This window comes from Sus scrofa, chromosome 16, assembly GCF_000003025.6.
Source record: "Sus scrofa isolate TJ Tabasco breed Duroc chromosome 16, Sscrofa11.1, whole genome shotgun sequence".
NCBI classification, from domain to species: Eukaryota; Metazoa; Chordata; class Mammalia; order Artiodactyla; family Suidae; genus Sus; species Sus scrofa.
In genome coordinates, this window is record NC_010458.4 from 26,134,477 (window position 1) to 26,422,834 (window position 288,358).

At 38.6% G+C, this 288,358-nt stretch overlaps 1 protein-coding gene across 3 annotated transcripts; it reads right to left on the minus strand.

The window, feature by feature from the left end:
* Positions 10,322-214,102, minus strand: PLCXD3 (phosphatidylinositol specific phospholipase C X domain containing 3). 3 transcript variants are annotated; one of them, XM_021077041.1, is made up of 4 exons: positions 212,316-214,100; positions 103,269-103,977; positions 34,604-34,671; positions 10,322-11,281 (listed from the first exon to the last, which is right to left on the minus strand). In XM_021077041.1, exons 1-3 carry the CDS (start codon positions 212,416-212,418, stop codon positions 34,605-34,607), a joined length of 879 nt encoding a protein of 292 aa, XP_020932700.1. In that variant the 5' UTR covers positions 212,419-214,100; the 3' UTR covers positions 10,322-11,281; position 34,604. The 3 variants fall into 3 exon arrangements, with proteins under 3 accessions (XP_020932700.1, XP_020932701.1, XP_003133962.2); XM_021077042.1 differs by lacking the exon at positions 10,322-11,281 and having other exon boundaries at positions 26,301-34,671; positions 212,316-214,102; XM_003133914.5 differs by lacking the exons at positions 10,322-11,281; positions 34,604-34,671 and adding an exon at positions 41,341-47,657 and having other exon boundaries at positions 212,316-212,659.

The following is a 288,358-nucleotide window of genomic DNA, read 5'->3' on the forward strand; positions in this document are numbered from 1 at the left end:
GTGGCGCAGTGGTTAACGAATCCGACTAGGAACCATGAGGTTGCGGGTTCGGTCCCTACCCTTGCTCAGTGGGTTAACGATCCGGCGTTGCTGCGAGCTGTGGTGTAGGTTGCAGACGCGGCTCGGATCCCACGTTGCTGTGGCTCTGGCGTAGGCCGGTGGCTACAGCTCCGATTCGACCCCTAGCCTGGGAACCTCCATATGCCGCAGGAGCGGCCCAAGAAATAGCAAAAAGACCAAAAAAAAAAAAAAAAAAAAAAAAAGGTAAAGACAGACTTGCAGTCCCAGTTCTTAATTCCCAGAGGAGAGAATATAAGTAAATCAGCTTGGTTAGGGGTTCACTTATGGTCCAGTGGTGGGACTGCATTGCTATCCTTATAGATTGGTATCTACGAGGGACAGTTCCCAGAGAAGGAAATCATTGTCACAGAAAAGTCTAAGCATTTATTTATTTGTTTTTTTGACCTAATATGTTCTATTTTTTTATGTTTTTAAAAGCATTTATGAATTGAGATGTGTTGATGGAAAGGGAGGAGGAGGGATTATATTATCAATTTGAAAAGTTATTGTCATGAGGATGCTGTGCAGTAAAAATAAACAACCTGTTGAATGTGATTTAGAGCTAAGAATCTTGGATTTCTTTAGGCTTCAGACTGGACTGTGTTATCCAGACTTCTAAGCTCCTCTCCACATTCACTCCTCCAGTGATTAAAATCAGAGGGCCTCACTACTAATGAAATTTTGTTGTTTGGTAGAAGATAATCTGTATGTTATATTCTGGAGGTTTTCAGTCTTGGATTTAAATTGTCTGGCATTAAGCTTGTCTGGTTTTATGCTAAGATATCATGCCTCTAATGACACTGGTAATCTCAAAAACTGTAGCATACTCCATTCCAATCTTCTCTGTTCTTGAACTTCTGCACCTATGAGCTGTTGCAGAGCAACTGAAGACTAACCAATTCCTTGATAAAATGGAACAAGTTTGAGGAGTTCCCATTGTGGCTCAGTGGTTAACAAACCTGACTAGTATCCATGAGGACATGGGTTCAATCCCTGGCCTTGCTCAATGGGTTAAGTGTCCAACGTTGCCATGAGCTGTGGTGTAGGTTGCAGGTGCAGCTCAGATCCTGTATTGCTGTGTCTGTGGCTGTGGCTGTGGCTGTGGCCAGCAGCTATGGCTCTGATTTGACCCTTAGCCTGGAAAGTTCCATATGCTGCGGGTGTGGCCTTAAAAAGAAAAAAAAAAAAAAAAGAACGCTGAGGAATCTTCTAACGCAAAACTAAAGAATATTTCAACCAACTGTAAAGTAATAGTTACAGTTCATTCAAAGCTGAAACTCAGTTCAAAGCCAAATAATTTTTTTATCTGTTTTACTTTCCAGCAATAACTCAAAAAATTGAGAACAAAGAAATACACAACTAAACCAAACCTCATCATGAAGGATTTACAAAATATTTTTGAAAGCTCACAGGGATCTATTTATATTAAACAGTTTTAAAGCTAGAGCCTTGGATAGAAGTAACAACATCTAAACATAAAAAATTACATTAACCAGAGTTCTTGTTGTGGCACAGAGGAAACAAATCTGACTAGTATCAACGAAGCTGCGGGTTCCATCCCTGCCTCGCTCAGTGGGTCAGGGATCTGGTGCTGCCAAGAGCTGTGGTATAGGTCGCAGACTTGGCTCAGATCCTGAGTTGCTGTGGCTCTGGCATAGGCTGGCAGCTGTAGCTCCAATTTGACCCTTAGCCTGGGAACTTCCATATGCCATGGGTGTGGCCCTAAAAAGCAAAAACAAAACAAAAACAAAACAAGAACGACAACAAAAAAAATGAGATTAACCAAGATGTCCATGAGTTTTAGCTCAATAATGAAGAACTGGATGCTGGGTCACTATCTCAGATGAGAAATTACATTTTAAAAGCTTAAAAAAAGAAAGTCATAAATTCATGTTGCCTTTAAGGGATACTGCTCCAACAGACTTGAAGAGGTTAGTTACTTAATTTGAAAAATCATTAACTCTAGCTTTTGATGAAATTTAAACAATTATAAATCCCACTGTAGTACTTCTTAATGGATGAAACAAACAAAAATATTTAATTGGCCAAGAGTAAACTAAATACATGGCTCATTTTACCCTCTGTTCCTTGGTATACGTACGGATTTCTAGTCTCACGTTTATCCCCATCATCAATGTAAACAATGATGTCTGGGCTCTTAACAGGGATAATTTTAATTTTAAAATTTATTTTTCAGGTTCAATACTATTAAAGTGCCACGGTTGTCCCCATTTTGAGCATTTGCAATCACAGAAAGTCTTTTGTTTTCTGAGATAATAGCACTATTTTCCTGTAATAAGATTAGCAGTTTCCAGCATATTACTGCCTTACATAAAACCAGCAAACCCACTGGCACTACCCTTTGAGAATTTAAATTACCAACTACTTACCGTGGGTGTGAACTGTAATTTTAGGAAGGGGAAGTTTCTGAAGTTTCTGTTTCCTAATTAGTTCATTTGATTGGCCTCAGGCTGCAAATGAAAAAAGTTACCCATTCTAATTTCCTAATATCTCCCATATGTCATACCTATAAAGAATAGGAACACCATTGGTTCTTAAGAGAGGTGCTGTTGGCATTGTGATGTGACAGTTCTTCATTAAGTCAGAATGTCTTGTATGCACTGAAGGTTATTTGGCACCTCTAGCCTGTACTCACTAAATGCCTGGGGCTGTCCCCAGTCATCATGACAATCGAAAACCTCCCCCACACATTTCCAAGGGTTCTCAAGGGAGCAAACCATCCCCCAGCTGGAAATCTAAACCTCAGAGGAGAAAAAACTAATATTTTTTCATGTATCTGTTTATTATCCATGTATGAGTAATAATTTCTGTTATTAACAAGTTACAGTCAAAGTTTCCTATAGTTTAATTTTTTTGAAAGTAATTCAGCCTAACTTTTTGTTTTTATTCTACTCTGAGCTGAATATCGACTCTAAACTCAAATTGAGTATCTTTTAAATTCTGGGCAAATGAAGTGAGTACCAAATGGTAGGCTGACCTGACACTCATGAAAAACCCAGCTTTGTGACTCAGTTACATAATACTTTTCAAATTCTATGTTTCTGACAGGCTTTTGGAATATATAAAAATTGAATTAAAAAATCCCATTGAATGAAATATGCTAAATGCTGTAAGAAGCAAGACATATTTTTGGGGGTGAGAAAAACTGCAACCAAAAAAAAAAAAAAAAAAGTTCTGTCTGTATATGATAAGGGAGCAAGGAAATTTTTTTTCTTCTTTTCTTCTCTCTCTTTCCCTCCCTCCCTTCCTCTCTTCCTTCCTTCCCTCTCTTCCTCCCTTCTTTATTCTTTTGTCCTTCCTTCCTTTCAAAACTCCACTTTTCCTAAGTATGGTTCACGAAACTGGAATGGAAGTAACTGAGGTAGGCAGGGATGAGGGGGAAAGCACAATCAGAAAATAAAGTCTCAACAAGGACCAAATAATTTGGAACACCTTCATTTTCTGAGGTACAGTTGTGAATTGATGGGGAGGGGCTCAGAAAATGCATTCATACCAAAAAAAGGCAGACCATTCATTTTCCTTTCATGACACGAACAAGAATCAAGTCTTTGCAAGTCAATTTTTGAATTTGAGGCAGATAATGTTCCCTGTATATATTTTTCTCCCCAGCATGTGCTCAATGAAGATAAGTCCTGTGAATAATTATCTGACTGCATAAAACTATTAGGCCAGGTTCCAATGAGGTACCACAGCTGTGCTAGGGACTGGATAATAGAGAAAAAAACCCAGCACTCAGAGTTTTTCACATCATCTGTCTCCATCATGAGTTGTGTAGTGGAGAGAAGATAAGACCCAAAGCGGAGTCTTGCCAACTTCCCAGGGTAGGCTATGGACACCAGGGTGATGGGAGCCAGCAAGTGAAAGAGAGCCAATGAACTATTCTAGGCTATGTGTCTCCTAAAACCTGGAGCCTCAGATAGTTCTGTCTTTCGGTCTCTCCTCACACAGAAGGGATGCAACCAAGACATTACAGTGAACTTTAGCCTCTACGGTAAATCCAAATGCAGGATGTGCTCAATGGTTCAGAAGCATATTCTCGGAAGTTCTTTCTCTGGAAAGGACTATGATGGGTGAAACCATATCCGGGCCTTGGAACACGTGTAATTCCTTCCTAGAAAAAGCTAGTAGTTGGCTGATGTGATGCTGCCTGTATTGCCTCCTCTGAACAATCTGTGATGCTTTGTTTATTCAATTAATGGCTTCCTTTTTCATTCGGTTTGCTGCCACAACCAAATGGACATTTCTCAGCCTGCCAGAAAGAGGAGTCTGGCCCCTATTTGCCTAGGTCCTTGAGGCTAGATTTTTGCTCTCTATGTCTAATGTTTAAAAAGCTGTCTTAAAGACATGACTCCAGGCTACGCTAGAACTAGAGGAAAATATCAGCAAATTTCATTGAGAAGAGTAAGTGAATAGACTCAAGAGTTTGTACCCCAAAGGTCAGGTTTAATTCAATAACATTTCTGTCTAGGAGTCAGAATCAGGATATTTTTGAAAGGTCTAGGTGTTTTCTTCATAATTAGGTCAAAAGAGATGAACCTACTCACTGGAAGCCTGGTCTTAAAATAAACCAAATGCTTTCTATCCAAGTCAAAATACAGGTAGAATCAGGCGAGGTCTACATAACATCCATACATAGAGAATAAAAGTGAAACACTTAGGAAGTTCCCGTTGTGGCTCAACAGTAATGAAACTGACTAGTATCCATGAGGATGGGGGTTCAATCCCTGGCCTCGCTCAGTGGGTTAAGGATCCAGCATTGCCGTGAGCTGTAGTGTAGGTCACAGACGAGGGTTGGATCCCACGCTGCTGTGGCTGTGGCCAGGAGCTGTGGCTCTGTTTCAACTCCTAGCCAAGGAATTTCTATGTACTAGAGGTGCGGCCCTAAAAAAGCCAAAAAAAAAAAAAGAGAAACTATTTATTTTTTCTTTCAGATAATTGATGTGAAATAAACACTTGTGGTTCCTGAACATTATCCTGTCTTAGATTTATGCTGCTACCTGCAAAAAGGAAAACACATAAAAGAAAGATCGCAATAAGATAAAGAGTCTAGGTTTAGAGGGAAGAGTAAGGAGAGTTAAAGAAGATTTACACAGGCGGATTTGGTGGTCTTTGGGGGCTCACTGAAGAGAAATAGCAAAGAGACCAATATGCAATCACCAAGCCCATATGTGCTCCCCACTGAGGTGAGGACTGCCTGTCTCCCCACTTTCTGCTCTGGCTCATGGTGTGTCTACACTACGATGCATCTTGGATGAAGTTAAAGGAAGACTTTATTTTCATAAATATTTATCTATAAAATGTAATGTCAACAATTTCTTTTTTTTTTTTTTTTTTTTTTGTCTTTTGTTGTTGTTGTTGTTGCTATTTCTTGCGCTGCTCCCGCGGCATATGGAGGTTCCCAGGCTAGGGGTTGAATCGGAGCTGTAGCCACCGGCCTACGCCAGAGCCACAGCAACGCAGGATCCGAGCCATCTCTGCGACCTACACCACAGCTCACGGCAACGCCGGATCGTTAACCCACTGAGCAAGGGCAGGGACCGAACCCGCAACCTCATGGTTCCTAGTCGGATTCGTTAACCACTGCGCCACCACGGGAACTCCTCAACAATTTCTTAATTTGGAAAAATATGGGGAAACCATCTGTCGGCAGAAAGCAATGGCTCAAGGAATTTCCTCGACGAACCATTTTGATATCAACAAAATATTACTGAGGCAAATATGAAAGTCTCACACCTTCTATCTTACTTTCATAAAACAAGTTGATGTTTACCTATCATTCAGGTCTATCTAGATAGACCCATTGAACCACTTGAGAAGAAAAATGTCTTTGTGAATTAGAGAGCAGGAGAGATTTCAAAAGCTTTTCTCTGATGTATAGCAAATACTGGCATTTCTTTTGGGAGGAGAATAGCTTTACTTGCATTTTTGCATTCATCCAAAATTAGTATATAATTTTCTGAGGATGCTCCAGCAAAGCTCTTCATTTAGATGTGGGCACTGCCTGGGAATCAGAAAGCTGGACTCTAAGCTCTGATGACTGTCTATGTGACTATAGATAAGGCTGCTAAGCCCCAGTCTCAGCTTTCACATCTGGAAGATTTGGAGATTGACTTAGATGTATTCTAAAATGGATTCAAGTATCAATAGTCTGGAAATCTATGCTTCTCTCTGACAGCTCAGAGAAAGAAAAGAGGCTCAAAAAAGCAGTGTCTCTAGTATGAATCTTGTTGATGGTGAGTAATAAAAAAGGATAATACTATAGTTTGAGTAATGAAGAAATTTTTACATTTGTGAACAGCTATATTTTCTAATTTCATTCCAGCTAGGAATTACAAGCAAGTGAAAGTCGATTTTGTAATCAGATGTCTTTTTTTTGGCTGTACCCATGGTGTGTGGAAGTTCCTCGGGAAGGGATCAAACCCATGCCACAGCATTGACCAGAGCCACAGTGGTGACAATGCTGGATCCTTAACCTGCTGAGTCACCAGGGAACATTTGTTTCAGGATGTTTGAGTGTGTACATAGTTAGGGACCTTCCTCCATGGCCAAAGAAGTGTCAACATTTCACTATATGGATTCTAAAAATTGTGAGTTGTAAAGTTCTCTTCATCAAAACAGTATGGGAATTCTGGAGAAGGTAAACAAATTGCAATAAAACTGACAGAACTCTAGAATTTGGCATCTCTGTGGGCACAGCGATAATGGACTTAAATGTCTTTAAAGGCAAGCAGGTCTGTGAAGTGCAGAATATTTTGGCCTAGCTTCCTTTGCTGGTAAAAATGTGTGATATAAGGAAAGTCCCTTAACTTCTCTGTGTCTCAGTTTCTTGGTCTATAGAAAAAGGGATTAGGAGTTCCAGCTGTGGCACAATGGGGTAAGCAGCACCTCTGAAGCACCAGGATGCAGGTTTGATCCCCTGCCCAGCCCAGTGGGTTAAGGATCTGGCTTTGCCGCTACTGTGGCATAGATTGCAACTGCAGCTCAGATGTGATCCTCTGGCCCAGGAGCTCCATAAACCTCAGGGCAGCCAAAAAAGGAAAAAAAAAAATAGAAGAAGGTATTGGAGTGAATGAATTCTTAACCAGTTTCAGTTCTATAGTCATATGACTGCAAGAAGAGATTAAAATGCAATCAATTACAAATTAATAATGTAAACAAATTGAACAGATGCATATTTTAAATCCTAAAGAGACTAATTTCTTCAATGACTCTCATTTACATATGAATTATTTATAAGTTAATTAAAACTCATAGAGTCACACAACTTTAGACATGAAAGAGACCTTAGCAATCAGTACTGTCATAAAACTCTGCATTATAATTACACAGGAATGTGCCCCTTGCCTAGTGCGTTCTTCGAGGCATAAATAGTCCTGTGTTTCCTTGAATAATTAGTACTTAGACCAGTACAGACATCAAGTAGACACTAAGATTAGTTCAATACATTTTGCAGATAAAGAAACAGATACTCTGAAAAGGCCTGCTAAGTTGTCCAAAATCACACAGGGAGCTGGAACAGAGCCTTTGCCTCTTCTGAGTCCCAACCCAGGGAGGGCTGTTTTTGTTTGTTTGTTTTTTAAGGATAAGTGGAGATGCTTTTTCCAAAAAGCATCATCAGCAATAATATCTACTTCATGGAGACCGGCCTTCTGAGGACTTTAAGGCAGCCCAAAGAAAACTGAGCAGAGGATAAGGCACACAATAAATATTCAGTAATTATTATTGACTGATTTAAACTTGAATTAAGTTAATGTCTCTATTTATTTATTTATTTATTTATTTATTTATTTATTTATTTGTCTTTTGAGGGCCACTCCCACAGCATATGGAGGTTCCCAGGCTAGGGGTCTAATTGGAGCTGTAGCCACTGGCCTACGCCAGAGCCACAGCAACGTGGGATCCAAGCCGCCTCTGTGACCTACACCACATCTCACGGCAACCTTGAACCTTAACCCACTGAGCAAGGCCAGGGATGAACCCACAATCTCATGGTTCCTAGTCAGATTCCTTAACCACTGAGCCACGACGGGAACTCCTACTGTCTCTTTTTAAAAGAAATTCAGTTTTATTTCTGTGGTAGCTGTCTCCAGGATGCCCACCTTTATTTCCTCTCTGCCTGTATCAGTATCATAAGCCACTCCCCCATCAAGTCTATTCCTCCACACCCTTAAATCTAGCCCAGCCTGTCACTGCTTTGATCTTTAGGAGGATGGCAGCTTTTACCTTAGTCTCTTGGAGGCTGGAGCTGTCGTATATAAAGTTCGGCTTCCCTGCTGAAGAGGTCCTAAGACTCCATGGACTGAGCCTAATCTCCCAGCCATCCTCAGGCAGGCACCAGGAATGTGAGAAAGCCATCTTGAACTTTTCACCACAGCTCAGCTTCTAGCTAAATATCACTAATTGACCACACTCAATGACATGTGAAGAAGAGGACACAGCTGAATCCTAATTGAATTCATGGAACATAAAATCTTAAAATAAAAGATTGTTGTTTTAGGCCCCTTAGTTTTGGGGTAGTTTATTCGCAATTGCAAATAATTGATAGAATTCATTGTTTTAAAAGTACATGATTCTTAAATTTTCCATAAACAAAAACTCTTTTCTTATCTCCTATTTTTATCCCAGATTAACACAAGTTAGAAAGATTTAATAGTGCTGACCAGTTTCAAATTTTACTATGTTAAGAATTTGCCCAGGATGTCAACATTAAGAAAAGCTACTATTTATTTTATAGAAAGGAGGTTTATTTTAATGGTATTCAGGGTATATAAGCTATAATACCAATTTCTTTCACCATAAATGTAGCCTTACTGGATTCAGGAGTCAACTGATGCAGTAAAAATTTGCCTAGCACAGGTGTATATTTGTTTGGCAAAAAGCACTTTGAGAGAACAACTGTCATTTATAGACTGAGTACCATCATTTTTTTCTTCCTCTTTTACTAATCTCTGATTCACTATTTCTGTTTTCACTCCAAATACCTTATTCCCTTATATATGGATGCTTTCAGAAAATCTTTTTTGCATCTCTATGGCATTCCTGACACAGTCCCAAGCACTGATGATGAAGCTATGATGACTTAAGAGATAGACATGTATCTGCTGAGGTTCACATGCTATTAGGGAAGACAAGTTAGTGAACAGGACCCATAGGGTATGGTAACTACTAAGATGTACTGAAATGGAACAAATACAAAGGAGAATGGGAATTTAGAGATGACAGCAGTGCCTACAAGGCTAAGGAAATTATTCCAGAGAAGATGAGCTTAGATCTTAAAAAAAAACTTTTCAGACAAAGAAAGGGTAGAGGACATTTTAGACGGAGAGAATGATACTTCCCTAACTATGAAAAAAAAAGGCAAAAATGGCAAAACTTCCATTGTGGAGGTAGCCAAGGATTGATGGGGGGGGACAGGGACCTAGTAAGAAATAATGGATTAGGGTAGAGATGGGTTGGGGCCACAGAGTGAAGAACTCTTATACCATAAACTTATAGTTAGTTGGCTTTTGCCCAGTGCTCTCTGTGGGGCTTAATGCATGGATAGCATGCTTATCACCACCCATAGCTGATTAGACCAGAGTGTATACCTGGCTATACAGTATTATATACTGTATTATATACTGTACTGTATTATATACTGTAGATATGGGTTCAGTTTTGACCTCCTGGCAAGCCAAAGCTGCAAGCAGGTTAATGCTACAGGGTATCAGAAATACTACAGACCCGGCAAAGTCTGCGGATAAGAAAATGGATAATATATGAAAGGAAATGTATATCTATATCTATATTTGTGTCCCTTTGCTGTACAGCAGAAATTGGCACAATATTGTAAATCAACTATAATAAAAAATGAAAAATTTTAAAAAAAGAAAATGAAGCTAAGATGCTGAGAGAGGTAGAAATGAAGGAGCAAGCCATCAGAGTGAAAGTGATATTGAGAGGGGCATTGATGGAAACTCATAAAAAGAACCATCAGAAGAAGATCATTTCTGAGAGGAGGGTATGGGATTGGACAATTAGGCCAAACATGATACCAGCATCATGGAGTTCCCATCATGGTTCAGCAGTTAACGAACCCAACTAGCATCCACGTGGACTCGGGTTCCATCCCCGGCCTCGCCCAGTGAGTTAAGGTTAAGCTCGTTAACCTGTGGTGTAGGTTGCAGACGCCCTCAGATCTGACATTGCTGTGGCTGTGGTGTAGACCAGTGGTTACAGCTCTGATTCTACCCCTAGCTTGGGAACCTCCATATGCCTTGGGTGCAGCTCTAAAAAGACCAAAAAAAAAAAGGTATCGACATTAGCCAAAGAAGGACTTCTTTTTATCCATTGGATTTGACAATTATACAGAAAAAATACAGTCTCAGGGACGTGTGGCCAGAACTATTAGGGGTTCCGAGTCTACGTGGAGGGTCTGTGAAATATGGCAGATGCAGTATGATGGACGCCACGGGAAATGGCTGCAAGGATGAGGGGATCCAAAACATGTTTACAAAGGCCACCCCTCTCTAAGTATATTACCATAAGATGATCTTACCTTTCCTCACTCAGCCTCTCCAATTTGAGGAGGAGTGGAGTTTTGCATTCTTCTGAGATCTGCTGGCTTTTCTTTTATTGATAATCACAACTAATGTGGGGAAGGTTCCATCAACTTCATCTATGTAAAACTCAGCAGGTGCCCGCTTTAGCACGACTACTGTTCATACATTGACACATTAAAGGCAAGACCTCAGAACACTTTACCTGTCAAAGAAATTTGTGCAGCCTGGAGCTGTAGAGAGATGGAGTGATGTGAGCTGGGTTCTGCATTATGCTTTTTCTACCACTGGGATCCTTAGAGTGTGGCTATATTCCATGTAGGCTGTAGCCATGTATCTAGTAGAAAAATGCTGAAAACATTGTGAGACTTATTTTTTTGCTGCTGGTGCTGGAGTTGATGCCTTATCCATAGCAGTTCTTAGTTCCTCTTTCATCTGGTGATACTGTTTCCCAATAAGAGCAGGAAGAATGTGTATGAATAGTAGTCCATGGGAGCATCAGTTGTCTTGATGAGGGTCCACAAACCATTTGAGAACTGCTGTTTGTTGTCATATCACATTCCCATTAATTCCCTTAAAGGATCTAGGAGTTAAAATCTTTCAGGAACACAGCTCTTGTTTTTAAAATAGCAGGAGAAATTCACTCATTTTCCACCTCAGTTCTGAAGGAGAAATGAGAAAAGAAAAAAGAAAAAAAAAGGCAAGAAGTGATGATCAAAGGGAGGAAAACAAAATAACAACAAAAGAATATCCTTTGAGAAAGCTCAGAGTTGTTTTATTTGTTTGTTTATTACTGACTGAGATATAAAGGAAGTTAAAAGAATAGAGGTGCTTTCTTTGGTTAGTGTATTAGCCAAATATATCAAGTCTGACCATCCTTTGCTAACCACCAGGGTGCACCAGTGCACACACTATTCCAAATTTCTACAGCCTTTTGAGTCCTTCAATAATTGGGCTCAAATTACATCTGGAAAGAATATGGAGGAGTTGGACCTCTGAGGCACTCTTTATCATAGCACAATTCTCAACTCTGGATTTTTAAAAATTGCATCTACAGTCTGTTCTGCTACAGCACATATTTTTAAATGCAAATCAACTCATATTCAATTGGTAATTAGGGGAATGATGTCAGCATAACACAAAAACCAAATTGGACCAAACATCATTTTTCCTAGTGGGTTCGTTATTGGAAGTGATCAAGGTTCAGCTTTTTTACGGTTAAATAAAGTACAAACTTCAATGATATTTGAAGAGATTAGAAAAAAGGGAAGGCTGACAAGTCTCCAAATGTTTTCCTTTCATGCAAGCAGTGGCTGGTTCAATGGTGTGAAGACTTGCTCTACTGTCTGTTATGCTAACTACCTGAGAAAAGCATAAATGCAGATTGAAAAGGTGGGCAATTTTGTGCATTAAAACCAGAAAATAGGAGTTCCCGTCGTGGCGCAGTGGTTAACGAATCCGACTAGGAACCATGAGGTTGCAGGTTCGGTCCCTGCCCTTGCTCAGTGGGTTAACGATCCGGCGTTGCCGCGAGCTGTGGTGTAGGTTGCAGACGCGGCTCGGATCCCGCGTTGCTGTGGCTCTGGCGTAGGCCGGTGGCTGCAGCTCCAATTCAACCCCTAGCCTGGGAACCTCCATATGCCGCGGGAGCGGCCCAAAGAAATAGCAAAAAGAAAAAAAAAAAAAAAAAAAAAAAAAAAACCCAGAAAATAACGACAAAAAAAGAACAAACTTCTGAATCACATTTTTATTTTGGACTTAACTGTTCTTTTTTAAAGAGTTTTTTTTTTTTTTTTTTAAATACCTTTATTTCCAAGGGGGAAGTTTGAGTTCCAGGGGTTGAGACATCAAAAGGTAGACTAACTCAGATTTGGGGGCCAAGGCTATTGGATTTTTAATTCTGCTATTATCTTTAGGAATCTTACTGTTTTTGTTAGTCTCCTGCTTAAAATGTGCCCTAAATTTTGCATTATCTGCTCCTAACCCTCTTTTTCTCATGGGTACTATTGCATTGTGTGATTTTTGGGAAAAGCAAAGAATGTATACATATGGGGGGAATGGCAGAAACACCTGTGCCTAGTATTTTTCTTCAACAACATTTGTGTAAGACTTACAAAATACCAGACATTTTCCTAAACATTTTACCTACATTATCTAATTTAATTCTCACAACTTAATAAAGTTAGTTGTATTACTTCCCCATCTTTACAAATGAGGAAACTGAGATCTAGAGAGAATAAATGGAAAACAGAAGAATGAGTGTTTTAAATGGAAATGCATCCTGATAGGACAGGAGTGGGAGGCTCTCTTCTTTGTTATAAAGGATAGGAGTGAGAGGGCTCTCTTAAATGGGGAGTTTGCTGAGAAATAAGATTCTGTTAGAACGAGGCTATTGTGTAAAATGTGGTACTTTACTTGATGAAAACTGGCTTTCAAATTTTGGTCTATGTTTATATGTATAACCGATTATCCTTTTAACTTCGCTTTTCAAGAGTAGATATTCCCTATGAAGCTATGCTATGCTATAGTCATGGACGATAGCTGCTGCACAGGTTCATATCGTTAAAACTGGTTATTCTGGTCACTTGGAGTTGGCTAACTGCAACCTCTCCTTTCTCCGTCTCTCCCTTCCTTCCATTTTCCCAAATTGATTGGATTAGCTCAGGCCAGGCATTGAATATGGAGTCCCTGTAGAACTCTCATATACAAGCTTCTAAAAGTCTCAGTTGCTCACTTTTCCACATGTGAAATTGCTACCAATAGAAAAATTCTTTCAGAAATTTATTTAATGGGAGTAAATGAAATTTTAATGGCAAATAAGCATTGTGCGAGCAGCCGAAGGCACCGGCCTCAGGTACTAGCAGAATGTAGTAGGTCATATTATCTTTAGCTGACTTTCTGTGCATCTGAAGATTGGTAAAAGCCATTCTTGTTTTCATAATGAGTTCATAATGCAACAAAGTACTGTAGGAGCTTGCTGTATTACCTGCTAATTGTATTCTGGAGCTCTGAAAGGAGAAAATTTCCTTATCGAATTAATATTGTATTTGAAATTTCACAATGAGGAAAAATATATAATAATGGAGTAAATAACGCCTGTAAATGTATAAGGAAAGAAAAATGTGACATTGCCTTTTATAATTAATTCTCCCTTCCACTGCTTTATGAAAAAAGCTATCCTAATTTTTTTCAAATTTTCTTCTGATGCCAATTACCTAAGGTTTAGTTGCCGTTCCTCTTTTGAGGACAAATTTGTGTTTTACAGCATTCCAGTAGATGCAGATAAGTGTTTAGCAAAGAATGGGCTAAGGACCATGCCTATCAGAGTCATCAGAAATGCTTGTTAAAAAAAAACGTGAATTCTTAGACCCAGACCTATTTGAGTTAGACTATTTGGACTTGGAGTTCTGGACCTCTATGCTTTTAACTAGGATTTTACGGCTTTTATACATACACTAAGGTTTTAGCGTGTGTAGAATTTAGGTTTGAATCACTGATTTAGAAAAGCCAAACAATTCACAGCAGGTATAATTGTTTCAGCCAGGCAAAACAGCTGTTGATTGATTGATTACTATAAATTCCAATTTTTTTCTCTGACACTTTGAACAGCCTTTGTTTTTTCATCCAATTTGGGGCAGAGATTTAAATCATCTACTTGGTCAGTCAAAAACTGAGGACCAAGTCAATAAATCAAAATCCAATCGTGTAACCAATCTCAGAAGTCTTATTTGACTGAAAAATGACATCGAAAATACCCCTACACAAAGTTTGTCAAGAGAGTCAAATTGATTTATAAGAGCAGAAACAGCCTTAAAACAAGATCCTAGATATGTTTAGGTTTATTCTAAAATCTTCAGTTGTAAATCTTGATACATGCAGGTCACTCAGGACCTATTTGCTGCAAATCTTTCCCTTATGTAACTTGCTTGACTCCTCAGCCGGGCGTCATTTGACTTTGTTGAATGCTCCCTGCTTTTTGAAACAGCTTCTTCCCTTGGCTTCTGTGATTCTACACTGTAGAAGTAAAGGCAATGCTCCTGCTGCAGTAGATGCATCCCTAAATCTTGGTGACTTAACACAAAAGAAGTTTACTTCTCCAAGTCCAGTAGTGTTTTTCCTCAAGGGATAAGGAAGGTTTCTGGCTTCCTCTGGGTATTGACATTGAGCCACTAGATAAAGAAGAGAAAGATCATTATGGGAGATTTTTATACATTGGCTTTGAAATTGGCCTTCAACACTTTGGCTCCCATTCCATTATTCCATTAATTAGAGCTTAATCATACGGCAAGACCGAAATTCCTGGACGCTGGGAAAAATAGTCTAGAAAGAAGAGGAAGCACATTGGTGCTCAAATAAAAGTCTCTGCCAAACTCTTCTTTGTTTTCTTCCTAAGACTTAGCATGCTGTTTTTGCAGATGCATTTGTGACTGTTCTCTGCTCAGTCCTCGAACATTGATTTTCCTCATGGCTCTAATTTTGCTACTCTTTTTGTTCCTCTAAACTCTCCCTGGTCAATATCCTCCTTTCTCATGGCTTTTAATGGACATATTCAGCCAAGGGAGTCCCCAAGGCAAAGTCAAATTGCTACTGAAACTTACCCCTCAAGATCTCAAAGGAACCGCAAATCTCAGAGGTGCAAAAGTGAATTTGCCAGCTCCATCCTGATCTTCTCTCCTCTAGCTTTCCCTGACACAGTCAAGGGCACTATCCTCCAGAAAATTGCCCAAATTAGAGACTTGGCAGTGTTCCTTGGCTCCTCAACTCTTCCCCTCATCACCTAGTCAATCATTAAGTACTCATGATTGGAGTTGTCAAGTAACGCTTGAATTGAATCATGTTTGTCTGTCTCCAGAACCCATATCTGAGTAAAGTCCATCATCATGTTTTTCCTCCTTCCTGGTTTCTGCTTCCAGTCTTGCTCTCCCCACTGCCACCAAAGCCATTTCTTTTATGAAATGGCATCTTGTTTATATCTTTTCTCTGCTTTAAATCTTTCAATGGCTTCACTATGTCATCACAATAAAGTCTGAGCCCTTCAACACGGTTTACAGCGTCCTTCATGGTATATAGTCCTTTGCTCCCTCTTGACTTCTAACTCTGCTTCTCTCACCATTTCCTTTGAATAGATACTACTCCTTGGGTTATTTTCTAAAGCGTACCACCCTCTCTTTTTCCTCCGAACCTTTACATACAATGTTCCCTTTACTTGGAACACTTTCCCTGACCTCTTTGAGAATCTAAATCCAGCCCATTTTTCAGGTCTCAGATTAAATGTTCCTTCTTTTTGGAGAACTCAGAGAATTTCTTAGTTTAGCTTAGCACCCTGCTTGTGCTCCTGCTAATACCTTGGACTATATTACACTTTCTTCATTAAAATACTTACCCCGCTATTCTGCATTCTCCATGAAAAAGTAGCTGTATCTGTTTACTTAGTACCAGATATTCAAGGTTCTTAGTGAGACCACAGAGATTTGTTGGTGAATGAGTGAAGCCATTAAGTAAGGGACTCAACAGCTACTATCACATTTCTGCATATTCTAGGATACAAATTTTTGCTTATGCATCATAATTAAATCCTTTGTGAAACAATCTTCCAAAAGTCTGACTTCTGATGGTATGTTGACACATTACCTTCAATCACTTTCTCTGATGGGAAGAACAGAGCTGCTCTTTGTTCTCATGCTCTTTTTCCATTATGATCAACTTCCTCAAGGAACCCTGGCAAAGCCAAGGGTTGATTTCCATAACACCTCCCAGAGGAGGAATACAATAAAGGAAATCAGAAAGGCATCTGTGCATTGTTTATACCTCCATTAGCCTTTCTTGAGCTGTAAATTACTTAGCAACATCTGGGCAAGAGAGATGGGAAAGATACTCTATTTGCAAAAGGAGGTATGAACATAACAACCCATTTGGTGCTTTCAAATTTTACCATCCACAAAGTTATAATATTTTTATTACTTAGAAGTGGTAGTTATAATACCAATCAGGAGACATCAATATATTGTGCACATGCATAAACCAAGGAGAGATGATTCTAAAAATACCAATCAACTTTGGAAAACTTAAATGAAGAAGATGTATACACTGTGTGGAGGCTGGTCTGTGCCACTTTGATCTCCCTTCAGGATAGAAGATTTATTCCCTTTTTCAGGATGTCTTTGGCTATTCTGGGTCTTTTGTACTTCCATACAAACTTTAAAATATTTTGTTCAAGTTCTGTGAAACATGTCCTTGGTAATTCGATAGGGATTGCATTGAATCTGTAGATTGCCTTGGGTAGTATAGTCATTTTGATAATATTAACTCTTCCAATCCATGAGCATGGTATATCTTTCCATCTCTTTGTGTCATCTTTGATTTCTTTCATCAGTGGCCTGTAGTTTTCAGAGTACAGGTCTTTTGTTTCTTTAGGCAAGTTTATTCCTAGGTATTTTATTCTTTTGGATGCGATGGTAAATGGGATTGCTTCCCTAATTTCCTTTTCTGCTTTTTCATTGTTAGTATATAGAAATGCTATCGATTTCTGTGTATTGGTTTTGTATCCTGCAACGTTGCCAAATTCGTGGATAAGCTCTAACAGTTTTCTGGTAGAGTCTTTAGGATTCTCTATGTATAGCATCATGTCATCTGCAAATAGCGATAGTTTTACTTCTTCCTTTCCAATTTGGATTCCTTTTATTTCTTTTACTTCTCTGATTGCTGTGGCTAGGACTCCCAGAACTATGTTGAAGAGTAGTGGTGAGAGCAGACATCCTTGTCTTGTTCCTGATCTCAGTGGGAATTCTTTCAGCTTTTCACCATTGAGAATTATGTTCGCTGTGGGTTTGTCGTTTATGGCCTTTATCATGTTGAGGTAGGTTCCGGTTATGCCCACTTTCTGAAGGGTTTTTATCAGAAATGGGTGTTGGATTTTGTCAAAGGCTTTTTCCACGTCTATTGAGAGGATCGAAAAATGGAGCTGGAGGAATCAGTCTCCCGGACTTCAGACTATACTACAAAGCAACAGTCGTCAAAACTGCATGGTACTGGCACAAAGACAGACATATAGATCAGCGGAACAGGATAGAAAGCCCAGAATTAAACCCATGCACTTACAGCCAACTAATCTATGACAAAGGAGGCAAGAATATACAATGGAGAAAGGACAGCTTGTTCAATAAGCAGTGCTGGGAAAACTGGACAGCCACATGGAAAAGAAGGAAATTAAAACACTCCCTAACACCATACACAAAAATAAACTCCAAATGGATTAAAGACCTAGATATAAGACCAGATACTATAAAACTCCTAGAGGAAAACATAGGCCAAACACTCTCTGACATAAACGACAGCAACATCTTCTCAGACCCACCTATCAGAGTATTGACAATAAAAAGAAAAATAAACAAATGGGACCTAATTAAACTTAAAAAGTTTCTGCACAGCAAAGGAAACCCTAAACAACACGAAAAGACAACCCACAGAATGGGAGAAGATCTTTGCAAATGAATTGACTGACAAGGGATTCATCTCCAAAATTTATAAACACCTTCTGCATCTCCATACCAAAAAAACAAACAAGCCCATCCAAAAATGGGCAGAAGATCTAAACAGACAGTTCTCCAAAGAAGACATACAGATGGCCGAGAAACACATGAAAAGATGTTCAACATCACTCATGATTAGAGAAATGCAAATCAAAACCACCATGAGGTACCACCTTACACCAGCCAGAAGGGCCATTATCCAAAAGTCTACAAACAAGAAGTGCTGGAGAGGGTGTGGAGAAAAAGGAACCCTAGTACACTGTTGGTGGGATTGTCAATTGGTGCAACCACTGTGGAAAGCAGTATGGAGATTCTTCAGAAAACTAAAAATAGAACTCCCATTTGACCCAGCAATCCCACTCCTGGGCATCTATCCAGAGAAAACCATGACTCACGAAGACACATGTACTTCAATGTTCATTGCAGCACTATTTACAATAGCCAAGACATGGAAACAACCTAAATGTCCATCGACAGAGGAGTGGATCCAGAAGAGGTGGTACATATACACAATGGAATATTACTCAGCCATCAAAAAGAATGAAATACCAGCATTTTTAGCAACATGGATGGACCTAGAAACTATCATGTTAAGTGAAGTCAGCTGTACAAAGAGACACCAACATCAAATGCTTTTACTGACATGTGGAATCTGAAAAAAGGACAGACTGAACTTCTTTGTAGAACAGATGCTGACTCACATACATTGAAAAACTTATGGTCTCCGGAGGAGACAGTTTGGGGGGTGGGGAGATGTGCTTGGGCTGTGGGATGGAAATCCTGTGAAATCAGATTGTTATGATCATTATACAACTACAGATGTGATACATTCATTTGAGTAATAAAAAAATGAAAAAATTAAAAATTAAAAACATACACACACACATACACACACAGAAAAAAGAAGATTTATTTCCAATCTGCTAAGAGCTCTCTGCTTCTTTGAGGATTGTCTCGACTGCAGAGAACCAATCTCATTTAACTCCACAACCCTTTCCCAGGGCAGCTTACTCAGTTGACCAATTGACTTGGGAAAGCAATGTGCGGACCTGTTGACCCAACTTGAAACAACTCTTAGAGACTCCCAGCTAAATTTGTATCTTCCAATGGGATTGGCTGAGGGCTTGATTTGAATGCATCATAACCCCAATTCTCCCTCTTTCCAATACTGATTCCTTTTCTCTCCCCACTGTTGATCCCAGGAACACTCCCTAATAAACTTCCTACCTGTTAATATTCATCTCAGATTCTGCAATGCACACTTTCTATACTAGGCTGTAAGTTTAGTTTCAGATATGAATTTACCTATTTTATTATCCACTGAATTCTGGAAGGCATACTTAGGAGATTAAAGACTATTTGTTTAATAAGACTGGCAAGGGAGTAAGATTGTGTTTGGGAATGGAGGTGGGAATTGGAACATGAGGTAGAGGACAGACTGATTCCTAGGAGCTTTAGCTTCTGTGAGTTTTGCTATTAGAAGAAATCCTCTCCTGCCTCTGACCTATAAGGAGCTTTGCTTTTATGTTTTATTTATCCTTTGTTATTGGCATGTCTAAACATAACAATCCCCTTTAATATAAAACTGATTCCATTTTTGAGAAGTTATTATATTCCAGGAACTGGGCAAAATGCTTTATGTGAGATCTTGAAATACTTTCTAGATTTTGAAAAAAAAAAAATTGCACCATGATTTTTTCTATTATGTTTAGTGGTATTTAAATTCTTTGGAAATTGGCAATCCACTTAAGGACTAATTATACTAATCTTTCTTAATTAGAATAATTGATTAATAACAAAATCTCATGCCTTACACTTGCCATGTAAGAGGATGTCAAGTGTATCATGGAGTCCAGGGCTCAGCAATGACACTGGGTCTCCCGGGGGAGAGCCATCTATGCCAGTCTGCCGAATCTTCTGTGACATTCTAATTAGCATGCCCTAGTGTCATTGCTGGTAGAATTACTCTTGGTTAATCAATGTCATTGCTGTTGGAACTGCTCTTGATTTATCAATGAAGAGTTAGTTCCCCACTCATAAAGGGAAGGGAGCAGTCAAAAGACCAAGAACCACATCAAACTAGAAAAGAATAACATAATAAAACAAACACGAATGGCTGGGAGAGAAGAGTGCAGAGAGGACTGCAAATCTTCAAATAAAAGAATAGCTTACCTGTGGGCATGAACAGATCTCTCTGTGAAGAACAGGAAATTGGCAAGAGGGACTTAAATTAGCAACTCATTTTATTTTTGTATTTGTTGAATCACCTCTCTATGGCTTCCTGACACCCTGCTGTAGTCCATGCCCTAGAAGAGTCAATAGTGGGGACCAGTGGATGCAAACATGGTCACTATTCTAAGGCAAGTACTGACTGGGGAGTGAAGAGAGGGGACCAGTACACTTCTGGAAACTAGAACATTTGTCCAGGAGAGGTTAAGGCAATTCTCTCTCTGGGATTTTAAAAGGTTCTTTCAGGACATTTCTTAGCAAAAAAACATACTCTATTGAGTTATATTTTCCAAATAATCCGCTTGAGGAAATCTTTGTATTTAAATAGGAGATTGTTGGGAGGAAATAGGGCTTTCTTCTATTGATAGCAAGTTTACCAAAATCGTCGACTGTGAGCACAGCTTTATCCACTCACAAGAGACACTGCAGTCAGAACTATGTTCCAATAAAAATAAGACTTCTATTTTCTGCATTTATTTATATAATGTGGTGAAAATCACCCCATACTTCTCTCCAATGTGTTTATACCTATGGCAAATCCCTGAAGATCTGAGAAATTTCCACCACATCTTGGAGGAAGCGGAAGAACAGGTAGAAGAGGGACAGGAGGTGTGTCGATGTAAAGTCAAGACACTCACGCATCAGATTAGAGACAAATGTGCAACTGTGGGATTTGTGTAGCTTTATTTTCTATTTCTTCTAACTAAAAAAAAAAATCTCGTGAGAGCTCCTGCTGTGACACAGTAGGTTTAGAACCAGACTGCAGCAGCTCTGGTCACTGAGGAGGCTCAGGTTTGATCCTCCACCTGGTGATGTGGGTTAAAGGTTCTGGTGTTGCCTCAGCTGTGGCTTGGATTCAGTCCCTGGCCTGGGAACTTCATATGCTGTGGGTGCAGCCATAAAATTTTAAAAAAGAAAAACTTTCAAGAGGAAAGGGACTGATGGCTCTTAGCAGATTAGCTTTTTCTGGAGACTGTGCCTTAGAAATAATAATTTTCCACACATAGGAAGTAGTATGAACAGAGAACAGAGGCTTTGGATGCAGAAAGTCTTGGATTTAGATCCTGGATATGCCCCTCATTAACTGTTATCATAGAAGTTCACATCCAACACGGATTAATTTCATACCTGTAAGTCGCCTGTGTTGGAATACCAAGTTCCATGTATACAAAGGAAGCAACAGCATAAGAACTATATTTATTTATAATATGAATTGTGTATACATACATAGATATAGATATAGATCGATGTAGTCTTTGGCTTTGATTTTTTTCAACTGAGAAAGACTAACTAGGAGTCCCTATTGTGGTGCAGTGGGTTAAGGAACCCATGTTTTCTCTGAGGTGGTATGTGTTCAATCCCTGGCCTAGCGCAGTGGGTTAAGGGTCTGGCATTGTTGCCATTGCTGTGGTGTAGGTCAAAGCTGTGGCTCGGATTTGATCTGGGCCTGGGGAACTTCCATATGCTGTGAGTTTAGCTAAACCCCTCCCCCCCAAAAAAAAACCCAAGTAGTTTTAGGATTTAAATATCAATGATTTAAGTCACAGTTGTCCTTTCCTATACTATTGCCTTTCCCGTATTATTCCTTTTTAAAAGGCATTTTCACCTAGTCAGCAGATTATACTAAATCCTATGATTATGTTTTTTAAAAAACATTTTTCAGGAAGTTTATAAAAATATTCAAGTGAACTATTCAAATGGAGGTAAACTGCTAGGGGATGTGGGAATTGGTTAGGCTGAGGGTGGAGAAAAGGGATGGAAATCATTATACCAACACCCTGGGGCAAGAGACATTACTGCAAACAGCCACGAAATCCAACTCTGCTCTTCATGGTAGACTGGGCCAAAAGAAAGCAAAGACAATGAGATATGAAGTAAACCCATCAGTCTTTCCTGGCAATAACTCTACAAGAAACTGATAATACATATCCTTATATAAGAGACAGAGAGTTAGAATTGCTGTGTAAAATTGAGAGACCCAAATAAAAATAGTTTAAACAATTAGCAGCTATTTCTCTTTTATGTAAAGGAAGGTCAGATGTAATGAATCCCAAGCTTGTTTGATAACTCCTCATACTGCCACCAAGGACCCAAGCTCCTATTTTCTAATCCATCATTCTCCAGGTTCCCATCTTTTGGTCTAAGATGGCTGCTGGAGCACTCACCGCCACATCTGAGTTTCAGGCTGTCAGCAAGAAGTAAGCCCCCCAAATTATTTTTCCCTTTCCATTTATGAAAACTTTCCAGATGTCTCACAGAACACTTCCTCATTTATTTTGTTGGCTAGAATCTAGTCACATGTCACATCATGTAAGAAGATAGGGTTGGCTGGGAAATGTAGTCTTTTTCTGGGTAGTAGAGTACCGCTAAAAGTCTGATGAGCAAATGTCATCTCTGCCATGGACAGGGAAAAACAAAATGCGCAAAGTCTTCAATGACCATTTTATAGAAAATTCAAATGAGGTCTTTATAGAAATGTTTTATCAGAGATAATCAAACAAGTCCTTTGACCACCAAATATTTGTGCCTTTGCACTACCTTAGCCCAGGTCTCTGGGAGTTTAAGAGAAATAAACGCTGAAGCTGCAGAGAAACAATTACATATTTAACATGTTGCCTTAGTTCTCTAGGGACAACCTAATTTAAAAACAAAGTTCTTACAGGAAAGCAGAAATCTTGCTTTTATTCAGGAGATTTAATCAACACGAAGACCTTTAGCCTTCTAACAGGCAACAGATGAACAAAACTTTTGCCTGTGGTTACTGTAATAACTTAGTTGTAGGGAAAGTACTTTGTTTAAAGCAAATATTTATGTACTGTGTATCTGGAGTTCTCCCCATCCCTTCAGCTCTAAAGGGGATTGATTTGCGCCCCAAACCCTGGACTGTGGATGACCAGAGCCCTTTCCAAGATGGCCAGAGGGCCTTGATCTCACGGTCACCTCTGACTTTGGACACCTGCTTCCACCAGGTGGCTCTGATTTTGTGAACTGAATTGCTGTCTTGAATTTTGTTGCTCTCCAATACTCTAAGATAAGACATAGATATTTTCCATACACACACACACACACACACACACACACACAAACGCAGCCCCCTTCACAAAATGAATCAACAAAGAATAAGCTCCCATACAAGGTAATTTTGTGTGAAAAGAAGACTTTCCTGAAGTATATCAGAGTATGTATCACATACACATGAACAAATTCAAATTAACCTGTAGACATCTTTGGGAAAACAGTCCTCTAGCTGTCACATCACTAGGGATGTTTTTTTGGCAGCCTCATTCTCTTTTCTACTTCATCCAATCCCTTCTCAGTTCCATACAATTTTACTGGCTTCTCAGCTCTCAAATACAGAGAGACAAACCTCTCTTTATCCCTTATTCCCAAGATGAACTTTTCAAGTTCAAATTCCACTAAACAGCATAACTGGACAGCAGTTGTGGTTGCATGTAGCAGGTTTTGTAGGCACCATACCTGCACAGGGCTGCCTTTGGCCCATGGCCTGTTTTCAGTGAAAGTGATGATGAATGTAAAAGGTGAATCCCGGCATCTATGAGTGAGTACATGGCAGTTATCTAAGGAGTGCTAGGTATTATTGCTATTAGGGTAACACCCTTCAATTGATACTCCCTTTCTTATTGAGAAAAATGTTGAGGCTGTCTATTCTTCTGGGGCAGAATCCAGACAGGGATCATGGCCAGCTAGTTTTCAGGATAGGCCAATTCTCAGGGCGATTTCATAGGAACACCAGGCTATGTTTCTCAGTTACTGTATTTCAGTGGCAAACTGCAGAGCAAACCATTCAATGATCAAGCACATGAACACTGAACAGCAGTCAATTGATTCATTCATCACTAAAGAAAGGTAATAACTATCATATAAAGTATCAAATTGCTGACTAAGCTGATTAAGAATAATTTACTCTGGGTTTCATAAGGCAAATAAGTAAAATGAACAACCAGCCAACATCTTGGAAACATCCACCCCTTTGTATCCTCACTTCTGTCCTGCACAGTCTTGCCTCTTAGTCCCTTCATTAATTTTCTCCCTTAACCTACCCTGCTTTTCCCCCCTCTTATCTTCCCTTTTTCATTCTTTTTCCTCCTTAGAGCCCTTGCTTTGATTGATTATAATTTGAGAACTACATAAGTTTACTTTTCCTTTGAATTCATTACACGTATTTTATAAATAATCATTTTCAATTTTCAAAGCAGATGGACCATTTTCCTCCACAAGTAAAGCAAAATATCTTGTTTATTTATTTATTTACAGTCAATTGATTTTCCTTTTGAAGATACTAATCCTTGAGGAAATGGTTTATTCACACTAGCCCAAATGTTTCTTCTCCAGGCTGCGTCTTGCTCTCTCCCTGTGGTTTCTCAACTCTAGTCTCTCAAGTTATTATTCAACCATTTCTTGAAGGCTTATTATTTGTCAGACACTGAGCCAGATACTGTGGATTAAATAAGATTTGGCTCTCTTTCTCAAGGATCATGTAGCATATTTGGAGAAACAAGATATAAAAATACGCACCTATTTTAAGCGAGTGATCAAGACTTTTTTTTTTTTTTTTTTTTTTTTTTTGCTTTTTAGGGCAGCTCCTGTGGCATATGGAGGTTCGCGGCTAGGGTTCAAATCGGAGCTACAGCTGCTGGCCTACGTCACAGCCACAGCAATGCAGGATCTGAGCCGCGCCTGCGACCTACACCACAGCTCATGGCAACACCAGATCCTTAACCCACTGAGTGAGGCCAGGGATTGAACCCGCAACCTCACGGTTCCTAGTCAGATTTGTTTCCACTGCGCTACAGTGGGAACTCCAAGACATTCTTTTTTATTTTTATTTTTTTGCTTTTTAGGGCCATACCCACGGCATATGGAAGTTCCTATGCTAGGGGTCGAATCGGAGCTACAGCTGCCGGCCTACACCACAGCCACAGCAACGTGGGATCAGAATCACATCTGTGACCCACACCACAACTCATAGCAATGCCGGATCCTCATGTATGCCAGTCAGATTTATTTCTGCTGTGCCACAACAGAAGCTCCCTCAAGACATTCTACATAAACGCCTTACTGTATGTCCTGTTAAGAGGTTTAACAGTTAAATACACCAAACCCAGTTTAGGATAAAATTATATTGTCCTTAATTTCCTAGGAGCAGACTAAATTCTAAGAAAAGACACCTCTTCATACCCTTAGAAAAGAGAACAATGAGTATGCTTGTTTTCTTTTAGAATGGGATTTGAAAAGGTAGCATAGTCATGAATCCTATCAACGGCAATATTTTCTTTTTTTTTGAGGATTATTGTAACAGATTTACTCCATATTCTAGATCTGCTATCTACGGCATTCACTCAAAATAGAATATCACTTAAAAGAAAGGCACTTCTTTCTTGAAATATATGACTCATATTTCATTTAAAATGTCATTTTAGATATTATAGTTAAGTACCTGGATTCATTCAGGCAAAGATAGCAGTATATCCTCTATAAAAGGAACTTTAGGGAGAAAAAAGTAGGTCTTTTTTTTTTTTTTTCCATTGAAGGAAGGAAGAAAATACTTCCTTAGGTTACTCACTGGTTGCCAGAGATGAGGAATAAGTTATGTGACTTCAAGAAGTCCTTAACCAGCAGGAAGAGCGCATCCTTCCCTTTTGACATCTTGGGGACAGCTGAATGAGGCTGACCATTTTCACTTTCAAGGCAACACGGGTTTTTTTTTTTTTTTTTTTTTTTTTTTTTTTTTTTTGCAGCTACACCTGTGACATATGGAAGTTCCCAGGCCAGGGTTTGAAAGGAAACTGCAGCTGCTGGCCTATACCACAGCCACAGCAAAAAGGGATCCAAGCCACGTCAGTGGCCAACGAAGCTTGCAGCAACACTGGATTCTTAGCCCACTGAGTGAGACCAGGGATGGAACACATATCCTCCCAGAGACAAGGTTGGGTCCTTAACCTGCTAAGCCACAACAGAAACTCCAACAATGAATGCTTTTATGTCACCTTTGCATCTGGGAGGCTCACAGATCTGTGGCCTCATCTGAGATCACAGGTCATCATAGAGAGAGGTAGATGAGAATTCACAAAGTTTCCTATATTTTTAATACATTCACTTGGTTTTATTTTATAAGGAATAAAATTTCTACATGGAGCACAGGGGCAGAAGCACAGAGAGGGGAAAATGTGTTCATATGTCACCAGCAGATTCTACACAATATTGTTCCCCTGACTTAATTCACAAAGGCAGCTTCCCAGAGACTTTGAACTACCTTGGGCATGAGGCGGGAGCAGGTGCGGGTGGGGGCAAATATAAAGCTGGCAATTGTAGGCATTTAGGATGCTAAAAAAGATAGCGCAGGAAAGGAAAATAGAATGAGGAAAAGAATGCTGGCTTGATCAGGGAGAGAAAATCACAGAGCATTTTGGGACCTCTGGTTTAGAGGAGAGTGAGATCAATGAAAGGTCTTGAAACTATGTGTGAATATTCTGTTTAGTGGGCCTGAGAATGTTCTATTCTCGACCAAACCCACTAGCGTGTGTGTGTGTGTGTGTGTGTGTGTGTGTGTGTGTTTAAATAGGAAATGGATGCACATTTCGCATGTCTAAAAGGCTTACAAAGGCATTCAGTGAGAATGTTCTTACAATCACCGCCTCTAAGCCATTCAAGTCCCAATCCTGGAGGCAGCCGATGTTACCATCTTCTTGTGTATTTTTCCAGAGCTATTTGATGCATATATAATATGACTATATTTATTCTCTCCTGTTGCCAGTATGGAGGAAGGGTTTTTGAGGCTTCTGTGTTGACATTTTTTTCTTGTTAGTCAAGCCATCTGAGAGTTAGATGGTCCCTCCACAAAAAAAGACAAGCTTGGGACCATTAGCACTGACTGGAAGGCCAACTTGTTTTCCTGAGATAAAATAGAAAATGGAGAAGTAATTTGCTGAAAATGGAGCAATACATGCAATTATTTTCATGTTAGGAAACCTGCGTTTGTGTGTGTTTTGGAACATATAAGGGCATGGTGCCCTGATTTAGGTTATAGGGGAGGCATTGCTGAGCACAACAGTAAAGAGGACTGGGAATGTGACCTCAGCAAGGAAAGGATGTCCTTCAGAGCTATGTTAGATTACAGTTTAGGTAAATTTTTCAAGAATTGTTGCATAATATTCATTTTTAGAAGTTTAGGAACTTAATTTCAAAGTCATGTCCAGAAGGAAGGCATGAATAGCCTTGGACCTATGAGCTCCTACTGTCCATGGCTATGGTACAGCCTGTTCCCACCTTAAATTCCAACTCCTCCAAGCCAGAAATTTATTTATCCTTGCATTTCTTACCTAGCCTAATGCATGGAACCTGGTAGCTATTCTATGAATAAATACGTACTGAATGAATGAGTGTGTGAGTTAATTTCTGTATTTTTTGATAATGAGGGTTTCATTTGAGCTTTGATGAACATAAAAAGGCATAATAGTCCAGTTTTCAGTATTTCTTCGTAACAACATTCCATGAAATACAAGGTGCAATTCTTATGTCAGTTTTGCTAGATTAAGATGTTAGTGAAGAAAAATTCATGAGCCTTGAAATTCTTTTTTTAGCTGTGCTACCTCCACTTTCCAAAAGGGCAAATGAACATCTGTGTGTCTGGAACAAATGACAAATTAAAAATAAGAGATTAATTAAGCATTGGATGAACAGTTTTAACACAAATTTTAGTACAATAGAAGTAGGAGAAATCAATCATTTCAAGTTTACTATATTGGGGGTTGGATTTTATTGATTAACTTACTTAAAAAGTGACTCCGTCTGAACAATTAGAATATCAGGCAAAGAACATAGGCTTTTACATATAAAACAAGCTTTGGAAGGATTGTCCATTAAACATTATGATTGCTGCAAAAAAAAAATAATAACATGCCTTGCACAGCTTTGTTATCAGGAAACTTTACATTTGACATTTTGGAGGCAAAGAAAGCGAATGGCTTGAAAAGTTGAAAAGCCAATTCATCATGATGCCTGACATTTGGGAGCTGATATTATCATATGCAATTTAAAATTCAGAATTTATAAAGTGCCATCATATAATACAGACCAGCAAATAAAGGGTCTTGCTGAAATGTCTGTATTTATCTAGGAAAGCAAGGTCGTCACAAAAAGTTGATGATTTTGAGTTTGATATTTATGGGTTTGAACTTGAATATTTATTTCTCCCCTCCTCACCCTCATATTTTTGAAAATAATGAGTTCATACCTTCTGAAACCAACAAAATTCTATATACAAGAAACTGATTTTATATAGGGAGATTTAAACATCTGCTACATGACCTCTGTTATTGTGGTCAAGGGACATTTATTGAACACGTTTCATGTGATGTTTGTTGATCACTGTTTGCTTTATTTCTACTCAAAATATGAAAGCCCATGAAAATATGTTCAAAGCTACTCTGAGGATTCTGCTGAGAAACAATGGTCGTCCTGCTGCTGCTGTGTGCTTATATGTAATGTTTTGTACTCCAGAGATTACTGTCTGGTAATATCAGGAGATATTTTTCAGTAACATCTGCATAAGAATACATCCAATTGGTTATATTCAGATTAATTTCGGGAATCACAGTCTCAAAGTCACGGAAAGTGCCCCTCAGAGTCCTGGGACCCAGAAAAACTTCTTGGCCCTGAACCTGATCATCCACTTTCTTTTTCATCAAGGGAATCAACATTAAGATGGAGAAAAGGACATGAACCATTTTACACTTGCTCGCTTCCTTGCCCTGCATTGATAATCTTGCTGTTTTCCTGAAGACTGTGTACTATGCTTGGCTTTCTTGTGGTTACTCTCAGATCAGCAGAATGAAATATTCCCTTTCTTCTTTCCTTGCAAATACATTAAGAAAAAGCAGCCAGTGATTTGTACAATTGACAACTGCAACCATTGCTCCAGGGCAGCTTGAGAAAAACTCATATTCTCTCTAACATAACCCAGAAGTGCCTGTTCATCTACCTTATGACAGTGGCATGCATTTCATTGTTGCTCCGTGATCAAATTCAGAAGAGAGATAGCTGCTGTATTTTCAATTGATACGAAAATAGCTGGTTGTACTAGACACCATCTGACGTCAATGGAATCATTAAAAAGCAGTGACCAGTCTGCAGAACCTCTTTGCGGAAGCGATTGCAGCTCGAAGTGCAGATACTTAAGCCATATAATTTTTTTTCCTTTGGACAGACATCTTCTGTCACAAGGTAATTTCATCAATCATTTTAAAAACATGTGGTCAGAGCTCAAGTTCTTTCTGCTACACTGTGGTGCATAATCCTGTATAAAAAGTCAGGATTCGTGGCGTATGGAAATAATGGAAATGGAGAGTTGAGAACTTCAGGAAATTTCATAGTAGACTCCTAAATAGACTTGAGCCTACAACTTAGCTCCTTCTGTATTGATTTCCAGACACAGGCTTTTGGGCTAAAACTTAAAGGTGACTAAGGCAGGATGCCCTGGACAACAACCAACATGGTGCTGAGGCCCACTTACAAATTCTTTCTAAGAGACAGAACTTTCACTTTGACAAAAGAACAAAGAACACTCTCATGATCTCTTTTTACTTTATCTCTCCTCCATCTTTCATCATACCCCAGTGCAATTCTTCTAAAATATCTTCTGATTATGCCAGCCTCTTCTTCAACAACCATACATGCCTCCTGATGTCTATATTCTTTTTAATCAGGCCAACTCATACATGTCCTAGCCAGAGGCCAATTAAACAAATCTTTGGTTTCCCCAGGCCTTTGGACCCTAAATTTTACACTACTCCTGCTTTTTGTTATGCACCCATTCCTGAAACCCACTTGCCTAGTGATACTCTTGTCATCACACAGAGTACTTACGGTTCACACTTGATAGATTTAGCTTTACTAATGTCGAGCAGTTGTGTTCTCTTTTGAACACAATTTGTCATAGTCTTGCAATGACTTAGGTAACATTCTGTTCAACTAATATCCAGATCTAGGTCTCATGCCAGAATATGACTCACCTCCATCTTGGGAATGGGTCATGTCCTCCCTCATTACCTATAGGATAACACCCATAGCGCTAAACTCCAATCCATCATTCCAGAATCTTCTATCAATTCCCTCCATACGCCTATATATCAGTCTCTGAGCCCACCACAATCTTTCATTCTTCCATTCTTTTGTCATGCTGCCTTACACTTGTAAAATCCTTCCGGTATTTCCCATTTAGCGCATGCACGTTTTAACATCAACCTCAACCAATGTCCCATTCCCCCACCAACTTCATTGATCTAATTTACATGTTCCCATGGAAATGCATATTGATTACACTTGTAATTGCTTGATGTTCCTCTGTTTTCCCCTCAAAATTAACTTTCCATAATGAAACTAATATTTTATTCATTTCTGTATCCTCAGATGTAGATACAACATAGTCTATCAAATGATTTTTCAAATGTTTGAGCATATGTTGGTTTTGAAATTTGTGCCACTTAATACTTAAATATATTTCATCTATGCATCATTACCCTTGATTAATCATAAACCTGATGTATAGCAAGCATTTTTAAAATACTTTATATACTGCTAGGTCAGTGTTGAGAATTTATACTCAATGAACTCTGTTTTCTTGATATTCGCCTCTGGTTTCTGTTTATAATGTGAAATTTTCATCTAATATATATTCTTTTATACTTAAAATTTTAGCCTTTACTGTTTCTTAGGGAGATAAATTTCTTAGCAATATTGCTTCACTTCTTCATTCCCACTAACAAGATGGCTCAAATCTTATCTGAGTAGGACTAAAACACAAGGAAGCTACTTACCTATAGGTGGAAAAGATTGGTAAGGAAAGTTAAAGTTAACTTGAGGGCCCACATCACAAAGGATATCTATTAATGATATATCCTTTGGTTATGTCTGTGTCCTGTTGTCATCATTCAATAATTGAGAGGGGGCTTTGTTTCCATCTAAGTTCTCTTCCTAAGCACATCTGGAGATGCTCACCTTGTCCTACGATTAATATCTTCAGCCAGTTCACCCATCTGCCTTCTCAAGAGCTACCCACACCATCACACAGTATCTAAAATTCATTATTCCCAAGGTTTGAACCAATGATACATCATTCCAAATGTGTGCATCTTGGAATCTCTTCCATTTTCATAATTAGCACAATTTCTTAATTTTTCTCAAGTTAGAATCATGGGAATAATCTTAGACCCATTTCTTCCTGACCGTCATATTGAGTCAAAGACTAAATCCTGTTTATAAACCCACCAGGAGTTCTCATTGTGGCTCAGTGGGAATCTGACTAGTATCCATGAGGACACAGGTTCAATCCCTGGCCTCACTCAGTGGGTTAAGGATCCGACTTTGCCATGAGCTATGTTGTAGGTCGCAGACGTGGTTCAGATCCCACATTGCTGTGGCTGTGGTGTGGGCTGACAGCTACAGCTCCAATTCGACCCCTACCCTGGGAACCTCCATATGCCATGGGCATGGCCATAAAAAAAAAAAAGACACACACACACATAAAATAATAAACCCACCTACATTTTTTCACTTCAACTGCCCTTGCTATAGTCCAAACCATCATCATCTCTTTTCTAAATTCTTACAAAATATTTTTTTTGGTTCTTCTACTTTATACTCCATATAGCATCCAGAGTAATCTTTTAACAAACAAATATGATTACTTGCCTCGCATCTTTAATGGCATGAGACTGCCTTTAAAATAGTTTGGAATGCTTCTCACAATCCACAAGATCTTCCATAACCTCTGTCTCAAGCCCATTCCCTCTCAACCTTCATGAGCCTCACTGGAATTCTTTCTAATTCCTGAGCATTCCATGCTTCCACTTAGTACTTCTCCCCAAGCTCTGCTTGAACTTTCCTTCCTCTTTATTTACCTGGCACCCACTTGTCCTTTAGAACTCAATTAAAGCATCACTTCTTCTAGGAGCCTGCTATGATACTTAGATTAAGTCAGGTAATGCTTTTGTATGTACACTCACTTATACTCATTAAATTCACTTCATACATCACATTTGTGATTATGTAACTATTTGCATAATCATTAGTTTCAGTTTTCCTTGCTATAATGTAAATCTTTTTCCAGGAGGACAAGTAGGTTTATATTCCATTCACTTCTGCATCTGCAGCATATAGTAGATTACCTGGGAAAAAAGGGGCATTCAATGAAAAGACTAATTCAATGAATGAAAGACTGTCTCTTCTCTTTGAGAGGTCAGCTATTTGTTGAGATTATGGATATTTAATTTAGGCTTGGGTGTATGACTGACATCTTTGTGGCTAAACTGATGAAAACACGTGAAACACTGGATTACACATTATTCTTTGCACCAAAATTGCTTTCCTTTTAACTGCCTTGGTAGGAAGGTCTTCACTCGAAAACAACAGGTACAGGAAGACAGCGGGATCTATTGGAAATTTCTCAAGTCAAGAAGAGGTTTTGTGATTCCGAACTTATATTAGTGAATTGCTTAGGTTGGCATGCCATTGGCAAATCAGAGCTTGTCCTTTTGTTTGAGTGCGTCGATAAATATGTGTTTATAACTTGTTGGGCAGATATATATATATAACATTCTAGTCAAAGCATAGGCAATGTGTTTATTTTGTCAAATAATCAAATATTTTAGGCACTGAAAAATAGGATGGAGTATTTCCTAGGTAGGTCCTAAAGCAAATTACTGAATGAGAAGACTCTTTAATGTTCACTGATCAACAGGATGTTTATTTGCCTCTTTATTCTCCCAAGTTGCCTTTTAATAACTTTCTCTATTGATCTGTACCATTAAATTTCTATGGAAATAATTTAAAGGATTAGCAACAAGCTCATTCATTGTCGTGACCTCTGCCAGGTGTTGAATGGTAACAAAAGATCTGCCAGCAGATCCCTGGTGTTGAATGGTAACAAAAGAAGGCTTGTGAAGGCCAAGTTCTAAACAAAATGGAGTGTGGACACAAGAACTTGTGGAAAAAATGATTTGCGTTCATCCCCATAAGCACATATGATAAGTTATGATCTATGTTATTAAAAATAATCATTATTGTTAAGATATAGAAATAGTTACACTTATTTCCTTGGTAATCTCTTTAAGTCTCATGGATTTAAATCCTAACAACACTTGAATGATTACATCTTGGAACTTCCCCTTGAAATCCAAACACACATATGCAACTGTTTCCGTGGCATCTTCACTTGGAGTTTATGGGTTTATGGAACAAGTGTGTCCAAAACCGAATCCTTACCTACCCAAGTTTTCCCCTTTAGTTACTCTTTCATTGTTTGCCTCCTTTCAGCTCATATCAAATCAAATTTTCTTTGGAGTCAACCTTATGTTTTCTTTCCTTCTCACTCCATAACGTCCTGATCTATATATTGTCAAAATTCAGTCAGAATCCCTCGCATCTCTTTCATCTCTGCTGCTACTGGCTCATAACACCGTCATCTACAGTGACGTGTAATGGGGGAGTTCTAAGAAAATGACACACTGGTTGATCAGAACATTTTTATAGTTACATAGCAATGTAACATGATCCTATTTGGTGTCCAGGACTTGTATTTCTTTGTTGTATTGTCAGTATATAAGAAAATATATGTTCCAAATAGGTTTTTACACACTAATAATTCAAATTTTATTTTTCAGTATTTTTTTTGGGGGGGTGGCCTGAGGCATATGGAAGTTCCTGGGCCAGAGATCAAACCCTGCACCACAGCAGTGACCACAGTTATCTCTGTGTCCTCTCCTTTTCTTATAAGGGCACCATGACTGGATTAAGGTGGGCCCTATCTCCAGTTATGGTGTCCGTATAAGAGGAGAGGAGGGAGTTCCCGTCGTGGCTCAGTGGTTAACGAATCTGACTAGGAACCATGAAGTTGCTGGTTCGATCCCTGGCCTTGCTCAGTGGGTTAAGGATCTGTCGTTGCTGTGGCTGTGGTGTAGGCTGGCGGCTACAGCTCCGATTAGACCCCTAGCCTGGGAACCTCCATATGCCGTGGGTGCAGCCCTAGAAAAGGCAAAAAAGACAAAAAAAAAAGAATAAGAAGAAGAAGAGAAGAGGACACAGAGATAAATATAGAGAAGGCATTGTGGACTAGGAACCAGAGACAGGAATGATTCACCCATTAATCAAGGACTTCTGAGAATTTCCTACAACTACCAGGATCTAGGAAAGAAGCATGGAAGTTTTTACCTCAGAGCCTCTGTGAATTAACCAGCCTTGCTGATACCTTCAGTTCAGATTTCCAACCTCCAGATGAACTGTGAAAAAATAAACTTCTGGTTAAAAAAATAAATAAATAAATAAACTTCTGGTTTATTAAGCCATCCTGTTAGTAAAGGAAGGTGTTGGTAATTACTGGTAAATAAGACAAAAAAATCACTTTTGCCTCGTGAGCTGCTAGTACTTTTTTTGATTTTTCAGTGTTAGCTTAAAAACTTATTTTTACATGGTAATAGCCACTTGGAAGGGTCTTTCCTTCTTGAAACATCATAAGAAATTATGCCTGCTGAAATGGCAGCTAAAATTTGGAAATATAGCCTTGTGGAGGATCTAATTACATGCGAGCATCTAAGTTTTCAATTATTAATAAAAACTTTCAAGATGAGAAGTAAGCTACAGAAAATCCCATAGTGCTCCTAAATATTCACACACACACACCACTTTACTTTATCCACTGTCTTTTTTTTTTTTTTTTTTTGCTTTTTTTAGGGCAGCACCTGAAGCATGTGGAAGTTCCCAGGCTATGGGTCCAATGGGAGCTACAGCTGCCAGCCCATGCCACAGCCACAGCAATGCCAGATCAGAACCACATCTGTGACCTACAACACAGCTCACGGCAACACCGGATCCTTAACCCATTGAGTGAGGCCAGGGATTGAACCTGCATCCTCATGGATTCTAGTTGGTTTCACCAACCACTGGGCCATGAAGGAAACTCCCTATCCACTGCCTTAATTCAAAAAATCTTTGTCTTAGGAATAAGGTCAATTTAATTTGGCCAGTGGTTTCAACTGTGGCCCCAAGGACTGAGCTAATGCCTTCTGGATCTCTCGTGATTAGCAGTGATTAGGAAGAAATGATTTGACATTACCGAGACTATAATTTTCTCCCAGTATAGAATTTATTTGACTATATTGCCATCATCTTCTGGAAATGGTCTCTTTCAGAATTGCCTGTCACTTCCCCCACAGTAAGAATTCAACATCTTATCCAGACTAAAGAGCACACCTACACCCCCCATATATCATACATCTTGAGATGTACAGTTTATACACTTTTACATTTTCCTTTTTCCTCTTCTTATATGAGTCATTGGCTTTATTTTTATATTCTCTGTGGTGCTTAAGCATATATGCCTTTTGAATGAAAATCTATTTTATGAATGTCTTAAAAAATACAGATTCTTAAAGTTTTCAGTTATGACATCTTAATTGCTTCTTGAATGGGAATAATACTTTACAACACACTATGTTATAGATAAGAGCCTGATATTTAAAAAGTATTAATTAACAGATGACTCCAAGGAAAGCATATGTGAAAATTTTCTCTAATATTTTTGCAACTTTTCTGTAAGTTTGTAATTATTTACAATAAGTTTTCTTTAAAAGACTCCAAAACAGGAGTTCCCATGGTGGCTCAGCGGGTTATGAACCTAGTATTCATGAGGATGTGAGTTTGATTCCCTACCTTGTTCGGTGGGTTAAGGATCTGGCACTGCCATGAGTGTGGTATAGGTCACAAGTGTGGCTTGAATCCTGAGTTGCTATGGCTGTGGTGCAGGCTGGCAGCTGCAGCTTTGATTTGACCCCTAGCCATGGAACTTCTGTATGCCTCAGGTGTGGCCCTAAAAAGAAAAAAGAAGACCCCAAAACATAAAAGCTGAAAATCTTCTTAACTTAGTTTTTACTTTCTCATCTTTGGAACTCAGAACTGAAGTCAAAGTGATCAAGGCTGATCTGATGAGTAGAGGAAGGCAGTGCCTCCTACAGGACATGATTTCAGGGTGGTGGAAAGGCGGTAAAGGACATCTGATTTGCACTTGAATAGAGCAACTTCTCCCATCTTCTAATTCAGAGCTTCAGCTTTCCCTGTAAATCATCATTTCCCCATTCTCTGTCCATCCTCATGTGTGTAGCACTTGACTGGGAGATTGACCTCAAGCCTATCTGAAACCAATGTGACTCTTTCCTTTTTTTTTTTTTTTCAGTTGAAAATTACTGGGGACAAGAAATACTTTTTCATCATCTTGACTCTGTGAAAAAGCCTTACTTAAATATAGTCAATGAAGAGGCAAGTAAAACTGAGAAATGGAGAAAATTTAAGCCTTAATGATAGTGTGTGAGGGCAGCAGACCCAGTTATTCCCGAAGATACTTTTTATTATTATTATTAAAGTATAGTTGATTTACAATGATTCATCAAGTTCTGTTTTACAACAAAGCAACCCAATCACATACATCCCCCTGTGCTGTACAGTAGGATCCCGTTGCCCATCCATTCCAGATGTAATAGTTATATCCAAAGCTACTTCTTTCTCAGTTTCGATTAGCCAGAAAAGTACCCTCCTCTCCTTTTTGGCTTAAATTTAGTTGGATTTCTATCACTTACAAACTGAGAAAGTGAAAAATAGTTTGGACTGGGAAAGTAAAATCTGCCTGGCCATTCATCAGGCTGGAATAACATGCATAGATAAAGCCAGGTCTGCAGAACTAACCCAAGAATACGCTGGAGTTTTAAAGTGTCACACTAACCCCCTTCTTGAGTGAGTATGGCTATTTGAAATTCTGTCAGTAAGAATGGGGAGTTCCTGTTGTGGCACAGTGGAAAAAAACCCAACTAGCATACATACGGATGAAGGTTCGACCCATGGCCTTGCTAAATGAGTTGTGTGGGGATCCGGCCTTGATGCGGTTGTGGCATAGGCTGGCAGCTGTAACTCTGATTTGACCCCTAGCCTGGGAACTTCCATATGCTGAGTGCACAGCCCTAAAAAGAAAAAAAAAAGATTTCTGTCAGTAAAAATGAAATGTCCCACTCTTGCATGCAGGATCGAAGTCGCTTTAACAAAAGAAAGCAGCCTCAAACCACAACCTTCTGCAGCTGTCTTCACTCTGTAGGGCCAAAGGAAGCAGGACCAGGGGTCCGTTTGGCAGTCTAGACCTTTTATACAATCTTACTTTGCTATGAGTCTATCAAAAATAGGCCTAAATTTGTGTTTAAATTTCACCTACACTCCACCCCTGCACAGAACTCGGTGATAGCTCTCTGTTTTCCTTAGTTTGGTGAAACAATCCATGTCTAATCTTCTGTGTGGCCTCTCTCATTGCAGCTCTGTATAAACCTGAGTTCATGAGACCAGTAGCTTTAGGTGGACTAGGCTTGATTTTCTTCTTTCCTATAATAATTTCTTCACTCAAATTGTCTGTTTTATAACCAAAGATGTGGTCATTAACTCTTCTCCCAAAGTAAATCTCTTAGAGAAGAGTCAAGACTTAGCAACTGTTCTAAAGCTGGACTCCAGAGCCTGGCTACTCAGAGGAGGTTGTCTATTTTAGCATCATTTGGGAGCTTGTTTGAAAGGCAGAAGCTAGGGCCCCCATCCCTTTTTCTTGAATCAGAATCTGTATTTTATTAAGATTCTGGTCATTGTTTGCACAGTAAATCTTGCGAAATGCAGCTCGAGGGAGTCCTAGGAATTTCCACAGGATTCCCCAGGAAAACTGGTAGAAGGGAGCACAGGGCCATTGGCCTTTTCCTTATAAAAATCATCTGTCATATACCATTTTGTGAGTTTCACTTTTCTGTAAATGCTTCTTTAAGGTAAAAACAAAAAATCAAAACCCACTATTTTGAGTTCTATTAATACTTCACTTTGCATAATGTCATCAGAATTGTTTGTGAGGGAGTACATTTTTTTCTGGGATAGATAGGGGAAGGAAGAATCCCAGTAATGAGGAGCTGGGAAGCTATACACAAAGTACCCTAACCCAGGTTTTCATTTGTAGATCTTATGGAGATGACGCTGGTCCCTTGAGGCCACTTGCATCTGGGGTCCTAGAATGAGTCTAAATAACAGAATTGGGAGGGTAGGTCTATCAGAGGCCAATTTGTATAAGAACTAAGGAAACCTCTAGGATAATTTCCTGAGAGATGGAGAACACAGGAAGATAAATGTGACAAAGAAAAAAGCCTTGGTCCTCAGCAGGGAAGTAGTTATTTTGAGAATAGCATGGTGATTGTCACTAAAATTAATTTCTGTCCCAATCCCATGGTTGGAGGAGATATAGAGATAGAGATAGATAGATAGATAGATAGAGAGAGAGAGAGAGAGAGAGAGAGAGAAAGTAGAGTTGAATGAGTTTTTCGCCACTGATCTTTGGTAATCATCAGGACAAGAGAGCCCCTCTAGTAGAGCGTAGCATAAAGACAAAAACATTTCCTCAGCCATCTTCACTTGGCCATAGACCACTCACCCTTTGGCACATGGGGACTTTACCTCTGTAGTGATACTCCGCTGGGGGTAAGCAGTGTCAACTGGGTATACTGCTGGCTCTGGTGGAGAATGAGCAATGACTAGCAGGTGGGGATTTAAGATGAGATAGCAGCAGCAGCCAGTAGCCAGAAACCATGGAGTTTTACTCAACGCACAGAAAACATTTGAGTGAACCTATCTACAGAACAGAAATAGACTCATAGACATGGAGAACAGACTTGTGGTTGCCAAGGGGGAGGGAGAGGGCATGGGGTAGACTGGGAGTTTGGGGTTAGTAGGTGCAAACGATTACATTTAGAATGGATAAGCAATGAAGTCCTGCTGTACAGCACAGGGAACTCTATCCAATCACTTGCGATAGACCACGATGGAAGATAATATGAGGAAAAGAATATCTATATCTATATCTATCTAACTATATGTGTATGACTGGGTCAATTTGCTGTACAGCAGAAATTGACAGAAGCTTGTAAATCAACTATAAGAAAATTTAAAAATAAATAAATAAAAAAAAGAAAACATCTGGGGATTCAGAAAAGTGTGGGGAAGGGGACAATCTCCCAAAGGGTGTGAGCAGAGCCCTTGTGTGGGAATGGGAGCCTGTGGAATTTCAGTTAATGTATTCATGCAACCCCTCTTGTATCTATAAGCAGCTGAGGAATGGGAAAAATTAACAAGAGAGTTGTTGAAGCTCAAAATATAATCCCCTTCTGTACCCTTTCTCAGCTCCTTTTAAATAGATGCATCATAACACAAGTTCCCCTGGGTGAATATTCTTCACAAAGATTTAGAGTTGACTTTACAGCTCAGAGAAAAGATCTGAGTGTTTGAAGAGAAACTACCATGCAGTGCAGTTTCCTCTCAAGTCTTCCAAAATTGTCAGTTTTTCTCCAAGGAATACAAGACGTGAAGGATACTGCCTGGTGATTTTTGAACCCTCATCACCATCCAGCAGTGCTCCAAATGTGCACAGCCCTATTGAGCACTTGTCTGCCATTGGATTGGGTCATAACAAGTCATGATTTCATTTCATTGTTTCCAAACATGTTTTAATAACTACTATGCCCTGGGAATACAAAAATAGCAAAGATGTGCCTCTTACCTTCAAAGCTTAAATCAAAGATTCATAACCTTTTAGTCCAATGGGAAAAGATTTATTGGTTCTAAATGAGGATTTTCTGCCTTTTCTCTATGAAATAGAAACCAGTCTACAGGCATTTTTTTCTCCCTGCATAATGAAAGAGTGAAATTTAATGGTAGCTGAGCAGTTGTGTTGAGGCAAAAGATTTTTTCTTCATTATTTCTCAGGTCAAGGAGACCCTAGGAGGTCAAGCTTACATGTTCCTCTGAGGGTCAAAGTGTAAGTGGAGGATAAACATTCTGCCAAGGAAAGCTTGGAGCTGCCAGCACTGGAATTCTCTACTGCCCCCCTCTACTCCTCACTCAGGGTGCAAAGTCCCACTTTATACAGTTTAACGTGGTTTTAATGTTGTTCACCTTTGCCTAAAGCTCCATATGATTCCAGGAATATTTCTATCCACAGGACCAAAAGATGAGTATGGTAGAAGATGACTAGTTACATTTAGGTTCACGTTTTGCCACTTAATTCCAGCGCAGCTATTGTTACAGCTTATTACAACAAGTTTATACTGAACCATGTGTTGAATGCCCATGCTGAAATTGGCCATCAAGCCACAGTATTACTTTCCACTAAGAAAGCACTATTTCCTCTAATTCCAGATGATATTTGTACTCCTTTGACCTGGGAAGGATCATCTTTACCCTGTGCACAGGAGATACTTCTTTATTTTATGGGGTCTGCTTTCCTTTATGAAGTCAGCCTCTCCTACCAAGAAAGAGCAGTTTCATCTGAAGTTCTGGAGATGAATTTGCCAGTGTACATAACAAGCAGAGACTTTGGGGGGATCTATATTCAAGTTCAACCTCAAAAACAATCTTGGATCACATTTTTTGGCTGGGTTTTTATAATACTATTACCATGCTTAAATTTTGTTTTAAGACCAATTTGAACCCAACATGAAGAGTTTATTTGGTGAAATACATTTTCACTTCTAAAATGATATTTCACGCATCAGACATAGCGGAGGTTCAGCAAAAGTATATTTCACCTTAAGCTTTTAAGATGGTGTTTTATAATATTACTGTATTAACATAGCTATATTGATACTGTCCTTTCTTGTGGCAACATTAGAAGCTAAAAGCGCCAAACTTCAGAGATATCTAACTTTGATGTAATGGAAGCACTCATGGCTTTGCCTTTATCAGTGGAGTATATATTCTTTCACAAAGGAAATCCTAATATTGTGATTCACATTTTTAAAAAGAACAATATTTTCTGTTGCTCTGAGTCATGTCTTGTTTGAGAGATCCACTTTGAGGCTATAATGCAGCATTGATAAATATGAAACAAAAAATTAAGATAACTGATATCAGGACTTTATTAGGCTTTTCACTGGATACAAAGAAACAGAAACTTTTTTTTACATTAAGAACACAACCTTATCAAAAAAATTCACATTTGCTAAACAGAACTGTAGGCATGTTTTTTTTGTTTGTTTGTTTGTTTGTTTTAACGCCACGTTTATTAAAGTATCAATGACCAGATCCTAAAAAGAGAAGGCACAGATCTGTCTCCTTCTGGTGAATTTCTGGTGTCTCATGGAGGAAATGTCACCAGCTAGGCAAATTCCCATCCTTTAGACATGAAGCGAATCAACACAGGGGCCATGAGATGGAAATGATAACGTTAAGGGATTTGGGTCTTCTTATCACTTACACAAATTTCAAGAGAGGATGTAGCTACCAACATGTTTTGAAAGTCCATCCACATTCAGACTCTGCCAGGGGTTCACTGTTGGATACAACAGTATTTGAAAACTCTGTTTTAGGAATTTTGACATGGTTCTATTCTTTGCAGATTCTTCTGGAAACTGGACTTTGATCTCACTGTTCTTACTCTGGGACGTCTTGGATTTCCAACTTGGCAAAAAAAGTGCTGGTTGTTTTCATCTGTTTTGGTGAGTCTGTTTCTGTCAGGTGCTAGCTTAATTGGGAGGAACTACATCCTATCTCCCACCTGCTGCCCAGCCTCCACTCAGTCTCCTGAGTAAGTACAACTGAGCTGTATTTATATCTCAAACTCTTCTCTCTTCCTCCAGCAGGCAGTCAAGAGAGTCCCTTTTTATGTCAAATTTTCTACAATTCCAGAGATGACTGGTTCTAATCTGATAAAACTAATTTGTGGGGAGGTGTTGATGAGAAGAGTAATGGATTAGTTACCTCTCTGGGAGAAAAAGATAATATATTTTTAAGGAGGTCCTGGTGTGAGTTAAAACATGGGACTACTTACCAGGACCTTTTATAATGTGTGGGTGTGTTTCTGGTTTTCCCAACTATTTTGAAATGTTACCTAAGGGATTTATGGCGGGGAGAAAGACTCTAGACCTTACAATAGGCCAGTGAATGTGGCATTAATCTTATACAGTTTCTTGCCTGATTATCTGGGCTATGTTTGACTTGGCCTTCATAATGCATTTGTGGGAGTTGACATGAATCCTCCTGCAGATCCTTAAATCAGTGATTCATTTTCTATTACTAAACTACACGTAGGCAGAGAGCAAAACTTTAAGAGCGTTGTATCCTGCTTTATGCTAAGGGAACCATATTGGTGCCACCTAATGTTGATGGGTCTTGAGTGACTCTCACAGAGCCAAGACAGTTCATCGTACTTGAGAAGATCCAGTTTTTTAGCAGTAATGGTTTGGAGAAACAATTTTGTATGGAAAACTTTTCCTTACAAGCAAAATGGGTTCCATGTTCAGAAGAACAACTTTAGAAGTGCACTGGTTCTCTTGTTGATGAAAATCAATCTGAATTTAATTTCTTTGCATGTTGATGACGTTAATAAAGTTAATTGATGTTTGGAACTTAAAGAGCAGTAGATGTTCCACACACTGGACTATTTCCTTGTGGGAACTCAAAGAAAGATGAAAGCAAGCACATTCTTCATGTGATTTTTTTAAAAGGCCATTTTAAACAAAAACATAATTTCTTTTTAAATTTAAATCTCTAATTGCAACAATAACAAAAATGCCAATGAATTAAGGCTGGTCATAATGTGCCCTTTTTCTTTAGGATGTTTGATTTTGTATAATATACAGTATACTCACACACACATACCACATACAAGCACGTACTTCTGAATCATACAAGTGCACATTTAGAACTAATACCTACAAAAAAAGTGTCACAAATGAAATACAAATTGCACAATTTTCAACAGACTCAATCAACATGTTTTACAAAGTCTGCAGAACATTTTATCGTCATTAGGAAAAGAAACAATTTAGAGCATTATTTAAAAATGTATGTAACACAGGAGCCACCAGTAAGTTATGGCAAGTACAGCATTTACACCATTGTGTCACTGAAATCTAGCTGAAAAGACTAAAGTGCTGTAAAACAAATTACTTTTAAAAACCTTGTGTAGCATATCCTGAGGGATACTAGCATTATTTTCTATTAGCAATTCAAAACACGAACACTCTACCTATGGAGCTTTCATTTAGATGAGCAACCAAAGGTTAGAAATTGTGTCATTGGATCATTAAAATAGTAGAACTGAAAAACTCACAAAAACAGACATTTCCTGAGACTTCCAACTTTCCAGTCTGGAATCTGAACAGGGGAGATCCTGAATGGGTAACCTTGGCTAAGACATGTCAGAACCTCAAAGAACTTAATGTTAAGCCAAGCTATGGTGTTTGATTGTTTGTGATTTCTATTTAAGTCTGTCTTTGATTCTCCAGCTTGAAGTATAATCGACAACGCAGACTATTACTGCCAGGCATTTCTTATTCATGACAGTCTCATTTTTTCATTGGTTTTCTACTGGTTTTTCGCATCTTAAATATTTAAATATTTGAATTATATCTGTGCCTACTTACATAGGAGATATTGATGTTAAGAGTTAAAATGGCAATAGAATAAGGTCGAGTAATTTGAGTGGAGTTTCAGCTTGAATAATGTGTGAGTGAGATGTGCATGTCATGTGTGTGTGTTTACATGTGTGTACACACTCAGGTGTGTGTGTACATACCAAACCCTTTATGCCTAATACATTCACTATTAGATGGCGCTCCATGAAAACTGAGTTTTCCCAGTATGGCTGAAAGTGAATATTGAGGTCATCATATAAAATATCCTAAGGCTTCTAAAATATGCCTCCTCATTCTCTGCATTCAAATGATTGTGTAGTAATAAGGGAGACATACAGGATAACGGCAGGAGTATTCACCATATTGGTCCTTCAAAATTACAGACAGGAAAGCAAAGACAGATGATACTCTTGGCATATTTTCCCTCATCTCATCCACCCACTCCTTTGATTTCCTGCTGTAGATTGGGTAAAGGTTGGATTGCGTTTCTGTTTTTTTGCCTTACAGGACTTGTGATGGAAAAGTCTGAAGAAATAAGTAAAACAAAAGTGCACCAACATGTATCTCCTACCACTGGGCCGGGCAAGGGGCGGGAGCGATCTATTTGTAGCCCTTGTGCTCTAACTCTCTGGAAATACAATGCCCAGCTAAGACAGAGAAGCTTAGGCTGAGGGTAAGCTCTGATTGCATACCACTTGTCCTCACCCTCATCTCTCTATTTAAGACCCACAGCCTGCTCCCTAAGAGTGTTACAGGGCAGAGCCAATGGACAGAGACAGCCATAGGCATCTTCTTTACATTTCCCTTTCAAAGGAATCTCTCTTAGTGAACTCTTCCTCTAGCTGGAGGACCCATGGTTTATGTGGCCATCCCTCCTTTAGAAATTAAGGCAAGTCCATTTATTTCCAGTGCCTGCTACATAGGTACTGCATATCCACATGGAAACCAAACATTGGCTTGGAAGTATCTTTTGTCAAACAAGGTCTCTATGTGTATATCATTAATAGCAATTAAAAGCTTTCTCCAATTGAGAAACTGCACAGTTAGGCTAAATGCTTCAGCATGTTTGTTTTTTCCAGCACCCAAATGACAAATATGATGAAGCTAATTCTAAGCAAACATTATAAGAAAGCATCTAAGTTCAAGAAAATACAACATAGTTACCTCTGTATTTTATTCATTTTTCATCAATATGTTGAAAGATTTGTTTACTCATGTATTTATAAGTTAAATCCTGTGTCATTGCAAGTGTGCTTGGCTAAAATCCTCCTGAGGGATGAATAATGAATAGTCAGGAAAAAACTTGCCCAAGAAAGTAACTTTACAGGACATACATTTAATAATCTATATAGTTCTTTAAAAAGGATTCATATTCAATTGCACATAAAGAGCAGGTGAAAGAGAACGGTGACAAAACTGCAAGGGGAGGGAAAGCAGAAAGAAAACCATATCTGTATGTAATTAAGTCTTGATAGCATATTTTTACAAAAATATTTAAATATGATCAGCTACTCTACTTTCAAAGATCTCATCAACTCTTTTTCATACATTGTGAAGTATTTTGGTCTTCAGTTATTTAGTACTATCAACATTTTCATTTGAAAAGAAGACTTGTCACTGTGTCTGTCCCTGACTATGGACATTTGTGTGTATTTGTGTATCTGCCTGAACAGGAGCAGGTGTATATTGGTATAATGTGTCTGAAGAGACAGATACACACAATTGGAATGTAGAACATATCTGCATGCTACTGGATCACCACACATACCTACAGCCTTTTCATAAACGTTCTCTTTAGTGTAAATAATTTCTCTTCCTTCCCCAGAGTTGCTAATAAATACTATATTCTGATAATGAGTATTTATAATCTTGTAATCAACTCTTGATTATTTACAATTTGGACATATATAACCATAGAATCACATCCTTCACCTAGGACTAAGAGAATAAATCGTATGTGGTATATTTAAATTAATTAAAAGCTGAAAGCATGCTTTTGTTTTTCTATGGCCCCACTTTACATGGATTGTGTTTTCTCAGGAAACTACTGAGATGTGATTATTTTAAACTTGAAATGGGGAGTTCCTGCTGTGGCACAGTGGGTTAAAGGATCTGGCATTGCTACAGTTGTGGTTTAGCTTGCAGCTATGGCTCAGATTCAATCTCTGGCCGGGAACTTCCATATTCCATGGATGTGGCCATAAAAAAATTAAAAATACCCATGAAGATAAAATAATACATAATTGTAAGAATATCAGCAACAATAGATTTTTATAAATGACACACGGTATTCCTGTGAGGCATATAGGTAAGAGTAATCATGCTCTTTTAAGATTTTTTAAAAATGTGAAACAGAACAAAGACACCAAGGGGGAAGCAATGCCCAAAATTGCTTTACCATTTTTCTTCCTCATACATCTGAATTATCAATGGTGGATGGCAGACACCTTTTCCGTGAAACTTTGACCTCTGCCTCAAACTTGACCCCGGAGTAGGAAGGAACCAAAAGTTTGGTCAGTGCCAATTTTTAATAGGTCTGCCCAGATCACATGTATTTAAGATTCTCCTAAGGATGTTTCATGCATCCTTGAGAATTCATGGACATGACTTCAAAAACATTACCCTAATTCCTTCTGCCACCCTTCCTTTTTCTTCAGCATCAAGTAAATCAAGTCAAAGTTTCTCAAAATACGTTCCTAAAAATCTGTGATTTAGAATCACGTATTTGCAAATCTCAATTTGGTAGGAAAGTTTGTGCAAACTTTCACTTTATCCCCTTCTTCCTTGTTTTCCAGTCAAGAAAATTGTTAGAAGAACTTTTGTAAGAGTTCAGAGTTTTCTGATTTTTAACACTCTTGCCATAATTTGTCATTTACTGGGCATTTGTGGGACAATGTATTTAAGAGATTTCTAAATTAAAATGACATCCATCTCCTTCCCTATCCCCATTTTTCACTATGGAGTTGGCACTAATAGTTCTTCCACAAAAGTTTTTACTCTATATTTATAGCTGCCTTAAGTAGAAATACTGTGAAACACTATTGTTTTCTATATATAACACAAAATTATGGATTATGGCCTCCACTATTACTGATGCAGAGAAGCTGATTTAATGCATGTTGTCCATGTCCAAAGGTAGCAAGATTGCAGACTACAGAATATTTTACCTAGTCCCACAAAACAAGTAAATTTCAGTACAACAATGTAATATACGTTATGTTGGGCATTCAATTATTTTAAGTCCCACAATAGCATCTGATTCAAAAGAGCGAGCAAGAGAGGGAGCAGAAAGTTTCATTTAGAGGATACAGTGTAGGAGCGCTAGGTTGAAATCAGAAACACAAGGAGGTAAACACTCATAAGTTACAAAGACTAATTCTGTAAAACAAAATTGGCTAGTCTTTCTTTTAAATCCCTAACACTAGAAGTAGGTTTTGCTCATCAAATGGGAAATGAAATATTTATAGTAAGGAAGAATATGATAATAATCACTGAAGAAATGTTTTCTCCCCTTTCCCACCCACTTTCAGCCCTTATTCCCTCAGAGACTCAGTGGAATAGGAAAATCAGTGTTTATAGATAATATGCCTAATACAGTGAGTCTTCTCTATCTTATTCAAGGACACTCCAAATGGTACTATCAAGTGTTGGCTTCCCCTTCATCAAATTCATAGTTGAGCTTTATGACAGTGCTGATGAAATCACCAAGTTCTACAAAATCGGCAGTGACAATATTGATGCCACTTTCTCCTGGCTTCTGCGTGCGGACCCACTGCATCATGGCAGGAAGAGCCCTGAAAAGGGAAAGAAAAAGGAGAAGTCACAGAAGGAAAGATTATTGTTCAAGCTCACAATTCCTAGAATTCCCTTTAGTTTTCTAACTTATTAACATAAATTCCCCAATTACAGATACAGAATGGAGATAAAGGCAGAATAGTAAATTCTTAATATCTGAAGAAACTCTGCAGGAGAAATACAGCTGTCTCTCAAATTCACAAGGGATTGGTTCCGGGAATCCCCACAGATACCAAAATCCCTGGATTGCTCAAGGCTCTTATACAAAATGGAGTAGTAACATCAGCCCTTCTCATCCTCACTTTCCACATCTGTGATTTCAACCAACTCAGGATCAATGTGCAGTATGGAACATGAGGATATGGAGCTATGACTACCATCACTATACTGGTCCATATAGGACTCCATCTTGGGGATCTCAGGTATGAGAATTTATAGTGAAACTTCTCCACTAAGAAAACTCCTGCCATGGCCCTAAAGGGGCAGCATGCCTAAATTTGGTAAAAGAAAGAGAAGAGTAATAAAAGATAAAGTTAGACCCACAGACTTTGAAAAATTTATGGTTACCAAAGGGGACAGGTGGCGAGGGGTGGGGTGAGAGGTGGACTGGGGGTTTGGGATGGAAATGTTCTAAAATTAGGTTGTGATGATGTTGTACAACTGTAAGTATAATTTTAAAAACTGAATAAAATAAAAGAAGGAGAAAGATAAAGTTAGGGGAAGAATGAAGAGAAGAGGGTAGCTCCTATAGGGCACTGTAGGCTATTATGGGGTTCTGAGGTTTGCTCTGAGTGAAATAGGGAATCTTTGGAAGACCTTCAGCAGAAGAGTGTTGTGATCTGGCTTAATTATAAACAATGATTCATTACCATGAGAGCATAGTGGAGAGTCTCCTAGCCTAGTCTACAAAGTCAGGGAAAACTTTTCAGAAAAGCACTCTCTAAATGTTGAGGGATTAAGATTTAGCTGGGTAAAGGTGGGATTTGGGGTGGAGGATGATGCAGTGCATTTTCAGACAGAGTAAACAGCATTTCCTCATTCACTGACAGAAGTACAGCATGTGCTTAGGAACAGGGCATGTAGACAGATCCAGGAGATGTTGGTAAAGATGCAATATCCTACAACAGCACATTGGAGAGAAACCGCTAAGACTTCAGGGTGCAGGGAGGGAGGCTGTCATGAGAAAGGGATACCTGAACTGCCGTCTGAGCGATGATAGTGCAATAACAAAGAAAAACGAGGAAGTACATGTGGACACTAAATTCCTGGATGAGATGGAGAGGAGGGGGAGAGGAGGAAGAGAGAACGATGAAATTAAGAATCTCAAAGAAGGAAGTCTTAAAAACGTTGGAGAAATAAGGAGTTCTTGTTGTGGCTCACTGCTTAGTGAACCTGACTGGCATCCATGGGGATGAGGGTTCGATCCCTGGCCTTGCTCAGTGGGTTGAGGATCCAGCATTGCTGTGAGCTGTTGTGTAGGTCGCAGACGTGGCTTGGATCACGTGTTGCTACGGCTATGGTGTAGGCTGGCAGCTGCAGCTCCGATTTGATCCCTAGCCTGGGAATTTCCATATGCTGCAGGTGCAGCGCTGAAAAGACAAAGACCAAAAAAAAAAAAAATGTTGGAGAAATAAGAAAGAACCAGATAACAGAGGGCTTTCAGAAATGTAGACCGATTGAAAGCTGTTAACCAGGAAAAGAATATGCTTAGATTTGTGATTCAGAGAGAATGGTTTGCCTTCAGTGTGAAGGCAATGAATGAATGAATGAATGGGAGCATCAGCTCTGACAATTAGAGAGCTGGGGAAGGAATCTAGAGCAGAGAGAGTGATAGCCTGCATTGCAGTGTAACTATTACATAGCAGCAATTGTTATATTTGAAAAGAATGAGGACACAGAACTACAGCATTGGATTGGTGTGGGATTGGATGTAAATGAAGAGAGAGAAAGAGGCCATGAATGATGTCTAGATTTCTGCTAGTATTCTGGCAGGTGAGTATCATCCAGTAATCCTGGAAAGATGGGACTGAAGGCTTTCTAGTGGATGTGCTAAGTTTAGTATGAGACATGCTGATTTTGAGGTGACTTTGGAACACATGAGCTGAGATCTCAATTGGTACTTAAGTACAGCTCTGGTATTTGGGACATAGAGCTGGTCAAGTGCCATCATATAGAAAGAATAATTAAAGCTATGAAAGTGGATAACATTACCTGGGAAGACTGTATAGAGAGGGGTGAGAAGAGAAAATTTGAATATCAGAAACATTAAAAGAATGGGTACAAATGTTGATTCAATCAAGTAGGATGAAAATCAGGAGCATTATAGTGTCATGAAAAAGAAGATGAAAGAAAACCAGGCTCCTTTGGCTTGTGAGGCTGAAGCATGGAATGTAATATATTCCCCTTTTCCACATCTCAGAAAGCATATATAGATGGGACTGGTTTGATCCATCCGGGCAAAACTGAATCAACTGTCTTGGACCACATTAATCCATGGGTAGTACCTTAAAAATTCTCATCCATATTTTTTAGCAAATATATTTGTTTGTTAGTATATATAGAGAGAGGAGAACCCAAGCACTTTTACAATAGCATAACATGGCTCGAAAAGGCCCAAGGCCAGAGAATAGACTGGAGAAAATTTGTTCTTCACAGCAACAGTTTCAGAAGAGAATTTTATCTTGAAAATCTGGGTCTCTAGAGCACAGACTCAGGTGTATTCAGTTCATTAGAAAGACAGATGCTGTGGCAATGTGTGTGCAGCCACGCAGGTTTGAATTCCACTTTCTCCTCTAGACCTGCTGGAGCAGATGATGTATCTCTGTTGTGAATGCAGTAGCACCTTGGCATTTTAGAAAAGGCAGATACTCTTTGGAAAAAGTATCAGAACTGGTGCACTTCCTGGGAAAAATGGTTGTTTGGCAGACATACTCATCTTTAGAGGTGGAGAAGAGTGATGCTGAGGCCAGGGCTGATTCTGTATTAACTTTACTACGTAGCTGGTTTACCAGATCCCTAGGGTACATGATTATGGGAGGTTCCTGAGTAACCAAGTTCCCATCTTAGAATCATGATCATCACAGAAACAGCAACTCAGATGCTCTTTACTACTCTAAGATTGAAATTCCTGAGGCTGAATTTAGAATAGCTAATTCTTATCCTCTTAGAGAGATGCTAGAATATGAGTGCTCTTCTTTGTTTCTTTATAAACTAGATTGCTTTGAGGATTGATGAAATCTCGTTATAGAATAGCTTGTAGTCCTCAGGTGAAATATGAGTTTTACATTTAAAATGTCATTTCCCTGAGTCACGGCAATATTTCTATTTTTCTGTTCAGATACACTTTTCTAAAGTCTATATGACACCAAAGACAAAACACGCGATAATGCCAAGTTGAATCTCAAATACTCAGACAGACTTAAGTAGAATTATGTCAAACAAAAAGATTCAGGATACTGGATTAAAACTAGCAAATGCCACTGAAGCTACAGTAATTATTTAGAGTGGCCTTTTTAAAACTTTTTTCATTATTTCCCCCATATGGAGCCTCTTAAAATATTTTTCCTAGTCACTCTCCTCCTGCATAAAAAGTTAATACTACAGACAGAGTGTGTATCTATTTATATACTATTTGTATATACCTGTGCTTTTTATGTCAAAAGAGTAAATTTTTTATTTGCTCTCCCAGGAATCAATTTCTGTATTTGTAATTAGAGTAAATTGAAAAGTCTATTCTGATGGTAATAAAATATTGTTTCCATGTAACAAATTATATAAGATAAACTGGTTAATCTTTAATTTTTAAAAATCACACATTCATTCATTAAACAAAGATATCTTGCACCATGTAGAAGACAGCATTCTAGATGAAGCTCTCTAGAACCATTTTGGGGTTCAGACCTTCCTTAACTCTCTCAGAGAAATGTTGCTACAGCCTTGCCCCTGACTCTCTTTTGGTGCCTTTTCTACACTATAGTCACAACAATCTTTCTCTCAGCTAAGTTCATCCTTCTCCATGAACAACCATAAAGTCCTTTCTCACCTACAAGATACACCTAGTTCTTGAGTCCTTCTAGACCTCTCTCTACCATCCACCACACCCACCTCTCTTCAGCCTCATCTGTTGCCACTTCCTACATCATTCTCTGATAATACTGAAATGCTTGTGTTTCCTCCCAAACACACCTGTAGTTTCATGGCTCAGACTGGCGTTTTTGTTTTTGTTTTGTTTCTTCTTTTTAGGGCTGCAAGTGTGGCACATGGGAGTTCCCAGGCTGGGGGCAGCTGCCGGTCTATGCCACTGTCATAGCAATGTGGGATTAGAACCATGCCTGCGACCTACCTATACCATGGCTCATGGCAACGCCAGACCCTTAACCCAATGAACAAGGCCAGGGATCAAACCTGCATCCTCATGGATGCTAGCTGGGTTCATAACCCACTGAGCCACAATGGGAATCCCAGTTTTGTTTATTTTTTATAGGATGTCTCTCTCTATGAAATACCCTTCCTTCTTCTAGTACCCTTCTTAGTCTAATTTCTGCTTGCCCTTCAAGACTGGGCCCAGGCATTGTCTCAGTCCCTCCTGTCCAAATCTGAGGCAAGAGCTCTTTTCTTGATGCTTTACACTCCTTCAGCACAGTTCTATCACTGTACGTTGCACATGGCATTCAGGTTATACATTTCCATGCCTAGTTCTATCAGTACCTGTGCACTTCTCAAAAAACAAAAATTATATCATAGTTTTCAATAGATCCTCTGTACCTGCCACAATATCTAGAACCCCAAAGGAAAACAGCACATCTATTTAACTCAAATGTTGAACTATAAATCCTGGTTGCAGCTGTCCCAAAGCTCAACAAGCAAAATGAGTATGAACCAATCATGACAATACAATATGGCATAACAGGCATGAGCATAGGATCCTGGGGGAGCATGTAGGTAAACTCATTTATTTCCTTGGCAGAAATTCTGAGGAAATTTAAGGAACACATCCCAAAACAGGTGACATTTGTGCTTGACCATTACTCTTTAGATAAAGAAGGAAGGCATTTCAAGAGAAGTTAACAGCACATCCAATAGAATTTGCACTGTATAATAGATCTCCAGAACTTACTTATCTTGTATAACAGTTAATCGTCACCTTCCCATTTATCCCTTTCCCCAGACCCTGATAAACATCATTCTATTCTCTCTTTCTGTGAATTTGAATATTTTCAATTCCGCATGTAAGTGAGATCACGTATTTATTTTTCTCTGTGTCTGGCTTATTTCACTTAACATAATGTCCTCCTAACAAAATGTATTGTATACCGAGATGCACTAAGAGGGTAGATCCTATGTTAAATGCTCTTACCACACACACATAAAAATAATGAAACTGATAACAGGGCAGGAGGAAAATTTCGGAGGTGATGGCTAGGTTTATATCCTTGAGAATGATGGTTTCATGTGTATATATTTACCTCCAAACTCACTGGGTTGTATATATTAAACATGTATACTTTAAATGTCAATCAGACCTCAATAAAGTTTTTTTTAAGCATATGTGCTTGAAAGAGATATTTTGATTAGGAAAGAGAAGGTGACCAGAGAGTGGCTGCCATGGAGGTGTGGGGACACTCAGGGGACTGACTGGAATAAAGGAGGAACAGGAAAGTGCTTGGCTGGATTGTTAAGGAACTCCTTTGACAACTGTGAAGGCTGAGCTTCCCTTTATATGTACTTAAAGGTTTGCCCTTGATTTTGTTCAAATAGGAGTTCATTGATTTTACCATACAAAGAAGAATCTAATATTAATTCCATACAAAGTCTACCATCTAATGACACTGAAACTTGTATTCTTTTTACATATAAGTAAAGAGTTTAAGAAGTACCCTTTGAAGTTCCCGTTGTGGCTCAGTGGTAACGAACTCAACTAGTATCCATGAGGATGCAGGTTTGATCCCTGGCCTCACTCAGTGGGTTAAGTATCCAGGATTGCTGTGAGCTATGGTATAGGTTGCAGACATATGTGGCTTGGATCCCGTGTTGCTGTGGCTGTGGCATAGGCTGGCAGCTGCAGCTCTGATTCAACCCTTAGCCTGGGAACTTCCATATGCCATGGGTGTGTCCCTAAAAAGCAAAAACAAACAAAAAAAAGAAGTTCCATTTGAAGTTCTCAGATTGCTGCTAGATTCTAAGAAACCCTCTTGTTCATCCATTCATTGATTTATTCATATCAGCTCCACCTTTATAAGCAAAAAGTTACTAGCAGAAATTTGATAACTTTCACTAATGTTATGAAGGAAAATATTTCTTGGTGAAGTTATGTAATCTGAAGAGATGACTAAATTCTCTTTGAATTTGTATGTTAATACTTTAGTATCTATTTATGGAATGGTCTTCTTTGTTCTCCTACAGACACAGACTTTGAACAAGTTATGGTTACCAAAAGGGACAGGTGGGGGAGAGATGGACTGGGGGTTTGGGATTGGCACATGCACGCTGAGCTTTATGGAATGATTGGTCAATGGAGACCTGCTGTAGAGTAGACAACTCTACTCAGTATTCTGTGATAACCTATGTGGGAAAAGAATCTGAAAGAAAATGGATGTGTGTACATGTATAACTGAGTCACTTCATTGTGTAGCAGAAATCATCACATCGTAAATCAACTACACTTCAATACAACTTTAAAGAGTGAAAAAAAATGTATATGAACAGTCTTCAGAGTTTTGTGCAGGACTCTCTCCCAGGTTTTAATCTTCAGGTTGGGGTGGATAAAATTCTCCATTTCTTCTTCAAGAAAAAATGAAAAAAAAAGAGAAAGATATGACTGTACAGATACTGCAATGCTGTCTTATAAATGCCCCTCTTTTTCTTAATTCTTCATTTTCATTAGATGCTGCATTTATAGTGTGGATTTAGACTGTTTATTCACAAAATCTCACTGATTACCAGGAGAATCATTTCAAGATAAATAAAAAGTTAAATAAAATCATAGGACTAGCGTCAAGTCTGGAGCCAGACTTTCTGCTAAACTCTCAGCATTGGCATTTATTATGAACAAGTTATTTAACATTCTAAGCCTCAGTTTCACGATTTATTAAATGGGCATAAGGAGTTCCCGTCGTGGCTCAGTGGTTAACGAATCCGACTAGGAACCATGAGGTTGCAGGTTGCATCCCTGGCCTTGCTCAGTGGGTTAAGGATCTGGCCTTGCCATGGGCTGTGGTGTAGGTCGCAGACGCAGCTCGGATCCCGCATTGCTGTGGCTCTGGCGTAGGCCAGCGGCTACAGCTACAATTAGAGCCCTAGCCTGGAACCTCCATATGCTGCAGGAGCAGACCTAGAAAAGGCAAAAAGACCCCCCCCAAAAAAAATTAAATTAAATGGGCATAATAATGAGGATAAAAGTAGTTAGTGCATGTTAAGTGCTTAGATGAATGCCTAGCTCTGTGTAAATGGTGATATACCAATTTTCACTGAGGAACAGCCCATGCAAAGCCCTGCTCCAAAGTCTCAAAGAAAGAAGGAAGCAGGGAATTCTGAGAACATCACCCAGCTATGGTGTAAAAATAAGCCTGTGGGATTTCTTTCCAAATTTCACAAATTCCAAGCAATGGCAGAAAGCAGATGGGGGAAATGTTCTGGTGTATAACGGCAAAACTGGCGACGAGGCTTGAGGGAAGCATCCTTGGAAGGGCTTTCTTTTGGGGAACATGGTTGTGGGAAACATCCAAGTATGCTTTTCCCATAAGATTCTAACTTGTTAGCAAAAGTGCAGGTCCAGAACCAAAATTTGGTACATGAACCCTCAAAGCCCTTCCTCTTGAATATGCAGCTCTCCTGAAGAAAAGCATCTTCAAATAGATTGCAGGCTTCTTAGAAGAAAAACAGGCAAGTCCACATGAATCAGAAAACCTTCCTCTACGGAAGCAATGGGAGGGGAGTGATATGGGATGCTTAGGTCTTCTGATGCACTGGCTTGAAAACTGATTTTGCAAAGATTTAAAGGAAAAGGTTTAGGAATTGGAAGTATTGAATTCAGTAACCTTCAGTGTGCTGACCTTGACTTATAATTCATGTCAATATCCTATTCAGAATGTTTAAATCACATCTCACCACTTTTAATGCAAAGATAAAAGTTCTTAGCAACCCTGAACAATGGTCACCAACTGTTCCTCTAGTTCCATTTCTGGTCAGTCTCCCCATCATGGAATTCTGGCCACATTCTCAGTATTGCTCACCTTGACCAGCCTAATTTTCCTCAGGGAACTTTATAAATGCTGTTTGGCTGTTGTTTGTTTGCTTTTTTGCCTTTTTTTTTTTTTTTTTTTAAGCCAAGAATACCTTAACTTCCTTGACCTTTCATTTGACCAACTCACTCACTTCTCTTTCAGGTGACAGTTTAAGTGTCACTTCTTCAAAACATTAGTCAGAATTGTAATTATATTTATGTGTTTGATCAATACCTGTTTCCCCAACTAGACAGCAATTGCTTGAGGACAAAGACTCTCTGTTTTCTCACTGTTGTAGCCTCAGTGCTCAGCATAGCACCTGGCATAGAGTAAGTACTCAATAAATATGTATTGAGGGAGTTTCTGCTGTGGCTCAGCAGTAATGAATCCAGCTAGTATCCATGAGGATGTGGCCTTGCTCAGTAGGTTAACTATCCAGCGTTGCTGTGAGCTATGGTATAGGCTGTGTTGCTGTGGCCGTGGCTGTGGCAGCTGCAGCTCTGATTTGACCCCTTGCCTGGGATCTTCCATGTGCCCACATGTGACCCTAATAAGCAAAAAAAAAAAAAAAAAAAAAGTATTGTATAGACAGGATTTATTTTTAGAAAAATGTTTGATTTTTTAGAATAAATGTATGCAGTATCATAATTCATGAAAATATTGTTCTGTTTTCCTTGACATGGCTATTGGCACAGATTTAGAATTGATTGCAATTTTGCTGAACAAAAGTATCTTTAAAATTATTTTGAAGGATTTTAACTTTTCTGTATTTGGCAGGTATTACTTGTAAATTTCTGGTCAATTTACAAAGCAACTTTTCTCTGTGATCTGTGTTAATAATAATGTCGGTAGTAATCATCATCTTTCTGAGAGTAAAGTTTATTAGAATTACCCTTAGTCAGATTTCTTTATTTACTAGCAATTTATTATTAAATTATCAATTATAATTATTTAATTAGATTCAATTTATTAGGAATCTGTGTCAAATTTATATGCGTATGTGCATGTGTATACATAATACTTATAGAACAAATGCATTTTATATATTCTACTTCTCTAAATTCACTAAATTCACTATTTTGCAGTCATGAATGAATGCTTGTGGATAATAAAACACTTGCATCTTCCAGTGAATTTTATTTGAATGTATTTAATTTTATAATGAATGTTTCCTTTGTTGAATGAAACGGAATCTCTAAATTCAATTCATTAATTTCTCCAGAACTCTCTGATACCCTTGAGAATAAAGATTACAATGAAAATGTCAGAGCTCTGTTACTGCCTGTCCCAAACCCAGCATCTCCTGAGAAATGGAGGCTTTGCTGATCTACAAAATTTAAAATAATGATCACAGGTCTTTCTTCCTCTGGGCAACCAAGTCACCCAGGACCAACTTATTAAGTCTGACATATTTTAAAATATGATTTCCTGTCAATCTGGCCATTTCTGAAAGCTTAAAAATTTCACTTGAAAATTTAAGGACAACAAAGATGAAACAAAAAGAAACTCTTGCCCCAAAGGTTGACATTTTGCACACTGAACCATACAGTGAGAAAAGGCAGGGCCTTTGCATGTGTAGGTTTCTATCCCAGAATGGGCTTCAAAATAACCTCAAGTAGACAAATGGGTGTATCTCAGAGATTGAAACTTGCATAAAGACAAGTCTTATCATTTTTTGCTAAACCTGTTTCTGTTTAGGAAGGAGCATATCTGACTTATGCATGATGAAAATAGCTTATTTGTGGGAAAAAAAAAAAAAACATTTCTTCCCTAAAATTGCACTCAGAGAGAGAATGAAGTCGTATGAATTATCTGCAAAAAAATAACCTAAAAGCAACTCTAGAGATTTTAGAGGATAATATGGGCTTTTCTGAATAAGAGACTAAAGTCCTCTTAAGTCTTCCTATGACCAGCACTATGTACTTTTAGAACTAAATTACTGCAACGATTTAGATGTAAAAGACAAAGTAATGAGAGTTACAACTGAACATATAGTTGATCTGAATTTTTCCCTCCATGACTGTGAGAGGAAGAAATGTCTCACTCCTTGCCTTCCCCAGGTTCTCTGCTCAAAACAAGTTCAAACTCCATTTATGGTTTGGTAAAGACATCTGTTCAACACATATTTATAAAGCGCCTCCTGTGATCTACATATTATTCTTTGTGCAAGGGACATGATGGTGCTCAGAAACAGACCTGCCCCTTGCTCTCCTGATACATACCCTGTAGTAGGGGAGAGAGAGATTAAAAACAAACAACGATCCTGTCCCCCAGAAAAACTATCACCTCAACTGGATTGGTGTTAAGAGAGAAATTTCAGTTCTGGTCCTGACTATAGTAATGTCTTTTATTGTATTTTATAATCTTGCATAAATTATGCTAACTCAGCGAGCCCCAACTTTTCCTAATTGGAAAATTAGGTATGAAAACACTGGGGGTAGACACCCCCACACAAAGTGATGCTATCTATGGAGGACAATTCAAATGTTAGGTCAGGGTTGTTCATAACAACTTGGCCACAGCAATGGGTACTGGCTTGCCCTGGGGGCTGCAGGATAAGGGCACAAGAACTGCTGTCGCACTAGAAATATTGGGGCCCAGGGACTGACCAACCACCACATTCACCCTAACTATCCTAAGTGCTTTCAGTTTTTTTTTTCTTTTTATGGCTGCACCATGGCATATGGAAGTTTCCAGAGCAGGGGTCAAATCGGAGCTGCAGCTGACGTCTTACACCACAGCCACAGCAACGCCAGATCCAAGCTGCATCTGCAAGCTATGCTGCAGATCATGGCAATGCTGGATCCTTAACCCACTGAACAAGGACAGGGATGGAACCTGCATCTTCACAGACGCTATGTTGGGTTCTTAACCTGCTGAGCCACAACAGGAACTCAGTGCTTTCGGTTTTCAAAGGGACAGATTCCAAGTCCTCAGGAAGACATGGGAATCATCTCACCTCCTTCTGCTGCCTGGAAAGTTCTTAGTTTATTTAGTTTTGTGTTTGTTTAACACAAAGTAATGCAGTCAAATCAAAGCAAAATACTCCATCCGTTTCCTTTGGTGATGGCAACAGTAGCCCTTTGTATTGTGGCATGGAAGAAAACCGTTAAAAATCCATTTTCAGTTAAAATAAGATCATATGAACTGCAAGAAGAATGGTGTTTATAGTTCATAAAATGCGCTGTGTCCTCAGGCACATCATTTGCTGCAGCCCCTGTTTCAGAATAAGCCATAAACCCTGCCAGGAGAATGAACATGAGCACAGTCAGCCCTCGATGGGGGCTTCCTGCTGCCTAGGGACTCTTCTGTCTGCTGATTTTCTAAGGGAGTGAAGAAAGAAAGAAAGCTTCTTAAATTCTAATCAGAGACCCTTCAGCATATTAATAAGATTTAGATTGCTAGGAAGCAGACAAAGGGTTTTCTTTCAGGGTAGAATCTCATATAGGAATACTTCTGTGTGGGATCAAGTGTTCTCACCCCAGTCTTCCTCTGTACAAATAGCCCCTCACTCAGCACAAATGCTCGGGACTTTGGGGACGCAAAGCTCAGAAGCAATTTACTTTCCTCAAAGCGTTCAGTTTCTATCTCCTGGCACCTGCCCATCCTTTCTCCTCTTTGGAAAGCTTTCCATTTGCATATAGCTGCAGCAGAACCTGTGCTGAAAGAATTTTTAACATTTCTGGTTTTGCCTGGAACAAACATGTCAAGGACTATTTAGATTTATCCCTTAAGTCTCAATGGTTCCTTATTTGGGCATCTGGACCTTGGGATAGCAGAGGTAGTAACATCCAAAGCCATGATAGAAATGTCACCTATGAACTGTGGTCAGAAAGGTAACTAAAATGCTGCTCATCTTACCATTGGCAGAATCATTTTATCCCTTCAGATTTCACATTGACTACCTATTGCTTATTGGAAGTGCTAACGGAATTCTGTAGGCCTTTAATTTTAGCACATAGAGATAAGTTATTCCTTACAAAATATACATTTATTAAGAGAAGATGGTCTCTTTGAGGGGATATGGTTATGAGATTCTTTTTTAATGAAAATATAGTTGATGTACAGTATTATATAAGTTACAGGTATAGGTGTACTTTACAGTGATTCCTTATTTTAAAGGTTATGCTCCATTCATAGTTATTATAAAATATTTCTACATTTTCTGTGTTGTACAGTATATCCTTATAGCTTATCTTATATATGTAATTTGTAACTTTTAATCCCTTACCCTATATTTTCCCTCTCCCCACTGTAACCTCTAGTTTGTGCTCTGTACCTGTGAGTCTGCTTCTTTTTTGTTATAGTCACTATTTTGTTGTATTTTTTTAGATACCACATATATGTGAAATTATACAGTATTTGTCTTTCTCTGACTTATTTCACTTAGTATAATACCCTCCAAATCCAACCATGCTGCTGCAAATGGCAAAATTTGTTTTTTTTATGACTGAGTAGTATTCCACTGTATGTATACGTGTGTGTGTGTACATGTAATATATATACCACATACATATTACATTATATATATATTATATATTATCACATATACATTACATATATACCGCATATGTGTATAACACACACACACACATATATATATAATCTTTTTTTTTTTTTTTGTCTTTTTGCTATTTCTTGGGCCGCTCCCGTGGCATATGGAGGTTCCCAGGCTAGGGGTCGAATCGGAGCTGTAGCCACTGGCCTATGCCAGAGCCATAGCAACGTGGGATCTGAGCCGCATCTGCAACCTACACCACAGCTCACGGCAACGCTGGATGGTTAACCCACTGAGCAAGGGCAAGGACCGAACCCGCAACCTCATGGTTCCTAGTCGGATTCGTTAACCACTGCGCCAATGGGAACTCCTATATAATCTTCTTTATCCATTCCTCTGTAGAGATTCTTGATGGTAAAATCCTGGGAACTATTGGTCCCCATAGTGTTCAAATATCCCCTCTTACTTTCAACAAATTTTATTGAGTACCCATCACATAGCAATTGTTGGGATGAATCAGGCATGGTCCTTGACTTAATTATGGGACTAATTCTGAAATTACTTGAACTGCTACAAATAGAAATTGCTTAATTTCTCTGAATAGACTTACATGAAAACATTGAACAGTGATGTCCATGAAGCCTCTGTTGGCCTTTTTCTTGGCACACAATCCAATTCTGAATGGAAATATTCCATGGACTCATAAATTCGTGAGGCTAAATAAAGACTAATCTCTAGGGACTTATAAATTAAGTAAGTATTTATCGAGTTTTAATGGACTGCCTATGATCGATATGGGGCAGTAGAAAGGGCACAGGCTTTAACATGAGACAGTTACTAATTTTAGCTACTAAAAATGTGTGACCTTGCAGAATGTTGCATAACCTCCCTGATATTCATTTTCTTCTTTGTAAAACAGGGGTAATATGGTACATAACTTCCAGGGTTTTTGCAAGAATAAAACAAAACAATACAAGATGGGTAAGTGGTATAACAAAGAGGTTAACAGAGAGCACTTTGAAGCAGACTGAATTCAAATCCTGGCACTTTCATTTATACATATGTAACTTCAGGCAGGTCACCTAAACTTTCTAGCGTCAGTTTTCTCACTGATGAAAATAATAAAAATAAAAATAGCAAATTAATATGGAGATAAAATGGAATAACATGCATAAAAATTTAACATAACACTTAAGAGATTAGAACTCAATAAATGACAGCTCCCACTCCACTCTTAGTGTTAATGCTTAGAGTGCTTAGTACATAGTAGACAGTAAATAAATGTTAGCTACCTTCATTTTTCCCAGTTAGGTCACTTGAAAGCAAGTGATTAAAAAAGTTACCCTATGTATAGATATGTAGTAACTGCTGCAAAGAGATGCCCAGAACCCCTTTCCAGATCCAAGACACTCATCTCAACAAGTTCTAGGAGTATTGCTGGCTGCCAGCTCTCAGCTGAGTTTCTGAGACGTTCCCTCAGCTAAAGAGTTAGTCATACAATTCAAGGTCACATACCCTCTCTGGAGACAAGCTGCGTCCAATGACTGATCTTTGGGAGGGAGTGTATAAAGTCATTTGCCTAAAGGTGGGACAACCTAGAAGGCTCATCCCAGGTCCCGAGATTCTGTAGGAATGGCTAAAACCTTTACTGTGACTGCATCACAGCCTGACTCCTCCCTCCTACTCAATCCTGTTTCCCTTCACTTGCCCATAGGCATGGATCCAAGGGAGATCTGGAATAAAACTGCACATAAATCTCAGAGTCTTCCAGTTTATTTCTTAGGAAACCTAACCTACAAGTCTCCAATTTAGATGGCAAGGAATTCTGTGACTTTCACCTATGTAGGAATCAGGGGTCACCTTTGATAACTCAGGGTAGGTCTAAGGCTGTAGTGTGAGAGTGTTTTTGGAGGAGGGTGGGAAAGGACCGACTGAGGAAAAACTTCCTTTATGCTCAGTGCCCTGCACTTAATAGAGTCGTGTGGGTACCTCTACTTCCTTTGGTAAAGCAGAAAGGTCACCAAGTCTAAACCACTTAGAAAGAGTGGCCACATAGTCTTACATCAGTCCTCTGTTAGGGTTTCCCTCTGGATACCATTATATTATGAATAATGTTATCAGAAACTCAGAGAATCTAAACCTACTTCTAAGGTAAACAGTTCTCACAGTCACTCTAATGGGAGACCTTCCAGTCCAAATTGCCCAGGAGAAGATGGGGAGGCATGGTATTTATTATACCATCACAGTACTTATGCCTTTTGTGCACAGTACTTTGTGCAACCCCATGTCCCTGACATGTTCTTTCAAAAATAAATGTGGTTATAGGATCTGAATCAGATGTTAATTTTTCTTTAAAAAAAGGTCAAATTCAGAGATTTCCCATTCCTTAGAGAAAATGCTAACAGGCAGAATGAACACAAACAGAATTTAATTTGATCATAATATCCCAGGTGCTAATGCGTCTGTGTGCCTATGGGCCCATGTAATCATGCATAATTATCAGGGGGTGATTTCTTTGGCCTTTTCCCCTTTAATCAGTGACAACAGCAGGTGTGAAGGGTAGAGGAATATGTCATTTGTTCTGCTAGAGAAGAAGATTCATTATGCTGTTAATTCTATAATTTTTTCTCCTGACAGCAGTCTTATAAAGTTAGAATCTTTCAATAGTACCAAAAGAGTGCAAAATTTTAAGTAAATTAGTCTGAGAGGAGTGTTTTCCATCATGTTAACTGCTGGTTATATTTTTAAGAAATTGTGTTACCTGACACTTTTAAATATCCCAGATTAGCATCCTTTGACAATGTGGAAAATTCCTAGGAACTTAAAAACATAAAGTGAACATTGCCAAACAATACAGGTGCCATATATATGTCTTATTTGGTAATGCATCCTCCCTCTTCCTTGTGTATTTCCTTCTTCCCACTTTTAGAAAAGCACCAGAGGAAATCAGGTTTGAAAATTTCCTTAAGATGTTTATAATCAGTGACCGCATTATAAAAATGTTACCTAAACAGAGTTCCATGGGACAATGCTTCATGAGATATTGAAAGATATTCTTAAAACAAATAAATACTCCTCTCTTTGAATAAATCTGGGTGATATTGAAGCCTCTTTTATGTTTGCAATACACATAACAGCCTATTACATGTATTGTCATATTAAAGACATTGAGATATTTTTGAAATAAGAATTTACTCCTCTCTTCTCTAACTGGTGTTTTCCAAACTTATTTGACCCAAGAATGGTCTCAAAACTACTAACATGCAGGAATGACACAAATACAACTTTTTAATTTCTTCTTATAAGCCACCCTCAGATATCTAATGGATCTAATGATCTAAAAAACCACTGTTCTGGAATTATTGTAGGAAAGCATCCTTTTCAAAGACTCGACTCTGCCACATGTTTCAGGGACTTGAAATTCTCACAGCCTCCTGAGCCAGACCCTCCCATCTTTAGATTGTTCCCACTAATAGCAGGTTCTTAAGTTCACCCAGAACAAGTTTATTTCTCTTCAACAGGATATTCCTCTAAATATTTGAAAATAACTGGGATTCTTCTACCCAACCATCTGTATCTGCCCTTCTCCATCTCAAACATCCAATTTTTCTTTCCTTAGATGACTCTGTTTGAAATATTCTTATTGTTCTTGACACTCCCTTATGAACACCCACTTTATCTATACTCCCTCCAAGAGAGGTATCTTTGGAAAACCATACAATTTCTAACTTGGTTATAAAGAATACCAGAGTATCTCCACCCTCCTTCTGAGTGCTATTGTTGTCTTATTATGGCCAGAGATTATTTTGACTACTTCTGTATTAATGTTTCCCAGTCATTCCCTCATCATTTTTTTCCTAGAATAATTTTTTTTTCTTTGGGACCATCCCTTTGGCATGTGGAAGTTCCCAGGCTAGGGGTCAAATTGGAATAACAGTCACCAGCCTACACCACAGCCATAGCAATGTGGGATCCCAGCTGCATCTGCGACCTACACCATAGCTCACGGCAATGCTGGATCCTTAACCCACTGAGCAAGGCCAGTGATGGAACCCACATCCTCATGGATACTAGTTGGATTTGTTTCCACTGTGCCACAATAGCAGTTCCCCTGGAATTCTTTAACAGCATCTTCTGAAGGAAGTAGAAAAACATTACATTGTGCTAGCAGAGGAGAAGCAGCTCTACTTCTAGAAGAGTCAACACTAGCTGGTTACCTTTTACATTCTTCCTCCTCTTGAGTTCAGGGACTCTCCTCTCTGCCACCAAAAAGATATCAAACATGCAGGAGGTGAGGTCCTACCAGAAATCTAAGAAAAGCCTTCAAGAGTGGTCTGAAACTGGATAGTTGCTGGAGACTAAGGAATGGCAGCAGATGAGAAATATGGACGTTTGGATCCTCTAGGAAATAGCCCCAGCTGACAGTGGCAATGGTGTTGTCAAGGGATGTTAGACATCCAGGTCCATCTCCTCTGGTTTGCTTTAGAATAAAGATGTCAACAAATATAGAGAAAAATTATAAGTAAATGTTTTTTAAAAATTGGAATCATATATACATGTGAATAGTTGGCATGAAAATTATCTGCCAACCTGATTGAGTCTGCACTTAGTGCATATAGAAGCAGCGTTTGGCAAAGTGACACGATGACAATAATGCTGCCCTTCCTCAGGGCTGGTGCTCACTGTAGTTTGAATCAAGTCATTAATTAACTAACTTGATTCTAAGAGTCATAAAGTATAGAATGTGCTATATGAAGGAGGAACGTTATTAGCAACTGTGTCTGGTTATGTTTTAGGGCAGCATTTGAAAACGTGGTCCTAAAAAAACACAATTGCTATCTTTTTTCTTAATTAAACTCTTCCTGGAGTTCCCGTCGTGGCGCAGTGGTTAACGAATCCGACTAGGAACCATGAGGTTGCGGGTTCGATCCCTGCCCTTGCTCAGTGGGTCAATGTTCCGGCGTTGCCGTGAGCTGTGGTGTAGGTCGCAGACGCGGCTCGGATCCTGCGTTGCTGTGGCTCTGGTGTAGGCTGGCAGCTACAGCTCCGATTCGACCCCTAGCCCGGGAACCTCTATATGCTGCAGGAGCGGCCCAAGAAATGGCAAAAAGACAAAAAAAAAAAAAAAAGAAAGAAAGAAAGAAAGAAATGTGTTGTTTAATTCCCAAATATTTGAGATTTCCTCAAAAAAAAAAAAAAAAACTCTTCCTCACTTTCATCTAGAGTACAATAAAAAATGACCCCCAAAAAGGTGAGTAAAATGCTCCCTCGTGGCAGGCCATATCCAGTCCTGGATTATCTCAGGGGAGGTTTGCAGAGATGGGTCTTTCAAAGTTGTTACAGGACTGGATTCTGACTGCAATAGAAGGAAAATCACTGACCATAAAGAAGGCCAGAGAAGACTTCAGGTGGGCACATGAAAAACTGGTGAAAATTCAGAAAAATGGCCATGGGTGTGCGTGTGTGTGTGTGTTTTCCAGAATCTCAATTAACTTCCAAAATTCTATTTAGAGAGTCACACCTACAATTACATTAACTGCCTGTTTTTACATAGAGGCTGAGTCCTTCCAGCTCCTGATTCCTTCCATCAGTAGTATCTCTGTGAGACAATAAGAAGCACTTCCATTCAGGGAACCTGATGGCCAGCATGCACCACAGTCAGCCTTAAGTCAGGGAATTTGCCTACAACTGAATTCTGAAATTGCACGCAGTGTCCCTGAAAACAGATAACATAATCCTACAAAACAACTTAATTAAATAACTAATATACTGAGATATCAAAATGACCCTAGAGGCAACAAAACATATATATATATAACAAATATTACCTTCAATTACCTGAAAGTTGTAAAATAACATGAATGTCAAGTGTTCTCGTTTTCTCTGCTCTAGTATAGAGGTATAATGATTAAAAAAAAAAAAAAAAAACATGTATTTTTTTACCACTCTAGACTGGAAGTTTTTCTTTCAAACAACTCAGGTTCAAATTTGAAAAGGAACCCGCAAAGGGAAGTCAGTGTTGAACCAGATGGCAGCACCAGGGATGTGCACTGTTTCTGATGGCTGTGGGCTCCAGCTTCTCGCCAGCTTTATGAGCCCTGCCCCTGGGGAGAGGCAAGGACTGAGTACCATCTTCTCCCAAGAGGGGACTGTTCTGGAGGGATAGTGCTATTTTCAAGTAAAGAATTAATAAATACTTTTCAACTGAAAGTTGAAATCAGCAGGAAAGAGCCTAAAGAATGTTGCTTCGTTTTATTAGGAACTCATGTCCCCCCTGGGAAAAAAAGTAGGAATCAGTTAAAAATATCTTCAAATGTAAGGCTTTCTCGGCTACTAATAATAGAATATAATTTATAATAGATTTTTAAAAATTAAAGTATAGTTGATTTACATTGTTGTGCCAATTTCTGTTGTACGGCAAAGTGACACAGTCATACATATATACACATTCGTTTTCTCATATTATTTTCCATCATGTTCTATCCCAAGAGATTGGCTATAACTCCATAACTCCCTGTTCTATAGAGTAGGACTTCATTGCTTATCCATTCTTTTTTTTTTTTTTTTTTTTTTCTGCTTTTTAGGCCTGCACCCATGGTATATGGAAGTTCCCAGGCTAGGAGTCAAACCGGAGCTGTAGCCACCAGCCTACACCACAGCCACAGCCCCACAGGATCCGCGCCGTGTCTGCAATCTACACCATAGCTCATGGCAATGCAGGATCCTTAACCCGCTGAACAAGGCCAGGGATGGAACCTGCAACCTCATGGTTACCAGTTGGATTCATTTCCACTTCACCACAATAGGAACTCCTGCTTATCCATTCTAAATGTAATCGTTTGCATCTACTAACCCCAAACTCCCAGTTCATCCCACTCCCTGCCCCTTGCCTTTGGCAGCCAAAGTCTGTTCTCTATGTCTGAGTCTGTTTCTGTTTTGGTTCATTTTTTGCCATATTTCAGATTCCACATATGGAATGATACCATATGGCATTTGTCTTCCTCTTTCTGACTTACAACACTTAGTATGAGAATCTCTCCTAGCATCCATGTCGATGCAATGGCATTATTTCATTCTTTTTATGGCTGAATGGTATTCCATTGTATATATATCAGATTTTATTCATGGTATTTAGTTCCATTTTAGATGAAAGGGTTTGATATTTAAAAAACAAACAGAAACTTTTGATAATATCCTACCAAGGTAAGGCATTTCATCTAAATATAAAAAATGCTGCTGCTAAAGTACTTGCCACTTTCAAAGGACACTCATTACTATTTCCATAATGATTTACTTTTCCCAGCTACACTACACTATTATAGATAGCAGAATTGGGTGGAACACAAAATCAGTAAGATTGACTTGAGAATTGTGAATCTTTGACTCTACACCTGGCTCTACTACTAAAGGCTCCCCATAGAAGATAGTAGCACCCATATTTCATCTTTGCAGTGTTACATCAATGTCCAGATGGATAGCAGTCTTCTTGACTATGAAAAAGTCATTCTTGAAACAAAAACCTTGATCCTACTTAAATTAAATCTGTAAGTCACTGACCCTCTCTGTGCAAATGTGCAGAATGGACACACATCACTTCACCTCAGGATTATGGGGAAGCTGAGGTACAATCATGACAGCAAACATTCTTGAAAATTGCAAAGTGCCCTACAAATTTAAGTTGTTCCAACTAAGTGAATTAGTTGGAATTATGCAAACTGGAAATTCTCTTGCCCTTAGCTGAATTTTTCACTTGGAAGTGGGTTTAATTGCCCTTGAGTTTTCTATGTTTATTCACCCAAACTGCCTTTGCTATGCATCATTCCTCTTAGTTTATTAAAGCCCATAAAAAATGATAGAAAATAGTCAAAGTCATGGTAGAAAAGAGTTTCTAGGAGTTCCTGTTGTGCAGCAGAAACAAATCTAATTAGTATCCATGAGGATATGGGTTCAATCCCTGACCTTACTCAGTGGGTTAAGGATCTGGCATTGCTGTGAGCTGTGGAGTAGATCACAGACATGGTCAGATTCCACATTGCTGTGGCTGTGGGATAGGCTGGCAGCTACAGCTCTGATTCAACCACTAGCCTGGGAATTTCCATGTGCCACAGGTGCAGCCCTAAAAAGGAAAATAAATAAATAAATAAAGTTTCTATCACTCTGTATTTTTACATTTCTTAGAATCTTCTCATGTTGCTAATCTCAAATGACTTGAACCTAAAATGAAGTTGGGGAGTTCCCGTCATGGCGCAGTGGTTAACGAATCCAACTAGGAACCATGAAGTTGCGGGTTCGGTCCCTGCCCTTGCTCAGTGGGGTAAGGATCTGGCGTTGCCGTGATCTGTGGTGTGGGTCGCAGACGCGGCTCGGATCCGCGTTGCTGTGGCTGTGGTGTAGGCTGGCGGCTACAGCTCCAATTCGACCCCTAGCCTGGGAACCTCCATGTGCCGTGGGAGCAACCCTAGAAAAGGCAAAAAGACAAAAAAAATAAAAATAAAAATAAAAATAAACAAATAAACAAATAAATAAAATGAAGTTGGAGTCATCTAGTTGCTATGTACCTACAGATTATAAACTGAAATTCCAGCTTTCTGGTTTGGGACCAAACAACTCAACTAGGTTGCCAAGGAGCCCATTCTTAGCTATGTTTTCCTGAACAAGATACGAGTCCCCTCCCAGTTGAAGTTTCTACCCTGCACATGAAGACTTTCTTCCAATTGTAATAAGTGAGACCTGATTTGGGGTTTGAGGTCTGGCCAGTTCCTGTCTTCTCATCTATCTACTCAAGAATAAATCTGGGTATCCAGGAAGGAATCTATTTTGGAAATGAACACAGCAGCAAGCAGATGTGATTTTAAGGGCCCTGTCCCTCACAAGGTAAATCCATATATCCTCCAATTTATCAAGTGATGGTAATGTCAGCTCAAGCAGAGTACCTCACTTTGGGATCATTCTGGCTACTGATGCCATAATTTTCATTTGCTTCCGTTAAACCAATACTACTACATTTCAGGCACTGGGCTACGCGATGGAGGCACTGTCCTAGGTGTTAAAGAGTTAATTCAGAGGAGCGTATGAAGATGAGACCTTAAAGTTTTTAGTTAAAGCAAACATTGGAACTTAAATCCAGGGAATGACCCTAGTTTCACCATTTGTGCAGTAGTTAGATGTTATTACCTCTGTCCAGCAACCTCCTTAACAAGGGTACAAAAAGTTTAGTACCGAAGAGCGTGAGCCAAGAGGCAGCTTGATGATTTAAGGTGAAGGTTCATAAATTATGGGTTTTTTTTTTTTTAGGCCAAGCCCTTGACATATGAAAGTTCCCAGGCTAGGGGTTGAATCTAAGCTGCAGCTGCTGGCCTATATCACAGTCACAGTAAAACAGGATCTGAGCTGCATCTGTGACCTATACCACAGCTCACAGCAATGCCAGATCCTTAACCCACTAAGAAAGATCAGATATCAAACCCACATCCTCATGGATACTAGTCAGGTTTGTTACTGCTGAGCCACAACAGGAACTCCCATAAACTATGTTTTACTGAACATATAAAGTAAGATGTCTAGAATGGTTTGTAAATTTAATATCAATATTCTATTATCAACTTCAGCATCTCATTCTTTTATCTCTGTTTAACATATCAATAGTCACCAGCAACTATTATAGATAAAATTTCAAAATGGAAGCAAAACACCCTAGTGTAGCATAAAGTTAGTATAAATTGATAGGAAAGAAGGAGCTGATTCATTCCAAAATTCAAACACATAAGATCCTGTAATGTACTTAGTTATTTCAATAAGCTGATATCCTTTCCTCACATATAGAAAAACACGAGTGATGGTGCCCCATCCTTTTTTTGCATTTTATCTAAGAAGGATAACATCTGGACAAAATAAAGAATAGTGGTGGATGGCTGGGTGGGTCCTAGATGTCTTCATGTTCTTAGAACTGGAAATTTGGCAGCTTTAAAGATCTATAGTTACTGAATGTGAGTATAGGGTGAAAATGGATTTTTTTTTTAATCAGAAGTATTAAAAGTTTTATGATAATTAACTCATTATCAACACACCTGTGCTGTCGATGGTGCTTGAACTTGACAGAAGCTGTAGTATCCTTAGTTAAACTCAGGTAGCTCTATCTTTTTCTACCCTGGGTTCCTGGGCTCCTACCCATTTACCAGGCTTCTTGAGGTATGAGTATGTGGAGACTACCTAATACACCACAATTACACAAGGCAATTGGGCTAAAGATACTAAAAGCTTGTTCTTTTCTTTACACAGAGGGACTATCCTTTTTCAGGAGGTAGGGGAATTGCTGTACCCGTGGCACATGGAAATTCCCAGGCTATGGGTCAAACCAGAGCTGTAGCTGGCAGCTGACACCACAGCCACAGCAATGCCAGATCAAGCCTCGTGAGCAGCCTACACTGCAGCTCACAGCAATGCTGGATCCTTAACCCACTGAGCCGGCCAGGGATTGAACCCGAATCTTCATGGATTCCAGCTGGGTTCATTAACGCTGAGCCACAATGGGAACTCTGCAGAGGGACTATCCTTTATTATGTAAGATTTTGTTTACTTGAAATCTATTGTTTTGCTTCAAAAATATTTTGTATAAACTGAAAAAAGTCCAGCCAAAATAAAATATCCCCAAGTATCCAATCAATATTTTGAAAATGAATTACTGTTAGGTAAAGGAAAATGAACTTCGCTTATGTACAAAGTGCCTTCTTTTCAGCTAAAATAAATGATCAATTCAGTTCCAAAGTCAAAATTTCTAACCTCAGTAGGTGGTTATATGTTGGACTGCCACAAAAATCACCAAACTCAGTGTGTATCTAGAGCCTGAGCTATGGATTGAAATAATTTAAAACCATAACAATGTCTAGATCAAGAATATTTTTAGTCACAGTGAAAATCCAGCATGCTTAAACCTTGGGAAATAAAGAATGACATTAGCTAATAGTTTATTCTGACATTTTTCTGATCTTTGTGAAAATGTTTTTCCATGTCAAGTCACAGTTATATTAAAATATTTCCCCTAAAACCCAAGCATATATTTGCTATACACAAAGCAAACGTTTTCATGAATTGTGTTATTTACTTGCTTAAGCTGAATTGGATGATTTGTTTGTTTGAAAAATTCTTCTTTACACCTCAGGTGTAAACTATTTCAATTTCAAGTTAGTAACAAACAAATGTATTTTTTTTTTTTTAACAATCCTGTTTTTGTTCTAAGGTTTAAATGGCATCTATGGTTCTCCATTTGCCATAGACTATTATCTTGGACTGAAGAAATAATCTTTCTAAATTGATGTTTTGAATTAATGGGCATGTTGAAAAGGAATGATTTTATTTTTTATGATTTTTAAAAAATTTTTTCCCACTGTACAGCATGGTGATCAAGTTATTCTTACATGTATACGTTTTTTCCCCCACCCTTTGTTCTGTTGCAATATGAGTATCTAGACAAAGTTCTCAATGCTACTCAGCAGGATCTCCTTGTAAATCTATTCTAAGTTGTATCTGATAACCCCAAGCTCGTGATCCCTCCCACTCCCTCTCTCTCCCATCAGGCAGCACAAGTTTATTCTCCAAGTCCATGATTTTCTGTGGAGATGTTCATTTGTGCTGGATATTAGATTCCAGTTATAAGTGATATCATATGGTATTTGTCTTTGTCTTTCTGACTCATTTCACTTAGTATGAGAGTCTCTAGTTCCATCCATGTTGCTGCAAATGGCATTATGTCATTCTTTTTTATGGCTGAGTAGTATTCCATTGTGTATATATACCACATCTTCCGAATCCAGTCATCTGTTGATGGACATTTTGGGTTGTTTCCATGTCCTGGCTATTGTGAATAGTGCTGCAATGAACATGCGGGTGCATGTGTCTCTTTTAAGTAGAGTTTTGTCCAGATATATGCCCAAGAGTGGGATTGTGGGGTCATATGGAAGTTCTATGTATAGATTTCTAAGGTATCTCCAAACTGTTGTCCATAGTGGTTGTACCAGTTTACGTTCGAAAAGGAATGATTTTAGATAGACTTCTAAAACATGAGTAATACATTGGTTATAAAGGGCAGGCATTAAGCTGGCATTAGAATCATCTCCATGAACACAGAGTAGAATAAGGCAAAAGGTAGTCTGTCTAGTAACTTTGTGACATATTTAAACAAAATAATAAGGGCCAAGTCAATATAACTTATTTTTAGAAAGGGTAGACTAAGTAATTTAGGTTTAATATTTCTTCAGCTCATCCACAAATAAAAGTAGGACTATTTATATTTTTCAGTTTCTTTTTCCACAAAAATGAAAACATAGACTCCAAATGATGAAATCAACAATAGAGAAAATATGTAAATCTAAAATGAAAACTATTTCCATTTTGTTATTTTTATACTCAGCATACCTCTCACTAATTTTTTCTTGTGACTTAATTTTAATTCATCAGTTTGCCCAGAAATTATTTTAGATAAAAAATATATAAAGGTAACTAATGGCTATGATTCACATCAATTAATATCAGATCATTACTGTAATAGAAATTACTATTGACTCCTAAAAATTAAAATTCCTGAGTTCTTATTGGAAAATTTTCAACTTAAGCTTGCAACCCGTTAGATATCATTTAGGAAGAGCTTCCTAATTCATGAGGAGTAAGGCATGTCTTAAAAAAAATCATAATTTTATTTTTCTTCACATAATTGAAAATTATATTTGTGTTGCATTAAACTAATATATTCTTTCATTCATTCATTTATTTACATATGTATTGTCGACCTACTCTGGGCTTCAGGGACTGGGGAATTAATGATAAATAAAATGAATTCATTCCCTACTCTCACATAGCTCACAGTTTAGTGGTGTGTGTGTGTGTGTGTGTGTGTGTGTGTGTGTGTGCAGGCATTAACAAAGTAATCATAAAAATAAGGGTGTAATTACAGACGAAGGTAAGAGATATGTAAGGAAGTAAATGGTTCTACAGGAGCATATAACAGAGTGACTTTGACCCAGTTAAGGGTAGTCAGGATGTAACTGAGTGGGACCCTATGGGACCTTCCTGGGGCAGGTCCTTCCCCCATATCCTCTGCTTTAGCTCCTCTCTGAAGTATAACATGTATCTTGTTGGAGGTTTACAGGAACATGACCTCTGTGGACAGCTATAAGAACAAAAGATTTCTATACCAAGCAGTTTGCAGCAACCAACCATGCCCCTCCCTCACCTTGTCTTAAAAATGCTTTGCAATTTTGGTTTGGGAGTTTAGGATGTTTTGGAGGCATAAGCCACCCGCTCCTTGCATGGCCCTGCAATAAACTTTCTCTGCTCCAAACTCCAATGTTTTGGTTTGTTTGGCCTCACTGTGCTTTGTTCACACAGACTTGTGCCAACAAGGATGCTGACTTGGGTTTTTTCTTTTTCTAAGTCCAAATGGTAACTGATGAAGTGAGTCAACATTTGATTTGTCTCAAAATGAAATTATCTTTGCAGACCTGGATTTTGTTTGAGATTCTCCAAATTATGTCTTGGCTAAATTTAACCAGACAAGACAAAAGAACTTGAGAGCAAAAATGGAGTTCAGAGATCATGTGGTCCAACCCTTTTATTGGATAGATATGGAAACTATGCATGAGGAATGGTGAGTAGCCTGCCTTGCATTGTTTTCACTCAGTGAGATGGAATTAGACCTCCATTATGTTAAAATCCTGTCCAGAGTGCATCCTTCTCATCCATACCACTCTGAGTCTGGTTTATCTAATGTTACCTAATGTGCTAAGCAATAACTGGAATAGAAATGAGGTAAGAGAGCCTAGAGAATGAGAATATTCATGAAATGACAACTTGTCACTCAGCTCAAGCCACTGTTGAAAGAAAAACAGAGTTATGCATACAACCAAATATCTTATAAGTTTCCAATTACCTATCATGTTTTCCCCTTTTCCCTAAATTGTGTGTGTGTGTATGTATATTTTCAGGTTTAAAGCCACTAACTTTGATAAATGTTTACTCTTTTGCTCAAATCAAAACTGACATTAACTCATAGCCAATCCTATATTTCATTTTTGCTATCTACTTATTTGATTTTATCCAAATGGATATTTTAATAGACTATTTTTAGAGAATTTATAAATTTACATAAAAATTACACAGAAAGTATGGAGAGTTTATATCTATATCCTTTCTCTTACCTCCCCACGTACATGGTTTCTCCTGTTATTAACACTTTGCATGAGTATGGTACATTTGCTACAATCGAGCCAATATTGATACAATATTATTAACTAAAGTCTATAGTTTACTTTAGAATTCATTCTTTGTGCTGTCAGGTCCATAGGTTTTGACAAATGAAGAATGTCATGAATCTACCATTACAGTGCCATACAGAATAGTTTCACTGCCTTCAAAATCCTCTGTGCTCTACCTGTTCAACTTATCCTCCCTTCTCCTAATCCCTTGGCAAATACTGATCTTTTACATCCCATACAGTTTGCGTTTGTCTGTAGTAAAATATGCATAACATAACATTTACAAATTTAACTATTTTTAAGTGTACAGCTCAATGGGCATAAAGTACACTCACATTGTTGGTTCAACTATCACCACTATCCAACTGTCTCTGTAGTTTTTCTTTTCCCAAAATGTTGTTGGAATTATACAATATGAACCCTTTAAGATTGGCTTCTTCACTTATCAATATGCACTTAAGTCTGCTCCATGTCTTTTGGGGCTCTTTTCTTCTTATATTGGAGATTATTCTCTTGTGTAGATATATCACAATTTGTTTATCCATTCACCTATTGTAGGACATCTTGGTTGCTGCTAAGTTTTGGCAATTATGAATAAAGCTTCTATAAATATCCATGTGCAGATTTTGTGTAGACATATTTTCAATTCATTTTGATAAATTCCTAGAAATGAGATTGCTGGATCATCTGGGAAGACAAAGTTTAGCTTTGTAAGAAATTGCCAAACTGTCTCCCAAAGTAGCTGTTGCACTTTATATTCTCACCTGGAAAGAATGAGAGTTCCTGTTGTTCCACATTTGGTGAAACATTTGGTGTTGTCATTGTTTGGGATCATAGCCATTCTAATGGATGTTTGGTGGTATCTCATTGTTTTAATAAATGGTTATTTTAGAACTTTCCAAATTAAAATGTTGTAGAGAGTCCTCAGCACAGTAGAAGAAAATGCCTCACCTATTTAAACTATCTCTGATCCATTATTGGCAAAGCTTGCCCCTCTGTAGAGTTGGTTTGCTCTAGAAATTTATTAGATAAGTTTTTAGATCTTCAGCATCCTTTTACTCCAAGACAAAACAATCAATCTCTTTTTTAAGCTCTTTATAGCTCATTATTCATACTTACATTACTTGCTTCTCACACTGCACTGTAACAATCTATTGCTGTGCCGGACTCTCTCACTGGACTTTTAAGTTCTGAAAACAGGAAGCTTGATATCTGTGAGTCTGCAGTCCTGTGCTGAGCACAAAATCTATATGTGGTGGACATCAGCTTAGAGTTGTTCCTGATTATGACAGGTATTAGTAGAGGACATGTTAGACCAACTCAAATTCATCCTGGCCTCAGCCTCACTATCTTTCTAATAATTTTGCTTGGAGCTGCAATTGTCGCTTTTCCCTGTTCTAAAACTAGACCAAGCAGAGGCACTGTTACTCAAAAAAACAAACAAACAAACAAAAAACAAGTAGGGTCAAGAAAGAAAAGGCTGAGAAAGCAAAAACAAAATAGTCTCCAAAGGGGTCACTAGTCCATTAAAAAATGAAAGTTGCTGGCTTTAATCACTCTCTCCCTTTGTTTCCCCACCTCTGTCTTCCCCAGGTACAATGTCAAAATCTATTACTCTATCTTAACTAAAAATTACCAAGACAAATGACTTTTGCAAATATAATGACAAAAGGTTTTTCAACTTTGAAATAGATTTTTTTTCCAGAAATATCATAATCATCACATAAAATGATGACTTGCAAATGGAACCAATTATTGGGGGTTTTGGTGTGGTTTGGTTTTAGATCCCAAGGGCATTGAGCCAGAGGTGATGTTGAATACATTAGATGCTTGGCAGTCTCTACAATGCAGGCTCACTAAGTAAGAAAGGCATCTTGGTCATGACCTGCAATTGATCCATAAGTACTTGGTAAGGAAGAAGAGAGACATTAAACTGCCTGAGAATGAGAATAAGCCTCCACTTTTAGATAAAGTGTAGAAACACTGAGCTCTGAAAAGTCTGCCAAGGGTAGTGAAAAGTGGTAGCATTTAACAAGGTCAAATAGTAATCAACATTTAAGTGCTTGCTCCAATTATCTAGTGACTGGATCTAAAACATGTAATTCAAAAATCCCTAGATGATTATAAAGTGATTTGCTAATCTTTCCTATGATTTATTGACAATATCCACCCAAGTATAATGACTGTTGCTGTAAAAATATTAGACAGAATCCAGATACTTATATGTTACCAGTTCTGCATCTATAAGAAGACTCCTAATTCTTTCCAGCGGTTGTTTAAGTGGCCAGTGTTTCCAAAGCAAGCTTTCTTTTTTTAAAAGAATAGCTGGGCTCATTAGAGGCTGTTAGAACTCTAAACATGACTTGAGGAACAGAGGAGCAATCAGAAGTTCAAAATGTTATGTCTGCATGAAAAAATGTCATTTCGAGAATCAAACAGCTCCTAAGGAGGGCTGTCATTCTCAGGGAAATAATGCTCCCAAATTCAGAGATGTCAAGTCCTCTTATTAGGAAAAGTGTATGGAGTTCATTAAGTTTTCATTGTACTACATCCTGCCACATGGTGTGATAAAAGGACATCATCCTGGAGAAATCAATACTACTTTAGGCAGCAGCAACCAGGGCATATCTCACTTCATGGGGACTGTGGAGTTTGAGGTGAGGGAGTGTCAAAAGCATCCACACCTTTCCCCACATGAAAGGGTCCAAAGGCTTTAAAAAGAGTTCTTGTACTTCGGAGATTTAAATGACACTTTAAAATGCCATAATTTTTTGCTGTACACTGGAAGAGATTAAAAGTCTCAAAAAAAAAAAAGCACTAAGGAGGTGAGTGATTTTTTTTTCTTTTTTGTCTTATTAGGGCCGTACACACAGCATATGGAGGTTCCCAAGCTAGGGGTCCAATCGGAGCTATAGCTGCCGGCCTACACCACAGCCGTAGCAACGAAGGATCCAAGCCATGTCTGCGACCTACACCACAGCTCACAGCAATGAGCTTAACCTTAACCCACTGAGCGAGGCCAGGGATCAAACCTGCATCCTCATGGGTACTAGTTGGGTTCGTTAGCCCCTGAGCCACGACAGAAACTCCGAGGTGAGTGATTACTAAAACACAATTGCATGTGTCAAAGTGCATATAAATCACGTAGGGTTACAGAGCACTAGTCTTTGGTTGTCCTTTAGTACTGCTCATGTTCTCTTTACTGCCCTGACTCCACCTGTGAACTCCTAAAACACAGTTGGAGTGTCTCATCGAACATGTAGGCTAATTTTCTTTTACCATCTTGTTGCAGAGACCTGTTATAGAGATTTCAGATTGTGCAGCTGAGCTAATATCTGTCTGCAGATGATCCCCCGATGGTTGATAAAGACCACACTTACTTCCCATGCCAGAAGTTTCCACTGCCCCCCTGTGTCACAAGATACCACAATTCTCACACATTTCCCACTTACTCAAGTTTTACAGAACATGTTTAACTTCAAGGTACCAAGGAGCTTGGAAAGCCATATCTTCTTCCTCTGGGCTGAGTATTTGCTAAGTCTTTCTTCCTCATATGCTAAACATCAGGGGCAGTCTGCGGTCTGCTTTCTTCATCTTCACAACAAAGCCTAAATAAATTCTACACATTGATCAAAATGTGACAGTTCAGCATGCAGTTTTGCAGCATGCTGCTTGATTGCCCTTGCTTTGAAATACTCAAGGTGATTTCCACAGTGAGAACCTTAGAAATGACTGAGCTTGAAACACTACAGGCCTGGCTTTGCCTCTCCTCCACTCCCCTCTTTTTTAAGAGCCCAATTCTCTCATTCTTTTAGTTTTCCCTATGTACCCACTGAAAATAAATGAGGTGTGTTTGATTTCAGGTAATTCTACAGCAGACCCCACAAAGGAGGTGTGGGGAGAGTTCTGTTTTCTATAGTTCTCGCCACCTGACCCCATGTCTACTGCACACCTCAGCTCTTTTTCAGACTCTCCTCACTTGCTCCTTTCCTCCATTTTTTCATTTATCTCCACCTGATGCTTAAATAGGGAAATTAACCTTAGGATATATTAGGTCCCATCTCCATTAGGCAGAGGATACTATGAATTTTCATGGGATACTATCTTTCTTCCTAGCGGTTAGATACATTCTGTCAGTAAGACTGCTGAGGCAGTGGGGAACTAAACACAAATTTCAACTTTCTTGAATCATGCTTGAAGGAATACAATAAGAGTGATATGAGCATATAACATCGTATCAGAAAAATACAGGAGTTCCCGTCGTAGCTCAGTGGTTAATGAATCCGACTAGGAACCATGAGGTTGCAGGTTTGATCCCTGGCTTTACTCAGTAGGTTAAAGATCTGGTGTTGCTGTGAGCTGTGGTGTAGGTTGCAGACCTGGCTCGGATCCCGCGTTGCTGTGGCTCTGGCATAGGCCAGCAGCTACAGCTCTGATTAGAACCCTAGCCTGGGAACTTCCATATGCCGCGGGAACAGCCCTAGAAAAGGCAAAAAGACAAAAAAAAAAAAAAAAAAAAAAAAAGAAAAAAATCAGGTACAATCTTGTCCGAAGAAAAGGTCAATAAAATTTTTCTGGGTAGCCATTCTAGAAAATTCAGTATGGAAAAGTCCCATAGAGATCTATGAAGTAAAGCAATTATAGACAATATTACTTCTCCCAGAAAATGGCCTTGTAAAGTCTGATAAAAATATTGCACAAACAAAAATCTTTTTATATGAATTTCTTTTAGATCTTATTTTTTCTTTACTTTTGGAATTTGGGACTGGTATCTAATTTGGGAACTTTATTTATACCTCTTCTACCACCTTGAATGAAAGGCTCTGCAAAGAACTGATTGCTGCTCTTACAGCAAGAGCATACTTGCTCTTGCAAGTATGCATACTTTATTATTGTTTGTGGCAAGGACTAGAAAAACTTTAGGTTAGGTGACCATCCATAAACTACCAAAGAAATCCCAAGAAATCAGATCAGATGCTTTTTCCTTTTCTTTCTTCCTTCCTCCCTCCCTCCTTTCTTTTCTTTTCTTCTTTCTTTCCTTCTTTCTTTCTTTCCTTCTTTCTTTCTTTCCTTCCTTCTTTCCTTCCTTCTTTCCTTCCTTCCTTCCTTCTTCCTTTCTTTCTTTCTTTCTTTCTTTCTTTCTTTCTTTCTTTCTTTCTTTCTTTCTTTCTTTTTCTCTCTTTCTCTCTCTCTTTCTTTCTTTGGTACACTTGTTCTCACCTTTGAATTTCTTGAATTCCCAAGAAAACAACAACCATAACAAAATCAAGGGAGATAACCTGACCCACCAAGTCCCTCTGACATGTGCTTTCATTGGACCACACACCTATCCACTTAGCATCCCTTGCAGTTTGCCATTTCACATCAATGTGACAGCATTGGTACCACACTAATGTCTCTTCCCATAGAAGTATGAGTTATAGGCTAGTAGAGACCCTTCCTTTCTCCATCATTGTATCCCCAGAACCTGGCGAGGTCTGAGTGCATAGTAGGCATCAATTAAACAAAGGAAGTAAGGATCTCCCCCACTTCCTTTTTGGGTTTCTTGTAAAACAGAAGCAGTTCAAACTTTATCTCAGTAATGAGAGGAGACAAAGTGTGGAAAGAAACCACTGGACCAGGAGCCCAAAGGCCTGAATCTTAGGATCAACTCTGCTAGACTTCTTTTTAACTAGCAGTCCTCAATTTTCATATATTTAAAATAAAGTTGCCCTAATAAGAGTGGTTAAGGTGGCTTCCAGTTTTCAAGTTCCAGTGTTTTTCTGTTGCCAGCATAGTAAATTGTTTCTTCATTCATTCAATGAATAAGTAATGTTAATTATATTACTACTGCCCATTACATGTTAAGGATCAAATATATCTTGGTCTCAAGATGTTGAGTCTATACTATTTTTCAATTAAATCATATCACTCAACTTCCCTGCCTCACTTTCCTGCTGCAAAACATGTGAGAAATGTGCCATTTTTTGAAGTAATACTTGAAAAAAAGAAGCAAGATAATTGCAATATTCTGGCATGGTGAATATTAAATTTCATGGTGACTATTAGATTTCCTAACTAGGCCATTTTTACCTAATTTATCTACTGCAACATTAAGTTATGTGGGTTTAATGAGGCCAGAAATACCCTATTTCCCAAAATGGCCAGATCCTGAGAATTTTGATCAATGGACTTGACTGATGGTAAAACTGGTCACAATATGAACTGTAGCCACAGATATACTCTTCCTATGTGTATAGGTATTAAAAATTATAAAATACAAGAACAATATCAGTTAAAAGGCTCACCACTGAAGGGAACCACCCCATTGTCTAACCTCTTTTAAACTTTAGTTACTTCATCTGGCCCCCTCCCACATAAACTTAGTTGACCCAATAAACACCTCTGTATCTTGAAGGGGAACATTCTTCTCTATTTTACACCTCTTACAATTTGTATACAGTAGTTCTTCTGCCTCACAAGTTCTTTTTCCTCAGATTCATCTGGCAAAGTCTTACTTATTATAATTCTCAGATCAGAAATCACTTTCTCTGTGAAGTTTTCCTGAAAACCCCTGGGTTCATGAAGGCAGAGACAGTGTCTCATTTAACTTTCAAAGGTCAACATGGAGTAAATCCTGGAAAAGCAGGCGCTTAAGATATAAATGAGTGATTATTAGCCCAATATTAAATCTTTACCTATTTTTCTTAATTTTCTTAATGTAATTGATTGGAATAAAGGTAGTTATCCATTATACAAGGCATCTTTTTTTCCAATTCAGAAATCTGTACTAGTAATTCTGAAAATTTCAAGGCCCAGCTGTCTTTGAGGTATTCAAGCAAGTAACAAACATACATCTGAACAATTCTTGACAGTTGAAAAATGCTTTGTTTAAAGAGCTTAAAATGAGACAAATGTTTTTGTTTTTTCTTAAAAACAAGTATTTTTTTTTTTGGGAGCTGTGGAATCTTTAAAGTTTCAGGTAATTTTCTAGAGCGTTCTACATAAGTGGAATTAATTTGGAAAAAAAAAAAAAGACCTTTAGTGTCATCACTGGATATGGAATACTTCCCAGAGTTGGATCTATCTGAAGGAGAATTCTCTTAGTGAACATTTTAAAGAGCAAGATAATATGAAGATTTTCTCATATGATTTAAAGACAGTACACATCATGCTAAAAAGTATTACTAGAGTCGCTGAAAAATCTTCATGACACAGTGAACTCTTGGTTAACTAAAGCACAGCATACCAGAAACTTCGGTCAAAACCAATGTTTTGAGCATCCAGTTTTCGAGAGAAGAAGCCAAACACAAGAAAATGAACTCATATTAAGAGTTTTATATAAGCAGGCTTTCCTAGACATGTTTGGAGGTCAGCACACAACTGGTTGAGATGTATGATTAATTTTTCACTCATTCAACAAATATTTTTGGAGCATTTGCTGTACACCAGGTACCATGCTAAGCACTGGGGACACAAATGTGATCAAAAGAGACAAAAATCCATGCCTTTGTGGAGTCTCCATTTTATTAAGGGGAGACATAATAAACAAACTATCAGGTGAAATATGGAGTTATTCTGTGCTATGAAACCACTCCTTAAGTAAGTAATTGTTCAGCATTCTTCTACTTCTGAGTGTGTTTTAGTTGAAAACCTGGAGTAGAGGGACTGGTAGAGGCACTTTCCCTTTGGGCTCCAGCAATACTTTATTTCTCTACTGTGACTGTTGGTGGCTCAGTATTATCCACTTGTCTCCCGTCCCATCAGAATTTGAATTTCTCCATGGATGGATGATGTTTCTTTTATCTTTACATCTTCCATGTCTAAAACATGTACCCTTTCTTCTTGAAATTGCCTTCTTTGGCTTCTAGGAAGCCATACCCCTTGAAATACTTTCTTCCAACTTTTGGCCCCTTCTCAGTTTTTCTATAGCCACTTTTCTTTTGTCCCAAACTAAAATGTTGGTGATTGTCAGAGTTCCTTTTTTTTATATGATTTTTATTTTTTCTATTATATTTGGTTTACAGTGTTCTGTCAATTGCTACTGCACAGCCAAGTGACCCAGTCATACATATATACATGTTCTTTTCCTCACATTATCCTCCATCATGTTCCATCACAAGTGACTAGATATGATTCCCTGTGCTATACAGTAGGATCTCATTGCTTATCCACTCCAAATGCAATAATTTGCATCTATTAACCCCAAACACCCAGTCCATCCCACTCCCTCCCCCTCCCCCAGGCAACGACAAGTCTGTTCTCCAAATACATGTGTTTCTTTTCCGTGGAAAGGTTCATTTGTGCCATATATTAGATTCCAGATATAAGTCATATCATATGGTATTTGTCTTTCTCTTTCTGACTTAACTGGTGATTGTCAGAGTTCTGCCTACCCTTACCAAAACCTCCTGAGGAGACACATCTCCTGGAGGGACACACCTCCAGTGGTGGAAGGAATCTTTCTCCCTTCCCATCTTTCTGCTGATGGGGCCAAAATGGGAAAGGCTGAGTAGGTCATGCCATCTGGAGGGTCACACGGTGTTACCACAAGCTACATGGCAAACAGTGAGGGCTGCATGGGAGTATGGAAAATTCATACATCCCAGGGGTCCACATTAGCTCCCAGAATTAGCTGCACAATTACCCCAATAACACCACGTTCTCAGATCCTAGCATCAACTTAATGAACCATTTTCGGGTTTACTCTAACAACCCTGTGTGTGCAGACATGCTTGACCTCACTCTGAGATGAGCATATGCTTACTTGCAACAGAATCTGCTGAACTAGTGTATGTATTTAGTAATGGAAGTGAGATTAATGACAAAAACATGTCCTTCCCAGAGCAGCGCTTTGTCAACATTATCCAGCCAGCCCAACCTGTCAATAGATCCCTAAAGAACAGGTATTTATACTATTTATTCATTGTGGCTTGAACATCTCTAGACTGTAAAGTCCCACTGGTAATTCTGATGCACAAAAATCATTGTTATAGATTTAAGCTTAGTTCTCAAAGTGATTATAGCAAAATAAAAATAATGATAAATATAGTAGAAATCTATAACATTAGTGTTAGAAACAAACCCCAAGATATCTGTTGCAAAATAGTCACAAAACATCTGATAATTAATGTATGGAATTGTTATGTGTACTCACATCTATTGAAATACCCCTATCATAATAATAAACTCTACCACAATAGAATTCTATTTAAAGTAAACTTAGTCTCAATAATGAAATCTCTTCCTAGGAAATTAGGTTGTCAAGATTGTTTTCTCTTTTAATTTAGCAGAGTATCATTGAGTGTCCTTACAAAACTGTTAGTGTTAATAATAACAATGGAAGTCAGCATTTATTGATCACTCACTGTGTGCCAGGCACTGGGGTAAACACCTGGTACACTTCGAAACAGCCCTAAGAGATGGGCTATTTCCCCCTTCCCCATTTTATGGAGAAGAAACTGAGGCTCAGAGAGTCTAAGGAATTTGCTGAAAATCACCTAAGGGCCAAGTGGCAGAGTCAAGACAAGCCCAGCACTGTGTCCAGAGTGAATGCTCTCAGCTACTCAATCTCTACTGGAAATATGAACAAAATGCCTAAAAGAATGTACTAGAGACTGCCTCACTCACTCCCAGGAGGGACAATAAATGAAGGAATGAAGAAATGAATGGACAGACTGCTTTGTCCTCTGCTGGAAGCCACATCTCAGGGCTGTCTGCTAATTTCTAACTCTACAATTCACTACAATTAAAAAAAAAAAAATCTACATGACTCAAAGGTAATATAGTTGCAATGGCTATTTCACCTAATTGACTTTTAATCTTGAACTAATGATCACAAGTATAATATTTACAAGTCTCTCATAGATGAAAAGTTAAAGGCTAGAGATAGAGGGAGTTCCTGCTGTGGCTCAGCAGAAAAGAACCCATCTAGTATCCATAAGGAAGCGGGTTCCATCCCTGGTCCCGCTCAGTGGGTTAAAGGGTCCTGTGTTGCTGTGAGCTGTGGTGTAGGTTGCAGACATGGCTTGGATCTGGCAAGTGCTGTGGCTGTGGCATAGGCCTGTAGCTGTAGCTCTGATTCAACCCCTAGCCTAGGAACTTCCATATGCCAGGAGCTCATCCCTACAAAAGCCAAAAAAAAAAAAAAAAAGCTAGAGATAAGAGGTGGCTTTTCTTTGGGTAAGAACAGCACACTTATTTTAATGTTAGCATGTCTGGTAGTACACTGAGCAAAGGTATAACCTGAAGATTGGATTGCTTTTTTTTTTTTTATCAGATATAGTAGATTTATAGTGTTGTGTCAATTTCTGCTATATAGCATAGTGACCCAGTCATTCATATATATAAATATATACATATTCTTTTTCTCATACTATCTTCCATGACGTTCTACCCTAAGAGATTGAACATAGTTCCCTGTGCTGTACACTAGCACCCCATTAGGGTTGGTAGATGTAAACTATTACATTTAGAATGGATAAGGAATGGGTTGCTTTTTCTTCTCTTCCTGAATCATGAGGATTTAAAATATTCTGGGGAGTTCCTGTTATGGCTCAATGGTTAGCAAATCCAACTAGGAAGCATGAGGTTGCGGGTTTGATTCCTGGCCTCACTCAGTGGGTTCAGGATCCCGTGTTGCTGTTGCTGTGGCTGTGGTGTAGGCCGGAGGCGACAACTCCGATTAGACCCCTAGCCTGGGAACCTCCATATGCTGCAGGTGTGGCCCTAAAAAGACAAAAAAAAAAAAAAAAAAAAAAATTCTGGATAAGAATTAATGACACTCTTTGGAAGCCATTTTTACATGTTGGGGAAAGCTACTCTCCTGACAGGAATTTTAAGTTGTTGGTCATTTAAAATCCCTGAATTTGGGAGTAGATATGAACATTTTCTTCTCTTTCATTTTGTAGTTGTTAGTAAATACGTGATAATTTCATTTTATTGCTTTGGGTTACTTGAGAAAATAATTATATAATTTCAGAACTTAATTTCAGGCAACTCCAAAAGTAGAGGGATGTATAGGGGATAAAAACAGAAACACAGACCCTGAAATCAGACATAGGTTTGATACCCAGCTCCGCCACAGATGCTGTATGAGGCTAGGTGAGTTGGTTTACTTCGCTGAGCCTCATTTTGTCCACGTACAAAATATAAGTGAAAATATCTGCATCATTCAATTGTTAGATCTAAAATGAGAGCAAATGTTATCTATCGTGGTCACTCAGAGTATATGATTTCTCATTCCAATGAATCCCTTCATCTTAGAGTTGAGAATGGAAGATTCTGTTGAGGTCAGAGACTGATGTCCCAAAAGGCATACAAAGTTAAACCTAGGTGGATGGGTGCAACTTTTTTTTTTCTGATAATACATTAATTTAACAAAGAATTTGTGAATTGCTTTAAATTTTACTTCCCATCTCACTACTTGCCATTTTCAGAGGATACAGCAACTTCCTTTTTTTTTTTTTTTTTTTTGTCTTTTGTCCTTTTAGGGCCACACCCACAGCACATGGATGGAGGTTCCCAGGCTAGGGGTCTAGTTGGAGCTACAGCTGCTGGCCTACACCACAGCCACAGCAATGCCAGATCAGTGCCACGTCTATGACCTACACCAGAGCTCACAGCAACCCTGGTTCCTTAACCCACTGAGTTAGGCCAGGGATCAAAACTGAGTCCTAGAGTTCCTGCCATTGTGCAGTGGCTATCGTTAGGAACCATGAGGTTGTGGGTTTGATCCCTGGCCTTGCTCAGTGGGTTAAGAATCTAGCGCTGCCGTGAGCTATGGTGTAGGTCGCAGACATGGCTCAGATCCCATGTTGCTGTGGCTGTGGCCCACGTTGCTGTGGCTGTGGCGTGGGCCTGCGACTATGGCTCGATTAGACCCCTAGCCTGGGAACCTCCATATGCCGCAGGAAGCGGCCCTAGAAAAGGAGAAAAAAACAACAACTGAGTCCTCATGGATACCAGTCGGGTTTGTTAACCATTGAGCCACAGTGGAAATTCCCCTAGAATATACCATCTTCTGATCCACCAAGGCTACATACAATTCATTATAACCCTACCTAGTCCAAGAAGAGGAAAGTCAGGATGATTCTTTTGGTTCATGATCATTCTTAATAATGAACTATTGGTAACTGGTCATGTTTTTCAACAGGTCATATTGATGTTCATGAATATATAATGCGGCATTTCTTCCTGTTTTGGTAATGACTCAAATGAAATTAATGGTTAATATTTAGATACCATATGATTAGATTTCCATATTGCAAATATATGCACTTAGAAATTGTCACTGTTTTCATAGGATCAGAATATTGATGCCAGAAGAAGGGACAAAGGCTGGCAATGCCTTCTCTTTACAAGATCAGGAAACTGAAGGCAGGTAAAATTGACTTCCTCCAGTTTATCAGTGAATGAGTGGCAGTGTTGGGTTGAAAATCAGGTAAATTAGCTGATAAATCGGCTTCTGATTTATCTTAGCACTTACTACACTCCATTGAAATAAACTGTTCACGAATACATCTCCTTACTAGAAAGTGACCACCTTAAGAACCAGAGTCTGTGTCATAGTTAATCTGAAGTGCATGCACTTAGCACAGACTCGTAAAAGTTTTGTAAACATCTATTATTTGATCTAAGTAATACAAATAATAATAAACATATTTAAGAAAAATCTTTTTTTCCTTCAAAAATTAAAAAAACACTTTCTCTTATTCCACCAAGTATGATTCTAAAGTACTGGGCTTATCTTTTTATAGCAAACACCCCCAAACTTAGAAGGAGAAAGTGAGCTATTATTCAGAATTGTTACCTGCGGAGATGACTGTTCACTGAGCCCAGCAATGGTAGGATGACTCAAATTTTTTTATGACTCGTCTACTGAAATTGCCTTGTTCACGAGGCGCATAAGAAAAATCAATCTCATTATGGTTCCACTTGGATTTTGACTCCTAACAGTATTCATCAGCTTTGTTCACCACCTTATTTACTTGGCTCTGAATGAGTTTAGGCTGTTTCAAAAACCAATTCACCTTCAAAGGATCAAGATCTACTCCTGGCTAAAACTATTCTTAAAATTGCTTCAGTATCACTTGGATGGATGAATAAATCCCCAAGGTGACTAATCTGAAGACAGCAGACACTAAAAATAGATACATTTTGGAATATTCATTTACACAAAGAAATAAGCCACATAACTAAATATTTTATGTTTCCTCAATCCCTGGGTAGTTAGTATCATCTGTTTAACAAGTAAAGAAATTGAGCTAGAGGAAAATTGATTATCACCAGAATTTTGTGTGTGGCCGCCCTAGGCCAGTGGTTTTCAACCAGCAGGAAGTTTTCTTTCACACACACCCCAGAGGGTGACTATTTGGCAAAGTCTTGAGACATTTCTGACTGTCATAATTGGGAGGGTGGGGGGTGGATGTGCTACTGGCATTGAGCAGGTGAGGCCAGGGACACTGCTGAACATCCTACAGTGCACAGGACAGTCCCCCACAATTAAGAATTACCCTGTCCAACTTGTCAGTTATGCTGAAGCTGAGAAACTCTGTTCTAAGCTGAGAATTCTGAATCCCATGCTCTCTTTGTAGCCTTCACTAGTATGAGTGTTAACATCCCCATGTCCTCATGTTTCCATAAGCAAAAGTATAAACATGTATTTTTCTTTGGTGCTCAGAGTAAAATTTTTTGCCATGTTATTTTGCCACTTGAAAATTTCCCTCTGTGTTAGGCTCCTTTACTAAAGAGTGCTAAATTGTCACAGAGGTTGCCTGGAGATGCATTTGGCATCTTAAAAGTCTAATTGGCAGGAAAATTAAAGCAACTTAAAATGTGTGTGCTCTTTAGAGAGATGTGCTATTCCCACCCTGTATTATTAGATCTCAGAGACAGCTGGGGCAAGAACAGCTGGGACTTCCTGCTCTGCCGTTTTGTCAAGTTGCTCTAAAATTGTCCCCTCTCATTGCAAAACTGAGAAGGAAGAAAGGAAAAACCAGGGCAAAGGCCAACCACACTTGTCAGAAGGTTGCTTCTCAGCTATCTTTCAGAAGTCCCAAAGGTGACTCCTTTGTTGTCAGGTTAATTCAATAAGTGAAGGAACGTTCTTTGTTTGATATGTACTTTGGATAGTAAAGACATCTATCTTGGTGTATACATTGTGCCAGACAGAATGCTAAGCCTAAAGGCATTTTTCTCCACCCCAGATTTTTAAATTAAAACATGTAACATGTAGTAATCAAATTTTCTCAGAGAACATGCCAAATTTTGTGATCGAAAGAGAACACTTTCACCTAATGGTTTTGCTCCCATCCCCACCCCCCATAAGCAATTGGCACCAACACCAATAAGGACACAAAGTGTTGAATGTCTGTGCTTGGTTGTTTCAAACCTCCATGAAATCCCCACTCATCGGCCTAATCTGAACCTTATTGTCTGGAAATAGTGCCCAAAACAAGCATAATTTTCTTCTTTAGAAAAGGGGCCTTTTACAAAAGTAGATCATGTTTGTGTAGAGAAAACAGACATGCTCCTGATATTTGAGCAAAGCATTACAAATGTTTTGAGGAAAGGTGAAGGGCAGGAAAGGTCAGGGTGTTATTGTCCAGAGAAATTAGAGAAGCCACTTTGGTTTTCTTTCCTTTCTTTCAGCCCCTATGACATATGAAATCTACAGGTCAAAATGTTAGTACTCAGCTGCAGTCTCTGCCTTATACCATATTCTGTAATCGTGTCTCATATAAATTCACAATCCAGGGAGATGGCCCTGCAAACCAAGAACAAGAATCACGAGGCAAAATTTTATATGACTCTACACCATGCCTCCTCCGTCCTCACTCAAGCCCACAGCACAGCCTTATTACGTTCTCGTAGAGGGACTAGTTGACTCAATAAGTGGATGGATTCTTAGGCTGGGGACTCTGGGAAAAAATACTTTTGTTCATTTTGAAAAAGAGAATTAAAATTCTTTACAATCATAGCATTAACAACATGCTAGTTACCAAGTGGGTTATATTACTTTCTTTGCCTCTCCACTTTACTGTATGAATTTTTAGCAAGGGTCATAGAAGTAAAAGTCCCCAGATATCACAGAGATAAGTCAAAATAAGTTATGCACTGTTGGGAAAGAGAAAAAAACAAAAACAAAAACAAAAACTTTCTCAAGTACAACCACCAAAGAAATCACTCAAGAAAAACACTAAAGAAAATATGAGGTCTAGAGCAAGCTAAAAGAATGTAAACGCACAGATGAGGGTAATCTTGAAATTAAGTGAGAAAGTTTCACACTGGGTATTTGAGCATTTTTTTCTCTACCCTTAATTGAAGATAAAGATACATTGGATATAAAACTCTTCCTTCCTGCACAAACAGGAATAAGGCAACATAATTTTACAGGTGCCACAAGAGACTAGATTTTTGCTTCTTACTGTTTTCAACATACACACGTACACACATGTATTTTAAGTTTAAAGCTGCCTACCTCATGCTAGTTGGAGCAGAAAATGATGGCTCATTGAAACAGCCTTTATAAGCACAGCCCAGTTCATGCAAGTGTGAAAATGTCCCAGCTCATGGATCATGGCTTCAAGGAGCCTCTCAGTCTTTATCAGATTCAAGAGTCCTTGTGATAGGGATGCAGTAGGCACAAGTAGTAGAAGTCCTGAAACCAGACGTAGCCCTGTGGGGCTCCTGGGCACAAGAGCTTTTCTGTGTCCCCCATTTCTTGTTCTTAGGAAATGCATCCCCTCATTCAGCCACCATGATCTTCCCTGAGTTCCTGGAGACAGGTTCAGACAGTTGCTGGCCAGGGAGGGGAGGGGATGCAAAGACAAGGGAGGAACAGTCAAGCAACAAGCGTACAGCCTTAGGGCAGGATCTGGTTGCCTCTTAAGGAATACACATAATAATATAGGCATCTTATACACCTAAGAGAAAAATTATATTCCTATGCTTCTTTTAGAAGTGAATACTTTAAAATTGAACAATTTAGAGTCCTTTCTTGTCCTTTTCCCTGACTTAATTGCACCCTAAACACAATCACCCAAAGCTAAAGATTAAGCACCCTGAGCATAATGGCCTGTGGGTGAAAGATTATTAGCATGTGATGTTTTTCAAGAACTTTCCTAGTTTGTTCTAATCTCTGATCAATATGCCCTTTTCGCAAGTACTGTTATTCTAGGCAATAACCCAGAAGACCAGCATCGTGAACAATTCCTGACTCCGGCTTTGATGACTTTGATTCCCCCAAAGAAAGAAGAATGTATGTTTGTCCCAATCCTGATTCCTATCTGAAAACCTGTTTTTCTCCTTTTTAATATAAAATTCCTTGCAATTCTTTCTAAGGGGCGGGGGCGGGGCACAGTCTTTAAGGCATCAGCCTGCTGTGACCCTCCTTTGTCCAGTAAAGTAATAAAGCTAATTTTTTTCTCCTTTACCCAAAACTCTGTCTCTGCCTTTCAATTTGGCACTGGCAGACAGAGGCCAAATTCCAGCAACAGTCCCAACAAGGGACCATAGTTAGTGAAACCTAGGGGACTTTGGGAGATCACTGTAAGTTAATAACTGTTCAAGAGGGCCATCAGAACAAGGCAGGCCAGCTTGACTAGAGGAAGCATGAGATACGCCTCTGGTCATTGGGTGGCATATGGGGTGAGGCCTGCATTCAAATTCAGACCTAGAGCAGGAGTTTGAGGACCACCCTTCTGCTGATTTGAATACACACCTTACCGGATACCAAGGAGAAGCTGCTACTCCCAGAAAGGAAGAGGCGGGCTTTTCCAACCCCATTCCCCTTGGAGGATAAAACTATAGCCCACTGGAGCCTCAGGGCAGATCCTCTTGCCTGCCTGCTTGCAGCTCTCACAAATGTCCTATCCCAATAAATCTATTTCTCGCCTATCCCTTTGTCTTTCGCTGAATTCCTTCTGCGCGAGACATGAAGAACCTGAACCTCGGTGAGTCCAGACACAGGGTGAATAACTCTAATTTAAAACCTTGGGCCTTGGGTTCAAGTCCCAATATAGTTTTAGGCTGGGTTCAAGTCCTAGTCTGTGTTCTGCCTAGGTTCAGGCTGTTAATATTGTCAGTTTCACTTAGACACACCGGTGAAATGTAAACACACAGTGGCAATGAGTTTGTGTGCCTGAAAGGTGTGAAATTCTCCTATGTCAGGTAGCAAAGTGTAGAAATGCACTTGGCTGCCTGCTCTGCTTGTGAAAGGCAGTGAGAGTCAAGTTCACTAAATAACCCCCTTAACCAATACATTTAAAACATGAGTGGGAATAAAACTAAGTTTCCCAGATGTTTTCTAGCTACAGAGCCATCATTTCTGCCCTAAATCCACATACAGTCTTTGTTAACAGATCCAGCTTAGACGGAACCACGCACTCAGCTAAGTTTCCCTATAATCTATTCAAAACTAGCTACTTACTATAAGTATTTTATTTGGAGAAACAGGCAATATACATCAAACCCTTCAAAAATGAACCAAAAAAATCTGAAAGATGTATTGTCATGAATCACTTGTTATAGCATTTTTATGTTATTAATTCTCATGACTGGTTCATTTTTGATCCTGAGCTAAATCCTATGGGCAACAGCTTTTCTGTGTAGTATTCTAGATAAGCAGCAGCTACACGGTGAACTTGCTCAGTTTTACATTGGCCAAATCTCATATACTTTTCCAAAGGGCAGCCTGTGCTTTTAGCATTTGTTAATGAAATCACACATTACGATCTCACCACCGCATACCACTCCTTCAAAATAGGATGTCACAGTTCCAGAAACAACTTGTAAGCTTTTTTTTTTTAACAGCCACGGCCACAGGGAAATAAGTGATGAGGGGGTGGGAGGAAGGAATGTTTTAAAGCAAAACCTCAAGCTATACTTGTGATTTCTGGGAAAAAAAAAAAAAAAAAGTCAATTATGACAAGCAGTCTCTAGCTATTCTTGTCTAATTATTTTTAGTACTTTAAAATAAGTTAATTAGCAATCGGCTATGATCCCAGACACACAGAGCAAGAGCCAGAAGCTGTGTGCTTCATATAATAAAATATTAGTGTCTGCAGTTGATACATGGAGTGCTTTCTTCGAAGTCCTCCAAGGCCAGATATTCTGAGAAAATTTCATATATCCAGCATTTTCATTGTTATTATTATAGTAAAAATATTATGGAAAAAACATCACTGAATGTGATAACTTAAAGGCGGAAATGTCATTGCCCAGAGTGGTGTTAGTAAGTGACCAGAGATTTGTGTAATAATTTTGTTAGGCGGGGCACACTTTTGACAGAGAGGACCCACCTCCTATTACGGAGGCAAAATATTAACTCGGGTAGTCAGTGTAGGAACACGGGCTCTGACACATTCTTTGATATGGCTATTGATTAACATTTGTGGCTTAAGGCTCCTTGTTGTATCATTGGAAATGTGCATTCCCACAGGCTTTGTTTACTATAGGAAATGAGAATCTCTAGCCCACTCCTCAACTGATAGAAAAGGAATGAGAGGACAGACTGAACCTCTTTGCAGAACAGATGCTGACTCACAGACATTGGAAAACTTATGGTCTCTGAAGGAGATAGTTTGGGGGGTGGGGGGATGTGCTTGGGCTGTGGGATGGAAATCCTGTGAAATCAGATTGTTATGATCATTATACAACTACAGATGTGATACATTCATTTGAGTAATAAAAAAATAAAATAAAGAAAGAGAAAAGAAAAGAAAAGGAATGAGAGGAATGGTGGCTTAGTCTAAGGGAAGAGAAGGACAAAGAAGTCATCAAACTTATGGGGACAGTTCTGCTCCTAAAGCCCCTATTGGACAAGGACTGATAGAGGTAACTGAGCAAGGCCAATGGGAGAAAAACCACATCTTTCTGGACCTCACGTTGGTAACTGCTCACACACATACACACACACACACCTTTAACAGATAAAAGTCCCTATAGGACAATAGAGAAGGGGGCTCAGCAGCCCTGGGAGCTCTTTGCTTTCCTTTAATAAAGACTTCGCTTGCTTGCTGCCGTGTGTTCGTGGAGTTCATTCTTTGACTGCCGTTAACAAGAACCCAGATTCCGGTGTCATTACCTCACTCAAATAAGCACTTATACTTATCAGTATCACCCTTGGTAATTAGCAGATCAGTCGCCCATAGTTGTGTCTTCCTAGTACACTCCACACAAATAAGCCTTCAGAGATACTCATTCAAATAAGGTCAAGAAAAATAGATCTCCCCCTGCCAAAAGGGCAAGAAAAAAATTCAATTGAAAACATGACAGTTGACTATCTCACATTTTGCTACTTTTGCCCTGAACCTTGGGAAAGAAGTTGGAATGGTCACCAATATTGACCATTTGCAATTCCCTTTACAAAATGCTGTGTTTTCACATTTCTTTCCCAGTCTCAACCCCTTCAGTTTCCACCACCTGAGATTCCTCATATATGTCAATCAATTCCAACCCTTTCCCAAGAGACAGGCAGAAACTTAGGACCACAGGGAAAGCTGATTGTCAATATGACTCAGTTTGAAGAGTTTGCATTTTAAACAGACAAGCTCTGGGCTAGGTTTTCACCAACTCTTTGATTTGCCTCATTTTCAAAATGGTCTTGGCTTCTGTTTATCTATAGCCTCCAATTATTTTAATAAGAAAAAGAACAACAAAGCAAAACCAAGCAGAAAGCCTAATTCACATCAATGGGATTTTGATGTGAATTGATTTTGAACCAATTGGAAATAAGTGATAGTCCTTCCTTCACAGGACACTGAAAGGGGAAAAAAGAAAAGAAAGAAATTTAAAAGTCCTGCCATCTGAGAGCCGGCCTGACACTTAGAACTTGTAACATGTTCTTTTCCTGTTGGACATATCTCCCAGACAACCAACCTCAGACAAGACTATTCCAGATCATGAGAAAGTGAGATCAAAGAGGATGTTTATAATTTTGTCTGAGCACAGAAATTAGATCACCCACAAAATATGAAACATTCATCTCTCTAGACTAAAATGAAGAACTGTGACTTCTTTATCAATTATAGTTCATCCTTGCTCAAGCCCTATGGATAAGACTTTGTCAGATGCCTAGTTCTGGACTTGCCCGGACAGCATCCAATCTACAGAGGACCCCCTGCCTCCTTAGACCTTCCCTAAGTCACCCAACCTAAACCCTGATCCAATTAGAAGACTTTTCTACTGTTCTCTCACTGCATGTCTCAGAGTTCCCATGATGAGTGTCTTCCTGAAGACCTCCTCCTCACAGCCTCAGAATAAGGTCCGAGCTGCCCAGATCTGGTCCATTTCACTTCTCCAATCAGAAAACTCTGACTTGCTCATCCAGTTTGTGGATGACAGTTTGTGTCACAGTCTTCTTTTCAAATCCCAAATAAGCCTCCCATCCTCTTAGTCACTGGACTGAAGTCCCCACACTGTTGTGCCATGACCTGGTTGACTAAATATCTCTGCTGCTTGGACACTCCATCTTCATTCCCTTGGATGCCACCAACCCACCTGCTCTCAGCTTTTTGTGAGTACCAGCTGCATACTAGGTTAGCTCCTCTTCAGACACTGAACTCCAGTGGGCCCACATAAGAAAACTGAGATCCAGAGAGATTCACTAAAGTGGGTAAACCCCTAATCTAAGCCGTGCTTTTTAGAAAAGTATAGGTACTCTCTCTCTCTCACACGCACACACGAACCTGGCACTGAATAGGTATCTGATTGATCAATAGCTGGCAAGTCTCTCCTATCTTTTACTCTCCTGCTACAGAAAGTGACTGTCTATATTTGTGTGTACTTAAATCTTACATCAGCAGAATGAAGGAAAGCAAGAGCTTTCACATGTACTTCTGCTTAAAAAACTCTTGGGTCAAAAGTTGTTAAAACAGAGTTATAGATAGCCCTTCCTCCTGCCACGTCCCAGCATGACCCAGGTTAAAATCACTCTTCTATCACATAGCCTCGTGGTTGGAAGTCGTTACAGAATCTTCTTCGTCACTGTTTGCAATCATGGCTGGGAAGCCATTGGGTTTGAAGGAGCTGTAATGTTAATAAGTGCTGATGTGTTAATTGGTTTTAGTGGAAGTCACTGAATCTGGAAGTTACTAAGGCTTCGTCCATGGGATGTGCTTCATATAGCCCAGGGGAACCAAAATCCCTCCCAGGAGCCTTTGCCTGGCTTCTGAAGCCCAGCAATCCTAGGATTGAGATATGTGACAGGGGAGAGAACAGAAGGGACCATTTTCTGGATATTGATGATGGGCAGCTCCACCTTAGTGATAGGACAAGCAAATGCGAACTTAAACCTGGCAGGGCCCTAGAGTAGAGGAGTCAGAGCTTAGATATAAAGAAGAACTACTTGAACCTGGGGTGGTGAGGGGAATGATAAATCTTGGGGTTGACTCTTTTTGCAGATTTCTTAAAACCAAGTTTATCTGTTGGTGGGGGTAGTTGTGGTGCAGCTTGTCTAAAGATAAGAGCAGTGCCACTCAAAGTGAGGCTCACCTGGGCTTTATTAGAAATGAAACTCTCTGAGCATCAGACTAATGAATCATAACCTCTGAGGGCGGCATAAGCACAGTCCAGTTTGCCAAACCCTGGGCTAGAATAAACATTGCTTTCTAGAGCTTCCATCTGATTTATAAGCCAGACTCCTTGTTCTAGTGGTTCAAAAGATCTAGATTCTTTTTTTTTTTTTTTTGGCCCCACCCATGGCATGTGGAAGTTCCCAGGCCAGGGATCAAACTCATGCCACAGCAGTGACAACGTCAGATCCTTAATCCACTGAGGTAGCAGGAAACTCCCTAGATTCTTTTTTTTAATTGAAGAATTAAAGTTGATTTATAATATTGTGTTAGCTTCAGATGCACAGCAAAGGGATTCAGAAATATATAAATATATATACACATATATTTCAGATTTTTTCCATTAGGGTTATTATAAGACATGGAATATAGTTCCCTGTACTATACAGTAAATACTTGTTGCTTATCTGTTAATCTCATATTCCTAATTTATCTCTCCCTCCCTTTCTTTTCTCTTTGGTAATTATAACTTTGTTTTCTATGTCTTCAAATCTGTTTCTGTTTTGTATAGACCCATTTGCATTATTTTAGATTCCACATATAAGTAATATCATAATATTTGTCTTTCTCAGAGTTTCTTCACTTAGTATGATAATATCTAGATCCATCTATGTTACTGCAAATGACAATATTTCACTCTTTTTTAAAGTTAACATTCCATTCTATGTGTGTGTATGTGTGTGTGTGTATCACATCTTCTTAAACCAATCATCTGTTGATGGACATTTGGGTTATTTCCATGTCTTGGCTATTGTAAATAGCACTGAACACTGAACATTTGGGTGTATGTATCTTTTCAAATTAGAGTTTTCACAAAAGAAAATTTAGATTCTGAATTGATCCCAGCACTGGCTTACACAACCACAAAAACAAAATTTGTTTTTGGCCTTCAGTTTCCTAATGTGCAAACTGGAAAAACATCTTTTAAACAAATGAAGCTTCCAATAAATATATGTTGAAAAAATAAATTTTATGATGAAAGCATCTTATAAATAACGATTAATCTATTGGTGGTTTTCCATAATGTCCTTTCTCTTTAGGCACATGTAGCCCTAGGAGGTAGCTTTCACCTTTACTGATTAGACTGACAGTAGACAAGCTCTACAAGTGTAAGGACCTCTTTGGGGGTGTGGCCTAGGGGTGGAGCCAGAAGCTGTCCTTCTTAAAGACTGATGTAATGTAGCTGCCGTTGAACCATTCTGAGTCCCCATCCCTCGGTGAGGTGTTTCTTGGCTCCCCAAAGCTTCTAGGATGACTTGTGCTACAGGGGAACAACTTCCCAGAGACCAGCCCTGCACCTGTTGGGTCCAGGCACTGACAAGGTAAATCAAACAGCAAAAGGGTTATGTGGGAAATTGTTGTGAGCTAGGATGTATCCCCACTGAATGAAAAAAAAAAAAAAAAAAAAGCATCTATTGTGTTTGTGAAGCAGAAAGAAAGAGGGCCCAGGACAGATATTCCCTGAACAAACCCCATGGCACATCTCTAGCCCAATCTCTGACCCCTCTGGTCAAGGTTCCAGGGAAGCATGTTATGTTGTACATGGTGAAGACTGAGCTGGTTCACCCTTCTGTGTTATTCCTTGCAGTCTGATGTTCTCTGGCCTCTGGTCTTCCTGTCCCTTTTCTGTCCTCATTCCTCCCTAAACTGTGGAGGGGAGAATTTTGCTTGCAGGCCGGGAGACTTGAATTATGATTCCATCTTTGCTGTCAGTTAGCTCTGTGTGACCTTGGGCAATTGTTTAGCATTCTTCTGGCCTCAATTTCCTTACTAAATGGAAAACAGTTAAATGGGCAAAAGGCACAAGGCAAGGATGACTGAGCCAAATCACCTCTAAGTCCTCTTTCTTTCTATTATTCAACAGCAGTGCTTCCTTGGGGGACCCCTGCCAGCTTGCTATCTGGATTTGCTTTCTTGAGGCAAAGCCGCATACTTAGGATCTGCACTTGCCCACCTCACCTCTAGTATATTTTATCTTCCCACCCCCAGACCTGACTCTCCTCTCCAAGACAACAAATAATGTATTACATGCACCCACTACTAAGAAATTGATTTTCACCTAAATTGTACAAGTAAACATGGGACTTGGACTCAAATAATAATCCTGGCTTTGCTAAACTAATATGGGATTTTTGAGCAAGTTCTACACATTTCTCAGGCTCGGTTTTCCAACTCTAATGAATGTAATGCCTACCTTGCAAGGCAACAGGGAGGATTAAATGGATGTAATTCACGTAAAGAACCCAGCATGGTGCCTGGCACAAAAAGTGGGCTTAATATGGTTGCCTTCCTTTCCCCAGATGGATAAAATTGGTGCTTATTAAAAAACCAACCACATTCTGAAAATCCTGCCTTACCTTCAAGGCAATGACTGTGATCATTAAGAATAAATGGGCAGGGCAATTAGCATAGTATTAACCAGACAGAGAGCACTTAATAGGTCAGTGTCATTACTACTGTTATCATCACCATCACAATCTAAATTGTTGACCTGTATAAATAGTGTCTAAATTAATTCAGCATCAATTTACTTACAAAGATGCACTGCTCCTCAATATTCTGACAGGTGGTCTAACTAAATTTTTTTAACTTAAAAAAATCTATAATTTAATAAACTTCCACAAATTAAGGAAGGACTTGACTCAAGTTGCACACCTTCTTTTTAAGAATGTGTGAATTCCGTGGGGGTGAGGTGCAAAAGCTGGTGTTTGAAAAATAAATTAAAAATAAATCTTTAAGAAATAAAATCTGTGTCTTTTGGCATTGCTAAAATGTAGAAAATGCATCTGCAGTATTTGGAACCGGTGACCAGATTGAAAGTTACGGTACCTAAATCCAGGCTGGATTTAGTTTCCCTGAAAGCCACCCACATCTTCAAACACTGTTTTCTAAATTCATGTGCTCAGAGTTTTGTTAACCCAAATATTAGACACAATAAAAAATGATACAGAAACTAGTCAAATGCAGGATCTTAGAAGTGCAGAATTTTAGAACTAGAAAGGATCTTGGAGGTAACTGAACACAAACATTTTGCAGGTGAAAATAACTAAAGGTCACAGAGAGGTCTTAACATTGCCTAGTGGCTTCTCCTTTGGTAGCAAAGGACTTTCTGAATGAGGAGCAGCTTTAGCATAAGAGCAAAAAAACGTGGCAGAAAAAGTCTTTTTTGTGGGTGTTACCACTTGGTGAGAAGAGAGACAAATATGTTGGGGGTCAAGGGTTCTTTCACAGAATATGTCAGGACTAAGTAAATTACCTATGCAAGGCATTATCCAAGGACTGACAATGACCTTTCCCTAGAGACCTCACCTGGAAAACTGAACATGTCCAAAGCAAACAAACCAAACCAAACCACATACACATAGAGAGAGAACAGGCTTTGCACTGGGTTTAAAAGGAGGTCTTCTAGTACTGAGACAAACTCCATTGAGAATACTTATAGCCCAAGTAGCTGGCCAGGGTCAGATACATTTGCAAATCATTTGCAAGTAATTTGCATAATCCTGGAGTGAAAAGGTTGGTTCTACCTAGAGGGTCTTCATTTACACTTTTAAAATACTTTTCCCATTCTCTCTCCTCACTAATACAGCTCTTACCATTCCAGATATATAAGCCAGAGGCAAGTGAGAAGTACTGAATTACAGCAGATGGCTGAGGATGTTTTGCCAAAATTAATTCCATGGGCTGTTAGGAAGTATTATCTGAAAAGAATTAAATGCTTGGAAAACACTGTATTAGTTAAATTTACATAGGATTCTTTACTAAAATACTTTTTAGTGCCCTTTAGATGCTAGTGTGCATTGTGACTCTTTGGGGGAGAGTTGTGTAGATATATATCATCATTTTCAACAAAATCCCATAATTTATCTGATCTTAATTCTATAAATCTACTTTAATAATGCTGTACTAAGCATAAATAACAAAAAGCAGGTCAGTTTAATAACTTGCAAAGTCATATACTGCGTGAAGCTCCATAAGAGAGAAAAATGAAAGTCATTTATTCCTTGAGCAGATTTTTCTTCTTGACTTCCCAAAAGTTCTTCCCTACACAGGTGTGAAATCAGGATATGGTTCTTAGCCAAACCTAAAATAGGCAGGTTTTATGGAAAAGTGTTTTCCTAAGCATAGAAGGTAAAGCTGAAAGGGAAGACTCCTTTCATGTTCAATATGTAAATGTTAGAAGTAAAGTTTTTTTCATTAAAAGTGCAGCAAGAATGAAGAGAATTAGAGCCAGATTATACCCAAACCCCTCCTGCCTCTTCCCCAACTCTAGGGGGATTCCTCAAAATACGGGGGCTCTCTGGGGTAAGCTTGAAAACAACATATATATATTGTTTATAATATATAAATATTATAATATATAAAATATATATTACTCCCTCATATTAAGCATGTAAGATAAGTGATAAGTTGTTATTTACCAGAACAATTCATTTTTATAGAAGATGGTGTTATTAAATAAAAAGTCTTCCTGTTCTGATGAATACATTGATGGAACTAACTGAATGTAGGCCAGGGTCAGAGAGAGAGATGAATAGTTTGGTATAATAATCTACCGAAGAGTGTAGCATCTCCATTGCAATATGGGGGTTGGGGAAGAAAACAGATGAGAAAAGAACTGGGAGAGCAGGTGGAGGGGACGATTTGGTCAATGGACTTGAGTCTACGGTGAAAAGTGGTACAGATGTCATCAGGAGAAGACGTTCCAGGCCAGATTTGTAATTCCAGATAAGTCTAAAATCAACTTTAAGTCATCTGCATTATTAAAAGTATAAAACCTCCCTTATTTCCTTAGTAAAGTCTAAATAAACCATTATAGAAAGTGAGCAAGAAGCAAGTGTTATGCCTCAGGTTATATATGGTGGGACATGGACAGGCCAGGTGGGAAGATCAATCCATAAGGTAATATAATCCAGAAGCAGCAAGGGCTTATTCCATAAGAATGTGGAAATCTAGACCTCAGCATAAGTCTTAGGGAAGGCTTTATGCTCGCATAGGGTGTAGAGTCCAGGGTTGGGGATCTTATCTGAATGGAAGAAACAGGCAGATTCCCACTATTATCTGAAAAACAGAAGGAAATTATAATTTTGTATGGAAGAACCCTTCCTTTCTAATGACTTTTGCTTTCACTGCCAAGAAATACAATATGCCCTGAATGAGTTAGCCTATATTCCTATTGATCAACTGGCCATATTTACCTAGATGCCTTACTAGTACTTTAAACTTAGCGTGACCCTGATTGTATCTTCCCTGCCTGCTCCCCAAGTCCTTATATCTGTTTCTTGCCTCTATAAATGCCTCCATCATTAATTCTGCTTCCCATTCCTTTCATTCACACCACATGTCTAAGTAGTCACCAACTCATCCTAACTTTCACTGTGGCATGCTGTCTCCTTTTATCACTTCCTCAGTTAGCTTGCATTTCCTTGCCAAAACAGTCCCAAGCACTTCTTAACTACTTACTCTCTCCACTTCATCTACCCTCCAATTATCTACTCAAAATGCAGACCTGGTCAAGTTACTCCACCTCTAAATGTTATTTTTTAGCTTCCCATCATTCATAGGGTTATGTCCTCTGTTGCCTGACTAAAAGCCTTCTTGCAAATGTGTTCCTGCCATGATACAAGTTTCACCTGCAATTCTTCACCCTATGTGCTATGCTGTAAAGCCACGCATAGCATTTTTGCCTCCGGATCTTTCCTCCTCATCTTCTTGTCTTTCCCTACAAGGACCTTGTGCAAAACATTCATGTTCTATCTCCTTACCATAATTCACATTATCAATTAAAGATAAAAGGTATAACAGGAGTTATGTTTGCCCTTCAGACTATGTTTGCCTTGTTTAATATTTTAACTGAAAAAAATAAATAATGTGTGCAATGCTACCTGTTGCATCAGAGGAATATTTTACAGAGATCTTTGGTAATTGCTCATTATACTTTGTAGTTAACCACTACCCTACATATATGGCTGGACTTGATGAATGGAATGCTTCTTCTTTACAGGCTGACTTATATTATAATGTAAAGACACAGAATACAACTTGAGAAGAATGGGGTTTGAGTCTTTGTTTCATCCTTCATTGCCCAAGTTGGTTTAGGCAAAATATTTCAGGTCTCTGAAACTTAATTTTATCTGTAAGTTAATGTCTACTTCCCAGGATTGTGACGCAGATCAGATGGAATTAGGTAGGTGAATATACTCTGAAAACAGTAGAGAAAGGGCTTTGTAATCTACAAAGTGCTCTGCAACTGTGAAAAGGAGTTTTATGAAAAGATAACCAGATATGGAGCCAAAATACATGGTGCTATGGGTTGATCTGTGTTCTACAAAATGACATTATTGGAGTCTTCATCCCTAGTATCTGCAAGTGTGACCTTATTTGGAAATAGGATGTTTGCAGATGTAATTTTCCAGTAAGACTAGTGTCTTTTTAAGAAGAGGAGACAGAGAAACATGGGGAGAATGACAGGTAAAGATGGAGGCAGAGACTGGAGTGATGAAGCTAAGGAGCACCATGGACTCCAACTATCATCCTGAATTAGGGGAGAGGCATGGAAAACATTCCCACTCAGAGCTCTCAGAGGAAGTCAACCTGCTGATACCTTGATTTCAGACTTCTAGCCTCTGAAACTGAGGGACCGTACATTTCTTTTGTTTTAAGCCACCCATTTTTTGTGGTACATTGTTGTGGGAGCCCTGGGACACTAACACACATGTGTATGAATTAGCTCCAGCCTTTATTAGCTCTTTGAATTTGGGTGAAATGACATTAAAAATTCCCAATAACTGGAGTTCCCATCATGTCTCAGTGGTTAACAAATCCGACTAGGAAGTACGAGGTTGAGGGTTTGATCCCTGGCCTTGCTCAGTGGGTTAAGGATCCGGCGTTGCCGGTGTTGCCGTGAGCTGTGGTGTAGGTCACAGACGCGGCTCTGATCTGTCGTTGCTCTGGCTCTGGCGTAGGCTGGTGGCTATAGCTCTGATTAGATCCTGGCCTGGGAACCTCCACATGCTGTTGATGTGGCCCTAGAAAAGACAGAAAACAAAAAAAAAAAAAAAAAAATTCCCGATAGCTGAAGGACACTCACCTTTCTGTGATCGTTTCTCTGAGACCACTGGCCACCCCTTTGACCACGGTGCTAGCTTTGGGGGTCAGCACCACCTGAGATATGAAAAACGAGCCTTTCTTCCTTCTCTCAGTGATGGATGCCTGAAGAAACTGGATCAGTTTTTCTGGGTCTGTGGTGTTGGCCCAGGGTGCTGGCATCATCTGCCCAGGCCAGAGAAAGGGTACTTCCAGGGCCACTGGACTGTGGTAGAAGACTAGAACTTGATAGTCCTTCTCCCACAGGTACTTCAGACTCACTTCCTGGGCAAAAATTGCTGGGCACATTTTATTTCCATAGATGTCTTTCAGCATTTGGACCAGTTTTTCATGGTGGTATTTCTGCATCCCATAAAAGTGGTTGAAGTCCAAAAAAACTACCTCCTTATGGTGATCTGTGAGGAATGCGTTGATCTCCTCAAGGCCTTCATTGACTTTGGCACTGAACAACCCGTGAGCAAAGTAGAGTTCATTGTCGGGGTCTCTGGGCTTGGTGGAGATGCGAAGATCAAAGTAACGGATCCCGGCTCCTAGCTGACCAGTAAAGTTCATTGTTTGAGTGGCTAGCCATTTCCGCATCAGCTTTTTGGCCACAGTTCCAAACACTGAGACAAAATTCTGGACAGTTTCTGGCTGTTCAGGCCCCACTGGAGAGGCTTCATCAATGTAGAAGCTGAAGGAGTCATGAGATCCTAGAATAAAAAGGGACAAGGTGGTCACGTTTGAGTCCTTTGTCCATCCCAACTTCTTTCCCTCTTGCCATGTCTACATCTGTCCCTCAGATGAGCCAAAGGAATATTTATCTAGTGGTCTCTAATGTCTTAGAAGGGTCTTTTTTGATAAGCTAGGATAGTGCATAGGGAACTTCAAGAGACCAAGTGGTTTGTAAAATGATAAGAAAAAATCCCATCTAATTAATTTTTTAAAATTCAAAAGATCACCTTCTACTTCGTAGACCAAGAATTTAATGTAGTCATTAGGATTGAGTTCCCATGTAGGTGGCCTAAGTGACCATGCATAAATTAGAATTTGGAATTCCCTAGTGGTGCAGTGGTTAAAGATCTGGCATTGTCACTGCTGTGGCGCGGGTTCAAGCCCTGGCCTGGGAACTTCCACATGCCTTGAGCACGACCAAAAAAGAAAAACAACAATAACAACAAAACATATAGTAGAACTTATAGGGACTCACCAGTTCCAAATCTTTGTCTACAGTCCTGCCCATTCCCTCTATTTTGTTGATTTTAAAAGAAGGACCTCTTTCAATGAAAAAAGAAGCCCTTTTCACAAGTAGACAACCAGTGTTACCTCCTACACTTTGGAAAGCACAAGAGGTCATAGGAACAGAGGAAGGGAGAAATAAGACGAGAGGACAGTGCAGTGCTAATAAATTTAACACCATTCCTGACCCTGCATTTGGGCAACCAAGAACTTAGATGAAGTCAGGTGCTTTTTACGTTTAAATAAACAATTACTTTTTCTTACAAGCTAACACAACTGACAGTATTTAAAAATTAACTAATAGGAGTTCCCATCATGGCACAGTGAAAACGAATCTGACTAGGAACCATGAGATTGCAGGTTTGATCCCTGGCCTCACTCAGTGGGTTAAGGATCTGATTGCTGTGAGCTGTGGTGTAGGTTGCAGCCATGGCTCGGATCCTGTGTTGCTCTGGTTCTGGTGTAGGTGGGAGGCTACAGCTCCAATTTGACCCCTGGCCTAGGGACCTCCATATGCTGTGGGTGCAGCCCTAAAAATAAATAAACAAAAATTAACTAATAGACTATTTTCTTTACAGATATTTCCTCTCAACAGTGAAAGCTTTCCTTGGAATTGCTTCCAAATTTAGAAGAATTTCTTCCCAGCAAGAATCTATTTAATTATTTATTTTTGCCAGTTGCAAATACCAAACTTTCAGAGATATAGCAATGAATGTGTGTATGATTTGTCTGCAAGTACAGAGTGCCATTTAAAATATTATTGGACTCAAGAAAGAAAAATTATTTCAAGTTTTCATTTCATTTTAAAGCCTCCTTTAATTCTTGGGCATGACTTATTAATAGGTAAAATTAAATTAATGTATTCTGGATTTTTCACACATTAGAAAAGGCATATGTCATTATTCCCCATGTGCTACTCAGGCTTCCTCACACCTTGTTGCTCTATTCCTGATCCACATCTTTGAGGCACAGATTTTTCTAGATTTTTCACTCTTCCAACCAAATACATGCACATACACACACCTCTATGTTTATTATCAATACTTCAAAGCATTTGGCTGATAAGCCATTTGAAGCAAATGTTTTCGGTGATGCAATATTGTCTTTGTCTATATTTTATGTATGTATGTATATATGTATGTATGTTCTCTATGTATATCTATGGATCTATTTCTAGCATTGGACAGCCCATAGGAATCACAAGAGTATGGATTTCAGATACCATGATGGGTTGTTAGAGCAAATATTTTGAAAAATACTTTGATACCTTGAAAAATCATAGGCTTTAAGATTTGGAGTAGGTAACTTCGCAGAATTATTGGAATTTTTCAAACAGTGAAAGGTAACCCAAAGATATAGGTATGCCACATTTCATTTCATCCGGAGATATCTATTTATCTTTAGTAGATGGTATAGAAAGAAACTGTCAGCACTTTATGAATAGACAAAACTGTCAGTTTGGATCTGGCATTGGCAAATTTTAATAGGGATTTAAATTGCTGCATGTTGATTTATTAGTTGCTGTTCAGTCAATTGCTAATGTAAATGAAGAAACTAAGCTATACTATGGTTAATACATAGCAAAAATATGTTTAAAGAAATAAATTAAAAAGTGAGCTTAACAGTTGAAATGATCTAGGATTAAAATAGGTAGGAATATATAAATAAATCCTTAAAGTAAGGGTTAATTTATAAAATTTTTAAAAATTTAAACTTAATTTACAGGCATGTGGATAAAAGTGGTTACTTATTCTTTTTTTTTTTTTTTTTTTCAAGTGCTGCACTTGCAGCATATGGAGGTTCCCAGGCTACGGGTCAAATTGGAGCTGTAGCTGCTGGCCTACACCACAACCATAGCAATGCCAGATCTGAGCTGCATCTGTGACCTACACCACAGCTCATGGCAATGCCAGATCCTTAACCCACTGAATGAGGCCAGGGATCGAACCCTTATGGTTACTAGTCAGATTTGTTTTTGCTGTGACACAGCAGGAACTCCAGTGGTTACTTCTATAATCGAGTAGAAGACATAATTGGAAGCAAGTAGAAAGGGAATTAGATATGACTATATTTCTGCTTTCAGAAATGAGTTATTCTTTGCTCTCAACATGTTAATAACAATGTTAATTTTTTATTAAGGTCGAAATAAAGTGATGTTAAAAATAAAAGTTAAAAACAGCTAATAGGCAGAAGGTACCCCAACCAATATTTTTTCTAAGCTAGACAACTCTGATGTGCAGAATAATTTGCCAAATGCAAATATTATTTGGAGAGAAGAATTAAATTATCCAATCAATACAAAACACTATCTATGCACTTTGGGAGAAAATACACAATCTAATGTTGGCCAAAAAAGAATATTTTCAGGACTGTTAATTTCATTTGAAATAGTACTTCCTCTCTGATTTCAACATTTCCTCTAAACCATTGAGATTTCTATTTGTTTGAATTTAAAACAAAAATACAATAATACTAATTTATGACTTTAAATTAGAGAAAAACTCTGGCCCAGTCTTATGTCTTTAAAACCAGGGAGGCTGCCACTGAGCAAAACAGTGCTAAGCATTATTTATTTATTTATTTTTTCATGGCTACATCACAACCTGTCTGCCTTATCTGGTCTAATATTTTGCTTCTACACTGGCTCTGTACTCCTGTCCTCTTGTACTCTTATCTTTTTCTTATCTACAGCCCCAAACACATACCTTGGACCTGGTACTTAATATTGCTCCTCTGATTCTAAGCTTAGCCTCTCAAGTTTGAGTTTGATTTGTCCTCTCTATTCGGACAAGAACTGGCCACTCCCTTTATGAACTCTGCAGAGTCAAGTTCCTTGGCTTTGGCTCTGAATAAGTGAGTGGAGTGGAAGAGGTTTTATTTTTGTTTCTTGGAAATAGCCAGTTTTATTAGTTTCTTCTCAGTCTGCTACATCGGTCCCTCATTCAGGCTGTAGGCGAACTTCTAAGACAGACACCAATATTCCCTGCCCTCTTAACATTCACATTTCTCACCTGAGTGTGGGTCCAACCTAGGCTCTTGTTTCTAATAAATTAAATAACACAAATGTGATGGGATACCCCTTGTAAGAATATGTCACAAAAGACTGTGACTTCCATCATGCCACACTCTCTCTTGCTGGCTTCGATGAAGTAAACTGCCACATTGGAGAGACGCGTGATGAAGAACCGGCAATAGCCTCCAGCCAATGGCAAGTTAGGACAGAGCCCTTCAGTCCAATAGCGCTCAAGAATCCGAATCCTGTGAATAGCCATCGAGTAAGCTTGGAGGTACATCCTGCCTCAGCAAGATCTTAACCTTAGCCTTGTGAGAGACCGTGAAGCAAATGATCTGGTTAAGACTTGCCTAGATTCCTGACCTACAGAAATTGTGTGTTGTTTAAGTGACTAGTTTTGGGATAATTTGTAACATAGCAATAGTTAACTAATGCAGGCTATAACAACTATGGGGTTAAAAGGGGACCTGAGATTTACAGACCTAATTGCCTAATGTAATAACTTGGAATTTTAATGAAGAGAAATTTAATTCTATTTAAAATGTCCATGTGCTTCTCTCTATGCTTGAAAACTATGTATCAGCTAAGAAAAAGAGTGAAAGTTGGTTTAAAAAGTCTTCTTGGGAGTTCCCATCGTGGTGTAGTGGAAACGAATCCAACTAGGAGCCATAAGGTTGCAGGTGTGATCCCTGGCCTCGCTCAGTGGGTTAAGGATCTGGCCTTGCCATGAGCTGTGCTGTGGGTCACAGACGTGGCTTGGATCCCGCATTGCTGTGGCTGTGGCATAGGCCGGCAGCTATAGCTTCAATTAGACCCCTAGCCTGGGAACCTCCATATGCTGCAAGGGCAGCCCTAAAAAGACAAAAAAAAAAAAAAAAAGTTTTCTTGAATATACAAATGGACTTACCCATTCTTCATACTGTTATGGATGATCTTAGATGTTATCTAGTCTAATCAGCTTGCATGCAGCATCCATCTTATTAACTCAACAGTGTAAAGAATCTGTGTGACCATCTTATTTTTATAGTTTCTTGTAGTACTGGACTTGGCTTCTCATCCTATCATTTGGTACCATAGGAAGAATTCTAGGATGGGCCCCCAAACTCCCCCCTCCCTTGTATTGATGCCTTGTATAATCTCCTCTCCTTGAATGTGGTAAATATGATGGGATATCATTCTCATGATTATGTTCCAGTATATGGAAAAGAGACTTTTTTTCAGATGTAATTAAGGTCCTTAATCAAATGGCTTTGAGTTAACCAAAGAGAAATTATCCTGGGTGGACCTAACCTAAGTTGGTAAGCCCATCAAATAGAGACAAAAAAAGCAGCATCAGACGTTCTCCTGTTGGCCTTAGGAAGCAAAATTCAGAGTTCCTATCGTGGCTCTGTGGTAATGAACCTGACTAGCATCCAAGAGGATTTGGGTTCAATCCCTGGCTCCACTCAACTGTGTTAAGGATCCAGCATTGCTGTGAGCTGTGGTGTAGGCAGGCAGCTGCAGCTCTGATGCAACCCCTGGCCTGGGAACTTCTATATGCTACGGGTGCAGCCCTAAAAGAAATAAAACAAAATTAATCCCTTCAATAGCCCACCAAAGTGGTGTGAAAATTACTTTGAACTGAATATATCTGAACAATCAGCAGCCGCAGAAAGAAACATTAAATTCAAACAGCCTCTGAAAATATAGTTACCATTGACTTTTTTTCCAGGGAGTTTCTTGATTGGGGGGAAAAAAAAAAAACCAGCAACAACAACAACAAATCTGACCCTCAGCACCAGAAGTGTGAATTCAGCTGCTCATTAGAATTAAAAGACAAAACAAAACAAAACCTTCCATACTCTCCCATTGAAGTCTATATACCCTCTTTGGTTAGGTTTAATATATAAGCCTTTTCTTTCTGGTTGTTTAATAAGTTACTCAATTCTGAGTGCTTCTGTACATATACTGTGCATGCATAAATAAACCTTGTCTTTTCTCCTGGTAATCTATCTATTGTTAGTTAATTTGCAGACACCAATCACTGGACCCAAGTTGGAAGAGGAAAACTTTTCTTTCTTACAGTGAAGTGAGAGCCGCTTCTAGGAGCTGAGCGCCACAGTCCTAAAACTCAAGGAACTGATTCTTCCAAAGATCAGCAAGCTTGCAAGGGGTCATCCACCTCAAATGAGATGATAGCCTTGGCCAATATTTTGTCTTCAGTCTGGTGTACTCTGGCCTTCATGTTAATTAGGTAATGCAGTGCATTGAAAGGAGCATTGAAGATGGTGTTAGGAGACTAGGCTTGAATTCAAGCACAATCACTAACTCACAGTTTAACATTGGAGTGTCAGATAGTTAACTCATCTGGGTTTGGATTTTCCAATTTGTTCAAGATATTCTTCACATCTACTTCATAGGTTCTTACAAGGAAGAAATGAAACTATGTTCATGAAGATTCCATAAAAGAATTACAAAACTTAAATTACTATTACTTTCTCACTATATTTTTTTAATATACCTAGTCACAAAACATCTATTCACTTATGGCTAAGAAAACATTACCTAGACAAATACATTGGGATAGATATGCCTGCTCATATGGAGGTACAGCAGGAAGGGAAATTATTTAAGTTGTAGGATTTAGATTTGTAAATATTTTTTGAAAAAAAGATTCTTATTCATCACTTGTCTAAAACTTAGCAAATGTAGGTCAAAATTATCCCATTTCTTATTGCTTTGAACATCAACTAATATTTACATTCTACCATGTGAAGAAAATGGATCTGTTATGTATATTAGGTACTACCTCTTTTCCATTCAACACTGTCCCAGTATTGTCTATAAAAGCTCTTTGAGAGGAACTTCTGGTTGGTTTCTCAGTTTGGCCATAGTTCCATTTCAAATTCTGCAAAATTATTGGTTTCATAACATAAAAGAAAATGTATCAAGTCAATTTCATCTGTGAATCTTCAGAACAAAAAGGCCCAATGAGCTAAGGTTTGATGTGCCCATGAGCATGCAATTCCAATATCTATATCCTGATGTCAGAAGTTAGGCTCTGACCCCATCAATATAAGAACCTCTCTCCTCCTGTCCTCTGCAGGGGACTGAGGTGGCTTGCAAAAGCTCGTGCATGGCACTCTGTATTTTCCTTTCCTTGCCTGATCTATTCCTGTTTTATTTACAACAGTGCTGAGGTTTTTAAGATTCCTGCTTTCTGGGAACAGGTTTCCTATATATTTGATATCTTGGTACCTTTTGTGATTATAAGGCCAACATCACAGTAGGAGGGGAGCATATGTACCTACAATCTACGGACCAAAAGAAGAATGCCGGGTGAGGAACTAAACGAGTAAATTTGGTTTTCGAGGCCCTTTTCTAGGATAGGAGAGAAGCAGGTGGCAGTATCTCCACTTTCCATGGAAGAGACAGAGTTCTGGAGTGAAGTTTATTCTCTTTTTTATTTTGCTTTTTAGGGCCATGCCTGTGGCATATGGAAGTTCCCAGGCTAAGGGTGAAATCAGAGCTGCAGATGCATTTAATCTTAAGAAAAAAGATATGTAACATGGCAGCCACAGCTGTGCCACATTCACACCGAGCCTGTGACCTACGCCATAGCACGGCAACACCAAATCCTTAACCCACTGAGCAAGGCCAGGGATCAAATCCACATCGTCCTGGATACTAGTCAGGTTCATTACCACTGAGCCACAATGGGAACTCCCTGAATCTACCCTCTTGTCTTCCCTTTATGGAAGTCCTACTCCTAGTCATCTTTTGTGACTCACATACATTCCCTTCTCTGTAGCAAAGCCTTTGTTCACTCCTGATGGTCTTCTCTTCCATGAATTCACAGTTCCTCTAGTCTGCTGCTCCCTCTATTAACTAGTAATTGTTATCAGATGCTGTTACTAACACTTGTTATGCTCATTGCATTTTATTCAATCTTTACATCTTGCTCTTCACCTGCAACCCCCCAACATACATATTGATTCTAATCTAGATTGTAAGTTTCCTAAAAAGCAAAACAATCTCCCTTATAATGTCAGTGCCCACTGCTATATCCAGCTTTCTTAATATAGAAAACATTTGAGGGGAGTTCCCGTTGTGGCGCAGTGGTTAACGAATCCAACTAGGAACCATGAGGTTGCGGGTTCGGTCCCTGCCCTTGCTCAGTGGGTTAAGGATCCGGCGTTGCTGTGAGCTGTGGTGTAGGTTGCAGACACGGCTCGGATCCCGCGTTGCTGTGGCTCTGGCGTAGGCTGGTGGCTACAGCTCCGATTCGACCCCTAGCCTGGGAACCTTCATATGCCACGGGAGCGGCCCAAGAAATAGCAACAACAACAACAAAATAAATTAAAAAAAAAAAAGAAAACATTTGATTCAAATCAATGAGTCAAAATTTTTCACATGGGATAAGCTATAAAAGTAAAACCACTATTTCTACTAAGCATCATTTTTAACAGATTAGGCCATTATTGACCCTCTTTTTCTTTACCATTTTCTTTTAGATTTCTCAGAAAATTAGTCTACACAGTCTGGCTTTCTCTCCCTAAGTTTGGTTCCATCTTTAACTACTATAATCAGACTATCATGATTGTAACCCAAATAAAACCCCTGTGAAATATCCTCAACGACTACTAAAGAAACTCACCAGGCTTCTGTGACCTCAATCCAAAACCTACCACAGAACATGGCAGGCATTTAGTTAACATTGTTTAATAAACAAATGAGTGAATCCTGCTCAGTCTTTCTGGAACATTTGATACTGCTATACTTCTTGAAATCTTTTCCTCCTTTGGCTTGTTGGACATGACTCTTTCCTAGTTTTTCTTCTTTCTCTGTAGTTGTCCCTTTTTAGCTTCCTTTGCTGCCTCTTATTGCTCTTCCAACTCCTAAATGAAAGTGTATTCAAAGTTCTAGTCAAGATTTCAACTTGCTCCATGAGTCTTCCTTGGGTGATCTCATCCATTTCTTCAGCCTTGTGCCTTATAATAGATGCATAATAAATTGATACCATCTAATCTGACTTGCGTTACAGATTCTCTGTTTGCCTACCTACTTCACTGCTCCATGGGAACCTTAAATTTAAAATATTTTAAGTGGGAATCTGGGGTTAATAAATGCAAACTATTGCATTTGGAGTGGATAAGCAATGAGATCCTGCTGTATAGCACAGGGAACTATACCTAGTCACTTGCGATGGAACATGATTGAGGGTAATGTGAGAAAAAGAATATATATGGGTCAATTCACTGTACAGTAGAAAATTGACAGAACGCTGTAAACCAACTATAATGGAAAAAGTAAAAATTAAAAACATAAAATGTTTTAGATGAACCATAGTGTCCTCCCCTTCAAATCTGCTCCTTCCTATGTATCCCTGTCAAACTTAATTACCTCATATTCCATTCATCTCATCCTTGGATTCACCTGAATTCTTACCTGTCCCCTCAAACCTCCCATTCAATCAATCTAAAAGTCCCATTGAACAGGCTTCCAAATCACCTCTCAGATATGGCCTCTTCTTTTCTATTCCATTGTCAGTGACCTTTCTTCCAGTTGGGCCCACTGACAGAGCTCTCAGGTAATATTTCTTTTACCCTAGCTATTGCCATTCAACCTCTTCTGCAGGCATTACCCTGCCTCAGCCTCTAGAATAGATTTAATCTTAAGAAAAAAAGATATAGAATTGATTCCAGCCAATAGAGTGGCATGCATCAACAAATTCCTCTTGCTTTCTGCCTTATTTTCATGAACAGGAATTTTGTCTTAGTAATATATCCAGTATTCAAGTCTTATAAGGGAATTATTTGCTCTTCTGACCCCCTCCCCTTAAGATACTGGAATTAGAACATGGTTACCTGCTAAGTCTGTCTGCCTGCTGGTATTCATTCCTTCAATACCATTGACTCCAGAGTACTAACTAGACAGCTCCATTCCCTGTTACGTTGTACTAAACCCCTAAACACAGTCCTTTGTGTAGACCCTGACCTCAAGAGGGTACAAATCTGACTGATCACATAGAGGACTCTGACCTTAGCACATGACAACCTCTGCAGGTAGACTGGTATAGCCCCATTCCTGGTAGTATTTAAAATAAATAAGACCTACTTTTGGTTTCTGACTATAACGGTGGAGGGAAAATACACAGATTATGAGCACAAATTAATTCTCAAATCACTTTCACTTGGTTTGGAATTCAATCAATTCTCTCCAGTTGTAACTACACAATACTCCAATCTAATGGGGAAAAAAAGTCAAAATTAATTACTTGGTTCTTATTTGACAACCTACAATGAATCTCATTAATTTTTATTTACCCTATTGACTGAAGTGATCAGTTATTTGGATTTTTCAGAGACAAAGACAAAATCTTGAAGAATAAGGATCACTCCTTATTCCTGGCATGTAATCTCACCTCAGTCATCCTTCATGTGATCAGGGCTTTGTGGCTAATACAAGAGATTTTGTGTCACCAGAGATAATGCACAATATGTATCACAAGCCAAAACACTTCTAAAATTTAACAGATAATTAAAAACCACACACTTGTAATTTAATATGTGTACTTCGCTTGATATAAATGTATTGGAAATACAATTTTTAATACTAAATTAGACCTGACATATCTTGCAGAATGCTGAGATTAATCCTTTTATAGAGGAAAAATCAAAACGATTCTGCTGTGACTTCTCCTTCTGGTAAATCTGTTCTTGTCACGTTGTGTAAAACTTTCTCCCTTCGCATATCTCAGAACAGTAAGCCAAAGTAAAGGGGGTTAGTTTCCTTACTTAAGTCTTTTGATCCAGGATCCCAGATGCTAAATTTGAGAAGCCCTATTACATTAATATCTCCCAGTAGAGAAGGTCAATATTCATCACAATTTTTTTAAAGATTGCTGGGTTGTTTCTTTAAACCAATAGATGAGCTGACAGTGAATGGTTTAAAGCATTAGCACTCCAACCAGGGGCAGAAAAGAGAGCCTGCTCCAATTGCTACCCTTGGTGAAGCTATTGAGCTCTTTTTCATAAAGATTTTCTTTTAAGGACTAGCAATAGGCCTTCTGAAAAAATAACTAAAAGAGACCCCAAGAAATAGAAAAGTTTTAAATTATTCTCTAACTTCCCATAAACAAGATCAGCTATGCATTCTTCTCTCCACTGCAGCATCTGTCTGGACCTTTCATAGCATAGTCAAATGGAATCATTCTCTGAGGTTGTGCTGTGTACACAGATCTGCTAAGGCAAGGATAACAGTATCCAAAAATATCTAAATCTGCCATCACAGCATTGGTGAGAGCAGCTTCTTAAAAGGAAAGGTCCTGGGACCAGGAAGAATCTATATCCAAAATATAAAGGTTTAAGAGGAAAATCAATAGAGTAGAAGTATTTGTTAGGTAATCAGAAAGATCAATAACCTCATCTGTTTCCCTAGAGAAGTGGTACTCAACCAGGGATGCCTTTGATCTAGGAGATATTTGACAACACATGGAGATGTTTTGCATTGTTACAATGGGGGGGAGGGCAATGCTACCGACATCTAGTGGGTAGAAGGCCAGGGATGCAGCTGAACATCCTATCCTACCATGCACTGGAGAGCTCTCACAACAAAGAATCAACCAGCCCAAAATGTCAGTACGGTAGCCTCCTTTATCTGCAGTGGATACATTCCAAGACAACCAGTGAATGCCTGAAACCATGAATAGTACCAAATCCTATACATACTACGTTTTTCCTATAAGTACTTACCTATGATAAAATTTAACCTATAAATTAGACACAGTAAGAGAACATCTAAGTTGCCAGCATCACTACTCTTGAACTTTGGGGTTATTATTATTGTTTGTCTTTTTAGGGCCACACCCATGGCATATGGAAGTTCCCAGGCTAGGGGTCCAATCGGAGCTGTAGCCACCAGCCTATGCCACAGCCACAGCAACACAGGATCTGAGCTGCATCTTTGACCTACACCACAGCTCATGGCAATGCCAGATCCTTAACCCACTGAGTGAGGCCAGGGGTTGAACCCGAATCCTCATGGATAATAGTAGAGTTTGTTACTGCTGAGCCACGATGGAACTCCCTGGGGTTATTATTAATTATAAATAAGGGTTTCAAAGCACTGCAATACCTTGACAGTCTATCTGACAACCAAGATGGCTAAGTGACCAATGGGCAGGATAACCATGACCATGCATAAGATTTCATCACACTGCTCAGAACAGTGAGAAATTTAAAACTTGTGAATTGTTTATTTCTAGAATTTTCCATTTCATATTTTTGGACCAGAGCTGACTGCAGATAAATGAAACCAAGAAAAGCAAAACCTCAGATAAGGGGGCACTATTGTAGCAACAAGATTGAGAAAGCCTTCTCTAGTGGAAACTGTACAGGTAGATAAAGTAATTTCTAGAAGTAGAAACCCAACACTGAATTTCCTCCATCCACCCATACACACATTTTCTCATAACAAGATTCATTTCTCATGTGTTTTTCATTGTGCCATGCTAATTTGTTGCTCTGAATACTTATAAAAACTGAAAACTATCCTACATGAAGCATTGCTTTTGCGTTTGTTTGACACCCAACAGAAGATGTGGCTTAGGCAATTAATTCTACCAGTCTCTTGAGTTTTACTTCAAAATCTCTTTCTGTTATTCTTATATTTCTCAAGATACCCAGTACATCTTTCAGGCTAAAATTAGCCATGCAGATAACTACTTTTTATTCATTGATCTCCATCTCCATGCCAGAAATTTCTATGTGGGCATGAGTTTGATAGGGACTCAATTAGTCTAGTTCTTAATTAACTTGTTTAAAAAAATCAAGTGCCTACTGTGATAGGAGTTCTGTATGTGGCTGAGAAGAGGTAGGATATTTGGAGATTAAAATAACAACACTTAAGTAAGGGAAGGGAATGTGGGTTCTTTCTATTAATTATTTCTTATGCCTCATGTCCTGCTCTGTAGGACTGAGCAATTGGTGGGAATTTATTGAGTATCTATTGCATGCCATGAAAATAAAACAGTATGTAGTTGTTCCCTGAAAAACTCAAGGGTTAGGGGCACCAACCCTCTGTGCAATTGAAAATCCACCTATAATTAATAGTTGGCTTTCTGTATACTTGGCTGCTCTGTAGTCTCGGTTCTGCATCTTCCAATTCAAATACCATGAATCAGAGTTCCCGTCATGGCTCAGTGGTAACAAACCCAACTAGTGTCCATGAGGATGCCAGTTTGATCCTTGGCCTTGCTCAGTAGGTTAAATGATCCCACGTTGCCGTGAGCTGTTGGCAGACATGGCTCGGATCTGGCGTTGCTGTGGCTGTGATGTAGGCAGATGGCTACAGCTCTGATTCAACCCCCAGCCTGGGAAGATCCATATGCTGCCAGTGTGGCCCTGAAAAGACAAAACAAACAAACAAACAAAAGTCCCCCATGAATGATGTTATGCTGCTGTAGTATCTACTATTGAAAAAAATCCATGTATAAGTGGACCCAAATCATTCAAACCTACATTATTCATTCTTGTGGAATTCACGTCATAGTGGGGTGAATTAGGCAAGAAAAATCACAATTAAAGTTTGATAACTGCCATGATAAACCATATGTGAGACATTTTGTTAAAATAGTAGTTCAGTCTTGAGCTTGACATGATCTTCTAGAGATAACTAATAACCAAAGATAAATGGTAAGAATAATCCTGTAAACATATGCAATCATTAAGCCTATACTTTTTCAACATTAATGTGCATATGGATCACTTGAAAATCTTGTTAAAATCTGGAGTGGGGCATGAGATTGTGCATTTCCAATAAGCTCCCAGGTATTACCAATGCTGTTGTTTTAAGGACCACACTTTAAATAGCGAGGAATTAATATTGGCATCTCTTGCTCATCGGCTACATAGTCATTACACTGCTTTTTCTCGTTAGTTTCCTATGTGTCCCCACTCCCAGTTCCCATGTCTTCATACACACACACACACACACACACACACACACACACACACCACTGATCCATACACTTCTGATTGCATGATATCCAAGTTTGGGGAGATGTCACGCCCCATGTTGTAGATTATTGGTTGAATACTTGCTGTGTCACTAAGAAGAAAGTCTGAACTGACCTTTCTTTTACTCACTAATAATCTTTATAATAAAATGTTTATTTTCATAAATTTTCTGAGGTCACTTACATATGAACTCTGGAAGTCAATCTGCTCATCTTAACTAATAAGCCAAATACAACTCCCTGGCAATGCAGTAGCAGACTTGAACACACTTCCTTTATCCTTGAAGCCACCAAGCTGCTCACCTTCAAATACCTGTATTTCCAGATTCTGAATGACCACTCTACCAGATGCGATGAGTCAGGGAGGATGAATCAAGGATGACTAAATAAGAAAGACAGGAGGTGGTGTTCATGAAAGAAATACGGGAAAGATTAGTAAGAAAAAAGAGCATATTTTGTTGACAATGTTGGCCTTGGCTATTTTAGCAGAGCCTAGAGAAGAACTCCAAAGAATCTCTGTCTGCTAGGCAATGATGTGGGAGAGAACCAGAAGAAAATCCCACTTTTCCTAGTGTACTGTTCTGTTTCAACTCCCAAAGGGCCTGGACAGCCCAAGAAGGACAAGACAATCAGTACCTGAGAGAGAGAGAGAGAGAGAGCAAGAGATGCTTTACCTAAGAGGAAACATAAGAAAATCTGTTTTGCACAGCAGACTGGTTCTTCCTCCATTCACTCCTCCTAAAGATGCTCCATGAAGTTGAAAGTAATTGGACTCCCAGGAGCCTTTAATAACATGTAGCTCAGGGTCCTAAGTCTACTCAAGATAGGATTCCCTTCCTTATTGCACTCCAGCTACACCAGGAGTATAATCAGTCTTTCTGTGAATCAAATATACCATGCTCATTCCAATTTAGCCCTTTTGTGCACTATTCCCTCTGCTCTGCCCCTAGTTGTTTGTGTGGCTGGCACCTTTTCACTGAAGTCTCAGCTTAAATGTCATCTTCTTAAGTAAACCTTCCTGAATCTAAACTATCTAATTCAACCCACCCCCACCCTCCATTGCTGCCTGTCAGTCTCTATCAAAAAATTTTATTTTTTTCATAGTATTTATCACTAGCTTCAAGTGTCATTTTATTCAACTGTTTATTTGCTTACTATCTAACCCCCACACTAGAATTTAAATTCTGTGAGAATAAGAACCTAATCTGTCTTGTTCACTATTGTATCTCCAGCAAAAGGCACATAAAAGATACTCAAATATTTGTTGTATGAAATATCTTTCCATCTCTGTAACCTCAATCTCCCAATCTGTAAATGGACTAATGATACCATCTACATATAAAAATATAAAATAAAATAAATATAAACACGAGACATGGATTGCAGAAAATACTTCACAAGTATTACCTTTTATTATCACTACGAATTATTATTTCTGCATTATTAATTCTGAGTATTAAATGCTTGGCACATAGTAGCTTCTCACCAAATATAGGCTGAATAAATGAATGAATGAGAATTGTACCAAAAAGTTATAAACACTATGGCTGCCATAAATACTTAGAACTACTCACAATGGAAATACTGTAATAGCACTCAGGAGTGCATTAGGTAGATCAATGTGTTTTAAAGTTCGTTCTCTTATTGATTCCATGGATCATGATTTCACTTTTCTGTATCAGATGCAGCAATGCTAGGATCCACCATCTCGGGAAGCCTCTGCACCCTACACAGATGCTGTTCCAGATTCGTACAAGTATAGGTTCTCCTCTTGATATCTAGAGGCAGAACCCACAGCTCTCCCTCAACCCAGACCAAATGGAGGGGGGACAAGTGTAAGGTAGCTTACTCCATGACCATCTCTTCCCGTAGCAGTTTTTTATCCTTGGGACAGGAACCTAAATCTAAGCATGCACAGCATCCACTGAAAGAGACACTGAAGAGATTCAGTTATATTCAGGTCATATGTATAATAAGGGAATAGAAAAAAAACATAGGGATGGAGATGTGATTGCCACATAGTCAGCCTTGTCATCTCCACTCCTCTTTAGGAGCTGACTGCTTAAGATGCTGATGTCATTTTAATGTCACTTCCTTCCTTGGTTTCTCCACTAAAACCTTCTGTAGTGGTGGACTCTAGAACTTGGGGCAGCTTTAAATATCTGTAAGCAATCTCACACCATTCAGAATGGCCATCATCAATGAGTCAACAAATAACAAATGCTGGAGAGGGTGTGGAGAAAAGGAAACCATTCTAAACTGTTGGCGGGAATGTAAATTGGTACAACCACTGTGGAAAACAGTATGGAAGTACCTCAGAAAACTAAATACAGAACTACCACATACATAGCAATCCCATTCTTGGGCATATATCTGGACAAAACTTTCCTTGAAAAAGACACATGTGCATTGCAGCACTATCCACAATAGCCAAGACATGGAAGCACCCTAAATGTCCATTGATGGATGAATGGATTAAGAAGATGTGGTATATATACACAATGGAATACTACTCAGTCATAAAAAGAACAAAATAATGCCATTTGCAGCAACATGATGGAACTAGAGACTCTCATACTAAGTCAAGTAAGTCAGAAAGAGAAAGACAAATACCATATGATATCACTTACATCTGGAATCTAATATATGACACAAATGAACCTTTCCACAGAGAAGAAACTCATGAACTTGGAGAACAGACTTACAGTTGCCAAGGGGGATGGGGAGGGAGTGGGATGGACTGGGAGTTTGGGGTTAATAGATGCAAACTATTGCATTTGGAGTAGCTAAGCAATGAGATACTTTTGTATAGCACAGGGAACTATATCTAGTCACTTGTGATGGAACATGATGGAGGATAATGTGAGAAAAATAATATATATAAATGTATGACTGGGTCACTTTGCTATACAATATAAATTGACAAAACACTGTAAATCAACTATAATGGAAAAATAAATATCATATAAAAATAAATAATTAAATAAATATCTGTAAGCACAGGAGCAGCTCTGTTCACCTAGACAGAAAGAAGGAATGACCTGGGAAAGGGGAGGGGGCGGAACAGATAAAACTCAATCCCTATCACTAAAATCAGCTCTTCTCAATGAAAAATCTTCAGTGCATTTTCCCTCAAAGAAGAAAACAAATATGAAACATGGAAAATAAACAGTCCAATTATTACATACTCTTAGATTTGAGAGCCAGAAGGCCCTGAAGCCTATTTAGCTTTGTTCTTGCTTGTCTGGCACTATTGGTTTTCCTTTTATGAATAATGAAAATCTGAAATAAGACAACATTACCCTTAATCATGTTTGTGCTACAGAAAGTACATTTCCTTGAAATATAAGACTTTGATTCTGTGATGCCCTCACAAAACACCACTTGTCAACAGCTGGATCTTTTTTTTTAAATCAAAGAATAGTTTGAGGCCTGGGGATTATTTATTCCTCTGGTCTTCCTTCCAATCTCCCTTTCTGTTCCTCTTGCCTTGAGATTTGAGATCTGGATATGTGGAGAACAGCCTACCTCCTCTTATTTCGCAAACTCTTTTTTTTTTTTTTTCTTTTTTTTTTCTTTTCCCACTGTACAGCAAGGGGGTCAGGTTATCCTTACATGTATACATTGCAATTACAGTTTTTCCTCCACTCTTTCTTCTGTTGCAACATGATCAAACTCTTGACAAAGCTAAAATAAAAAGCAATGTCTGTAGATCCAGTGCACACATACACACAGTGGTTTACAAAACTAGAAAATAGGTACCACTATTGGACCTAAGAATATTCTGAATAGCAGCACCTTAATGCTACATGATATTTTGTTCCATCAATACAAGGACACGCATCCATAATACATGCTATACAAACATTCCCAAAACTCACCCCAAAGTACATATTTGTTACAGAGCATGTTTCTTGCTTTAGTGTTGGCTAATATAGTATTGTCTTACTTTTAAATGAAAAACCCATGACTCTACATTATATCTAAAATGGGTAACGGATGTTGCAATTTGTGAAATGAAAAAATTATGCAATGATACTCAAAATGTTTTAACTGAAAATTACTTTATAAGTACTTTATAGTACTTTATAAGTACCGAGTATGGGTCCTGTGCCAGGTTATTTGTAGATAAAAAAAGTGGACAGCCTTTCTCTGCCATTCAAGAACTTTCTTAGTCTCGCATAGTAGAAAGATGACAACTAAGGATACTTGGGAACAATGACACCAACAGTCTCATCCAGGGGCTGGTGGTCCCACTCTCCACCAGTTTCACCCCACTCCCTCTTCCATATCCTAGCAGACGTATGTCGATTTTGTTGGCTGCAAAGCAAACGTAGCAACATCAAGAGATAGATTGGAAAATAAAGAAGATGTGCAATTTTCCTACCCTAAGAGAGCTACTCTAGAAAAAACTATTCATTTACCCATAGACACATTCATATTTTACATAGCCTGGTATGCACAATGAACTATATCATCAGTATTTTTCCATGGTATTACATAGGCTTCAAACATTGTTTAAATAACTGCATCATACTGCACATGCTAATATATACTTCAACAATTCCTACATTAGCATGCATTTCTGTTTCTTTTCATATAAATTATATGAAGGAAAGTTCTATTTTTTTTTTTTACAATAAATATTCAGAGACTCAGTAGTCCCATTTGGGGTGTAATTTAACAGTCTTTCCCCTTCTCTATTTTACCAAGTCTTCCTGCATCCTCCCAGAGTTGTGTAGCTACCTTAAGAGAAGTAAAGGACATTAAGAGCTGGCTGTGGAAGTCATGTGAGTTAGAAGTAGAAAAAATTACACTAGCAATGAGCTCCTTTGCTCCTGATAGTGACCCTGTTCCAATCCTACACCTTTCTTGGTCAGCTCAGCCCTGGGACATGGGCATTTCTTGTTTCAGTTTTGATGCTTCACATCTCTGTTTCCTTGTGTATCTTTTTTTTTTCTTTTTTTTTTTTTTTTTGCCAGTCATTACTTAAAATGTCTAGTCACTCAAGGCCTTACCTCAAAGATCCCCTCATGCTGAAAAGCCTTGATATCATCTGGACTTAGAGGTACACTATTTAGAGCACAACAGAAACAAAAACACCCCCAACAGTTGCTTTACGTCTTAAGGAAATGCTTTTATTTGAAAAGCCCTTTTTATTATACCAGACTCTGTGTATCATCTTCTGGTAGGAACTGTTCAGACTGGATTTAAATTGTGGTCAAATAGGTACTCCATGTTCTTTCTCAATTTTGATCTCTTCAGGAAAAAAAAAAAATTAATGAGAGTTGGAATGCTCTCCTATGACAACCAGTCATTTTCTGGTTTTCCCAGGTTGATATAAAAGCCAAACAAAACTGAACAAAAAGTAACCATAATAAACCCTGTCATTTACTGTATTCCACTTGTTAGAGCTTAAGTTTACTTAGGGAGTTAACACTCAATTACACAAGATTGCAAAGAATTAAAAAACAACTCCCTAGTTAGAAGTTACTTATTTTAGGCCAGCCAAGCAAATACTTTGCAAGCGAATAAGCCCAAGATTATATCATGAAAGTCACAAATTCTGTGCAACATAAGGAAGGGATTGCTGTGAGCTGGCTCAATTTCAGTGTCAGAACAGGTGGAACAAGAGGACATATTAGGGCCATTTTGTTTTTGCATTGGACTTGGAAGAGTCAATTCAAATCAAATCAGCAAATACAGTTTGAACACCTGCAATGTGAACGAGACATGCTAAATACCATGAGAGATATAAAAATAAATAAGACAAGTTCTGGCTCCAATAAACTCAAATGAATGTTTTTTAAAATAATGATCCTTACCTTCAAGGAATTCTAAATGAAAAATTCTAGAGAATACTACTGAGGAGGCTATTATTTTACTTTCCATTATTTATTTCTCATTGTCAATGTTCTTAAATTGCAGCAGATTTGAATTAGCTGAATTAGCTTCTTAGCTATAAAAGTTTATTTTTATAATTAGTTTAGGCAATAGTCATCTTGCCTATGAGATGGGGAAAGAGTTCTCAAACTGCCACTATGAATAGTCTTTGTATCCAAGCAGAGTGCCTAATTTCTGCATTTTAAAATATGGCAAACTAGATTTTTTTTTTTAGGCCCACACACACATATGGAGGTTCCCAGGCTAGGGGTTAAATAGGAGCTACAGCTGCTGGCCTACACCACAGCCACAGCAACGTGGGATCTGAGCCATGTCTGCGACCTACATCACAGCTCAGGGCAATGCTAGATCCATAATCCACTGATCAAGGCCAGGAATCAAACCCACATCCTCTTGGATACTAGTCAGGTTCATTAAATGCTGAGTCACAGTGGGAACTCCTGATTTTTTGTAATGTCTCCTACTATAAAGAAATATGTGAAAAGATATTTTTAAAAGATACACACGTGAGCTAAAAGGAAAATAAGGAATATCTTCAATGGTTAAAACCAAACCAAAAAGTAGATAGAATCCAGTAGGTTAAGCCAACCCCGAAGTCTTAGATGTAATGAGGACATTTATTGATACAAAAACCTGGGGCTTTGGCTTTTACAGACATGGAGGAAGAAGACCTGGGCCTGAGCAAGTAATATTCACATAAAGCTAAAATACTCTGATGCTATAATATAACCCTATATTCTCAATGAAAGTGAAGTTTCCCACACAAAAGGAACTGGCCAGTTTGTCTCTTCACCTTGTCTCTAGATTTGAGTGGGTGTGGGAAGACAAGAAGTAGATGTTATCTTTGGTTGGAAAAAGGTAGTATCCAAATGGGAAAAAATATGCTATGGACTGCAGCTGTATGGGCAATATTTTATTTCTTAACTTGTACAGTGGATATGAAGGTGATTATTATTATTCTTATATCAGTGTGTACATCTTTAAAAAATCTCTGAATCAAAGCAAAGGAGCCTATAACACATTACAAATAGCATTGTTTTCAGATTTAAAACATTTGAAGTACAGCTAGCTAATGACAATTAAAATTGAACCCACAGGAATTCCCATTGTGGCTCAGTGGAAACGAATCTGACTTACTATCATGAGGACACAGATTCAATCCCTGGCCTCGCTCACTGGGTTAAGGATCCAGCATTGCCATTAGCCATGGTGTAGGTCGAAGATGAGGCTCAGATCCTAAGTTGCTATGGCTGCGGCATAAGCCTGAAACTGTAGCTCTGATTCCATCCCTAGCCTGGGAACTTCCATATACTGCAGGTACAGACCTAAAAAGAAAAAAATAAACCTATAGTCTCTTCAAATCCTAACCCCCGATTTTTCTACACTTTTATTTTTAAAAAGAATGTTTCAATTCAAGAAATTCTAGAAGTTTCATATTTTATTGTGGGAGGTGGCTGAGTCCAGACTTACCTGTGGTTGACTGAATCCATTGACCGAAACCTGCTGATACCGAGGACAGGAAGACCTGCTGCACTATGGCATTCCATTGTATGGAAGAGATTTGAACAACCAAGGATTCTGATGGGGGAGGGGGTCCTGGGATCAATCCCCCATGGATACCAACAGCGCAATGTACTGGGTAGGCTCTTTGGGATAGTTCCATAACAGCTTTTCTGTCTGGTATGGCCTTGAATAAACACCCATTATAGATTTAGGTTAGAAAATCCACCAACAATGGGAATGTAAGTTGGCATAATCACTATAGAAAACAGTATGGCGGTTCACTTAAAAAACTAAAAATATACTACCAATAGATCTAGCAATCCCAGCCCTGGGCAGCTGTCTGGAGAAAAACATAATTGAAAAAGATACATGCACCCCAATGTTCATTGCAACACAATTTATAGTAGCTAAAACATGGAAGCAACCTAAATGTCTGTCTACAGGTGAATGAATAAAGATGTGACACATACATATAATGGAATGTTACTCAGCCATAAAAAAGAATGAAATAATGCCATTGGCAGCAATGTGGATGGAATTAGAGATTATCGTACTAAGTGAAGTAAGGCAAGAGTGACAGACAAACATCATATGATATCAGTTATATGTAGAATCTAAAAAAAGAATACAAACTAACTTATCTGCAGAACAGAAACAGACTCAGAGAGTTTGAAAAACTTATGGTTACCAAAGGGATCAGGTGGGGGGTGGGAGGGATGGACTGGGGATTTGAGACTGGCATACGTACAATGAGGTATATAGAATTATTAACCAGTAGGGACCTGCTGTATTGCACAGGGAACTCTACACAATATTCTGCAATAATCTATGTGGGAAAAGAATCTGAAAGAGAATGGATGTCTATACTTGTTTAACTGAATCACTGTGTTGTACAGCAGAAATTATCACAACACTGTAAATCACTGTAAAACACCGTAATCACTTCAATAAAACTTTTTTAAACAGAAAAAAAAAAAAAAAAGACCATCACCAATAAGAGATTCTTTGTTGGGACAGACTTTGTTAGCAAATCCATGTGCTTCCTTTGATGACTCAGTTTACAATGACCATGCCCGTTTCTGAGTTCTTAGTGCACTTATTATGCATCCTTATCACCTGGATACCTAGTTCTATTCTGCATTTCATAGGTATACAGATTACCTCTTCAGTGAGACCTGGCGCTCCCAACGAAGAGATTTATTTTGCAGTCCCTATATTGCAGGCAGATTTAAAGCTGGAGGGGATGTTATCTGCTTGAAGCTTCTCATATAAGATTTGAGGTGAATTAGTCCTATGTAGTCACTTGCCCAAAATCACACAGTGCATCTGTTAGAGTATCAACAGAAAACAGATGGCAAAATCCAATTAGAATAATTCAAGAAGAGTTTATTTATAAAGGGACCATGCGGACAAGGTGTAGCAAAACCACAGATTGTAAAGTAATGTCTAAAGGCTAGGAATAGCTGAAGAACTGTTACACTCCTCGGCAGCAAAAGATAAGGATAAAAAGAGTTAGCTGAAACTGGCAGAAGAGAGCTGTAATGAAAACTGCCTTGAGAAAAACAAGACACTTCAGTAAAGGTGCTCACACATCCCAAAACAAGCTCAGAAAGGGATGTAGAGCAATAAATACCCAAACATCACTTTCCTATATCTACTTGAGGTACTTTCACTGGTCAAAATCAATTTTAAGCTAGAGAACAGAGAAACACATTAATGAATTCCATAATAACCATTCTTTCTCGAGCCAAAGGCAAGGTGAAGGATGGTGGGGAGATCTGGAGAGAAAAAAGAAACACTATCTGGGACACAGCTTTGGTTGTAATAGAATTCTCCACTATCACCTAGAATAAGATTCTTCTCGTATTTCTCAAAATGCTTAATGAATTAGTTGAGTTACTGAACTGAATGAAAACTTCCCAACAAGAAGAAAGTGCTGGGCATGTAATGTTGAGTCAAGGTCCATTGAGGGTGGGTCTCAGGCCATCTCCTACTTTCAGATCCAAGAGCTGTACTCAGAAACAGATGGGAAGCCAGCATAGCGCCCAGGGCCAAGTGACCTAGAATGTTCCAAACAACCAGATCCATTCAGCATCTTCTTTTTCTAAACAGTGACACAACCCAGCATATGGCAGGCTGGACACTGTGTGAAGTGTGGGACCATAGCCAATGACAGATCTTGTTTGGCTTAAAAAAAAAAACATGCTAGTTTTCAGAATTTGAGAGTTAACTCTGTTAAGTGCCTTCCATGTGAGAAGAGATCTGGCAGAGTGAAAAAGTTTAAGAACCACTGGTCTTCTGCCCACATCTAAGACTACAGCTCCTGCCAAAGGTGGAACTAAACTCCAGAAGACAGAAGTGGATACACATCTCTTTGTGGGTTTAAATGCAGCTCTCCTAAACCTCACTACAGCAGAGACCCAGAGATAATAATTAATCTTACATGAACAAAAGACACTTGCCAAGACCAAGCATGAAACTGAGAACATCGGCATGCCTGGGAATGACAAGAACCAAGGTGAGGCCATTCCAGGATGACATGTTAGACATCAACTAGACCTTTTTTTTTTTTTTTTTGTCATTTCTTGGGCCGCTCCTGCAGCATATGGCGGTTCCCAGGCTAGAGGTCTAATCAGAGCTGTAGCTGCCAGCCTATGCCAGAGCAACAGCAACATGGGATCCAAGCCGCGTGTGACCTACACCACAGCTCACGGCAACGCCGGATCCTTAACCCACTGAACAAGGGCAGGGATCGAACCCGCAACCTCATGGTTTCTAGTCGGATTTGTTAACCACTGCGCCACGACAGGAACTCCATCAACTAGACCTTTATCACTCCTTCTCAAAGCTGTATTTAACTTTAGTGGTGCCCAATATTCCTTTGTACACATATCTCACTGGGCTTTTGTGATGATCAAGTGAAAGAGCGATATAGTATTTTGTAAATTTTACGGTTTCTACTTAAGACAATTATTACTACCCATTGTGGGCTGCCTAAGGGTCCCAGGAAGGAACACTCATTTCTACCCTTTAGGATAGCCATTATCCTGAAAGACGATTCCCTGGCTGATACCTGCATCACAAAGAGAGTTTCTCCATTGCAGTTGGGTATATTAGGCAATGGAGCAAGCCTTCTCAGGGGTGCCAGCTGAACTCCTGGGTCAGCTTTCTCTTTCCTACTCCAGGAACTAATAGCTAGAAGCAGATGACAATACTTAGCTCAATACCAAGAGAGGGGCTCAGGGTACTATTTGAACGGACCATAAAAAAGTAATCCCTTGCCTCTTGTTCTGGTTAGCAAGGCAAAAAGATAGCTGGTGACAGAAGAATCAACAGGAGAGGGTAATTAGGCCTCTGAGAAATCCCTGGAGAAATCCCAAAGGAAGGAAAAAAAATCCTGGAACAGAATAACATGTTAATATTAACTACTCTCTGATTAGCAGTTAATTGTTGCAAATGAGTTTACCAACCTTTTCCCTGACAATTAGGAGAGTGCTGCTATTACAAAGCTGTCAAGCTATGGCCCAGATCTGTACTGTACAAACCTATGATGATGGACTTCTGTGAGGAAGTCATGGATACTCAGACAAAGCAATTCTGGGTACTGGGGGGAGAGGAGGCTGGGGTGGGGGGGTGGGGGCATGGGGGAGGATTGCCAGGAAACTTGCCTATAGCAGAGCCCGATCTGGTGCACATCAGACTGGCTGAACAGACTGAGCTGGTTTTTGGACATTAGGATATAAGGGATAGAGAAAAGAGAACAGCTTCATGTGTCGTTTCCTCTCACGACTTACAGTTTGGAATCGTCTATGCATCGGTTTTCAGAATTCAAATGGCACACTAAGATATCCAAACTTGGAGTTCCTGTAGTGGCTCAGCAGGTTAAGAACCTGACTAATATCTGAGGATATGGGTTTGATCCCTGGCTCGCTCAGTGGGTTAAGGATCTGGCATTGCTACAAGCTGTGGAGTAGATTGCAGATGCAGCTTGGATCTGGTGTTGCTGTGGTGTGGTGTAGACCAGCAGCTGCAGCTCTGATTCGACCCCTATCCTCAGAACTTCCATATGCTACAGGTGTGGCCCTAAAAAAGAAAAAAAAAAAAGGAAAAAAAAGATACCCAAACTTAAGCCCTATCAAACAATTAGACAACAAATGTAATTGTATCTTAATAGGGGGAAAATTTTGTCCAGGATGGCTTGGGATAGTCCTTTCAAAGTGAAATATAGGTAAATGGCAGTGTAGTGTTCTGGAAGCCAATGAATAAACAATGACATATGTTTCTAAATAATCACTTTTACCTGAAATTTGGAAAAATAAGATTATTTTCATCAAACACACACACAGACACACACATGCACACATGATGGAGAAGAGGACACGGTTTGCTTTTATTTTTAAGATAAAGCATGAGGCTTCAAAGACTTCCTTCTTTGTGGCAAGCTACTTTGAACAATACACAGACCCACACACCCCCTGTTCGGGGGCTGCTGTTCATACACAGCCATTAGAAGTATTTGGATAGAAAATTCCAAGGAATTCTACTGATATACAGCCCTATGTGGAAGCAAAGGGACAAGCAGTAGAAAGAGCCTTTAAAGTGTTTCATAACACTGGAAGTTGAAGACAAAAATATATGAGTTATATTCTTTTTTTTTTTTTTTGGTAAATAATATTAACCATGTGACTGGTAATATCCTAGGCAATATTTTAAAGTCCTCCAGTTTATGAGTTAAACTAGATCAAGAGTCCCTAAAGTGGTACAGCAGAATTTGACAGAATATTGTAAATCAACTATAATTTAAAAAAAAGTCATTAAAGTGGACATCATATCTTCTGATTCCTTCTCCTCTTCCTGCCACACCCCCTCCCCGCATCTTCCACCCCAGCTGAAAACACGTTGTCATAAACTTTCTGAACAACTTGTTTTTCCAACAATAAGTGAATCATCCATCATCGTTTGAAAGAATATGACCCCCAAATATTTTGTCATTTCCTATGATTCACAATGAAATGATGAGCCATTACACCCCAAAAGGTTACATGTACCTAATCGTCACTTGGTGCATGGACAGCAGTGTTCAGAGAGGCCAAGGCTGAGCCATAGATGACAGAGAATTCTGGGTTCTGCCATTTTGGAGGAGTGACTGAGGCCACAGCCCTCAATTGATGGACATTAATTGGTCTTACTCTATGTCATTATTAGTTCCCTCCTCTCCCTCTATGTAAATAAGAAACATGAAAGTTTGGCAGGAGAGGAGTTGGAGAGCAAGCATTTTGAAAGCAAATGCCCTCTGATGGGGTTTCCGGTGAGAAGAAAACAGGAAAATGAAGCCGGGAGAAAGTCCTTTCCTTCCCACTTTTGCTCAAGGTTTTAATCTCTCCCAAATCACGTAAAATGCCCTACCCTCTGGGTTCATGATAACAAACAAACAAACAAACAAAAAAAACTCAAAAAAATAAGGGTTTATGTCCTATACAATGCATTCATTATTTAGAATAACTTCACAGAATATTAGATGCAAAGATCTAGGGGAAGACTTCAGAGGTTTCCTGGGATATCATATTTTCTTTCCAACAGACAACAATATATATGGCAAGTCAGGCAAATCTCCATGGTGCCAAGACATAATCAGAGTTTGGGGAAGACAATAGACAGCATTTTGCTCTGTGTTCATCATGAAGAAATTTAAAAACATCAAACTAATCGCCCAAAGATCCAGGGCAAAAACTTATTATTTCTCTCAATCACGTAATCTTTGTGTCCACTGAATCATTCTACCTCAGTGGGTATACTGAAGAGAACAGCATGGATTCTATAACTAGGTTGCCCAGTTCCCCTGCTTAACTACATGACAACAGGTTAGATGACATAATCTCATTTCACCTCAGTTTCATTAGCTGTGAAATGTGGAAATTGCCATAGACCAACCTCACTCAATGGACTCTTATGAGAATTAAATGAAGTAATGCACGTAAAACACTTAGCACAGTGCTTAAATGGCAAAGAACTGATGGTTATGATTATGCTACGGTCAGAAAATTATTTCTCTGAGCTTCTTTAGCAAGCTCCTTATAGTAGCTAAATAATTCCATGTTGGAGGTACATGGTACTGCCTTTTTTCGCTTCCTCTTAATCACTGACTCTCTTTATTTTTAATTTTTTTATTTTTATGGCTGCACCTGTGGCGTGTGGAAATTGATGGGTCAGGGGTTGAATCAGAGTTGTAGCTGCTGCATATGCCACAGTCATGGCAACACCAGGTCCAAGCTGCATCTGTGACCTATGCTGCAGCTTTGGCAATGCTGGATCCTTAACCCACTGAAAGAGGCCACAGCCTCACAGAGAAAACATCAGGTCCTCCCTGAGCCACAACGGGAACCCCTCTTTATTTTTCTTTTAATTATTCTGTCTCAAAGTGTTATTGCTATAGTATGATCAAATCTTTTCAAAAAGTATGTAGGATATAAATTATAAATAAAAAAGAAGACCATGATTGTACCTATATCAAGTATTCATCTATAAGTTTTTAAATGGACTTCTTTTTATATCTAATTCCTATCCACAGAACAAGAAGGAACTTCTGGGTGTATATTAATTAGAGGACATAACAAAAGGGAATAGACAAAGAACACATGTGTCACTAAGTGTGACATTTTCGAAAATGAATCTATTATGTCTGTTTGACTCTTCCTCAGACCAGAAGTACATTTCTTTTGGGTAATAGTAGGGCTTTTATGGAAATCCTAGCCCAGGCTCTAACAATCCAAAGATCTATTGGCATTAAATTCAATGTTCCTCATCCTCTGAAATATCCAACTTCAGGTGGCACATGAAACAAGATTATCATAATTACACTTTCTTTTCGAAATTTAAAGTGTAACAAGAAAATATGCAAAGGAATTAAACTGTCTGTGCCTCCCTACCAAACTCTCCTGCTAGTCTAAGCTCTCAGGCTTGGTTTCTGCCAAAACTGCCAGGTTTAGTTTAGCAATCCATTCCTCCTCCTCTTCTGTGGCAAGAGGCTCAGAATCACCTCCAATGCTCAGGAAAGCATATCTTTGCACAGCAGGATAGTTATAGACAATAGGCAGGACATGGAATACAGATACAAAATGACATTATTTCTGCCTTTTTAGTCTCTCCCCCACCCCCTAAGTTTGTCATACTACCTCTGCATTGTTTGCATGTTATTGACTGTTTTCACCATACTAACTCTTTCAGGTAGCTTCTGCATCAGGTGCCCAGTTAACTCCATTATAAATTTACAGGTAAACAAATCCTAGTATCCATTAAGCTCATAGATTGGGACACTTCCCAATGCATTCTTGTGTTCTTTTGGTTGAATCCTACCCACAAGTAGAAACCAGATCCCTTCTGCTCTCCAGAGGTGAACAAAAGGCCTTCTAGTAACAATATCTCTGAAGTCCTAAGGAAATATTTTCAGGTAACATAAAAATGGAAAAAAAATATTCTTAATATCATCCCAAGCCCTAAAACAGAAGGTATTAAATTTTCCCCTGCTTCTATTTCTATTGCATATCTCTTTCATAAAATTTCAGATTCACATTTCTCAGCCCTTAATTCCTTTTTATTTGGGTTCCGGACCATATCTCCCTAATTAAAGCATAAAGAATTTGGTCCATGAGTTATACTTCTTTTAATAGTCTACAGAGTGGTATAGTATTGGATATTTAGTAGATCTTTAAAAATAAAAAAAAAAAACTAGTTGGCAGAAACAAAATGAATGCAAAGTTTAATATATGCACATTCTGATTTTAACAAAAATTCAGATTCGAGTCCTGAGCAGTGAGCTCTCATGTCCTAGCTACCCATTAATAAAACAAGTTTCTTGTGATTGACATGCTTATCTTCACATATTTACTAAAATTCTCAGTTCACTCATGAAAGGATAAACAATCTAGGTTCCTCCAAATATTATATTTTTTTCTAATACATATCAAATGCTATCAACATTTCTTTAAGCATTACATATTTTCTTTACAACAGACAACAATATATATGGCAAGTTAGGCAAATCTCCATGGTGCCAAGACATAATCAGAGTTTGGGGAAGACAGTAGACAGCATTTTGCTCTGTGTTCATCATGAAGAAATTTAAAAACATCAAACTAATCGCCCAAAGAGCGATTTCCTTTTGACATGCTTATTTTTAATCCTTACTCTGTATCTTTATAGATAATAGAATATATGAATTACTGTTTAAAGGATTTTAGAATTCTACACTTGATATTAATATTGATATTCATAATGTAGAATCGATGTGGTCCAGAGTCAAATTAATCGGCATGGTCTTTCTAATAAATAATTTCCTTATTCCTGATTATTTTTACATGTACACTTCCATTTTACCAATTTCAGAAGTGGCTTTACATTATGATTTAAAAGTCCTGGAGGAGCATCCTGGGGAAGAGTGTGGACTTGGCAGCAATATGAACCATGGTTTAAACCTTGTCCTGCCTTTTCCTAAACTCTACAGTCCTGGAGATGGATCAACCACCATCTTTGAGTATCTGGGGAGGATGAGTCTCACCTTTGCTCTTCCCTTTCTTGGTCAAAATTGCCTTTTTTGTCAAGAGTTTCAGTCTACATGTGAATTTTAGAATATATTACTTGGATCCATTGAAAAAAAACTTATTGAGGTTTTTTTGCTTGGGATTCAATTAGTTTATCTGATAATCCTGGGAGAATTATCATCTTTATTATATTTTTTTCCAATTTTTTTTTTTTTTTTTTTTTTTTTTTTTTTTTTTTTTTTTTTTTTTTATTATATTGAGCTCTTCCCACCTTCCAATGTTATTCTTCTCTTCATTTCCTCAGGTCTGCTTTCACGTCCATTGGCAAGGCTTTAGCATTTGTTCATGAAGTTTTTATGCCCCTTTTATGAGACTTGTTCTCAGGCATTTCATAGTTTGGTTTGCTACAAGGAGCAGTTTTATTTCTTTCTTTCCAACATGTGTGTTTTTATTTATTTTTCTTAGTATATTAGCTGGGCCTCCAACACAGTGCTGAATAACAGTAGTGACAGTGTACATCTTTGCCTTGTTTCTAAAATGTAAAGAGAAAGAGTCAATTTCATTGTTCAACAGGAGGTTAAATTTAGATATTTGGTAGAGACAGATCAAGATCAAGTAATCTCTTTTCTATTTTTTTTTATCAGCTCAAGTAATTTTTTTTCTATTTTTAATTTTCTAAAAAGTGTGTTTTTTAAAAAAATTATGAATTAGTGTTGAAATTTACCAAATAGCTTCTCTGCATTTGTGAGGTGATCAAAACGTTTTTTTCCTTTTTTAACCTGTTAATGAGGAAAATAACATTTACAGATTTTTTTTCTTCTCTCTTTTTTTTTTTTTTTTTTTGGCATATGGAGGTACCCAGGCCAAGGATTAAATCCAAGCCACAGCTGTGACTTTTGCCACAGTTGCAACAATGCTGGATCCTTGAAGCCACTGCACTGAGCCAGGGATAGAACCCACACTTCTGTAGAGAGCCAATCCACTGCAGTCAGATTCTTAACCCACTGCACCACAGTGGGAACTCCCAGATTTTCAATTTTAAAGTATCCTTGCATTCTTGGCATATGTCTACATGACTTTGATTTATTATTTAACTGTTTTTCTCTTCTGCAGAACAGTTTATATGAAATAGGATTTGCATGTTCTTTCATGGTTTGGAAGATTATGCTTGGAACCTATTCTGGAACTTTTTAATGGGAGATCATTTTAGCAAGTATTGTTTTTCCTAAAGGATTATTGACTTCCTTTTCTCAGGAGTCTGGCTTGTTGAAATGTGAACAGCACAGTTTGGCCTTTTCTTCTTGCATTCACCCCACAAGTATAATTCACTTGGAACAACTTTTATGCTAACCTCCTCAGCCTAGGATTTGAAGTAACACTTAGATAGGATAAATGTGGGCTCAAATCCCATTAAAAGCACATAGGAGGGGAATTCCCGTCATGGCACAGTGGTTAACGAATCCGACTAGGAACCATGCAGTTGCGGGTTCAATCCCTGGCCTTGCTCAGTGGGTCAAGGATCCGGCGTTGCCGGTGTTGCCGTGAGCTGTGGTGTAGGTCGCAGACTCGGCCAGATCCGCCTTGCTGTGGCTCTAGCGTAGGCCGGCGGGCGGCTACAGCTGCAATTTGACCCCTCACCGCTCCTGCGGCATATGGGAAGCTCCATAAGCCGCGGGAGCGGCCTTAGAAAAGGCAAAAAGACACACACACACACACACACACACACTTAGTCCCCTTCTCTTGGGGGAGGAATCCTTCAAAGTTCTCATATTTCACAGAAGTCTCAGTATCTAATTCCACTTTCTATGGGATCTCTTTGGGTCAGATCGCTTGTTTTCTGTCTTTGGGAAGATGTTTAAACCTAAACTTTATCCCTCCCCTCATACCTTATACCCCAGATTGTCATGGCTTAAATGGAAAATAGTTCCTCTAGCCTTTAGCTCCCTCTCCATCTCACAGGAATTTCTAGATCTTTCTTCTAAGCTTGGACATATATTTTAAATAGTATATTTCCACCAGCATTTCTAGATGTTTGTTATGGACTTCATTGTGTCCCCCAAAATACACATGTTGAAACTCTAACCTCAGAATGTGAGTACTCAGAGACAGAGCCTTTAAAGAGGTAATTAAGTTAAAATGAGGCCATTAAGATGGGCCCTAATCAATCTGACTGGCACTCTTATAAGAAGAGGAAGTTTGGACATATAAAAGAAGAAACCCTGGATATGAACACACAGAGAAAAGATCATGTGAGGACACAGCAAGAAGGTGTCTTTCTGCAAGCCAAGGAGAGAAGCCTCAGAAGAAACCAAATCTGATGACACCTTGATCGTGTACTTCCAGGCTTCAGAACTATGAGAAAATAAATTTCTGGTTTTTAAGCCACTCTGTGGTATTTGCTGTGACAGCCAACAAACTAATGTAGTGTTTTAGTACAAGAGTCTTCATCCTAGTCTACTCTGATTTTTTTTCAGAAAGTGTTAAATTTTTAAAACCAATACCATCATCTTCCCTACTTCTATCCCATAACAGTACATTTTTTCTATATCAAGAAAATGCTTTAGAGAAGCTTCATATGTTATTTAAAAACAACAGCTGATGAAGAAAGGTAGTTTTTAAAAATGGTATTATAGTAAGATGAACGGGATGGAGTAAAACAAATGCTAGTTTTATTCACACAACATTTCCAAAGACTCCCAGAGTTTAGGCTATTTCCAGAAACTGGAATAGGCAGACTGTGGTCAGACTTTCTTCCTGGAGATGTACAGAATTACTCCAGCTTCCTAGAAAGTCTCTCTGTATCGACATTACTCAGGCTACCCAAGCAGCCCAAACTATGCGATTTCACTCAAAAGGGAAATGACTCATTCTATCTATAACACTAAGCATACTGTCAATTTGTCAAGAACAAATATGCAATATTATCTGATGAAAATTTTCACCACTCATAAACTTGTAATCTGTTTTCTACTATGGCTTGCTTAGGAAAGACCAAGTGATCCTCTGATGAAGTTAGGAATGGATGAAACTAAAAACTAAATGGAGTAGGACAAAGAAGACACCACTACTGGGGGTGAGAGGATAGACACATTTCATATCCAGAGATAATCTGATGTGGGGGCCTGCAGGGGAGCATGGAAGGATTGAGGGAGGAAGGGAGAAAGATAACACTAATGATGTTATCTCTTGTTACCTTAGCAACTACACAGTCAAACTGAATTGCAAAGATTGATGAAACAGGAGTACATACCAAATGATTTAAGGAAAATTTTGTGGATTTGTGTCTTATAGGACCAGGACTTCTACGTTGCTGAATTTGGGCTCCCAACCATCTTGAACATGAATGTGTTAATATGATTTCAAATAATAATAAAATGGCCCAGTCAAGTTTATTGGGAATGGGTGCTGTGAATATGTGAGTACTCTGGGAAATAAATGCTCATGAAAAAGAGAAACAAGGAAATATGATAAGGAAGGAAGACAGGAAAAAAAGACAAAAAGGAATGAGAAAGAAGCTCAGATCTGAGATGTTTTTGTAACAGTTAATATCTATTCCTATCCACATTGATCCAAAAGTCATTTGAGGAGACAGATAAAGTTTTAACTTATGTTTAATGTTCTTATTTAATACCAATTAATTACTAGTATCATAATATTAGAAAAATATTTAGTTTCTCATCTACCTTGGTGCTTACATGAGAGGAAAGCAAATGTCAAAGATGGGGTAGGGCATCTCCCAGTGATCTAAATCAAGAGAGAGGACTCTAGAGTGTGAATTGTAGTTTGCCACTGTGCAACCTTGAGCAAGTTACTTAACCTCTCTGTGCCTTAGTTACTTCACTTATGAGAATAATAATAGTATTTACCTCATAAGGTTTCTAGGAATTAAATGAGTTAATCTTTGTAAAGCTCCTTCACAGTTCCTAGAATATAGGAAATGCTATAGAAATGTTTTTAGTAAAGTAATGATATATATTTAATTAATCTGCTTTCCATGAGAAAGCAATGAACCCAAAAAAGTTTTGCTGAATTGAAGTGAATCAAACAGTTGCTTTGAACTCTGATAGTATTAGATGACAGAACCAAAATAGTGAACTCATAAAGAATTGGCCTGTCTGTCATTTTCCAAGGTTAAGTACGGAAACAGCACAAATTCAATTTGTTGAAAAGGCTGTCACTAGAGGCAGCAAAATTTTCTACATTTTCCTTCAGTGATGGGGTTTCATGAGGCAGGAATATATAGGAAAGACACAAAATGCTTCACTAGCATGGCTGGGTTTTCACTTGCCTCCAAAGTTAACTTGGCCTGCCTGTAGGAGGATTCTCTGACCTGGTCAGTATGTACCGTGTGCCGAGGGAAAGTACTCACTTATTTGTTCGGTGACCTACCCTCGTTTCGGTCCAGGACACTGTCAAGGGGGCCAGAGCAGTCCTTGAAACTCAAATAATTTGAGGATAAAAATTGCTCAAAATCTTCAGGAGGGGGAATGAAATATTTAAATTAGGAAGTCATCCTTAAAAGATATTGTCAAGTATAAAGAAAACAGAAATGTTACTATGAAAGACAGAGGACGAATCTGGCACATCAGAGCTCCCCAACCTCCCCACCCCCAGCCCATCACAACATTCCCATCTGCTGCTTATCCAGCTGGCTCCAGGAACAATGATTTTTCCCTCAGCTTTGGCTGACTATTGGTTGTACTCTAAGGGATATTTGACCAAATTGTCTTCACTTGGAAATATGCGGGAGAGGAATTCTCTACTGAGGAGTTCATGATACACGGGCAAGAGTCACTGAGCAGATGCACAAAACATCAGAATTAGAGAAGATCCATGCCAGTTCCCTGCACTGGAAATCATCAATCTATTTCCACCAGAGGGATTTAATCTCTCACTGATGATCCTAAACTCCAACCACTAGATTTAGGATTATTACTCAAAATTTTATTTAATTAAAAATGGGTCATAGATAGAATTGTTGGCCTATTTTCTGGTTTGAATAGGAATGAGAAAAGTTGTTATTTAAGCATATACTTCTCAGTATATGAGAGGCTGTGCTGAGTCTGTAAAGGTAAAAAGCACACTGAGTATATAAAATTCTTTCTTTTTTTGTTTCTTTTTAGGGCCATGCCACGGTTTATGGAAGTTCCCAGGCAAGGGGTTGAATTGGAGCTGTAGCTGCTGGCCTACACCACAGCCACAGCAATGCCAGATCCAAGCCACATCTGTGACCTCCATCACAGCTCATGGCAATGCCAGATCCTTAAGCCACTAATCGAGGCCAGGGATCGAACCCGTGTCCTCATGTATACAAGTCAGGTTCATTACCCACTGAGCCAAAGGGTAACTCCAGTTCCTAATTTTTATTTTTTATTTAATTAATTTATTTATTTATTTGTCTTTTTTTGCTATTTCTTTGGGCCGCTCCCGCGGCATATGGAGGTTCCCAGGCAGGGGTCGAATCGGAGCTGTGGCCACCGGCCTACGCCAGAGCCACAGCAACGTGGGATCCGAGCCGCGTCTGCCACCTACACCACAGCTCACGGCAACGCCGGATCGTTAACCCACTGAGCAAGGGCAGGGATCGAACCCTCAACCTCATGGTTCCTAGTCGGATTCGTTAACCACTGCGCCACGACGGGAACTCCCTAATTTTTAGACATATAAATTTTTACACATTACTTGGTGGTGACTTTTGTATAGGTTATAGATTTATTCATGTAACACCATCACTTTTGTAATAAATTTATCCTAAATTTTCTTGTCAAGGTAAATAATCGTATAGGGAGGCTCTAGAAATTACACAGCATGAATTGAAAGGGAAATATTTGCTCACTAAATTTTACATTAAAGGGCTGGGCCAGCTGCCTGTGTATTTCACTTTTCTGTAATTCACCTAAAAAGAAAAGTAGCAGAACAAAACCCAATCATCCTTTTTGTTTGATTGTTTTCAGACTAAATGGGAGTATTTTACATTAGAAACCATAGAGGGAGGTCTCATTGACCTGGCTGTCTTTCTGAGCCATTATTCACAGATCTCTAATAGAAACAAGGTTTTGAAGGTAAGAAGTAGATAATTTCAGATTTCAGATGACATTTTGTTTTTAAAAAATTAGGAGGGGAATAATAATGTGATTACTTCTAATTTTAAGTCATTCTCTTACAAATGGTCTGTGATGGGTGCCAGGCCCATGAGGACTGCTATATGCCAAGAGCCCAGGATGGCCACATGGAACCTTAAGTGAGATGAGCAAGAGAGAAAAGCCAGTCAGGGGTGAGAAGAGAGTGGAGGAGACAGAAAAATGAAGCAGAGGTGACAGATCCCTCTGTCCAGAACATAAGAGGGACTTCTTCCAACTACCCAATGTCCACCCACAAAAGACCCAGCTTTTCCTCGTTTCCTGCCCTCAGATGCCCAAACTATTTAAACTGACTTCATAATCCAGAGCAGATATGAATACCTGCTGATTATAATCCAGAATGAATATTACAGGGCCCCCTCCCTTTACTATGTAATTTAAAATGAAAACAACTCCAGTGCATAAAGTGCAATGCTCATACTGGTGCTAAAGGTAGAGGAGTTTCTTTCTAAATGTTCCAGTTGTGAAATTCGGTTACATTCTCAAAGCTGAAAAACTCATTTCCTTGGCTATTACTGCTTTTATAGTGGCCAGCGTGAGTTTATTCAAAAGATAAAGGAAAGTGAGACCAAAAAAAAAAAAAAAAGAGACAAATACAATATAAAGGAAAGGGAAGAGAAAGGGAGGGAAGGGAACAAAGGGAAGAGGAGAGAGAAGAAGTTATGAATTGAAGTTGTTAATTCCTTATTTATATAATAAGGCCATAAAATTTTCAAGGGTAAACTGCATGCCACTTTTCAATGTCTACTCCTCCATTAATTACTTTAAAACTGTCCTTTCGGAAACACAACTTGCCAGAGAAAAGCAATCGAGACTCTCACACTAAGCAAAGTAAGTCAGAAAGAGAATAACAAATACCATATGTTATCACTTATATCTGGAATCTAATATATGGCACAAATGAACCTTTCCACAGAAAAGAAACTCACAAACTTGGAGAACAGACCTGTGGTTGCCAAGGGGTGGAGGAGGGAGTGGGATGGGCTGGAGTTTGGGGTTTATAGATGCAAACTATTGCCCTTGGGATGGATAAGCAATGAGATCCTGCTGTGTAGCACAGGGAACTATATCCAGTCACTTTTGATGGAACATGATGAAGGATAATGTGAGAAAAAGAATGTGTATATATATGTATGTATATTAATGACTGGGTCACTTTGCTGTACAGTAGAAGTTGACAGAACACTATAAATCAATTATAATGGAAAAATAAAAATCATATAAACTTAAAGAAAAAGAAAAGCAATTGAGAGAACCAAGTTCCAAGAAGAAAGAGATGCTACCTGTGGAGCCTGAACACCCAGCACAATCTGCCACAGTCAGTGCATGAAAGGTATTTGTTGAGCAAATAAATGGGAGCAAAAAGATGGTGCTTATTTTAATGTAGTAGCACAACTCACAGATGGAAGGAAAAAAAAAAAACAATCAACCAGTTATTATATCTCAAATAAGTAGGCGTACTCCAGTGGCTCTCTTGACATTTTGGTTGAAGTGATCTGCTTACAGGTTGAATTGACTGCTACACCTTTACTTTCCCCATGAAAGGACAAAAAGGGCTGCCTACTCTGTCCATATCTCACTCTGCAGTTTTCGTTTGGTCCAGAACCATTTTCTTCCAGCATAAGAACTTGACCTTATTTTCAAGGTCCTGGAGCAGCAAGCTGGTGCTGATGGTGAGGTCAGAATATTGCACTCCTGAAGCTCTGTGCAATCAGCCTTGCAGAGTGCAGCCTGCCCAGTTCAATCAGCCTGAGAGCAGTGCTCTCACCACTGCATGAGAGAGGAACTCAGAGGTAACCTGCACAGCACAAGCCTGCTCTTTGCCTTTGTGATCGTTCCTTTGCTGGAGTCAGACCAGGATGAGAATTTGGACTCTTGCTACTTACTGATCAGGTAAACTTGGGCAAATCTTTGCTTCTCTGAGCCTCAGAATCCACACCCTAAATGAAAATAATCAAACCAATCTCATTGCCCTGTTTGATTATTATATGACAGTAAATCCCTAATGCTCATAACTTGGAATATGCCCAGTGTTAAGTGATACTTATCTCTTTTTTTGCCTCCTTTCCTACCTATGACGTTCCTAAGCAATGCTAAAGAGAAAGCCAGAAAAATGGACTGAGGTTGGCTCCCCCAAACCTCCCTGTTATAAAAAAAAAAATCACACTCAATCATTGCCAAAATACCACTTTCCTCAGTCTCAAGATGGAGGCAGCTAGATTCATTTCTCAGCAACCTCTGAGAGCAGTTTTATAGATTTTTCCATGTTTGTTCAGGCACAGGAGAAACGAGACCTGAGCTCTTTGGTGCCAAAGTGTTTCTTCTATTACTGATTCAAAAAGATGACCGTAAAAATCAGCAAATAAAATGCTCATCCTAAGAATGATTAAAGTGGTGTGAACCCAGTCTTGTTCAGCTCAGTTGATCTAATCAGCACCCTCACAGTGGGGAGAGAAAATTGCTGCAATATCAAGTAAAACATTAAAACCTTGTGAATCAATTCTTTCTTAATGCAGAGAAACAAAAACATAAAATGACTCCTCTCCCTTGAGATGAAAGGATTTTTTCCCTCTCCTCTAATCTCCTTCTATCAAAAGCCTGGAGGTGGGAAGGGAAAATGAATGGGTCACTTGAGTAAGGGCGATGTGATATGATCTGACTGGAGCCAATGGGATGGAGTGTTTCAGCCGGGTGATGCACGCACACAGCACACAAACACTCACGGCAAACACGTTCAGCAGCAGTGCCAGAGCAATTCACTCTTCTCCCTCTGCACAGGGGAACAGCAGGAGAGGCTCTCACAGCTGCTGCAGAAAGATCCTGGGGCTGCTTGCCCAAAGCTGTGAACCCTATGGTTCTTCTAAATATCTTTGCTTACCTCCATTTGCCCACATTGCTGCAGTATAGAGCACCCTGGGTTTGATTTCTGTGTGTGATTTTGGCCAAGTCATTTGATGTTTCACTCCTTTATTAATGAAAATTAAGAATATTTATTGAGTAACTTTTGTGTGCCAGACATTGTAGAGGGGCTTGGGGTACAATGGTAAGCAAAAGCAGACCCAGACCCTCTCCTCTTTGGGTAATGAAGAAATGGATGTGGATAATGCATGATTGCAATTGGAAAAATGGCTAATAACAGCAGGACCTGACCTGGTTAAGGATGTCAGAGAACCTAGCTTGGTGACAGATTGCAGCCTGGATTTTACTCTCCTTTCAGTCTCTCAGTCACATGCCTTTGTGCAGGATACAATGAGCACAGAGGCCCTGTATCCAGTCCTGTGATAGGAAATCTTGTTAAAGAATAAGAACACAACCGATAGGATGATTTCAAAGGCATCACGGGTCTGGGTTATCCAAGGTGAACCTTGGAATGGTCTTGAATGATGGATAGAATTTTGGTGGGAAGGAGATAATATGGTCAAAGGGGAAGAGGTAGGCATTGTGTTGAAAAGTAGGAAAGTGATTATCAAAGACCTGGGGTGAAAATGAGCCTGGTGAGAGTCAGGGTGGGACGACCTGTCCCTAGAGACCCCTGGGGTTGTGCCTGTAGCTGGTATCACAGGTATTTTGGAGGACTAAGAGAAATTAGGTAGGATTAGAATTGGGGTAAATGGGAGTGGGAGGAGGGGGGTCTAATGTTTTGCCTTTCTAAATAAAAACAGCTTCATACTTTTTCCTCTTTAATGGTAGTACACACCCCTTATAAAACATTTCCAGGAGTTCCCGTTGTGGCTCAGTGAATCCGACTAGGAACCATGAGGTTGCAGGTTCCATCCCTGGCCTTGCTCAGTGGGTTAAAGATCCGGCGTTGCCATGAGCTGTGGTGTAGGTTGCAGATGTAGCTCGGATCCTGCGTTGCTGTGGCTCTGGCATAGGCCGTTGGCTGCAGCTCCAATTAGACCCCTAGCCTGGGAACCTCCATGTGCCGTGGGAATGGCCCAAGAAATGGCAAAAAGACAACAAAAAAAAAAAAAAAAAAAAAAAAATTTCCAGCAGTATAGAAAGTATTTGAAGAAAACACAAATTACATATAATGTCACTATTCAAAGAATTGTCTATTAGTATTTCGGTGTATAGGATTTTAGATATTTTTCTTCACACATACATGCATCCACATGCACAAAGGCACATGTGGTTTTAAATGGTATCATATTGAGAATACTACCTTGTAAGTCGTACTTAAAAGTACTAAGTAGTACTTTATTACTTTTTGACATGCCCTGGGCATTTCTCTAATTCAACAAATGTATAACTTTGTCATTGTTTTTATGAAGGAGTTGGATGCCACTATATGGTTGAACCACAACTTATATAACTAGTCCCATGTTGAGGGATATTATTTTCTAAGTTTGGACTATTGTTAAGTTGAATTCTGATAAACATTGTCTGAGAAGTCAGAGTGTCAATCTGCCTTTGAAACCCAAGAGCAGTGTCTGGTAGTTGAGGTTCATTGCGTGCCATTCACTTGGACACTGGTCAGCTGTGGTGTTCAAGAGGAAGAATGTAATGGAAAGTGCACTGGCCTAGATGGTAAAGATTTTTGAAGACTTAAAATCTCAGTTCTTGCCTAAGAAATCTTAGAAAAGTCATCCAGCCTCTCTGAATCTGAATTTCCTCATATGTAAATGAGGCAGGGGGTAGTTGAAGTGGGGGCAAGGGTTTGGGTGTTTACTGGAGGGGAGGACAATTTATATTACATTGTATTTCCCAGAACATTAACTCTGTGCAAAGATAATGGGTGTTCTTTGGTAAACCTAATAATTCTACAGCAAAATAAGTTTCAAAACACAGGGTAAAGTTTGGAAAATAAGATTTATGGAGACTAGTGAAAGGAGCAGAGTTTGTTTTAGAATTTGGCAGAGAAAGGAGACTCTCTTTCTTCTAGAAGAAACAGGAACTGTCATTCAGCATCACACTACAAAGAATCCTTGGTGGTCTCATGGTCTTTGAAGTCATTCTGTGTTACCTATTGGGTGGGCCTCTGCCCCTGACAGCTTGGCCAGCCTTGGGGATGTCACTCAATCCTAACACACTGGTTGAAGATTCATATAAGTGAGAGGTTCTTGGTGTATCCCCTGAGAAGGTGCAAATACTGAAAGAGAAGTAGAAATAGAAATGACATTGGAAAGAATGCATCATGCAAAATGTGATGGCATCCTTTCAGATTAGTTCAGAATCCATTCTGACTAGTTGCCTGATACATATTTTTAATATTAGACCTGGTTAGACTCATAAATTTCAACCCTGACAGCTACCTTGGCAATGATCTAGAATAGCATTTCCTAAAATGTATATCATTGAATAATATCCCTGTAAATGCCCACTAATACAAGTAGTTCAGTCTTGTTTAAGAGAATAGAATCTGTTATAGGACTAAGTTGGGTTCAAATCCTGGCTTTGTCTATTATCCACTGTATACCACTGGTAAGTTACTTAATGTCTCTAAGCTTTGGTCAACGCAGCTTAAACCAGAGACTTGGTTAAATAGTAAATTACACACCAAAGTACAGAGTTTTCTACTTAGTATGTTCAATAAATGTTAGGTATTACTATTCCTGAATTATTTGAAAAGTTATTAAGCATCTCCTTGTCATGTGTTCTACTAAGAAATCCTAAAAGTAGAAGGTTGTGACCCTTCTATACTACCTAGCATTACAAGCAGCCATGAAATCTTTCAATTCCATCCCACTCCCACTTATAAGCACTTAGCAGGTATATAGTAAGAGGGTACAGAGGGCCGAATCAGTACTTGCAGAAAGCAGAAGCTACTTCACATTTCTGTGGGCTATACTAGACAAAAGATAAAAGCCTATCTCAGAATAGACTTTTCAAAACCAAGTTTAATGTATTAAAAACAACAACAAAAAATAAAAGAGTTCAGCTATAGAATTCAATAAATTTCTATTATTTCGTGGATTCTGTACTTCAGTATAGTCAAGGAAAAAGTATGAACATAAAGTATCACCAGATTCTTTCTGAAAGCTCTTTTATTTAGGCAGCATGTGGACCATCTTGTCAGAGAATCTTATAGGTTAGAAAGGGGATGGTATAAAATCTGACCTTCTGATTGAAATGTTAGCCCTATATCTCATTTTCTCCTTAAAAACCTTCTGCATTTTTCTCTTTCATCTTTCATTTAATAGATTCACAGTAGGAATGTAAAGATACAATTAGAAGATGTCATCCCTGTCTTGTGGAGCTTATAATCTAAATATGGTGACAAGACAACATACATAAAATTAGTGTAAATATGAAATACTGAGATGTTGGGTCCACTAGAAAGTATCATGAGCCAGTCTGATGGAGGCTCTGGCCACAGTAAATCTTCATTCTATTAAGTGGTGGTAAATACTTAGCAAATAAACACTATACCTAAGTAAATGCATAAAAGGATATTCCAGGAGTTCCCTTGTAGTGCAACAGGTTAAGGACCTGGCATTATCACCACAGCAGCTTGGGTTGCTTCTGTGGTGTTGGTTCGATCCCTAGCCCAGGAATGTCCACATGCCATGGGGACTACCACAAAATTTAAAAATAAATAAGGAGTTCCTCCTGTGGCTTAGCAGTAAGGAACATGACTAGTATCCATGAGGATGCAGGTTCCCTGGCCTTGCTCAGTGGGTTAAGGATCTGGCATTGCTGTGAGCTGTGGTGTAGGTCTCAGATGCAGCTTGGATCTGGCATTGCTGTGGCTGTGGTGCAGGCTGGCAGCTGCAGCTCCAATTCAACCCTTAGCCTGGGAACTTTTATATGCACCAGGTGCAGCCCTAAAAAGACAAAAACAAATAAATAAATAAATAAGAATATTCCAGAAACTATTTATTAAAGGATACCATAATGACAATCTTGCGATAGTAACTGGTGACAATGGGAAGTGGTTGGGGAGGTGCTTGCAGAGGTGACATTTGAGGAGAAAGTGGCTGATGAAAAGGAAGCAGCAGTGTGAGCATTGCAGACCCATGACACAGCACATTCACATGCTTGCAAGTAGAAAAGAGCATGGTAAGATAAAAAATTAGAGAGAAGCTACTGTGACTAAATCCAGCTGATGCAAGAATGTAGTAGGGTGTGTCAGTAAGAGTCATTGGCCAGATAATATCATGTCTGGTAGGGGCTGGCAAAACCCTTTGGACTTTATTCAAGTGTTAGGGGCAGCCATTAGAGAGACTGGATCAAAACCACAGCATGATACAATTGACTTTTTAAAAAGACTTCTTTGGTATTGGTGGAGACTAGATTATGAGGTACAGAGAGTGAAAGAAGGGAGACTAGCTGTCGCCCATCAATGTGTGATAAATGCTACTAGCTGGTCACTCAAATGCAATTTCTCTTCTTCTTGGACACAAGGCTATAGCACATTCCCCAGTTTATCTTGTAGCTGTGAGTAATGCTTCTTACTGCAATGTGAGGAAAGTAACATGTGCAAATTTGTTCGCTATTTGTCTGGGAAGAAACCCCTAGTCCTGAGCCTTATTTCAGCAACTTAATTACTTTACCTTAATTAATGCACAAGGCAGTAAGAGCAGCATGCTAATACGAGTGGAAGTCTCTCCATTAGAAACATTGTTAATCTGGCCCAAGGTTGTTAATATGGGCAATGTCCTTTGAATTTTATTTAGTATTAAGACTATAATTAGAAAAGCAACTTTATAAACTATTTATATCTGCTAAAATCAGAGCCTAAAGAAATCTACTAATTCAGCCAAACATTTTTTCCCTTGGAAAAGACCCAAAAAAAGCAAAGCTTTCACATGTGTTTATTTCTGTAACTATACAAGTACATTTATCAAGGTAAATTTCAAGGCTTTTTATTTGTTTTAATGCAGGAGTGCCCCCCTTTTTAATAATCTAAGCAAAGGAAGACAGCATCATTGGTGACTTACAGTGGTGCTCAGGGATATTTCCTGATAACATAGAAGGGAGACCAGGCTGCTCTCTGGGGGTCTTAACACCTCCCAGGAGCCACACAGAGCACATTTTAATTTCTTGCATTTTAATTTCTTTTTATTTGTTCATAAAAAAATAAAACGTAGCTGAGAAGAAACTGATGGAAGATTATTTTCATTCTTCTTGTGGCAAAACTTACTAGTTGCATATCTAACATGTTATCTCTCTTCCAAATTATTACTAGAGCCTTGATTTTTAGGTGGGCACATCAAAAGGCTAAATAAAAACACTACATTTCCCAGCCACCATTGCAAATAGGAGTAGCCATATGAAAAGTTCCATTCAATGAAATGTAGGCTAGAATATTATTTGAGAACCCCAGGAAGTCTCCCTAAAAGTTTTCCCACTGAGGTGTGCACTTCCTCTTCTCTGCTGTCTGTAATACAGATGTAATATCTAACCAAGAGGTGACCTTTGGGATGGATGCTTAGAATTAAGGATGATGGAACACAAAGATAGGAGCTTTCATCTTTATAATGAAGATATCATAAAACTACCATTTCAGCCCTGAACTAAATTATTCTAAACTTCCTTCAGGTGAGAGGAAAAGAAAAATCATCTTGTTGAAGTTACTATTATTTGGATTTTTTCAATTATATTCAATGAAATTCACTTCTAAATTGACAGCCTCTCATATATTTAAACCTAATTTCTAAAACCTTTAATATCTAAAGTTTCCATTGAATTGTATATCTGTCCTTTATCAAGTACTAGATTATTCAGAGACACAAAATAACCATATAACATTGTCTCTCTTTACACATTTGCACAGATATTCCAAAGAATATCTCACCCACCACAGGCTTGTTGGGCAGGAATAATTTAGAGAATAAAGAGTGAAAAACAACAGTAACTGTGTTAAATTGAATAGAAGTGATTATGCTTTTTAAAAGTGGAAAAGATAAGTCAATCAGGGCAGGTGTAGAAGGGGAAGGACTTATAAACAGGTGGGATGTGGACTTGGCTTGCATCATGGCCTTTTATAAAGAGAAGTAGAGGATATGATTAAGTCTATGGATTCAGGTGCCAGACTTCCTGGGTTCAGATTCTATTTCCACTCCTGTTAACTGTGTGGCAGTGAGCATATTGCATAATCTCTCATGCCTCAGCTTTCTAAACCATAAAGTAGAGAAAATGATATCTACTTTAGAGCATTACTACAATGATTCTTTTAGTCAATATATACAGAAGTACACAGATGAATGTGTAGCATATAAGCGCTCTATAGATGTTAGCTTTTGTGACTATTATTCTGATTCAGGCTTTCTGGTAACACACACTTTTCATTTTGGAAAACTGCTCATTCTTCATGACAATCATGGCATGCCTTTCCCCCACCAACTCACAGGTGCATAAGATGGCCCATGTTAGACCAAAGAATATCTCACCCCCGATGACTATTCTAAAAGGTAGACATGTGACCTAATCTAAGGCAGGAAGAATGTTTCCTAGAATCTTTAGAACGGAAGCCTAAGAGGAGGGATTCTCCCCTTTTGGGGAGACTAGGAAGAGCTGGACCTACAAACTATGAGTCCAAACTAGCTGAGGAAACTGAAAAAAAGGAAACAAAGAAATGAGGAAAAAGTCCTGCGTGAGCAGGGCCCTATACTTCTGAGAGCCTTCTTTAATATGTTATAGTCCTTTCTGCTACCTGGAACCCGCTGGGTATGGCAGTGTCCTCTGGATGGGTCCTTAGCCTTGATGAGGATTTTCATGTCCCTGGTCCATTTATTTCTTTTGATTGATTCTCAGGCCCATTACTCCTACCAATAGGGTTGACCAGACGCTCTGAGGAAGTCCAGGACTGGTGCCTATATGGTCATCCCAAGGCCCCATGCCCAAGCCCTGGTTTTTCATTCCTTCTGCCCAGTGTGGTGTTTCATAGGATAGCAGGAGATTGGGCTGTCAGAACAGGATGCCTAGGGGTGATCCTGAAGGCCAAAGGAAATGCAGAAACAAAAAGAGGCTGTTCTGATGATATTCCAGTTCCACAGAATCAGCACTGCCTCATTATTGCAAGCACTTCCTTTAATTTTGTGAACAACCTAAATATTTTGCCACAAAATTCTGTCCACTTGTCTACTCATTCATTCATTCATTTATTTGTTTAATTTTTGCTTAAAATTGTTCAAGCCAGGCTTTTGGTTCCTGAAAAGATGACAAGTCCCAAGAACACAGTCTTTAAGAGAAGTGTAATGAAAAGGAAGTGGATACCTGGCAAACAGGAATAGCACTAGCCAAGAGAGAGAGAATTGGATTACAAAACTCACTTATGCTGTGTCAATGTCATTATCCACTAAATGGAATGCAGTTCTAGCAGAGATCAGGCATCCTTTCTGCCACCATTTGCAAGATCATTAGTTCTCATAGGGGAAAGTACAAATGCATCCAAACCCATCAGTGTTATGCTGATTTTCACCCTTCTCATTCTCATGAGAAGACAATTTCTCTTTTTAAGGCCAATAGAAGTACATCCTCTGCCATTGCTCCTCTGAACCTCCTCATGGGGCAGTGTCTCTTCAAGGAGGAGAACAAGGTAGATCCAAGAGACTTTTCCAGAGCATCCCATTAGCCCCATGTATCATCACTTCTTTATGTTCTGGACCCCATTATATACTTTTAAGGTAGTTCGTCTCACTTGGGGTCTATCTGTCTGTCTTTCTTTCTTTTTATGGCTGCACCCACAGCATATGCAAGTTCCCAGGCCAGGGATGGAATCCAAGCTGTATCTGCAACCTATGATGCAACTGCAGCAATGCTGGATCCTTTAACTCACTGCATCAGGTCAGGGATTGAAGTGCACCTCTACAGTGAGCAGAGCCACTGCAGTCAGATTCTTTTTTTGTGTGTGTGTGTGTGTGTGTTTGCTATTTCTTGGGCCGCTCTCGTGGCATATGGAGGTTCCCAGGCTAGGGGTTGAATCAGAGCTGTAGCCACCAGCCTACGCCAGAGCCACAGCAACGCGGGATCCGAGCCGCGTCTGCAACCTACACCACAGCTCACGGCAACGCCGGATTGTTAACCCACTAAGCAAGGGCAGCTATGGAACCCTCAACCTCATGGTTCCTAGTCGGATTCGCTAACCACTGCGCCACTACGGGAACTCCTGCAATCAGATTCTTAACCCACTGTGCCATAGTGGGAACTCCTCCATGAGTATCTTTTATACCACCTGTAGGAGAAGTCCAGGCCAAGTCTTAGTGATAATCTCAGTTTGTCAAATAAACATGAAAGGATCATTTCACCTCCTTATATTTCAAGTTCCCTCCTGCAGATGGAAATAATAACATGGTCCATGCTATAAATGCAAAGATCCAGAGTGTCTCCACACACAGCTCACAGATGCTTGCTTTAATCACCTCTAAACAATCAGAAAAAAGTTTAAGTCTGTATGAGGGCTAATTTTTTATAGAAGTCTCAGTGTCTGAATTTAAATTATTCTTTTTTAAAAGTATTACCATGTTTGAAAAGCAAAATTTAGATTTTGAGTAACAGACCATTTTAGATTCCCTCCTAAGTTGACTCAATTGTTGCTGTCCATTAAAGAATACTGAGCAGGTCAGCAAAGGATTCCAGAGTCTTATTATATGACCAGATTGAAATATTAATCATCCCATGGAAAGAAATCATTTCATCCTATGGAAAGAATATAATTACTATTAAAAAGAATGAGTTCATTTTGCTCAGCAGAAAAGAATCTGACTAACATCCATGAGGATGCAGATTCGATCCCTGGCCTCGCTCAGTGGGTTAAGGATCCAGTGTTGCCATGAGCTATGGTATAGGTTGCAGATCGGGCAATGCTGTGGCTGTAGTATAGGCCAGTGGCTGCAGCTCCGACTTGACCCCTAGCCTGGGAACCTCCATATGCCATGAGTGTGGCCCTAAAAAAAGAGAAAAGAAAAAAGACAAAAAATAAAAAAATAAAAATAGCGAGCTTTTCATATTCCAAGATAATAGTGAATTTCTTTTTTAAATCCATATGGAAGAGTGAATAAACAACTCAGACAGGTATTAACTGAGAGGGAAGTGAGTCCACAAAGCAGGCATGTTGTATGACTTTGTTGACAATATTCTACACTCTTCCAAGTTCACTGGACAGTTTCCAGTGCCAAAGAGGTTCTTTAGTATGTTCTGGTATGTTGTTGCATCCCAACCCTTTACATATCATGGCTGTCATTAAAATAATGATGGACATATAAGAGGACTAGGCTACTGCCATCTTGCTGAAATCACCATGTTTCTAAGCCATAGTTTCCTCATCTATAAAGTGAAAGAAAAACAGAAGTCACTGTTGTGAGGATTAAATGAGATCATGAATGTATTAAACCATATGGAATATATCACTGAGGTATTTTATGGTTTCTCTGAACACAGAGTCACATTAAGAAGTAACACTTTCCCAACATCCCAAAAAATTAAACTAAGAAAGCTTAAACAAATCTTGAAGTGGCAAAGCAATGCCAAAGGAGAGTTCCAATCACCACCAGGGAGAAACTAACCTGCTTTCTTCACACAAACACCTCAAATCAAACCTGACTGGATGACTCTCATCTTCCTTGTCCCTCCTCCTCTCACCTTTTCTATCTGTATCTTCCAGTGTGATTCAGTCCACTTGTCATGGTTTGTTTTTAATCCTTCCCTTCACCATTCACTCCAACCCATGCTGTTCATAAAAATGAAGACAGCAAAGTCAAAACTTCTTATTGTGAGAAGGAGTAGGTCCAGGGATCCCCAAACATTAATATTTGACTGATTGCTAGATGACATATAGATTAAATAGATACATAGATAGACAGTGGATAAATAAAATCAGTCATTACAGGACCTAGATTTAGTGAACATTCAATATGTTGTTGTTGTTGGTAGAGGCATAGCCTAGAGCATGGAAGGACTGTGCATGTTGTTTGCAAGAATGCTGAGAAGGCTAGCAATCTAAGGGGAGAAATCTGAACCAAGTCTTTTCTTTAGGAAAATTGGGATATGTTGTCAAAGCCAAATTATTACCTTTTTTACAAGTGTTTCAGGACAGGCTGGGTGAAGTACAGACAGACCAGACTTAAGTACTAGGACAGTCTGTGATTGTGCTAAAAATAACAAATTTGTCTGAGAATCCAAGTAAACCATTCCTCACCTTTTGGGTTTTTTTAAACCTTGTTCTGACTTGAGGCTTTTTCTGAGCTATTTTGTTGGTAATAAGTTGGAATCTGCTTTTTTTTTTTTTTCCTAGTTCAATTATTGTAGTCATTCTTTTAAATGAGAAAATTAGTGAAGTGCGTATCAGTCTGTTGATGTATTTTCCTCTCAGGCTTTGTTACTCATCTCTAGGCCAGCATCTTTAAGTTTTGCCCTATAACCAGTGGTCTTAATTAGAAGTCAACAGTGATGACAACCATATTACTCATGTAACACTCATGTGGTTATTTGCCTGGTATTTTAAATATTATATTCCCAAGGCTACCCATGGGTATCACCATCAGGTTAGGATTTTTTTCCTACATACCCCCATGATTCCATAAGATTTCTTAGGAGTGTCAATATTGTAACCATTCTATCTGAGATGACAAATTTGGAGTCAAGGGGAAGAAATGCTAAGGATAGCAGTTTAGTACCAGGATAAACAGAATTAGAGGAACTCCTTCATTGCTTCTCAGAGAGCATCAGCCAATATCTTCTACCTGGGCAGTAGTATCAACTCTGTCTGCCAAGAATAGCCTATTTATCTATAATTTATCTATAATTGAACTAAATTCCTCCTGCTGAAATATCAGCTGAATTCTTATTTTGTCCTCATTACTTAAACGAATGACTCAGGTCCTATAATACCAGTTAAGCTGTAATATGTGCTGGAAGGTTAACAATAAATGAATTAATAAAAGAGGACACATTTTAAGCAGCAATTTCATAAGTTCAGATAATTATATTAATAAAAATGAATAATCAAATGGTCAATTCTGTTTAAACTAGGTATCATAGGCTGAAGCCCATTAACTCTACATCAAAGCAAACAGACACAAGCAAATTACTCGTGGCGAAGCTGTGTCGAAGCTATTTTATTAGCACCCAGTGCGCTTTTGTTTATGGTAGCATATGGTAAGCTCTAGGTAAGGGTTTGGTATTGATGTGGGTATTAATTTTGGCAGTAGAATTAAAGAGTATTTGGGGGTAGTATATTTTAAAAATGAAAAAGGAAGCAAGGAGTTCCCGTCATGGCTCAATGGAAACCAATCTGAGTAGTATCCATGAGGATGCAGTTTTGATCCCTGGCCTCGCTCAGTGGGTTAAGGATCTGGTGTTGCTGTGAGCTGTGGTGTAGGTCACAGACATGGTTCAGATCTTGCGTTGCTGTGGTTGTGTCGCAGGCCAGCGGCTACAGCTCCAATTCGACCCCTAGCCTGGGAACCTCCATTTGCCTCGGGTGGGGCCCTAAGAAGACAAAAAAGAAAAAAAAAAAGAGAAAGAAAAACGAAGAGAAGAAAGTAAAAATTGGTTCATATTCTGGAAATGAAAGAAAGAGGAAGAACTTGTCCAATAAGCTTTTGCCACATAGACAGCTTGTAACAATGTGTAAGTATGTAACATGCTCTCCCTGGACAGAGCTCCAAAAATTATTCTTCATTGATAAGAATCTAAGTCTGTGGCCCTGAAGAGAAACCTGTTTCTTTACATTAATGTGCTGAGCACAGCCAACAAGGAAGAAGGTCACTTTTGATTTGTGACTTAGAGGATCCTGCCAACTGAATTCATAACAAGCCTGGTTTAATGCATTGCAGGGAGTAATTCCTAGTGACAGACTATTTTCAAGTACCAATTTATTTATATCCAGGGAGCAGGGTCTCTCATTAAGGAAGGACAAACGGGGGGCTCCCAACCTAGGAATTATGCTGATCACCATATCCTTATTATGCCACCTTTTACCCAGTAAGTCAGAGGAAAATGAATTATCACACCTCAAATGCATGACAGATTTTCAACAAGCAAGTCATTCAGAAGGGAAGAATTATTAAAGTCTTCAAGTCTTCTTCTATGGGAATATGGCAATAATGCCACAAATTCTCACTAGGAAACAAGGCTTGAATTCAATGAGGAAAGACTTTCATGAATCCTTCTCCTAAACTGATTAGCAAAATATTCTTTGAGGAAAAGATCAATCAATGTCTCCAAAAAGTTAAATGCAAGACAAAGTGTATTTGAGGGGAGAGAGAGGAAGGTGAAACTTTTTTCAGAACAATCAGAGAATAGTGTGTGGCAGCGGTTGGGTGGCGGGGGGGCAGGTTGGACAGTGCCATTGTTGGGTTCCTTCCTACCAGTGAATTCCAGTGAATTAGCACCTACAAGCTATTTTAAGGTTTCCTTGGCTTTAGAAGCTGTATGAGCCAATCACAGTCCCACCAAAGCAATTAACTAGTAATGGAAAGTATGGCTTTTGTCCAACTGGCTGTTCATTCTAAAATAGATTAGACTATGATCTGATTCAACTAGTCAGTTCTGAGGAGTTTGCATGGGTGGTTTCAACTGAACAGGGTATTTATTTTGGAAGCCAGTCTTCCAGATAAATGCTAAATTAACTATATAATTGCTTTATTCTGACCCTAGCTGGTGCTACGCATAGGGGTGCTCTAGTAAGTGTTCAACAGTTGAAAACGTTATTAATGTTCATAAAAAAAACTTCCACCGACGTGCCCACCCATGCCAGAAGCTCTTATGCAATGGTTGTATGTCTGGGGATGGAGGTCAGAAAACCTCATGAAGGTTGGTTTGGAAAATGGACTGGAGAATCGTTCTATTAACCTTTAGTGCTTGTAAAACTCTTACCCAGCTCCTGGTTCATGACTGATTATGAATCAATTTGGTTGTGTTAATAGAGCTGTTGCCCTTTTCTTCTCATTGCTCAGCATTAATAAGTTACCAGAAAGGCAGACTGGGAAAGAGGTGGTTGTTAGCCAGGGTTAAAGATTCAGTGGTAATTGAAGTGAATGGAGAAAAAGAATTTGAGAAAAAAAAGGACAAGGCCAGAATATTTAAAAACCTAAAGTGCCATGTTAATTTATCTATCTTTGCGAGGTTTAGGTTTTCATGTCGTATTATTTCCAGGATCCTAAATCCTGCTGGATTAACAGAGAGAGGAAAGGAAGGAGCAAAGAGGAAGAGAGGGAGAGAGACAGAGAGACAGAACCAGTACACTTGCAGCCCCTGTTTGATAATATCATATTGGAATTAAGATCCAAGTCCACGGATTATGCAATTTGAATGGTCTCTTCATCTAAGCCACATGGGTGAGAACCAGGAGCTGTTGCATTTAATTGCCAGAATAGAGGAGAAAACTTGAAATGGCCCAAAGAACAGAGCAGCAGGAGGTCATAACATCTGCCTCTCTCTGCAAATGGACCTGACAATATGTCACATAAAGCTACAATTTTTTCTCGTGCTCACTTAGGTAAGACTGACAAATAAAACTAGCATAAACCTCCAAACCCAGGCAGCAAACAGTTATCTCATTAAGGCAAAGCCCATTAACTTGCCATCATCATCTGGCTGCACACTGTGCTGTGAATAAATTAAATGTGGATTCAGAAGCATTCTGGCTGTTGTTGGTTGATATGGAATATAACAGGATGAATATCACCAATCATTCACATACCAAAATAATGGGGAAGAAAGGAGGAGGAACGAAAAAAGCTACCCTCAGACACTGGTGCAGCTGTAACCAAAAGCTTCATAACAGCTCTTAAAATGCCAAAAGAGTTGGAACATGAACTCTATAGATAACATTTCCCCAGATCTCTAGGACCAAAACAGACATCAAAAGCTTTGTGAAATCAATGCAACTGACAAGATGTTCTTGAGTGGCACCTAGAGCCCATTTTCCCTATCACTTCTGCAGCCTGCAGAGCTAGTGCAAGCCCAGAAACCTTTTTGACTTCAATGATCCAGAAAGGAAGAAAAGGCTGCCTGCTCTTGAAGAGCAGAGGTATCAGTTAAACTTAGGGTGCATTACCAGCTAGGCTGGAGCCTACATTCTAGACTGCCCACTAGTCAATACTGCAATACTTTGAAAATGCCTTGAGAACTGGTACAAATTAAGTTTTCCAAAAGTAACTGCGAAAATGTATAGGATCAGAGTGTGAGATAAATGTATAAGATGTCTCACATTGTAAAACCACTCAGGGCTGATATATAGGTTCAGTGTGGCCTGCCTTAAATTGTTTTGAAAAAGTTAGTGAATAAATAAATACATAATTTGTCTAAACCAAACTCAATTCTCCCTTAATTTTCCTAATTTGTCAGTCATTCAAGTTCTGAATCATCCTCTTCTCCTTTTGTCTTCTTTTTGCCAGGTAACAAAACCCAGTGAATGCCTTTAAATAGAACAGAATTTCAGTATGTATTTAATGAACAGATGAATGAGAAAGTGAATGGTACTTTGCTCAAAAAACAAAACAAAGCAAAACAAAACAAAAACAAAACAAACAAAAAAAAAAAAAGAAGAAGAAGGAAAGATTTTATTTACCTTCCAAACACCTTAGCCTGACATCCAGATTCTTCTTAACCTAGGGACAACATAATCATGTATTTTCTTTTTTTAATTACAATTGATTTACAATGTTTCTTCAATTTCTGTTGTACAGCAAAGTGACCCAATCACACACAGTTTCCTGTGCTGTACAGTAGGGCTCCATTGCTCATGCATTCCAAATGTAACTGTTTGTATCCAAAAACCCCAAACTGCCCATCCACCCCACTCCCTCTCCCCTCCCCCCAGGAACCACAAGTCTGATCTCCTTGGTCACAATCTGTTTCTGTTTTGTAGATAGGATCATCTGTGCCATATTTTAGATTCTACAAATAAGTGATATCATACTGTATTTGTCTTTTTCTTTCTGGCTTACTTCACTTAGTATGAGAATCTCTAATTCCATCCATGTTGCTGCAAATGGCATTAGTTTGTCTTTTTTATGGCTAAGTAGTATTCCATTGTAGATATGTACCACATCTTCTTAATTCATTCATCTGTTGATGAGCATTTAAGTCATTTCCGTGTCTTAGCTGTTGTGAATAGTGCTGTGATGAACATAGGGGGTGCATGTATATTTTTGAATGAATGTATTGTCTGGATATATGCCCAGGAGTGGGATTTCTGGATCATATAGTAGTTCTATATTTAGATTTTTGAGGTACCTCTGTACTGTTTTCCATAGTGGTTGTACCAGTTTACATTCCCGTAAACAGGGAAGGATTGTTTTCTCCACACTCTCTCCAATATTTGTTATTTGTTGACTTGTTAATGATGGCCATCCTGACTAGTGTGAGGTGATACCTCATTGTAGTTTTGATTTGCATTTCCCAAGCTCAGTCTATGAGACTACCATCACCCTGATAACAAAATCAGACAAGGATACAACAAAAAAAGAAAAGTGCAGGCCAATATCACTGATGAATATACATGCAAAAATTCTCAACAAAATACAAGCAAACTGAATCCAAATATATACTAAAATGATCATACACCAAGATCAAGAGGGATTTATCCCAGGGATGCAAGGATTCTTCAATATCCATAAATCAAACACTGATATACCACATCAACAAACTGAAAAATAAAAACCATATGATCATCTCAATAGATGCATGAAAAGCTTTTGGCAAAATTCAACCCCTGTTTCTGGCAAAAACTCTCCAGAGTGTGGGCACAGAGGGAATCTACATCAACCTAATAAAAGCCACATATGAAAAACCCACAGCTAATATCATTTTCAATGGTTAAAAATTGAAAACATTTCCACTAAGATCGGGAACAAAACAAGGATGTCCACTTTCATCACTACTTTTTCTTAGAGAAGAAAAAGAAATAAAAGGAATACAAACTGGAAAAAGAAGTAAAACTATCACTGCTCACAGATGACATGATACTATACCCAGAAAACCATAAAGACAGTACCAGAAAACTGTTAGAACTCATCAATGAGTTTGGCAAAGTTGCAGAATACAAAATTAATACACAGAAATCAATTGCATTTCTACATACTAACAATGAAAGATCAGAAAGAGAACCAGAGAAATCATTCCATTTACCATTGTATCAAAAAGAATAAAATACCTGGGAATAAACATACCTAAAGACAAAAGACCTATACTCTGAAAACTTTAAGACAGTGATGAAAGAAATCAAAGACAACACAAACAGATGGAAAGATATACCATACTCTTGAACTGGAAGAATCAATATTGTCAAAATGACTATACTGGAGTTCCCTTCATGGCTTAGCGGTTAACAAAACTGACTAGGATCCATGAGCACATGGATTTGATCCCTGGCCTCACTCAGTGTGTTAAGGATCCGGCGTTGCTGGAGCTGTGATGTGGGTCACAGATGTGGCTCACATCCTGCATTGCAGTGGCTGTGGCTGTGGCATAGGCCAATGGCTGTAGCTCCAATTCACACCTTAGCCTGGGAACTTCCATATGCAGTGCGTGCAGCCCTAAAAAGCAAAAAAAAAAAAAAGACTGTGTACTACCCAAGGCAATCTACAGACTCAATGCAATCGCTATCAAATTACCAGGACATACTTTATAGAACTAGAGTATAATTTTTTTTTTTTGTCTTTTTGTCCTTTCTAGGGCCGCACCCGCACATATGGAGGTTCCCAGGCTAGGGGTCCAATCACAGATGTAGCCACCGGCCTATGCCAGAGCCACAACAATGTGGGATCCAAGCCACCTCTGCCACCTATACCACAGTTCATGGCAATGCCGGATCCTTAACCCACTGAGCAAGGCTAGGGATCGAACCCATGAGCAAGGCTAGGGATCGAACCCATAACCTCATGGTTCCTAGTCAGATTCGTTAACCACTGAGCCATGACAGGAACTCCTAGAGCAGAATATTTTAAAATGTGTATGGAAACAAGAGTCCTCGAATAGCCAAAGCAATATTGAAAAAGAAAAATGGAACTGGAGGAATCAGGCTTCCCAACTTCAGACAATATTACGAACCTACAGTTATCAAAACGACAGGGTGCTAGCACAAAAACAGAAATATAGAGTAATGAAGCAGGCTAGAAAGTCCAGAAATAAACCCACATACCTATGATCAAATCTATGGCAAACTAATCTATGGCAAAGGAGTCTAGAACATATAGTAGAAGATAGTTTCTTCAATAAATGGTGCTGGGAAAACTGGAAAGATACATGTAAAAGAACAAAAACAGAACACTAATACTATACACAAAAATAAACTCAAAATGGATTAAAGACCTAAATATAAGTCCAGATACTATAAAACTCCTAGAGGAAAACCATGTATTTTTAACTTTAATCCTTCCATGAAAGAATCTTCCATATCAGCCAGACCCAGAATATCACACATATACACCATATCCTCTCTGTTCCTGTAAAACTCCTCTAGCCCATCAGGGATCCTATTCCGTGAGATTTTCTAGGACACTTTTCATAAATATGTTTTCCTCTATGAGTTTCCGTAATAAGTATTGTTTCTATTTTCATGTTACATTTTAACATTTACTCCTTGGTGTCTTGCATATTATTTTCTCTGTTAGCTTTGAACTTTTAATTTTTCCCCTATTCTTTTGAAACATATTATCTACCATTCTTAGATATAGAAAAAGATATTAGTTACTGATGTCCTCATAGCAATATGCATTAATGTCTTTCATATCAGAGCTCAGAAATTATTTTTAAGTGAATGACTGACGTAGATTATGTGGAAATTATATAGCAGAAGTCTTAGAGCTTAAGCCCTGGTCTAAGTTCAAGATAATTTTCTAATTCTAAACCATATGCAGATTTTTCTACTATTATCAGTGACACCATAGATTTCCATGTTCAAAGAATAAAATATATTATTTCTGTTTGTGGCTCAGTTTGCTTGCTCAGTCTAAGATTTTAATAGAGGTAGTGTATTTGATAGGTGATTCCTGAAGCACCAGTAGGATATTGGGGAGATGACATGGGAAGGGAAAGACGTCTATGCAAGGCTTAATGAGCAGGATATCATTGTGAGACCTGGGACTCTATCCCATTGAGAATGTCTAGGATATAATACTGAATATGCCTCAGAGCTGTCTCACTGAGGGGTTAGGGGGGCAGGGAGATTTATTTACCAATTCCCTTTTGCTATTGATTAAGGCTCTGCTTACACTTCACCCCGCAATCAACCTTTTATTAAAAAGCCTTGCATTTAGAAGCCATTGGTGGGCACAGGAATGGGGACTGTCAAGATGACACAGGCAGGACACCAATAGTGTGTGCTCTACTATATATCTTATATATAGTATGTCAATACCTTTACCAGAGAAATGGTATTGACACTAAACAGTTTCTTAAATTTTAATTCCAAAGGAGATGTCAATGGCATTCTTTGGAGAATTATGCAGAAGAGCAACAATATAGTATGTATGTTGAGATACAGAGATGGTACCCTGAAAACAAATTGAAAGAAATGAAAGTGACTCTGTCCTATGGAACTCCATCCTTTCTTCCAACTTCAAATCTTCCCTTGGTCTTAGTTTGATTTCCCCAGAATCAAGATGTTGAAGAGCTTGGTGAAGGCAGGGACAAAGGAAGACATGGTATATAAAAGATTGATGCAAGGAGAGCAGGAAACCTGATTTTCTTTGCAAGTTGCAATTGATAGGGAATTAACTTTCATAGCATCTTAGGCACAAAAGCTTCAAGCCATGTGGTAGTTATGTTATCTCTAGATAAGTTTCTCTACATCATTTTTCAACAAACTCTAAGATAAAAGAACATGGAATTTTAATTAGCAGGTTTCAATTGACAATTAAATTTTAACCTTCTATTCATCAATACTTTAAAGCTGAAGTTCCTTTGGGCAGTGCCTAGAAAGGTGGCTGTCAGGAGAGCTGCCAGCAGTTTACACATACTTCGCAAGACTGACAACACTGATTGAAGTTGCAAGTTTCCTGCCAAAACACACCTGACTTCAGGTCTCCCCAGCAGCAAAGAGAGAAGTAATTTACTGTTTTCCCATTTAATTCTCATCTTCCCAAGAATGCTTTATTTGTTCAGACTTTAGGAAGAAGTTCTTTATCAGTGACACATTTTCTAAATGCAGGTCTCTTGAATCCTTGGGCTGCCTCTGATGCCTATACACAGATTCTCCTCCATGAGAAATGTAGAAAAGGGTGACTATGATTCATTCTATCCTCTTTGTTCAAGGGATTTCCCTTGATGGAGATGAACAGGGAAGAGGGGCAGTAGGAAAAGGATAAAACAGATGGGTTGCAGCATAGACAGTGGGGAGGATGGAAACAAAAAGGAGGAAAAGGAATAGGAGGTCAATTAGCAAAGCTGGAGCTGGAATCTCCTGCTGCCTCTCTGCCAAATTAATGAGACTCTGGAGTCAACGCTGTGTCCTCACCTCTGTTCTGAAGGAGGGCTCCATGTCAGGAGCAAGTTCTCTGTGTGCACACTTCAGATGAAATAAATAAAACCTGGGAAAACATTCTTTTGGTTGAACAAAGAGTTTTACTCTAGGGGAGACTTCATAAGATAATGAAAGCTCAAGGATTCCAAATATCTTAAGGTATCCTGTGATATCTCAGTTAAAAGCAGAAATGTAAATTTAGGAGTTCCTGTTGTGGTTCAGTGGGTCAAGAACCTGTTTAGTATCTATGAGGATGTAGGTTCCATCCCTGGCCTTGCTCAGTGGGTTAAGGATCCGGCATCACCACAAGCTGCAGTGTAGGTCACAGATGGGGCTTGGATCTGGTGATGCTGTGACTGTGGCATAGGCTAGCAGCCGTAGCTCCAATGTGACCCCTAGCCTGGGAACTTTGTTTTCCTTTTTTTTTTTTTTTTTTTTTTTTGTCTTTTGTCTTTTGTCCTTTTAGGGCCACACCTGCAGCATATTCAAGTTCCCATGCTAGGGGTCTAATTAGAGCTCCACCTGCCGGCATACACCAGAGACACAGCAATGCCAGATCTGAGCTGTATCTGTGACCTACACCACAGCTCATGGCAACATCGGATCCTGAACCCACTGAGCGAGGCCAGGGATCGAACCTGCAATGGCATGGTTTCTAGTCAGATTCGTTTCTGCTGTGCCATGATGGGAACTCCTGGAACTTTCATATTTAGCAGGTGTGGCCCTAAAAAGAAAAAAAAATGTAAATCTAAACTTGCTTTATAGTTTTCTCAGCTCCTGAGATACACATGTAGAATATTTTATAAGCTTGTGAATTCCTTGATGAAAGAAACATACATACAAAATATTTGCCATAAGATGATCTATGGAGAATGTTATAAATATCTCTACCTGAAGGGGGAAATGGTGGGATTTTATTTACAACTCAATTTGATAGAAACCCATGTACCTATTATTGCAAAAGTGAGCACAAAACCATCACTGATGCTGACAAGGTCAGAGTCTGGTAGAAAAGATGAGTATAGAACACTGAGATAATTAAGGTGACATGCCCCAAACACTTATGCAGGGAGAAAAAAGTACTGCTTTGCCAAGGACATTTGAGAAAAACACAGAAGAGGAATAGAGTGATCGGATTGTTTTGTTGGGTAGAGCTGGGCTCTGCTTATTTTCCATTAGGTGTCAATTCCAAATCCTTGTTATCAGCAAAGGACGGTGAATGCATCTAATAAGAGACATTAGAGGGAGACTAAACCCTAAGAACTGGCTCTCTATGGGGTTTTTCCTGTTTTCACATTTGTCATTTCATTCTAGAGCATTCAGATAGCAATTTTCTTTAAACAATATAATCAACTGATTAACTAAACAGTGAGATAAAATATCACCTTCTTATTGGGTTGGAGGCCTCCCAATGTCTGCCTGACACTTGGACACTTGGAGTATAATATTTACCCAATATTACAATGAAGACAATTTTGTGGCTATGTTGGGCAACAGTGATGTTTTGATTGCTACTGTCAGCCAAGTCTTGCTTTCCTCTCACAAGGATTATGTTCCTTATTGAAATAAAACCAATACCCCAGGTACTGGTGCCTGAAGGAAGAGTTTGATGGGGAAATCACGCTGAGCTGCCCTGATTTTTGTCTCCCAAGTCTGTCCTTCCTTTGATGTTCTTTTCTTTCTCATTTTGTGGATGTTGTCTCTTATTAAATCACTTGCCTGAGTTTGGACAAGACCACCTTCCCCTGGTTTTCTTTAGCGCTATACCATCAGAATTTCAAAAGTGCAGAATTTTTCTAAATACTAAAGAAGAAGGGGAAATGATTTAAGAAAAAAATCTATATGCATAAAATTAAGCTGGTTAGATTTTTGCCAAATTTAGAAGGCATGCTGGAAATGCTCTAAATTTTATAAATAGAGGCTATAAGGCTTTCATCCAAAATAGTACCTAAAATAAGTAGGCAATGATCTCCCAGGGCAGGTGAAACCAAATCCAAGAGTCCTTCGTAACTACTGATAAGGAGACATGCCATAAATTACAGGACAAATAGAACAAACAACAACAAAATAGTGTCAAAAATGACCTACAAATGAAAAGTCTGAACAGACACTTAAGGCAGTGATATACATTCAAGCTGCTCCCCACAAAGAGCATCTCTGTATAATCTACATCAAGGTCAGTGTGGGCAGCAACATACTTATTTAAACACTGGCTAATGATTTTCTTTTCTTTTTTGGTCTTTTTTGCCTTTTTGGGGGGCCGCTCCTGTGGCATATGGAGGTTCCCAGGCTAGGGGTCCAATCGGAGCTGTAGCTGCCGGCCTACACCAGAGCCACAGCCATGCGGGATCCAAGCCGCGTCTGCAACCTACACCACAGCTCATGGCAACGCTGGATCCTTAACCCACTGAGCAAGGCCAGGGATCGAACCCGCAACCCCATGGTTCCTAATTGGATTCGTTAACCACTGTGCCATGACAGGAACTCCAGCTAATGATTTTCTTAAACAATGCTGGCCAGACTCCCATAATTTAATTCCAATCTCAAAAACCCTTTGTCATTCCTTTTTTTTTTTTTTTTTTTTGCCAGAGGGTCTGTCAACATTTTTATGCCAAAGAACTGATACAAGTGTCACAGATGCTTGGATGGATGTTTGCTATTGTTCTCATATTTTCTATTTTCTTTACTCTACCACATGGGAACTGCTTTCCTAAATATCTTTATTCTTTAAGCATATCCCTTCATTCAGCCACTCACCTGGAGTTTGTTCATTTGAGTTTTTTTTCTGTTGTATGAGATAAATAAAAACAGATATGGGTTCAAATTCTGGCTGAATGACTCATTAGGACTACTTATCTTGGGCAAATTTTTTCTTAATATCTTTGCCTCATCTGTAAAATGGGGCTAAAAAGTATCTTACATGGTTGTTTTGAGAAATATGTGAGTTATGTTTAGTAGAGAATCCACCATAGCACCCAGCATGTGCTAGGTGCTAAATATACTTCTTCAATGGAAAACAGATGCTTTCTCTGCACAGACCTATATAACCCCAGACTCCAAGCCTTTTAAGTACATGTGTAGGAAGTATTTGTCTCAGTCACTTTTCCTTCTGAGGCACATCCACTGAACTGCCCAGAGTCGCTCTGGGATTCTAGCGACCAGTCTCACGTTTCCTGATTCGCTCTATGTGCTGACATTGACAGTCAGAAAATTCAGTTATAACAGGCAGTGCTTGGTTCAATTATGTGTCCTTTTTAGATTTTATCCAAAATAATGATCATGACTTTTAGGCTTCTATGTTTCCATATTGCATATACCTAACTCTGCACAAATTATTTCCATTAACAACAGAAACATATCTTTACTGGCATGGGTTTGGACCTCCCAGGCATCTTCTCGATTATGTAGAACATCTCATAATACCAGTACTCCTTTGAAAGCTAGAAATAGATCACAAAGGTGCACTGGGTTAAGATAAGATACTTCCCAAAATTCATGTCCACTCAGAACCTCAGAATGTGACCTTATTTTTTTTTTTTCTTTTCAGGCCTGCATCTGCGGCACATGGAATTCCTAGACAAGGGATCGAATCAGAGCTGCAGCTACTGATCTACACCACAGCCACAGCAACACATCTGAGCCACATCTGCAACCTTCATTGGAGCTTGCAGCAACACCAGACTCCTAACCCACTGAGCAAGGCCTGGGATGGAACCTGCATCCTCATGGAGACTAGTTGGATTCTTAACCCCTGAACCACAATGGGAACTTGATGTGAGCTTATTTTAAAATAAAGTGTTTGCAGATGTAAATCATTAAGTTAAGATGACATCGCACTGGATTAAGGTGGGCCTAAAGCCAGTGACTGGTGTCCTTACAAGAAGACCATGTGAGGACACAGAGACACACGAAGGAATGAAGTTTGTGTGATAACGGAGTCAGAGATTGGAGTGATGTGTCCACCAGCCAAGGAACACCAAGTCTGGCCAACAACCACCAGAATATAGGAGAACAGCAGGGAACTGATTCTCCCTCAGACCCCCCTAGAAGGAACCAATCCTGCCAGTGCCTTGGTTTCAACTTCTAGCCTCTAGAACTGGGAAAGAATAAATTTCCATGGTTTTAAGTTACTATGTTTGTGGTGACTTGTTACAGCAGCCTAGGAATCTAATCCATGAAGTCTTCCATTTTTCTTTATTTTTCCATTGATGTGACTCTCCCTTTGCTCAACATCAACAGCCTAAAACATGATTTTCTCAGTTTGAATATGACTGAAAACTGCAAGGGACATTGGATAAGGATGCCTGGTCCAGCTATCCCAGAAGGACAGTGAGATCAGATGTCAGGAAGGCGAAAAGGGGCAAGCCTTAGCCACAAAGACAAGAGCTGAACAGCACTGGAGAACCCAAAACCAGAAGAGAAATAGAACAGAAATCTGACGGAAAGAGGAAACGGGAAGGAAAAAATGTTAGGTGTGAAGCCAAGTGAACTGAAGTGCAGGAACAGAGACTCCAGAAACAAAACCAAGTACAAAGGGGCATAACTGTGCCATCTGAGAGTCAGTTCACGCATTCTGACAGTGCCTGTCTTAAAATATTTGCTCACATTTTTAGAATATTTCTTTTTAGCAGATTCTCAAAAACCTTCAGAATCATTATTAATTCTGTAATAAGCTCACAAGGAAATTTCAGGGACCTATATTCCTCGAACACATTTTTCTGTATGACAGTGCAGATCCTGAGAGAAAGAGAAACACATTAGGTAACTGTTCCATAACAGCATTTTATTAAAAATAATACACGTGAAAATGTGTTGCAAACTAAAAAAAGATTTACAATATAAGATGTTACTACTGCTACTCCGCAGTCCTTTATTCTTCAGTAACTAGACAGCATGGTACAGGGCACATGGAGTCTAGAGTCAGGTAAATACGAGATTCAAATCCTACTGTACACTTATTAACCTATGAAGAGTGGCATAAATGGAATTGGTAAATGCTGAGGGAGAGCAGATCAATTTTATATGGGGTGGTCAGGGTAGGCCTCATAATGAAATCACATTTGAGCAGAGATCTGATGGAAATATGGGATTTATCCATGTAGCTAGATAACAGGCAGTTGTTTACTACCCTCGATAATTTTAGAATTCTCCTGCATTCTGGATTCTGTCTAATTCTGTGGAAGCTATCTGAATCCTGTTTGTGATTTTTGTACATAATTAAGTGGCAAACAAAAACACAGATATCTATTAAAACCTATTGTTCCAAAACATTCTATGTGTTTCTAAGTATAAAATATGATGTATATACAATAGCTGATTTTTTTTCTAAAGGAGATAAGTTCAGGATGGAAAAGATCCTCATAAGGATCAATGAAAAATGAAATGGACATTCATATTGAAAAAAAAGAAATTCTCAAACTCTGCAATTATCCATTTTATTAAGGAAGATCACTTTTCCATTGTCGTCTTAGACTTTTCAGAGTATATGGTGTATTATGAGAACACATTAGCACTAATAAGAGAATGCACATAACTAGCACATACAAATCAATAGGATATAAGAATTTTCTGCAAAAAATACATTTTGGAAATGACTTTGCCATTTCAGAAGCATGACAAGAAGTCAAGCTAATATAAATACTCAAAATATAACATTCAATTTCATTGGGTAACTAACTTAAGGGCCTACTAACACCTATATGGCTGGTATCCCCCCTCGTCCTCCCACCAGACAGCCACTGGAAAGTGAATGACATGAAACTCTGAGAACAGGTTTTTTTTTTTTTTTTTTTTTTCCCCATGATAAAATAAGTCAATGCAACCATGACAATAGCTTACTAATAATAGAGGGAGATATTTATACATTTAAGTGATGGTGGTGGATGTAGTCAGCTATCACCATGAAGTTCATGCACCTGAGAAATGGCAAGTCACTCAGAGAAACAGACACCAGGGCTTAATCTTGGTCAAAGGAGTTCCTCTCAGATGTTGGAACCCAGAAGAGCACTTTCTCCAGTATAGCCCATTCCTGGGGAACTTGTACTTATGCCCACTGCCTCAGGTACAATATAGGCAGGATGTTCCTACCCAGGCTGACTGTGTTCACCTTTGTTCCCAGAGAAGTATGACTGTATTCAAAGTGGTACCCTTAAAAGTACTCCTCATAAACTCTCTTTGCGTATTCTTGTTTCAGAACACTCTCATGGGACTAGGTCTCTTAGGAAGCAGATGAAAGCTCATGATATAACAGGTCACCCCTTGGGACAGGCCAGTAGAGGGAGAGGGCATGGAGCAAATGTAAGAAGACTGGATCTTCCCCATTCTCTGTGGACCACTGTGTTTGAGGTCACCGTCCCTACCCCCACCCCTGAAAAAATGATGTTCTGTAGTTCTAAGAAAAACAGTTCATGAACCACAGAACTATAGGGCTCTTTGTGTATGACGCAAACAAAACAAAACAAAACAGGAGTTCCCTTCATGGTGCAGTGGAAACAAATCCCACTAGGAACCATGAGCTTTTGGGTTCAACCCCTGGCCTCGCTCAGTGGGTTAAGGATCCGGCATTGCCATGAACTGTGGTGTAGGTTGCAGATGCAGCTTGGATCTGGCATTGCTGCAGCTGTAGTGTAGGCCCACAGCTGTAGCTCTGATTCGACCCCTAGCCTGGGAACCTCCATATGCCTTGGGTGTGGCCCTATAAAGCACAAAAAAACAAAACCTGTGTAGCTGTATGAGTGGGAAGAACCAATAGAACCAGCAAATTTAACTTAGGAAGAAATCAACCATGACTATACACAATGTGTTTGTAACATAACAATGATTTAAAAGGGAGAGAACAAAAGTGAGTTGTCACTGGCATGGTGTTTAACCTTCATGCGTAAGTTGTTTTTCCCTCTTCCCCTCCCCATTCTACGTAACATCCATGGTGGCAAAGGAGAGCTACGTCAGACGGAAAAGGGTAGAAGGTGGTCAGAGCCACATTTTAGAAAACATATTCAGGTATGACCCAAGTTGTTGAAGCTTTAGGAATTTAATCTTTAAAGAACTGAATATAGTAGGACTAAAGGACACAGTGAGTAGCCTGAGAATCTCCAGTGGAAATTACGTGTTAGAAACTGAAACTCTGAAGTTGAAAATAAAACCACAAGTAATGAAAATATAATTCTGAGCAGTAAGCAGGAAGGAAGAATGTGACCAGGATGAATACGAAATATATACAGTCATTTATCTTGAAGAGCAGAAGTCTTTCAATGACAAGGAAAGTTAGAGCAAATATAAAGAAGTCTAATCATTTTTATTCAATAAATATTAATTGAATGCCAATCCTGTGCCAGTTACTGAGCTGATTGCTGGGAATAAGTGGTGGACAGAACACTGGATTTAAAGCAATTGGCCAAGGTCAAGGGTTGGGTCATTGCAGAATAATGCTGAACTCCCTCAGAAATCAGAATGCTTTTTTTTTTTTTTTTTTTTTTTATCTTTTTAGGGCCACACTTGCAGCATATGCAGGTTCCCAGGCTAGGGGTCAAACCAGAGCTGTAGTCTCTGGCCTATGCCACTGCCACAGCAATGCCCAATCCAAGCCTTGTCTGTGATCTACACCACAGCTCATGGCAACACTGGATCCTTAACCCACTGAGCAAGGCCAGGGATCAAACCTGCATCTTCATGATACTAGTGAGATTCATTTCTGCTGAGCCATGACGGGAACTCCTGAGAATGCTTTTCTTTGCCCTGTGAGGCCAGAGAAAGGAAGAGCTAGAAGACTTGGCTGAAGAGAAAAACAGGGTTTCTGAGAAAAAACACTCTATCTAATTTGCATTTATTTCAGGAGGTACATACACACTTACCAGTAAAAGTCCCCTATCAGACTCTGTGAGGTATTTTATACAGAAACAATGGTGTATTATGCAGACATGGGCAACATAGACCACATTTTAGCTGTTCACAACAAAAGGTATATTTACATTTTTTTCAGGGTGTCCACTCCTACAGTGTATTTCCTAATGAAAAGCATCTTTTAATATTTCCACAGAATATTCTTTGATTTTTTTCTTTTTTATCTATTTTTTCCTAAGGAAGATATTTCCCTTAAAGGCCAAGTACTTTTTCAAATGATTAAATAGAAGAATAATAAAGATATTAAGTGTTCTTTTCTCTTTCTGAGTCTCTTAACTTAAGTTCAAGGCTATAGAGAAAATATGGCTTAAGAAGACAAATGACAAAAATACATTTGCAGCCACCATCATATTTGAAAAGGTTAGAGGGATTTTGCGTCTTGATGCTTCCAAATGTAAATGGCATTCAGACTAAACAAAGGAAAAAATAGTCTCCAGGATTTTGGAAATGCTATTAAAAAAATTACTGACATCAATGCGCAGAGTAGCTGGCTTAAAAGCCCTTCAATTAGATTCCACTGTTAAAAATGGAGGTGAGAAATTAATCAATACAACCTGGGACAAGAAAATAATGCCATGGTAATAATAATACGGTAAATACAGTTTAATCTCAATAATTTGGAAAGAATGGTAAATTCATTTGAATGAATAGAGCATTTCTAAATAGTGTCACATGGTTCAAGTCCCTTTAGCACACCAATGTCAAGTTATTATTCCTAAAATACCACATTTGTAAGGTCAATAACAAAATTTCATAGCCCTGGCTTTCAAAACTGCCAACTGGTTGGATGGTCTTATCTCCTACTGAGTCCTAATACATTCCACTCTGTTTCATCAGAAACACCCCACCACAATTTCTCAGTCTACCATTATGTTCTTTCTCTGCCAACATCTTTAGTCAGCACTCTCAATCTACCTGTCAGATCCTTACCTCTTCCTACCAGCTTCTTTTATGTCCAACTTAAGGCTTACCTCCAAGTATATTATCAAAGAAGTGACAAGTGCAGATGAACCTGTATTGTGTGCCTATTATTGGACTAAGGTGTCATGGGGGAGAAGGGAAGGAGGAATGATTAAATACATATGTACAAATCTTGTAAGGTGCTAATACTGAAGGTCAAATTATAGCTCTGACAGTCGCAGGTCAAGGTTATATGTAACAAAGAGCTATGCAGTGCAGAGAGAAAAGGAACTACCTACCAGTTAGAAGATTTAATTAGCTTGGATTTTCCAACAAAGAAATGTATATATAAAATATAACATGATAGTCCCCAGTCTCCTCTAAATGGTGCTTTTATGGGTGCTTTATCTTCCCATTTATGTTATAAATATTTCAGAGATAAAAATTTTCATTTTTAGCACCCCAAAGCCTATCACAGTGATGACTATATTGTTATTTATCAATTATGCTGGTTGAATTTTAATATACTTCACCTTTGCTTCTGTTGAACTGTACTCAAAACATTGATAATGTGGGTAAACAGAAATGCTCAGGTGCACAAGCAACAAAAATGTATCCTTTGCCTTCTGTTAGCACCTGTGCTTGCGTAGGCCCCCACCCCCCAAATTTGTATGTTGAAAGCTAATCCCAACACGAGTAGAGGTGGGGTGTTGGAGGTGATTAGGTCATGAGGACAGAGTCTTCATGAGTGGAATTAGTGCCCTGATAAAAGAGGCCTTAAGAGTTCCTTTTCTCTCCTGCCATGCAAGGACACAGTGAAAAAACAGCCATCTATGTATGAATCAGGAAGCAGGTTCTCACCAGACATCAAATCAGCACCTTCCCAGCCTCCAGAACCGTGAGGAATGAATTTCTATTGTTCTAAGACACCCAGTCTACAACATTATGTTACAGCAACTCTAATGGAGTAAGACACAGGCATCATCAGATTTATTTATTTATTTTTTAAATTAAGGAACTTTGGAGTAGGAGCTGACAAATCTAAGCATGGAAATTCCAGGCTTTGTTCCAGCTCATCAACATTTGAAATAAAATGCCTCCTGGCACAAGGAAAAACACCAAGCCATTTATGTATGCTTCTACTCTATGCCACTTCTACTCTGGGTAACCAAGAAATTAAATGTGTTTCCACACAAATAATTTTACCTAGTGAGTTCTCATTACTCTGCAGGAATTGAAAGATTTATTGCTATATTTGTAACAGATTTAAAAAACAAATTAGTATAATATATTTATAAAATAAAATTTTATATTTATAAAATAAGTATATATGTATAAACAAAATTTCATTTGGAATCTTTGATAATTACAGTTTAGGTATTATCATTAACAAGTGGCTTAGAGTCTGCATTCTATCAGCAATTTAGAATTCTTGCTTATGAATGTGTAAAGTTATTAAAAACTACGTTTGTTTAGGAATTGTCAAGATTTTTTTTCCCTATTGCTCTCATATTACCTAAATATTGTATCTTTGATCAAAAAGATTATAACAAGTTCTGGGTTCCATTTTTAGTATATGATTTTTTTTTTATATATTTTATTAGCAAACACACTCGGAATATTCTCAGTAGTATCACAACTTTGTCCTTTTAATAACTGGTTTATTATTTTCTGAAAGGACCAAAAGTTATCTGGACTATATCTAGAGACTGAAATGGATAATCAAATTATATAATACAGTTTGGTATTATACTGGTTTATTGGTAAATAAACAGAAGCAAAATATTCCTTCTAGATGTTGGAACAGACTTTGCTATATAACAAATAAGTTGACTCAACAGACAAATACACTGAGAATGAAGGGAATGGGATTCTGTTAGAGAAGTCTGTAGGTAGGAACAGCGTAACACATGACTGAAATTTGTATCCTATAAAAAAATCAGGAAATTATCCCTACCACCTCAAAAATCTCTAACAGAGGAGGAGGAATAATGTGACTTTTTTTTTTTTTTTTGAAGTAATTACTCTTCACTAACTCACTGCAATCTGTTTCAGTTCTCTCTCCTCCATAAAACGTGTAGCACAACTTCATGGTGGTTTCCTTCTTTCTAAGACACTGGGTTATGGGAGCATTTTTTCATCACCACCTCACTTGTTAACCTACACTGATATTTCTACTTTTATCCTCATTTTTACAGTATTTTAGATGTGTCTGATTGAGGCAGAATATTAACTCAGGTAGTTAGCTAGGAGCATGGGCACTGATACATTCCTTTGATATGGATATTGATTAACCTTGTGGCTTAAGGGCTCAGGGAGTAACACCTCCACAGGCCTTGGTTTATTATAGGAAATGCAAATTCCTCACAGACTTTGTTTACTGTAGGAAACGCAAATCTCTAGCCCACTCCTCAATTGATAAAAAAGGAATGAGAGGAATGCTGACTTAATCTAAGGAAAGAAAAGGACAAGAAACCATAAGACTTATGGGACATTTCCAACCCTAAAACCCCTATTGGACAAGGACTGATATAGGTAACTGAGCAAGGCCAGTTGGAGAAAACCACATCTTTCTGGACCCCACATTGGTTCTCCCATCTTTAAGAGATAAAAACCCCTAAAGGACAATAGACAATGGGGGGAGGGCTCTTCTCCACCCCACCCCACCCCAGCTGTCCTGGGAGCTATTTGCTTGCTTGCTGCCTGTGTGTTCGAGGAGTTCATTCTTCAACCACCTGAACAAGAACCTGTATTCTGGTACCATCTTTCCAGTATCATGATCATCTCTCAAATGATCAAGCGATAAGACATTCAAGAAAGAATGGAATGGTAACATTAGTGACAGCGGTTGCTTGAATGTGAGAGAACAAAGCAGCTTCTCCCAAATCACAGCAGCAGACCAATTTAGTGCTGTGGTTAGAACCCACCTGGGTTCACATCAACACCCAATTAGGTTCACACCAACACATCAGCATCCCACTCCTATCACAGGGACAACTCTTTAGAAATTGAGTTGTGATCATTTAGTTTCCCCTTTTTTTTTCCCCTTAACAGAATCATAAATTAGGTATCAAACCCACTGAAGAAGTAAGTGCCTTATATTTAATAACTCTGTTCTATCCACAGCTCTGAGAAATTCCCAGGAATCCTGAGAGAGCCTCAGGGTTACATGCAGGAACTCCAGGCAGTAGATGTCACACCCCTGCAGGAGACCTGTCCAGCTACAAGAATCACCATATTCAGAAAAGCCCAAAGCTTTGATGTTCGTATTAAATATGTAGAGTTGCCCCAGCAAGATCCAGTTTAGAAATCCAGGGTCATTTTATAAGTAATTCTGCCTAAAAACATGGTTGACATTTTGTCTTGATCAGATTACCAGGGGTAAAAAGCTAGAAAGTTAACCAAAGGTCAGATTCTGGCACAAAAAAGGAAATGGGATCTGAGCAATGGCGCAGTTTTGAACATATTTGCAATACCTATTGGATGATCCAGTCAAGATGGCAGGTTGGCTGTTGGGTAGTCCTGGAACTCAGATGAAAGATCTTGACCGGAAATAGAAATTTGGGAGTTATCTGCATATGCATAGTGTTGAATAATCTCATCTAGAGTGAGAATATAGAGTGAGAAGAGAAGAGAGTCCAGGGCAAAGCCTGAGTCTAATATTACTTGAAGAGGGCTGAGGAAGAACTGCTCAAGAGGTAGGAGGAAAATCTATGACAGTGCTATGTAACAAAAGCCTGTAGAATGAAGTGTTTTTTTGTAAAGAAAGAGGATATGCTTAACTTTGTGAAATGATGGTGAGATGCTGAATGTAAAAGTTACTGGTGAATTAGAATGAACACTTTTAGTGTAATGGTGACCACAGCAGCCTGATTGATTTGATTAGGGAAAAGAATAGAAAGTGAGAAACTGGAAACAGCATGTGTTGAACTTTGAGCAGACTTGTCTTTGAAGCAAGTTTATATTCTGTGCACTGCAAAATTGAAATCAAGCAGGGCCCTGCGGAGCTCCTGGGCGCACAAGCTTTTCTGTGTTCCCCATTTCTTATTTTTGGGGAATGGACTTTAGCCTCTATGACCTTCCCCTGGGTTCTAAAAAGCAGATTCAAAGAGTTGCTAATCAGAGAAGGGAGGGGATGCAGAGACCAGGGAGGAACAGTCAAGAGACAATAGTGCACCCTTGGGGCAGGGTCCTGTTTCCTCCTCAAGTAATATACATAACAATATCTTTGAGTTCTCCCAGAACTGAAACCTCCAACAAATGGAAGCCCCGTGGGTGAAACATTCTTAATTCTAAAAGACTGGACCTTCCCAGAACCAATCTTGGGACTACCTAAACACCAGCACTGAAAAACAATGCGAGCTCTCATCTACCCTGATTCTTATCAATGGCCCTATTTTCACTTCCAAACTGTAATACTGTCTCCCAGTCTCTCCCAAGGGGAGCACAGTCTTTAAGGCATTAGCCTGCTATGGCCCCTCTGCCTGGCAAAGCAATAAAGCTATCTTTTTCTCCTTCACCCAAAACTCTGGCTCCACAATTCCATTCCACAGTGGTAGACAGAAACTGAGTGCTGGCAACAGAACCAATAGTATAAAACAACTGTGGTCTCACCTAAACACCAATCCCAGTCAAAAAGAATTCGTCATATGGTACTTGTTCTGCTGCTAGGAGATTCACATGCATGGTCTTTGTCCTAGTGTTAGCTTTCTATCTCAAATACATTTTGCAATGTCTTAGGGATTTTTCCAGAGCTTTCTACCTGGATGCAAAGGCTTCATGTTTTCCCCAGAGTTAAATTACCATAACACGACCTACACCACAGCTCACGGCAATGCCGGATTCCTAATCCACTGAGCAGGTCAGGGATGGGACCCCTGTCCTCATGGATACTAGTCAGGTTCGTTACTGCTGAGCCACAACAGGAACTTCCTCCATACCATTTTCCATAATGGCTGTATCAACTTACATTTCTACCAAAAGTATATACATTTTCTCCACATCATCTCTAGCATTTGTTATTCGTAGACATATTAACAATGGCCATTCTGATTACTGTGAGGTGACACCTCATTATAGTTTTGATCTGCATTTATCTAATAATTAGTGGTGCTGAGCACTTTTTCATGTACTTCTTAGCCATTTGTATTTCTTCTTTAGAGTAATGTCTGTCTAAGATCTATGCCCATTTTTCGATTGGGTTGTTTGTTTTTTTGTTGTTCTTGTTGAGTTGTATGAGCTGCTTGTATATTTTGGAAATAAAGCCCTTGAGTGACAACAACTTTTAAGATAAATCTTTTATTAGCAAATATGCCACAGGCATTGCTGTAGACACATGCTAAAAATAGAGGTAAGATGATGAAATAAAATAAATTTGAGTAAAAATTATATTTACCTCCAGTCTCCACTTTCAAAAGTTTTCCTTTAGCTTCCCCTGGTCATTGTTTTTCTAGCTCAGTACCCAAAAGGTGTTCCTGGTCTTAGATTTAGGTCTTATGTTTTGGGGAATTCTCAACCGTAATCTTTTCAAACATTGTTTCTCTTTTATTTTCTGTATCTTCTCCTTTATGAATTTGTAGCACATGTTTGTGGGACTTTCTGAAACTTTTGTTTCTCCTAATTCTTCTTTCACATTTTTCTTTCCTATATTGTTGGCCTATGTTCTTCCAGCATGAGTCTCTCCTCAGCTGTTTCCAGTCTTCTATTCAGTGAATATAATTGGGTTTTCTTTTTATTTCAATAACTATTTTACAAAGTTCCAAGAATTCTAGGGGTGATTTTCAATATATCTGCTTTTTGTTTCATTTCCTATTATTCTTATTATCCCCTGTACTTTTCTGGTGTTTCTACTCAGTTCTTTATCTTTTAGAAGATATTAAAAATATTTATCTTAATTTTTTTTCAGATTGCACAATGATCCCTATGTTGGGAGATGTGGATTCCTAAGCTTGCTTGCTAAACTTATTGCATGCTTTTCACTATATTGACCTTCTCAAGAATCCAGGGAGATCATCTTTTGTGTAAAGCCACAGTGGTTTCATGGAGGCCCAGCATTGGCGGTGTAGTGCCTAAGCATTCAGGCCCTGTTAGGTAAACTCAGACCATTTAGTGTTCCAAAACTTCAGTTCCTACTTACTCCCATGGGTTTTTGTCTTTTTTAAAGCATTTCTACTTGTGGTCTCCAAAGATTTCCCTTTCCAAGAGTTTGAAAATTTTGTGTGTTTTCTTAATTTTTATAAATATTTATCCAGTATATTTTTTAATGAGTTTGGACCAGATAAGATAGGACTTGACATGTGCTCAATTCTCAATTCACCCTCTTGAATCAGAACTCTCGTCCTTGGCCCTTGCTTCAGCTTTGCTTTCAATCCAGTAATCAACCAGGGAAATTAAAAAATAAATAAATAAAAGGTCAGTAAGGAAGTGACTCACTGTCTCTTTAGAGATATTCAACCACTGCATATTTTAAAATGATGCTCTAAGTAGGCATGAGGACCAGGGAGCATGTGTTTGTGGTCTGAAAGCTGGACTGGCCATTACAAACATCTATTCTTAGCTCTACTCCTGACTTTGGAAATAGCCTGGGGTAAAAACTGCTGTCTCAGCACCCTTATTGATGCTTCTTACTAACCTTAAAAGACCTTTCCCCTCAATCCAACTTGAAAATATACCTCTGATATGAAGTTGGCTAAGAGTTTTTAAGCCCCAAATTTTCCTATCCCACAAAAACAAAATATTGAATTTTAAAAACTACCCAATTAAGTTTTTCCATCCTTTTCTCCCATTATCCTTCTATAAACACAAAAGGAAATCTGTTTCTTTCATCTTCCGCCTTCGATCTCATTAACCAACACTTAAAACAAGTATTGCTTTCTTCCATGCTCTCTTTTCCTAATCTTCTAAAGTGTTGTCATCTCCACATAGAATTAAAATTCTAATAAGAATTGACCTTAAAATACTATGTACAGACCTTAAGGGTCAGAAAATTGTTTTTAAAGATTTCATAGAAAAGCATTTTCAAATTTGTAAGAAATTTGTGCTCTGGACAAAAAAAGCACCTCTGAAAATGCTTATAAAGTTTATAATTCTATCTAGCAACATGGGAAGAAAAATAACAGGTACTATAAAACTTTATCATAGTTTAATTTTTATAAAACTGCAGTAATTATTTAAAAAAACCAGCAATGAAATAAGTGAAAAGAAATTAGGTTGTATTTTCATTTGTGTCATATTAATACATCCTTTTGGTAGGAAAATGTTCTTTCTGTATCAGAATATATACTGTTTTCATTACTTTTCTTAGTGATGTGAGTCATAAGTTCACCTACCATATTCGTTTACTCAATTGAAAGGTCCTGGGCACCCACAGAGTTTATTCACAGTCTCTGTCTTATTAAACACCTTGCTCCTCTTAGGTGAGATGAAGAATGAGAACAGTGGGGACCAAAAATGATAAAGGGCTGATAAGATCTAGTTTAGAAAGAGCTCGACAATGTCCTCTTTGTTGTGATCCAGACCAGCAGTTTTGTCCAGTGATTCTGCAAGCCAAGGCATCATTTAAAATCCCATAATGTGGAATGAAATTAGATTAAATAGGTTTGTTTATCTTTATTCACATTCCAAACTAAAAAAAATAGAGATTTAAAAATTATGAGAATAATAAGACCATGAAAGGAAACAGAGATATCAACAAATACTTGGAAATTAAAGTAGACGAATGAATTAATTATAAATAACTTAGAAGAGCAGAGAGAGCTGAAACCTAAGGGTCTCAAGAGAGGATACTGATGAAAAGAAAGACAATCATTCCATAGAACCCTGAAAAAAATATAATTTAGCAGCCTAAGAATCATGGAAGGTGCAATGAGGAAATAAGCTGGAAATGTGAGGGTCATTAGTCAAAGTCTATGAATCAAAGTAGTTAGACCCAAAGCTCTCTTCCTTCCTCCTGTACAATAGGCAAGGATTCTTCCTCGCAAGGGACAGAAAACAAAGATTATGCTCTGGAGGATCAGATCCAGGACAGGCATGTGTATGAGGGAAATTGAAGGTGGGCAAATGTCACTCAACAGTGGAAATCCCAGCTCCTTTACTGACCTAGGTCTCCTAATATTAAAAGCCTTAAACAGGAAAAAGATCAGAATATTCTTTTCTGGTTAAACCTGAAGAACTTCTGAGAAAAAAAAATTCTTCCACAAAACAAGCAGGGGAGGTATCTACCACAATGAACAGACAGGCCTCCATCTGATCACCTTGGGGTGAATCCCAAGAGCTGATAAACTTCATCCTCAAGCCCCCTTCAACACAGACACATCATCATTATCATCATCATCATCCCTGAACTTCCAATAAAACTTTATCTGGTCTCTGTCTCTTAAATATAAGGGGACATCCAAGATCACCAGATATTTGAAGGAAGCCCCAGTATGAAAGAGAGGGACTCAAAACAAATGAGAAAAGGAATCTCTAGGAACACAGGCTAATAAGACTTTTATAGAAAAACAGATAAACAGAAGAGGAGGAAATTAGTAAAGAAACAATAAAGAAAAATTTCTGAGACTGAAAAATGTAAGTTTATAGATTGAAAGTGGTACCAATTACCCAGTAAAATGAATGAATAAAATGAAATCATCATCACTCTTCGAAACTCTAGAGATAAATGGGAGTTATTTATACAGCAAGTCAAGAGGCATTTTATTTCTTAAAAGTAGCAGTGATGCTAAAAGATAATGCTTTCAAAATTCTAAGAAAAAACAAAAGTCTATACCTAATATATCAATCAGTCATGAGCATAATACAATGACATTTTCCAATATTCAGGGATTCAAAAATTTGCCTTCTAAATACTGTTTAATATGTAATGTAGACATATTTTGAGAACAAGTAGCAATATATTAAAATGATTAAGGCACAGATCCTGGAATCAGAATCCGGCTGAATGTTAACTCTCCCACTTTCTAGTGTGTGCCATTAAGAAAACAATTTAGCTGCTGTGTACCAATTTCCTCATCTGTAAAATGGAAATAATAAGAGAACATACCTCATGACTATTCAGGGAGTCCATTTATAAATAGTGTCTGGCACAGAATAAATGCTAATTAGTAACATCATTATCTTTATAATATTACAGAAGATACAGACTTAGTACTTAGGATACAGGAAATTCTACACAGGGTCAGAAAAGGTAAGTCCAGATGACATCAAATCTAGAGAGTAATCCCCCATTGGAGGGCTCAGGAATGAGCTGCCCAAGGAAAAATGGACCTGATGCACTTTTTGGAACTGTGGGCAGTTAGAAAAATTTTTATAAGCAAGTGATAAATCTTTGTATTTGGAACATAAATAATAAGCATAAAAAACATTTTTGAAATGCAAACTTTAATTTTTAAACAACTATATTAAATATCATATCATTACTTGGCTTAGTAGTTAAAAAAAAAATAGTAACCTAGTCATTGGAATGTAAATACCAACAAATTGATCTAACCAAAAAATGGTAATATAATTATAATGAAAGGATAAGGGCTAGTAGAGATGGGAATCAGTAGGAGTCAGTAAGTAAGTAGTCCTCAACACCAAGAAGTCAACAAAAGATGAGTAAAACTGACAAATCAATAAGCAGAAATATAAGATTATTATTTAGAGATATGGAGGTAAATATCAGAAGACGTAGTAAAAGGAAGGAGCGGTTTTCTCTACAAAAAGGGATAAAATGGGGACAGGAGACCTACTTTTCAGTATAATGACTTTTGTACTATATAATTTTTTAGTTATCACTTTGTTTACAAAATTATCATAAAAACAATGAAGGAAAAATTAAAAACAGTAACTAAAGAGAATCTTGGCATATATAAATGCATACATTCATTAAAACTTTTTTTTTTTTTTGCCTCACCGTGACATATGGAAGTTCCTGGGCCAGGGATTGAATTTGAGCTCCAGCTGCAACCTACCCTTCAGCTGAAGCAGTCAGGATCCTTTAACGCACTGAGTGGGGCCAGGGCAGGCCAGGGATCAAATCTGCACCTCCACAGTGACCTGAGCCACTGTAGGATTCTTATTCCACTGTGCCACAGCAAGAACTCCCATTCAAACATTGTTAATCCCTACCACATGCCAGACATTTTAGATCCTGAGTGTGTAAAAATGTACAAAACAGTCCTAAGTTTAAGAAGTTACACACTAGCAAGAGAATGCAACAGAAAATTTTTAACAGGAGGCAGTTTGGTAAATGTGATAATAGGAATATGAATGAAGTATTCTGGAAAACAGGTGACAAGTCCATTTGCCCTTCCCAGGCAGGTAAATTTTTTAAAATGATGTTTTGAATAGACAATTCATACACATTAAAAAGTCAAAGATTGTAAAATAATATATGGTGAAATTTAAATCTTCCTTTCATCTCTGGTCTCCATTTTTACCTCCCAAGGGCTAATGATTGTTACTAATTACTGTGTATTTTCCAGTGATATTCTATGCATTCCAAACACAAATATAAATATATATGTATATTTAAGCATTAAAAATATTCTTGTCCACAAATTGATACACATAATACAGATTTCTGCATGATAGTTTTCACTTAAAATACTGTGAAGATCATTCCACACTGGACATAGAGAGCTTTCATAGTATTTTTTCAATGTTAGCAGAGTATTTCATTGTACCACAAACTATTTAAATAGATCCCTACTGATAGATATTTAGGTTATTTCCAATGCTGAAACATCTTAGTACATATATCACTTTGCAAATGTACTGATGCAGGATATGTTCTTAGAAGTAGACTTTCTAGGTAAAAGAAAGTCTCAGAGTGTGTTCATAGTGAAATGACATTTAACCTAATGTCAGATTTTAATTGGCTAACCTAAGTGTACACCTGGAACAAACCCACATGGACTTTAATAAAATGAGCTTGATCTTGACTCTAGTTGAATCAATAAGTTAGGAGCATTTCCTTTAGCATATCATTAAGCATATTTATCTTTGAAAATAATTGAAACCCCTCTCCAGTAATACTAACCGAGGTTTTGATATTAAAATTGATCTTCAACTAGCCAACTGGATTTAATCTCTCAGTTACAACCCAGGTTCAATATCAATATGATTATTTGTCAGACCCAAAGAGGGTCTTTCCCAATACCTCATATGGGATAATTTCAGCAAAACTAAAATGTAGTTTATCTGCTTACACCCTAGGGCACTTTCATTTTCGCATGGCTTTTCCTCCTGTTACCTTCCCTATACTGCTGGGTTTGAACAGTTATCACATCTCCTTCACTCTTCCCTTGACAACCAAGACTCCAAGCCCCTGGACCAATCGCAAAACTCCCTCACAGAATCAAAACCTGTATCTATTTCTCTCTTAAAATGTAAGTTGCAGAGTTCTTGTTGTGGTGCAGTGTGTTAGGAATCTGTCAATAGCAGCTCCAGTTGCTATGGAGGTTCCAGTTTGATCCCTGGCCTGGAAAGTGGGTTCAAGCATCCAGCATCACTGCAGCTCCAGAGCAGATCTCAGCTATGGCTCGGATTCAGTCTCTGGCCTGGGAATTTCCATATGCCAGAGATGCAGCCATAAAATTTAGAAAATAAAATAAAATGTAAGTTGCTAACTGTAATGAGTTCTCTATTGAAAGTTTCAAACTGAATGATATATACTTCAGCAGGCCTATGGCACAAAGGACGCCCTAACTGGTTACAAAAGATTTACTATTTTTTTGTTATGATTTTTATTTTGTAGAAAATTGACAGAACACTGTAAACCAGCTATAATGGAAGATTTACTATTGAAGCAGTTTGTTCCTTAATTTTTCAAGTTGCAATACTTCTGCCACTCTGTACATTTCAAGAACAGGCTATTAATTCTGTAAGCACCACTGGCTGCAACCAGGCTGCCCTAACTAATTTCTGAAGCATTTGATAATAGAGTATGGCCTCAGAATTAGGTAAATCATTCGTTCACTTCATTGTTTAACTAAATACCATTTTTTTTCTTATGACCTAAGATATCCTTGCTTAAAAAATTCAGTATGAGATTTAAGATGCTTAAGAAGCATATAAACTATATTAAAAAGCTAATTTAACAAGCACTTTGCCATTCTTGATCAGAAAAAAAAATATGTTCAGCATGTTCTCCTATAAGGCAAGAAAATGTTTAATCCACATTATAACATTGCTCAGTTATAAAGTACAGTATTAAGCAAGGAAGATTTTCTTCATTTTTCAACTATTCTGGTTAATTGAGGTACTACTTTTTGAACCTTTCTGTGAAAAATAATTTTAAAAAATTAAGTCTGTCACATAAGAAAAAAATAAGCATATAAACTATATTAAATTGTACATGATAAAAGTGTAAATGGCTGCATTATTTTTTACCAAAGTAGATTTCTTTAAAGCCCTTGAAAATTTAAAGCAGATTCTTAAAAAGAAAATAATTAAACAATATACAATATAACTGCTATATAATAAAATAACATGAACCCTCATCCCAGAATAGACATGCCATGTTACTATTTTTCTGAGAGGTGACAGCACAGTGGCTCAAGGATCTGCCTTCTAAGAAGCAGTGATGATTTGGAAGTTATAGTTTTATCAGAAATACTAGGTTATTAGAGTTGATCATCTTTAGTTTGGCATCAATTTCTCAATTCTCAGGAGATTCATTAGCTGACCAAAAAAGGAAAAACTTCTCCTTGTAGATATTAATATAATCTTAAATTATATTTCTATTATTAAAGGCTAATTGATTTATTACGTGTAAAGAACTGAGTAATATTTTTTGTTTTCCTTTAAGAACATATGTTTTTATTTTTTAAAAAATCTCATAATTGACTCAAATATCAGATCAAGATTGTGGATAATCCAAAAGTAAATAAAAAAAAAAAAAACTATAAGTCTCTTCTGTCTATCTCCTTAACAATTTGTATGGTATTTTACGCAGAAGATTTACTTTCTAAAGGATCTTCTATTGTCTAAAAAAATCCATATGTGAAGAATATTCTGGATGCCAGAAGAGAACTCTGTTTGGTATTAAAAATTATCATCTAGGAGTTCCCTTTGTGGCTCAGTGGTAACAAGCCCAACTAGTATCTGTGAGGATGTGGGTTCTGTCTCTGGCCTTGCTCAGTGGGTTAAGGATCTGGCATTGCCGTGAGCTGTGGGATAGGTTGCAGACATGGCTCAGATCCCACATTGCTGTGGCTGTGGTGTAGGCCAGCAGCTGTAGCTCCAATTTAACCCCTAGCCTGGGAACTTCCACATGCTGCAGGTGTGGCCCTAAAAAAACCCCACAAAAACAACAACAAAATAGCAATAAAATAAAATAAAAACTACTATCTAAAGGAGCCACAAAGTGGGCAATTGAGGATTAACAATATCACAATAGAATAAAAGGGAAACTTTGATGTCTTGGGCCTTTAATAAATCAATTTAGGATCACTGGCATTTCCACGGCACAAAACAAAGTAATTTATTCCCTAAAGCAAAGCACAATAAATGTGTGATAACACATTTATCATCCTTTCTTGGTTCCAGTAGTGAGCACTACAGTGACTGCACCAGCAGAACCACTCTGTATTCAGCCTTCCTTGATAGAGAGAAGAGTTCATAGTGCAACTCCAGAGAAGTAACATTGTAGGTGACTATTGTGCAATGATTTGGATGTCTATTCCAGTGGAAATTTAGAGCAAAAAGTCTCTTATTTGTAATGTCAAACTAATCTGCAAATTTTTAGGAATCCATGAGCATGAATGTCCTTCACTCTCATGGGAATTCCTTTTTTTGGCGGGGTGGGGGGGCTGCATATGGAGGTTCCCAGGCTAGGGATCAAATGGGAGCTGTAGCTGCCAGCCTATGCCACAGCTCACAACACCACCAGATCCACTGAGTGAGGCCAGGGATTGAACCCGCATCCTCATGGACGCTAGTAAGGTTCATTAACCACTAAGCTATGACAGGAACTCCCTTCATTTTTTTTTTTAACGATTTTTATTTTTTTGTATTATACTTGGTTTAGTGTTCTGTCAATTTTCTACTATACAGCAAAGTGACGCAGTCACACACACACACACACACACACATACACACATTCTTTTTCTCACATTATCCTCCATCATGCACTATCACAAGTGACTAGATATAGTTCCCAATGCTGTACAGCAGGGTCTCATTGCTTATCCATTCCAAAGGCAATATCACAGGAATTCTTTACATCAGGATGACATTGTTTTTTGTGTGTGGACCTAAGTATCTGTTCGGCCAATAAGGCACAACACTCAGGAGATTCTTGGGGAGGTCATATTCTTTTTTTTTTTTTTTTTTTTTTGTCTTTTGTCTCTCTTTTTTTGTTGTTGTTGTTGTTGCTATTTCTTGGGCCGCTCCCTCGGCATATGGAGGTTCCCAGGCTAGGGGTGGAATTGGAGCTGCAGCTGCCAGCCTACAGCACAGCCACAGCAACGCGGGATCCGAGCCGCGTCTGCAACCTACACCACAGCTCATGGCAACGCTGGATCCTTAACCCACTGAGCAAGGGCAGAGACCGAACCCGAAACCTCATGGTTCCTAGTCGGATTCGTTAACCACTGCGCCACGACGGGAACTCCAGGTCATATTCTTAATTGCTACAGCTTGACCGGTGGAATGAATATTTTCCCATGTAGTTATATGGGCTTGTAATGATTCATAACTGAGAAATACATCCATGAAAGATCATGCCATATCTGCAACTCTGTGAAATTTTTTCTGTCTCCTTGCCTCCTGGTTAATCTTCTGAGAGTAAAATAGGCCCTTTTGAGGGCACATTCTCTGACAAGCATTATTTAAGCACAATATATTATCTCATTTAATCCTCCCCCACTTTGGGAGAGTGTACAGAATAACAGTCAGCTCCTTATTATTCTTTGAAAGGCCTATCTACAAGCTTCACCCCTGACTGGCATCTAGGAACTTGGATTTCAGGGTGAGTTCTCACCATTTCCAGATTGCTAAGAGTAGCTCACTGCGCCTAAATCGTTTGTATAAACAATATGGTTTATGTTGAACACTAGCTTTCCTTCTAGGTATGTGGAGTTTGACATATGGCAGGCAGAGGACACCTTCGTGATCAGCCTCTAATTAAAAACCTAGTATTGAGTCTATTATGCACTTCCCTGATTGGTTACATCTCACACGTGTTGTCATAACTTGTTTCTGAGGGAATTAAGCACATCCTACGTGACTTCGCTTGGCAAAAACTGTCTGATTTTCTTAGACTTTGCTGCATGTGCCTTTTCCTTTTATGATATTAGTTTATATCCTTCCATTGTAGTCAATCATAACTGTGAATATGACTGTATCCTGGCTTTTGTGATTCTTCACAGTGAATCTCTGAACCTGGGGTTAGTCTCTGGGAACCTGACACAGAGCATAAGGATTCTTACTATCCACATTATACAGAGGAGAGAACTAAAGTACAGAAAGTTTAAGGAAATCTCAAAGTTCTCATCAAGGTTTTATAGTAAAGGTCAAAAAATTATTCTGGAGGACACAGTGCATAAAACCTCAATCTTCCGCTGGTTCTGAGATGGGTACAAAAAGTAGTTTCCACAGATTTCCCTATTTAACCAGTATTCGATGGCCATGTTCTTTCCATTTCCTGCTATAAAAATTTAGTTTATTCATTAATTAAATATAGGCATATGTATACAAATGTACTGCTAAACACTAGACCAGAAGTTGGCAAATTACAAACCACAGGACACATTTTTAGCTGGCCACCTGTTTTTGTGCATCCCACATCCTAAGAATGGCTTTGAATTTTTAAGTTGTTTTTAAAAGGCAAAACAAAAATATTTTATGATACTAAAAGTTTGAGGTATTTGAATTTGTATATCCATTTATGCTGATTTATTACAACACCTCCATGTCCATTTGGTTACGTATTTCTGTGGTTGCTTTCATGTTACATGGCAGAGTTGAGTAGCTGCAACAGAGATCATAAGGCCCTTGAAGCCCTTTACAGAATAAGTTTGAGATCCTTCATCTAGGCCTTCATGTTCAAAGCCTTGCTCTCCTAGCCAACTTTATGACGTTTGTACCATTCTCTTCTCCCATATATCATTTTTCTATATCCCTGTTATCCTGAGAAAACTGCCTAAATCTTCTAAAAGCCTGGACCATGTTGTATATTTCTGGTCTTGTGAACTTGGAGAAAAATCACTTTTTTCTCTGGGTTTCATTTTCCTCATCTGACAAATGGAAATAGTATCATCATCCTTACAGTAAAATTATGAAAGTTAAATGAAATAACATAGATTAAAAATCACTTAGTTCAGGAGTTCCCGTCGCAGTGGAAATGAATCTGATTAGGATCCATGAGAATGAAGGTTTGATCCCTGGCCTCACTCAGTGGGTTAAGGATCCAGCGTTGCCATGAGCTGTGGTGTAGGTCACAGATGTGGCTCGTATTCTGACATTACTATGGCTATGGTGTAGGCCAGCAGCTCCATTTCAACCCTAGCCCGGGAACCTCCATATGCCATGGGTGCTGCTCTAAAAAAGCAAAAAAAAAAAAAAAAAAAAAAAAAAACCAAAACCCAAAACAAATTTAATTCAAAGAACTTGAAAAACTGTACTCGCTACTAAGAGGAGTTGTAGTTTCTATAAGGGCCAATATTCCTTTTATCTCTTAGCACAGTGCAGAGCTTGTTATAGCTAATTTAATTTTTTTTAAAAAAACACACTTAGCATGGCATTATAGAAAGTAATCAGGATGGCACTGGGTGGTAGAGCGAATTTGGGCCACTTTATCTTCTCTGAGTTTCAGCATCCTTGTTGCTAATACACCTGTGATATTACATATTTTCTCAGATCCTTGGTCTGAAATGGCACTAAGGATCAAAATATCTCTTCCATGACCCCAAGATCCAAATTCCTTGTACCACAGAAACTACCAAACTCCGGATTTCTTAGCATTGCTCCTTGCTCCAGAAGAATTCATGTAGGTATTAGAAGTCATTTGGAAGAGGCTGTCCTATATTTCAGTGCAATTTCCTAATTATCCATTACAGACTATCTCTTGCTTTTATCAGTTTGCAACTGACCTAATTTGTAAAGACTTCAGTGAAAATAGTCTTATTAAAAGACTTCATCTCTTTAGCAGCCTCTTTTTTCTCTTCCAAATGATCTAGGTCAGAATGGCCCAATATGACCAACTGGAAAAATTACCAAGTCACTTGAGGGCTTTCTGAAGGGAGCTTGCAAAGAGTGGGGTCTTTATGGACTGATGATAGACACATACTGGCTAGGAGTGGGGTTGAGCGTGGTTGCAGTGGTAACAGAACTTTAAGAAGTATCTGGCGAAGTATAGCACTGGGTCACTACTACTCCGCTTTTCCTTACAGAAAAATGAACTTATACACAAAACAGAAATAGACCCACAGACATAGAATACGAATTTATGGTTATTAAAGGGGAAAGGGGGAGTGGATAAATTAGGAGTTTGGAATTGACATATACACACTACTATACATAAAATAGATAACCAACAAGGACCTACTGTATAGCATAAGAAACTATACTCAACATTTTGTAGCAAACTATAAGGGAAAATAATCTGGAAAAAATATATATGTTTGTATAACTGAATTACTTTGCTGTACACCTGAATCTAATACAACATTGTTAATTGACTATATTTCAATTTTAAAAAAGAATCCTTGGTCACTGCACTTTGGATTGACAATACCTGTAATTGGGGGAAATTTTATTTTGACCCTGTGCTTCATGCAAAGCAGTACAATAAAACAATTCTTAATATAGAATCATTCAATCAATATTTATCAAGTCTACTATGGGCAAAACATTGCAACCATAAGGCTGAATCAGTCAGGTTTTCCCATAACAATACTGCATAGCAAACAACCTCAAAATCTCAGTGGCACACAACAATAAGCATTTACTTCTTGTTCACAAATTTCAAGTGGCTGAGAAGGCTCTGACCTCAGGCAGTAATAGGTGGTTCTACTCCACTTATCTCTCATCCTCCTCTTGGGATGGGCAGGCTACCCAGGGAAAGCTACTATCACAACGATGGCAGAAATACAAGAGGGAGACCTCTTTAAGGCTCAGAACAGGCATACTGTACCTTCTGTCCTATTCTTATCAAGTAACATGGCCGATTCTAAAATCAAGGGGTGGTGAAATATCCTCTGCTCATAATGGGGCCATGCCAAGTGGTTACAGGTGGGGTGAATAATTGGAACCAATACTTTAAGCTATTACAGAGTCATAGGGTAAAAATAGCCTCCAGAATCCTGGGGATCATCTAGTCCAACCCTGAAATTTCAAACACAGGGACTCTGAGTGTCAGAAAAGTTAAATAACAACTACCCTGAGGAAACCAATTTTTCATACCATGATGAATCATACATACCATCATCTGCCCTCTAAGAGAATAAGAGCTTAGAAAGATTGAGTGAAATCACCCATCACAAACAATTCTTGGCTGTTAGGCTTTATTGAAAGATTGAGTTGACTTTTGTTGACTTTTTTGAAGCTGAGACAAACCCAGAAGGCAACTGGGGGGAGTTTAAATCAAAATTAAGAAAAGAAAGCTGAGCTAGAGGCAGTATCCTGGCATCCAACTGGATAGCAGGATGGATCATGGGAACTATGATTCAAGGTATAACTTGAGTCCTTTGGAGGATTATGGGGAAAGATAAAGCTCAAGTTGTACAGAAACCTGAGCAGAGAGTGTTTGAGGGGAGAAAACTTCCTTCCTCACTTTTCTGATGTGGCTGGACTCTCTGCATGTACTTCTGCAGTCCTCCCACTAAGTGTGCAGGCATGACTACCACATTTAGCATTCCCCATCTCTTGGTAGACACCCTGCCCTACCAGAGAATGTGTTATGTTTCCCTCTCTTCCAGGTGGTGGCAATTAGAGTCTCTGAGGGTAAGGCAGCTTAATTCTAGGATTCTATATTAAGAAGCCCATTTGTACCTTGTATAAAATGTTGAAATGAGATCACCAACTGGATTGAGATGCTAATCCGAAACCACTTTTACATTGAGAAATTAGTGCACAAGAAAATGAAGCTAAAGTAAAGTATCTAAGCCATTGCTCAGAATCAGCTTTGGCTGAAGTGCCTAGAACTGGGTACCCTATAAAGGGAAACCTGAGAGGTCCCAGCTCCAAAGATCAAGGAATGCAGGGATACAGGATTCCCTAGACTTACTGAAGTCTTATTTGGCAGTCCTTCTCACCATGTGATATTTTACATATTACTTTTTAATCGTTTGCTAAGCATAGGTACAAGGATGCTTCTCTCTTAGCTCCAGCTGAAGCTCTGTCTCATTCTCAAGCTCTTACTCACTGCTCTGTCTCATCTCCAAATATGTTGCCTTGTGTAGAACAACTAATGATTGCTTCAATGTGCCAAATTACTTGACAACTAACTTGATGCTTTTTGCACATATTGACCTTTCTGCCTATAACTGCCCTGTAACTCCTTTTCTGCCAAAAAGACTAATTATTTGAGACTTAATCTCAGGATTACTTCTAATGGTAAATCTTTCCTGTCTACTCTGCCTACTGCTTATTCATTCCCGAGAAGCTAGGCATAACTCTACTTTGGTTTTGTTCATTATTTTAAATATTTGTGCTTTCTCCAGGAAAATTTAAACTATGCATAGAGGCTATCTAATGTTTTTTGGGCATAGAACCTAGCAGTATCCAATACGTTGCATAAGGTAAATGGTCATTGAATGAGTAAAGGAAAGGAGGAAGGTAGAGCAGGAGAGAGGATATAATGACCTCCTACATCTAGTAGGACCTCCTCAAAAACAGTAGCTTCTAAATTCCAGGAGAAGAAAGCTGCTTTTCCATTTTGGTTTCAGTTTCTATTAAGTTTCCAGTACAGATAATTCCTCCTATTTTAGCTTGCAGAGGTCTATTTTTCTCTCTGTTACTTAGTATGAGAAGCAAGTGGAAATGGAAGAGAAGGCCAAATGGGTCAGAATCCAAGTATACTTTGGATGGAAATATAGACCCAGGGAACATGTGAGAGTGAAGAAAAATCACCAGGAGCCAAGATAAATGCTCTGATCAGAGTTGCAATATGAGGGGCCTAGTGTTGGCTAGGTGGTTTGGCTTGCCTAAAAAAGGCAAGGATTCAAGGAAAATAATTTGCTGAAATGCTGCAATAGTTAGTAATGGTAATCCTTCTAAAGTCTAAGGATAAAGACCACACCATTGAGAAATTATCTTAGGATGACTTGCATTTATCATGACTAAAGGTAATATTTAACAATCATAACAAACTGATTTTTACATCCCCTTTCCATGTGGTCTTTATTTACTTAAAGCAAAATCATTGGCTATCATTAAGGCCATTTGCACCACCAGTAAATCATGTTTAGTTTTGTTTTTCGGCAAATGCTCAAAGGTTTATATTTGCATTTTATACTCAACATCTAGAATCACTCAGTATTTCCACACACTAATCCAGACTCGTGCTTAGGGACTGATACACAGATAGATAATAAGCATCTATAACTAATAATAATGCATGAATTTCAAAAAAATTCTTCCATGGCTATTATCCAATGTTTAGTCCATTACCAGAACAGACAATCATACACGGTTAATATCTAGATGAAGAAATCTTAATTCAATTAACTATAATATCCTACTTATCTAGAAGTCACCACTTCTAGGACCTTAATTATTTATGACTTCATCACAATAACACTTTCACTTATACACACTGAAAGTACATAAAGAATCTTTCGGTGATATTTTATGCTATGATAAAATGTATAAACTAAAGCTGATGAACTATACTTCATTAAATGACCCCATAGCCTATTTACTTCTATACTAAGCAACAATTGTAAGCAACTTAGCTAAATCCCTCTTCAGCTAAGAGAAGATAAACAGCAAAGTAGAAAGAGGTGTAAGCAGGCAGGGAGTTTCTTCAAAATAGGCACATCAATAGTACAACGAAAAGGCAGCAAAAGAGGTCAAAACTATAAGAATAAGATTACTCAAAAAATTAAATGTAGGACTAACCATATGAACTAGCAATTTCACTTCTGTGATATACTCAAAAGAAGTAAAAGCAGGGAACAGATATTTGTGCAACAATATTCATAGCAACATAATCCACAGTAGCCAAAAGGTCAAAGTAATATAGTATCCATCAATGAATGATTGGAGAAGCAAAATTTGGTTTATACATGCAATGCACTATTACTCAGCCTTAAAAAGGAAAGAAATTCTGACATATACTACAATATGGAATAACCTTAAAAACATTATGCTAAGTGAAATAAACCATTCACAAGAGGACAAATATTACAAGAGTATGAGGTAACTAGAGTAGCCAAATTCATAGAGACAGTAAGATGAATGGTGGCTGCTGGGGAATGGGGGAAGAGAGGGATGGAGAGTTAGTGTTTAATAGGTTTCAGTTAAGGAGGATGAAAAAGTTATAGAGAAGGATGATGATGATGACAGTTTACACAACAATGTGAATGTACTTAATGCTATAGACTATACACTTAAATATAGCTGAAATAGTAAATTTTATGTTGTGTATATTTTACCAAAGTAAAACAAAATGAAACCCTAATAATCAAACACAAGAACTTAAAAACACAGATGTCTTCTCCAGTGAATATATGCACAAACAGCTGTACATATACCAATGGTTTCTTCTAAATAGCTATGATTTGCTTAATAATTGATTCTAATAGTATTATAATCCAGCATCATAAAATGATTAAATTATATTGGCCCTTAGTACTCTGCTTGAGACAGAGATGGCAGAGGGATGGGGGGGGCGGGAGAGAAAAATACGATCCTTTAAAAAATTGTTCAAAATACTTGAAATTAATCATGGTATCATCTTTAAAGGGGCAAATTCTGTAACTTGAAAAAGTGACTCCATGAGTTCATTCCATATAAATGTTAGCCATTGTCTGCCAAAATATCTAACATGCTCCCTAGCATTACTGAAAACAGTTATTAAATGTTGTTTCCGTATGCTACTTTTTTAAAAGGATGAAAAAAAAATCTAGTGACATCTACGTCTTTTCACTTAATTTTCTATTAAACTATTGTCTTAAAATTTGAGAAAATGCATTTGTTTGTCAGCAAACAACACAATGAAATCAAATCAGTTTAGAGAGATAAGATCCAAGACTGTCATATTCTATTCTAAATTCTGGTAGAAAAAGAATCTTTTCAGCAGGAATAAAAATGATTTTTGCCCAAGCATCAGCCAAGAAAAATCCCTAAAATTAATATTCTTAGAATGGTTCTAAACTCTCAATCAAAAATCAAAATGCCATCTTCCAGGTTCAAGGACCAATGTGTCACCCATTGGGAGTCTCTCAGCAGTGTCCTTTTGAATGTAACATTGGGATATAGCTCTTGTGAGGCTCCTGGAGCTGCACTGCACAGTTTTTCTAATTTATAATATTTGCTTTTTTCTCAATGTAGAAAATGGTATGATGACATTTTGCAAAGGTAGTGTGCAAGGGAAAAACACAACTTGGGGTTTAAGGCACAAAGCAAACTTTTAATCTCATTCTTGCTGCATTTAACTCTGGTTTGGTGTTTTACTTGTTTGAAGATTTGAGAAAATATCTGAATCTATTTTTAAAGTAATAGCATCATGGAAAAGTAAGTTAAAATCTTAAAATGTATAAAATTTTCTGGTTGTTTCTAACAAGGGTTCAAAATAAATATGTACTTAACTACTTAAATCAGAACAATACAGAAAAATATCATTTGCAATTGTCAATGAAGAGACTCCTGGAAAAATGATAAAAGTCTGCTACTCAAGACCTAAGAGTTTTATTCTGAATATTAGAAATAATTTTTTAAAAATCTTAGAATTTGAAGCTTGACAACTCTCTGTCTTCCTTACCTAATACCTCTTTGAGCGTGAGTATTTAATTTCTCTTTGCATGCCTCTAAAATGGGAATAGTATTAACTGCACAGGGTTGTTACAAGGATTAAGGTTAATGTGTGTCAGTGATTGTCAGAAGGCAGGTCCTTAATAAATAGTAGTTATTACTAATCTCTTCCTATGAATGTATTGCGGTGGTTCTTTTAGCTGGATCTCCTAAAACTGTACTTCTGCCTGTGGGAGAGCTTTCTTGCCTACTAAAGATGAATAGGATTATACTTTTGGATTCACAGCTAAGAAGGAAAACCAACAACTGAGTTTTACCTTTGAAACAACTTCCTTCAGACTCCTAGGATGCAGGGTGACCCTAAGCTTAGCAAGTGCTCTCCAACTAGATCAACAGCTAAAAGAGCCAGGCAAAAAAGAAACACTTTGTTGTTACCCTGATAAATTCCTGACATTGAGGATGCAGTTGTGAGCAAGTGTCACGAGGCCTGGGAGGAGGCTGTAAAAGAGACTGAGCCTGTAAAAGAGGCTCATGGGACAAGGTTAAAAGAAAAGAAAAAGGTTTCTAGGATGAGCATCTCCACCAGTGCCTGCTTCCCTTCTCCCACCTTCTGGCATGAAGAGCAGGAAATGATCCCACAAAAAATCCCTGTGTTTAGTATGTAATTTCTTCCTTTTCTTTCTTTTTTCTTTTCTTTTCTTTAGCTGCACCTGTGCTATATGGAGGTTCCCAGGCTAGAGGTTCAATTGGAGCTGTAAGTGCTGGCCCATGCCACAGCCACACCAGATCCGAGTCACATCTATGACCTACACGACAGCTCAGCAAAGCCAGATCCTCAACCCACTGAGTGAGGCCAGGGATCGAACCTGCATCCTCATGAATACTAGTCAGATTCGCTTCTGCTGAGCCATGACAGGAACTCCAGTAATTTCTACATGAATGAATCCTGATTTTGTCCAAGTTATAATATGGTGCCCCCAATGCTATCCAAGAGGAGAAATTGTCCTTTGGAGATAACTCTGGGCAATGTGAATCTTCAACATTTACAAACCCAGGGAGATGTTTCCAATATAAGGAATACAAAAGTTTCATATATTATTTCATTAACTCTTACCAGCTTGGTACTTAAGAAGACAAAGTACATTAGTATGATATCACACTAAAGGAACAGAGCCCTGGAGTTCCCACTGTGGTCCAATGAATTAATGATCTGACTAGAGCAGCTTGGGTCACTGTGGAGGTACAGGTTTGATCCCTGGCCTAGTGCAGTGGGTTTAGTGTTTGGCATTGCTGCAGCTATGGCATAGGTCAGTAGGTCAGCTGCAGCTTGGATTCAGTCCCTGGCCCAGGAACTTCCATATGCCAAGGGTGCAACCAAAAAGAAAAAAAAAAAAAAAAAAAAAAAAAAGAAAGAAAGAAAGAAAAAAAAAGGAAAGAAAAGAAAGAAACAGAGACCTAAGAAGGTAATGTGATTTGGCCATCTTCAATCAGTGAGATCATGAATGAAACAACAAGAGGGAAAAAACAATTAGCCTCATAGCCAGGAGCAAAGCTAAAGATGACTTTTCTTGCTGTTAGAGCTTTAAAGAATTGCAAACATATCAGAAAACTGCACAGCAAGCCTCCAGGTGCTTTATGTCAAAACCCATAAAAATTCATCTAACTGGGCAAATTTTTTTTCCCAATTGTGATTTAAAAAACCTATAAGATAAAACATAATATCTTAACCACTTTTAAATGAACATTTCAATAGTGCTAAGTCTATTCACATTGTTGTTCAATAGATCTCCAGAACTTTTTCATCTTATAAAACTGAAAATTTACATTAAATAACTCTTGAGTTGCCTCTTCTTTCCACCAGCTCATGGCAACAACCATCTTCTCTTTGATATTTATGATTGCCCCAATTCTATAGCATACCCCCATTAAATTGTTAGAACTGTCTTTAGATGAATTGTCCATCAACACAATAAAATATCTGGAGAGTAAGCTGGCTTTAGAAAACTATTCTTCAAAACTCAGGGTTGTTGCTTTCTCCTTCAAGAACTTTGCTTGAATTTGGGTCCTTAGGGTCATTCTGGTATCTTGACTCCAGGAAAGGCCTAGGAGATCACACTCTGTCTATGGGTAATAGAAGGACTACATCCAGGAGTTTGAATATCTTCTCTCACAGGAGGTCACTCTCAATAATTAAACTGACACAAGAAAAAATAAGTTCCACCTACTGATACACCAAAATATTATTCTTAATCTAATAGCCTTGGAAATAATATTCAGGTCTTAAATTAAAATGGGCTTTATTCCTGCTGTATTCAATTTTCAGTTCATATCCTGCCTGGTAGAAGAGATTGCTAAATTCTTCTAGGCAATTAAGCAAGAAGTAAAACTTTATAAAAATGAAAAGACTGAAAACATGCTACAGATGGAGGACAGATAAGGGAGAAATAGTGATCGGTGAGATTTGATTTATATATCAGACGAAGATGCGTATTAGTACTTTCCCCATTTTCAGATAAAAAACTAATACGAGAGACTAACATAACCAAAACCACACAGTGTCTTAGTACCAGAAAAGGCCTTAGAGGTCATCTGGACCAAATGCTGTGCAAATGCGAATGTTTGGAAGGTGACCCGGCCTCTCTGCACACTTCTACTAGAGAGAGTGAGTTCACCTCTTAAAAATTACATTGATGGAGTTCCCATCATGACTCAGCAGAAACAGATCTGATCAGCATCCATGAAGATGTAGGTTTGATCCCTAGCCTTGCTCAGTGGGTTTAAGGATCCGGCGTTGCCATGAGCTGTGATGTAGTTCGCAAACCCAGCTTGGGTCCCATCTTGCTGTGGCTGTGGTGTAGGCTGGCAGCTGTAGCTCTGATTCGACCCCTACCCTGGGAACCTCCATATGCCGAGGATATGGCCCCAAAAGACACACACACACACACACACACACAAAGCCACATCAATGAAAGTTTCTTCCTTGCCTTTCAGCTTGCCAAAACCTTCATCCCTTTAAATTCTTCTCCTTTTTTTTTTTTTTTTTTTTTCTGGCAGCCCTGCGGCATATGGAGTTCCCAGGCCAGGGATCAGATCTGAGCCGCAGTTGCTTTCTAAGCTGCAGCTGGAGCAACGCCAGATCCTTAACCCAGTGTACGGGTCTGGGGATTGAACCTGTGTCCCAGTGAGCCCAAGATGCTGCCAATCCTTTTGCACTGCACTGGGAACTCCTAAATTCTATTTTTTTGTTGTTTTAATTTAGAACTTCAGAGACCTCTCCTTCATGTGTTTGAAGAGAGGTGGCTATATTTCCATGTGATTTCTTTCAGAGTCAATGGCTTAGTAAAGCCCTCCCCACAATCACCAATCCCTTGCTCCCCAACACACTACAGCTTTCCAAAGTCTCTGTGAAAGTTTGAAGCCCAGAACTGAGCACCACGTTGCAGATGGCTCTGCCCAGTACAGGGTCAATCAGCTTCTTACACCCCTTGCTCTGCAAATTATATCTGGTGCTACAGCCCAAACATGCATACACATTATCACTGTCATGTGACACTACTGACTCACAGTGAGCTCCTAGTTGGCTATGTGCCATAGGTCTTTTAGTCACGTACCACAGTTAAGTTTCTGTTCACCTGCTCTTACATATTTTATATTTCAATTTTTTTTTTTAGTTTGACTCTTGTTAAAGCTTGTCAAAATAGCTCCAAATAACCTACAAGTTTATAAATCCTTTAAAAGTTTAGGCTTTGTTACCAAATGTATCAACTTGTAACAACCAGGAGTTTTCTCATAAATCACAGTGAAAGAGAGCTCAGTCAGGCACAAGGCATTCTGGAACCAGGTGGGACTGGAAAGAATCATATATAAGTCTTCTCATCCTGGGATATGGTTATGGCCTGGGGCTGAAGAACTTAGAGAAAAAGTTCAATCATCTATGGTGGTGTCCAAAGCTCAGACTTGGACAAGGAAATTTCACATGAGGAAGTCCATTATGACTGAAGTTTTTCTGTGTTTCTGCACATAGATTTCTTATTATCTCTGTCCATACATTGGACCCAGTTCTTTATGGTGGACCAGAACTGTTGTTGGTCAGTGTTCTCTCTGGATATTCTCCCAATCACTGCCACTGGGTCTCCCTGGCCAACATCTTTTCCACTAATGGGAAGTTCCGTTCCTCTCTCTGGGCTACTCATGTCTACCTCTCTCAAAACAGTTCATTTTCCTGTACCCAGATGCATCAGAAGAGAAGCTGAGTGCTACATGCAGTAAGGACACTGGTGGCATGGCCCTCTTAACATTCCCTTGTTTATGACTGGACTAGTTCTGGAGCCTGAGGCAGGACTGAGCCTGCAAAAGGAAAAGAGAAAAGTCAACATGCTTTGATTGAGTAGAGACAAGGGAAAAGAGGAGCTTATGAAGGCAAAGAATCAGGTAGACCCTGCCAGGGACCGTGTTAGCAAAGTAAATGAGGTTAATTAGACATGACGGAATGATAAAAAAAAAAGACCTACATTTATGGACCATTTATCCTATGACAGGTATATTACACATTTTATTGAATCCTCACAGCAAAGGATGTGAGGTTATTACTGTATTATCTCCATTTTGGAGTTGAGGATATTGTAACTCGGAGGGGTTTCAGAGGCTCCCCTGAGTCAGCTGGTACATAGCAGAGTCATGGTTTGAACCAAGTTTGTCCACAACATCAACTACTACTCAGTTGTAACACCACAGATGCACAGCAGAGTTAAATGACTTGTCCAACACCTGATTGCAGATCCAGGATTACAGTCAGCGTCCCTTATCTCCCAACTGGTTCGTTTTTTCACAATATAAGGTGATCACCTACACAAGCTATTTAGATTATCATCACCTCCTTTTTAAAATTACTTATAAACCACTCAAGTATTACCATACAAAGTTACTAGGATCTGTTTTTTCTCTTTTGGACATTGTGACACTTGCATATCTTTATACCTCAGTTTTCACAATCTTTAGAAATGATTGCTCAGTTCTGTAATATTTTATCATTTTTTTTCCTTAGTACATGGGGATATAGATTGCCTTGGCATAAAAATTTGAACACATTTGAAAGTATTTCTTATGATCTTTTCACTTTTCTTCTGAAAATTATTCATCCTGATTGAAAATCACAACTGAAACATAAATAGGTAACATCATGTATGCCAGGCCTTCACAGGCACTTTACACGTATCCTCATTTAATCCTTACAACAACCTGGGAGTTGCCGTTGTGGTGCAGTGGTTAACAAATCCGACTAGGAACCATGAGGTTGTGGGTCTGATCCCTGGCCTTGCTCAGTGGATTAAGGATCCAGTGTTGCCGTGAGCTGTGGTGTAGGTCACAGACGTGGCTCGGATCCCGAGTTGCTGTGGCTCTGTGGTGTAGGTTGCAGACACAGCTTGGATTGGGCATTGCTGTGGCTGTGGCATAGGCCAGAGACTACAGCTCTGATTCAACCCGTAGCCTGGGAACCTACATATGCCATGAGTGCAGCCCTAAAAAAACCAAAAAATTCTTCAGCAAAATACTAGCAAACCAAATTAAACAGCACATTAAAAATATCATGCACCATGACTAAGTGGGATTTAACCTGAGTGCAAGAACGATTCAATATATGAAAAATAAATCAATGAGATATACCAATTAACAGAACGAAGGATAAAAATCACATGATCTATTTTATAGTCAGAAAAAGCATTTGACAAAATTCAACAACCTTTTATAATAAAAATACTCAACAGATTAAGAATAGAAGGAAATTACATATAAAAGAGATCACATATGAAATGTCCACAGCTAATATCATAGTCAAAGCTAAAAATGATTCATCTAAGATGAGGAACAAAGCAAGTATACCCACTATTATCACTTCTATTCAATATAGTACTAGAAATCTAGGCAGTGCAATTGAGCAGAAAAAGTTATAAAAGATTTCCAAATAGTAAAGAAAAAACTAATATTATCTCTTTACAGATAACAAGATTCTATATGCAGAAAAAAAGACTACACACACACACACACACACACACACACACAAGCAACAACAACAACAAAAACCTGTTAGAATAAATGCATTTAGTAAAGTTTCAGGATCAAAATCAACACACAGGAGTTCCCACTGTGGTGCAGTGGAAATGAACCTGACTAGTATCCATGAGGATGCAAGTTTTATCCCTGGTCTCACTCAGTGGGTCAAGGACCCAGTGCCTCTGTGAGCTATGGTGTAGGGCAAAGATGCATCTCGGATCCTGCGTTGCTGTGGCTGTGGCTGTGGCATAGGCCAGCTGCTGTGACTCCAATTTGACCCCTAAACTGAGAAGTTGCATATGCTGCACCTGCAGCCCTAAAAAGAAAAAAAGCAAAAAAAAAAAAAAAAATACAAAAATTGATTTATATCTATATACTAAAAATAAACAATCCAAAAAGAAAATTAAGAAAATAATTTTATATAACAGCATCAAAAAGAATAAGATACTTAAGAATAAACCTAACCAAAGATGTAAAAGACTGATACTCAGAAAACTATAAAACATTTGTGAAAGAAATTAAAGACAACCTTTGCTGTACAGCAGAAATTATCAGAACATTGTAAATCAACTATACCACAATAAAACTTTGAAAAATGAAAAAAAAAAATTAAAGCAGACAAATAAATGGAAACACATCCCTTCTTGGTGGATGGAAGACTTAGTTTTGTTAAAATGCCCAACCTATCTCAAGATTCGAAGCAATCCCCATCAAAATCTCAATGGGATTTTTGTACAGAAATAGGAAAAAAGATTCTAAAATTCATATGGAACCACAAAAGATTAAAAATAGAGAAAACATTCTCGAGACAGAAGAACAAAGCTAGAAGGATCACACTTTGTGTTTCAAAACATTTTACAAAGCTAAAGTAAAGTAAAGTAAAGCAGTATGGTACAAGCACAAAGACAAATGGAACAAACTGTGGAATGCAGAAATAAATCCACACACATACAGTCAAAAATCTTCTATAAAGGTGTCAAGAATACACAATGATGGAGTTCCCACTGTGGTGCAACAGAATTGGTGGTGTTTCTGCAGCACCAGGAAATAGGTTTGATCCCTGGCTTGGCACAGTGGGTTAAAGGATCTGGCATTACCACAGCTGTGGCATAGGTTGCAACTGTGGCTTGGGGTGGCCAAAAAAAAGAAAAGAAGAAAAAAAGAAAAAGATGAATACACAACAATGAAAGGAGTAAAGGACAGTATCTTCAACAATCATGTTGAGAAAAAGGGATATCTACATACAGAAGAATGAAACTGGACCCTTACACCATATACAAAAATAAAGTCAAAATGAACTACAGATTTAAAAGTAAGACCTAAAACTATAAAACTCTATGGAGACCATATGGAGAAAGCGATTCTGCACTTTGATCTTTGCAATGATTTATTGTATGTGACATGAAAAGCATAGACAACAACAAAAAATAAACAAGTTGGTCTACATGAAACTAAAGAACTTCTGGATAGCAATCAATAGTGTGAAAAAGCAACCTATGAAATGGCAAGAAATATTTACAAATCATATATCTGTTAGGAATTAATTTCCAGAGTATATCACCAATTCGTACAACCAAATAGCAATTTAAAAATGCAATTAAAAATATCAAAAGATTTGAAGAGACATTTCTAAAAAGACATACAAATGGCTGACAGGTATATGAACAGATGTTCAACATCACTAATCATCAGGGAAATTAAAATCAAAACCACAGTGAGATATCACCTTAAACCTGTTAGGTTAATGATACTTTAAAAAAAAAAAAAAAAAAAAAAAGGACATTTTTCACAGAACTTTAGCAAAATATTTTAAAGTTTGTTTGGAAGTGCAAAAGGCCCAGAATAACCAAAGACATCCTGAAAAAGAAAAATGGAGCTGGAGGAATCAGGCTCCTGGACTTCAGACTATACTACAAAGCAACAGTCGTCAAAACTGCATGGTACTGGCACAAAGACAGAAATATAGATCAGCGGAACAGGATAGAAAGCCCAGAATTAAACCCATGCACTTACAGCCAACTAATCTATGACAAAGGAGGCAAGAATATACAATGGAGAAAGGACAGCTTGTTCAATAAGCAGTGCTGGGAAAACTGGACAGCCACATGGAAAAGAATGAAATTAAAACACTCCCTAACACCATACACAAAAATAAACTCAATATGGATTAAAGACCTAGATATAAGACCAGACACTACCAAACTCCTAGAGGAAAACATAGGCCAAACACTCTCTGACATAAACGACAGCAACATTTTCTCAGATCCACCTATCAGAGTATTGACAATAAAAAGAAAAATAAACAAATGGGACCTAATTAAACTTAAAATGTTTATGCACAGCAAAGGAAACCCTAAACAACACGAAAAGACAACCCATAGAATGGGAGAAGATCTTTGCAAGTGAATCGACTGACAAGGGATTCATCTCCAAAATTTATAAACAACTTCTGCATCTCCATACCAAAAAAACAAACAAGCCCATCCAAAAATGGGCAGAAGATCTAAACAGACAGTTCTCCAAAGAAGACATACAGATGGCCGAGAAACACATGAAAAGATGTTCAACATCACTCATGATTAGAGAAATGCAAATCAAAACCACCATGAGGTACCACCTTACACCAGCCAGAATGGCCATCATCCAAAAGTCTACAAACAAGAAGTGCTGGAGAGGGTGTGGAGAAAAAGGAACCCTAGTACACTGTTGGTGGGATTGTCAATTGGTGCAACCACTGTGGAAAGCAGTATGGAGATTCCTCAGAAAACTAAACACAGAACTACCATTTGACCCAGCAATCCCACTCCTGGGCATCTATCCAGAGAAAACCATGACTCACGAAGACACATGTACTTCAATGTTCATTGCAGCACTATTTACAATAGCCAAGACATGGAAACAACCTAAATGTCCATCGACAGAGGAATGGATCTAGAAGAGGTGGTACATATACATAATGGAATATTACTCAGCCATTAAAAAGAACAAAATACCAGCATTTTTTGCAACATGGATGGACCTAGAAACTATCATGCTAAGTGAAGTCAGCCATTCAATGAGACACCAACATCAAATGCTTTCACTGACATGTGGAATCTGAAAAAAGGACAGACTGAACTTTGTAGAACAGATGCTGACTCACAGACATTGAAAAACTTATGGTCTCCGGAGGAGACAGTTTGGGGGGTGGGGGGATGTGCTTGGGCTGTGGGATGGAAATCCTGTGAAATCAGATTGTTATGATCATTACACAACTACAGATTTGATACATTCATTTGAGTAATAAAAAAAAATGAAAAAAAAAAAAAAAAAACCCACAAGAAAACCAGAAATAGCAAGTGTTGGTGAAGATATGGAGAAACTGAAACACTTCTTCTCTGTTGGTAGAAATGTAAAAATGATACAGTGGCTACAGAAAACAATATGAAAATTCCTCAAAAAATTAAAAATAGAAATATTCTATGACCCCACAATCCCGCTTCTGTTTATTTATCCAAAAGAACTGAAAAATGATATCAAAGAGATATTAACACTCCTATGTTCACTGAACATAATCAAGATACAGAAACAACCTAAATGTCCATTGACAGGTGAACAGATGAACAATATTGGCATATACATGCAATAGAATATTATTTGGCTGTGAATAAAGAAGGAAACTCTGCTATATGCTACTTCATGAATGAACTTTGAGTACATTATGCTAAGTAAAATAATCTAGTCACAAAAGGACAAATACAACATTATTCTACTTATATGAGGTAGGTATCCACTTCATCAAAATACAAAGTAGGCTGGTGGTTACAGGGGCTGGTGGGAAGGGAAAATAATGAGTTGCTGTTTAATGGGTATAAAGTTTCAGTTGTGCAAGATGAAAAAGTTATAGAGACCTTCTATACACCTTTGTACTTAAAACTATGAATACTGTACATTTAAAAATTGTTAAGAGGGTAAATCATGCCATTTTTTTTTAACCACAGATACACACCAAAAAAAAGAGTCTTAAGAAGCCAAATAAAGAACATGTTTCAAGAGGAGTGTGGTCAGTCACATCAAATGATGCTTAAAAGTCAAATAAGATTACAGAGAATTATCCATTAGCTTTAGCCAAAAAAAAAAAAAAGTTTTTCTTCATTAAAAAAAAAACAAACAATTTTAGTGCAGTAGTGGGGAAATAATGAGAGTAGTATGGGGCGGCGAGAGAAAAGGAAATAACCTGAAGACAGAGGGGATATTTTTACAAATATCAGAGAAATACTGCGTGGATAGAGACACAGATGTGGAGTTATGGAGGATTTTTATTTCATTAAGATGAGTAAAAGTTATATATATTTGTGTAGTGACTGGAATTATCCAGCAGTAGTAGAGAGAAATAATTATGCAGGAGAGAAAGGACATAAATTTGGGATCAGATTTAGAAGACTGAAGTGAATGGGATCCAGATCACAAGTAGAGAAGCTGATTTAGGTAGGATCAGGTCTATGACTTCTATTTTACCTAAAGAAAATGTAGAATATGCAGAAATAGATGCATGGGGACTGATGGGTTAATTAATGTTTGGAAACTAAGACAATTCTTCTTTGCATCTATTTTTTTTTCTCATAAGTTTAGAGTAAGGTGGGAAGGATATGTTGATTTGAAGAGGAAGAAGAGTTTTGAAGTTATCCTATGAGAAACTAGGAAAATGAATTTACTAGGGATGTGTAGTAAGAATACCAGGGATGTACAGTAAGATTCATGGTCAGAAATTTCTAGTTAGTGGAGCCATCCAGGCTGTGTAACCTTTCTCTAGGAATATTTAGCCACAGAACTTTACTGGGATTGGAATAGGTAGAAAAATGAGTTTAACCAAGTTGGAGCTTTTCCCAAGTAAACAGAATAGGAAAGAGGAAGACAAGAATTAAGGACATTTTCAAGAGTAGGACCCTAAGGCTGAACCCCAGGAATCTGAACTCATACAAATGAGGAATCTGAACTCACACAAATGAGGGATTTAACAGAACAACATAGTTCTGCAATCTTCCTTCTGGCACCTTTCAAGGCAACATCTTTATATCCCCTTGACTAATTTTTCTCCTGAGAAAAGCCCAGGGAAAGTCATGGCAGGAGTGTGTTCAAGACTAATTCTGTCCTAAGGCAGTCCTGGTCCTCCTTCTTCACATAGCAACAGAGAAGTATAGTCAGAGATGTGCACTGAGAAAGGTTCTCATTTGCCCCTGAGGACTCGTTCAAGTACATTTTCCTTTTTACCAGCCTACTACCAGAGGGGACCTCCTGGAAAGCCTACCAGGCAACTAAGATTGTCATTCATCAGAGTTTGCTTTCCTTCATGAAGTAAAAATTCTCCAAGTGAATCGAGGAACACAAGCATCATTTATAATGTTGACCCAGAATAAACATGTCTGCTTCATAAAAATTAATTCACAAGAATTCTTCTTCTATGTGAAACATAGTATTAGCTGGCAATTAAGATAGAGTGGTATAAGAAGAGCTGTCCATACCCAGGATCTGTAATGAAATATAGGAACATAACAAGAGCACATCTAACAAATCAATGGGCCATCTGTTTCAGTACCTGATCTCCGGAGGTGACTAATCCTGGCGTCCTCTCAAGAATGTTTAACCATCTCCTCCTGCCCCTCTTCCTGACCCATCCTCCTCTCTTAACAGAGCATAATAAAAGCATATGGTGCTGTAGAAAGCTTCTGGTTGCTGAATTCTGTCTGAGCCATGCTAAATTTCTAACTTTTCCCTGACCAGAGAAGGAGAAATAAAAGAATATATAAGCTCCTTGAGATAACACATTCCACGATTGTATCTAGAAGTTCCTTGAGTACCCATGGGTAATGCTTATGGATGAGTCAGCTTCATTGGTGCTATCAGGTAAAATAAGATTAACGGAGCTAACCCCCTTAATCAGCAGTAATTAAAATGTATGCATAGGTGTGTATGAGATCTAGCCTTCTCTTGAAGGCTCAGAGCACATCAATTACTTTATTAATGTGCTTTAAGGCAATGGAGGTGTTAATAATTACTTTAGGTCCATCGGATTATTTGGCTCTATTTCCATTGGCCCAGGCTCTTCCCTAGGAACAATATGGACCCTAGGTGTGTTTCTACTCTGGCTCTGTCTAGAAGAATGTTAAATTAAGTGGCACCAGAGGTCTACTATACAGACCTAGAGTAAATATCAAGAAGCTTCCTGGAAAAGAAGTTATCATAAGAGAAAGTTGATATACATATGTGCATGCACACCCACACCCACGCATATGTGCACACGGAGAGTGAACACTGAGAATGATGAAGAGTGCAGAATAAATTCTACCCTACATATTGTCCTCAGCCTGGCCCTCATGAACCCATACCTGAGTCCTAGGGCAAGGGGACAACACCAAAAGAATCAATATAAATGCAAAGGACGTCTTTCATTGGCATCCATACTGGGTGAAGGATTAAAAGGATCTGTCAGCTGGCACTCAGGGCTTCAGCATTGATGGCAGACAGGATCAGCAGTAGAAACTGGCATCAGCATCTTCCACAATGGGGGGCCCACCACAGTGGAATCCAAGGCCCTTCTTACACATTAACATCCCATGGTTGGGGCTCTGCAGACAGAGCACAGACACTGGGGGAACTGCCAGCTATAGTGGCATTTTGGGTATAAAACTATGGAAGTACAGTGAAGGCAGCAAAAATGACAACTCCCCAGAATTTCCACAAAACAGGCAACAAGGAAAATTTCAGATACTATGTGTACAGTAGCCCATAAAATCAGCTTCTAAAACATACTTAAGAATTTTTCCAGAGATTTCTAGAACTATTTGGAAGTCCATCAAGGAAGTACTTGAGAGGGGTCAAAACTGACAACATAACTCTGATTTTACCTTGGGGCTAACAAGGTTTAAGGAACATTATCTTTTGTGTTCTTATATCCTCATTTATTAGTCTTCCCTCATAAATATTCCCTATTTTTATTGCTGATGTGTCACTCAACAGTCTTACTCCTCCTCTTTGTAATTTACTATTTCTATTTTGACTGGGCAGGGTTGGAATTAAATAAGAGAAAATAAACTCTAAGTCAAGATTTGAGAAATCTTCACATGAGTAAAGTGTGTGAGTCACATATTAAAATATCCATTTTAGCAACTTGAAGTTTTTTTTTAAACTATTTTAGAACAGTGATTATGCTAAATAACTGAAACTCAAACAACTGAGTTATAACCACATTTTTGCATGTTTCTATTCCATGTAAACCATGATTTAAGTAATTGAGGTATGGCTTGCACCTATAAACAAGATTGATCATTTTCTTTCTATCAACAATCAATTTACAGTTTACTTTTGGTTTGATAGCTTTCTTACTACATTTTGCCTTTGTGATACCACTGTTACTTCGGAACAACACTGAAAATTTTTAACTTATAGATAAGATGAATGAACCTGTAACCTGTATCAAAAGTAGCTGGGCCTGTAATACAACAAAAAATGAGATTAAATGGGCAAAGAACCAATATAAAGATATTTCCTAAATTGTCATTAGTGACCAGATGGGCTGATTTTAAGTGCTATTGATGGCTGATAACAATGACCATCAGGACTTTAAGGAAATGAGGGGGAAGGTTCTACATCTATCACAGTGACCTAATTTGAACACTTAAGTAGCAATTAAATCCAACATCCATTGTTCAAGGTGCATGATGAACTGTAATGTCAGTTATCAGAAATGTTCCCAACATGGGCCATTTAGCCTTGAGTCAGATATAGGGTTCTGGCTTTAAGCCTGATTGGAAATTCGAACAGTCATAGTTAGACTGCATGATCCATTAGAAAGAGCTTAGTCAAAGATGTATATTTAAATTTGGTTCTGCCACTTACATAAACATTTCCCTTAGAGATACCCTAAGCAGTGATTCTCAAACTTTAAATGGATATGTAAGTCCCTAGGGATCTTATTAAAATGCAGATTGTGATTAAATTGGTCTGAGGGCTGGGGTCTGAGATGCTGCATTTTTTACTGTGTACACTGATGCTGCTGGTCCCTGGATCAACTTTGAGTAGCAAGGCCTGAGAAGATTGCTGATGGAACATGTGAAAAGCACGTGTGTATATGAGGAAACACTTTGTAAACTGTAAAATGACATAAGTATCACTTTATATTGATTAGTAATAGTTGGTGATTCAGTTCAACTCACCAAGAAAAAGTCCTTGTAAGATTAATTCTGTTCCAGATATTCTTCGATTTTTTTTCTTCTTAGCAAAATCAGAAAGAAAAAAAAAATGGAGAATTGGAAAGGCAACACAAGAAAGATACTCATCCTAAACAATTTTGTTGCTTCTTGATTGTTTTCAAAGATTAATTTCCATATCACTATCCTGACTAAAACGATAGGAAAAAAGGTGCCCTGCTTTTTAAAAGGAAACTTGTACAATTAGACGCAGTCCCAAATTTATCCTGTAGATTGTCTCATCCCAATCACAGCAGAAATAGTAAATTATAAGAAAAAGGAAGAAGACAGCTGGCTCCAGGAATGGCAAGAAGAGATCACTGCGAGGAAAGGAATTAAAAACTAATAAAAGCCAACACAAGGACACAGACCTCAGAGCTGAATAAACATCTAGTTTCCCTAAGTAAAACTGTTCTTTTTCATTGCCGTTAGCATTTTCCGGAAGAGTGTACAACATCTACAAGAAAATGATTGATTTTTAAAGCATTTCTGTGTTCCTTATCTAAAGTGCAATCAACAATTTCTGTTCAAGTTTTTGTTCAAAAACTGGCAAGGAAAGACTAAAGAAAGGAAGATCACTTCCAGATTGGTTGGTGGCAGGTTGAACAAGCAGGAAACTTACATAGGAAGCTTGTTTGGGGCAGTATGAGTAGATCTCTGCACCTGTCCATCAGAATCTTAAAACTTCATATAGCGGCTTTAACAGGACTCAGCCATGTACACTGTCCAGATGGTCTCAATAACACATTTCTCTCTCAAAGCTGCATCCTTGATAATGACTCTCACTGTGGGAACGGTGGGTGGAAAGTACATTCCAAGGACGGTGGAGGAGAGAAGTTGCCTCTGATTGCCTGGGTCCAGCTTGCAAATAAACTCAATGACCTCCTCCAAAACTGAGGAAATATACACTCTTTCTGAGGTTCTAGTGCCACAACATTTTGGCCAATCTTTCATTATTACATGGTCAGTTTGCTGTATTATGTGAAAAAGACTTTCATCACATATCAGAAAATGCATAACAGACCCATCCCAGGGAATAAAAACCTTTCCTAATCTTTTAGATTTTGGACAGAATGACTCCCTGTAATAGATCCAGATTAACCCAGATCAAGCAACAGCTTGCTTGCTCCCATGATGGACCTCTTTATAAAGGTTGTGGAGGCATCACGCCTATAGAGTGAGAACTCAACTTCAGAGATGGCAGAAATTCATCAGACTCACCTTCACCTCAATTTGTTACTGTCTCCTTGCTTCCTCCTTGTTTGTTCTCTCTCATCCATTTGTGGTGAGAGGAAGCATCACTCATAGTCTAAAATGCTAGGATATTGTAAAACAAGCATGTATGAGGGAAAACTTAGCTTGGTGACATCAGAGATAGAAAGAAAAGATAAAGGAGACTGAAATCTGAGTAACTGTCAATGTATTCCAACAGTGCCATTCCTTTGAAAAATAAAATGAAGTAAAACTGCTAATGCCAATTACTAACTTAATTCCTTAGGCCAGTCAATACCAAATCATGAGACCATTTAAATGCAAAATAGCCACTGAGAGATTTGGCTCTGAAAGCGTAAAAGATGCAGACACTTGAGAAATGTTTAAAGATGCCAGAACTGCACACCTGGTGGGGAACATCACACACCTGCAGACTGTTCTTTGCACTAGCCCTGGCTAGTCCAGGTCAGCTGCCCCAAGTGGGTGGCCTCATAATCAGGCAATTCTTCACTCTCCAGTTGCTTCACCTAAGAAAACCTGAGGCTTTGAGAATGACAGCGCAGCCGTTCCCTTCTACAGAAACACTTCTGTGGTGCATCAGGAGTGGTTTTAAATGGTGGAGATAATTACTTAATTCAAGCTGTAGCAACTGGCCAAGTAAACATGCAGCAGCCAGGAAGCTATTAGCATGATTTTAAGGCAATTATTCCATTAGTGTTTAATAGTCTCAATTAGTCTTCCCTGACTATCAAAGTTTGAATGTCTTTTTTCCTCCCAAAATTCTCACAGCTGAATAATGCAGAAAGGTACAAAACCCATTTTTAAACCGAGATTTATATGTAGGTCTGCCAAACATACATTACAATATACATTACAGAATCATAGGGGAATTCCAGGGGTATAGATTTGGTGAAATAGTTTTTTTCTTGAAAATATCGAGGGTAAAAATGAAAGGCTTTGCAGGGGCTCCAATGCCGTAGGATATTCCTACTGCATTCAATGCCATCATCAATATGTCTCTACTGTAGGACTATGAGAATATCAGCCTCTGACTCAGGTTTTCACTTTGTTCCATGGAGAGAAAAGAAAATTCACTCTTAAATAATCCCTATTTCCTTATTCTTTCTCCCTGATTAGCACTTGTTGCTGCTGTATCATCCAGATACAAACCTCAAAGCATTTCCCTCCAAAGTCCCTAGGAGATCTTTTCTAAGGACCATTTTAGGGGTCATATCACTGAACTGATAGTAGGTCATTTCCCTCCACTGAGGTGCAATTTTTACATTTGTAAAATGTAGTTGATACTTACCAGCATTGGCCTGCTTCACAAGGTTTGGGGGAGAATTATGTAATCTTGGGTACATGCTAGGGCTTTGAAAAGTGAAGTATTATAAAAATGTAAGTTAGATTAAGATATGGTATCATACCATCCCTCAGAACTTGCAATGTGAACTTAGGCTTTGTGTCTCTGAAGAGTCACGTATCAGAAGGCTGGCATCAGAGTCCTTGTCCTTCTTGCCTTTTATGTGTGCCAAAATGCTCAGATGAGACCAAGTGAAAGTAGCTGTCTAAAAACCAAATAAAAAGGAAGGAAGAAAGAAGATAGGAATGCCTGTGGAAGTGAGAGTGGAATTTTGCCAACAAAGTTCTGTACTATCTACTGTCTCCTTCAAAAGAGCAATCCCCAGGCTCACCCAGGGAGCAAGGTAAGTGCAGAGTGGTGAAGGTGACTTGTTGTTTTCCTTGGAGACATGTGGGCTCTTGGGAAGCTACCTCCTGAAGAAGGACAAGAGAAGCCAAGCCCTTCCCTTAAAGAGTTGGTCACTCAGAGTGTAGCCTGTGCCATCATAACTCCCAACTCCCACTTGACTAATGATCATTGATTTGAGTTACTGATCAATTCCAGTGCTACTGATTAGAGACTCTTGGGATTTTTCAAGAAAATCCATCTTTTCCTTTTAAAAAAATTTTTTTTTCTGAAGTATGATTTTCCCCAGTGGCTGAGAGGGGGCTCAGGATGGGGCAAATCTAAAAATGGGGCTCATCTTGGGGTAGAGGGTGTACCACTTGTGGGTAATCTGCCCTCTAGTCGAGTCCTGGAAGGGTCAGGCATCTGCAACTTCCGTCCAAGCGAAAAGTCAACAAAGTATGGCTATGGCCCCAGCAGTCAGTGTGGTACACTGTCCTGAAACGACCCTCCCTCCTGCACACCTGAACTAGGGTCTGCTGTGCTCCTGCCCCAGAAAGCTGCCTCGTCCTCTGGTCCTAACCGTGCGCCCCATGCTGAAGCCTCTGGATCCCTCCAGTCTCTTCCTCGAAGGTTTCCTTCCTTCTAGTCTGTCTGGACACCGGCACAGTCATCTTTTCCCTAAGGTTAGCCTGGTAATCCTACCCCTCCGCCGCGGCTCACGCAGGTTCCCCTGCTGGGCTTCTGTCCCAAGCAACAAATGCACAGTCCAAGGCTGTTTGCTTTTCTGACCCGCGGGATATACGTTGCTCACAGCCCTTGGATCAGAATCCGGAGGGTGGCCACCCGGCCAGGCCCTCTAGGTCCAAGCAGATGAGGAAACGGCGCCCTCTGCCCCTTTCCCCCTTCAGCTCCCAGTGAAGGGCATCTATCGAGCCGCTGCCGGTCCCTGAACTTTCATCACTCTTTGGGAAGTGCTTTGTCTCTTTAAAGGAGACTAAGGACGAATATTAATGACTCCGGTAGGTTTTAACTGAGAAATCCACCAAATCCGTTTGATTCCGTGACAGGGATGGAGTCGGAGGTGCACAAGCCAGAGCCGAGCCCTTAGGACAGCAGCTCGCGCTCACCGCTCACTATCACCCCACAGCCCCAGAAATCTCCCCCAGCCCCAAGTCCTTGGGGAAAATCATGGGAGGGGAGGACGAGGGGCCAACCTAAAGCCAAGCATTTCTCCCTGCCCTGGCCCTCTCAGACAACCTGCCTCAAAAGCCCATTGGAAAAGCAGTCACCTTGACTCCCCGCGCCATGGTCCCTAGAGGTTTGGAAAACGCCAGGAGGCCGGCGGGTCCTGACCCGAGACCCACCCCTGGAGACGAGTTTCCCTCCCGCAGGCACCGTGACAAGTTACCACTTAGTGGCCGATAAAGCAGGGCGGGGCAGGTGGAGAGGCACGGAGCGCCGGGTGGGCAGCCTCTGTGCGCCTACCTGGGATGGCTAAATTGGTGAGGGGGATGCTGTGGATGGTCTCCGGCAGAGTTGCCATCCAGTCGGCGAATTTCAGCTCGTTCTTCCCTTGAGACGAGGCCATCGTGCGGGTCGGTGTGCCGCGCTCTGGTCCTCACACTCCTCGGGCAGGCTGGCAGGCTGCTGCCGCTAATCCAATGTTTGCTCCAGCCCCGCTAGAGTTTACACTCTGCTGTGCGCCACACCCACAGGATGGCGCAGACACATGCTAATTTTAATAATTATTCAAAACACCCCTGTTCCCTTAGTGCCTCTGCCAGACTCCGCTGGAGCTTTTGTTCCTGACGTCCGCGCTCGGCTTTCTCCTCTCTCCCCTCCCTCCGATTCCCTCCTCCTGTTTTATCCCTCCTAAGCCTCTCTGTATTTTCTCGCCATTTCTACAGCCTTCCTTGGCTTATTAGTACCTTTTTTTTTTTTTTTTAATTTTTTAGTTGGGTTCACACAGCTGCTTTGTCCATGATCTTGCTCGGCCCTTTCATGTGACTTTCTGGTCCTGTTTGTATAAAACACAGTCTTGCTGTTGAACCTAAAATCCTAGTAGACTTTAGGATGCTGTTGCCTGTAAGGAGAAGACTCTCAGACTGGCTATCAGGACTTTCCATTCTTCCAAAAGAGCTTTCCTTTTCATAAGCTACAACAGGTTACTTCTTTCCTCAGTCGGGGACCCAGAGCCAATGCTTATAACAAAATGGTGGTCTTTTGCCTAATTTTTGGAGTAGTTGACAAGTGTGCTGTGAGCAAAGAACAGTAAGTTTTAAGTGGTTCCTACTTAATCCCTGGCATCCTGTTCCAGACATTTCATGGTAAAGAAGCATATCAACCCCTTCATTTCCCTGATTATGAGAAATCTGTGCTATGTCTATGGAGAAAGCTGTTTATGCTATCTCTCTGTCATTTTCATGGCACTCAGGACAAGACTAGGCTGATGCTAAAAGAAAATCACCACATTTCCCAGTGACATGTTGTAATTATTGCCAGTAGCACTTCGTGGAATTTATTTGGCACCATTCAAAATGATCTATGCAATTGTCTGAATTTCCATTCCTTGGCAGACTAGAGAGATGTGCCTCTCTCCAGAGAAATCACTTGTCAAGTCTCCAAAGAATTGTCTTGGTCCACCTGCTCTCAGATGAGAAAGAGAAGAGAAATCAAGTCTTACAAATGTAATGAGTCCAGGGGTGGCCTGAGTAGAAATGATAAGCCATGGACTGAAAATGTTCAGGGTCTTTGAAGCCCAGTGAATGTAAATGCAATAAAGATGCCTCTGTTCCCTGATCCAGTGATGTGTAAATCCTTGTCCTAAAGTAAATGCTGTTAGGTTGGGAAAATGAAAACCAAGGTAGGAGAGATAGCTGTAAAACATGGAAATAATCTTTTCAATTCCATAGACCATATAGCATTTTTAAAAAACAACCACAACTAAGGCTTGATTATTGCACAAGAATGTAGAACTAAAAGAATATTTATTCCGAATAGAGACCACTGTGGTAAAGATGGAGAGAGAAAAGAGATTGCCTTATTCTTGTGATCAAATGTTCCATTCTATAGAAACAATTCAGAGTTGCAAGAGTACATGGCAGGGTTACCTTTAGGAATGAGAAAGAGATATACTGGAATTTTTTCCCCCCAAGGCAAATCTTAATGTTACTGTTAGCACAACAGAACTCACATATCCTTTTGATTAGGGTGACAATTTAGTTACTATGGGATTCTTGGTCAGGAGACCCACAAACACCACCCTTCTGGCTAATTCTGCAGGCATCATTGCAGGGCAATGAGGAGAGCCCAGATCTGGAAATCAGCTGCTCTGTCTCTGAGTCATTTAGGCAAATGTTTTTGTCTCTGTCAGCCTTAGTTATCTCCATCATAAACGGTGATAGTAACTCAGAGATTTGTGGCGAAGCTTCCAGAAAATAGTGTATATGAAAGAGCTTTGTTATCAGCCAAGCATCATATAAAATGTGAGATCTGTGTGTATTAGAATGACAACATATGTGTATTTCCCTCTCTGCATTTCTATCTTTGTAGAGTGTTGATTTTCAAGAGGATGATATAGTTATTGAATCTTGGGAATTTTTTTAGCAAGACATACTTTAAAAAAATGCCCTGTTCAGGAGTTCCCGTCATGGCGCAGTGGTTAACGAATCCGACTAGGAACCATGAGGTTGTGGGTTCGGTCCCTGCCCTTGCTCAATGGGTTAACAATCCGGCATTGCTGTGAGCTGTGGTTGCAGATGTGGCGCGGATCCCGCCTTGCTGTGGCTCTGGCGTAGGCTGGTGGCTACAGCTTTGATTGGACCCCTAGCCTGCGAACCTCCATATGCCGTGAGAGCAGCCCAAGAAAATGGCAAAAAGACAAAAAAAAAAAAAAAAAAAAATGCCCTGTTCAATTATGTTGAACTTATGTGTCTCTGAAAGTTTACAGAGCATTTTTTGGCTTTTTGGCTACACCCATGGCACATGGAAGTTCCCAGGCCAGGGGTGAAATCCGGACTGCAGCTTCTACCTATACCACAGCCATGGAAACACCGGATCCTTAACTTACTGCACCACAGTGGGAACTCCTACAGAGCATTCTTTAAAAATGAAATCACCTTAAGTGTTGAGGAAAGTTGCCTCTAAAAGAATGGTACACTTTATCTTTTGGAAAAGTAAACAATCCCTCCTCTGTTTTATCTGCTTTGAACTTCAGATCTTTTAATGTATTGATTTTTTTCATGAACCTTTACATCTCCCTTCACGCAAGCCACTAGAAAGGACAATGCTGGAAGAACATAGTTATGAATTTCTTTCCCAGACTGATAATCAATATTTTAGGCAATTAAGCAATATTTTATTACCCAATTTCCTCATCTTTCCATTATAGCTGTGTCACCACTTACTAAATGACATTGGGAAAATCATGTCATTTCTCTGGGCATTAGTTTGTCCACTGTATTAGTTAAGGTCTCCCAGAGACACAGAAATATAGATATCCTTGTGGATATATAGAGATTTACTTTAATTGGCTCATGTCATTATGAGAGCTAGCAAATCTGAAAGGCAAGCCAGAAGGCTGGGAACTCAGGTAGTATTTCTATTTCCAGTGTTTTTTTTTTGTTTTTGTTTTTGTTTTTTGTCTTTTTAGGGCTGTACTCCTGGCATATGGAGTTCCCAGGCTAGGGGTCCAATCGAAGCCTACGTCAGAGCCACAGCAACGTGGGATCCGCCATCAGTCTGCAAACCATACCACAGTTCATTGCAACACCAGATCCTTAACCCACTGAGCAAGGCCAGGGATCGAACCCAAGTTCTCATGGATGCTAGTTGGTTAGTTAATCCCTGAGCCATGACAGGAACTCCTCTATTTGCAGTCTGAAACAGAATTTTTCTTTAGGAAACTTCAGTCTCTGCTCTTAAGATCTTCAGCTGGTTTGGATGAGGCCCACCCACATTATAAAAAGTAATCTGCTTGGAGTTCCCGTCGTGGCGCAATGAATCCGACTAGAAACCATGAGGTTGCGGGTTCGGTCCCTGGCCTTGCTCAGTGGGTTAACGATCCGGCGTTGTCGTGAGCTGTGGTGTAGGTTGCAGACGCGGCTCGGATCCCGTGTTGCTGTGGCTCTGGCGTAGGCTAGTGGCTACAGCTCCGATTCGACCCCTAGCCTGGGAACCTCCATATACTGTGGGAGCGGCCCAAGAAATAGCAAAAAGGACAAAAAAGACCAAAAAAAAAAAAAAAAAAGTAATCTGCTTTATTCGAAGTCAAATTATTGCATATGCTAATCACATCTACAAATACCTTCATAGCAACACCTAGACTAGTGTTTGACAAAACTATTGGGCACCACAGCCTAGCCAAGTTGACACATAAAATTAATCATCACACCCACTGGCAAACTAAGTTGTTACTAAACTTCATTTGTTCACCCTATTATTCTATAATTCTATTTCCCTTATGGTTATTTCTCATGCATATAGCTGCTGGAAATAGCAAGAGGAGGAATGAAAACATTTAGTTTTTCTACTCCATCCAGACAACTCAAAGTATGGACCAGTTTTTTTTTTTTTTTTTTTTTTTTAGGGCTTCACCCTCGGCATATGGAAATTACGAGGCTAGGGGGAGAATGGGAGCTGCAGCTGCCAGCCACAGTCACAGCCACAGAAACACCAGATCTGAGCCATGTCTCTGACCTACAACACAGATCATGGCAATGCCAGATCCTTAACCCACTGAGTGGGGCCAGGGATTGAACCCACTTCCTCATGGATACTAGCCAGGTTCATTACTGCTGAGCCACAGTGGGAAATCCTGAACCAATATTTTTTATCATTACAACAGAGATGAGAAAATACTAATGATTTTCAATTGTGGTGTTAAGAGTAGTCAACCTTAAATTTTTTTAAAGAATAAAAGGAAAGAAAATGACTTACTGCAGTGATTTCAAGCTCCTATTAAAACTTATTTATGGGAGTTTTTGTCATGACACAGCAGAAACGAATCCGACTACGAACCATGAGGTTTCGAGTTTGATCCCTGGCCTTATTCAGTGGGTTAAGGATCCAGTATTGCCATGAGTGTGGTGTAGGTCACAGACGAGGCTCCGATCTGGTGTTGCTGTGGCTCTGGCGTAGGCCGGCAGCAACAGCTCTGATTAGCCCTAGCCTGGAAACCTCCATTTGCTGTAGGCGCAGCTCTAAAAAAAAAGACAAAAAATAAATAAATAAATTAATTAAAAAAACATATTTATGTAATCCTCAGCTGTCCATCAAAATCATGCCATGCACAGTTTATAAACACTGCTATTCATTTGGAATATTTTTTTCCTTACTTACTTTATACCCTCCTCCACTCTTAAAAATACATGGCTCTTTACATGTATTTTTTTTATTAGTTCATAATACTTCTCAATTGTTGCAGATATATTTTATCTTTTTCAATTAAATTGATGTTTACTTATGTTCTGAAAAGCAAAGATTCTTATAGATCAGAAAACATTTCAGCTGAATAATATTTTAAAAGAGGAGCTCTGTTAAAAACAATTCAGCCAAATCATTAAAAAAAAATCATGTTCAGAGGTATGTACTTATAGAGTCAAACTTAAAGAAACCAAATACAAAAGGGCAATAAAGAATCTTTGTAAAACTGTTACTAATCAATGTATTTTATCATTCTCTACAATGTCTACCTAAATATTCCATCCAAAATATAAAAATGTTTTTTACACTTAAATTCAAAGTAGAAAACGAGTGACAACTTCCCACTTTCCTCCACTATTTTAACCATGTGGTTTTCATTTGCATCCCTCCTCCCTTTCCCTGTATCTACACCTTACATAGCAGCTCAAAATAAGCTAATTCATACTCACTAAGTACAACCTAGTGGTTGGAACCACAGGCTATGGGATCTGAGGGCCTGGATTCAAATTCAGGTTTTCCCAGTTAATACTATGTGCTTCCTGATTTTCATGACTGAAGCAACAAGAACGATTATTTCCTCCTGGGGGCTGGAAAAATGGAAGATGCTGTGAGACTTGAATGAAGTGAAGAATTTAAAGTTTATTGAACAGAATGGAAGCGCAATAAACTATAGTTCATCCTTATGCTTTTTGCAACCACCATGCCTTAGCTCATGCCATTAACTCTACATGAAATACACTTTCATGCTTTTACCTATCAAAATTCTTTCCATTCTAATTCATCTTTGTGACTTTTGTTATTATCCATAAGTAGAAGTAAACTTTCCTTTTTCTGCACACCCATTACAGTTTGTTTATAGCTATATTCTAGTGTGTTTCTAATTCCCTAGCTAGGCTTAAAGCATTTTCTGGACAGGGATGGTGATATCTGATACCCTAAAATGCCTCTCACAGTGCCTAAGACATAAGGAATCATTATAATCATTCATTTACTTACTTACTTATAAATATTTATTGAGTGTCTATTATGTGCTCTCTCCTGGAGAGAAAAGATAGAGCAGCAAGTCCTTGAACTCACTGAGCTTATGTTTCAGACAGAAAGTGGCAAATGATAACTTAAGGTCTGAATAAATAAATGACTTGGTTTTATCTTTCACCTCACTGTCAAAAGCCCACTTTTAGCATGCCTATTTTTTTAATACTTCACTGTGTAGCAAAAAAACATACAAGAAAAATTGTCTCAGAATTGTTTTGCCTCTCTATATTTGTCCCCTAATTCTTTCCATCCTTATTGCTATCTTAGTAAATAGCACATTTGTAAATAGCATGATGTACTCTTCTAGATTTCCAGGGGTAATTGCTAGCAAAAAGTTTTATTTCTCAAAGTATAGGGATTGCTAAGGGTAGAGGTTAGCCTGGGAATGAAGAGGGGGAATGCCTTAGGTTTATATACAGAATCCAAAAAATCCTGGAACTATTCTACTACTTATTGCTAAAAATTATGACCATAATTATACCAGTGCTCATACCAACATTATCCCAACTGCAACAAGGTAGAAACAACCCAAATGTCTGTTGATAGATTAATGGATAAATATAATATGGTATAATCACACAAGGTAATATTCAGCCTTAAAGAGGAAGGAAATTCTGATACCTGCTATAACAAGGATGAATTCTGAAGACATTATGCTAAATGAAATAAGTCAGACATAAAAGGACAAATATTCTATGATTCCACTATGTAAAATACCCAAAATAATCAAATTTATAGAGACAGAAAGCAGAACAGTGGTATGAGGGGTTGGGGTGTGGAGGATGAGGACTGTTTAACTGCTGTAGAGTTTCAGTTTAGGATAATGAAAAATTCTGGAGATAGACAGTGGCAGTAATTGCACAACAATGTAAATACACGTAATATCACTCAACTGTACACTTAAAAATAGTTAAGATGCTGAGTTTTATGTTATGTGTATTTTATCACAATATTTAAAAATAATGACCAATGACTCTGTTGGACTGAAGAACCATACTGTTTTATTGATTATAAAGTTACCACAGTAACCTTTTAGTAATAATTCATTCTCCAGTCAATGATTTCCAGGAACATACCTGAAATTACACAAACTGGATTTATTACTTTTTACAACCAGGGAGAATACACATCATGGAATGTATCAGTAAGAGAGTGTTAGAAAGAACTTATTGCACAATTTGCTCCTATATTCAGTGAATTTGGGGGAGGATTTAAAGAAGTGAGGCTTTGCTCTGATTTGGATGATGTCATGAAATTTTTGTGTGAGGGGGGTAATTCAATGAGTATCTGTTTAAATCTTATCTAGAAGTAGAGACTCAACTAAGGCTACAGCTATAATTAGCAAAGAAGCAGAAGTCACTCATTAGAGTGAGGTATATCAGGTCACTTTTTTGTGGCATGGACAATACTAATGTTTTGTCTATTTTCAGACATGATTACAGAGGGCTCATGTTCTTTTTCATTGTCATTGCTCAAGGTCATGTAGTGGCCTTGTCTAATGTCGATGTTCCACGAATGCGTTTATGTTCAAAAGGCGAACACCAAAACCTGGCTGATAATATCAGAACTCTTGGATATCAGAGACTATTTTCCTCTTTCTCACCAATCAGTAGAAGGACACAGCTCATCCTAATTCATCTGGAGCTCCAAGAATCCTAATCCAGTAGACCTTTGCAAATGGTAAATGTCATTGGCAACTTTGATAGGTACTCCCCATCAATAAGATTTTCACTTATATTTTATGGCATGAACAGATTGATGCAATAAAGAAAATTACATGCCCACATGTCCAAGCTCATGAGTTTTTTACACAGGTATGCCCTGCAAAAGCTTTTGTGTCCTCTTGCCATTATAAAATATTTCCCAAGGTACATAGAAACTATGATAATCCATGCTGCAGGATAACTCACTCAATTTGCAGTTCTTTCTGGTCTTTTCTCCCAAACCCCAAAGGCAATCATCTATATCTAGGGATGTCTGACAGGCAAAGGTAAAACTGTGGGGCACCACTAACACCTTAGAAGTAATTCTGAGAAGAAAAGTCAGATAATGAGCTCTCAGTCTAGCCCTAGCCCTAGAACTACTGATCAGCTATGGAAGATAGTGTCAGAAATCTGGATACAGTGTGAGAGGCAGGACAAGCATCTAGCTGTTCAGGGACCTCTGAGCAATGCTCAGCAGAGGAAAACAAAGAATTAGATACAATGACTATTTGTGTTTATTCATTTTTCTGACTGACATTCTAGCATCATTTAAGACGACGCCTTTGTCCAAATTCTGCACTTGTCTTAGTAAATGCAAAAACTTAGGGGGTCCTGTGTCTAAGCCATAAACTACATTTGCTCAGGGTAGCTGTCCACAACTCAAGTGCTAAACATGAACAGATTCATAATTTACTTTGGGCTTGTGTTTATGATGGCCAGCTGTTGTAAACCTGTGACTGTACTGTTCTAGTGGTAAATAACAAACATTTTTGGTAGTTTATATCCCAGCTATCTTCTGACTAGGTGTCTTTTAAAGCATTTCATTATGAAAAATTTCACACGCTTGCCAAAGTGGAGAGAACAGTTAATAAACCTTAACATACTCATTACTCAGATTCAATAACTATCAGCTCATAGGCAATTTTTTTACCCAATTCTCCTTCAAATTGAAGGATTTTTAAAGTAAGTTCCATATATGATAACATTTAATCCATAATATTTTGATATATTAATTATCTAAAATAATCAGTCAATTCAGATTTGTAAAAATCATCAATGAATGAATGAACTAACAGATTTTTCTCAACTCATTGATTGGTAGTCTAAATACAATATAAATGGGATGCTTTAAATTCTGCTATTTAAGTCAAGTTGTATGTAGGAAAAAATATATATTGATTATTGGTTTACTTATTATACATATATATACTTATATAATACATAGATATACAACTTAGGGATGTTATAGTTCCCTAGAGACAACTTATATTGGGAGGAAATTATAAAAAGTAAAATTAGAGCATTATGAACATAGACTACCCTAAGTTAAAGGTAACCACACCCTCTAATTATGTAATTACTATGTGCATACACTGTTGAAAAGAAAATTAATTTCCCCAAATCTATAGGTGATGTAATCATTGCATTTATTCTTTATAATCTAAAGACTTTTTCTTTTAAAATGATTGAAGTTTATGTATTTTTTATCAAAATCTTAAGGGTTTAAAAAAAAGAAAAAAAAAAAGAAAATGCATACATTTCTAATAAAAAAGAGTCAAGCCTAAGACCTAGGCCTCATTTTGTCCACTACACACAAAGTAACCCAAATGACTACTAACTTCTTTTATTATGTACTGTATTTATATAAAACATACTTTTTTTTTTACTTTTCCATTTAGGCAATAATATAATTGTATTTAATTACTATACATAATTTGAAAATGCCATTTGACAGAAATACTAAACATTTTTACATGTCTCTGCAAACACATATACTTTTTTTTTTTACAGTTACTATAGAGAAATAACATAACTCTAAGATAGAAGAATGCCTTCTATTTAATAATTATCAAATATTTGGACTGAGTGCTAAATGGCTATATATGAAAGCTTGTTTAAAGAGCTTGTAAATAAACTTGTCTTTACATGCACTTCAGAAAGTGTTACAAAATGTATACCATGTTAAATAAGAACTAATTATCATTAATACAAGATGGCTAAGGAGCAGCTTTCCTGGCCTGCAAAGACAATTGTGGACCCAGAAGACATGTATGCCAAAATCTATAAGTCACATAGCAGCTGACAACAAAGTTCCAAAAGGAGACTATAAATGTCTAAATGCCTTGTTTCCCAGGCTGAGTGATTCTAATTTGTGATGCACATAGAAAAGAATGGGAGCTAAGAGAATATAACCCAAGAGGACACCCAAACATAAATATCACTGTGAGATGAGGAAATTACGGACCTACTGTCCTAAAACAGAAAAAGTAGTAAGCATACAACCTCCAAGTTAATGAGTTTGGCAGAAAACCCATGTGCTCAGGGTACTGAAAAGAGGCACAGTTTTCAAAGTAAATAATGCCAGGTTGCAGACACAAAGAGTCACAAAACTAATCTTAATTTTCAAGGAAACTCAAAAATGCAATATTTAAAGATATGTCTCCATTGTATATTCTTGCCTTGTTTGTCGAAGATTAATTGACAGTGTGTGGGTTTATTTCTAGGTTCCCTAGACTGTTCCATTGATAAATATAAAACCTTTCTCCCTTGAGCTAGAATCAAACCTAAGCAACCTAAGGATGACCACGGATAGGCATCTACAGTCTTCTGCTCTACCAGCTGAGCTATCAAAGGGAACATACATACACTGGAATATACAATGGGGAAAAGACAGTCTCTTCAGCAAATGGTGTTGAGAAAACTGGACAACCATATATAAATCAATGAAGTTAGAACACTGCCTCACACAATACACAAAAATAAACTCAAAATGGTTTAAAGACTTAAATATAAGACATGACACCATAAAACTAGAAGAGAACCAGGCAAAATATTCTCTGAAATTATAGCAATGTTTTCTTAGGTCAATGTCCCAACACAATAGAAATAAAAACAAAAGTAAACAAATGGGACCTAATCAAACTTACAGGCTTTTGCACAGCAAAGGAAATATTAAACAAAAATGAAAAGACAACCTATGAACTAGGATAAAATATTTGCAAATGATGCAACCCACAAGGGCTTAATTTCCAAAGTATACAAACAGCTCATACAACTCAATAAGAGCAACAAAGATATAAACAACCCAATCGAAAAATTGGCTGAAGACCCAAAGAGACATTTCTCCAAAGGATATATGGAAATGGCCAAAAGGTACATGAAAATATTCTAAACATTGCTATTAGAGAAATGTAAATCAAGACTATAATGATGAGTTCCTGTTGCAGCTCAATGGCAATGAACCAGCTAGTATCCATGAGGATGCAGTTCCCTGGACTTGCTCAGTGGGTTAAGGATCCAGTATTGCTGTGAGCTGTGGTGTAAATTGCAGATGCAGCTTGGATCCCATGTTGCTGTGGCTGTGGCACAGGCTGGCAGCTATAGCTCTGATTCAACCCCTAGCCTGGGAATTTCCATATGCTGCAGGTGCAGCCCTAAAAAGACAAAACAAACAAACAAGCAAACAAACAAAAAAACTGCAATGAGGTATCATCTCACACCAGTCAAAATGGCCAACATCAAAAAGTCTACAAATATAATAAATGCTAGAGAAGGTGTGGAGAAAAAGGAACCCTCCTACTCTCTTGTTAGGAATGTAAATTATTGCAGCCACCATGGAAAACAGTATGGGAGTTCCTTAAAAAACTAAAGATAGAGCTGCCATAAATCCAGCAGCCCCATTCCTGGGTATAGATCCAGAAAAACTCTAATTCAAAAAGATACATGCACCCTGATGTTCACAGCAGTACTATATACAATAGCCAAGACATGGAAGCAACCTAAATGTCCACAGATAGATGAATGGATTAAAAAGATATTTTATAGGAGTTCCTGTTGTGGCGCAGTGGTTAACGAATCCGACTAGCAACCATGAGGTTGTGGGTTCGATCCCTGGCCTTGCTCAGTGGGTTAAGGATCTGGCATTGCCATGAACTGTGGTATAGGTTGCAGACGCATCTCAGATCCCGAGTTGCTGTGGCTCTGGCGTAGGCCGGTTGCTACAGCTCCAATTGGACCCCTAGCCTGGGAACCTCCATATGCTGCTGAAGAGGCCCTAGAAATGGCACGAAAAAAAAAGATATTATATTTATATATATGTTATGTATGAATATATACACACATAATATATATATACAAGAGAATATTGAATATGTGTATATATATATGTACATAATATATACAATGGAATATTACTCAGCCATAAAAAGAAAGTAGTGTCATTTGCAATAACCTGGATGGATGGACCTAGAGATCATCATATTAAGTGAAGTAACTCAGAGAGAAAAAGACAAATACCATATGATATCACTTATATGGAATCTAAAATATGGCACAAGAGTTCCCATCATGGCTCAGCAGCAAATGAATCTGACTAGCATCCATGAGGACGCAGGTTTGAGCCCTGGCCTTGCTCAGTGGGTTAAGGGTCCAGAGTTGCCATGAGCTGTGGTGTAGGTCACAGGAGCAACTCAGATCTTGTGTTGCTGTGGCTGTGGTGTAGGCCAGCAGCTACAGCTCCAATTTGACTCCTAGCCTGGGAACCTCCACATGCCGCAGGTACAGCCCTAAAAAGCAAAAAATAAAAAATAAATAAAATAAAATAAAATAAGGCACAGATGATCCTGTCTACAAAACAAAAACAGATTAAGGACATGGAGAGCAGACTTATGGTTGCTGGGGGAGGGGGGGAAGGGTAGAGGGAACGGAGTGGAGAGTTTGGAGTTAGTAGATAGATGCAAACTGTTACATTTAGAATGGATAAGCAATGAGGTCCTACTGTATACTACAGAGAACTATATCCAATTTCTTGGGTTAAAACATGATGGAAAATAGTATGAGAAAAATAATATATATATACACACACACACACATTATATATGTATGACTGGGTCACTTTGCTGTACAACAGAAATTGAAAGAACATTGTAAATCAAATATACTTTAATAAAAAAATGTTTAAATGATACAAATGAACATATTTACAAAACAGAAACAGACTCACAGACATAGAAAACAAACTTATGGTTGCCAAAGCTGGGGAAGGATAAATTAGGAGTTGGGGATTAGAAGATACAAATTATTATATGTAAAATAGATAATACGATCTTATTACAGCGCAGGGGAGTATATTCAATATACTGTAATAAACTGTAATGAAAAAATATGAAAAAGAATATACACATACACATGTAATTGAATCATTTTGCTGTACATCAGAAACAAAAACATTGTAAATCAACTACTCTTTAATAAAGATAAATAAATAAATAAGTTATGGCTAAGTAATGTGGCTACTGCAGGCTGTTAGGCAACAGAGGAACAATATCCCAGGATACACTGGCTAATAACAGGAAAGTTACTCTCTACTTAAAACAATTTATAGCAAATAAATTGTAACTCAGCATTATCATGTATTTTGTCTAGTTTGAAAACTTAAATTCTTCATACATGACAATAGTTGGTATGATTTTCCACGAGGTATCACTCATTGTTCCTCATTATTAAATTTGGTTAGTTAGATTAAAAAGAATAATCTACTATAATTATTCATACCATTCTTTTTTTTTTTTTTTTTTTTTCCCCACTGTACAGCAAGGGGGTCAGGTTATCCTTAGATGTATACATTGCAGTTACAGTTTTTTCCCCCACCCTTTCTTCTGTTGCGACATGAGTATCTAGACATAGTTCTCAATATTCATACCATTCTTAATTTGTTTCACAAAGTTTAAATAAAGCTGAGATGTGGCTCCTGGCTTATACCTAAAAGACACAGGGTTTGGAAAATTCACCATTTAAAAAGAATGAATTTGAATTCACTCCAGCTTATTACAATGACTCTAAAGGAGATGGGGAAGGCCTTCACCTAGTTTAAAAAGATTTTAAAATAAACTATACACAATAGCTGTTAGAAAGGATAGTATGGCAATGTGAAATAAGCACATTTCCACCTGTGATATGTTTAGTGGTGTGATTCGATGGTAAGACATTTGCTGAAATTAATAATCATAGGAACAACTGAAATATAAACAATTTAGAAACTATGGGAACAGATTTCATGTGAAGTAAATATGGAAGGTCAACTAATTAGTAATATGACACAATGGTTTCAGACTAACAAAGGATAATTGTAAGTATCTGTCACTAAAAAGTATTATCCATTTGGAGATTAGCCTATAGACAAGCCTGTATAATCTATACAGCAAGCTATGAACAGAGAAGGAGAAGAAAAGCAGAAACTGAAACTGTCATGGGATGAAAGAAGGGAAAGCTAAGAAGAGAAACAAAAAGAAAAGTTAGATGAAATTTGGAAATGATCCAGTTCATACAATTACTGTAGAAAATTTGACTGATTAATTTGGATCAAGATCCCAAATTTGGCACCTCTAGATATTTGTTTATTTGACAACACTAGCTTGTTTCTCTTCACTTTCTATTGCGTAGTTGTGCCTAAAGCTACCCTCTAACACAACACTCAGATGAAAACAGGGTTTATCATACAATTATTCAGATGTTTTGTCTATATAAGCAAGTCTTGATTTCTTTTTTGCCTTTAGATATTTTGGTAGTATGTATCATTTCAACAGAAATTACATGCGAGTAGTAAATTTTTGTTTAATTCTCAAGGACATGTGCTAGGCCAAAAGAGAATGGAAATAACATTTTAAAAGTAATTTTAAAATTGTTTTTAAATACTGTTGGAAAAGCCACCTTTGTCTGATAGTAATTAAAATAAAGCAAAATTAATCAGCCATATTTCATTCAGTGATTCAGACTTCCTATCATCTATCTGAACATTACTCCCAGGAATGAGGGCAGGCACAGTGATATTAGATATAGTTACTGAGTCCTTGGTACATACTGTAGGTAGGCACTGGGATAGGCAACACATTTTATATATGGTTCTATTATATCCTCACATGAGGACTAAGATACATTAACCCATTAGTACCCAAGGTCCCCTCTTTAGGCTTGCCCTTCCAGTTGAGTCATCAGAGAAATGCAAAGATTCCAATGATTAAATGTACATCCATTCAAACTGATTTGTCATTTAGCTCACTGTAGCCATATTCCATATCTTTCTTTTGCTATTAAGTATCCTCAAATCTCTCCACAACCATAGCTTTTTTATTCCCTTTAATATATGTTATTCTGATAATTTCACTTTTCCCATGCTCACTATCCTGTGACACTAAAGGGAAGGGCCATAGAAGTCTGAGCCTAGCACCAAGGTTGCAAGTTAGAACTCTATCCATGGTTTTAAAACATGAATCTGGTTTATAAGATTAAAATTAATTTATAACTGAGTTTTACTCTTTTGCCATTTGATTCTTCCTTTTAATCCAGGTATATTTGATATTATTCCTCTAGAATTTAAAGTCCAAGGACAGTCCTAATTCTTACTTCTACACTTTCAAATTAAAATTAATATTTTTCCATAGAACTTCTCCTTTCTAACTAGTATACATTATGAATCTCTTATATTACCCAATCATTTAGACTGTTAAAGTCATTTCCATGGTAGGTCGACATATTAGATAATGGCATAACTAATCTTATCATAAGAGCCCATTAAGTTCTCAGTAAACAAGCCTCTCAGAGTAGAGAAAGCTCTTTGATAACCCTGAGGGCCTGTGCTTTAAGGAGGGTGCAGCAGAAGGATGGGCAATGACTCAGGAAGCAGCCAGTGGGAAAGAACCAATATTCTTGAACCTCTGTTACAGTCCCTGGGTTTCTTACTACTAGCACTAGACCACAGATTGGGACACAAGAACATCATCCACCTTCTACTCTACACACACACACACACACACACACACACACACACAGCTTCAGTTTTTCCTCCTGGGAATTATTTTTCCATTTAAACTTCATTGTTCATGTAATCCATCTTTAGCGACAGAGTAAGCTTCAGTGTGCACTTCAGACTTGCTCTAGGTTCCCAACGCCTCCCCACCCCCCACCCAACTCCTAAGGTGTTGTCTTTTTACTGCAGGTATACTTGTATTTTGACGCCTAGTAGATTTATAGAACATCACCTCCTCCCAGTGTCTCAATGACCTTCAAGAGCTATACCTCCAACGAGGTTGAGCAGGGGGGAGGGGAGAAGGAGGTAAGGTCAGGATCTGGACATTTTAAAAATAATGATATCAAGTCCATTAAGAGATGTGCACTCCTAGATAAATATCATTCCTATCTGATGAATACCCTCTTCAAAGACTGGGTATGGAGGTTTAGAAGGGGCTCTGGGTTACTAATTAATGTCAGGGTATAAAAAGTAGATTTAAACAGGATTAAGATCACATTCCATGATTGAAACATTACTATTTTATGTTGAGTGCATTTATTTCTGGCAAGAGTGTAATCTAAAGGATGTTCAACATGTAATAAATAAATGAGGTCATAAATTGTGAGTGAGGTTTCACTATAGCAAACATTGAGAAATTCAAATATATTATTTCTTGGAGTTCCCGTAGTGGCGCAGTGGTTAACGAATCCGACTAGGAACCATGAGGTTGCGGGTTCGGTCCCTGGCCTTGCTCAGTGGGTTAAGGATCCAGCGTTGCCATGAGCTGTGGTGTATGTCACAGACGCGGCTCGGATCCCGCGTTGCTGTGGCTCTGGCGTAGGCTGGTGGCTACAGCTCCGATTCGACCCCTAGCCTGGGAACCTCCATATGCTGCGGGAGCAGCCCAAGAAATAGCAAAAAAGACAAAAAAAAAAAAAAAATATATATATATATATATATATTATTTCTTTTGGCAGCTTATTTGAAGACTGTAAGACTATATCACTTATAAACTTTTTCTCTCTCTCTCATATATGCATGCACACACATATGTGTGCCTGTGAAATTTTATTAAGATCTTCACTGAGATGGGTTATTAAACTATTGGTATGATAAATTACATAAGTATTGAATTAAATTTAGCCAAGCTAAACCAGTTTTATTTATTTTTTGGCATATTTTTAAGATGGATTAAGACTTCCTAGTAATCTTGTGTTGTATTCCTTTAAATGATTTCTCTGTTTCAAAAAAATCAAAACTAGTGTGAATGTCTTTTGGATTTTGGTTGCTTCACATTGAGAAGAAAATTTTGACTTTATAACCCTGTGAAATTATTTCCTTGGGAAGATAGACTTTTCTTTCCATACCATAATGTTTTCTGCAAAACAACTAGCATCAGACATGCTTGAAATCATTTGTTTTCCCTTGCAGCTATTCATTTCTTCTAAGGCTATAATCACTCTTTAATTTCATACCCATTTGTTAGATTTAAAAAACTGATCATAGTCCAAAATATATGAGGGAACCATAAGTATACTGGCTATTCCAGACAAGAGATTTTGAATGTAGGGAAATGGTTAAACAGATGTTGGAGAACTAAAAAATCTAAAAATGAACGCTATATTGCAAGAAGCTGCTGTCATCTCTAGGGTTGGAGAAAAACAGAAAATAATTTGAGGTTATTAGAGAACCCAGATGCTTGGAGCACTGGCTCTGATGAGTAGAGATTTGAATTTCAGAAGAGATCCATTGCCCGGCTTCTGTGGGTAGCCTTAGGGTAATGAGATTGATCCTGAAAGTGTGGCCACTCTGGGAATGTGGAAAAAAACTGGGATCTGCACCATCTGCTGCTGCCAGTGAGGACCATTGCTGGAGCAATGCCAGTAAAAGCATCCAGCTATACAGGAAGAAGTCCTCCCTTCTTCTTCCTATATCCTTTAATGCCCCCTATTGGCATAACCTAACAGAGAACCACCTACTTGAGCAGGAAAAAAGTTTGTAAAGTCCCACTATCTCAAATCGGAGAAATAGAGAAGTGCATTTGTCACAAAGAGAAAAAAAGAAAAAAAACTTAGCAACTGGCATATGGGGGAGACAGGATAAAGGCTTCCCCAAAGTTATCCACATCTTACACTCCCTAAAATCTAAGTATCTACTACCTTACATGGCAAAAGGAACTTCGCAGATGTAAATGTGTTAAGAACTTCAAGATGAGATTATCTTGAGTTATCTGGATGGGCCCAATAGAATGAATAATGAGGGCCCTTATAAAAAGAAAGTGCTACAGGAACATCAGAGTCAGAGATAGAGATAGGAATACAGAAGAGGAGAGAGAGCTATTTTAAAATGCTATCTAGTAGTAGACAGATATAGTGTTGGGTTTTAAATATATACCTCTGAGTAGCGAATAAAGTTTTCAAAACATTTAGAACCGGATTATTTTGCTGTACAGCAGAAATTGGCACAATATTGTAAATCAACCTGAAAAAAGGAAAAATAAAAATAAAAGCATATTTACTCCACTAATAATTCCTCTAACATTTTGTAATCAATCAGAGTTTTGACCCAAGACAATTTAGAAAATAACATTTTCCATTCACCTCTTCAAAGACAGGCAAGATGCAGCTTAGAGAAAATTGTACAGACTCTGTCCATCAAGTGCTCAGTAAATATTGTCAACTAATACTGCTTTTTACATTGTCATTACTTCCTCTAAGAAATTTCTATTTAGTGAATTTTTTCAAAGGAGTTCTTCCCACTAAACTCAACACTGTTCTCTGCTTTTGGAAGAACAGAAACCTTCAGTTCTATGGCTTGTGTGGGCTGATCCTTGAGCAAATTCTAGAGTCAGTTCCTTTTTGGTTTTTTTTGGTCTTTTGTCTTTTTAGGGCCGCACCCACGGCATATGTAAGTCCCAGGCTAGGGGTCGAATTGGAGCTGTAGCAGCTGGCCTACACCACAGCCACAGCAACACGGGATTGGAGCCGCATCTGTGACCTATACCACAGCTCACGGCAACACCAGATCCTTAACCAACTGAGCAAGGCCAGGGATTGAACCCGCATCCTCATGGTTGCTAGTCCAGTTCACTAACCGCTGAGCCTTAACAGGAACTCCTAGAGTCAGTTCTTAAAGAGAAAGGAGAAGCACTCATGTGATAACCTTTAACTTTGAAAAAAAAAAAGTGCCTGTGTAGGGAGTGGGAGAAATTCAAGAAAAGTTAAAAAAAAAAAAAAGTTACATTGAATTTAATACTAATTGAGGAGTTGACTGCTTTGTCAGTGGTCTATGTCTTCTATCTATCTATCTATCTATCATCTATCTATCTATCTTTCTAGGGCCACACCCATGGCATATGGAGGTTCCCAGGCTAGGGGTCTAATTGGAGCTGTAGCTGCCAGCCTACACCACAGCCATAGCAACACAGGATCCGAGCTGCATCTGTGACTTACACTACAGTTCACAGCAACGCTGGATCCTTAACCCACTAAGCAAGGCCAGGGATCAAACCTGTGTCCTCATCGATGCTAGTCAGGTTCGTAACTGCTGAACCCTGTGTTACTTTCAGCCAAGATGGTAAGAAGGAAACAGGATACTCTATATTCTTCCACCACCTCCCTCCCCAAAAAGGGGAAGAATCTGGCTATAGTTTCCTTTTCTCTCTTTTAATTCTTGTTCCCCTACAGATGAAGACCCAAGTCAAGTTCTTTGTGACTATTAGGTCAATTTTCACAATCTAATATGGATCATTTGGAGTCTGAGAGAGAATGTATTCACGTAGTACTCCTTTAATATTTTAAATTAGTTTTATAATTACCAATATAAATATTACATTCACAAAGCAACAACTGGGACTCAACCCTGCAGAGTTAATTAAATACCTATAAATTAGCTTAGCTCATCTGCTAAGGTTGCATACCCTTATACTTAAATATGTGCTTTAATTGCGAATAGGATGAGTCTGAATTCCTTTGAGTTTTATTTTTATTGTAAATTACTTTATCTCCTTTTTCTTCTGTTATCCAATGGATAGCTATAATTTTAATTTCATCATTTTTATCAGGTCACTCTATCTTGGATCTAATGGATAGATCATTTTTTCAATTTTATTTTTGTATTAATAATAAAATTTATCACCTTTAGTATTTTAAGTGTACAATTTAGTAGTTATATATTCAAAATGTTTGCATCATCACCACCATTCATCCCCAGAACCCTTATCATCTTATAAAACTGAAACTTTAAACACTAACTCCCTATCTCTCCCCAGGCCCTGGCACTCACCATTCTACTTTCTGTCCCTATGAATTTGACTACTTTATGTCCTTCATGTAAATGAAATCATGCAGTATTTGTTCTTTTGTGACTGGCTTATTCACTTATATTTATGTAATCCATGGTTCCAAGAAGGAAAATAATGACATGATATTAAATCTAAATTTCAGAAAAACCTACTGTATTTTAGTGGACTAGGGACTGTCTCTTGAGTACATTATTAGCACCATATTAAGTACTGTGCAGTGTGCTTTTCTTTGAATTCTCAGAGTGTCTCTGTAGCTTAAGGAAACAAGAGCAGACCCCACAGCAGCCGTCCTTTAAAAGGGAATTTTTATTGACTACCATTCAGTCAAGATGATTGTTCCCAGCATGTTAAAATATAATGATGCTTTCTATATATATACACAGTTGGATGATGCCATAAGCAGCAAATTTTTACTTGTTCAATTAATCATCCCTTCTTCCTCTGTGGGGTTTCAGTTCAGGATAAAACTCACATCCCTTCTTTTATGGTTAAGGTGCAGCTAGAATCATAAAATTGTGGAATGAAGTATTTCTACAACTACAGCACAGTTCTGTATATTCTGTTCTCTAACAAATTTCTACTGTAAAATCAGAGCAGTATTTATACAGGGGAGAACAACCTCACAATTGGCTAAGTCAAAAATTATTGACGAAGGAGGGTTTGTGTTGTCCAAGAAAAAGAACAACGTATTTCTTCATAACCAGGGAGCTAGAATCCTGCAGGTCTCACGTTCCCAACAAAGGGTCTTTCTTGGATATGTCTATATAAATTAGGGCTTTCCCTAACTTTATAGCTCCAGATCTAAACAATGTGTACCCTGGAATAGTGGTAAGAGTTTCAGAGTCTGACAGACATATCGCCACTACTTAGGGAAATTATTTACATATTTAGCATGTACATGTATAGCTTAACTCCTTTGTTTCTGGATTTCATGGTTTATCAACACACTTTAGGTAACTGTAGAAAGTCATAAAACATATATGATACAGGATTTTAGAAGTCGATAGGATTCTTCAATATTTTGATTGGGTGGTAGTTATACAACTCCATGGGTTGGCCAAAATTTGCAGAACTGAATTCTGAAAAGAAGAAATTTTGCTAAATGTAAAATTATACCTTACTAAACAATGGCAAGGGACTCCCCTTGTGGCGCTATGGTTTAAGAACACTACATAGTCTCCACGACGCAAGTTTGATCCCTGGCCTCTCAGTGAGTTAAGGATCTGGCATTCTGCAAGCTGTGGTGGAGGTCACAGATGCGGCTTAGATCCAGTGTTGCTGTGGCTGTGGCTCAGGCCTGCAGCCACAGGTCCAGTTCAACCCTAGGGCAGGAACTTCTATATGACACAGGTATGGTCTTAAAAAGAAAAAATAAAATAAAATAAAATAAAATTTTAAGTTTAAAAAAAGAAATTAAGGACACCTCTCAGGTGTTTGAAATGGCAGCTATGCATTTGGCTCCCTTCTTTAGAGTTTGACACTTTCTAAACCTAAAGCAAGCTTTATCTTTTTTTCTTTCTTTCTTTTTTTCCCCACAAGCTCCCTACTTTCATCACAGGTGTCTGTTAATTTGGGGAAATATAACAAGATTTCCAATGTAGTCCATGCTCCTTGCACAACCTACCCCATAAAATGCTGTGATGAGCATCTTCTGTATAAATGTCAAGAATTGCAAAGTTTTGTGCTAATATAAGAAAAAAGGGGGAAAAAATTGCTAGTTCAAACTCTTAAATTTGAGAGCTCAAAAGCAACAAATTTTACTTGTGATAGTCAAGCCTTCCACCATAGAAACTGGAGTAGAGTGACTAAAACATAAGACTTTTAGTCCCAACTCCTCCACTTACCTGGTGACCTTGAGTGGAACATCAGTGGATGTGACACCTATTTTATAGAAACTTATGAGAATCAAATGAGACAATGTGTAGAGAAGCATGTTGAAATTACAACATCTCATATAAAGATATTAATAAGTATGAATATGTGTGGGGCAAAGAGCTCACTATCACAAGGCTATACAGCTCTTTGCAGTATCTCAGCCCTAAAAATCACTTTTTAAACTTGCTTTTCAAACCAATCTATGAGATTTCAATTGGTAAACATATGACCACAGATACTAATGCGCATCCCTTTACAGCTTGAGATGAATAAGAGACTGAAATGACCAGAACTATTCTTTAAGTCATTACAGTTAATCACACCAAACACTAGAAATTTACAATAATGTTCTTTGTTCAGCTCAACATCTGGGCCAGCATCTACATACAGCAAGCTTGGGATAACAGAAAGCAATGATTTAGATAGAGCTCTTTGGCTCATCCATTTTACACAGCAAAGTTTGAGAATGTGATAAGAAATCCAAACACCAGGTTTAAAATATTCTTTCACTTATTGACCAAAATTTTCCATCAGAATGAATTGCAAGTAATTTTCCAATGTCCTAAATTAGATTACCTAATAGTAGTCTATTGACAATACCTAAAAAGCCATCATCAGAAGGGACAGAACTGCTCTTTTGTGAATAATGGACTGAAGTCAAACAAAGGATGATCTCCGTGTCAGTCCACGCCAGAGGCATCCTCTAGGGATCTGCTGGTGAGAAAAGGAAGGCTAAAAGTCAAAATTCTCTTCTGCCTGCTACAGGCTACTGGACTGCAGACAGTTCAGCTGGATGCCTGAGGCAACTTAGTGCTCTGCTCTCTTTGAGGTGTTAATGTCTTTTCGGTATCTGTGGAGACATCCATAGGAGCTGAAGGGCTGCTGCTAGCTCTGAAGCCTGGTGCTCAGGGAATGAGATGACATCTGGTGAACTTAAATCCTGCACAGACCTCAGTTTATACTACCTGCTGTTTCACTGCAGGGAGCTATAATCTAGTGGTCTCCAGAGATGTATTTGGGACTTGTGTTCTCCCAGCCATCACCTTATCTTTTATAATTTTATCCTATTTGATTATGTTCTTTTAACTGATGCTTTTTACTTTCACTAAAATTTGATTTTTAATTTTGCTGACTTGAAGCACTATAACAGATGTAGAGTGAGCTCATCTTGAATGTACAGTTGGACTTTTTTAAACATTTTAAAAATAATTACTGTGATTTACTGTGTTGTATTAGCTTTAGGCTTACAGCAAAGTAAATCGGTTTTACATATACATATATCTGTACCTTTTTCCCATATTGGTTATTACAAAAATTACATATGTATACACTGGATAACCACCACAGAATCAAGGTATAGAATAGTATCAGCATTGCAGGATTTTCTTTCATGGCTCCTCAAAATAATTACACTCCTCCAAGATAAACACTATTCTGATTTCTGTCACAAATACATTGGTTATACCTGTTTTGAATCTTACGTAAATAAAATCAAAACTATATACTCTTTTTTGGTCTGGCTTCTTGGAGCAAAATTATTTTGATATTAACCCATGTTATTCATCAGTAGCTGTCTTTTTAATGTCTATATTAATTCCATTGTATGAATGCATCATATTGAGACTGTATACACCTGCGAGCACCAAATCCTAACCACTAGACCATCAGGGAACTTGGGGCTGTATACACATGAGTCTATTGCTAGACTCTTAATTGTGTCCATTTCTGGACTCTTAATTGTGTCCAATTTGTCTATTTGTCTCTGCTTGCATATTATCATACTGTCTTTTTTTGGGGAGGGGGGTCATACCTGCAGCATATAGAAATTCCCAGGCTGGGGGTCCAATCAGAGCTGCAGCTCCCAGCCTACACCACAAACACAGCAATGCCAGATCCAAGTCACGTCTGCAACTTACACTAGAGCACACAGCAACGTCAGATCCTTAACCCACTAAGTGGGGCCAAGGATGAACCCATGTCCTTATGGATACTAGTCAGGTTCTTGACCCCCTGAGCCATGATGGGAATTTCTGATACCACACTGTCTTAACTACTGGAGCTTTATAGTAAGCCTTGAAATCTGATAGTGTGAGCCCTCCAGCTTTGTTCTTCTTCAGTATTATCTAAGTTTTTCAAGGTCCTTTCCTTTCCCTATAAATTTTATTTTATTTTATTTTTGTCTTTTTGTCCTTTCTAGGGCTGTACCTGTGGCATATGGAGGTTCCCAGGCTAGGGGTCTAATTGGAGCTGTAGCTGTCTGCCTACGCCACAGCCACGGCAATGCGGGATCCGAGTCGCATCTGTGACCTACACCACAGCTCATGGCAATGCCGGATCCTTAACCCACTGAGCAAGGCCAGGGATTGAACCCGCAACCTCATGGTTCCTAGTCGGATTCGTTAACCACTGAGCCACGACAGGAATTCCAGGATGTTATTTTAAATAGATTGTTTTTCTAATTTTTTTTTAGTTGACATATAGAAATAAAGTACTTTTTTTATACTGATTTTCAATCAAGCAAATTTGCTAAATTACTTTCAATTCTAATAGTTCATAACTTCTTTTGGAATTCTCATGTAGCTAATCATGCCATTTGTAAATACAGGCAATTTTATTTCCTTTACTCTTTAATATCTTGTCACAAGACATGTTTCTACAATATTTTCTTAGCCTCTTTGCTGAAAACTCCATCTTGTTCTGCTTTACTTTACCCCATATTCCTGCTTGAAAAACAGTCACAGTGCTGGTAAATGACCTAAGCTTAAGAACAAAGACCTAAAGGCATAAGTTATTCATGTGGTCAGCTGAATGAGGACATAATGCATTGGTCTAGGCACACCAGGACCTGTGCAAATAGGCATGCCATTTGCACAGCATGATAGGTCCTCTAAAGAATAAGAGGAAGATGAGTCTCAAGGCCCCAAGGGGTTTATAAGGGGCTGTTAGCATGATATGCATTAGCAAGGAGAACCGAGGTGCAAACCTAGGCACACCAGGTTGCTGCAGATAGGCAGGCTATCGGCAGAAGCACAATGGTGATTCTCTTGAAAGCTATGCATAGATAGCTGACGCCAAGCTTCCTCAATGCTAATGATTGTTAAATGCCTAAAGGTCAGAATAAAAGCTTAATCAGCTACCGGCTCTGTGACTTTTAAAATAATTTAAAAAAACCTATATCCTGCACCTACAACCCCCTCCTCATTTGACTTAATCCTAAAGAGCACAATAAAAGCAGTGTGATTTCTTGAGGCAGCGCTCTTGGTCCCTGAGACCTTGAATCCCCCCACCACCTTTAATTAAGATAAATGTCTCTGTTTCTCGTTTTATGTTAACTGTTTTCCTTAAGTTTCTTCAGCCCTAACCTGCTAAGCTAGTCTCGGCAATATCTTTGTAACTTCCATTCTTTTTTCCCACTGACTGAATCTTCAAAACTTTATTGAATAGAAATGGTATCAAGGGACATTTATAGACTTAGAGTTCAATATTATACTATTAAACACGTCAGCTCTAGATTTTGTAGATGCCTTTTATCACATTGAGTTCTCTATTTTTCGCAATTTTTTCAGGTTTTTTTTTTTTTTAATCATGAATGGGACTGAATTTTGTCCAATGCTTTTTTTTATATCAGTTGAGATGATATGATTTTCTGTTTTAGTTATTTTTGAAATAATATTGACTAATTGATTTTTAAATATTAAACCATCATTGTATTCATGAAATAAACCTTATTTGATTATGAGGTATTATGCTATTTCTATATTGTTGCATTCTATTAATATTGTATTTAGGGATTGTGCATCTATGTTCATGGAAGATAAAGGAATATAATTTTTACCTATAATGTCTTTATCATGTTTCAGTATCACGGTTATACTGACCCTACAACATGAATTGGAAGTGTCTCTTTCTTTGTTTTCTGAAAGAATGTATGTAGACACAATACTATTTCCTCCATAAATTTTTGGAATAATTAACCAGTGAAGCCATTTAGACCTGATGTTCTTCATGGGGAGGATTTTGATCATGGATTCAATTTCTTTGGCAGGAACAGGTCTATTCAGATCTTCTCATTTGTGTCAATTTTGGTAAGTTGTACTTTTAAAGAATTTTTCCATTTCATCCAAGTTGTCAGACTTCTTTGCATAAAATAATTTATAATATTCTTTTTATCATTTAATTGTCTGTAGGGAAATCTTTAGGGTTAGAATATGGCTGTGGATTTCCTCATCTTAAGAGTAGATATTAGAACTGAGTCCCCAAAGATCAAAGCAGTCACGTAGAGCAAGGGCAACATCTTAAGATGGACAAACGGGGGGAGAGAGAGAAGGAGAAAGAGAGAGAAGAAAAGATGGAGGGAGAGAAAAGTAACAGCAAAGCACAAAACCATAGGAACAAGTTTATGAAGGGCCAATACCTGAGGCTGTATTTAACTGGAAAAAAAAAAAAAAAAAAAGATGACTTAGCAGGCACAACTTACAAAATATTTATACTCAGTTATTCTCCTGAGCCTCAGCCCAGTCTGGACTGGAAATAAAGATCTTCCAAACTTTTACCCCATGAAAATATGAGATGGTACAACTTCCAGTCCTGGAGAGACTACACCCACAACTGCATGTTAGTCTGGGGAAACCTCAATCTCCAGTTGCCTCTCTGACACCCATGTAGCAGCCAAAAGAATTGACTTTCAGTGACCTTAATGACATGTCCAAAGTCTTACAGTTAACAAAGAGCTGCTAATCTAAAAACATCTAAGTGCCCTTCCAAGAATCTGATTGCATGATAATGACGACAAACTTTATTGATACTCTTGATTGTTTTAAATTATATGACATTCAAAATATGCTCCAACCCCTGACTTTCTACAATTAGCGCATAAGACAAAATATGCTCAGGACCTTGGCATCAGGGAAATTTTCCTAGATCAGTGTTTGATATGTTTTCATTCTTTGCGTTCATTACAGCATTTGAAACTCCTCCCATCCTTAATACTCCCTGGAAAAAATGTCCATCTAGAAAAGAACAATTTATAACCAATCCTTCAACCATAGAGTCTGGGCAGTTCAACTAGTAACTAAAAGAACAGACAATATGTTAATGTCCCTGACTCTTAGCTCTGAATCTTATATTTGACTTCTACCAGAGGGAGTCATGGGCTATCCCAGTCATGAAGGTAGAGGGGAAGAAAGATACTAAGGAAGAAAAGCAAAGGAGGATGCTTTGAATGAAGTGTAGGAGTGAGAAAGGAAGGTAGGAGTCATGGAGAACAGGAGAGCAATCCAGTTGCCAGTAGCATCAGGCTATTGTTACCAGCCACCTGCGAGAAAGCGTCAACACTACCATTCACACCTAGTCCCTGCCAGCCCTGTCACATCCTTCCCTCACTCTTTGATGCTCACCTATCTCAACTCTTCTCTCTCCTGTCTTGGGTCAGGAAAAAGGATGCAGAATAGAGGAGGGAGTTCATTCTGGTGGAGGGGTTAAAATACTGGCTAAAATTCTAGAATTTCTTAGGATTATTTGTGGGTCATAATTATTTCTGCTTCTCATTACCACAGTGACATGAACTTGTGAGCTCTTACAAGTAGAGTTAGATTTTCATAAAAATTCTAGCCACCAGACTAGCTAGTTCTGTCCATTTCATTATTTTACACCCTGTGTCTTTAACTCCATTTTTCCACCATCTCTTTCAAGTAACTCAACTTACACTCAGCAATTATTTTCTTAGGATTGTTTGTAGGTCATAATTACAGGAGCAGGGCAGGTCAAGTGCCTGCTCTCATAGAATTCACATTCCAGTTAAGGAAACGACTATAAATAACACTAAAAATATATAAAATGCAATGAGAAGGCTGTAAATATGTGCTACATAGAAAATGGAAGGGGCATTTGAGTAGAGAGATCTAAGCAAAGTGAAGATAATGCCACACATTGGGGTGTAAATTCCTAGCAGAGAGCTTAGCAATGATCTCATACTCCTTTTCTAAAATATTTCTGAAGAGGGACACATTTTCTGTAACTTCAAAGGATCTAGTTATTTTCTTAACCACTGCACAAGCCAAGGAAGATAGTTCATTTTCCTTCTCTTCATCTTCCAGAATGGCAAAGGTCAGATACTGATGAAAATCACATGGCAAGAGAGCCTCCTTGAGCCTCTAGCATACAATCACCAGAACCATACAGTCTGTACTGTGACGGTACAATATAAGCTCTTCTTTAAAATATGTTTCATTTGCAGACAGCCAAGCTCCCTGCTCAGATTGCCAGTCAAAGCTTTGCTCCAATCAAATTCCCGGTTCATTTTCAAACTGATGTTTTCCTTTAACCTAGTAGTTTTAAATTCACAGTTATCTAATAGGCCAGTTCCACCTAGTTAAGAGGAAAACGGAACACTCAACTAGATAATTATTTCATGGTATGAAATAAGAGAGGTGAAGACAGTGCTGGGGAATCAGAATTCACGATACCAGGCTTTGAAGAGGAAAATGATTAGGAGTTCCCTGGTGGCCTAGCAGTTAAGGATCCAGCTTTTTCACTACCATGGCTTAGGTCACTAGTCCTTGGCCTAGGAATTTCTGTATGGCACAGGCATGGCCAAAAAAAAAAAAAAAAGAGGAAAATAATTAAAATTGGGAGGCAAATTTTCTAAGCGGATAGAATTTTCATGTTTTGGATTGTGGTCGATTCATCCATTTGATAAAATCTTTTCAAGGGAATTTGCAAAGAAACATTATTAAGGTAATAGTAGTAAGTTTAACTCATGGAGGAACATTTCTCCTCTTCTATGCGATGCTTTTAAATTTGTGAGCTTTTCTCCCTGTCTTCTCTGAAAAAATCAGGGGGAAGTTTCTCTTCCCCAAAGTTCTTCAAGTATCTCAGTGATAGTCTCTGCAAAAATGGGTGGATTTGCCTAATTAATGAGTGACTAAAAAGCACTTTGAAAATCCCATCATCAAAGGAGTGATTTAAATGAGAGGATCATTAGATTATATATTTATAGTCATGTAAGATGAAAAGGATAATGATGAGAAGTGATACAGTAGTTAATCAGGAAGGCTGTGAATGATTCCTTTTCCAGAGTAATAGTTTCTGTCAACAAGCACATTCATATCATTTCCTGAAAGAAGATTCTGAGCAGCTCTATAGCAGTGAGCTGAGTCTCTCTCTCAATAGATGTTCTTTCATAATGTGTTGTAAATCTCACCTACAGGTAGTAATTGCATTTGGAGACATAACTATAATGGGTACTATTTTCTGAGTACTGAACTAAGTAATTTGCATGTGTATTTCATATATAACCCACAACAACATGCTGAGACAGGTATTATTGCTGGGAAATTTAAGATTAGCTGTGACCATTCATAGCTATTGAGACTTAGAATTTAAATCCAGCTCTAAGTCCATAGTCCATTCCTCAAAACATTGCACTACATTACCCTAAAAGCCCTCATTTTCTATTCCAGTTCCTTACTTTTTTTGTTCCCATAACATTTTCTATTTATATTAACAGACCAGAGCCAAGATACACATTATCTCCTGGGTGATGGACAACATTTCTTTTTGGTGTCATTCTAAGTGTTCTAAAACATTCTAGAGGATTGTTCATACATTGTACATTGTTTTTCTAACACGTTAGGTTCAGAATTCAATAATGTATATAATATTGTTTTATGACGATAATACATTTTCTTTTGGGGGCGTAGTGTTATTGAGACACTTTATGAAAAAAATAGAAGCTATTAAAACTAACAATATGAAGAGAAAATAAAGGCAAGTAAATTTTTGACAAGATATTTTCATAACTGTTAGTAATTCTCTATGTGTCCTTCTACGTCCAACCAATCTATCAGCATTTTCTTCACCTAGTTTGCAGGCACTAATATGATCCCTTTCAGCACTCAGTCCAGGCACGTGGTCAGTATTAGATGGAAGCCCAAGATTCCCTATGTGGTAGCACCACCAATTCATACAGCCTCCAAGACTAGCTAGTGCCAAATTACTCTTTTACTACTTTTAAATGGGAGCTAGATTTTCCACTTCTTGTTCTGAGTTCAGTTCTTATTTTTAAGAGATTCCTTTGCAGGTTCACCTATGAAGCTTTAGGACCAATAACTCTTTCAACAGAAGGCAGATTAACCCAACAGACATCAGAAGAGTGTGGAACAGAGTGTCAAAACTGGAGCTTATATTGCAACACTGGGGAGACAAATAATAAATACAAAAACCATGTAGAATATGTAGTATGTTAGACGGTGTGACATATTCTGTGTTTGTTTTCTAGGACTGCCATAATAGCGTACCATAAACTGGGTGGCTTAAAACAACAGAAATGCGTTCTCTCATTAACTGAAGGTTAGAAGTCTAAAAATCAAGACATTCCTTGGCTTGCAGCTACATCCCTCCAATCTCTGCCTCTTTCATCACAATACATTCTTTCTGTGTGTCTCTGTCTCCCTATGATGTCTTCCTTTTCTCATAAAGACACAAGTCATATTGGTTTAGGGCCAATTCTAATAATCTCATCTTAATTTGGTTAAATCTACAAAGGTATTATTTTAAATAAAATCACATTCACAGGTACTGTGGGTGAGGACTTATAATATATGGTTCCAGGGACACAATTCAACCCATAACAGATGCTATGAGAAAAATTAAACAGAGAAACTCAGTATGACATGTATAGATGGAGAGCAGGGATCAGATGCATTGTTAAATAGAGGAGCCAAAAGAATTCTCACTGAAAAGGAGATATTTGCATAAAGATCTGAAGATGAGGGAGCCTGCTAGTGGATGCTTGAATAAGAACACATGCAAGGGCTCTGTGGAACATACCAGACATGTTCAAAGAACAGCAAGAAGGCCAGTGTGGCTGAAGAAGAGTGAACAACAGGTAAAGTAATAAAAGATGAGTTCTGAGAAGTAACAGGGGAACCAGATTATAGACACGTAGGCTTTTATTGAAAGTGAGATGGAAATTCTTAGAAGATTTTGATTAAAGGATAACATAATCTGACATATCTTAACAGGAACTTTCTGGCTATTACTGAATATAGACTCTAGGAGAGCAGATGGAAGCAGGGATCCATTTAAAAGGCTGTTGAAATAATCCTGGTGAGAGATTATGGTGGTTTAACAGTGAAGATGTGAGAAGTGGTCAGTTTCTGAATAATTTTTGAAGGGAGAGCTAACAAAATTTGCTGATGGATTGATTGTGGGATGTGAAAGAAGGAGAGGAGTCAATGATAACACAAGGTTTTTGGCTAGAGTAACTGAAAGAAGACAGTTGCAAATGACTTTGATGTCCTGAATGTGAAAATACGTGGTCCTGGAAGGAAAATCAAGAGATTGCTGAACATAATAGGTTTCAGATTTTTTTTTTTTTTTTTTTTGTCTTTTTGCTATTTCTTTGGGCCGCTCTCGCGGCATATGGAGGTTCCCAGGCTAGGGGTCTAATCGGAGCTGTAGCCACCGGCCTACACCAGAGCCACAGCAACGCGGGATCTGAGCCGCGTCTGCAACCTACACCACAGCTCACGGCAACACCGGATCGTTAACCCACTGAGCAAGGGCAGGGACCGAACCCGCAACCTCATGGTTCCTAGTCGGATTCGTTAACCACTGCGCCACGACGGGAACTCCCCAAGTTTCAGATTTTTTTGATACCCAAATGGAATTAGCCAGTAAAGAGTTGACTGAGTCTGTACGTTTGAGAATAAACCTCCCTGCTCCACCTCTCACCTTAGTGGCTGATGCTGCAAAACTGGCCAATGTTGTAGTGTGAGCCGGAGCCTGAACAGAAGGTTCCATGGTTTGTTTAGGAAAAATATACCAGAGGAAAAGCGGAGGAATTATAGCGTTTTATCGTGATATAACTTCAGAGTTCATTCATTTATTTAATATTCATTAAATAGTTTGACAGTTTTTAGAATTATATAAGAACTTTCAAAGGGTGAGAGACCAAATTTACAGATCTCACATAAAATAAGTTGCTATCTTACTGGGGAAAGACCCCATATATTAGAGAGACAATCTAGCCAGAAGACAGAAGCAGACCCACCCAAATATTCTTGGAGGGGGGAAGATGTGTGGCTCTTCATCAGTTGGTGGCAGGAGACTCAATTTCAGCCCTTCCAAAGAATAGGGCTACCATGGGCTCTGAGAGAGAGGAACCCACAAAGTGCCCAACCCAGGCTCCTTTCGGGACTCATCCTCATTTTGGGAAAGAGTAAAAGTGTCCTTCCAGCTTTGCTTGGAGAGCAACTCTCTTGACAAGAGGAGATGTACCTACCAATCCATGCTGTTCAGGAAGTACATTCCAGGAACTCCAGGAAGTTTTTCAGGCCATCAATAGCCCTGAAGATCAGGTGCATCATTCTGCCAAGAAATGAGACTAGAAACCTATGCTTGTGGGTCTATGAGGTGGAGCTAAAAGTCAAGTGTTTCCCCTAGAAGAAAGCTTTGATTTGTAGATTTCCTCCCATACGTCCATTTTTTTCTCTTCCAAGCTGATGCTCTAAGACACTCATATAGAAATTCATCATGACCTTGAGGTCCAAGGTTGGGGTCCAGAGGTATTTTCATCCATGGGCTCTGTTCCTTTTCTCTCCATTGAACCTCCAGTCCTACACCAGAGACACAGTGAAGTCATTCGGTATGGACACACAGCTCCCCTAGAACACATTCTGAGATGTTAAGAGATGCCATGAAGTTCTAAATGGCATCAAAAAATGTAAAAGTTTACACAGATCTTAGTTAACTTCTTAGTACATGCCACAGATGCATGGATAATTTTTACTTCTCCTTTAATGCAGAAGTAGTCTATTAAAAGTTTACTAGTCATTTTGCAGAGGAGGATTAGGAGGATAAACTAGCTAGTAACTTGCTCAAAGTCCTACAGTTTGTTACCCAAGGAAATAAGGGTTGAATTCAAATCTCTCTTGACCAATATTCCATACACTACTTAGTGTTTCACTGTAAATAGTATAAGACTTCCAGTATCTCTAATATTTGGCAGACATACCGCATCAATTTATATCTCTGGAAGGAGTTTCATTGGTCCTCTCACTTCAGGCAAATGACAAAATCTTCTTAAGATCTTAAAAATCTTTCCAGACACCCTGAGAGGAAAGGTTGCCTGATGTCATGGAATGACCATGCACCTTTTTTTTTTTAAGTGTTGCACCCGAGGCATATAGAGGTTCCCAGGCTAGGGGATGAATCAGAGTGGCCGCCACTAGCCTACACCACAGTCACAGCAACGCCAGATCTGAGCCGTGTCTGCGACCTACACCACGGCTCATGACAACACTGGATCCTTAACCCATTGAGTGAGGCCAGGGATCAAACCTGTGTCCTCATGGATGCATGAGATTCATTTCCACTGAGCCACAGGAACTCCCAGCTGTTGCATTTTGAAATCACGCAGCTGCCTATAAACCCAAACTATCACTCACTCTGTGACTTATAGTAATTATGACTTAGAGCTTCTTGGAGCCTCAGTTTCCACATTATACAATTAAGATAATAATATTTGTGCTAAATATTTGTTTCAATGATTATTTGTGATGCTGTATTTAAACAGTGTAACACGCACAGAATAGTAATAACTACTGAATGTCAGTGGTTACTGTTGTTAAGGGAAAGCTGCAAAATGAAGTGCACTCAGGTTGACAAACAGGTAGGATGTAGTTGTGAATGGCTTAAAAACAAAAAACAAACGAAAAAACCCCACTCACAAATAGGTACATAAACATGGCAGTGAATGGATAGAGGCTTTTGTGACCACAACGGTTGCTGGAACCAGTGTTACACAGTCTGGAAATGTTTCATACCTTATTTTAGTTAATATGTTTAGCACACTGTACCAAGAATTAAAAAAAACAAAAAACAAAACAATCAAAAAAAACCCTCATAAGCAAGAATAAGTTAGAAGAAGCAGCTGAGGAGGAGGACAAGAAAGGAGAACGACTAGGAGGTGATGGACCATACACAGTATATAGAGACATGTGTGCCCTCCAAACTACTTGCACATGAGGTAAGCTTTTGAAATTGAAAAGGAAATACAGACACACTATCTTGGCAGTGTGCATAAAATCACCCATTGGTCTTTTTTTTAATTAATTATTTTATTTTTATTAACGTATAGTTGATTTATAATGTTGTGCCAATTTCTACTCTACAGCATAGTGACCCAGTCATTCACATATATATATATATATACACATTCATTCTTTTCTCATATTATCTTCCATCATGGTATATCCTTAGAAACTGGATATAGTTTCCTGTGTTGTACAGTAGGACCTCATTGCTTATCCACTCTAAATGTAATGGTTTGCACCCACCAACCCCAAACTCCCAGTCCACCCCACTCCCTCTCTCCTCCCCCTTGGCAACCACAAAACAGTTCTCTATGTCTGTAAGTCTGTTTCTGTTTTGTAGATTGGTTTGTTTGTGCCATATTTCCGATTCCATATGTAAGTGATATGATATGGCATTCATAATTTTTTTCTGACTTACTTCACTTAGTAGGAGAATCTCCAGTTGCATCCATGTTCTTACAAATGGTATCATTTCCTTCTTTTTAAGGCTGAATAGTATTCCATTGTATATATATATACCACATCTTTATCCATTCATCTGTTGATGGACATTTAGTGTTATCACTGCAGAAAAAAAATGCTCAACATTGATGCTCTTGCATAGAGAAGGAGCTTAGGGGAACTGTAGAAGGAGCCTAGATAGAGAACATTCAGACCAGACACACTCTTTCCCTATGTCACACACTCGTAGCCCCATTCCACCTGTAGAAAAAACTGAAGCAAAATATAACTTCCCACACCATTATGGGCAGAGTTAGAAGCAGCCAAGCAGCAAAACTTTTGATCCTTTACAGTCCATGCTCATCAATAATATTTTCCAATACACAGAGACACTTAGAGTAAAGGGGGCCATTTGGGCAGTGGTTTTCTTCCAATTGTTGAAGTTTTTTCCTTCCAATTAATGCTCCTTCCAGCCAAAGCAAATCTAGGGTTCACTCTGGAAGGCTGGCCTTTCCCTCAAGTGTGTGATACTGTTTTCCTCCGCGGCAGCACAGTTGGCCTTGTTAATGAGGCCCTTGGGGGAGAGTTCATGGTTGCCAGTGCCTCTCTTGCCCTGGTTGCTGATTACCACCGGCATCAAAGCTTCCAAGAGTTTATTACCATATGTTCCATTTCCCTTTTTAGCACTGTTTGGGCTCTGTGTTCAAAGACAAGGTACTTCCTATAGTCGGGCTGCTGCAGTTTTTAGAAGATGATTTGAGCTAAAACAGGAACGCTGTGCTTTGTTGAAGACTCCATCTAGAAGAAAACAGTCTCACTTTTGTGGGTTGCTGTGTTTCAACACACAATTACAAATAGATATTAAAAGGCTCTATCAGCTAGCCTAAGTGGGTGGAATTTCTCCTGTTATCCTAAACTCATCTTTCACACCATCAGCCTCAATAATATTAAGGATGTCTGTCAGGGTCTGGATAGAAGGAAATCTTAGACAGGCATAATGTTTTATTGTAGGTGGAGGATCCAAATAGATTCCACAAATTAACTTCTTGTTTGTTTTTCCGGGAAATGATTTTCCAATACAGTAGACATAAGCAAAAAACGCTGTCATGTAGATCCCATGCTCTGATCATGAAAGAGGGTTTGTACAACTAAAATCCTTTAAGTATTGTCCGTTGAAGCACCGATGATTTTATTTTGAGTCTGTCTTATGAAATGTTTTACAAAGTGTGGTTTGTGTTTATACTTAAATACCCTGGCCATCCCCACATTCCATGTAATGTGATCAAACTTCCTAAAAAAGACTTATGTAGCAGTATTTATACCACAGGCAGAAAAAAGCTATAAAAACTTATAAATATTATTTGTCAGTGTAGAAATAAAATTAGACCATGTCTTACACATTTTCCTTCTTCTAAAACTCTTAATAGATTTCTTTCCGGTTTGTGGTCATGATTCCCAAAGGAAAATCTCAAAGTTGCCCTGGTTTGCCTAGTAACAGAATCAGGTATAAATTGTGCTCCTATATTTCCAAACACTTGTATCCAAGCAACATATTAAAGTGTGCTGCCAACCAATGTATATACAGTCAGTAGGTAAGCTTGACTTTACAGAGAAAGGTTAAGAGAGAGGAATAAGAAAGGCATAAAAATCAAAAACAAAAGCAAAACAAAATCACAAAGAAAAGTAGTACTGTTTTTCTTTTTTTCCATTTTCTCTGCTAAATCTGCAACAACCAAAAAAGAGCGATAGGCTATTATTGTTTAATAAATTACTAGTTCTGGGGGAATTCAGTTTAAGGATAAATGGTATACTTTACTGTATTGTTCTATAGCTAGCCATTCTAGCCTGAAAAATAATTCATTAAAGCCCAAAACAGTTATCATGAGTAAGAGAGACTGTGGAGTAGAAAACTCATCAGCCAGAACTCTAAGAGAAATATGTTAACATTTTACTGGTCTTCGGTATTCCAGAACTCAGACTTATATTCTTAGCACACTCATTCTTACCTCAACAGATCCAGAAACATAAGGCTTAGACTGGCAATTCTGCCTGGAAATCATATTCCCTTCAAATAAAACTCTTCTAGATACATAAATGCCAGACTCTGAAAGTAAAGACACATTCCAGCTCTATGCCCTTGTGAATTTTCACCTTCCTTAACTGCCTCATCTTCAAAGCAGGAATAATAGGAGGCACAGGGATGGGGAGTTATTGCTTAATAGATACAGAATTCAGTTTGGGAAAATTAAAAAGATCTAGAGATGGTTGGTATTGATGGTTGCACAACAATATGAATGTACTGAATGCCACTTAAAATGTTTAAAATGGTAAGTTTTATGTGATGTATATTTTACCACAATAAAAAAAAACAGGAATTTTGAGAATTACATGAGCTAATAAATAGAATGCATGGTGCCTAGCACATAGTAAGTGCTCAAAAGATGATCATTATTATTATTGTGATTCATAGAAACATTAATAAAAGTTGACTCTTGATCCCCTGCAGGAGTCACAACCAGTATCAGTGTTCATCATTCCTCATCTCATCACCTTTCTCCTCCCCACTGCACCTCTTGGTCCCCAGTCCCTCTCATCACTATTTCCCTTTTCTAGGTTTTCATTCTCTCCAAAACTCCTTATATCACCAGGCCCAGTCAACACAGAAATAAAAAATATATATGGAAGGATCAAGCTCTTTTACTCAAGTTGCATATAAAAAAATTCTAAAAGGAAACTATTTTAAATTCAGCTTCCAGTTGATAAAAAGATCTTCAAAGTGACTCTAATGCTTTGACAGTTGCAAGACTAACCATGGGTAAAAGTACAAAATAAAGTTTAATTTCCATTTCCTCTTATTCCGGCTTAAATGGGAATAGAACCAATGACCAGCACTTTGGAGTTTAGAGTGATTTTTCGCAGGTGTCCATTCATTCATTTAATCCTCTGACAGATGACACCCCAGGAACAGTCAACCAAAAACCATCATTCTGAACCCGGCAGTTTGATGGTGTCCTGCAGCCTTTATACACATGAGATGCCTAATAAGATCTATCCTCCAAGTCCTTTCCCTTCCTACAGACACCCAAAAACATAAATGGTGAGACCTAGAAAGAACCATGGAAATATTTTGGTCAAGGTCCTTCATCTCGCCAATAAAAACTTGAAGCCCAACATGGTTAGATAAAGAGACTTAACCTACATACCTCTGCCCTGGACCCCACCATCCTCAGTCTTCTTAGAGACCTGGCACTATCACTGATTCTCTCCCTCTTCTGTGACTGCCCTCTTGCCTATTATTCATTATTTCCATTTGCATTTATATATTCTCAGATGTTTTCCACCTTAAAAAAAAAAAAAAAAAATCCCTTCCTCCAGCTCTACCTCCCTCTGCATCCTAGTCCAAGCCTCTTGTCTTTTCTCCCTTAGTCCAAAATCTCAAAGGCGCAAGCTGCACCCATTCTTCCCATTTCCTCACCTCTCACACAGCTTCATAGTCTGATGTGCTCTAGTGATGACAACCCTTTCCATGTTTCCAAACTTGCTCTCTCGGGCCAGCAACTGATGTCTTCTAGGTCTTTATATTCACCTTTCGATCTCATTCTGCCTCATCTTTCAATAGCATTTGACACTATTCAAATTCTTCCCTCTGAAAACACTCTTCCCTGACTTCCTTGCTGCCACTCTTGGTTGTTCTCCAAATTCTCTGATCACTCCATCTCAGTATTTTTGGCTAGCTGCCCATCTCTGCCCATACATTCAATGCTAAAGTGCCTCTGGGCTTATTCTGAACTTTTTTTTCTTTAGTTTTCACCTATAAACTCTTCCTGGACAAATTTTTCTGCTTCGATCACTTTATTGGCCAATAGTTCTGAAATCATTTGCTTATGAGCTCAAGGTAAGTGTCAATCCGGTGCCTCCATTTCGCTGATCTTTAAGAAACCTCAGATTTAACCTGCTCATATCATTTTCCTTCCAAAATATGCTCCTTCTCTTACTTTTAGGTTCATGATCTTATTATGTACCCAGTTGCTAAGTTAAAAAATCTAGAAGACATCTTTATTCTTCTCTCTTCTTTAACCCCTCAATTTAAATTTAAAAAATATTAATTTATTTATATTTAACATGAATCCCTTTAATTTTATATACTCATTCTTTTATGCCTTGAGACAACTGAGTCCCTACTAGGTGCCACGCTCTATTTCAGTCATCTCTAATCCATTCTGTTTAGTTCATTTTGTTACCTAAATAGTGATCTAATTTGCCATAATTATCTTCTTCATTACCCCCTTACTTTATGTTCCAGATCTTACCTAAACTATTGCAGTGACCTCCTAACAGCCCCGTATTCACTGTTGCTTTCTTTATTCATATCTATGCTATAATTTTTCCTCTCTATTTGCAACTTTAAATTACCAAAACTTTCAAAGAAGATTTACAAAATGTGAACAAACATGCATATATGTAGTATTCACTTATATTCCACAATTGTTAATATTGTGCTCTATTTGCTTTATTTTACTCTTGCTATATAATGCTTGTGTGAACATAAAAATATTCACATTTTATCTACACTATTTGAAAGTAAGATGTAAACAATATGACACTTCACTTCATGGCTTCAGTGTACACACTGTAAGAATATGGAGAATTTCCTATATAACCATGATGCCATATCCAAGAGAATTAGCAATGATATCCCATAATATCCAGTCCATATTCCCAATGCCCCAGTTGCCCCAAGAAGCTTATTTTGTCGCTCTCTCCACCCTCAATCAGGGTTCTGTCTGGATTAACTCATTGCCTTCCATTGTTATACAGCTCTTTTACATCTTAGTTTAGAGTTGTCCTCAATCATTTTTTTAATGACATGAACTTTTTGCTAAGTTCAAGATAGTTGCATTGTAGCATGTCCCATATTCTGAGGGTGTTGGTCTAGTTCCTCCTTACTTAGAATTGTTACATTTTAACATTTGATGAAGGTGCTGAGAGCTTACTTCTCTCTTCATTGCAACAATGTACTTTCCCCTTTTCAACTAGAAAATGATTTACCAGGAGACCCTCTGGCACCATGCTAATACCCTGTTCCCCAACAAGTTTCAGCCAGTGTTTTAGCATTCACTGATGATCACTGGCTGTGTCAATTACTAAGTTGGGGTGATCTTGTCAAAATGTAAATCTGATCATCATTTCTCTTCATTTTTTATTACTGCCGAAGAAAGTCCAGAACACTTAGAATGCCTTTCAAGTACCTTGAAGGTACACTTACCTCTCCAAACTTTTCTCTCCTTTCTCTTCTCTTCACTTGCAAATACTACCCAAATTTGTTTTCTATTGGAAATATTCAAGTTAGACTGAAAGTTCACATATTCTCCCTTTGACCTTCTAAAAATCTGCTTTTCTGCCCTTTGTGTTTATTTTTTTAAGGGGAAGAGTATGACTTGAAGCAAAGCTGAAAGTCTCTGTGAAGCCAGATGATAATGTTTTCTTTTAAGCTAATCTCTTTTGCAAAGCTGTGGATTCCAAAGGTTCTTAGGAGGCAATAGAGGGTCCAGTTCTTTGAAGGGATAAAATGTCCAAAACAGTTTTGCCCTGATTTTTAGCTAAAGGGAAAGGAAGAGAAGTCATCTGATGCACCTTCTGTGTGACTACTGTTGACAAAATGATTTGGCCTGAAATTTCTGCCCCTCTGCTTCCTCCAGAGGATTAAAAGGGAGACAAAAAAATAATGTTCTTAATTTTTCTTCCAGCAATTTCAGATTACACTAAATTTCACTTTTTAAGTTCTTTGGCTTTCTGAGGTTATTGCTGTTAACAGAAACAACAACTGATATTGTTATTATGGCTGCAATATAGCGTCTGTATTTTTAATTGCCATCTGGAGAACATCGAAACTTAAATAACCCAGTATTTCTTTTTAGGTGAGGAAACACATCTGTAGACCAATTATTCTGGCAACAGTCAGGGTGTGCCCTGTAAGATCACAACTTTGGACCACTCAGCCCTGCATGCCAATGGATAGCCCTCATCCATGTTAATAACAGAGTGGCAGGCAACTTAGGAAGTATTTGTTAAAGAAGAGAATACAATGTGAGGCAAACTCACAACATTTCCAAGAAGAGACTATACCTAGACTGTGTTCATTAATAGCAAACCAATGTTTTTGGCCAGGAATAAGCAGATCTTTCTTCTACAGGGTTCTCACTTTTCCCAAGACCCTGAAGATGGTTTTCCAGTTTCAGTGTTTGCTTCTCTCTCCACTCCATCAGCCTCATGAAGAAGACTTTCTTGATTCCCATCACTCCTCATCAGAATTGTTCTCCTTTGCCTCCTTGTCCTCTAGGGCAAAAATCTCAGCCAATTTTAAATGTATCCTTCATACCAAGTCAGCCTCTGGGGTTGGGGGTTCCAGAACATATATGTATTTCTGAAGATCAAACAAAATAAGCTCTTGGTTCAAAATGACTGGCCTCAGTCTACACGAGAATGGCCTTTGAGAAGAAAAAGATAGAGGTCTGAGGGTAATGAAGCCAGAAGCTGCTGGCTTTTTCTAATGGCCACCTTTCAGGTTTATTGTCACGGTCTCTTGAATTCATGCTCCCTGCAGTCTCATCTCCTCTGAACTCCTCCTGTCTCCTAGGAGAAGTCACTCATTCACAGCTGGCAGGTCCTGTGATATCCCTACTAAAATAATAAAGGTCTGGTCATTTGGACCATGAAATTAAACAGTCACACAAAGGACACTTCCTTCATCATACTATTTAATCAAAGGCCACATGTCAAAACCCATTGAAGACAAAACCTATAATCAGTGAGTTAGGATATTACCCTTATTGGAATCAGGCCTAATGGCCTTCATTACAAAAGGTTCAAAGTATATGGGGAAGTATAATAACTGCATATAGAAACAGACTGACTATATTCAATATTTAGAGAATACCTAGTGTATGCTCGACTCCAAGGATAAAGGTTCTCATTTGTAAAATGCTACAGTCTTGTGAGGACTCAGAAACATCAACAATTTATCAAGCATTAATATCAAAGGGGGCCATAAAGAATCACTAGGAGTTGATTAGGTATCGCAAGAACAATGGTATTTCAGGGCAGCGGGAAATGCAGTGACATATCCATTTTTCTCTTGGCGATACTTCTTTAGGCAAATTTTTCATTTCAATCTTGTTTCCCCAACCACAGCATATGTCACTTACCACACACCATCAGGTAATTTTGGCTAATAGGTTCCACATTCATTTAAATGACATGAAATAAAGAGAGAAGGGTGCTACTCAGGAAAGCCAAATATAGAGAGTTTTACTAGATGGCATGTAACTGAAGACAATAATTTATTGTGGAGAGGTTTGCAGTCTTTTCCTGATTTCTTCTGCCTCATTATTTACTACTTCTTTTCCTCTTCTTCAAGGAGAAAAAGGATGAAATTTCCCCCATTTACATTTCTTGAGAACATAGTGCAGAAGAAAGCACTGTACTCCCAGAGGTCTAACTATATCTGGGTGAATTAAAGCATCAGGAATATGTCATAGGCTACAGATGATACTGACAAAAAAGTGGCCTTAGAATTAAGGTGATAGGAAACTGATAATGTGGATGGCAATGTTCTTTTGGGTAGAAGAATAAGAGGTGCCTAGTTTTAAGGTGGAGGGGAATAGAAGTAGACAGGAGAATTTAAAATAATTGTCTGTTCCCCCTGTGGCTCAGCCAGTTAAGAACTCAACTAGCATCCATGAGAATGCAGGTTTGATCCCAGGTCTCGTTCAGTAGATTAAGTATCCGGCATTGCTGCAAGCTGCAGCGTAGGTCACAGATGCGGCTCAGATCCCATGTTGCTGTGGCTGTGGTGTAGGCTGGCAGCTGCAGCTCTGATTTGACCCTAGCCCAGGAACTTCCATATGCCACAGTGCAGCCCTAAAAATAAATAAAATAAAATAAAATAAAATGTTTGTGTTTGACTTGTTTAGATATGACCCTGCTCTGACCTTGAGTCAGACAGGGCATAGCCCCAGAAGTATTTCATCTATAACATAGATAATTCTATAGGGTTGATCTATGCTTAGCAGTATAAGAAGGGGACCAGGATGGGAATTTATAGTTATTAAATGCCTGCCACATTTATATGTCAGACATTTTGTTAGACATTTTACAAATGTTTCTCAATACTCAAATTGGGTTTCTTCACCTTTCTTTCAAAACTGCCCACTCTTGGGAGCCTCCAGCTGCTATTGGCTGTGCCTGCCAGGTGTGTATAGTGAGACTCTCAATGCTATACTTACCTTCCACTCAACACTCAGGCCATCAGACATATCACCTATTTTTTTAATCTCTATCAAAATTTACCTGTGTGCCAGATCTCAGCTAGAGAACTGATTCACAATATATGTTTTCCCATATACCACTCCCCATACATATAGAGTTGGTTTTTGGTTTCTTTGGGTTTTTTTGTTTGTTTGCTTTGTTTGCTTCTTTGGCCATGCCCATGACATGAAGAAGTTCCTGAGCCAAGGATTGAACTCATGCCACAGCAGCAACCTGAGCCCAGTGGTGAAAATGCTGGATCCTAAACCCGCTGAGCCACTAGGGAACTCCTGTACAATTTTTTTTTTTTTTTAATGGGGATGCATATAATGAGATTTTCACTTGGCTAGGCCTGCTTTGCCTATGCGGGAGTTATCTGCTCTTGGTCCCTCTCTACTAATAAATGAGGTGTTTTCAATTACTGAGAAAGTCCACCTTATACAGTCAGATGCAGTGGCCGCATGGTGATGTGCTGTTGTTTCAGACAGTTTTACAGTTTATACTCTTTACATTAGTTTCCTAGAGCTGCCAAGCAAATTAATATAAACTTCATGGCATAAAACAACAAAAAATTATTTTCTCCCAGTCCTAGGGGTCAGAAGTCCAAAACCAAGGTGTTAACAGGTCCACACTTGCTGAAAGCTCTAGGAGAGGAGCCTCCCTTGCTCCTGCTGGCTTTTGGAGGCTCCTGGCATCCTGTGGTGTTCAGCAGCATAACTCCAATCTCTATCCTTGTCTTTATGCGGCTTTCTTCCCTGCGTCTACGTGTGTCCGTGTGTCCTTTCTTCTTCTCATAAGGACACTAGTCATATGCCTCAAATCCAGGATGATTTTTATCTTGAAATCCTTAAGCAACTGAATCAGCAAACAACATATTTCCAAATAAGATCACATTCTGAGGTTCTGGTTAGACATGAATTGGGAGTGCAAAGGGAACATTATTCAATCCACTACGTTCTTTTTTTTTTTTTTTTGCCATTTCTTGGGCTGCTCCCATGGCATATGGGAGGTTCCCAGGCTACGGGTCTAATCAGAGCTGTAGCTGCCAGCCTACGCCAGAGCCACAGCAACGCGGGATCCAAGCCGCGTCTGTGACCTACACCACAGCTCACGGCAACGCCGGATCCTTAACCCACTGAACAAGGGCAGGGATTGAACCCGCAACCTCATGGTTTCTAATCGGATTTGTTAACCACTGCGCCACGACGGGAACTCCCCCACTACATTCTTTAGTATGGTCAACCAAGGGAGAATGAAGTCCAGAGGAAAGTAAATGCTACCCTGACCATCTAGGGATGCTGCTTCTCATTTTTTTTTTTTTTTTTTTTTTTTTTTTTTTTATCTAGCCATCTCAGGAGGTGGCTTTGCATCACAGCAGTTACCCTTTACCAGGTTGTTATCCCTTGACAGCATCAGAAGAGGCTGCTTCCTTATAAGCAGTCCAAACACTTTGCCTTCTTATTGCCTTTCATCACCTGTTTCCACGAGGCTTTAAAAAAAAAAAAATGTCCAGTACACGCACAGATATTTTTAGTTAACCTTTCGACATGCGCCCCTTTCAGGATGACTGATGTATGAGTTTCTCACCCATTGAGAATCACTATTTACAATGATTTTTCTCTAGTCCAATCTGCATTTTAATCAACTGAATTTTAGATGTGGCTTAGGTTCTAACTGTTGCATCCATTTTAAACATGTTTCTTGTGTTCTTTAAATCACCTTTCACCGTGTGACAGTTTTCCCATTCCAGCCAATTTGAACTAAGCTTTTCAAGGAAAAATTGGTAAAATCTACACTACTCTTACTGCCTGCGTGTAATGTCCATTTTTTTCTGGACTCACAGTCTAACCTGGATGAATGCACTTACTGGAACTACACATTCAAAATCCAAGCTTCTCTGGAAAGTCAATTTGTCATAAATATAGGAGAGATCAATGAATACTAAGCCAGATTTTGTGAGAAACATCCAACTCTGGAGCCCCTGCCTTCTGTGAAAACAAAAATACTTTCACAAAAAGAATATTTTCTCATGTCAAATCTCAGTTTTATTTACTTGATTTAGAATAAAAATTAAGATAGGAAACAAGAGGAACTTGTTTTAGAATAATCTGTTTGCAAAGCAAGATTTGTCTTAATAGGTACAAACATAGCACAATTCTAAGATTCTATAGATGATTTCCAAACTCAATCATCTTACCAGTAAAGACCTAGAAGACTGTTAAGTTTTAGTAGTGAGGATATTCTAGACAATCAATTTAGTAAGGCAATACACAAATTATCTAAAAAGTAGATAAAAGTATTCTAATTCATTGCAAAATTATGTATCTTTGTTTTCTGGTTTTTAAAGCTATTTTGCACTTCTCAACTGCTATTTCATTTAAATATATTCATTTGATTTTCTTAGTGAAAAAGATATTCTTAAATAAGGTAATTAGGCTATCCATTCAACATATTTAATTTCCTTCTTATAAAAAGAGAGTTTTTTAATGTTTGCCTCCCCTTCATTATTTCACAGTTATTTTAAAACAATTTTTCATCTCTTTAACTACTTTTGGCTAAAAAAAAAAGAAAACATATTCATCTTCATTTATGTTCCATTTCAAGTCAGAGCCCTCCTTCTTGAGTCTGCTAACAGCTCAAAGGAAGTCCAGCTATTATCCTTGGGGTAAAATATAGGTGTACAAACACAGTTCACATAAAACAGAATTACCTGTAGGAAATGACTGTTCTAATACCAGCAATAAACAACTCAATTTCAAGTCTGTCCAGTCTTCAAATGCTTATAACATTATAACAAATCTCTACAAATGGCCATATGGTCAAGATCTGGGCCTCTCTGAGAAAAGGCCATGCTGCTCTTCTCATTTGCCCCATTTTCCCTGAACTTGAGCATGTGTTCAGGTGGGCAAACTCCTATCTAGTTCTGTTCCTGATCTCCCATGTTCACTCCTCAGTGCTCCACAGTCTCTCTCACCTGTTCCTCCTCTGGTCACTCACCAACGACAGTCTCAGTTGACCCAGAGGATCATGCAAGAGCTGCCCCTGCAACTTGGGATGTCTCCTTAGTTAACAGGCACTGCCTCTGGGGAAGCCTGTGCTTGGTAACAGCCCCCTATCTCATCACAGGGCTGGACAAAGAGCTGGGCTGACGCAGCCAAAGTGCCTTACCCTGCCATCATTGCTCTGGTTTGGGCACATGCAGGAATCCTAGCAAGGAAACTTTTCTTCCTTCTCTGGTTTCCTAACAAAAGGATATAAGTCCTTAACTCTGTAGCTTTGTTTCCTGACACATTTAAACCAAAAGGAAATGAAAAAGAGCAGATGTTGGAGATCAGGGAATAATCTTGTAGATCTCACCCATGATCCAGTTTCCCTAGAGGATGGTCCCATTCCTTCTGCTGGGGGAAAAAAAGATAATAAATCCCCCCTTTTTAGATTAAAGATTAAATAGGATGCAGTTGGATGTGCATCTCTTACAACTGAAATAATCTTGACTAAAATAAAAAGGGTGAGATCTGGGAACACAGTTGAGTAGAAGCCTTAGGCACACTGTCATGTGGGACCAACTGGAGATTTACACTTTTGGCCACTTGGGGAGTTGGTGGTAATGACTAGAGAGGAAAAGACAGTGAAAGGACGAGAGAGGGAAAGTCCAAAACTTGGGATGATGCTGTAAATGAAAGTAGGTCAAGTAATTTCCAGAGCTCTACAAATCAGAGAAACTACTGAGGACCGAGATAAATAAGAGATATGTGACAGCAGGTATCTCAGGTTTGCTCTTTGGGAACTGGGTTTCCATGCAAATGACTTGGCACAGGAAGTTGAGGCATGAGTAATCAGGAGTTGGTATACCAGAACCATAGTAGGCTCAAACAAATGACCAACCAATACAGATCCCTTTAGCCATTATAGTTACTCTCCCTAGGGGAGTGATTGCCCCCCAAATCTGGGCTGGAATGAAACAAGTAGCAAGTACAGGTATCTGTAGCTTCCATCATTCTCTTCCCACCAGCACCACTTTAACTGTCAATCTCTTTCTGCAGGCTTGACTCTAAGTCATAACCCTGACTGTAATTTTTGCCACTTCTTAACAGATATGAGCTTCTTTCTTCCCAGTCAATTCCCAGTTTCCAAATAGGTCAGGTTCCAAATATTTGTTTGTGTGAGCTGGAAAAGTAATTATTCAAAATGTATGTGAGCTTAGTGGGTTTTTGAAGGCTGGTCTGGAAACCCATCTGCAAAATAAATTGATGCTAGGGGAAAATGGACTCTGAGCTGAGACTCAGGACTCCAAGCACACATCTCCCCATCCCAGCTTCAAGCCTAAAGCCAGAGCTACTGCAACACGGCAGGATCCAGAAAAATCCCTTCCCTACTTTGCATCTCTAACAGCCAATAAGAAGGAAGCATCGAATGCTCTGGTTATCTATTGCTGTATAACAAGCCACCCCCAAAATTACTGACTGTAAGCTGACTATGAATAAAAACCACTCTATTGTGTCTCATGATTCTGGTGGTCAAGGATTTGGGTAAGTTTCTACAGAGCAATTTTTTTCTGCTCACTTAAAGTCTACTGGGATCACTTTTGCCTGATAGCTTGGTTTCTTGCATTCTGGAAGATCCCTGAGGACTTCAGTCATGTGCCTGAAACCTAGGCAAGAACATCTGCAAGGCTGGACTCAGCTGGGTCCCTCTTTCTCTTCTTGTAGTTCCAGAGCCTCTCTACCCTCCTCCAACAGTGCAGTTAGGCTTCTCACATGGCATCTCAGGACTTCAAAGGAATATAGTAAAGCTGCTTATTCTTCAAATGCTAAGTGCAAACCAGCAGAACATCCCATCTAGCATATTCTACCTGTCAAATTGACACAGGCCCACCCAGATTCAAAAGAAGAAGAAACAGCCCTCCACCTTTCCATGAGAAGAATGTCAAAGAATTTTCAACCTTTCTTAATCCATCACCACAGTGTTCTTCTAGGACTCTTTTTGTTTGTTTGTTTGCTTTTTAGGGCCACACCTATAGCATATGAAAGTTCCCAGGCCAGAGGTTGAATGGGAACTGCAGTTGCTGGTCTACACCACAGCCACAGCAACATGGGATCCAAGGCACATCTGCAACCTACACCATAGATCACAGCAATGCTGGATCCCTAACCCACTGAACACGGCCAGGGATTGAACCTGTGTCCTCATGGATACAAGTCGGGTTCATTACCATTGAGCCACAGCGGGAAATCCCTTCTAGGACTCTTAAAAGGTCTACACCCTCAATTTTCAGGGTCTTGTTTTCATGTCCAAACTATTTTCAAAATCTATTGCTACAAATTTCTTCAGGTGAGCTCAACTGGGAGAGAATAATGTGCCAAGAACAGTGCTATGCCCTGTGAATATGATGGTAAGTAAGGCAGGCAGATCATTTCTTCCCTTATGCAGATTACATTCTGATACATAATATAAGAATGTATTTGAACTCTGACAAGTTCTATGACTGGGTATTTAAACATGGAGCATGTTCTAGAAGAGGTGTTATTCAAGGATGACCTACAAGCTGAGTAGGTGCTAGCCAGACCAAGAGGGAAAGAGTATTCAGGACAGAGAGAAAAATTTGCAAAAGACTGAAGTTTCTATAGACAGCATAGTATCAGTCTTCTTCTAGACTGAAGTTGAAACTGAGTGGAAATTATATAAAGGAACAAGCAGGGGAAAGAAAAGACTGGAGAAGTAATCAGGAGCCAAATCAAGAAGAGTCTTATAATCACTTCAAGAAATCAGAACTTTATTCTTAAATGTGGGAACCTAAACTAATAGAGAATTGAAGGATTTCATCAAAGAAAAGACATAATTAGATTTATGTTTCTAAAGATAGCCTGGCTGCAGTAGGAGGAATGCAATGAATGATAGCAAAGCTGGAAACCAGGAGATTATTTAGTAGATTGTGCAATAATATTAGTCAAAGGTCATGGTGGCCTGATTAGGGAAGTGGCAGTCACTATAGAAAAAAAGGGGGAGGCAGTAGTTTTAAAAGCTATTCAGAAGATTAAATCAACTGGATTTGCTTCTTGAATGTAGATGGTAAGAGAGATGAAAGAGGAAAAGCTGCCATCCAACTAGTGATTCAAGTTTTGGGGAAGATGGATGGTGCCATTCACTGAGGCAGTGAACAGAGGAAAAGGCTCAGGTTTGAAGATGGGAGTGAGTGTATTTTGGATGCACTGAATTTGAGGTACCAGTGAGACATTTACAGAGATTTCCTGTATGTGGTGAGAAGGACCCTTCACAGGAGGCTAAAAAGGCAGGACTAGAGTTGAAGAAAAGAGTAATGCCATATAAACCAACAAGAGTCAATGTTCAAGAAAGAGTGATCGGCAGTTTCAAATTCACTTCCTGCACATCAGGCACTGAGCTAGAAAATGGAACCCCCCAAAATGACTAAGATATTCTTACTGCCTCTGGAAATATTATTGTGCTGTTTCCCTGTGTCTGATCCCTACCCTGGCTCCCTTGATGCTGAGATTTTTATCTTCCTCTCTACAATTCTCCTGGAATCTGGAGTTCTGGCCCAAATTCCAGTTTGTATGGAATGGTACTTAAGTCATGCTAACTCACTTCTTCTTACAAAATATGTGGTACTTGACTCCCCACTGCTAAAAATTTGTCTATATTCCTTTCTATACTTGATAGGAGTCTGTTGTTTCTATGCTCCTGTTATGATCTGGCTCATTTTGTTTCTAAATGTTTCCTTCCTACTGCCCCTACCAAGCCAAACTACTTGTGTGATATGTATATGGAATGACCCTAAACTGGATGCTCGTAAGACAGAGACAACCTATATTCTTAAAGATAAGAGTCCAAGAGGAGTCTCAAGTCTTGCTTTCAGTTAAGTTTTTTTCTCTTCCCTATAACTCTGGTAACTCTTTTGTGTGTTCTATTAAGAGAATACTGTGAAATTTCTTCTTTCAGAGGACATTTATCAGCAGGATATCAACCTGATAGTATCTTTGGACACTCAGGTTTTATTCAATACAGGAGTTCTGATTCTTTCTTCCTGTTATATCCTATATGTTAGACTCCCCATGGGATGGGAAATCAGGGCAGACCATGGAATCATCTGTTCCTTGGTACTGCAGTATCACCTGGCAGATGGAACCTTAAGGCTGAGCTCTGGAGGAAGACATTCTTTCCTGCCACTGGCAGGAATTTAGGGCAGCTTCTTTCTGGCTCATAAAGCTGTCCTTTGTAAACACTATAATTTTGGCTGTCTAGTCCTTTCTCAATTTTCCATGCTAAAAGGAGCTGAGCCTTGGCATAGAAAATGCACAGTATACTACTTGGATAATAATTGGGGAGCATATTATAATAGATGACTTTTTTTGGTAATAGATGTAATTTTTTCCATCTCTGCTTTTCCTAGACTGGTATTAAATGGGCATACAGCCACTGCCAGTAGTTTAATGCAGAGAGAAGATGGTATAGAGTAAAAACCAAGCTATGATTTTTCAAATTTGTGGTGAAAAACTCATATACAGTTTATAAAGTGTCGATTGTGTTTTTCACCCAACAATACACTAGGGAATTAAAGTGCAATTCAGCAAACACCAAATATTTCAGAAGAGTAGAGTCATATCACACAGGATGCCTTAGAAAGAGTATCCTATAAACCCAAATTTTCATATAGTCAGAATTATTCTTTTTTTCATTTATAATAATTTTTATTTTTTCCATTATAGCTGATTTACACTGTAAACCAGCTATAATAGAATTATTCTTAAAATTACTTAAGTCTTGAGTTCCCGTCGTGGTTCAGTGGTTAGCGAATCCGACTAGGAACCATGAGGTTGCGGGTTGGATCCCTGGCCTTGCTCCGTGGGTTAAGGATACGGCGTTGCCATGAGCTGTGACATAGGTCTCAGACACGGCTCGGATCCTGCATTGCTGTGGCTCTGGCGTAGGCCGTTGGCTACAGCTCCAATTTGACCCCTAGCCTGGGAACCTCCATATGCCACGGGAGCGGCCCAAGAAATAGCAAAAAAAAAAAAAAAAAAAAAAAAAAAGACCAAAAAAAAATACTTAAGTCTTGACAATATTTCATATTTTTGATTTGTGCATACTTTTAATATGTTCAGAACAGGCACTTTTTTTTTTCCAGAGTTAACGTAGATGACTATTCCTCTGGTAATCTAAATTATATTCTAGCACTCAAATTCTTATAGTTGGTTTGGATTTCCAGGTATTGAACAAAAAGAATATTTCCTTTAAAAAATAAAATAAAATATACTCAACTTTAAAAAAAAGAAAAAAAGATTTAAATCTTAGAATAAAATTAGCCAGGCAACAAAATTCTACATCTTGAGATACACATATAAGCTAGCAATCAGTAGGAGAGCATGAGGACCCCGAATATGCCTCCTTTTCAGGAGACACACAGTTTACACAGTTTTCTTTTACCCTGGGAACACAGCTCAAGGATTTCACCAAGTCCTGTCTTAGAGCTCCTCACTGGATGGAGGAATAATTATTGTTATGTCTATGCTGCTTCCCGCTGGCTTGCTGGTCAAGGGATGTATCAAGGGCTTAGCACAGAAGACCCAGTTTAAAGTGCTGGTAGAAACATTTGAACTGAAACATGATCTATATAATATGCATAATTTTGTGAAATAATGGAACGGTCTACATAGCTGCACTAAATGTTATGTTCCAATAAGATGCAACATGACCACAGAAGGATCCAATCTGAATCTCATTCATAGCTTGAGTAAATTTTGGTTTATCAGCTTGTAAAGCAAAAGGACCTTGCTTCAAACTGATTCTAGCAAGTGTCTCAGAAAGTATCTCTAGTATACCTCTTTTGTGGTAGGTCAATGAAATGAAAAATATATTTCAGAAAAGCTCCTCCTTATTCCGAATTCACCATAGAGCCCCATGACTACAACAATATCATATGACTGTTTCTCCTTAACTAATAGTCCTTAAGTTTCAGTGCAGAATAGTCAGTCTTCAGATATTTCATTTTCCAATTGAACCTCAGTAGTATTTTAGATTCTTTAGCAGATGGTGCCAATTAGATAATATTCTAGAAGAATTTAATCCATACTTTTGTTTTGTTGTTGATGCTTGAGGCAGAATAGCATTGTGGGGAGGTGTGGGTTTTAATGCAGACAAGTGAGAATGCAAAACATCATACTTTCATTTGCTCTCTATGTGGCTTTGGGCAATTCTCTGACTCTCTAAGCTCCAGTGTCTCTATCTATAAAATGGGATAATATCTATTTCATTAAGTTGTTATGAAAATCACATGATGTATTTTAAGTTGCTAATAACTAAGTCAGTTTTTCTCAAATTCAATTTGCATAATAAGTATCATCTTAGGATTTTGATAAAAATAGCAAGGCATTCAGAGGTTCTGATTCTAAAGGTCTGGGGTAGAGGAGTCCTCATCTATTAATAAACACCTCAGATAATTCTGTTTCAAATTTCCAAAGAGCATTCCTTGAGAAACACTGCATTAAACTAAACTCTTAATAGATGCTAGTTTCCTTTCCCTTCCAGGAAACAATTCCTAGGAAAGTGTAAGACTTGGATTTTGGAATTAGACATTATCCCCAACCAGCAGCTAATTCAGAATTTTTGCTAATGATCTCAAAGCTCTATTCCATTGTCAGAAATTGATCTCATACTGATAATACTCTTAGAAAACAGATGCCATCAGATGGTTAACTGTGCCTAACCTACAAACTGATCCCTTTTTCATTAGTCCAGTCAATGAATATTTATTGAATGCCTGATATGTACCAGGCACAATTCTAAGGCAGCTGTTAGCAAATTGTGGCTGGTGAGCCAAATCCTCTCTGCTGCCTGTACTTGTAAATAAAGCCTTATTGGAACAGAGTCATTTTCATTTGTTTACACACTGCCTATAACTGCCTTTGTGCCACAATGGCAGAATTGAAGAATTTTGATAAAGACCTCATGGCCCTCAAAAAAATTATTTACTGTCTTGCCCTTTCAGAAAAAGTTTGCTAACCCCATTCTAGAGATGAGTTTTTAGACACAATTCCTTTACTAGTCCATTATTTCTTACTTAATATCCCTAAACATCTAGCATTTCCTTTTCACTTTAAGATGTCTCAATATTGCAAACTTGAAAATTCCTATCCTACTTCAGAGTCAATAAAAAATATATTAAAAAAATTTTAAACACAGTGCTTTGAGGGAAATTTTCAAAGTTCACCACTTATTTCATTGGATCATGACTTAGTTAATATGGAAATATATCAGTTTGGATTCTTTACACCAAAAACTAACTTTGACTAATTTAAGCAGAACATGGAATTTGTTAGGGGTATATATAGTAGCTAAGATTCTGAATAAGCCAGAATTCCGGAGAATCAAGTCAGGAACAGGACAAACTCTTCAGTACGGAAATTAACAATCGAGTCTAGGTATCATGTAATGAATGGCTGCATTGGTATATCCTGTCCATGTATCATTCCTCTCAAAATGTAAAACCCTAGAGGAAAGTTCTGATTAGCTAATGTTGGATCCATTTCCATCGCCTAGAGTTACACAGGCATCTCAACTTCCTCCCACCAAGAGTGCCTGGAACGACAAGGAAGAAATCCTCCCAAAGAGAAAGAGGAAAGGTTATTAGGAAAGGCTATAATTAAAGTAGACAAGAAAACATCAAATGCCCAATATCAGTTCTTTCAGAAAAAAAAGGGGAGAGTTCAAATTCTGCTTCAAAAATCTACTTTAGGCCTAGATTGAAAAGGTGATAAGAGATCTGAAATGAGGCATTTTTCAAGAAGCTTGTTTTTTACATCAAAATCATACCAGATTTCATTTAATTCTTGGCAGTTTCATTTGTACCTTTCCAGAATTTCTTCTCACCTATTTCTCACACTTTCCAGTCTATGCAGTGACTCTTAGAGTAGTGTTCTTTACAGTTTTCTGTGTCCATAAAGTTATCCCACCTCTTCATCCTGATTGAGTCTAGAAGGCATAGATGATTGCCAAATATTGATAATGTATAATTAACTGCCCATATTTCCCTCTAATTCCCCTTTTGACCAAGATACCAGATCACTAACTAGGAATATGAATGGAAACAACAGCCAAATTTGCTTTTGATTTATTTAACAAACACTTGATCCTTAATATATGCCAGATGTTGTCCTAAGCCCTTCACAAATATTAATTTATTAACAACACCGAGAAGTAGGTACTATAATTAACCCATTTTGTAGGTGACAAAACTAAGTACAAGAAATATTAAGTGACTTAATATCTTCCCTGAGGTCACACAGCTGGTTAAGTGACGGAATCAGTGTTTCATTCCAGGCAGCATGGCTCCAAAAGATTTCTCCCAGACGCATGCTGCCACTCAAACTTTGCACAGTTAACTAATTCACAAAGAGGTTGGAGACATGACATTGACCTTATTAACAACAAAAGATCACAACCAGTTTAATTCTCTCGGGTTCAGCTTTGTGGAATTTAATATAGCCAATTTGCAGTAAACAAACACAAAACTTTCATCTTCTAATTACCATTATCTACTTAATGCCTTACTCAGTTAAGTGATTCTACAACCTATTGTTCTATCTCTTTATATTTTCATTTACTTGTTTATTTCTACAACAAGCATGTACAGAGTATGTTTTTTCCAGGTAGCTTTCAAAAGAGGCATAAGTTCATGATATGGGAAAAGGGGTATCTAATCCAGACTTGAAGGGGTCAATGGGAAGCTACTATAGCAGGGACCTATAGGCTCCATGGAAGCTACATGCCAGGTCGGAAGGACGTGCTGACCAGTGGAGAGCAGGCTCCTGGAGTGAGGAGCCTTTGCCTAGACCCCGGGGCAGGGAACTGCACGTGAGTATGACCTTAATGTGAAGTGAATAGATGAATATTTTAGAAAGATCATGGGCAGCAAAGTGGTAAATGAATTAGGGTTGGGTTGGAGTGGCAAGGCATGAAATACAGAGCCAAGCTGGGGAGTGTTGTGATAGCCCAGGTGAGTGAGAATTGTGATCCAAACAGGGGCAGTGACACAAAGTATGGAGAGATGGGGGCAAATCTAAGAAATAGTAAAAAGACAGAATCAGTAAGAACTGCAAAATTTGCACCAATTGTAAGCATCTGTTTCATCTTATACTCCCTCACTCTATCCCTTCTAGATGGCTACTGCCCCTTCTCTTTGATCCTTTAGCCTTTGGTTATTCCTATTCCTAACAATCTGTTTTTGGCCTCTGCTATATTTTAATGGATGCATTTCCTCAAATGCTCAAGGCCATTAGCCATAGGGATCCTCAATGAAATTTCCTCACTGGCTCTTGCTTAATCTATAAGCTACAGTTTGATTTTTCTGCCAAGAAAAAGAAGAATAAAACTCAACAGGAAGCTCATTTGTCCAAAAGCAGAGGATCTGACAAACTCTAGTCTTGTTTTTTCTGGAAATGTCAAATCTCTAAGATAGAGAACTCTTTAAAAAGTTGTTCCAAATGGCTACCTCCCTTTCACCTACTACTGCAAATCCTGTTTCCTCTTTATTTTTCCCTGCCTTATCACTCAGGATCTGCATAATCAGCCAACCATATCAATCACTCCTTTCTCTACAAATCTGTGGCCACCAGAGATGACCCACACAATTTAACATTTTGCTAAACTATGTTCTATTGCCCTTGTAGTATTCCATGTGTATCTCTGAACCTTCCATCCAATCAGTGCTAGAAGTGCCTGCCTCTGCTGTCTCCCTACCCTCACTCCAAGTGCTTAAGGAAGGAAGTAGGCTCAGTAAGCCAATCTTTGAAGTTAACAAATTGAATTATTCTGTTTTCTTCAGAATACTTCCCAATTCCCTAACTTCCCTGCAATAGACAGGTTTCTGAAATAGCTACCCTATGAGCCTATTTATATTTATTCTTTAACCTGAATATCCTGCCTCTTCACAATCTCCAAAACCCTCCACATTTTTGTTCATTTTGACACCCACAAACATATTTCATTCATTCCTCCTTATTTACCCAGCTTATACTATATTTAAGATGCAGCTTCCTGGAGTTCTCATTCAAGATGGTGACTAGGGGGATCCTGGGCTCACCTCTTCCCATAGGTGCACAGAATCCAGCTAAATACGCAATGACTTCCTCTAAAAAAAAAAAACTTTGAAAACTGCCCGATTCTACATATCAGGCAAATGACAGAAGGCCCACATGGAAGTGGGTAGAAGAAACTGGGACACAATCTCACCATAAATCTCATCTCAGGGACAGTGGCCCTCAATCAGGAGGGAATTCAAGACCCAGAGCTTCCCCCTGAGGAACAGAGGGCTCGAACCCCACATCAGGCACTCCAGCTTTCAAGATGTGCATCTGAGAGATGAGCATTGAGAACCAACAAGGCTTATGAGACCCAAGACTACAGTGATCTGAGAAAAGTTCTTAGGGGCCTACACACTTGGACTCACCTACCCCAGGGCCCAGCGCAGAGGCACTCGGACTTTGAATGAAAAAAACTTATTTGTTCATCTTCAAGCACTGGTCTGAGGGGCAGGCATCTAACTCAGCACACAACTAGGGCCCTGCTGGCTTGCAGCCATCTTCCTACCCTCTCTCTTCCTTGCTCTAACTAGCAGGTACCATCTCTTCTTAAAACACTAGGCTCTTTTCCCTGAAGGTGCCACCTATATACGTTTTTTCTGCCTCATTCCAGCTAGTAGGTGACATCTTTGCACCCTCTCTCTGCCATGATCCAAAATACCACTGTCTCCTAGATGGGAGCTTTTTTTTTTTTTTTTTTTTTTTTTGGGTTGCACCCACGGCACATGGAGGTTCCCAGGCTAGGGGTCTATTCAGAGCTGTAGCTGCCGGCCACAGCCACAGCAACACCAGATCTGAGCCGAGTCTGCAACCTACACCATAGCTCACGGCAACGCCGGATCCTTAATCCATTGAGCTAGGCCAGGGATCAAACCTGAAACCTCATGGTTCCTAGTTGGATTCGTTTCTGCTGCACTACAATGGGAACTCCTAGATGGGAGCTTTTATGCATGTTTAATTGCCCAGTTTTTGTAGCTGCTGCTCAGGGGTCACATTTTAGAAGCAAGAGGAAACTGTGATCTTGGGTCCCATGGGATTATAGCAATCAGAGAGCCAGTTCTTGGCAAGCTACCACCTCCCAGGGCACCACATATACAGCAGACAAACATACCCCCTGGTCTGTCTGTAAAACAGGCCTATCTGCTTGCCATGGGACTTTGGCCTAAGGGGTAGACTTCTGGTGTGACACACAACCAGAAGCCTATGGAAGGGCTCTCAGGAACCAAGGGTCAGCCTTTGAACCTCACTGTCAGCCATTGGCCACTGGCTCTGGTGGGCGTTTTGAGGAGTTTAACCTCCACTGGGGTAGTTTCCTTTGGCATAGGGCAATCCTCTAGAGAATTCTCCTAAGGCAGTCCTTAAAGTAGCTAGGGGATGCGCGCTCCATCAGGGAAGGAGAACTGGGTGGGGCACCAATAGTCTTCATGTTAGCATGAATTCTCAGTGGGTAATGTTCCCCCAAGAAGATGAAATTAGTTCTTGGAAGGTGTGGGGAGGTAAAATCTTAGACATTACAATGGTTTGTGTCTCTCCAGAGGGCCACAGGATATAAACAAATGTACAATATATCTATGGTGTTAAAACTTCATGGGAAGGGAAATAAATAGGGAAAGAAAATGTCCAAAAGTTTCCTCAGAGGGGTAACGATGAAAAAAATAGGTTGAGAAACGCTGCCTAACAGTGTAATCTATTTGCTTCCTGAAGTCCTAATCCTCTGATTACTACATCAATTAACACATGTTCAGTACTCATTTTCTATTCCCCTCAGTGCATAGAACAGGTTATTTAATAAATAGTTGTTCCCTATCTGTGGAATTTAAAATACGACACAGCAGTTCCCGTCATGATGGAACAAAAAAGTTCCAACTAGGAACCATGAGGTTGTGGGTTTGATCCCTGGCCTTGCTCAGTGGGTTAAGGATCCAGCGTTGCCGTGAGCTGTGGTGTAGATTGCAGATGCAGCTCAGATCTGGCATTGCTGTGGCTATGGTGCAGGCCGGTGGCTGCAGCTCTGATTGGACCCCTAGCCCAGGAACCTCCATATGCCACAGGTGTGGCCCTAAAAAGACAAAAGACACACACACACACACACACACACACACACACACAATGCGATACAGTGCTAGCAGATGACCCAGCTCATGAAAAAATTCCTATCAGAATCTGTTTAGTTCTTCCTTGATTATAAGGTGGTGTATTCCCCTCATGCCCTTATCTCCATCCAAAGTGTTTTAGTTCAAAACTCTCCATTAAGGGAGGGATGGACTGGGGGTTTGGGATTGGCATATGAACACTGAAGTATATGGAATGACTGGCCAACGGGGACCTGCTGTATAGCACAGAGAACTCTACCCAATTCTGTGATAATCTATGTGGAGAAAAAGTCTGCAAGAGATGGATGTGTGTATATGTATAACGGAATCATTTTATTGTACAGCAGAAATCATCACAACCTTATAAATCAACTATACTTCAATAAAATTAGTTTTTTTAAAAAAAACTCTCCAGTCGGGGGATTAAATATATCTAATGCTGGTAAGTGACTCACCACCTTCATCCATTCTGCTCTACTTCCTGAAAAAAGGTCTTTCTCTACATCTTTCTCTCTAGTTTCATTAACTCCTCCAATTCCCCTCCTTTCTACTGGCTTCCAGGGTTAACTACTCTTTCAGTCTTTCTCAATCTGCAGACTGGCTCAGCAAACTTGCATTTGTTGGTTACTGAGCCACCTTCTCAGCTCCAAACTCACCTTTCTGACTCAGCTTTGAGTTGCTGTCACTGGGGGCCTGAACCACATCTCACTTTGCTAGATGGCTCCCAGTTCGGTTCTGGCAAAAGAGACTCCACTAACTAAAGAGATGCTAATGACAAGCAAAGGGAGAAGAGATATGCTCCTTGCCGAGGACTTGCTTTTCCAGTCACTGTCACCTCAGCAACAGCTTATCAGCTGGGCAGAGGCAGATGATTCTGGTTTCCTGTATTTGTTTACACTCAAATAACTGGCCTCACTGTACCCTTCAGAGATACCAGAAGACTGCTCTATACCATCTCCACAGTGGTGTGGGTCCCAGCTCTGTGATGTTTCTTCACCAAGGACAAGTTCCAATCACTTTCCTTTGTCCTTCCTGTAGTTACTAGACCTATGTCACCTCAGTGTTTCTTTCCTGCCTTTTCATTTCTCCAATTCCTTATATTCAATCCTCTCTGTCAAAGCAGCAGGAGTGATTTCTGTTTTCCTGACTAGACTCCGGGCTCCAAATGTTAATATGTTGCTTTTGGCCTATCACTTCTCTAAGTCTTTATTTTTGCTTTGTGAAAACTGGGGAAACATGGGAACCTTGCCTTCAGAGTACCTGAGAGAGAAAGCTGATGAGAAGGGAAATACACAGCAAGGGAACAGATTGAACTTTGAGATCCTGACCACAGAACTGAGCTCAAGTCTCACTCCACTCCCAGTCTCCCTGAATGTGACATCCTTTTGAAAATAGAATCTTGGCAGATGTAATCAAGTTAATATTACTGTCATACTAGATTAGTATGGGCCCTAATATAGCAATGTTTCCATATAACAAGAAGGAAATAAGGACAGAGGCAGAGGCACAGATAGAATTAGCCACATGACAACCAAGGCAGAGACTGGAGGGATGTGTCTACAAGCCAAGGAATGCCAGGGATTGCCACTCAAGCACCAGCAGGGAGAAGAGAGGTGAGGAAGAATTCTCCCCTGCAGCCTTCAGAGAGAGCCTGGCCTGGCAGACACCCTGATTTTAGAATCTAGCCTTCAGAACTGTGAGAGAAACATTTCTGCATTTTTAAGCTGCCAGATGTGTAGAGATATCAACTCTAGGAAATGAATACAATTTTTCCAGGCATTAAAGCATTTGTTTCTTATGTGCATAATGTCAACATTTCTATGCAAATAACCCCTTTCTTTTTTTCTTTCCTTTCATTCTTTTCTTCGTTCTTTTTTTTTTTTTTTTTTTTTTTTTTTTTTTAATAGCTACAACCACAGCATACGGAAGTTCTCAGGCCAGGGACTGAATCCAAGCCACAGCTGCAACCTACACCACAGATGCATCAATGATAGATCCTTAATGCAATGCCCTGGGCTGGGGATCAAACCTGCAGCTCTGCTGCAATCCAAGCCAGATTCTTAACCCACTGTGCCACAGCAGAAACTCCAAATAAGTCCTTTCTTTAATTTAGGAAATAATTTTCACTTAAACAGAAAGGACAGTGAAACTAATATTAACCCCTGCCTGTCTCCTGCTTCTGAATAAATGATCCCTATTCATTATAACATTTAAATATAGGCCTTTTTGGCCTAAGCTTTTTATGTCCTGTCATCAGGATCTTAGATAATTCCCTTAAGCACAAATACTGAAAATGCACTTAATTCCTTCTTTATTTATAGCCCACAAGGACAATACAATGTTTTACTTACATAGGCAAACAGACACAACTAAGCCATTTTTAGACTTTGCAATTACTTATATTTCTTTTTTAATGATGTATTAGAAAATCATAATGAATATGCCAATGACATGTTAACTTGTTACTCTTCCTTATCTAGTGGACTGTTTTATCAGTAATAAGACAAGAAGCATTTTGACCATAAATGCCAGAGGGAAACAAGTTCCCAAAGTAATTTGCCATTGCTAATTAACGGCAAAATTGGGATTTTCTTCCATTTCAAATGAACTTCAAATAACTAAAAGCCAATGACTACAATCAGATCCTCAATTACACCAGGACAAAAATGTATTCTGCTGAGAATTCTGAGGCCGTTAGGAGGGCAACCCCAGACCAGTTTTTCCCAGCTGTAACTCCATGACTCTGGTTTCCAGCTTTTGTGATGAGCTGAATTGCTAAAACACCACTGCCTTTGTTCTTCCACTAGATCAACGACCAAGTCTGTCAAAATGGCAGACTAACAACACTGCACACGAGGATCATGGCAAACTCTCTTTGTCTTGGGAAAAGTTCTAGGATTGCTTTTTTTTTTTTTTTTTAATAGCTATATTTCTTCCCGTATTCCCTTTACCATCTTCATTAAGGCCATGGCTACAAGCTGCCAAAACCTTCAAGTAGAAGTCAAAAGTGTCTCTCAACTCTGTCACCTCAGTCCCCCTCTGCTGTCTACCCCTACCCTGAGTGTTCTCCAACCACCACCACCACCCAGAGAGGAGAGCAGAGCTCATCTTTCTTTATGTGTCCTCCTGTAACTCCTTTGTTTGCTTCCTTCCCTTTTTGTAATGGAGAAGCACCACACTATTGTAACTAAGCACCTAGGCTTTGAAGTAAAATGAAAAGACTTAGGTTCAAATTCTGTCTCCACCACTTATTAGTTGTGTGTCTTCAAGCAAACTATTTAAAATTTATGAAACCTATTTTCTTCATCTATAAAATAGGAACAGTCGTATCTATTTACGGTTATTTTTGAGGATTAGCAAAATTTATATATATAGATAATATCTATCTATCTATCTATCTATCTATCTATCTATCTATCTATCTGTATAATGCTTAGCTCTCTTGATATAACAAGTAACCAAATAAATTGGCACTTGCCTTCCTTTGCTTGATGTTTAGACATAATCACATTTAGATTAGACCCAAATAACCTCAGACACATCCTATATTCCAGTGGGGCTTAGCTACTAAATCTCAAGGCAGATGAATACTCCCATTTTGTTCCATTGATTATAGCATATCTGTGCAGAGGCACTGTCAGTACATGGCAAAAGAATGACTATCAAAGGCATGGAACAATGAATAATTATAGTAGGTTCAATACCCAGCTTTTAAAATACACTGTATCTATACAAAAGACAATTGAAAGAGAAATTTTAAATAAACATACTCAGTGAGATCCATAGTCATTTTCTGTTCATCTGAGTTGTCAGTGGGTTTTGCTCTTAGTTTTCTTTTTCCTGTAGAACAGTAAGGCTGTTGAAATTTGCTCCAGAAATTGAACCAAGAGAGGCAGAATTTGCTCTTTTTTCCTCTGAGAAATATTGTGGATTATTGTGTTCTATGAATAGTATAATTACTTCCACAATAACAGAAGACTGAACAGTCACAGGTGTTGGGTTTTGCATTGCGCCCTGTGGGTGAGACCATCATTAAAAGCTTTGTTCTCAGTGTCACCAAAAACAGGCATCACTGTGCATTTTGCAGTTGCCAACACTTGAGTGTGTTCAGAGAGTCAGGCTCTCTGAAACATCATGAAACAACTTCTCCTGGAGGAGGCTACCCATTTTAGACTATAACTTTCATTATGCCTTTCCCTCATCTGCAGAACTGAGGAGAGCAGCAGATGTCCAGAACTACAGGACTTTTTCTTGAAAGGCACACTCAGTGCTGAATCTTCACTGTCAATGTCTCCTCCAAACACACTTTCAAAGGCTTCCTATGGACTTGCTAAGATTTCTATTTGATCTATATGTGTCCTCCATCTTCCTCTTACATATCTGTCAGGCATTGTATCCCCTGCAATTATCAGAGAAAACCATGGTTCCAACAGTTTGGACCTAAGCAAATAAAGAATGCAATTGTCATTAACTTAGATGAGGAAGAATGCCTAAGAGGTAGGCTTCAGGAGGAAAGGGATGAAAGTCAGGGTAGGAATTCAGTTTTGACTATGTTATGTTTGAAACATCTATTATTCGTCCAGGTAGAGAGGTCAAGTAAATAGTTCAATATGAGACAAGGGTTCCCAAGAATGGTCAGGACTAGAGATATACCTGCAGTAGCTGGTGGCATGTAAATGGTATTTGAAGTCATAAGACCAGAGACAATGACCACGGGAATTAGGATCAATGGAAAAGAGAGAAGGACAAAGAATAAAATTTGGTGGCAATTCAGCAATAGTAAGATGTAGAGGAGATGAGAAGAGATAAGCAATTAGTATGTTTTTATTAAATTCATTTGCTTTTCCAGGTAAAATAATCTCAGGTTGCCTAAATTGCATTCATGAGACATGTTGCCTAATTCCTATACGATGGTGAGAAATGAGTGAACTTAGCATGCCAAGTGGAATAGAGTAAGTCATGAACTGTATACAGAGAAATGAGAGAACAGTACTCCCATAATTTGAACCCCAGACTTTTATTATTGCAGACCATGTTTCATATTTTCTTAAGAAAGCGGTTACTTAAAACTTCTAACTCTTAATACCTGAATCATCAGATGTTCAGTTCTCAAAAATATTCTTACCAAGTTGAATTCTTAAACCCCAAAACAGTAATTTACCTTTTTTGCCTATAGATTTTATATTGTCAGATTTCACTCACCACTGGTCAAACCAGATATTTTTGAACCCTAGGCAAAGTATTCACTATATGGCATTTTCCTGGCTTTATCTTACCACGTACTTGAAAACCATGCCTTTTTTTGTAATTGAAGTATAGTTGATTTGCGATGTTATATTAGTTTCAGGTGTCTAACAAAGCGATTCAGTCATATAAATATATATATTATCTTTAACATTCTCTTCCATTATAGGTTATTACAAGATATTGAATACAGTAGGTGCTATACATTAAGTCCTTGTTTGTTATCTATTTTATATATAATAGTGTGTATATAATCCAAAAATCCTAAATTATCCCTCCTCCAGTTTCCCCTTTGATAACCATAAGTTTGTTTTCTATGTCTTTGAGTCTATTTCTGTTTTGTAAATAACACTATCATGATCAACCAAAACTTTCTCATTTAAAGAGATTACCCTTTGTTCTGCTCTCAGCAGAAAATAAGAGCTATTGAGACTGAACAGACTTACTTGACAGTAAAATGTATATTTAGCAGTCAGAAATGCCAGATAGGCAACTTTGATTAAAATATCAGAAATTTTAGTAACTCAATGATAAGTTTATTAACTTTACTAATTTTTATCAAGTTGCACATGAACAATGTGATTTTTAAGTGTAATTTTTAATTGAAACTTTTTTGCATCTTTAATGAGGTATAATTGACAAATAAAATTGTATATATATTTAAGATGCAGAGCATGATGATTTGGTTTACATTTACATTGTGAATGACTGAAGCTAATTAACACATTCAACTTTTTTTTGCCTTTGTGTGTGGGGAAAACAGATCTACCCTCTTAGTAAATGTCAACTATTTCACACAGAATTGTTAAGTATAGTTACCAGGCTGTACATTAAATCTTTAGAGTTTACTCATCTGACATAACTGAACTTTGTACTCTTTGACCAATAACTCCCCATTTACCTCACTCTCAGCCCCTGGCAACCACTTTTCTGCATTCAATTTTTCAGACTTTACGTGTAAGTGAGATCATGTACTTTTTATTCCTATGGAAAACATAATCTCTTAGAAGAAAAATGTGATAATGCTTAGGATCTACTCTCAGCAACTTTCACACATGCAAAATACTGTGTTTTAACCATAAACACCAGATTAAACTTTAGCTTCTCAGTGCTTATTCTTCTTATACCTGAAAGTCTGTATCTTTTGACCTACATCTCCCCCTCTCCTCCTCTCCCTACTCTCTGACAACCATCTTTCTACTTCCTGTTTCTATAAAGTTGGATTTTTTTGTTTGCTTGTTTCTAATGTGAATGATACCATACAGTATTTGTCTCTCTCATGTCTGGTTTCTTTAACTTAGCATAATGCTCTTTAGGTTCATCCATGCTGCTGCAGATGGAAGGTATATATCTGTAAGAATTGAAATTGTGGTCTTGAAGAGACCTTTCATAGCTGCCCTTTCATTTTATTGATGCATTTTTCTCATTTTTTTAAGCTCTTTGAAAATTTCATTTTTTTCCCTAAAACAGGCAGTACTGGTCAGGATTACAACAATCCTTATAAAAAAGGGTGATATTATAATAATTTAAACAACTCTGATCAAATGAATTTAACTGTCTGCAGTTTAACAAGAATGACTAAAACCTTTTCAATTTATAGAGAGAAAGTCACCAAATTATATCAAATAGAAACTAGGGCCTCTGGGGAAAGAAATACTTTAAGAAATACTAACATTTTGTATTAGCACCATTATAAAGGTTGGGCAATTATTTTCACATACTATTTTTATTGAATTATCCTCAAAAATCTCTTTCATTAGCAGTTAATTTCCTCTGACATGAAATATATAATACTGCTCCATTCATGCTCTGGTGTCTAGGAAGTACTTATATATACTCTTAGATATATGAAGAGAAGGATCATGTATCTGTCCATCTTTCTTCACTGAAAAACTTACTTTTGACTCAACTTTGTAATTTTCAAGTGAAAGCCCTGACTTCCAATCCATTTTTCCATGGATGATTACAATGACAATCAGAAGCTCAGAAGGTCCTCACTCTTCATAAGTAAGATGTCCTGTAAAAATATCTCCACTTAAAATATTTTGGTAAAGATAATCATATATTCATTGTCTAAAGAAAACTGAAATAAATTTTTTATTAAAGTGAAGATTTTTTTACAATTGATGTATAATTTATAATGTATTAGTTTCAGGTGTACAGCAAAATGATTCATATATATATGGAGATATATATATATATTATTTTCCAGATTCTTTTCCATCATAGGTTATTACAAAATACTGAATATAGTTCATTATGCTATACAGTAGGTCCCTGCTGCTTATCTGTTTTATATGCAGTAGTGTGCACATGATAATCTCAAATTTCTAATTTATGCCCTCCCACCCCACCCCCCACTATCCCTTTGGATAACCATAATAATTATTTTTTTTTTTGCTGCACCTGCAACATGTGGAAGTTCCCAGGAAAGGGGTCAAACACAGACCACAACTGCAACCCAAGCCAATGCAGTAACAATGCTGGATCCTAACCCACTGAGCCACCAGGAAATTCCCCATAATAATTATTTTTAAATGAAAGAGTAGCTACGTTTCCCAGGTCACTTCAACCTTGGAGGGAAAACAAGCACCGAAGTGCAGTCACAGGATGGTAATTCTTACTCCCAAAATGTGTCAATATAACACTCCACTTATGAACACTCTGAGTGGTTTCTGTGCTTTCCACGATTGGATTTTTTTTTTTTTTTTTTGTCTTTTTGCCTTTTCTAGGGCCGCTCCCATGGCATATGGAGATTCCCAGGCTAGGGGCCTAATCAGAGCCATAGCCACTGGCCTACTCCAGAGCCACAGCAATGAGGGATCCGAGCCGCATCTGCAACCCACACCACAGCTCATGGCAACTCTGGATCCTCAACCCACTGAGCAAGGACAGGGATGGAACCCGCAACCTCATGGTTCCTAGTCGGATTCGTTAACCACTGTGCCACAATGAGAACTCCATGATTGGATTCTTACATACACATGTTGAACCTACCATTCCCCTCCTCTCTCCTCACATCTAGACTCAGATGTTTGTGGTGGGATCTTTCCTCTTACTGGCACAATAATACCTTTACTTGCTGAAGGTCCAAAAATGCATACCTGCCCATGCACTGCCTCAACCCTCTGGAGCCTCCAATACTACTGAAACACCACTAATATCTTCTGAAAAGTGGGCCTTTGTCTTACTCCTTTGCTGCAGATAGAGGCTGGTTCAATCAACAGTTCAAGCTATTCTGTTTACTCTATATTTGAGTATTTAACAGCAGTAATCCCTGATAAAGTCCCCTTCTCCCATCTGGGCTAAATTTAACATAAGCCACAAAGCAATACTGCTTCGGGTTCATGATTTCTTAATAACTCACCGAGATCATTACAAAAGCACTTTAAAAAAACTCAAAGTCACCTTCATTCTAAGACTGGGTTCAAACCCTTGAAAGGTAAGCATTACTGGGTGGGAGGACAATTTTCCTGACAGACCTTGTGTTGTACTCAAATCACCCTTTTCCCTCCAATCCCGGGGCATTTTTTCTTTTTATAATCTTTTGAACCCCTAGCAGTTTCCTTAAGATGCATGCTTTCTCTGGAAACCCCAGCATCATTTACAGAAATGGATTCTCAACAAGCCCATTCTTTCAGAAGTCTAGATAAGGTCAGGCATGCATAAGATTTAGAGCTCAAGGTGGGGCCCTTAGCATCCAAGAAATTATCTCCTAATTTTTTGTTTAAACATAAGATATTTACCTTCCTTAAGATATGTGTGTAGATGTGTGTGAGGGTTCCTGTTGAATGTCAGTCTATGGTAATTGTAGGGGTGGTTTGTGTGAATGTGTGAGTGAGTGTGTGTGTGTGTGTGTGTGTGTGTTTCATTAGAGTCATTTCTATACTTATTGAGTATTGAGAGACTGCTTTTTTAAATATTACCTGACTGGATTTTTGCATTTAAAATGCCACATTACAGCTTCATTCTTGCCCTGAACTGTATTTTTAAATGTAATAAATGATCTTGAGCCTTCAACTGAGAGTGTCTCATCGTCCACAGACAAAGGAAAAATCAGGACAGTTTTAATCATGGTGAGATGTAGTCTTAGAATTCCCTACAGTTTTGTGTGACTCCAGTGACAGTGACAAATGAATGACACACCAATGACCTGTGCACCATCCTAACTGGGACACATTTAGTTCCCAATAAGTAAGGAAGTAAAGTGTTCTCATGATTCTATATTAGCAAGTTTATGATGGGGTTGTGGTCATTTGATTTTTTTACTCTTTAGCTATAAATCATAACAACAAAGAAAAAGAAGCATATAACTGTGCACAGTTCTTTAGATCTGTGTGCCAACTGTCCTTTGCTATTTCTTTCTCCTAAAATTGAGTTTCATGTTAATATTAAAGAAAGTTAGACATTGTGGCTCAAAGGGAGTTTCAGGTTATTGGGGAAAATTGTTTCATGGAAGAAAACTGATAACAAAATGCTATTTATGCAATATTCTGAAATGATCACGACATTTGAGAAAAGCAGTTAAACATGACCTTCACCAGGAGTCATAGGATTATATCATTTTCAAGAGAAGTAAAGGACATTAATTATATCAAGCTTGCTTTTGGAATGAATTTTCAAATTTTATCTACTGACTAGCATTTCAATTTGTGAGATAGTTGGACTTTGTATCATGAAATGTGGACAGTGTTCAGTCCAGGTACAGAAATTGTTGCAGTGATTTCTTCTACAGACGCTAAGATGACAGCATCCAATATTCCAAGGAAATGAAAAGCTATTTACCTGATGAACAGCAAGACAAAAGATGAACTAGGATATACAATTGTACTTTTCTCCTAAATGACTCGGGATCTATAGTATGAGACTAAATTAAAACAGAATGTGTTTTCTAATCAGGTCCTTCTGGCATTTCAAGGAGCTAAACATTCAACAAAGTACTAGAAGCAGGGCACTCAATGAGGTAGGTGATATTATAAAGTTCTTGATATTCCTTGCAACAAAAAAGATATTATAAAGTTCTTGATATTCCTTGCAACAAAAACCTGATTTATTCAAAATTACTTTAGGAAATAAAGTGATTCTTCATCTTGTGACACATGGATTCTAGCATTTTATTTCAGAAACCATTAGTAACATAACCTTATGAAATTGGGCATCTGTTGGGAAAAAAGCATGAAGGGGAGGTATCCAAGAAACATGCCAACACAGAAAGATGTTTAGATTTTATGTCTAGCTTATGTCATATTTTAACCTGAGTACAGAATATAATGTCCTAGTCCATTATTTCTAGGACTCTCAATCCCAAAAGCTCTCTTCAACTGAGGCCATTTTCTCCTTAACACTTTGAGCATGTTAACAAGGTCTGAATAGAGGCTGAGTAGTCTAAGCATGTCTAGGGATCACCAGAGACCATAATCTCATAGAGAATCAATTTTCTTCCTATTTTGATCTCATCCTATTTTCTTTTTTTTTCTTTCTTTTTTTTTTTTTTTTTTGTCTTTGCTATTTCTTTGGGCCGCTTCCGCGGCATATGGAGGTTCCCAGGCTAGGGGTCCAATCGGAGCTGTAGCCGCCAGCCTACGCCAGAGCCACAGCAACGCGGGATCCGAGCCGCGTCTGCAACCTACACCACAGCTCACGGCAACGCCGGATCGTTAACCCACTGAGCAAGGGCAGGGACCGAACCCGCAACCTCATGGTTCCCAGTCGGATTCGTTAACCACTGCGCCACGATGGGAACTCCTCATCCTATTTTCTTATCTCCTTGCCATGCACAAGAGCCAGATTCTGAGAATGTACATTTCCTGAGCCAGGTTGGCAAAAAGAGTTACCTGAAAGGGTGAAATCACATGACCAGAGAGAGGGGAGTATCTAGAAAGTGGGAAAGCCTCAACATCATTGCAGTCAAGATTCCAGCCTCTAGGTATCAAGTCTTCAGTAGCAAGTAACAGAAAACCCAATCCAGATTACCTAAGCAAATGAGGAATATAGACTCCTGTAATGCAAAAATCAGGAATGGTTCAACCCAACAAACATTGTCAGCAGGACAGGTATCTGTCTGCTTTCCTTTGTGTTGCTCCCTTTTCAAAGAGGCTTTTTTCATGTTGGTAAGATACTTGTTAGCAGCTCCCTACTTATAGCCTCCAGGTCTAAACCCATGAACAAGAGAATGACTCAACTAATGACACCAAAGGCCTGGAATCAGCCTCAATTGGGAAAAAAAAAAAAAAAAATCACTTTGGTTTAGGCTCTGTGCTGTTCCTAAACCAAATCTCTATAGAAAAAGTAATGTTGGAGATCCTGTTGTGGCACAGTGGAAACGAATCCAACTAGGAACCATGAGGTTGCGGGTTTGAGCCCTGTCCTCAATCAGTGGGTTAAGGATCCAGCATTGCCCTGAGCTGTAGTGTAGGTAGCAGATGTTAGATCCCACATTGTTGTGGCCATGGTGTAGGCCAGCAGCTGTAGCTCTGATTCAACCCGTAGCCTGGGAACCTCCATATGCTGTGGGTGCAGCCCTAAAAAGACAAAAGACAAAAAAAAATGTAATGTGATGCCAATCTTGAGTAGCCTGCTATCCCTGGAGCCAGAGAAGCCTCAGTTCTGGTGACAGCACAAAGACCAAGAGCAAGGAGTTAGGAATGGTGTCTCAGGGTAAAGTCACATCACCATGACCAGGAAAAGAGACCATGGATATTAACAGGCAAAAGCCAGAACTACCCCACTAAGCACTATTCCAGGGGGTTAACCCTGTCTATATATAATCCACTGAGCTTTATACAAATATGTCAATCAACAGGGGCATCATTAATTCCAGGAAGGGAACTGGATACTTGTACTTCAAAAAAAGCTCTTGTAGCTGACTCAGTAATGAGCCAGGTAAATCACTACTAAATGATCTCAGTTAATTCATTTTTTAAGTGAGTGTGGTAAAATAACATAGCAATTCTTCAACTTTCCAACACTGAGCCTCTTAAACAGTGCTAAAAGCACTCGAGCCCACCTACCTACTTGCCCACTCATACTTCACCAGGACCAAACACACCTCCCTCATCAAGGTTGTTTCAGTAGGATACCACTCAAGAAAATCTTCTTTTTAAAGTATTCTAAACAGGACTCTGAGCTCTGCCCTACTTAACAGTAATGTGCTTGTCAAGGTTTCCAGTGTTTCTTAGAACACTTTTAAAGTGTACGGCTGATGGAAAAATTTGGCTTAAGCTAAATATTAAAATATAGTAATATATCAAGTTTACAAATACTTAGCCTCTCCCTTCTTTGACTTTTTTTTATTATTACTCAATGAATTTATTACATTTATAGTTGTACAATGATCATCACAATCCAATTTTATAGCCTTCCTTGACTTTCTCGCTTAGCCATTCTCTGCACAGTTACACCATGGATCTTAGCATTGCCTGAAGCTATGCTACCCTTAAGCTTGAAAATCACGCACGCCTCTCTGACCAGTCCCCTTTCCTTCTCACTAATTTATTTGACCATTTTTACCCTCATGGAGCCTCAAGTTCATTGATAATTCTGTTCTTTCCCTATCCAGTGGCTTTTACCTGTCTTTATGTCCTTCCTTACCCAACTTAGATTCTAGAGGAAATAAGTTCAGTAACTTTGCACTTCAATATCTCTGTCTTTTCTTTGTATTTGCCAACCCAAGCCCAGAACTCCCCCGCCCCCACGTCTGCGCTCAGGCAGCTGAGTTTTTCTAGAAAAAATCCAACATGCTAGATCTATCATGTCACTCCTCTGCTCAGAACCCTCTGATAGCTTCTCAGCTCACTCCGATTAGAATCCAAATTCTATCACTGGAATCTAAAACAGAATACAAATGAATCTATATACAAAACAGAAACAGACTCACAGACATACAAAATAAATGTATCATTACCAAAGGGGCAGGAATACATTAGGAGAATGGGGTAACAGATACAAACTACTATATGTAAAATAAACAAACAATAGGGATTTACCATATAACACATAAAACTATGTCCAATATCTTGTAATAGCATACAATAGAAAATAATCCGAAAACACATACACACAACTGAATGTCTTTGCTGTGCACTTGAAACTAATACAGTGTTGTAAACCAACTGTTCCTCAATTTTTAAAAAATCCAAATCCCTTTCCATGTTCTAGAATACTCTGTGATTTGACCCATATTTTCCATTCTGGCCTGTCTCTACTTCATATCACTCCAGCCACTCGGACTTCATTGCATTTACCTCATTTGCATTGACCTTTACCTTTACTAGGGTATTTCCTGACCTGAAATACTCTTCTTCCAGATCAGTAAGTATCACTCCTTCATTTCATTCATGTCTCTGCTTAAATGTCTCCTTCCCTGACCACCCCATATAACAGATGTCCTCCCACAACTGTGATTTTTCTGCACAGTGTCTATCACCATCTAACAGTTTATATATTCAAATAAGTGTATCATATACCTTGACCTTTTTCTCCTGTGGGAATATAAGGTCTACAATGAAACAAATTTTGTTCTGTTTGTTGCTATATCCTCAGTACCTAGAACAGTGCTAACACCCAATGAATATTTGTTGAATGAGTAAGTAAATGAAGAAAGTATATTTGTACTATTATAAATTCTTGGTCACTTGATTCAACCAAATCTCAGCTACCCGGTAATTCCACTAATTTCCCACTCTCTATAATGACTATTTCAAAACTCTTCCATTTTCTTTAAAGCTCTGACCCTCTTCACACACACACACACACACACACACACACACACACACACAAATTTATATACCCCACAACCCACAACCACTCTTCACAGTAGACAATCTTACTTGCTACTTTTCAGAGAAATAGATGCTCAGAGATAAGAAGTTACTACATGCCCGGTTACAAAACCTACATATCTTACTGTGTATCATCTAATTTCTCTTGTTATAAAAGAAAGGGTACACTTCTTCCTATCTAAATCAGTTCCTCTTTGTTAGACCTGATTTCCTCCTACCTTTTCAAGAACTATTCCTATCTGAGTCTTCTAGTAGCCTCAAGCCTATCCCCTCTTAAAACACAAAATCAAAATACTCCCTTTGGCCACATAATCATCTCTAATCACTCTGACTCTCTCCTCCCCTTCACTGTCAAACTTTTGAAAGTAATTTTCTATTCTCGTTGGCTCTTTCCTCTCTTCTCACCCACTCCTCAGGCCACTTGACTCTGATTATACACCCCCGCCCCTCAGCAGAACAGCTTTTTCTAAGGTTACCATTGACCTACTTCCAAATGGCTAAAAGACATGGACCTTTTCCAGTCTTCATCTTAGGTGAATTTCTAGAATTTTGCACTATTAACAGCTTCTTCTTTTGAGAGTCCATATTTCCCATGTAGGTTATTACAAACTATTGAGTAGATTTTCCTGTGCTATACAGTAGGTTCTGGTTAGTCATCTATTTAATACAGTAGTGTGTTTGTGTTATTCCCACTCTCCCAATTCCCCCCTCCCTGCAACAGTTTCACCCATGGTAATCCTAAAATTGGTAAGTCAACTATACTCCAATAACATTTAAAATACATACATATATATATATATACACACACATATATTTGTAGAGAGAGAGAGAGGAAAAAAATCCTATTTACAGTAACAAGAAAATAGAAAACATCAATTATTAAACACAATAATTATATACATAAAATAATGAAAGTCCATATTGTCTTCTTCCTTGACATAACAGCCACCTAACTTTCCTCTTACCTGCCAGCCAGTGCTCAATTTCCTCTCTGAACTCAGCCTCCTCTATCTGGCTTTAAGCACTAATATTCCTCAAGACTCAGCCCTGGCCTCTTCTCTCACTTTACTTTCTCCTCTGGAAATCTCACTACCACCCAAGGCTTTAATTACCACTCACAAACCAGTAATGTTCAGATTTAGACCCCTAGCCCTAACCTTTCTTCTGAGCTCCCAGTATGACTTTCCACATTTTCCATGTATTTTCTCCATTTAATCATCATAAGGAAACCTCAAAATCAACCTGTTCAAAACCGAATTCATCTTCTTTCCTTTCAATATAGCCCTTCACCCTGTTTCCTATCTTAGAAAACAGAGCATCCTGTACCCAATCATAAAAGCCAGAAAATGAGGAGTTGGCATTGACACCACCCTCCTCCTTAATTCTCTCATATAATCCTTCACCAAAATCTGCCAGTTCTACTTCTTAATAGTTTTTTTGGTGTCTGTTACTGAGAAAATCTCTTTCTAGAGAGGGTGATATACTTAAAGAAACAGGGGAGAAATACAATTAAAAGATATCTTCACAATGATAGCAAAGCAATGGAAAGGCTGAAGTTCAAATTGCAACAGGCTTAAAACAGCAACATTCATGTTAAGCCACTGGCACTGGGACTGGGGCTTGGAGAGAAACTTGGGAAAACACATTTTTTGAGTTGAGAGTTATTAGTACTGGCACATGCTTCTTAGAAGTGAGGAAATCTCCTCCCCCCTGAAAAACAAGGGGAAGCGTGATAAACTGCACCTCAAAGGGGTTCATAATTAGGCAAGAAAAAGTGGTGTTGTCTTTCTTCCAAGCTCTGCTTTGGAGATTTGTATTATAGCTTTTGGAACATATTATCAACTGAGCAATAGCTGTCTTATCCAGACTCAACTGCAAGCAAACTGAGTTCAGAGACTGTGGGCATTTTTCATCTATAATGTTTGAGAAAGTATAGATCACTGGATTACAGCAGTGTTCAATTTTAAATTTTTTATTTGATTAAAAACTTGTAAATTTTATACCTTACAAGAACCAAATGAACTGACATGTTTCAAAATTTGAATTACTGATTTTTTTGCACTTTTCCAGCCTTATTTATAAGCTTTTCCCTCTGGGAATGGTAGAGCATGCATTCCTCCATTCTTCTCCTTCACTCAGTCTCTCATAAACACACACTTTAAATCTGAGACTCAGAGAGTGTGCTAGTAAATGATGTCTCCAGGGTGGTACGGTGGGTGGAAAGCCCTGATTTGTAGTATTTGCCAGTTCCCTTAGTGTAAATATTCCCACAGTAGCTGATTTTGAGCTAGCAACCAACTTTAACAACTGGCTTGCAAAATTCCTGAATATTTAATATCAGCTCTCATGAGTCAGTTCTACGCAACAATAGCACTGCTGCTGGGACTGCATTTTCTCTGTATTATGCTCCCAATCCTTTACCCTTAATTATCAGCAGTTTATGAGCAGAAAAAATAGTACACAATTCAAGTTCAGAACATAAATAGATATAGGTAGCATTACCTTGCTGGTTAAGTAGCTAAATTCCATTAGGATGATTTTATATGCTATGGAATTGGGATAGCGGATTCAAATTAGAAATCTTCTCATACCCAAGGGAATTTACGGCTACCTGTTCCAACAAGACATGGAACAACAGGGAGATATTTGTTGAGCATCACTAGCTACGTTTCATTGACAAGATGGCTTTAATCTGTGAAAGCCTAGGTGGTACAAGACAACTTACAGTCCCTGAAGGTATACAACAACCATCAAGATCTAAAAGAGAATTAGGAATAGGTTACACAAGCATTCTACAGAATTTTTATAGAACACAAGAAAAAGGGGAACATGGGGGCAGAGAAACAACCCAGAGCAGCTTAGGGCATAATCGATGTTGTGAGCAGTTTAGAAACTGCTCCTGTCTGAGGACACTGGCAGTGAAGACCAGTCCAAGGATGCTAAGTGGTAAATGCATGACAGTTTCTGAAATAAAGTGCCATGGAAGCAGATGAGCCCACTCCATCAGGGATGATGAGCCCATCCACAGGGATGTTGCCATAAAGTTTTTTGTGCCTGAAGTCTATATTTATCCTGATTCAGCAAGTGGATCTGAGCCTTGATGGCCACACATGGGAGCAAGAGAGCAGAAAGCAGGCAAAGGGGTTCAGAGCCAAGTGCAACATCTCCCTAGAACCATCTGGCTTTTATTTTTTAGCTACATCTACTGAGAACTCTTGAGACCACAAAATACAGGGAATAATAATTATTCCCAAAATTGTACAGCTGCTAAGATGGTTCCATCTGGCACCTCTATACCTGCAGCTATAACCCAGAGATCTCTGAATTTCCTTGCACGTTAACAGATGGTGTTAGCTAAGGGATGAAGTGTTTTAAGGGATTTAGGAGGTTCTGTACTTCAGTGCTTGTTCCCTTTGAGTCCCTGGCAGTATTTTGTTCCTCTTCTGTTCCTATAACTATTTATGTCATAGATTTAAAGGACATGGTTAGAATATTCCAAGAGTTATTAAAAGCTGGTAGAAAGTCTTCTTTTTGCCTGTTTTCCTGTCCCCTGCACAAGTTTGAACAAAAAGGCACCAATCACGTGCTGAATGAGTTCACATATAGCAATAATAATGATCTTAGCTATGCAAAAGTAGCGGGAGGTAGGGATGATAACCAGCCTGTGGTATCAGGCACACTAGAATAAGAAATCCCAGAGTTCCCATCATGGCTCAGTGTTCACAAACCAATCAGTATCCATGAGGATGCAGATTTGATCCCTGGCCTCACTCAGTGGGTTAAGGATCTGGCATTGCCATGAGCTGTGGTGTAGGTCGCAGACGTGGTTTGGATCCTATGTTTTTGTGTCTGTGATGTAGGCCAGCAGCTGCAGCTCCAATTCAAACCCTAGCCTAGGAATTTCCATATGCCACAGGTGTGGCCCAAGGAAGAAGGAAGGAAGAAAGAAAGAGATAAATCCTAAATTGAAACTTAATGGAAATTACAGAGTACCGTTCCATTACAGCAGAAGTGGAATTCAGTGAAGGGAGTCTTGATGACTTTTCCTCAACATGAAGGAAGCCCACTTGGTTTCCATCTCTGCTTCTCCTTTCCAGTTTGCCCCAGCTCACTTCCCCTCCTCCCCACCTCCTGCACCTTCTTGACTTCCTCCTTCCTTTTTAATTTCCTTTTTCATTCTCTCCCAAATGCAATTTTCTAGGTTCAGCTCAGAATTTCCTTTAGAGAAAGTCACTTCAAAGCCACTTGGGCATAAGGTAACTATGGTTACTGCTCTTCAGGACTGTCCATAAACAGGAGGCAATGTGAAGACTAGATGCCCATCATCTACTTAGGATGTACACACT

Coding starts and splice junctions, on each gene's coding strand:
- PLCXD3 (XM_003133914.5), bottom strand. CDS start 212,418: ATGGCCTCGTCTCAAGGGAAGAACGAGCTGAAATTCGCCGACTGGATG. Junction 103,978..212,315: donor CACCAATTTAGCCATCCCAG/GTAGGCGCACAG, acceptor TTTTTATTCTAG/GATCTCATGACTCCTTCAGC. Junction 47,658..103,268: donor AGAGAAACGATCACAGAAAG/GTGAGTGTCCTT, acceptor TTCCCTTTTCAG/GGCTCTTCCTGCCATGATGC.